General features: G+C 41.0%; 4 protein-coding genes and 2 pseudogenes across 10 annotated transcripts; 4 read left to right on the top strand and 2 right to left on the bottom strand.

Annotated features, from left to right (window-relative positions):
- Positions 1 to 12347: 12347 nt before the first annotated feature.
- Positions 12348 to 86287, bottom strand: LOC105498896 (regulation of nuclear pre-mRNA domain containing 1A). Of its 3 annotated transcripts, XM_011771291.2 has the most exons (8): positions 85981 to 86285; positions 54527 to 54656; positions 51834 to 51940; positions 51652 to 51749; positions 48323 to 48449; positions 48040 to 48215; positions 15627 to 15825; positions 12348 to 13117 (listed from the first exon to the last, which is right to left on the bottom strand). In XM_011771291.2, the coding sequence occupies exons 1-7, from the start codon at positions 86129 to 86131 to the stop codon at positions 15676 to 15678; spliced, it is 939 nt and encodes a 312-aa protein (XP_011769593.1). In that variant the 5' UTR covers positions 86132 to 86285; the 3' UTR covers positions 12348 to 13117; positions 15627 to 15675. The 3 variants fall into 3 exon arrangements, with proteins under 3 accessions (XP_011769593.1, XP_011769584.1, XP_011769599.1); XM_011771282.2 differs by having other exon boundaries at positions 12348 to 15825; positions 85981 to 86287; XM_011771297.3 differs by lacking the exons at positions 12348 to 13117; positions 15627 to 15825 and adding an exon at positions 27037 to 46814 and having other exon boundaries at positions 85981 to 86287.
- A 31871-nt stretch (positions 86288 to 118158) lies between these two features.
- Positions 118159 to 139558, bottom strand: LOC105498926 (solute carrier family 39 member 6). 2 transcript variants are annotated; one of them, XM_011771308.3, is made up of 10 exons: positions 139360 to 139558; positions 136489 to 137244; positions 134778 to 134958; positions 133748 to 133917; positions 132303 to 132521; positions 126902 to 127007; positions 123989 to 124366; positions 122160 to 122240; positions 120710 to 120900; positions 118159 to 119372 (listed from the first exon to the last, which is right to left on the bottom strand). In XM_011771308.3, the coding sequence occupies exons 2-10, from the start codon at positions 137233 to 137235 to the stop codon at positions 119220 to 119222; spliced, it is 2226 nt and encodes a 741-aa protein (XP_011769610.1). In that variant the 5' UTR covers positions 137236 to 137244; positions 139360 to 139558; the 3' UTR covers positions 118159 to 119219. The 2 variants fall into 2 exon arrangements, with proteins under 2 accessions (XP_011769610.1, XP_011769612.1); XM_011771310.3 differs by lacking the exons at positions 118159 to 119372; positions 120710 to 120900 and adding an exon at positions 120912 to 122033.
- A 483-nt stretch (positions 139559 to 140041) lies between these two features.
- LOC105498916 (elongator acetyltransferase complex subunit 2) lies at positions 140042 to 183051 on the top strand. Of its 3 annotated transcripts, XM_011771302.3 has the most exons (22): positions 140042 to 140322; positions 143829 to 143907; positions 146883 to 146953; positions 148857 to 149013; positions 149378 to 149455; positions 151749 to 151813; positions 152898 to 152964; positions 153449 to 153589; positions 155528 to 155623; positions 156727 to 156827; positions 157029 to 157160; positions 160353 to 160502; positions 161972 to 162160; positions 164343 to 164412; positions 165256 to 165351; positions 165491 to 165548; positions 166467 to 166539; positions 169999 to 170191; positions 172983 to 173104; positions 175890 to 176047; positions 176893 to 177006; positions 180381 to 183051. In XM_011771302.3, the coding sequence occupies exons 1-22, from the start codon at positions 140185 to 140187 to the stop codon at positions 180535 to 180537; spliced, it is 2505 nt and encodes an 834-aa protein (XP_011769604.2). In that variant the 5' UTR covers positions 140042 to 140184; the 3' UTR covers positions 180538 to 183051. The 3 variants fall into 3 exon arrangements, 1 of the variants encoding a protein (XP_011769604.2); XR_011616942.1 differs by lacking the exons at positions 176893 to 177006; positions 180381 to 183051 and adding an exon at positions 173279 to 173412 and having other exon boundaries at positions 175890 to 176024; XR_011616941.1 differs by lacking the exons at positions 176893 to 177006; positions 180381 to 183051 and adding an exon at positions 173255 to 173412 and having other exon boundaries at positions 175890 to 176024.
- A 10818-nt stretch (positions 183052 to 193869) lies between these two features.
- LOC105498941 (molybdenum cofactor sulfurase) lies at positions 193870 to 252083 on the top strand. 2 transcript variants are annotated; one of them, XM_011771320.3, is made up of 15 exons: positions 193870 to 194067; positions 201463 to 201552; positions 204920 to 204986; positions 205885 to 206526; positions 209448 to 209524; positions 211411 to 211610; positions 219988 to 220104; positions 222082 to 222546; positions 224078 to 224240; positions 232171 to 232249; positions 234706 to 234830; positions 240181 to 240286; positions 243241 to 243379; positions 250080 to 250184; positions 251888 to 252083. In XM_011771320.3, the coding sequence occupies exons 1-15, from the start codon at positions 193914 to 193916 to the stop codon at positions 252038 to 252040; spliced, it is 2682 nt and encodes an 893-aa protein (XP_011769622.2). In that variant the 5' UTR covers positions 193870 to 193913; the 3' UTR covers positions 252041 to 252083. The 2 variants fall into 2 exon arrangements, with proteins under 2 accessions (XP_011769622.2, XP_011769631.2); XM_011771329.3 differs by lacking the exon at positions 219988 to 220104 and having other exon boundaries at positions 193899 to 194067.
- Positions 248083 to 248203, top strand: LOC112423322 (U4 spliceosomal RNA; annotated as a pseudogene).
- Positions 252084 to 252203: 120 nt separating the features above from the next.
- LOC139360103 (WD repeat domain phosphoinositide-interacting protein 3 pseudogene) lies at positions 252204 to 258917 on the top strand (annotated as a pseudogene).
- The last annotated feature ends 10502 nt before the right edge of the window (positions 258918 to 269419 follow it).

Here is a 269419-nt window from a genome sequence, read left to right as displayed (position 1 = left end):
CATAAATATATACAATTATTTGTCTTTTTTTTTGAGATGTAGTCTCACTTTGTTGCCTGGGCTGGAATGCAGTGGTATGATCTTGGCTCACTGCAGCCTCCGTCTCCTGGGTTCAAGCGATTCTCCTGCCTCAGCCTCCTGAGTAGCTGGGATTACAGGCGCCCGCCACTACGCCCAGCTAATCTTTTGTATTTTTAGTAGAGACGGGGTTTCACCATGTTGGCCAGGCTGGTTGTGAACTCCTGACCTAGTGATTCACCCACCTCAGCCTCCCAAAGTGCTGGGATTACAGGTATGAGCCACCGTGCCTGGCCTACAATTATTATTTGTCAATTAAAAATATACTCAAAGGCCAAGGTTAACCACTTGGTTTTATAGTTGCATGAAATAAAATTGCGCTAACTGGTGCCAGCACCAAAAGACCAGGTATTCACTTTGTGTCCACAGCATCTGGCACAACACAATGGTTATGGTAGCTGCTTTACCTTTCTGGCTAACTTCTCTCTAGAACATCTGTTTCTCTTGAACTCTTCTTGCTCCTGATCACCTGGTCATAGCGAGCTCTTTGCAGTTCTCAATACATACGATGTACTTGTCAGCTTCGGGCCTCTGCATGTGCTTTTTCCTTTAGGACTACTTTGGAGACTGCCCTCTACCTCAACCCCACTGCATTATGAGGGGCCACTTTTTTTCCCACAGTTCTGGTGACCCTGTAGTGTCTTGTTTCTGATCATTACCAACTGCCTGTGAGCTCTTTGCAGACCTGAGTGGTCTCATGTGTACCCCCAGTACTTAATTTGTTGTCCAGCACACAGCACAAGCTCTGCAGATTCCTAGACTACTACATTTAATGAGTTCTACTTGTTCCACACTAAGAACTAAGGTCCTTTCTGAGCACATGATTGGAAAGTAGATAAAAAGTAGTAAAGACAGGGACTCTTTGGTGGGAAGTTGTTCGCATTACTTCATTTGCAAGTGAGGGACACCATGGATTCTTGACTTTTCTATTTGGCAGAAAAGTCTTTGGGCATTTCTAAAGAATATTTGAAAACTGAAGTGTGGATATAAAACTATAAAACCTTTAGAAGGAAGATACAGGAGTAAATCTTCATAACCCTGTACTATGTAGTGGTTTCTTAGGTATGACATCAAAAGCACAAGCAACAACAAGAAAAACAGATAAACTGGACTTCATAAAAATTAAAGACTTGTGTGCTTTGTTCAAAGGACACCATCAAGAAAGTGAAAAGTCAGCCCCCGAGTGGGAGAATATTTGCAAATCATATGCAAATGACCTCCAACTTACGATGGTTCAACTTGAGATTTTTCTTTTTTTTTTTTTTTGAGACAGAGTCTTGCTCTGTCGCTAGGCTGGAGTGCAGTGGCACAGTCTCGGCTCACTGCAACCTCACTTGAATCACTGGGTTCAAGTGATTCTCCTGCCTCTGCCTCCCGAATAGCTGGGACTAAAGGCACATGCCACCACGCCCAGCTAATTTTTGTATTTTTAGTAGAAACAGTGTTTCACCATGTTGGCCAGGATGGTCTCGATCTGCCCAACTCAGACTCCCAAAGTCCTGGGATTACAGGCGTGAGCCACTGTGCCCAGCCTCAACTTGAGATTTTTTAACTTTATGATGGGTTTACCAGGACATAACCCACCCTAAATTGAGAAGCATTTGTATCTGACAAGGGACCTATATCCAGAATTATAGAGAACTCTTAAATTTCAATAATAAAAAGACAAAAGATGGTCAGAATCTGAACACAGTTCTCCAACATGGCTAATGAATACATGAAAAGATACTTCATACCTAGGCTGACTCACAGACACAGTACAAGTGGTGAAGATGTAAAGAAACTGGAACCATCACACATTGCTCCTAGGATTGTAAGATGGTGGAGTCACTTTAGAAGTTTGGCAGTTCCTCAAAAATTTAAAGAGTTACCATATGACCCGACAATTCCACTCAGGCATATACCCAAGAGAACTGAAAACAGATGTCCACACAAAAACCGGTATATGAATGTTCATGACAGTAGTGTTTATAATATGCATAAAATGGAAAATTCAAAATAGCGAAAAGTGTTTTTTGAATGTCCAGCAACTGCTGAATAAACAAAATGTGGTTTTTCCATACAGTGGAATAGTAATGTTCAGTCAAAAAAAATTACTGATATATGCTAGAACATGAATGACCCTTGAAAACATTGTATTAATTGCAAGAAGCCAGACACCAAAGACCACATATTGCGTGATTCCATTTATATGGAATGTTCAGAATAGGACAATACACAGAAATAGACAAGTGGTTGCCAGAGGGATAGGGAGAATGGGGAGCAACTCCTAATGAGTGTGGGGTTTCTTTTTAGGGTGATAAAAATATTCTGGAATTAGATAGTAACCATGGTTGTACAACTCTGACTATCCTAAAAACACAATTCTACACATTGAAGAGGTAAATTTTATGTGAATTATCTATCCTTAAAAAAAAAATTACCTAAAATTTAATGTAGACATTAAGTTTTAAATCCTGTAAAGAGAAGCAGCAGAGATACAACATAGGCTCAGACTTTGAGCAGCTCTAATTTCATGGCTTTCCTGGGCCTCCACCATATTGCCATAGGGCCTGTCACATGCTTATGCATCCTACTGGCTACAGCAGTGCATCCTGAAGACAGCTCAAAATAGCCGTGGGCTACTTTTCTAGTCATGGGCTGTGGAGCCTGGAACATGTGACCAGAGTACCACTGACCCTGTGGACCAGCAAGCGTAAGTTAAAGGTAGCCATCATGAGGATGAAAAGGAGATCCTCACCAGCCAGAAAGGGATGTAAGCAGAACCCTATTGGAGAGAAAAGCCAACAGGAATGATTGGGAAAATGGCAAGAGGGGACAAAAACTGGTGTGCCTTGTTGGTGATACAAAGAACTCTGGGATGACAGAGTTGATGACAATCTGGAGGCCAAAATCATCTTTGACATACCCTAGTTCTAAAGCGGACACTATTCTCCCCCTTAGCACAGCCCTTTGGGGCTTTTACACAATGGTGACTTTTACTTTGATCCCTACTCAGATTTTAGAACTCCCAAGTAATGTTCCCAAATGGATCATATTGAAGAGGAGCAGTACCAGTGAATTAACTGGGTCTCAAAATACAATTGCACATTTCAGACGTTGCCTTAAACTTGTGTCCTCTCATTTGCTCATTCCTCTTCAGTTATAATAGGCAGTCTTCCTCTTATTCACCAGGGGATTCCGTCCCTCTGATTCAGGACCATGGTATATGGAATCGCCCTGCCTTCTCATCTTCAGTCTCTTGCTGTATGGGATCCATCCTCTTAGCACTTTTTTTCTCTAAGTAAACTATTTATTGCTGTATAACACAGAGAAACACTCATAGCTCTGATCACAAATCTGAGTCAGATGCCTCCTGAAGAATGGACTTCTGAGGAGCACCGTACTCACCCTGGCACAGCTCTCACACAGGAGTTTGCTGAGAGTCTCCTGCCTGTGTGCCTCCCAGTATGTGAGCTCTGTAAGGGCCGTAACCCCAAGGTATAAGTAACTCAGCTAGAACATGTGCAATACACTTCTCTCTGTACTGACGTTAAACTTACAATGAAATAGTTTTCAGAATAAAAATAAATTTGTATATATTAGTTATTTGGAAAGAAAATCTCAATTTTTCTTTTAAAAACGTTATGATAGAAACAGTTTTTCACCATCTACTTGTTTTAATTAATTACAATTTGTATTTTCCATTTTGGTGCTCAAGTTGTTAAATCTTGGCCAGTAGGAGCTCCTCGAGCTCCTTGAGCTCCTTGTAAAAGCTGGCTGCTTTGTTCAGCACCATCAAAACTTTGAAGGCATCCCCTCCTTGCTTCTCTGCAAAGAAAAGTTCCAGGACCATCTTCACTCCTTCAGCCCCCGACATGGAAGCAGCCACTGTCCAAGAAATCCTGCTACTTTTGAGCAGAAATTCATAGTGACACCAAAAACCGAAGATTGGGCTGCTTTTACTCAGGAACGGTAATGGTGCTGCTACCCTAGACCACGTCAGAGACAGAGCTGGAAGAGATAAATTCCTTTAAAACATCATGAGTTTGCATATCTTATCACTTAACATTACTTGAATGTTTTAACCCTTCAACCAAATAATAGTATCTTTTCTAACTTGATAAATCATATAATTATTCCTCATTGAAAATTCGTGGCCAGGCATGGTGGCTCACGCCTGTAATCCCAGCACTTTGAGAGGCCAAGGTGGGCATATCACTTGAGGCCAGGGGTAAAACACCAGCCTGGCTAACATGGTGAAACCCCATCTCTACTAAAAATACAAAAATTAGCCAGGCATGGTGGCACACACCTGTAATCCCAGCCACTAGGGAAGCTGAGGCATGAGAATCGCTTGAATCTGGGAGGCAGAGGTTGCAGTGAACCGAGATTGCACCACTGCACTCCACCCTGGGCAAAAGCTTCAGGTTTTTTTGGAGACTGTCTCAAAAAAAAAAAAAAATTCTTAATTATGACCAAGAATTACATGTTTGAGAGGCAATATAGCCTGCTGGTTAAGCTTGTAGTCTTTGAGGTCCTGCCCTGGTACAGTACCTGGCTGTGTCACTTATTAACTGTGTAATCTTCAACAAATTCTCAATTTATCTGAGTGTTTCTTTATATGTAAAACGAAGATATTAACAGTACCTACCTCATAAAAACTTTGTTGAGGTCTCAATGAGATGGTGCATGAAAAACATCTAGAAGAGTAGATGGAATATTGAAAGTGCTCAGCTGAGCTGTGCTGTTATCATTGATCGATACATCTATGAAATATTAATATCAATACCAACAATAAAACCACTGATGACCAACAAGATTTTAGCACCTACCCTACAGTGGTTCTTCTTTGAATACATCCCACTAATAATGTAGGCAAATTGTTTTGGGGTATTTGTAAACATTTTTTGGTTGTGATAATTTTAACAGACTCTCTTCTTTAGACAGGCTTCTCTGAGCCCTCTTTTCAACTAGGCCTCATCCTTGGGCTCTGTCTTTGGCTTTGCCTAGCCCAGTTTTAGCAAGAATCCTGCTAAATCAGTTTAGTGGGAATTCCCCACCCTTGACATCTGACCACTCTGGCCTGCCTTCAGCAAGAATCCTGTCAAAGTCAGTTTAGCAAGAATCTCCCTATCCATGATGTCTCCTCTTGGTAGTTGTCCATCCACTCTCCCCCCCACTCTGCTCACTGGCTACAAGCCCCAGCTGTCTTTGCTATACTGAGGTTAGCCCAATCTCTCTCCCTTATCGTGATAGTCTTGACACCTATAGCAATAGTCCCGAATAGAATTTTCCCTACCGTTGTAAAGTGTAATTTTTTCTTTAACAATATGAACACTTTTCTAATACATCTTTAGTTGTTTATGTTCATTTGAAGGCAGCTTAGTCAGTCTAAGACAGACTTACTTTGATAGCTGCTTTCACTTATGATCCTTTCTTGAAGTGGCATGTAGGTACTAGAGTTAAAGAAGCCCTGATCTGTGAATTCACTTCATGAAATGTAGAAAACACAAATGACCCGATCTCCAGAATTACATACAAGAGGTCCTTTCAGCCTCAGTTGGGTCTTCCTGTAATGACTTAATGCATAGTTGTAAGTACAAGATGTATATAAATCATTTTCGGCCAGGCATGGTGGCTCACGCCTGTAATCCCAGCACTTTGGGAGGCTGAGGTGGGCAGATCACCTGAGGTCAGGAGTTTGAGACCAGCCTGGCCAACATGGTGAAACCCCATCTCTACTAAAATTACAAAAATTAGTTGGACATGGTGGTGCGCGCCTATAATCCCAGCTACTCTGAAGGCTGAGGCATAAGAATTGGTTGAACCCAGGAGGCAGAGGTTGCAGTGAGCCGAGACTGGGCCACTGCACTTCAGCCTGGGCAACAGAGTGAGACTCTGTCTCAGGAAAAATCAATCAATCAATCAATCAATCAATCATTTTCTCTGAAATAATTCCAAATCTTTTATTTTTCTCAAGGATGGAAATCACAGCAAAACTTTTAGAACTGACATATTCTTTTATAAATTGGGCATCCCAAAATGATGGTTTACAAACCTTGGGTATAGTCCTCAGTTGTCAATATTAACAGACAAAAGAAAATGCAATAGTATAGGGGTTTAAAGTACACAGTTTTCAATATATTCAGTTCAACTTTAAGCCCTTTTTAGCCCGGTCTTAATATGAAAGCTTTTAAATTTATCTATTCAGAGCTATCAGCTTTTTAGAGAATATTTTCTTACCAACTTTAATATGAAATCACATACCCCAGTATACCAAATTATGTTTAAATTTACAATATTTAAAGCATGTTTTAAAATCCTTAACTTTTAAAGATATAATAAAATCTCTAACATATCAATAGTCATATGTATTTCAAATTAGTTATTGCATTATTTCATTCTGGACTTAGGAAAAGATCACACAAAGGTTATGGGACAATTGGGTAGTGGTATTAAGTATCCATGTTTTGGATTTTTGTTTCGATATCCTGGAATTACATTTATAGCATATAGATCTCAATAATTCTCCCTGTCAGTCTTAGTGTATCATAGTACTAGCTACTGTTCTTCATATACCCTCAGGGAAACACCAGGGGATGATACTTGATACTTGGTATTGGAATAGAATCGTATGTGATTCGTATGAAAAGACTAGCCTAGGTGCACTCCAGCCTAGGTGACAGAGCAAGACCTTGTCTCAAAAAAAAAAAAAAAAAAAATTTTTTTTTTTTGCTCTCTAAAGCCTCGCCCTTTCCAACAGACCTACCCTAAGCTTAACCATGTAAACTTAACCTGCATTCAGATTCATTTGATGCTTTCAGATTTACACTGGGCAAAGACCATTAACAGCACGAACCTTTTTTTTTTTTTTTGAGGTGGAGTCTCACTCTATCATCGAGGCTGGTGTGCAGTGGCGCGATCTCGGCTCACTGTACCCTCTGCCTCCCAGGTTCAAGCAATTCTCCTGCCTCAGCCTCCCGAGTAGCTGGGACTACAGGCATGTGCCACCAGGCCTGGCTATTTTTTTTTTCTTTTGGTATGGGGTTTCACCATGTTAGCCAAGATAGTCTTGATCTCCTGGCCTTGTGATCCACCTGCCTCAGCCTCCCAAAGTGCTGGGATTACTGGCATGAGCCACCGCACCTGGCCACAGCACTAACTTTTGGTAGTGCTTTATAGTTTACAAAAAGTATGTTTATATATACTGTCTCATCCTGTTTAATTTTCATTTAATTCATCAGTATGTTGAGACAGGTTTTCAAAAAAGAACTTTTAAAAGTCTTTTTCATTGTTTATTTGACCCATGGTCAGTTGATCAACCATCAGAAATGAGTACACATGTCATTCCTAGAGCTATAAAGCACTATCCATCTATTTCCCACAGATATCAACCATCCTTTCCTCAGTGTTGTGTAACTTTTTCACACCACTTGTGTAGAACTTATGACATTATTTAAGCATCTGTCTCCTACATTAAATTCTGAGTTCTATGAGGGCAAGCTGTATCTCACTCATCTTTAAATCCTTTCTTATGCTTCTATAATGTCTGCCACATAGTAAAGGCTCAACATATCCATTCAACAACCTTGGAAACTATGCTTGCTATACTGAATGGATAAGAGGTGTTTATTTAGATACTCTGACTTATTAACTGGTCTTCTGACAACTTAGGTCCATAAAATGCAGAAAAGCTGAGAAGAATTTTTCAATGGGTACCCTTAGGAAACCACAAAAGCCGAGACCATGTTCCTCTTACTGTTCACTATAGTTCAGTTGGCACCACTTTTGAAGCTGAAAGCAACCCATCAAACTTTTCACCTAGATAGATAGCAAAGAAATGTATTTTAACTCCTGTTCCAACTCCAGTCAACTTGGTAATGGCCACCTGGAGTGCTGATTGTATTCAGGCTTCATAGAATTAGTGATGTAGGCCATAAGCAAGAGACAGAGGAATGTAAGATGAGAAGGGCATATATGGCATACACCTGTCACCCTTCTCTGAAGGGATGATGGCATGGGTTCAGACACAATGCAAATCTGTAGAGTTCTTTGATACACTATTGTCCAAAGTAAAGAGAACTGAAGATGCTACAATTTTGAGTTTATAACTAAATTTTGTTGACTTTTATTGATACGTTCAGATGGTATGTATGTCTAAAGACTAAGATTATTTTTTAAATCAGAACACATCTGCAAACAATTATTGAGGTCATGTTTCAATTTTATCCTTCAGAAAACAAAAGTGCACTGTGTGGAGGATTTTTAGAAGATACAAAATACTATTTTAATTTCCTTAAGTAGCATATAAAGAAGTCTGTGCCTCTTTAACATATTTAAAAAACAAATGAGATTTCTAGTACAGAATGAAGGAATTCTAAAGGGCTTAGAGAAGCTATCTAAATCCACGCAATGTACTAAGTAACTTAGGTCCATAAAATGCTGCAAAGGTGAGGAAGAATTCTGCAATGGGTATTCTTAGGAAACTACAAACTCAAAGAGCACGATCCTCTTACTATTCACTATGAATGTTCTAAGTAATATATATTATAACAAAGATGGAAGCCAAATCAGAGTCCAAAACAAAATGAAACTGAAGAATATTTTAACCAAATGATGTATAATGATGGCAATAACTTTCTGTAATAAAAGTATTTAGAATTTGTAAAATGATAGATAACAAACACTTGATAAATATGTTCATTGTATCTAACCTCATTATAGTATTCAAAGGTTATTAACTGCCAAAAATATATGTAATGAATATTTTATTTCATATATGACTACAAGTAAGGTAACAGCTGAAAATAAAATTGCTTAACTATTCCCCTGGGTTATCTAAAAAAGCAATTGTTTCACTTTATAAATACTATAAGAATTTATAAACTAATTTAAATATTAAAAATATACAGCTTTAAAAAAATTCATATTCTGAAAACACTTTCCTTATATTTAAAAAAACTAAGCTTTCTGTTTCTAAGTGGTATTCTTCAAAAGAGATGACCTTAAAAAAAAAAAAAAAGATTTTTCTAACCCAAAGCTTTATGCCATACTGCAAAAACTGGTTAAAATTATATTTTAACCAATCAATAAGTTCGTCACTAGCAGTTAGCTTCCTATTGGTTCCTGGAGGGAAAATTATGCTCAAGTGGAAAAAGATGGTGCTTTATGCTACCGGTATAAAATTTTACCAGAACTATAACTGTTCTGTTCCATCAATGGATATAAAAGCAAGAAAGCAAAGAGACAGAAACTAGAAAGAAGTTGCAATCTTTCTTCATCATGCTAGCCAACACATAAAGATACTAGAAACTCAAACAGGGAGAATGCTAAGCACCGATGACATCTGCCTGTACTTGGGCATCCACAGCTATTAGCTATACAGGGATCCAAGGAATTGGACATGAAGCTCACCAGAGGTCCTGCAGCACTCAAACACCAGCTCGGAACGCAGAATGCAAACAGACTTTAACCTACCGCAGTTTACCACATTCCTGCTGCAGCCTAGCAACTCAAATCACAAAACCACAACCCAGGCACCACTTCCCACCTTATGGCAGTATAATGAAATTACACAAAAGTACCTCTAAAAGAATCAAATAGCATTGTGAGCACTCTGCTAATCTTGTACTTTTTCTATAAAAATACAAGATTTCATAACTTAAATATCAAGAGCTAGAAAAGACAATAAATACTAACACAGTATTTTGAAAAAGCCATGTTTTAATGTATGATTTAAACTTCTTAAAATTTCTCACTTATCTTGTTTTTCCATTAAGTAACATGAAATTTCCTTCACTGAACAAAGAAATATGACTTTAAAAAGATTGTAAAACTGGCTTGGTGTGGTGTCTCACACCTATAATCCTAGCACTTTGGGTGGCCAAGGCAGGAGGATCACTTGAGGCCAGAGTTCGGGACCAGCCTGGTCAAAATAGGAAGACCCCAACTCTATTTAAAAAAAAAAAAAAAAAAAAAAAAGATGATAAAACTAACGACACAATACCTGTACAACTGAATTTTTAAAGACATATCTGAATAAACTTAATGGCTCTGGACCACAATATCATTTACATTAATTCAAAATTTCAGTTTTATATTTTTTCCATGAAGCACAGAACTCAGATATATCTATGTATAATTCTATGGTTCACTGCAAATTCTACTTTAGTCCATGATCCATTTATCGAAAAGACATTAAAATACAGTTTCCATTTTTTTATGTCATCCAAAAAACCTGTGGTGGTATAATCATACCAAGGGCTACTAAGTCTTTTATGGTAAGGCAGATGATGGTCAGACCCCAAAATGCATTTCTGTTTCTCTTTCACTCTCCCATCCTCAGAAGAATCATAAGAACTGTGCTAGACAGAGAAATGAAATAAGAAAATATAGAGGAATTTGCCCAGGTGGACAACGGGGTTCTTAAGTTTAAAATAAGGAAGATGAGGAGGAAGAGCATCAGGAAGAATAGCTAATACATGCGGGGTGACGGGTTGATAGGTGCACCAAACCACCATGGCACATGTTTACCCACGTAACAATAACAAACTTGCACATCCCGCACATGTAAACTTAAAAATAAGGCAGATGAAAAGCATTTTTTTGGCTTGTCAGGAAGGCCTGCTATTACAATTGCTTTTGTTGGAACAAAAAGTCCTTTTAAAACCTCTAAAGGTTTGCCATATGTGAGAAGAAGTCTATTTGAGGTAACATGTTGGATGCCTAGAACAGTAGTTCCCAAAACAGACCTGGAACTCAACAGTGCGTTTAGCTGACATCTTGCTTTTTAGTTTGAATACCTGGATAACATTAATTTCACTATCACATGAAATGTTATGCAAAATATAGACTTGGTGATAGTGGAACTGCAAAACAACACATCAGTGTAAGAGGCAGCATCACGTAGTGGTTAAGGAGCACCAGCTTGGAGTCAAACTTGGAGCCAGGTTTGAATCTCATCTTCACCATCTACTCGTGCAGAGTCACACAGAACTTAAATTATTTTCGTTGCCCAGATATAAAAGTGGAATTAATCAGAGTATTTACCACAAAGGATAAGTGAGGTGCTTAGAACAGTTCCTGGTGCACAGTAAGTACCATATATGTGAGCTACCATTATTATCTGTTAGAAACCATACATTGCTTTGTAGGGCATGTTTCTCAAAGTGCAGTCTATGAATTACCTGCATTAGAATCATCTGGGTAGCTTGTTTAAAATGCAGATTTCTGCATCTATCCCAAATCTTCTGAAACAGAATCTATGGGTATGGGTTCCACTGTATAAAACCTACTACTGCAGAGGCAAAAAAGTGGATGGGAATGGGAAGTATCTGAATTCAGATAAAGTGACCAGATGCCACCCAGGAATAGAGAACCAGGGGTACCGGCCAGAGGACTGCATCTCCCCAACTTTTTAGATGGTAAGAATCACAGAAAATTTTCTCACTAGGTATGTATCCTTTTTGTAAATGCTCCAACTGAGTTTATCAAAAATTATGGCAAACACTGCCCTGGAGATTCTCACAGATTTCTAGTATTTTCAATTTTGCTTTAAATTCAAGGAGTGGTGAAAGGGCATAGGCTCCAGGAGGTTGAAAGTACCAGTTGAATCTGTTCACTCAAAAGCACTTAATAAAGCACTACTAAGCAGTGGACCAGAAAAGAATATGTGGTCTTGTTCTTTTCCCATAAGGAACTTGCTATATAATGAATTGTAAAAACCATACTTTATTATCTTGTTACCTGGAATTTGTTTAGAGCAGTGGTTGTCAGAATGTGGTCCGTAACCCCAGTGGCATCAGCATCAAGTTGTTTGAACTGTAAACCATCAGGCCTTACCCCAGACCTACTGAATCAGAAGCTCTGGGAGTGGGGCCCAACTCTCTGTAGTTTATAAATCCTCTAGGTCAGGGCTGTCCAATCTTTTGACTTCCCTGGGCCACACTGTAAGAAGAATTGTCTTGGGCCGCACATTAAATACACTAATGATAGCTAAATGAGCTTTAAAAAAAAAATCTCTTTATGTTTTAGTTTACAAATTTGTGTTGCACCACACTCAAAGATGTCCTGGGTCACGTGCAGCCCACAGGTTGGACAAACTGGCTCTAGGTAATTCTGATGCTCGCTCAAATTTGGGAACTACTAGCCACGTAATCTCCTCCTTCAGCAGTCTCTCTACTATAACATCAGAATTACTTCCAGTACTTTGCTTCCCTCCCAGTCCATTAATCTTTCCCCTTCCCACTCCACATCCAATGAATCAGATTCACAAAACAACCTACACATTTCAAAAAGAACATAAAACTTTATTAAGAACATCTTATACTGTCATCAGATACAGCCAAAGAAAAACAGGTAAACAAACAGGGAAAGTTCATCTTCCCATGTGCTATTGCCACCTCAAAACAGACTCCTGTGTGGATGGCTGGAACAACAGTTGGCAACAAATGCTCTGTATAAATAATTCATTAAGTAACACAATGTTTCCTTTCTATACAGAGAAGAATTGGGCTTACATTTTAAGCTTTGATATAGTGCAACAACTATGAAACAAGACTACATCTTTAGGAGCTATTTCTTAATAGAATACAAAGCAGTTTAGTAGCTTTATGTTACTTCAGATAATGTAATTTTTTTTAATGAAAAGTTCAGAAAGGACATTCTAACTTTCCCAATTAGTTATATTTGTACTGTTGAGTTTTTTCTCTCTAAAGATTTCTCAGAATCAGTTCAGTAACTATACTTTAAAAAGATGAGCTGCTCATCTATAGTGATAATTGACAACTTAGTTTTGTGATTTTGCAAATCAAGATGTCTGGGTCATCCCCACTTTTGCTGATTCTGAAAGATTTCTTATAGAAAAACCCTGATTCAGAGTGCATGTGAGAGGAGGTACCAAAATAGCTGCATCTGGACAGGGAGGTTGGCTATTGAGCACAGCTGATTCTCTGATTCCTGGTTCCCCTCTATGGTCCTTTTACTTACTGTAGTGATGGAAGGAGAGAAGGAGCACCCGGGAATCTGTTCAGATTGCCACTCCAGACAGCTCTCTGCACTGTATGTGGAGAAAAGAGTGATGGTATCCATTCAAACCATAGTAGCCCTACGGCACCATGCTTTTCTCTTGAGGGGCCAGACCAAACTGCACTCAAAGATGCATGATTTGCCTCAGGTACACAGTGGAGAAAATGCTCATGATTTACAATTTGGTATTATAATACCCCCAACTAATCCCATTTCTTGAGAAAATGAAGTCTTCCTTTTAGGAAGAACGTTTGCTGCTAAGGCTTACCATGTTAATTATCACACGGCTGAAAAGATGACTTCTAAATCAGACTGTATTGTCTGTGTTCAGTTAATAAGTTAACCAACAACTGAAGTTTGTGGAGGATTGGTCGAGGGGTGGGATTCAGGTTTTTGAGTACTATCACTTATCACAAATCTCATCAAGCTTTTTAAAAAAATAATGCATTTTTATCATAAATATTTAGAGCAGATACTGGCATTAAAATCAGTATCTAAGTCAGAAGTCTGTCTGAAATGGTGAAAATATTTCAACAAACTTCTAAAAGATTTCAAATCTTCCCAGGAGTACATAGTTTATAAATTAGTTTTAAATGGAAAAAAATATATATTTTGAATGGATAAATCACCACATTAGCAGATCATAAATAAGGTCAAGAGATTGAAAATAAGTTAACATACAAGTTTTTGCTTTCACATTAATAAAAACTTAGTATACTTTCATAACATGTACAACCAGGTTTCATAATTGTGCAATTGTCACCTCCCCACTCGGCTGAATCTTTTTCTTCAATTTCCTACACCTAGGGACAGAGGTACACAGCACAGGCAGACATCCCAGGGTGTGAGTGTGGCTGCTGCATGCTGTGTTCTACTTAGAGCGGTGTTACAAATGTTGGTCAAGATCTATGATTAGTAACCTGTGAACCACGTTACAAGTAAAGGACATTCATGGTTAAGTGGATTCAGTTCCCAGGTGAGCTATCAGCGGTAGTGTTAGGGAATCTACTATTCTTTCTGTGAGAAAATGCACCCCAAGTCCCAAAAGTTGACTAAAAAACTTTGGAATAAGCCATGATATTATTAGTAGTGCATGGAGGGGCACTACTTATATGTGTCTCTGTTTTGGAGAGAGGTCAAATTGTTAAAAGAACTATTTGCAGAACTACTTGGCTATTAAAAACAAATGTCTGCCTTCTTCATATGTAATTCATTTTAACTACAATTTCTAATACTGAGAAAGAAACAATGAAGCCATTCAGACTAGAGAGACATAACTGGCTTGTGGGATTTTCAAGATGTTTTATTGACTACCTAATTTGAATCTACTTACAAGGAGAAGAAAAATGTCTACTATGTAAAGCAATGAATGAAAATAAACGTTTATCCTAAGTCATTATTAAGTACAAATCCACAGCTTAACAACGTGTTTTTAAAAGCAGGAGAGCATGCAACTGCTCTAACACACAGGGTTAGAAATAAAAGGTAAAAGTACATTTGTTTTGGTAACTGTAAATATACAAATATAAAATTTACCATATCTACCCTGTAGTGTGGCACTGCTTAACTGCCAAATACACAGTCATTCAAAAACCTTAAGGAAACATTTAAAATGTCTCAGGCTACTTTACTGAACATTAACGAATATTGTGTTCTTGAGCTATTAGAGCTAAAAATACTATTTTTTAAAGTTATATGAGTAAGGGAATAATAAAAGTATCATTATTTCATGTGTCTTTTAATCCCATAGATGGCTTTTTGTTAAAGGGATCAATTATGTTAAAAGGAACTGATTTGACAAACTGAAACCAGTTCCAGAACCAAAGTTGTCCTCTTGGTAGAATGTCAAAATTTATATTATTTCCAAAGTATTTTCATTATTAATCTACTCAAATAATTACAAACAGTTTAATCAAGGGAGTCACTATTTAACATTTTTAAAATCTACACCGGCAGTTGGAATGGAACTTTTACAATGCTATTAAGGAACAGTTTTCTAGACTTTCATCTGCCCCTCAAAGTGACTTCTATGTTGAATGTTAAATTACCGACCTCTAAGGAATCAAAGGCATGTAGAGACACAGAATAGATATTTTGTTTGGGGAGAAGGGTAAAGATTATGTTGGAACATTTAGTCCCTTCTACAGTCAAGTCCTAACTATACCACAATAAAGTCTCAATCAACTCCTAATTAGTTCTTCCCCTTTAGGAATTACATAGTATACAGTGATTAGATGCTGAAGAAAATAAAGAAAAACAATGGAAAATACCTGAAGAAATAGAAACAAGGGATTTCTCACAAGGCCCCAGATCAAAAAAAAAAAAATTTACAAAAAGATCTTTTGAAAATAATCACTATTTGTGAGCTTATTAATACACACAAATCATCACTTTGTTCAAATCAAGTCATGTTAATTTACCAATAAAATAGTAAACAAACCAACATTTTAAACAATTTTATAAATTACTCGTTGTTCCTTTTGTTAGTGTTTCTTTCTCAACAATATACAAAAATAACACTACAGGACTATCCACCTAACCTGTCTCCATCTCTTGCAAAGTCCTGGGACCTGGGAAGAGGCTGGTCCATCAATCTTCACTGTAGATGTCTCCCGCAAAGGGCAGGTGCATGTGGCTGCCAGTGACGTTGGGCAATCGAGATAAGTCTGGCAGGTTCTGGATCCGGGACCTGAGTTCTTTGCGCACCAGGGAAACTCTGGCTAGCTTGCGCTTGTACTCCTGTAACATCAAACCACTTTCATTAGCATTCAGGGATTGAAAGAACTTCCCAGCTAATAATGACCTACATCAAGTTAATGCCATATTTAAAAAGGTTATTCCAGTGTGAGTTTTCGCATCAAAAGATGAGCTTTGGAAATACATAACTAGTAAACTATTATTATTAAGAAAAACCACAATCTTTAGCTGTTGCCTCACACCAGTAGAAAGAAGACTAACATTAATATGCTTAACCTCGACATATAAGATGTTCATTTATTCTTGAGTTTGGGCAAGAAAAAGTACATATTTATTTTCACAAACCTTAACTAAAATTTGGTAAGAACATCTATGAAAACTCAGTAAGAATGGCAAGAGTCTGTGGTGTCTGAAGCAGGACTGCTCCCTTCCTGTGCCCTCCCATCTAAGCAAGGAGGGTCCACTCCAGACTGCTGCAGCCAAGAATACAGGATCACTCTCCCTACAACTCCCAGCAGGAGGGCTTTATTCCCAGAAAGAGTGCCTCTCATCCTACCCCAGCTACCTGGTGCTGAAACTAAGTCCTGAGATACAGTAGGCAAGAGCCTGGGGAATCCCTCCTGCCCAGCCCCTACTCTTGGAAAAGAAGTTCTTTCTTATGCATGGAGGACTGAGAATACTTGGGCCCTGATAAGCCTCACCCCCAACTCATGAGGAGGTGGCTCCACAGAAGAGGAGGCAAGCCAAGACAGCCTCAGGCTGCTGCACCCCTCCCCTTCTCCAAAAGCTCAGCACCCACAGCAGGGTATCACTCAGAGAAAAGCTTCCCACTATACCCATCTCAGTTCCACGGTCCTGACTCAGAGATTTGGTCTGAAGGAAGTAGCAGGCAGTAAAATAGATATGTCCATGGCAATTCACTACTACCACAGTGCATGGCACAAAGCAGGGAGATTCAGGCTCTTTCCAAATGTCACAGGTAAGTCCTGAGAGGACCATCCTAGCGAGTGCATAGATGAGGAAACACCTAAGGAAGAAACCCAGCTAGGAGTTTACTGCTACTCTTCAGGAAAGAAAGGACTAGGGCCTGAACCAAACCAACAGTAGTAAGGATAGAGCAATGTCCTTTATAAACTACATTATATGTACATAATACCTTAATTTCAAAGACTAAAACAATGTTTAGAAAGAAAAATCAGCAGGAATTGGCTGTGGTTCTGCTGTGAGGAATAATGAGGGTTCAGGCTTCAAAAGCAGGTGGATATCGGGGCCATCATCTGAGATAGCAAAGACAGGGGCACAAACTCCTTTGGAGAAGGATACAGAGTTCATTTTTAAGCATGTTAAGTGTGAGTTATCCATGGGATTTCTAGTAGGCACTTGGAAATGTGATTACAGTATTCTCAGCTACAAATAAAAATTTAGGCTTTATAACTGACAAATTCTAGCTAAAACCAAGAGAAAAGTATGAGCCACTTAGGTTTATATAAATAATCTACATTTCTCAATCATTTTGCCCCTCCCTTCTCTACTCTTCTACACATCTACCATGAGCCAAGATTTTGTCACTTTATTTTTTGTGGTTTTAGTAAAAACATACATATAATGAATCTATCTGATTTTCTATCTTTTCCATCATACCACACTACCTCCCATGATTCTAATGTATCCACCCAAAAGATGGCATGACCCCCCTCCCTCTCCTGGTTAAGAATCACAGTACACACAGGAAGGAAGAGAAGTGAGCTAATAGCAAAATGCAGAAATGTCACCAATGTTGAAAAGGATCATGAAAAGAGCAGTAAAAGTGTAGCAGATACCAGGATAGAGAAGTGAGCATGTATCTGGAAAGTTTCCAACTTTTTTCTTATGAAAATACTGGCTTGCTGAACAGATGCTTTGGATATGGTAACTATAATCCAACCCCTTCAAGAACAATACCACTCACATCCATTATCTGAATAACTCAGTAATTATCCTTTACTAAGAATATCTGCTTTTTTTTTTTTTTTGAGACGGAGTTTCGCTTTTGTTGCCCAGGTTGGAGTGCAATGGTGCCATCTCAGCTCACCACAACCTTCACCTCCTGGGTTCAAGTGATTCTCCTGCTTCGGCCTCCTGAGTAGCTGGGATTACAGGCATGTGTCACCACACCCAGCTAAGTTTTTTGTATTTTTAGTAGAGACGGGGTTTCTCCATATTGGTCAGGCTGGTCTCGAATTCCTGACCTCAGGAGATCCACCTGCCTCGGTCTCCCAAAGTGCTGGGATTACAGGTGTGAGCCACTGCGCCCGGCCTGCTCTCCAAGATCTTATAAAAGAATACAATAACAAATTCATTGTAATTTGATATTTGAAAAAGGTTCACCTACAGCATTTCATATCTGAAGTTTCCCACTTCTTAAGTGTGGGCTGTGCGTGATGACTGACTTCCGAAGAGTACAAAATAAAAAGGAGGGAAAAAAGATCAACTTTACAGAGGAGAAAAATGACAATACCTAAGCCATGTGATAAAGGCCCTATCAACACTATCACTCAGGTTGACAGTATTTCCTTTGACATGAGACGAAAATGGCATTCTCCTTCTACGGTCTTCCTCCCTGAAACATATGACTCCACTTTAGCTGTGAGAAAAACATCAGAAAATCCCAACTGAGGGACATGACCAGTAGCGCTGAAAACTATCAAGGTGATCAAAGACAAGGAAAGCCAGAGCAACTGTCACACCCAAGAGAAGCAGAACAACCAAATCTAATGTGATATTCTGGATGGGATCCTGGAACAGAAAAAAGGACATTAGGTAAAAATTAAGAAAATCTGAATAAAGTATGGCCTTTAGTCAATAATGTATCAATATTGGTTCACTACTTATGACAAATGTATCATACTAATGCAAGATGTTACAATAGGGGAAACTGGATGTGAAGTGTATGAGAATTTTCTATACTCTCTTCATAGTTTTTTAGTAAACCTAAAATTATTCTAAAATTAAAACTTAAAAAAAAAAAGTCTGATGGACAAATTTAACATTTTCCCAGATTATCAAAGCTGTTTTGCATAATTCTTAATCTTCACGAAAATGTTAAAACACAGGCATCATTATTTCTGTTCCATAGATAAGAAAACTGAGGCTTTGAAAACTGAAGATAACACGCTGGTTTCCCTTCAGGTAATACAAATCTTCCAACTTTTACTAAAAACTGAACATAAACTGCTCAAGGTTCATTAACAACAGGCACCATGTAACATAATTGATTTTGATACATCAAAATTGATGAATAAATTAATAGATCTTAGTTATTTCTGGTCAAATGATACAACATTTGCTATTCAAAAAGATACAACCAAAAACATTTTGAGATGTTTTGCAGAGTAGCAGTTGTATTATCCACTGTGATGCAAGTTGGTTAAAAATACTGGCCAGGCACAGTGGATCACACCTGTAATCCCAGCATTTTGGGAGGTCGAGGTGGGTGGAATGCTTGAGCTCACGAGTTTGAGACCAGCCTGGGCAATACAGTGAAACTTCTTGTCTCTACAAAAAGTACAAAACTTATCCAGACATGGGTGACATGCGCCTGTAGTCCCAGCTACACAGGAGGCTAAAGTGGGAGTCACCTGAGCCCAGGAGGTCGAGGCTGCAATAAGCCATGATTGTGCCACTGCACTCCAGCCTAGGCAATACAGTGAGACCCTGTCTCAAAAAATAAAATAAAATAAAAAATAAAATAAAATAGAAAGAAATATCTGTATTTAAGATTACAAATAATGTATGGCCACTACAGCAAATATATTAGTTATTTTAAACTATATAGAATTTTTATGATATTAAGCCCAATATGAACAAAATTCCCTTAAAGTCAAATACAGTAAAAATTCCTATTTAGAATCTTTTGTTCAAGATTTTCCTCCTTTACCTGTCCAGGATTCCAATTTCTTTCCATATTTCCAAGTGCCAGCTGAAACTCTACATTGAACCTTCCCTAATGCCTTTTCTCATATCTAAACTTTCACTATTTTCTGACCATGTAACAATGTATTGCTTTAACATCCTATTGACTATTCACATATCACATATATAGAAAACACTTTTTAAAAAAAACTGATTAATGAAATGTCAAAAAAGAGGGAAAAAATTCTATCATTTGAATGGTTAAACCTCTTTCACACACGTGTATATACATATGTCTCTCTTAAGAAATGCAACACTCATAAGCAAAACATTCAATATCCAACATTCATAAGCAATTTATTTATATTGACTTAGCTACTTTAAAAATTATTTTTGGAAAGCAGAGAATGTAAATAAAAGGAATGTAACTGAGTATCTATTCTACTACAAATAAGATCAGCAAAGAAAACCAACTTTGCATGTTTTTCCTCTACTACAAATTTTGCTCTTCTTTCCATCTTACCCATCTTTAGTCAAAAGCTACTTGAAGTTTTTAAATTGGGGCACAACATAAAACTCGTTACTAAGAAGATACTTCAGTTAGTATATATGTGTATCCATCCGTGTAACCAACACCTAGATCAAGATACAGGCTTTTTCAGAACCCCAGAAATTTTCCTCATACCACCTCTCCCAACTTTTAATCACTATTTTCTAAACTTCAATTAGTTAACTACCATCCTTCATAATGTTCTTTACCACGACTCACTTACACTATTTACATAATATTTAAATCAACTCATTTTTTAACATCTTCATTCTAAGAAATAATATCCATGCAATCACAGGTTTGTTGTGCTCATTTTGGTTTTGACTCACACATCAAAATAAATGTAACTAGGGCCAGGTGCGGTGGCTCACGCCACCCTAGCACTTTGGGAGGCCGAGGCAGGCGGATCACCTGAAGTCACGAGTTCAAGATCAGCCTGGCCAACATGGTGAAACCCCGTCTCTACTAAAAATACAAAAATTAGCTGGGTGTGGTGGTGGGCACCTGTAATCCCAGCTACTTGGGAGGCTGAGGCAGAAGAATCACTTGAACCTGGGAGATGGAGGTTGCAGTGAGCCGAGATTATACCGTTGCACTTAAGCATGGGCGACAAGGGCAAAACTGTTTCAAAAAATAAAAAAAAAGTTAACTATTAAAATAAATGTTATCAGGTGGCACCATGGCATGGGTGCATTTGGGAACCAATGCTTTACCTCATTCTTTTTACTCTGTTGACCTAAGCCACTTTACTTCCCCTGTTTTCCTCATTCAACAAGGCCCACCTTTCTGTCCTTAATTTACCCTTTACTTGCCACCAGTGTCATCACTACCACCCTAAAGTTTGTTATCACCTCAGTCATGAGCAACCCTCATGTCAGTTTCTGCAGTTCCAGCTTCATACCAAGGCTCAATTCCACTGATCATATCCAAGCCCCTCCACTCTTCAAAATTTTGCCCACCGGTCATAAGCCAGGCAAATTTTCACTTTGCCTAAAACTTTTCCACTTTTCTTACCATCCTTACTCTAGGCTCCTAGCTGAAACTATGTCTGCACTGTTTAGTTGTTAATACGTGTAAGCCTCTGTCTTGTCTTTCCAAGGGCAGAAGCCTTCTTTACACTGCTATACTTCAACACTAGTGAACTAGGAGGTGTGATTTGCCTTGTGTGCACTGCAAGTGGGCTACAGCTTCTTGAAATCTGAACCACCATTACAGATTTCTTTACAGTTAGGATCCAAATTTTATATATTGTTCAAGACCTACATTAAGACTAAACACTGCCATAGAATCTTTTCTGACTCTGGCCTCAAGCTAACTTCCTAAGATATGCTACTACATGAGTTATTTCTGAATTACTCCTGGATTGTTTTCTAATTTCATACCCATAATTAGGAGAAAACACACTTTCTATGTATCGACATTACTTGCAGTGTCCAGCAGGGGACTGAGTATTAACCAGTACGCCCCAGTCAACACTCCATGAAGTCAGAAGATCTGGATGGAGTACTGTTTCCTCAATCTACTATCTATGTAACCCTGGGCAAGGACTCCCAAAGATTATCTAAGTAAGTATCAGATGTCTCCTTCATAAAATAAGGGTACTATTTTACAGTGCTGTGTGGCCAAACTGATGTGGAAATTATCATATTAGGAAATGCTATATAATTGTAGTTATCATTCTGAGATGATATCAGAATCACCTTGCAGTTAAGAACATCTAAGCGAATAAATTTCCTGAAATTTGTAATTCTTGTTCATTTTAGGACTGACCCAGATAGCTGTTCTAAACTTCTAGTTGCTTTAAATATATATTATTTCTGAAATTAAAATATTTACATTGCTACCTTTTTCTTGCAGATGCTGCTAATAATTCTGCTTTTATCTTTCCTACATAAATTAACAAAAAAAAAGAGAGAGAGAGAATTTCAACTACATCCATACGGGTATTTTTAGTGGTCAATTAAAGGCTTTGGTCAATTCTAAGCATCATACTTACTGTATTGCAGACCTATGGCTTCCTACCCATTTCTTGATAAAAACAGAATTTGTAGAGAAAACAGGTACAAAGTTTGTTTTCTCTGGTGACCTCATTTATCTTTAGTATAATGTCCTTTGCCTCTTTTAAGAAGTTAACATACAAGTCTTTCTTAAGCCACTGCCTTCAATAGAACTATTAAGAAGCTTCAGTTCTCATTTTTAGGAGCCATCACCATTTACTTTTACTTCGTTTAGCATGTCCTGGAATTGGGCCTCTTTTCCAGATTAGAGGGAAAAACTAACTGAAGTATTAAACAAGATATAACACGCACACATCCATTTTCTTTTTTAATAAGGCCAAGAAATTCCATGACGCCAGGGAGTTTCTGAAACTGCAGACTAGTCAAGTCTGTTACCATCCCCGGGGACAGAGTGCAAAGGAGATAAAGATCTCAGTGGCTTGCCCTTACCTTCTGGGAAACAAATGCTCAAATTCAGCTTGGTCTCTAACCCTGGAATTGACAATTTTAAAAATATACCACTCCAATGTATCAAATCCTTTCTCATTTCTTTTTACAAGTTATCCTATACATCTCAGATGGAGCAGTCATTTTTTTCCCCTTGACTGCGGAAGTTTTACTTTAGTGTAAGTATCACCTAATGAACTGTCTCACTTCCTTTAGTTCATTTCATTCTCTTAAGAAATCTACCACTGCGAAGTTTCATTAATCTTCCAGATTGTTAACAAGCATGTGGAAAAAGATATTTATCAGGTTTTCAGCAAGGAATCCAATGCCTGTCAACTGGGTTTTGAAAAACCGGTAATGTTAAATTATTAGGGTAGATGTTACAAATAAACTTTATATATTCCAAGATTTCATATACCACACTGTGACCCTAACCAAATAGCTACTACACTTTTCATCTTACTACATGCCAAACATTGTTCAAAGTCCTCCATTTAACCTTCACAGATAGAGATTATTACTAACCATGTATTACAGATGATGAAACTAAATCACATTTAACCACTGATTAAGAAACTTCACCCAAAGTCAACAGACAGGGGCCAAAGGGGGCTCCAACTTTAGATAATCTGTCTTCAGAGTCCTCATGCTTAACCATTATGCTAACCTCTCTCTCGTACTCTGGAATTATTTTTGGGGGTGGGCATTCTGAAGATGTTATCCAAACGAAAGCTCAACTAAGGGATCAGCACAGTGACAGGAGAACTAGTTATGTTCCTAAAACTCAAAATCCAACAAGGAAACACTGTGACTTGTATCAGGTAGTCTACTTCTGTCCTTAAAACATCTCTGACATTCCAAGCAGTGAAGCAGAGTTGTCATTTTCCCATGAATAACAGCATATGGGCCCCACAATAAATTTTCTTAAACAAGAGTAATAGCAGCAACATAAAGACACTAAGGAAAAGGCAGCAAGGGGCTAGTTGAACCAGAAAAGGTGCCCAGTGTCAGGAAAGCTGAACCTCCTAATAATGTTTTGACCTTGAGGGTGGAAGGATGGAGCAGAGAGAGTAAGCCAGGAGCTGATAAGCAGCATTTAACTTTGGTTATTTCTGTTAAGAAATTTCAAATCAAGCAGAGAGAAAGAATTTAAAGAAATGACCCTCCATAATCAGTCTTTCTACATGTACTCATATTCAAATGAGGAAGTTAATACTGTTACCTTTGTTTTCTAAGTAACGTTTTAGCCTCACTCACTTAGTACATATATTAGTTAATAAAGAATCCCATTTCTCAGGGTCATAAATGTCATCTAATCTGGTGTTTCCCAAATTGGGTGTTCCATGAAACATCATTCCATAAGGTTTTAACAAGTAGGCCAAAAGTCAGAGATTCTGTGCTTATGTTTGTAAGCAAAACTAGGGTTCTTTGCTACAGGCCTGCTCTGATCCTCAGTATCTGAGCAGAGTGAAGTTCCAAGAGTACAATCCGGTTTGCAACATTCCTCAAAATCACTGAAATACATTTCTGCTGAACACTTACTACCATCTTACAGAGCTAACAGCTTATGTACCGAATACAGTTAGGCAAACATTGAACCCAGCATTTCTCGTCCTTGTTATTCAACCTCTTTTTGACCACCCCCAGCAGCAGCAAACTCACTAGTTTGTCTTTCACTTTTGAAGAATAATTTCATTGGGTATATAATTCTAAGTTGGTGAGTTTTTTCTTTCAACACTTATCATCTATCTTCTTGCTTGCATGGTTCTGCTGAGAAGGCCATAATTTATCTTTGTTACGCTACAGGTAAGGTAAGGTGATTCCTCCTCTGGCTTCTTTCAAGGTTTTACTTTGGTTTGCTGCACTATGAATATGGCATGCCTAAGTAGAGACTGTAGGCATTTTGGTATCCTGCTTGGTGTTAGAGCTCTGAGTTTCCTGGATCGGTGGTTGGGTGTCTGTCACTAATTTTTAAAATTCTTGGCTATTTTTACTTCAAATATTTATTCAGCTTCATTCTCCTGCTTTCTAGTATTCCAAGCCCATGTGCATTATACCATTCCAAATGGTTCCACAATTCTTGGCTGTTCTGTTTATTTGTGGGGACTTCTTTTCCATTCTGTTTTCACTTTGCATTTCAGTTTGAGAAGTTTCTATAGACCTAGTCTTCAAGTTCACCACTTCCTTCCTTGGCAGTGTCCAGTCTGCTGAACTGCCCATCAAAGACACTTTTTTTTTTTCCCCACAGTCTCACTCTGTCACCCAGGCTGGAGTGCAGAGGCACAATCACAGCACATTGCAGCCTTCACCTCTTGGGCTCAAGTGGTCCTCCCACCTAAGCTTCCCAAAGTGTTGGTTATTTTTTCCCCCTAGCATTTGCTTTGGATTTTTTCTGGGCATTTCCACCTCTGTACTTATATTACCCACCTGTTCTTGCATTGTATCTACTTTTTCTGTTACACCCCTTTACATTTCAATTATTTTAAATTGTTGGTCTGATCATTTCAAAATTTGTGCCATATGTAAGTCTGGTTCTGATACTTGTTTTCTCTCTTCAGACTGTTTCTTGACTTTTAGCAGGCCTTGTAATTTTTTATTGAAACCTGAACATCAGGTAACAGTGAGGTAAATAAGTCAATAGTGTTATTAATCTAGCTAGGAGTTAGACTGTGCGTAAGATCTGCTATAGAGGTAGATGCCAGAGACTAAAACTCACAACTTCATTAAATAGCCCTTATACATTAGGAAGTTTTAAATGGCAGAGTGGTCTTGCTTGTCACCTGTAACACATCCACTTGTCCTAGTTCTGCTCTGAGAAGTAAACCCAAATCCTCTTTTCTGATAGCTTTCAAAGGTTCTGAAGATAGGTATTCACATAATTTATATCCCTCCCCAGCTCTGATCTCCCCAGTTCCCTCAACCATTCTCCAAGGAACCTTAGTTCCATTCCCCTTTGTTCTTGTCTCTGCCTCTGGATACACTGTAGCAAGTTAATTCATTTTGGTAATATGGAATCCAGAGTTGAAGGTAGAAACCCTGCTGTGGTTTAACCAGCATCTGATGAAACAGAACCTATCTTCCACATTCTGATCACTTAGTTTATTAGCGTAGCTTAACACTAAACAAGCTGCATCACCATGCTAATAGCTATACTTGTTCAGTGCTTTCTCCCATTAAGTGATGCCAAGCCAGGTCCAGACAATACTGATGCAAATTAACTTTGGAAAATCAAAATAAGGGAATTTATACTAGAAATGTTTAGGCAAAGAAAGGTATAAAGAAAGAAATGCAGTGTTTCACAGTGATCTCCATTCAATTTGCACTGGTTATAGACGAATGGTCTAACCTGTCAAGAACATTACTTGACAGAAAGGTACCTTAACCATGGTTTAAGTGAATTAGCTACTGATGGGTGAGTTTCAGAAGCAGAAGTTCTAAGTAAATTCGTGTGCATATGTGCATTTTTCAAAGCTGTTGGCAACTCAAAAAGTTAAAACTTCCATATTCTGCTTTTTGATATAACTGCTTTAAGAGGTTTGTATTTTAAACTTCTTCAGTGCAATGATATCAAAATATCAAAGTCTAAAGGTTTTTTTGTTTGGTTGGTTTTTTTAGAAAAGGTCTCAGTCTGTTGCCCAGGCTGGAGTGCAGCAGCACAATCACAGCTCACTGCAGTCTCGACCTCCTGGGCTCCAGTGATCCTCCCACCTTGGCCTCTCAAGTAGCTATGACTACAGGTGCACACCACCAAACCTGGGGAGGGAGAGGGAGACAGACAGACAGACACAGAATTTTTCTTTTTTTTTTTTTTTGGTAGAGACTGGGTTTCACCATGTTGCGTAGGCTGGTCTTGAACTCCTGGGCTCAAGTGATCCACCCAAAGTGCTGGGATTACAGGCATGAGCCACCATACCCAGACAAATTCTAGCTCTAACATGAATCTTACTTCAAAAGCTAGGAGGGGTTAAATACATTTAGAAGGTATTGTTACCAATGATAGCATTCCACCAATAAATCACAATGGCACACTGACAGACCTCCAATCTTACTTTCTTTTTTCCAAGATGGGTTCTCACTGTCACCCTGGCTGAAATGCAGTGGTACAGTATCAGCTTCCAACAACCTCTGCCTCCTGCGCTCAAATGATCCTCCTGCCTCTGCCTCCCGAGTAGCTAGGACTACAGGTGCACACCACCATACCCAACTAATTTTTTTATTTCTTGTAGAGACAAGGTCTTGCTATGTTGCCCAGGCTGGTTTTGAACTCGTGGTTTCAAGCAGTCCTCCCACCTCGGCTTCCCAAAGTGCTGGGATTACAGGCATGAGTTGGCGCCCAGACTCAATATTCTTTTCAGTAATCCACTGTTATGTAGGCCTAGTTCTTTCAATAAATCCAACAAGAATAACTTATTTATCCCCATGTGGATAAACAGACCTTTAAAAAGTTCCACTCTTATTTGAAATGAAAGAAACAAGAGAGACCAGTCTGGCCAATATGGGGAAACCATGTCTCTACTAAAAATACAGAAATTAGCTGGGTGTGGTGGTGTGCACCCATAATCCCAGCTACTGAGGAGGCTGAGGCAGGAGAATCACTTGAACCTGGGAGGCAGAGGTTGCAGTGAGCCAAAACCCTGCCATTGCACTTCAGCCTGGGCAACAGATCGAGACTCTAACTCAACTCAAAAAAAGAAAAGAAATAAAATAAATTAAAAAAATAAAAGACAATATAAATCTGGCTACCTATGTTAAGTTGAAGAAACTCACTTTCACAAAGACTTTTTAAAAAATACAACCACATATTTGCAACTATTTAAAACAAAAAAACAGTGAAACAAAATATATGAAAATTTAAATAATGGTTTTCAGTGACTGCTGTAAATTTGTGGGCGGTTTTTCTATTTTTCAGTATTTTCCAAATTTTCTCTAATAATTGTGTATTGCTTTCATGAAGGGAAAATTCTTAGCAAAAAGAGGCAAGGAAAGAAAATTTTAAACTCTGTCACTTTCGTAAGTTGAATTAAAGTACTCAGAAGTATTCAACTATGAGACAGAAATACGGAAAAAGTTAAAGGCACTGAATTTTAGAGCTAGGTCTTATAAATCATTAAGTTCGAAATCCACAGCATGAAAATGAAGAATGCCTTGATAGTATACAATTTATTCAAGTTCATAGAGTCACTTCTAGAACCCATAACTCTCAATTCCCAGTTCATGATTTTACTCCATGTATCACTCACTGGAGACTAACCAAGATAGACAGCCAAGCAGGAATTAACTTTGTACACACAGCATGGCTACAACTGTGTTTTTGTTGTTGTTGTTTTTACAACTAGGTTTACAATGACATTTTTAATCATGATTTTTTTGTAAAAAAAAAAGACTAAAGAAAATATATCAAAATGTGACCGGAGCTGTTTGAATGGTTTTAATGTATTTTTTCAAATTTCCCTTAAAGACAGCATGTTAATACCTCTGTGCCTCACTGTTTTCATTTATAAAATAGGTAAGATTAGAATCTACCTATGACACAGTATTAATGAAAATAGAAAAAGTACTTAGAACAGTGTCTTGGCACAGAGCTAATGCTAAGTATTATGTTATGATTAAATTTTAGAGTATTATCTCACATACAAGGGAGTTTAAGTGCCACGGCAGGGTTTTATTTTTTGGAGACAGGTCAGACAATCTGGAGTGCAGTGGCATCACCATGACTCACTGCACCCCTGACCTCCCAGGCTCAAGCAATCCTCCCACCTTAGCCTCCCAAGTAGCTGGGATTACAGGCATGTGCCGCCATGCCTAGCTAATTTTTAAAAAATGTTATGTAGAGACAGGGTCTCGCTATGTTGCCAGGGCTGGTCTCAAACTCCTGGGCTCAAGCTATCCTCCCACTTCAGCCTCCCAAAGTGTTGGCATTACAGGCGTGAGTCACCATGCCTGGCCATAGCAAGGCTTCAGTTCGGTATAGACTGGCAATTTTTCACCCCCGTAGTGTACAGAAATGTTTTATGTAGTATTGGAGATTTAATTTGAGAGGCTTAAGAATTCTGAGAATCTTGAAACTAATAAGCTATTGGAGGATTCAAGGGCAGCATCACCTGATAAAAAGGGAGTCCCCCCATCCCCCAGCCCAATTATGCCTATAAATCCTCAAATGGAGGGAAATGGTGCTTGATGATTAGCCAGAAAGGGGTAAAAATGCCGGAATACAGACAAAATAAAATCTAGCAGGCTAAGCCCAACCTAACAATCCTAGAACCTGACAATCCTAGAACTCCCAGCTCACTAGCAGGAGACACCTAGATGCTCCCCTCCTTCCCACAGATGATACATTCTAAGACAGAGAGTTGAGGGAAAAGAGTCATCTGGCCTATATGACACCTGCTTCTGCATGGGGACACAACATTCTGGCAGGCATGAATAAAGCTGTATTATGTGTTCCTGTCTTCTTTCCTCTTCCCAGTTTTCCTTCTGTCCTTTTTTCTCTTCTTTACTTTCCGATTTTGTCCCCTTGCCATCCTGTGGTTTACTGTCAAAGGAAACTCTTAACACTTTCATCATTTACAAGTGTACTGTGAAATTTCCAGTAGTTCTGAATTATCTACAAGAGATCTCCAACTTTCACACAAAGTCCACTTTATTACACAATACACTGTTAATCCTGAATGGCTTTTCTGAAGCAAAATTCAGGCTTTCACATATCAACTAATAAGCAGGTCAGAACTAACCCATGATGATGTTAGTCAGCATTTCAGTTTTGTACAACAGGGTCTGCAATGTGGGTGATACTTGTGATAAGAAACAAGGATAGGTATTAGACACACTGAGTGGCAAATATTCAGGTAGCTCACGTTATGTTCAATACTAAAGGAAAAGAATAAGAGAATTTTCTGATTCTGAATTGGAATTTAGCATCAAAAGATTCTAGAGATCCAAATGCAAAGGAAATGCAGGGATTCAGAGGAGGACACTGCTTTCCATCTCATGAAAAAGCAAGAGAATATAACTGTTACACATTTTTGCTTAACAGATTTAAGGTAAGTTAATAAAAATGAGATGACCATCAAAATCAACATAATTTCCAGATTGATCTACTAAAAACTAAATTCTGGCAGGGTGCAGTGGCTCATGCCTGAAATCCTAGCATTTTGGGAAGCTAAGGTGGGCAGATCACGAGGTCAAGAGATCAAAAACAGCCTGGACAACATGGCAAAACCCCGTCTCTACCAAAAATAAAAAATTAGCTGGGTGTGGCAGCGTGTGCCTGTAGTCCCAGCTCCTCAGTAGGCTGAGGCAGGAGAATCGCTTGAACCTGGGAGGCGGAGGTTGCAGTGAGCCGAGATCACGCCACTGCACTCCAGCCTGGGTGACAGAGAGAGACTCCAACTCTAAATAAATAAATAGACACAACTGCTTTTGTCCAAGAGTTTGAGACCAGCCTGGGAAACTTGGAAAGACTGTCTCCAGAAAAAAACAAAACAAAACAAAAAATAACCTAAACTTCCCAACTTGAGGACCAGTTCCGCTTAACTACTAAAGTTACTTATTCCTGTTTATCTGGGAGAGGCTACGTTTTTAAAAGGCATTGACTGCATTTAATAATTTTTCCTATGATTTTACTAATTTTAAACTATTCCTTGGGTGCTTAAAAAGCATCAGTAACTGTAATTTTAAAAATTATAATTAGACTGGGTGCAGTGGCTCCTACCTGTAACCCCAGCGCTTTGGGATGCCGAGGTGAGAGGATCACTTGTGCCCAGAAGTTGAAGACCAGCCTGGGCAATACAAAGAGATCTCCTCTCTACAGAAAATACAAAAATTAGCCAGGCATGGTAGCATGCATCTGTAGTCCCAGTTACTCAGGAGGCTGAGTAGTGAGGATCACTTGAACCTAGGATGTCAAGGCTGCAGTGAGCCATGATTGTGCCATCACACTCTAGCCTGGGCGACACAGCAAGACCCTGTCTCAAAAAATATATAAAAAACTTTAAAATCTCTCTAGGAAAAAAATAACTGCCCCTCATGGCATATCAATTTTGATATACTGAAATTCTGTATATTTTTATATATATTTGATGCTGGAATTTTGTATGACTTATTTTCATATATATTTTTAGGAATGCATTATGTGCAACGGTAGAGCACCATTTACTACATCAAGTTTAAACCACATCAGCACAACTCCAGTTTTCCAAAATCTCACAAAATCTCTCACTTGTTCCACTCTCATTCATCTCCTCTCATTTCACAGTCATTATGGCTTTGACTCTGTTACTTATGTTGTTCCTTGCTTACCTGCCTAGAATTCCCAAACATTCCTTTGCTGATCAGAAGTGAAGATACTCTCATCACACGGCTGTAAGGACACCCTGTTTTCTGATGGACACTAACTGGGTATGGGAGTAGGGAGAGGAAACTCCAGATGTTCGGGTATTTTCAGCAGTTATTTCACATAATTTTTTTTTTGTATTAACTATTTCCTAGGGGAAAGTTCTTCCCTTTGAGCTTTTTCTCTTACGTATTGTCTTTCCAAAAATGCTTAGTGGTTCAACCATCTTTACTTAAAGTACAGACTGTATGAATAACCCACTTGGGCTGTCAGAAGGGTGGAAGAGATTCAACATGGATTATCCCAGCAACTGGTTTTCCATATCGATTATCTCAATCACTCCTGGCCCTCATCAGCCTGGAGAAGACACTGCCCTTTTCCTCTGTTCCAAGCTCCAACACAGGCAGACTCCTCACCATTGCTACCTGGCCCAAGAAAGGATATTGAGGGGTTTACCCGCCTGATTGTTTCCACTGCAATGGAGTCACTGTGTGTTGTTCCAAACTCCTGCTTCCACGTGTCTCACTTCTGGCATGGAACATTTGTGTAAATGCTTCCACCTTTACACAGTACATGCTAGGATGTGAAATCTTTAATTCAATCCTGTCACTGTTCCATCTTCCATGAATACTGTCTCTTCTGAGGCACCCACAGCATTTCTTCTCTTATTAGAACAGATATTACATATATATTATAATTTCTTCATTTCCTATGTATCTATTTACTTCATCAATACTTATCTTTTTGGCAATCTTTATCAACCATTATGAATAGAACTGTGACAACGAAAATGTTCTTTATCTGCATTACCCAACATGGTAGCTAATAGCCATATGTGGTTAGTGAGCACTTGAAATGTGCCTACTGCTACTGAGAAACTGGATTTTAATTCTTATTTAATTTTGATTAAACAGCACATGTGGCTGGTGGCTGCCTAGGGAACAGTACAGCTCTGTAACTCCACAGTGCACCCTCTCAACCCCTGCATTTCATGTGTCCCTCCCCCATTTCATTCCCATCTCCATTTCATTTCTCTCCCTTCATTATATCTATCTTCACAGTCAACAGACATGTAACTTAGTATATATTTACATACATCTTTGTAATATATGAATTTTGTATACTATATAATATGGTATGATATATAAATTTTATAGTTATTTTAATATAAGGACAGAATATACTGTTTTATGTAATTATCATATTCTAACATATATTCTCTTTTCTATAAATTCTAGGAAAGAAAAGCTACAGACAGACCTGGTGGCGCACGCCTGTAATCCCAGCACTTTTGTGAGGCCAGTGCGGGTGGATCGCTTGAGCCCAGGAGTTCAAGACAAGCCTGGGCAACATAGCAAGACCTTGTCTCTACAAAAAAAAAAAATAATAAAAAATAAAAGATCAGTCAGGTGTGGTAGTGTGCGCCTGTAGTTCTAGCTTCTTGGGAAGCTGAGGTGGGAGGACTGCTTGAGCCCAGGAGTCGAAGATTTCAGTGAGCTATGATCATGCCACTGCACTCTAGCCTGGGCAACAAACAGAATGAGACCCTATCTCAAAAAAAACAAAACAAAAGTTGAAACTCAGTCTAATACCTTAAAATAGAAGTTAAGGGTAGGACGTAAATGTCTTTTGTTTTTCTCTACAAAAGAGAGTGAAAATCTAAATCAGGCAAGGAAATGGGGCAAAACACCACTTTAATTGAATCCAAGTGTCCTAATTTCATCAATCATATTTGAGAACACTGGCAGGTTGGGGAATGTGGGGAGAAGAAAACACTTTGCACCAACTTGATCTCTGAAACAACTACTTCCAAGAAATCATGAAAAACTGCCAAAACGGTAAACAGCAAATACTTTATTACCTCCAGTTGAAAGGAGATAGACTTCATAAAAAGCAGACAAGTAGGCTTGACTCAGATAAGCCAGAATCTCAAAAAAATGATTGAACATATTGTTTAAAAGAACTTGGGAACCCAGTTGCAATCACTGAGATACTAAGACTTAACTAGCAAAACACACACTTCCTCTTTGGGAGGACCACTGAGCTACAGATATCAAAATACTACAGACATCTGAAAACTCAAGAGTATCCCCATAAAACTACCTGATTTCACTGGTTAAATGCTAGAGATATGCGAGCTAGAAAATCTCCAGGTTTTGTTGTTGTTGTTGTTGGGGGCTAAAACCTCTGAGGTATTTACTGCATGTGTGGCAGTTTAAAGCACCTAACTCACTTAAATCTCATAATAACCAGATAAAGTCGGTACAATTATTATCCCTATTTTACAGACAAGGAAACAGAGGCCAAATGTGTTGTCGAATGTCACTGAGATAGTAAGTGATGAAGCAGAACTGAAACTTAGGCAATCCTGCTCAAGTCCCCACTCTTCACCACAAAGTTAATCTGCCCCTCCAAATGTTTACTAATTTAAGACCAAAGTCAACCAGGAAAAGTTAATAACCACTGGCCTCTTTTCTGGCCTTGTATCTTCAACATGTAAAAATATTTTTATTTTTTTCTGTAATTAAAATACATCCTTAAGAAATCAGCAGAAGAAACAAAGCCAAGAGAGCCAAAATAAGAAATCACAAAAGTCAAGTTTTTAAAAAACTCAACAAGCTAAAACACTGGTTCAGCAAGATAAAAAAGACACATATATTTTAAAAACTACATAAGAATCTGATGAGTATCTCCAAGATTAACAATGGCAGATGTTAAAAAAGAGAGGTTTGAGATAGTCCCAAAATTAACACAAGCAAAAAATGCCAATGCCACACTGCCAAAAATGTGCACCTTCCACAAACAAAAAAGCTCAGAGTCTGTAAGTAAAATAATAGCTTATATGCAGCAAAAATAAATGTCATAAACTATTTATGCCACAGTAAAGATTTTGTAAGAGTCCACCCTTGTCTACAATTTCACCTTCCATGATTTCAGTTACCTAAGGTCAGTCTTGGTCCAAAAATATCATATGAAAAGTTCTAGAAATAAACAGTTCCTAAGTTTTAAATTGCATGCTGTTCTGAGTAGCATAATTACATTTTACATAATTACATCTTTTTGTCCATTCCACCCAGGACAAAAATCATCCCTTAATCCAGCGTGCTGTGTACGTTACTGCCCCCATACAATGTGACTGTATAGAAACAACAGTACAGTCATACACTGCATTACATTTTGGCCAACAATGAACTGCATATACAACAGTGGTCCCATAAGGCTATAATGGACCTGCAAAATTCCTATCACCTAGTGACCATTCCTATCGCCTAGTGTAGCCATCCTAGCATCATAACACAATGCATTGCTCATGTGTTTGTGGTGACAGCCATGCTACCAGTTGTATAAAAGTACAGTACAATTATGTACAGTATATATTTGATAATGAAAATAAATGTTATCGGTTTATGTATTTACTACACTTTTTATTGTTAGATTATATTCTATTAAAAAAAAGTTAACTGTAAAATGGCCTCGGGTCCTTCAAGAGGTATACCAGAAGGCATTATCAGATACACAAATACTTACCACTGTATTACAACTGCCTACAGTATTCACTACAGTAACATGCTATATAGGTTTGTAGCCTAGAAGCAACAGGCTATACCATAAAGCCTCAGTGGGTAGTAGGTACACCTTCTAGGTTTGTGTAAGTGCATGCTACATATGTTCACACAATGACAAAACGCCTAACTATGCATTTCTCAGAACGTATCCCATCGGTAAGTGACACATGACTATATACAGTGTATAAGGTTCAGTATCATCACAAGTTTCAGGCATTCACTATGGGTCTTGGAACACAGGACCCACAGATAAGCAGGGGACTACTGCATTTACTGAAGTTTGTTTAAATAGTCTCTATTCAAATAATAATTAAAAATGTAAAAATTCATTAATGTTTATTAGTAGGCTAATTAAACAGTATTTTGCATTTACATTAAATAGGTTGGAACATTCCTACAGACTCTGCCAAGCTCTGGAGGTGTGAATATTTTAGTCATTACTCCACATCATTTTAACAAGGACAGCTGGTGACTGCTGTGGTTTCCACAGGTACAGGGAGGATTCAGGGAGTACAATACCGGAATAAATGGATGGCAGGGCTGGTGTGCTGGCAAAAAGAGAGGCAAGGTCCCAGTCAGATCTGGGCTGACTCAGCAAACTCTGGCACTAACATCTACGACTCCTGATTCCTTCTTAATTTGACTTGAGTTGTAGATCTGTGAACTAGCCAAGTAAACACAATGATAAATCCCTTTCTTCAACAGAGACCACAAAAATCCGACAAAACAATCTACGCTCCCAACATTAGACAAGCAGAGTTCTCATGCAGTAAGGAAGCATTAGTATAACAAAAAATAGCAACAACAACAAAACCATAGGAAATACTGAAGGAAAATGAGAAAAGTGAGGCAAAACAAAAGATGAGCAGCATGAAAAGTCAGAACATTCAATATACCTATAATAAAATTTAAGAAAAAAACTATAAACTGAGAAGCAAAAATAAAAGACAACTTGGGTCTTCCTAAGGGCACATCAACTATCAAGCAAAATTAATGAAAGACCAATATCCGAGATATGTGCTAGTCAGTGTAGGATAAAGGAAAAAAATACAGTATCTAGGCCGAAAGACAAAAAGATATTCAGTCAAGCTATTGTCCACAGGTGAACAGGAAGGACAGCCACTCTCAGACATGCAAAGACCTGGGCCATTTTTGTTGCTCTTCATGACGTCTTTATTTTTATCCCTTATTTTAAAATTTTAAAATGTAATTTCTCTTTTCTTTTTTCTGGAGCATCTTTTCAAGTAAAAAAAAAAAAAGTTTTTTTACATTTCTGACACATGAATCAAGTAAAATTTTAAGTGAGAAATAATGCATGAATAATGAAACAGTAAAACGTTTCAAAAATAAAATTTCTTAAACACCAACAAAATGATCTATCTAGAATCCTATAAACAAAGTAAGTCCATAAAAAACCATAAGGAAGGAGTCTGAGAGAAACTGATAATGGGCTATTGTTTCAAGTCATACATTTTCACTATTTGTGGTTTTTATTATCTTCCTGTGATTTCTGGTACTCCACATTTTCTCCAAAGTGAAAGTATATAAATATACACACACCTACATACACATACATATATAAAAGAATATATGTATTTGGACAAATATTTTTTGCTAATTTCTTTAAAAAGCTTATAAATTTCTATTACTGCCAGCATGTGTCATAAATATTTAAACAAATAAAAAAGCTTATAAATTTCTAGCAACTGTTCAGAAGATAGAACAGACTACTCTCAAAACAGTATGTTCCCTTTACACCAGAAACTTCCAAGAAGAAGCTGGCTAAACTATCTCATCTTTCAGGAAAGATTCTAGAATCACATCCAGTACAAACTCAGTTAGATGGTCTCCAAATTCTTTCTAGTTCCTGGCTATAACAAATATCATCAACCTAAAATGATACCATCACTTACGACAGAAAAACAACCTGATTTTAAACTAGGAAAAGGACTTGAACAGACATTTCTCCAAAGCTAAACAGTCCATGAGCATATGAAAAAGATGTTCAACGTCATCAATTATTAGGGAAATGCAAATCAAAACCACAATGAGATACTACCTAATACACATTAGGATAGCTACTATCAACAAAAACAGAAAACAGCAAATGCTGGTGAGGATGTGGAGAAAATGGAACCCTTGTGCACTGTTGGTGGGAATGCAAAATGTTGTAGCACTATGGAAACCAGTATGTCAGTTCTCAAGAAAATTTGAAAATAGAATTAATGTATAATCTAGCAATTCAACTTCTCAGTATATGCCCCCAAGTTGAAAGCAGGGTCTCAAAGACATATATATATTATATATGTATATTTTTTGAGACAGAGTCTCACTCTGTCACCCAGGCTAGAGTGCACTGGCGTGATCTCGGCTCACTGCAACCTCCACCTCCTGGGTTCAAGTGATTCTCCTGCCTCAGCCTCTCAAATAGCTGGGACTACAGGCGCCAGCCACCACGCCCAGCTAATTTTTGTATTTTTAGTAGAAGCAGGGTTTCACCATGTTGGCCAGGCTGGTCTCAAACTCCTGACATAAAATAATCCACCCACAAAGTACTGGGATTACAGGCATGAGCCACCATGCCCAACCTCAAAGATATTATTTGCACACCAACATTCATAGCAGCATTATTCACAATAGCCAAGAGGTGGAAGCAACCTAAGTATACATCCATGGTCAAATGAAAACATGCAGCGTATACATTCAACGGATTATCATTCGGCCTTAAAAAGGAAGGAAATTCTGATGTGTACTACAAATTGGATGAACCTAGAGGGCATTATGCTAAGGAAATAAGCCAGTCACAAAAAGAGAATACTATATGCTTTCCCTTATATAAGGTATCTAGAGTAGTCAAATTCATAGAGACTGAAAGAAAAATTGGTGGCTGGGTGCAGGGGGAAATGAGAAATTGTTGTTGAATGGGTAGGTACAGTGTTTCAGTTCTGCAATACGAAGAGTTCTAGAAATAAGGTGCAAAATCATGTGAATATAATTAACACTAGTGACCTATATACACTTAAAAAAGCTTAATATGGTAAATTTTATGTGTATTTTACCTGAAGTTTTTTAAAACAGTAAAACAAAACTATACCATCCCTTTGACTGAACCCAGAATTTGGTCTACTAGTTACTTTAAATCACTACATACATTTAAGTAATCTGATAAAAGGCAAAGAGAAAAAAACTATGTAAAATAAATGCTTCTGATACTTACTACCAAACTGTCCTCCACAGAGTGGACCGAATGAATTTACATCAACAATGTGTTAAGAGTTCCCATTTCCACAACCCCATGTCATTACAAAGAATATCACTTTTTTTCTTTTTTCTTTGTTTTGAAACGGAGTTCCGCTCGTTGCCCAGGCTGGAGTGCAATGGCGCAATCTTGGCTCACTGCAACCTCCGCCTCCTGAGTTCAAGCCATTCTCCTGCCTCAGCCTCCCAAGAAGCTGGGATTACAGGCATGCGCCACCACGCCCAGCTAATTTTTTATTTTTAGTAGAGATGGAGTTATTCCATGTTGGTCAGGCTGGTCTCGAACCCCTGACCTCAGGTGATCTGCCCGCCTTGGCTTTGCAAAGTGCTGGGATTACAGGCATGAGCCATCGTGCCCAGGCTGTTTTCTTAAACTGTCACTAATTCAAGCATGAAAACCGTATCCCCTTATTGCTTTTTCTTTTTCTTTCTTTCACTTCTAGGAATTTATGAGAAGACTATCACGGATAAGCCAAAACTTAGCTGAAGGGTGATTTAGAGCAATGTTTTCAGTATCAAACTGGAAGTAACGTAAATGCCAAAAGGTGATTTAAAGCAACGTTCTTCAAGAGCAAGGAACTGGAAGAAATATAAACACTAAATAGTTAGCTGGCTAAACAAATACTACTACTTTTTTTTTTTTTTTTTTTTTTTTTTGAGACGGAGTCTCGCTCTGTCACCCAGGCTGGAGTGCAGTGGCCGGATCTCAGCTCACTGCAAGCTCCGCCTCCCGGGTTTACGCCATTCTCCTGCCTCAGCCTCCCGAGTAGCTGGGACTACAGGCGCCCACCACCACGCCTGGCTAGCTTTTTGTATTTTTAGTAGAGATGGGGTTTCACCATGTTAGCCAGAATACTACTTCTATAGAACAATATAACTTAGCTATTAAATGAAATTTATGATCAGAAAATGTTTACAGTAAATGTGCAAAAAGACACTATATAATATGGCATGTACAGTCTGATTCTATCCTTCTAAATCTCGCCAAAGGTTATTTAATGGGTGATAAAAATTTTAGATGGTATCTGCATGTGCCTATCAATGATTTTTCAACTATGATAAGCATGTACTACTTTTGCAGTTAAAAAAAAAAAAAAAAACACTGTCAGATGTGGTGGCTCACACCTGTAATCCCAGCACTTTGGGAGGCGAAGGCAGGTGGATCACCTGAGCCCAGCAGTACGAGACCAGCCTGGGCAACATGGTGAAACACTGTCTCTACAAAAAGCACATAAATTAGTCGGGCATTGTGGCATTCGCCTGTAGTCCCAGCTACTCGGGAGGCTGATCCCCTGAGGCATGTGAGGTCAAGGGTGCAGTGAATCATGATTGTGCCACTGTGCTCCAACCTAGGTAACAGAGTGAGACCTTGTCTCAATACACACACACACACTTCACTGCTACCACCCACTGTAGTTCAGGCTTTTACTGCTCAGAACATAAATTTTTGTAATTAAGTTGCATCTGGTCTCCCTACTGCGAATCTCTCTCCAATCCAATCCACTCAGCAACTTTAACCATTTTCAGACACCACCAACACCACCACTCCTTTCTTCCCTTTGGCCTGTTATCAACCTCTACTGGGCCTGACATTCAAGTGCCCTCCACAATGTGGCTCCAAACTACTTTTCAGTCTCATCTAACTTCTAAGAACTGATACAGTAACAACAAAACGTAGCCTTTGTTACCAGTTTATTAAGGACTTCCTTTGTCTCAAGAAAATGTAACTGCCCATATGCATCGTTTTAACCATCAGAGTTCCATGAACGCCTCTCTTGACAGTTATTAGTATTAGTATTACATTTCCATTCCATGAATGAGTGAACAGGCACAAAGGGCAATAGACTGTAAATTCCTCTCTGTTACAGACTTTGATGTAAAAGAACGAACACTGGCTTAAGGACTCTGGTTTCATCTGTAGCTCCAGTTCTTCCACTAGATGGCACTTTTACTCTGGCACTTTTACTCTTTACAAATTCAGTACTTATACAATGCTATGGATTACTACCGTTCATTTTTTATTCATGTTATTCTCACATATTGTTAGTGTTATTCTCCTACAGAAGGGAAACAAACACAAGCTGGTAAAATAATTCTACAATTTCAAAATGATCATTTACTCCTTTGTTCAAAATGCTCAGCTGCAGCTCTACAAACTGCATGCCTTGAACACACAGCCCACTTAAGACTTTTTAAGTATTGGACTCTACTAAAATGATTTAACCAATTATGTTGGATATAAATTTTATTCAAAATCCTCAAGGGTCTTTCAATCATTTTTATTTATTAAAGTATCATTCTTTCCTGATTTAGTTGCAAATAAGTTATCAATTTAAAATATATACCTCTTGCAGGTTACATTTCTAATGGCATTCATTTACTTAACACAAACACCTGAGTGCCTACCAGGCGACAGAAACTATTCTAAGCATTGAGGGTATGGCAATAAACATGAAAAACAAAACAAGGTTCTTCATCTCATGAAACTAACATCCTAGTGGCAGGTGCACATGAAAACTAAGTATATAAAGTATTAATAGAAATAAATAATATGGAAGAAAAACAAAAACCAAAATGACAATGTAATACAGTTGGGAAGAGGGCGCCAGAGGAATGGGTAGGTGGGACCAAAAGAAAAGGATGTAGGACTCTCTGAAGACCTGACATAGGAATATAAACCTGAGTGGAAAAGGAGCCAGTTAAGGAAAGAGCAGGAGGCAAGGGCATTCCAGTCTCTCTCTGTTAACAATCAGCAAAGCAAAAACTCCGATTTTAGAACATGCCTGATATGCCTGAAAAACAAAATGCACGCCAAGGAGATGATACAAGATGAGGTTAAATGGTGTCTGATATGAGTTCAAAATAAGATCCAAAAGTGTATTGGGGGACCATTGATGAGTTTTTAAAGAGGGGTGTGATGGGATCTTATTTCTTAAAAAGATCCATATGGTTGCAATGATGTAGGAAGTTGTGAGAGGGAGCAGGAAGATCATCTTTTAAGCTAGGTAATACATGACAACCACTTAGACAGGGGTCGTTTGGCAGCAGTTATGAAACACATATATTACAGTTCTACTTAATTAAGACATAAAAAGTCTTCCATTTATATGATAGAGCAAACTCATGTTTATCTGCTCCCTCCCAATAAGTCACTAAAATAATAAAGCAATTTACACAGGCAGAAATCCATAAGGACAGACGAAAGTGGACCACAGCACACAGACGCCAAGAACCTGCTGGAAGGCCGGGTGTGGTGGCTCATGCCTGTAATCTCAGCACTCTGGGAGGCTGAGGTGGGCGGATAACTGAGGTCAGGAGTTTTGAGACAAGCCTGGCCAACATGGCGAAACCTGTCTCTGCTAAAAACACAAAACTTAGACAGCCGTGATGGCACGCACCCGTAATCCCAGCTACTCAGGAGGCTGAGGCAGGAGAATCACTTGAACCCAGGAGGCAGAGGTTGCAGTGAACTGATATCATGCTACTACACTCCAGCCTAGGTGACAGAGTGAGACTCCATCTGAAAGAAGGAAAGGGAAAGGGAAAGGAAGAACGAACCTGTTGGAAGATGAGGACAACTGCAACAGGAAATAATGACCAAAAGTAATGCAATTCATCCCAAGGAATTGTGGATACGTTCCAGACTTTGAAGTACCAGCCTCCTTAATATGTAACGATGAGTCTTAAGGTTGACAATAAGAATCAACTAAAACTCTTTACACAAATCTGGTAAAACCCTTATCCCACAGAACTAAAAGATGGTAGAGAGAAACTCAGCAAAACAGGGTGTGCATTTAGGGACCCAAATCACAGTGCTAAGAGGTAAAGCACTGTTCTAAAACAGATGTCCTATGTTATCTAACCAGTAAATCTGAGGTGTTTCCCTCTGGAGAAAATGAATGGCCTTGGACAGAAGACATAGATAATATTCAGAAATCATCAAAGACGGCAATAAGACTGGTAACAAGGATCAAGTCTTTAACATGAATCAGTGATTTCATCTTTAGAAATTTATCAGAAGAATTAACAGTATCAATATATACGGGTGAAAAGTTAACTAAAGAGATGTTCCCTGAAATTCTGTTAAGAATATAAAAGCAATAAAAATAGGCAGTCTGAGCAACATAGCAAAACCTTCTCTCTGCAAAAAATAAAATAAAAAATTGGTCAGGCGTGGTGATGTACACTTGCAGTCCTAGCTACTTGGGAGGCTGAGGCAGGAGGGGTGTGAGGTTACAGTGAGCTGATCTTGCCACTGTACTCCAGTGTGGATGACAAAGTGAGATCTTGTCTATTAAAAAAAAAAAAAAGTAACAACAGAGCAGTTAAATAAATTATGATACATCCATATATTCAAAGAAAAACAATGACATGTAAGATGCATATAATGTATTACATGAAAACAAAAGGACAGAAAATACAGAGCCCATAAACAGGGCTAAGTCTTTTGCTTAAGAAACTTTTTCCCTATGATGGAAAGAGATTACTTGTATCATTAACAACTAAAAGACTCGATTCCTGAAAAAACTGAGTTAAACATAAAATATTTTAGACAATATTTAGACCTCAAAAATATAAATCAAGAAACTAGTCACATGCTTCTTTGAAACATCCACAGAGCTGCATCTTACCAAATTCTCAATTTAAATCAAATACAGGCATACCTTGTTTTATCATGCTTCATTTTAATGCACTTTCAAGATATTGTGTTTTCTTATAAGCTGAGTTTGTGGCAACCCGGCACCAAACAAGTCTACAGGTACCATTTTCCCAACAGCGTGTGCTCACTTAAGTGTCTGTCAAATTTTGGTATTTCTTGTGCTATTTCAAACTGCTTCACTATTCTTATGCATTATGGTAATCTGTGATGAGTGATTTAAGACAGCAAACTTAATCCACACACATTGTCTGTGTTCTCACTGCTCCAGTGACTGGCTGTCCCTGTCTCTCTCCCTCCCTATTTGCTGAGACACAATATTGGAATTGGGTCAATTAAGAATCCTACAGGTATCTCACTTTAAACCAAAAGCTAGAAGTGATTAAGCTTAGTGAGGAAGGCATGTCAAAAGCCGCAACAGGCCAAAAGTTAGGCCACTTGCACCAATTAGCCAAACTGTAAATACAAAGGCAAAGTTCTCGAAGGAAACTAAAATCGCCACTCCAGGCCAGGTGTGGTGGCTCATGCCTGTAATCTTAACACTTTGGGAGGCCACGGCAGGAGGACTGTTTTGAGTCCAGAAGGTCAAGACCAGCCTGGGCAACGTAGTGAGACCCTGTCTCTACAAAAAAATTAAAAATTAGCCAGGCATAGTGTCACATGCCTCTATTTCCAGCTACTCAGGAGGCTGAAGTAGGATTGCTAGAGCTCAGGAGGTTGAAGTTGCAGTGAGCCGTGATCAAGCCACTGCACTCAAGCCTGGACAAGAGTGACACAATATCTCAAAAAAAGGTGGGGGACTACTCTAGTGTACACACAAATAAGAAAGCGAAAACAGCCTTACTGGTGATATGTAGAAAGTTTTAGTAGTCTGGATAGAAGATCAAACCAGCCACATTCCCTTAAACCAAAGCCTAATCCAGAGCAAGGCCTGAACTCTCAATTCTGTGAAGCCTGAGAGAGGTAAAGAAACTACAGAAGCCAAGCTTGAAATTAGCAAAGGGTTTATGGGGTTTATGGAAAGAAGCCGTCTCCATAACTTCAAAGTACAAAGTGAAGCAGCAAGTAGATATAAAAACTGCATCAAGTTACCTAGAGGCTCTAGCTAAGGTCCTTGATGACGGTGGCTAAACTCAACAACAGATTTTCCATGTAGAAAAAGAGACTGGTACGGGAAGAAGATGCCATCTGGGACTTTCACAGCTAGAGAGAAATAAATGCCTGGCTTCAAGCTTCAACAAACAAGCTGACCCCCATTAGGAGCTAAAGTAGCTGATGACTTTTAAGCAGAGGCCAATGTTCATTTACCATTCTGAAAATTCTAAGGTCCTTAAGAATTAATTATGCTAAATTTACTCTGCCTGTGCTTTATAAATGAAACAAGTATGGATGACAATACATCTATTTACAGTATAGTTTACTGAATACTTTAAGCCCACTGTTGAGACCTGTAAAATATTACTATTGGCCAGATGTAGTGATTCCCACCTGTAGTCACAGCACTTTGGGAGGCCAAGGTGGGAGGACTGCTTGACCCAAGAGTTCAAGACTAGCCTGGGCAACATAGCGGGAACTCTTCTTTACAAAACATTTACAAATTAGCCAGGCATGGTGGCACACACCTGCAGTCCTAGCTACTTGGGAGACTGAAGCACGAAGATAACTTGTACTCATGAGTTCAAGGTTACGGTGAGCTGTGATTGCATGACCACTCCAGTCTGGGCGACAGAACAAGAGCCTGTCTCCAAAATAACAACAGTAATAAATTACTATTCATTGACAACGTACCTGGTCACCCAAGAGCTCTGATGAAGATGCACAATGTGACTAGTGTTCATGCCTGCTAACACATGTGTTCTGCCACTTATAGATCAAAGAGTAATTTCGACATTCAAGTCTCACTATTTAAGAAATACATTTCATAAGGCCATATAGCTGCCATAGTGATTTCTGTGATGAATATGGGCAAAGTAAACTGAAAACTTTCAGAAAATTATTCACAATTCTAGATGGCATTAAGAACATTCATGATTCATGGGAGGAGATAAAATACCAACATTAACAGGAGTTTGGAAGAAGTTTATTCCAATTTTCATGACTGACTTTGTGGGGTTCAAGACTTCAGTGGTGGAAATAACTGTGATCTGCTGCAAATAGCAAGAGAATGAGAAATAGAAGTGGAGCCTGAAGATGCGACTGAACTGCTCCATTCTCGTGAAACTTGTTGATGAGGAGTTGCTCCTTATGGATGAGCAAAAAAAAGTGGTTTCCTGAGATGGAATCTACTCCCAGTGGAGGTGAAATGACAACAAAGGATTTACTAGATAAAGCAGTAGCAGGGCTTGAGAAAATTGATTCTAATTTTGAAAGAAGTTCCACTGTAGGCAAAATGCTATCAAATGCATCCTACAGAGAAATCTTCCAAGAAAGAAGTCAATTGATGCAGCAAACTTTATCACTGTTAATAAATTGCCACAGCCACCCCATCCTTCAGCAATCACCACCCTAATCAGTCAACAGCCATCAATATCGAGGCAAGACCCTCCACTAGCAAAGAGGATGACTACCAGAAGGCTCAGATGATTAATTTTTAGCAATGAAGTATTTTTAACTAAGATATACACATTTTTACGTGTAATGCTAATGCAAACTTAGACAACAGTAAAGTGTAAACATAACTTTTGTATGTACTAGGAAACAACGTCAAAATCAAAATGTCATTTTAATTATCCTATTCATGTATGCCTTCCAAGACAATAAGCTAACCGAACAACAGTTTATACAATACTTTCAACTTCGGAATGGTAACTGATTCCTATAGCAATCCCTAAAATAAATAAATGTAAACTAAATTTATTAATAGTCTATTTTAACAGTTATCTGCTGTATGTGTGCGTGTGTGTGTGTGACGGAGTCTCGCTCTGTCGCCCAGTCTGGAAGGCAGTGATGTGATCTCAGCTCACTGCAACCTCCACCTCATGTTGGCCGTGCTGGTCTTCAACTCCTGACCTCAAGTGATTCGCCCAGCTCAGCTTCCCAAAGTGATGAGATTACAGGCGTGAACCACCACACCCGGCCCAACAGTTATCTGCTTCTGCTTGTAACCAACTATAGTCAGAAGTTTTAAAAATAATGATTAATGATTTCTTAAAACACAAATTTTAAACCACTTCATGTTTTCATTCATTACACAAGCTTTAATAATGGCTTCCTTAAGAAATATGAAATGGCCAATTCCTGAATTGATACTTTAAATTTATGTTCCATTTTCAAAAAAGCAGCAACTAATGATACATCAGTATCTGGTCAATCACAGTTAATGCTCAAAGTTACACAGTAGATGAAAATTATTTGATGGTATCACAGCTGATTCAGAAAATATAAATCTTCGCCTCTCAGTCTCAACTTCAAAGTGATGCCACCTACTTGGTACAAAAAAGTCTAAGTATCTCAAATCATTTCCACATCTTCTACAAAGGAATAACAGTTCTAAGTGATAATTTACAAAGAGTTCTGTGGAATAACTTTCAAGTTTATTTCTCTACTTGTAAAGAGTATTTCTTTACTTGTTAAAAAAACAGCTGAACATAATTGAGGTGATTTCTTCTTTATAATATAAAATCCAGTTATGCAGAATAACAACAATAAAAGTTCCTAGAAAGCTTTATTTCAAGACAATAATTACCTCTGAGGAGAGAGGGAGGAGAAAAAGTTGGAAAAATAGGGCTTTAGCATTTGCTGTAATCTTAGATTTAAGTAAAAACAGGAAGCAAATGTGTCTTTTTGATGAAGTGCACTGGCTCTGGAGGCAGATTCTCTGGGTTCCAAACAACTCACTAGCTCTTTGTGACCTTAGGCAAGTTAACCTCCCTGCGCCTCAGTTCTGTATCTATCAAATGTGGATAATACATCCTGCTGTATAAGATTAAATGAGTGGATTATGTGAAGGGCCGAGAATAGTACCTGACACATGAATGTTAACATTATTATTATCATCAGCCTCATTACCTATGACTGTTATTATCAGCCTCATAATCTATGACTGCCAACTATGAAATGTGGCTGGAAGGCACTGGGAAAAGAGGGGATTATGGGGAGTGGCATCTGATCTATTTTCTACAGTTACACTTCAAATATAAGTTCTATTTTTGTAAACAGTGACAAAAGACCATCATCATAAGTGAGAAAGTATAAAGAAGAATAAAGTTACAGTCTTCTCTTCAATTTTCAAAAACATGAGACAATACAGGCTTTGGGGTTTGATATTTATTTTTAGCAGGAAGAATACACTAATGGTGATGACATCGTTAGAAGATACGCCCATGTCCAATATCTGCAACAGAAGCTCAATAGAAGTTAAAGAAACCGTACTGAAACACTAAAGACAAAAATTGTATGACATTACTTACCCTTAATTCTGTGGACAATAAAACAAGTAACACTATGTTTAAGATTGAGGTTTCATCACAAGGTGAAATACTGGCAAGTCAATTATCAAATTCATCTTTTTAAGAAAACCATCTTTTCCTTTCCATGTAGAAGTGGGCAACATCTTCAAAGGTAGAGCATACTGCCCGCCAACAATTATCATCTGAGGGTATTTACATGAGCAGAGAAGGAGTAAATTGAAAAGGAGTAGTGCTAACTTGAGAGCCAGGAATTTGAGGTGGGAATAATTAAGTAGCAGCTCTCATTGGTAGCAATGGCAATCTAATCTAAGCACCATTTTTGGCACAATTAGAGACTGCTGAATCAATAACTAAATACGAATAAAAATAACTTAATGGGGTAGTACCATGACATTCCTACAGATTTACAGTGAGCTTTCTGTAAATAAAGGGATTCAAATAAGAAATTCTCCTACATATTATTACAATAAGAAATTGCCACAGCAATACAAGTTAAACAAGAACTCATCAACTAAAAGATTTTTTTTACATAAAACCAAATCTGGCTCATGTATCCCTAACAATTGCTACTCTAATTAAAGGAAATATGAGCATTTTTTTTTTTTTATTATCTCCTGCACTCCCAGATTTCTCATCAGCAGTACTAATTATTACTTAATTTACAGGAGCAATGAATTTCTACCTAAGGGTGTGAGCCGGGAGTGGGGCTGGGAACACGTAAGCATTAGAATCGGTGGGTGGAATTAAGTGAGTAATTTAAAGAATTAATGGTGTACCTAAAAGACTACATCTTCTCAAAACAGAAACTAAATAAATCCTACAAGTTACTGCCACCTGCTATTTTCCTATTATTTCTGTGATAGATAAGGGTTAAATTGATAAGACAAATTACAGTTGCATGGAATTTCACAAGAATAATTTTTAAATGCAACCAATTTTGCTAATTCCAAATTTCTAAGTTTACTTGCAAGGTTAATTTCGTTCAAGTAGAAGAAAAACCATTAATACAAGGAGAAGCTTACCTAGGCTACTGCCTAAAAAGGTCTATGTTAAAAAATGCAAAATGTGCATATAGATTAAAATATTTAAAAATTCCTAACAAAAAGTAAATTAAATAAATAAGCACTAAAGAAGAAAAAGGTTACGCACTTCCAATTTATGCTCTTTCTCTGCAAGGGCTTCCTTTTGACAACGAAGAAAATCTGCTAACATTCGAGTGAGTTGCTTCCTATCATCTATTTCTGCCGCCAATCTGCCATTGTAATCTGCCAGCAACATACACGCATCCTCTACCATTTTGGAAAGCCTTTCTCCAGATTCTTTATCTAAGAGAAGCACAGGATAATAAAATATTATACAACAAAAACAATGACATATGCTGTTCTCTCATCCAACTCCCAAAAAAGTTCTGGATCACATTTTCTTTTCTTACCTGTTATTTTATCTAATAGAGATACTTCTTGGACTTCAACAGGTAAAGAAGCTATCCTCTGATGAACTGCTGCATCACCTGAGGCTGCATTTTCTAGATCTTGTAATGCTCTAACGAGATCTAGAGTCTAAAAAGTATACAACTTCAGAACCAAAACAAATTAAGTTTAAACAAGTGCAAAAGACTTCAATTTCATATTTTTTCATCCCTATGGGCTATTTACTAGCACAAAGCTTCTAATATAAACTGCTTTTGAAGACAATCAATTTCTTTTATATATTAAGAAAAAAGGAAGCTATACTATGTTAGGTGTTGAAAATATAAACAAGGCCCTAGACCTTGAAGACAGCTTACTCCAGTGGTAGAGACAGAGTGTAAAAATAATTATCTGAGTACTAAAATGAGGTAAGCAACTGATTTATATGGCAAATACATCAGTGGTAAAAGAGAAGGTAGACTTTAACTTCAACCTAGAGAATACAAGTTTTATGTATGATATATTCATTACATTATCATTGTACACGAGATTTTTTTTAGTATTAAATTGGATATTAGGGAAAGAGGGTTACAAATCATCTACTACAACACAGAAGAGTCTCCCAGATATCATTTTTAAGTGCTGTAATTAAAGCCCAAGAGAAATGTAGTTCCGGAATATGTTCAAATACGATATCTTCAACTACCCAATGGCTTGTTAATAAGATCATTAAAATATTTCAAAATTCCATAATCTGATGACTAGTATTTACATATTGCTTAACCAGTACTGAAATTATTTTATCATTAAAATATTTTACTTCCACTGTTTTCATATAAGCTATAATTAGGAGGGAAGAGCAACTCTTTGCTGGTGATTTCACAATTCATAATGTCTATAAAGTTATTCCAAAGAAAAACAATTGAATTTTATTTTACTAGTCTCCACTCTCCAGCCCATCTTTTTCATCTTTCTTTCTTCTTTTAATTTCTAAGACTAGACTCAGAAACACTAGGAAATTATACATACGCTTTAAAAAATATATGATATTAGTAATTCTGGGTATATATAAAGATTTTTAAACTATTCCCTTGAAAAAAATGGTAGCACATGACAAATGATCAAATGTGGTAGGAATCAATGAAACTAATAAGAAATATACTATCCTACGTGTGCCCACTCATTAGAAGTGTTTAAAATTTCAGTATTTTAAAAAATAATTTCATTGTAAGATATATCCCCTCTACAATTCAAGTGTGCTTAAGAGTAACAACAATTACCAGAAAGCTTGTTTCTCATGTTGCCCCAACTAACTACTATGTTTTAAATCATTCTTAGAAAATTCTAATTGCCTGGAGTTCTAAGAAGAAATCTGGCTTTACTGTCTTGGCAATGCATTGATGCTTTAATTACAACCTGATCTCATCACGCCTTCACAATCCTACATAAGTACATTCTAAGTTCCCAATGCCTGATCAAGGATCCGGTAAGAAAGCAAAGTTGTATGAAACAACACTAAGCCTAGTACTTTCTACTAGAGGAGAATGAAATGAGTTTAACTGGATCCTACAAAGAGATTTTAGCCATTCTTATAAAGAATAACACACACAAAAAATGAAAACCACAAAGCTGAATCATTGATAATTAAGCAGCACAACTAATCTAAAAAACGGTCATTATAAAACAAAGAGCAATAGCATTTTATACAAGTATTAGAGAAAAGGCAAATGATTACTTAAAAACATTCCTAAGATACGCAACTGTGGTTACTCTTTCATCAGGGAGAGTGGAAGGAGGCCAGATCCTTTATCTAGAACTCAGGCAAAACACTGTTCATGGAATCATGAGGCTCTTAGCCAAAAATGATTTTCTGTCATAAGTTATTACCAAATAGGAAGAGACATAACTCTTAGCGTTTGGTTGTTCCAAATGTTACGTTTTTATCACTTTTCTATTCAAGCTCTTGTCCATAGTGGCCAGCGGGCTTCAGCATTCCTATCACTGAACAAACAGGTAGGCTGACTCAGGTCCTGGCCTTGGTCTCATTCCTTCTGCTTCTCCAGTACTCAGACTAATATAAATCCACAGTTACAGGTAGTAATTGATTGTATTTTTTTTCAAGCTCCATTTATGGGGCAAAGAGCTCCTCCAAGCCTCTGATTTTATTCAGTGAATTTGGGTCCAGTCCTCTCACTCCCACGGAGCACTGTGAGTTCCTGTTGTCCTTGTGAGTTCCTGTGACCCTAGAGGATACTAATTTCTGGCAACCCCATGTCTGCTTCTGGACCAGGGCTCAGCAGGAGCCAGGTTTTGTCTCACCGCACTCAGCCACTCTAACACTACTTATGGCCGGGCGCGGTGGCTCAAGCCTGTAATCCCAGCACTTTGGGAGGCCGAGACGGGCGGATCACTAGGTCAGGAGATCGAGACCATCCTGGCTAACACGGTGAAACCCCGTCTCTACTAAAAAATACAAAAAACTAGCCGGGCGAGATGGCGGGCGCCCGTAGTCCCAGCTACTCGGGAGGCTGAGGCAGGAGAATGGCGTAAACCCGGGAGGCGGAGCTTGCAGTGAGCTGAGATCCGGCCACTGCACTCCAGCCTGGGCGACAGAGCGAGACTCCGTCTCAAAAAAAAAAAAAAAAAAAACAAAAATACTTAAAGGGGCAGTGTTTATGTCCAAGAATGAAAATTTTAGTGTACATAAATCATACATGGGCCGGGCACAGTGGCTCATGCCTATAATCCCAGAACTTTGGGAGGCCAAGGCAGGAGGATCACTTGAGGCCAGGAGTTCAAGACCAGCCTGGCCAACATGGTGAAACCCTAACTCTATTAAAAATACAAAAATCAGCTGGGCTTGGTGGCTCATGCCTGTAATCCCAGCTATTTGGAAGGCTGAGGCAGGAGAATCACTTGAACCCAGCAGGCAAAGGTTGCAGTGAGCCAAGATAGTGCCACTGCACTCTAGCCTGGGGTACAGAGTGAAACTCCATCTCAAAAAAAAAAAAAAAAAAAAAAAAAAAATCATAACAAAATAGGCATGTTTTATTTTTAAAAGCATCTGTTTAAATAGCTGAAATCTCACCATATCTAACCATGCTTGGCAATTAAAAATCCTCTTTCTATGCAAAATATGATTTCTATGCAAAATATACAATATATACAATATACAACATACTACATACTACATTAATTTGTTAATCAGGAAATAAGAGATATTCATGTGGCTTCTTTCTTATACCCAAAAGTATAATAGAAATCAATTTACAAAAGTGAAACAAAATTTATAAAGCTTGGTGGCAACATGAAGTAGAAGTCTGTAACTCTTTTAACAGGGTAAAACTTCTACCTGTGGTGGTTCACTTGGAGATCCCAGAGAGGAACAGTTTTCATTTTCATCCACCTTTATCTGTTCATAAGTTCGCTTCCTAGGCTTCTTATCACCATCTGAAATGAAAGAACATTTAAGTTTTAATGAAGAATACATTTTAATGAAGAGATCAAGATAAGAGATCAGGATTCTACACTTACACAGAGCTTGTTTAAGTTGTTCCAACACGTCATTTTCATAAACAGACCTTTCTTCCCAAATAGATAACACTCTTCCAAGGTGCTTCTTACAACTTTCATCAGTTTCACTAAAAAAAACAACAAAAAAAAGAAAAATGTTAACAGTAAAAATACATAGTGCTATTAAAAAGGTAATGGTAACTTTAAAGATAATCAGACATTCATTCCCTAGAAAAAAACTATCCAAATATCTACTTAGCATCACTATGTGGCCAGCAGTTCAAAAGTGAAGTGATCAAGACATACTGCTTGCTTCTAGTAAACATTTTATAAACATATTATTAAACAACCAAAAAAAGTTTAAACTGTAAAAGTTTTAGTACTGGCTACTAGGGATTTTCCTATCCTAATGGGGGCTAGACATAGGGCTAAGGAAGATTTCTAATAGATAATTTTTTAATTTACTCAACAAATATTTATTGATCCAGTTACTATCTTTGACATGGAGATACAAACGCAGCTTACAGCAGCTGTTACTTTATAAGTATCACAAAAAAGAACAAAGTGCTTAAGACAGACCTGGCCCAGTTTAAGAGATACCCGGAAGAGTATTTAAGGAAATGATACTGAATTTGAGATCTTAAGACTAGACATATGGGGAAATGAAAAACAGACTACTCCCAACTGTTTCCTATCTCCTTCACTGCTATCACTGTAGACTGAAACACTATTATCTCTTGCTTAGAATTCTGTAGTCTTCTCACGATCTCCCTGCCTCTACTCTTTTACTCTATTCTGTACAAAGCATCCTAATGTAAATCAGGTTATACAGCTCTTGATCCTCCAAGAGCTACCAATCATATCAAAAATAAAGCCAAAATCCTTACACTGGGCCACAAGGTCCACATGCTCTGCTTTCTGGCAATCGCTCAGTACATACTCCCTAATACCATACAAATTTCCTTGCTAAGGTCCTCAAACATGTCCAGCACACAGCTATCTCATTTTTTTTGGCCACATATTCTCTCTGCCTAGAATCCTTTCTGCCTAGTCAAATGGCTCATTTCATCCCTTCCTTTGGTCTTTGTTCAAATGCCACCTTCCCCAAATTGTTGTTCTTTATCTCATCACATAACTGAGCACCCTCATACCATCTAGTTCCTTCCCTGCTTTGTATCTCTTGCTAGCATTTGTCATCTGACATTATGCATTCACTCATCTATCTACTTATTACCTTTGTCATCCACTGAAATGCAGGCTCCAGTAGACCAAACTTTGGCTTGGTCACTACTACTCAGGGTTTTTGCATATAGTAGGCAGCCAATAAATATTTTATTGAATTCTAGGGAGGGGCAACATATATATAAGCCTTAAGGCAGAAAGAACTAAAAATTAAGGTTAATTTAGCTTAAACTGTAGACTGCAGATTGTGCGGAATAAATGTGAGACAGGAGTCTGGGGACATAGGAGTGCCACAAAGGAACCTCTTAAGTCTTGCTCAGGACTTTAGACTTCATCTCTAAAACAAATGGAAACCACTCAAAAGCAAGGAAGTATTATGACCAGCTCTGCAACTCTGTTTAGTTTTCTAAATAAATTAAACAATACTAAAGACTATTGCAATTATACCAAAAAGACATTATGGTAACTAAAAGGGAAAGAAATCCAAAGAACTGAGTCAAGGTGTACTATATGAGATATGGGGAGTGAAGGAGAAAGAAGATTTTAAAGATAACACAATTTCTTGCACAGGCATCTGGATAAATCGAGTTGCCATTCAGAGTATAAAACCTAAGGGTGGGGCAAGTATGGCGGGAAGCAAGGACATAATGAGTTCTGTATCAGACACAGCGAGTCTGAGATGTCTGAAGACGCACACAACTAAAAATGTCAAAAGGCAATTGGGCACACAGGTTTGGAACAAAAAAAATCTGGACTGGAGCATAAAACTATAAATCATTAAAGTGTGGAGAATAACCAAATACATGCAATGTACAAAATTACCCAGAGGGCAAGTAAATAATAGAAACAGGCTGGGCATGGTGGTTCACGCCTGTAATCCCAACACTTTGGGAGGCTGAGGCAGGTGGATCATGAGGTCAGGAGTTCAAGACCAGCCTGGCCAAGATGGTGAAACCTTGTCTCTGCTAAAAACACAAAAATTAGCTGGGCGCAGTGGCAGGCCACCTGTAATTCCAGCTATTCGGGAGGCTGAGGTAAGAGAATCGCTTGAATCCGGGCAGCAGAGGTTACAGTGAGCCGAAATTGCACCACTGCACTCCAGCCTGGGCGACAGAGTGAGACTCTGTCTCAAAAAAAAAAAAACAAAAAAAAATAGAAACAGTACTAAGTGCATATGGAAATATTCGTTACAAGACTGATAGCTATATAAACACACAAATTTTTAATTGTATACCTTCATTCATTTTTAATGAAGTTCATTCCAATATAGGAGTTGGTTCTGGTCTCTTAAAGGAAAGCTGTAATTCAAGTACTGCAACGGCCCGCCTTAGCAACAGTTCAAAAAATACTTTTCCTTCACAGAAGGCATGTAATACATTTATAAATGCCATGTAGAGGGAAGTCTTTTCAAATGAAAGCATCAAAGAACTATATTCCCTATTTTTTATTTTAATAGCTTAAGGCAAATTTTAGTGAAAGGATATATGGTACATTTAAAACAGATTACCTAATACCCAAAACAATGATCATACCTTGAAACATGCTTAAAAGCCTCCACTATAACTGGTGCAAAATCTTTTGTAAACTCTGGTCCCTTCCTCTTGCTGTTCTGTATGACATCATTGGCTAGGTAGAGAAAAGTAAGCTTCCTGTTTGGTTTGGCTGAAAAATAAGAAAAAGTTTAAAATCTACTTAAAACATCTTTACTTGGACAAACTTTCTCAATATCTGAATTAAGCATTTTGAGAACTAAAATAACCCTACTAACCTTATGTATCATTTCAAACCTAGTTTCTCATTTTACTACCAACTAACCAGAGTCACTGCTGCTAACTCACCAGAACGACTAATGTCTATGTAAAAATGCATCTCGGTGACTCCTGTCACCTAAATTTTATCTATCCTGTTACTAAATTTTAGTAAAACCATTACAAACTATAAGAAATACAGTCATTTAAAATAAGATGGTGATTAGTCATGTTATTAAGATGGCACCCTAAATCCTCCATTGAATTTAGGATTGTTTTAATAGACATGTTAATTCAAAATCATTGTTAAGCTACTGTAAAACAACAGAAGAGCATGAAATGTAAAACAGGTTGAAAGAGACATCCCTTCAATCAATTATACATTTTTTGTTTACGCAACAAATATTTTCCAAGGTAACAGATTAACTGCTAGGGAGAATAAATGGGAAAAGTTAAGATGTTTCTGTCTTTAGAATACATGGCCATAAATTTTAAACTGAATTCATTGCGACAAAAATATTCCCCTACTCACTATGCTCTGTGGGTGTCATCATTTCTCTAAGGAAGTAGACAAGATTTCAACAGTTGTGGGCCAGAGTACATTTTTACTGGTTACAATGTTAAATAGCAGAGTAGTACTGAATATGACTCAAACAAGACTATACATAAGGAAAACAGTGTTGAACACAATCTTTTATACTATTATTACATTTTACTAGAATTAAACTTGAATCACTCAACGTAGTACAGTCATATTCAGAAGCATTATACCTTGTGGCATCCATAGTACAACGCTGTAGGAAACTTATGGTCAGGACCAATTATGCAGTATCCTATTGATGTGGGCGATCTCATTGGATTTAAGACAAAAATTTTGATCAGGCTACATGTGGTCTTCTAGATGTTAAGAATTCAATTTACAAATTTAAGCATTCGACATATTAAAAAGTCACCTCTGAGTTCACATCATTCTTGAGGTACAACCAGAAGCCCAACCTTCTCACATACTGTCACAACTGATCAAACTTTACAAAACCTGTGCCATGCCACTGTATAACCTGGTTTGTCTGTTTAAACTGCTGTCTACCACTTTTCCTGCTTTTGAAAGTTGCTGGCATGGAATAAAGATAAGAAGAGATGGCAATAACAGAGAACAACTTCTGGTTTTCAGGCTCCTTGTCTGGTTAGATAAACCACAGTGTGTAACTGGTTAAGGTATCAGGACCCTTTCGTAACATTCAGTCCTGTCTCTTTTTTACCCATCCCTGCCCTCTCAATCTCACCCACAAAATAGGTTGGTATTATTCAATCCAGGTTTTTGCCTTCCCAGTGTCAAATGAGTTTAGAAACTCAAATTTGTATTATCTAATTGGGAGGTTGCCTGCAATACTTTTGAATGGGTACCTGAACAAACGGAATCCTTTCACTGCTCTTTTACTATGTGCTACACACTATTCCAAGCACTTTACATATATTATCTCACTTAATCCTAACAATATGTCTCTATTTGGCAGTTGAACAAAGTCAAAAACGTTATTTGCCCCCAGGGAAATAATGAGGAAGAGATCAGCCAGGATTGGAATCCAAAAAGTCCAACAGCCAAGCAAATCCCTCTTAACAACTAGACCATGCTTCCTGTCATAATTAAAAGGGCATGTTAACCTTTTGAGACTCAAAAGTAGCAACTCAAAAAGAAAAAGATAAAACAATGCAAAACAAATAGTAGCAACTCAAAAATATTTTACAGCGTTAGCAGCATTATTCACATTAGCCAATAGGTAAGAGCACTGATCAATGAACAAACAAAACGTGAATTATATATTCAATAAAGTATTATTCAGCCTTATAAAAGAAGGAAATGTTGACACCTGTTACAACATAGATGAATCTTGAGGACACCATGTCAGGTGAAATAATCGAGTCACGAAAAAAGACAAACGACTGTCTGTTCTACTTATTGGAGGTAGTCAAATTCATAGAAAAAGAGAGTAGAAGGGTAGTTGCCAAAAGCTGTGGGAATGGGAGGAGAATGGGAAATTATTAATGGGTACAGAGTTTCAGCTTTGCAAAATGAACAGTTCTGGAAACTGGCTACACAACAATGTACTTAATACTACTGGACTGTACACTGAAAAAATGAAGATGGCAAATAATATTTATTACCACAAAAACAAAAAACTTCAGGTTTTTTTTTTTTTTTTTGAGACGGAGTCTTGCTCTGTCGCCCAGGCTGGAGTACAGTGGCACGATCTCTGCTCACTGCAAGCTTCACCTCCCAGGTTCACGCCATTCTCCTGCCTCAGCCTCCCAAGTAGCTAGGACTACAGGCGCCCGCCACCACGCCCGGCTAGTTTTTTGTATTTTTTTTTTTTTTAGTAGAGATGGGGTTTCACTGTGTTAGCCAGGATGGTCTCGATCTCCTGACCTCGTGATCTGCCCACCTCGGTCTCCCAAAGTGCTGGGATTACAGGCGTGAGCCACCGCGCCCGGCCAGTGTTTTTTTTTTTTTTTTGAGACAAGGTCTCGCTGTCTCCCAGACTAAAGGCTCACTGCAGCCTCGACCTCCTGGGCTCAAGCAATCCTCCTGCCTCAGCTTACCAAGTAGCTGGAACCACAAGGGCATGCCACCATGCCTGGCTAATTTTTTTTTAACTTTTTGTAGAGATAAGGTCTTACTTCGTTGCCCAGGCTGGTCTTGAACTCCTGGGCTCAAGTGACCCTCCTATTTAGGCCTCCCAAAGTGCTGGGATTACTGGTGTGAGCCACTGTGCCTGGCCCTAGAATGTTTTTTAAATTCATGGGTTAATTTCTCAAAGAATCCAGAATTGTTTTTACAATATACACTAAAATAAAAATTTACAAGATTTAAAAATATATTTACCATTGTTTTCCAAAGGACAAATTCTATATTAGATGATTGAGCATAGGGTCCAAATACCAAGATACTATTTTTGCTTTTATCCTTGTAGAACCAAGCAAAAATATGAAAAATACCCAGCAATCATCACAACTTATGCCCTTCCCTAAATTTTCAGTGAATGAAATTTACTTCCATTTAAAATTATGTGTCCCTATACATACAACAAATAATTAATGGTGGTAATCACAACAAGCAATGTAAGAAAATTACAAAAAAAAAATGTCAAATGAATTTTGGCATTTTTAAAAATAACAGAGCCATAAATTGTTATTAAAAGAAAAACAGAAAGCTAACAGAAAGGAAAAACAAACCATTTCATAATTCCTCAAAGAAATGCCACTGTTGGCAACAAAGAATATAAGACTAAATGACAGGTCTGACCTAGTTAATTCCTATATTTCCGTTGCTCATGGGGTTCCTTCCAAAAACACCTGTTTTCCAAACCTTCCATTCAATTTAAATAGCATTTATTATTTTAATGTTTTCCATGTACCAGGTACCACTCTAAGTACAGACTAAAATTAACCTTTCCTGTTCAATCAGGAGTTTGCAAGTTTCATACAAATTGGCAGATGATAGGTCACATCACTAAAATGTTAGTTCTTTTTTCTCCTTTATTTTTTCTCCCCATGAATATATCACAGCAACACAGAAACAATCATAAATAATATATATTTGTGATATGGTTTGGCTGTGTCCCCATCCAAATCTCATCTTGAATTATGGTTCCCATAATCCCATGTGTTATACGAGGAACCAGGTAGGAGATAATTGAATAATGGGGGCAGCTACCTCCATGTTTTTCTCATGTTAGTGAGTTCTCATGAGATCTGATGGTTTTATAAAGGGCTTTCCCCCACTTCACTCTGTACTTCCTGCCGCCGCCATGTCAAGAAGGACGTGTTTGCTTCCTCTTCTGCCATGATTGTAAGTTTCCTGAGGCCTCCCCAGCCCTGAAGAACTGTGAGTCAATTAAATCTATTTCCTTTAGAAATTACCCAGTCTCAGGTATTTCTTCATAGCAGCATGAGAACAGACTTATACAGTAAACTGGTACCAGGTAGTGGGGTACTGCTGTAAAGATACCTGAAAATGTGGAAGTCACTTTGGAACTGGGTAACAGACAGAGGTTGGAACAGTCTGGAGGCCTCTGAAGACAACAGGAAGATGTGGGAAAGTTTGGAACTTCCTACAGACTTGCTGAATGGCTTTGACCATAATGCTGATAGTGAAGTAGACAATGAAGTCCAGGCTGAAGTGGTCTCAGATGGAGATGAGGAACCTGTTGGAAACTGAAATAAAGGTGACTCTAACTATGCTTTAGCAACAAGACTGGTGACATTTTGCCCCTGTCCTAGAGATCTGTGGAACTCTGAAGTTGAAATAGATGATTTAGGGTATCTGGTGGAAGAAATTTCTAGGCAGCAAAGCATTCAAGTGATTTGGATGCTCTTAAAAGCATTCAGTTTTAGGCATTCACAAAGATATGGTTTGGAATTGGAACTTATGTTTAAAAGGCAAGTGGAACATACAAGTTGGGAAAATTGGCAGCCTGAGGATGCAATGGAAAAGAAAATCCATTTTCTGAAGAGAAATTCAGGCGGGCTGCAGAAATTTGCAAGCAACAAGGGGTCAAATGTTTATCCCCAAGACGATGGGGAAGTCTCCAGGGCATGTCAGAGACCTTCATGGCAGCCTCTCCAATCACAGGCCCACAGGCCAAGGAGGAAAAAATGGCTTCCTGAGCCAGGCCCAGGGACTTGTCACTTTGGGCAATCTCAGGATTTGGTGTCCTGCATCCCAGCTGCGCGAGCTCTAGCCGTAGCTAAAAGGGGCCAGGGTACAGCTTGGGCCATTATTTCAGAGGGTGCAAGCCCCAAGCCTTGGTGAGTTCCAAGGTGGTGTTGGGCCTGTGGATGCACAAAAGGCAGTAACTGAGGTTTGGGAACCTCCACCTAGATTTCAGAGGATATATGGAAACACCTGGATGTCCAGGCAAGTCTGTTGCAGGAGTGGAGCCCTCATGGAGAACCTCTACTAGGGCAGTGCGTAGGGGAAATATGGGATTAGAGTTCCCACATGGGGTCCCCAGAGGGCACTGCCTAGCAGAGTTCAAGAAGAGGGCTACTGTCCTCCAGATCCCAGAATAGTAGATCCACCGACAGCTTGCATTCGTGCCTGGAAAAGCCACAGGCAGTCAACATCAGCCCGTGCAGGAGCTGCCCAAGGCAGTGGGATCCCACCCCTTGCATCACCATGCCCTGGATGTGAGACAGGGAGTTAAAGGTGATTTTGGAGCTTTAAGGTTTAATGGCTGCCCTGCTGGGTTTCGGAGTTGCGCGGGGCCTATATACCCCTTGTTTTGGACAATTTCTCCCTTTTGGAACAGGAGCATTTACCCAATACCTATGATACCCCCATTGTATCTTGGAAGTAACTAATTTGTTTTTTATTTTACAGGCTCATATGTGGAAGGGACTTGCCTTATCTCAGGTGAGACTTTAGATTTGGACTTTTGAGTTAATCCTGGAATGAGTTAAGACTTTGGGGGACTGGTGGGAAAGCATGATTGGTTTTGAAATGTGAGAAGGACATGAGACTTGGGAGGGGCCAGGCGTGGAACGATATGGTTTGGCTGTGTCCCCACCCAAATCTCATGTCAAATTGTAATCTCCACATGTCAGGGGAGGGGCCTGTCTCAGGTATTTCTTCATAGCAGCATGAGAACAGACTAATACAGTAAACTGGTACCAGGTAGTGGAGTACTGCTGTAAAGATACCTGAAAATGTAGAAGTCACTTTGGAACTGAGTAACAGGCAGAGTGGGTGCCATGACAATAAGTTTCCTGAGGCCTCCCCAGTCATGCAGAACTGTGAGTCAATTAAATTTCTTTTCTTCATCAATTACCCAGTCTCACATAGTTGTATATAGCAATGTGTGAGGAGACTAATACAATCACCTAAAAAGTTGAGCACATCCCCCAGAAGGGGCATGGTAATAAAAGTTCAGTTCATCACATAACCAGGAGACAGTTATAAAACATACCACAAACAATTCAACTAAAAGATCAATTACCAAGCTTCAAAAAGAAATCAGAGTATGCACTATTAAACAATATGAAGCAGACTTAGTGAAAGGATTAAAACATCATCTCTAGTTCCACTAATTCATAATCAGTTCATAGTTTTAGTTGTTCATAATGGTAGAAAGTGGTAGAAGTGGTGTTACCTATTTTCTTACATTGTAGATACCTTATGTATACTCATTTTTATATGCTGTACGATATCATAATCTAATTAATCATCCATGGTTTATGAAGATTGAATTTAAAACTACAGTAGATGGCAATGCTGATAAATACAATAAACAGCCAAAATCCTGTTATCTATAAACATAAGAACCATCGTTCCGAGGGAAACCTTCTATATGGAAAGCAGCAGCAGGAAATTGAATAAGGAAACACACACACACACGCATGTACACATGCACATATACACACACAAAAAAATATGTACATGTACATATACACACACATACATATCAATGGGAGGAATGAGCATTACTGCAGGTCTTGTACAAGGAAATCAGGAGAAAAGTCATTTTGAAAAAAAAATCTGTTAAAGATTTATTAACAATTACTGGACATCCTCCTCTATTTCCCTGGTAAAATGAATGACTATAGACTAGAAAAAGGTTCTATATATCCTGCTTATATAGTATATACATATTAAATCTTCAAATTTTAAGTATAATTTAATTATCTTCTCTAAGTTTGAGTTGGGTGGAACTATAAATGCATTTAACTAAAGGATAATTATAAATGATTAAGGTCTCATGCCACTCATACAGTCAACAAATAATTACTTGGTATCTACCATTCACAGACACTGCATTAGCTACTACGAATAAACGACGACTCAACAGTCAAGTTGATAAAAGCCTACTTAAGTCGTATGTGTAAATGTGTGATGAAGCATTAGTGAAAAGAATATCCTTGGCAGAAAGAAGCTCCGCTCATGACCTAATGAATGCACTGTACATTATATATGAGGGAATAATGAAGTGTAAAGCTGGAAAGAAAGGAAGACTTAAACTAAATATCAAGCTAACAAGTGTTTCAGCTTCATTTTGTAAACAAAAAGAGAAGTATTGAAGTTTTAATTTGGGAGCAGGGGCGAACAGGAGGAGATCCTGAGGTACATTAGGAAAACTAGAAGTAGGTAACACTGAACACTAAGAATACTGCAATAGGCAAGGAAAGAAGAAAGAATTCAAAACTAGAGTTGTGATAACAGGAATTTTGCCTTTCATTTTTCTATGTAGTACCTCCTTTCCCACATCTAATCACCCCTAAAAATTTCTAAGCTTTTTAGGGAAGTGGTACTTACACAGAAGAAAAGTGTTTTTATTAACTTACAGTAAATTCCTGTTTGACAAAATCTCCAATTGGAATTTCTCTTTTGTTGTACCTCCATTCTAAAAGGAAGCAATTAACAAGAAAATATTTACTACATCTTTTAGAGTTAAATAGTTCTTTACAGTAACTGTCTTTCAGAATGAACCAGAAACACTGCTCAATTTCAGGTGAAAAAAAAGAATTCCACATAAGGGTTTAATGCAGAACACTACATTAAGTATCTTGAAGTTGAGTGAAATTCAAATGTGAATTGAAGAAAGGTTTTCTGCATAGTCTCAAAAATACTAGAAAAATTAATCAAAAATAACTTGTTCCTAACTTTCTGGATAATCTTCGGGTTTTCTCAATTATCACCTATACCAGCTCCATTTATAAAAATGTTTTTAAATAATAAATTTTTTCATTAATAATCTCCACATACCTCTCCTGAAACCAAGGAGTTAATTATGTAGCATTTCCTATTATGTATGGCTTTTAAAAGGCCCTAAACTTATCTTCCATCTTATAGAACCCTTTTCTCCGAATTCCTTGGTATCCTCATGCTCTTTTAAGTCCTACTACAGTAATCACTCTCCCCACAGCAGGGCTATCTCCAACTTACTAGACTCTCTCCCAACTAAACCCTGTTTCTTTTAGTTCAGAAAAGCATGGAGATGGATCTAATTCAGTTCCTTAACCCTGAGATAATTTTATACCTAAGCATTCATTTTAAAAATGTAGTGCAACAAACAAATTAAAAACACACGTTTGTGGAAATCAGCATTTTCTGAGGCAAAAAAAGAAAGGTCTGTGCTGTACAGACTTGTATCCTGAGAGTGTTTCTCTGAACCTGTTTCCAAAACAGCTTCAAGACTTTTCCTTCTGCCTGTGGCATTGTGGGGAAGACATGTTCCTATGGATGGATAGGTGGTTGTAAGCCAAAAACTGCTTTAAGTCAGTCAACATCTTTGTCACAGAAAGCATATAATCAATAGATGATTCTTCAATGGATTCTATCTGTCCCAGACAGGACAAACAGTTCAGTCAGACACAGCTGGCTGCTTCTCCACAGCAGAGGTGGGCGAAAAGTGGGTAGAGGTGATGTACTCCTGTACTACTGCCAGGAGGTCTCAGATTTGGCAGCCTATTCCTTGGAAGAGTTCAGGTTCACATTTCAAATTACACAATAGGGACTGATCCTGTCAATTCTTGCTTACAAGCCTTTGAAGATTTTCTACCGTTCTCCAGACAACATTTTAAAATCCTTAATATGCACCAAAGGCCTTAAACAAAGAGGTCTCCACCATCTACACTACTCTTCACATCCAACACTATCCTCCAACTTCCCCAACTCCTACCATACTTTAGACCTCAGTTAAATGGGTTCCTCCAGTTTTCCCTGACCAACAAGACCACACAGGTTAGGCAGCCGTGAGATGCTTTCATAGCACTCCACACTACTTCTATGGCACATCTACCCTAACTATAATTATTTTTATTTCATGTAGTGCTTCCCAACTAAACTAAGTTCCACTGAGAACAATGACTGTCAAATCTACCAAAATCAAACCCAACAGCTAGCTCCTAATTTGATCAACGTTTACTGAATACATTTTGGCCTAGACCTGTGGCTTTAATTACTTGTCCCAGTAACTTTGTTTCTGATCATTAACCTCAGCCAGCACAGGAGACAGGAACACATGTAAAATTACACTGCTGTCAGAAACCACAACAATTTTTAATTCAGATTATGAAAGACAAACTTCCTTAGCACTCTTATTTGTACTTTTTTAACGTATTGAGTTCAACTATTTTCATTTTCCTTCCTTCACTCTACAGTTCTCACGAAGCAATAACTTATAGAAAAACAGTCAAGACATGTGCACAGGAAGTACAAAAACAGAAATGTTAAATAATTAAAACCAACTACCATTTTCAACCTACTAGAGTGACCGACACTAAAGTCTGACACGAACTAAAACTGACAAAAGTATGGGTGAGATGACCAAATTTAGATACCTTCAGACACTGGTGGTTAAATCATAAATTAGTACAACCTCTCAGAAAAACAACTTGGTAATATCTATCAGAATTCAGAAAACGTAATTGCACATAGCTTCTTGACCTTACAAATTTTACTTGTAAGAATTTATCCTATGGATATATTTCTCATAAATGCACAAAGAAATCATTAAGGATATTCACAACAACATCAAGAAAGAACTGAATAAACCATGGCACATTCATACAATCCACACAATATTCTGCAGCTGTTCAAAAATGAAATAGAGGTTGATGTACTGATATGGAAAAATATCAAAGACATAATATTAAGTTACACACAAACACAGTAAACAATATCTTTGGGAAAGACCAAGAAGAATCGGGGGGAAGAGGTGGAGTTACCAACAAAGAACTAAGTTATAAAAGAGAAACATATAAATTATACGTTAAATGATTACTCTGAGCCTACATGCTGAAAAAGGCTTCAGCATAGGGCTGGCCTGGTACTCCACCAACTATCTTCGTTGTGTAGGTGCATTTATTCATGGCTTCTCCTGTTTCAATGCTTGGTTAAGGAGAACAAAAGAATATCTAGGTCCAAGCAAAGGAACATCTTTTCCATTCTAAAAAGCCAAAGGAAATTCAAATTGCTGAGAAACTTTCGTAAACAAAATAATTTTTAAAACCTTAGTTTCAGTATACGCAACAAATGAATTATAAAAATCCTGAGATGAATAAACTTCATCCTGGACCATTAGACCACTATAAAATACACTGTCAAGTGGAATACCCATTTATTCACATTACACTTCTAGAATGAAATTGAGACAAACTTTTTTGCTTTTTTACAAATAAATTGAAAGAAATAATACCGACTACAATTTTTATGACCTGAGCATTGTTCTAAAAGTTTATTATGTATCTCATTTAATCTTCAAAACAACCCTACAAGGTAAGTTATTCTCATTTTACCAACCATGAGAGGTGACAACGTGCTAGCAGCCCTCACTCTCAGCGCCTCCTAGGCCTCAGCGTCCACTCTGGCAGCACTTGAGGAGCCCTTCAGCCTGCCACAGCACTGTGGGAGCCCCTCTCTGGGCTGGCTGAGGCCCAGAGCTGCCTCCCTCTGCTTACAGGGAGGTGTGGAGGGAGAGGCGCTGGCAGGAACTGGGGCTGCACGCTGGCGCTGGCGGGCCACTCCGAGTTCCCACGGTCGCAGGCTCGGTGGGCCCCACCTGGCCGGCTGGCGCCACCAGCCCAGGGCAGTGAGGGGCTTAGCACCCGGGTCAGCAGCTGCGGAGGTTGCGCCAGGTCCCCCAGCAGTGCTGCCCCGCCAGTGCTGCACTCAAATTCTCGCAGGGCCTTAGCTGCTTCCCCACCGGGCAGGGCTCTAGACCTGCAGCCTGCCATGTCTGAGCTCCCACCCTGCAGTGCGCTCCCGCGCAGCCCAAGCCTCCCCAACAGGCGCTGCCCCCTGTTCCATGGCGTCCAGTCCCACCAACAGCCCAAGGGCTGAGGAGTGCAGGTGCGGCTCGGGACTCGCTGGCAGCTCCGCCTGCAGCCCCGGTGCAGGATCCACTAGGTGAAGCCAGCTGGGTTCCTGAGTTGGATGGGAACTTGGAGAACTTTTATGTCTAGCTAGAGAATCATAAATACACCAATCAGCACTCTTGTGTCTAGCTCAAGGTTTATAAATACACCAATCAGTTCTCTGTATCTAGCTCAAGGTTCGTAAATACACCAATTGGTACTCTGCACCTAGCTAACTCTGTGTCTAGCTAACCTAGTGGGGACTTCCAGAACTTTTCTGTCTAGCACTCTGTGTCTAGCTCAAGGATTGTAAACGCACCAATCAGCACTGTGTCTAGCTCAGGGTTTGTAAATACACCAATCAGGACTCTGCATCTAGCTCAAGCTTTGTAAATACACCAACTGGTACTCTGTATCTAGCTAACTCTGTCTAGCTAACCTAGTGGGGACCTGGAGAACTTTTCCATCTAGCACTCTGTGTCTAGCTCAAGGATTGTAAATGCAACAATCAGCATGCTGTCAAAATGGACCACTCAGCTCTCTGTAAAATAGACCAATCAGCTCTCTGTAATTGACCAATCAGCAGGATGTGGGTGGGGCCAGATAAGGGAATAAAAGCAGGCTGCCCAAGCCAGCAGTGGCAACCTCCTCAGGTCCCCTTCCATACTGTGGAAGCTTTGTTCTTTCGCTCTTTGCAATAAATCTTGCTGCTGCTCACTCTTTGGGTCCATGCTGCCTTTATGAGCTGTAACACTCACCGCGAAGGTCTGCAGCTTCACTTCTGACAGCGAGACCATGAACCCACCAGAAGGAAGAAGCTCCAGACACATCTGAACGTCTGAAGGAATAAACTCCAGACACACCATCTTTAAGAACTGTAACACTCACCGCGAGGGTCCGTGGCTTCATTCTTGAAGTCAGTGAGATCAAGAACCCACCAATTCCGGACACAAAACAATTATTAAAGTACAGCTACCCTTCAACAATAGGGGGTAAAGAGGGTCAACCCCCTGGGCAGTAAAAAACCCATGTATAACTTCTGACTCCCAAAAAACTTAACTACGAATAGACTATCACTGAGCAGAAGCTTTACTGATAACATAAATGACACATATTTTGTATGTTAAACTATATACTGTATTCTGACAATAAAGTAAACTAGAGAAAAGAAAATGTTAAGAAAATCACAGAAAGAAAACATTTAAGTGGAGGTGTTTTCATCAAAAAGGTTTTCTCTTCGTCATTTTAATGTTGAATAGGCTAACGAGGAAGGGGGGAAGAGGAGCGGTTGGTCTTGCTGTCTCAGGAGCATAGGAGGCAGAAGGCGTTGGAGGAGGTGGAAGGGAAGGCAAACACACTCATGTAACTTTTACTGAAAAAAATTCACATAGAAGTAGACCTGGGCAGTTCAAACCCATATTGTTCAAAGGGAAACTATAATTAAATGTAAATTACAATGAAATCAATCAGCACTCTCAAGCCCCATACTGTGTCCCTAAAAAACATTTCATTAATAAAAGCAGATCAAAGCCGGACATGGGAGCTCACACCTGTAATCCCAGCATTTTGGGAGGCTGAGGTGGGTGGATCACCAGAGGACAGGAGTTCGAGACCAACCTGGCCAACATGGTGAAACCCCATCTCTACTAAAAATACAAAAATTAGCCAGGCATTGTGGTGCACGCCTGTAATCCCAGCTACTCAGGAGGCTGAGGCACAAGAATCACTTGAACCCAGGAGGTGGAAGTTACAGTGAGCCAAGATCACACCACTGCACTCCAGTCTGGACAACAGAGCGAGACTTGGTATCAAAAAATATAAAAAATAAAATAACTAAATAAAAGCAGGTCAAGTCTCACGTCCTCTGGCAAATAAAAGCAGGAAATGCACAAAATGTACCAAGGACATCTTGTCATGCTAGAAAGGATAAAAGTGATTTTAAAAACTGCAATTGTATCCAAAGGACACAAGCAAACTTCCAAGAGGCTGCCACTGACAAAAGAGCATCAAAAATAATAATAGTCTGAAATACAAACATATAAAAATCCATGAGCTGAAAATGATACTTAAAAAAAGAAAACAGGCCAGGCATGGTGCCTCATGCCTACAATAACAGCACAAAAACAGTTCTGCTCCAGCCAAACACCATAGAAAAAAACTTCTGCCACACCCATACTAGCAAAGAAAACGGTAAGCCTAGACTTCCACCCTCACAGTACTGTAATGTGGAGCTCAACATTCCCACCAGAGTAGTGTCAGAGAAGGCAGAGTAGGGAACCTGGACTTCCAACTCCACTCAGCAATAAGGAAACACTCCCCACTGGGCTGTATCACAGGAGGCCTAGGGGAACAACAAGACTTTCACCATGGTACGGCAGTAATGGGAACATATACTCCTTCTCCCCTCCCCACGGTGTCAGCGGAGACCTACTGGAAAGCCAGAACTTCTACTCGCACACAACAGTACCACAGTACCTCCTTCTCCTGATGAGGCAGTGTCAGAGAAACCTAGTTAAATTAAGATTAAATAAGATCTATCATCTTGGCTAAGCACAGTGGCACATGACTGTAATCTCAGCATTACAGGAGGCCGGGGGGGGTGGACTGCTTGAGTTCAGGACTTCAAGGCCAGGCCGGGGCAACATGGTGAAACCTCGCCTTCAAAAAAAACACAGAAAAATCAGCCAGGCATGGTGACGCATGCCTGTAATACCAGGTATTCAGGAGGCTGAGGTGGGAAGATTCAGAAGGTGGGAGGATTGCTGAGCCTGGGAGGTCATGAAGTGAGGTGCCACCACAGTTCAGCCTGGGTGACAGAGTGAGAGCCCATATCAAAAAAAAAAAAAAAAAAAAAACCAACAACAACAACCTAGAGTCTCATAACATCCCCAAATCCATTGTATCCATTAAAAAAAAAAAAAAAAAAATCACCCCATATCAAGAACCAGGAAGATATGAAACAGAATGGGGAAAAACAGCAACAGATCCCAACACAAAGTAGAGAGGTTTACATGATCTTACAAAGACTTTAAAGCAGCCACTAAGGCTGGGCAACACAATGAGACCCCCATCTCTACAAAAATAAAAATTAAAAAATTAGGCATGGTGGCTCATACCTGTAGTCCCAGCTACTCAGGAGGCTCGCCTGAGCCCAGAGGTTGGAGGTTACAGTGAGCTACAATCACACCACCATACTCCAGCCTGGGCAACAGAGCAAAACCCTGTCTAGAAATAAAAAAATAAATAAAGCAAGCAGCCATCATAAAAATCCTTTATTAACTAGCATATAAAATATGTTGAGGCCGGGTGTGGTGGCTCAAGCCTGTAATCCCAGCACTTTGGGAAGCCGAGACGGGCGGATCACGAGGTCAGGAGATCGAGACCATCCTGGCTAACACGGTGAAACCCCGTCTCTACTAAAAAATACAAAAACCTAGCCGGGCGAGGTGGCGGGTGCCTGTAGTCCCAGCTACTCGGGAGGCTGAGGCAGGAGAATGGCATAAACCCGGGAGGCGGAGCTTGCAGTGAGCTGAGATCCGGCCACTGCACTCCAGCCTGGGCGACAGAGCGAGACTCCGTCTCAAAAAATAAATAAATAAATAAAATATGTTGAAAATACAACATATCAAAAATCTGTGGGGCACAGCTGAAGCAGTGCTGAGAGAAATTCTGAACACTAAAGGTACAAATAGTCTCAAATCAATAATCTGTAATAAGTTCCCACTTCAAGAACCTAGAAAAAGAACAAAATTAACCCAAGCAAGTAAAAGGAATGAAATAATAAAGGCTAGAGCAGAGATCAATGAAAATAAAAACATAAAAATGCAGAAAAAAATTAAGTAAATGAAGCAAAGCACTGGTTATTTGAAAAGATCAATACAACTGAAAAGTTTCTAGCCAGAACGACAAAGAAATAAGAGGGAAGACACAAATTATCAATATCAGGAATAAAACAGGCTATCACTACAGACTTTACAGGCATCCAAAGGATAAAAAGGAAATACTATGAACAACTGTAGGCATATAACTTTGACAACTTAGATAAAATGGACCACTTCCTCAAATAATACAAGCTACCACAACTCACTCAGTATGAAACAGATTTGAATAGCCCTATAACAATTAAGGAAATTGAGTTCTCAATCTTAAAATTCCCCCCTAAAAAAATCTCCACATCCAGATGGTTTCCACCAGAGAATTTTACCAAATGTTTAAAGAATCTTTAAAATTCTACACAATCTCTTCTAGAAAATAGAAGAGGGAACACATCTCAATTCATTTTATGAAGTTAGTGCTATGGCACTCTGATATCAAAACCAGACACAGAACCCAAAAAAAGGAAAACTACAAACCAACAGTCTTCGTTAATACAGATGTACCCATTCCTTTTTTATTTTTTAATAACAGAGTTTCGCTCTTGTTACCCAAGCTGGAGCACAATGACGTGATCTGGCCTCACCACTGCCTCAGCCTCCCAGGTTCAAGCAATTCTCCTGACTCAGCCTCCCAAGTAGCTAGGACTACAAGCATGCACCACTACACCTGGCTAATTCTGTATTTTTAGTAGAGACGGGGCTTCTCCATGTTGGTCAGGCTGGTCTCGAACTCCTGACCTCAGGTGATCCACCCATCTCAGCCTGCCAAAGTGCTGGGATTACAGGCATGAGCCACCGCACCCAGCCAGATGTAAACATTCTTAACAAAATATTAGTAAATAAAATTCAGCAACATACAAAAAGAATTATACAACACAGATAAGTGTAATTTATTCCAGGAATGCAAAGCTAGTTCAAGATTAGAACATCAATGTGATGCACCGTATTAACAGGCTAAAAAGAAAAACTGCATGGTCAAACCAATGAATGCAGAAGAGGCTTCTGACAAAATTCAACAACCATTCATGATGAAATCCCTCAGAAATCAAGAATAGAGAATTTCCTCAATTCGATAAAAAGCACCTAAAAAAAAGAAAAGAAAAAAACCTTACAGCTAACATTCCACCACAATGGATAAAGACTGAATGTTGATCAGGAACAAGGCAATAACTGTTTACTCTCATCAGTCTTATTACACATGATGCTGGATATTATAGCAAGTACAACAGGGCAATAAAAGGAAATAAAAGACAAAAAATTACAAAAGAAATAAAACTGTCCCTATTTGCAGATGACATGATTATTTACAAAGCAAACCCCAAGGAATTTATCAAAAAAAAAAAAAAAAAAAAAACTTTTACAGCAAATAAGTGTGTTCAGCAAGAGCTGAATTGTGCAGGCTGGAGTGCAGTGGCATGAACTCGGCTCACTGCAACCTCTGCCTCCCAGGTTCAAGCTGTTCTCCTCCTCAACCTCCTGAGTAGCTGTGATTAGAGGCGTGCTCCACCGCTGCCAGCTAATTTTTGTATTTTTAGTAGAGATGGGGTTCTGCCATGTTGGCTAGGCTGGTCTCAAACTCCTGACCTCAGGTGATCCACCCACCTCGGCCTCCCAAAGCGCTGGGATTACAGGCGTGAGCCACCAGACCCTGCCATGTATTATTTTTACCACAATGAAAAAATGCACACGTACAAAAATGTACTCAAGGATCAAGATTTAACAAAATTGGCCATTTTTACTGCTTTTAATGTGCACATTAGGTAAAATTGACTTTTTTTTTTTAACTGTGAGTGTGTGGCGTTAAAAATAGTTGACTTTTGAATAGCACAGGTGTTATAGGCACCAACCCATCACACAATCAAAAACCTGCATATAATTTTTGACTCCTCCACAAAACTTAGGGAGTTGGTGGTCTTGCTGCCTCAGGAAGAAAATTAATGTATACATGGACCCACAAAGGTCAGACCTATGAATTTGACTACTCTAGGTGTCTCGTGTACGTGGAATCATACAATTTATTCTTTTGTGACTGGTTTAATTCACTTAGCATAATGTTTTTGAGGTATATCCATGTTGCAGCATGTGTCAGAATACCCTTTCTTTTTAAGGCTGAATGACTCCACTGTATGTATATACTACATTATGTTTATTCATTTATCTGTTGTTGGACACTTGGGTTGCTTTCACCTTTTGGCTGTTGTGAATAATGCTGCTGTGGAACACTGGAATTATGGGTGTGTACATATCTGTTTGAGTCCCTCCTTTATTCTTTAGGAGTTTATACTCAGGTGGAATTGCTGAATCATGGTAATTGTATATTTAAATTTTTTAGAAGCTGTCATACAGTTTTCTATAGCAGCTGCACCATTTTATATCCTGGCCAGCAGTGTGCCAGGGTTCTTACTTGTTTTGACATCCTCACTAACATTTGTTATTTTCTGCTTTTTGATAATAACCATTCTAATGGATATGAAGTGGTATCTGCTTGTGCTTTTGATGTGCACAGAGACAGAAAATAAAAGGGTTGCTGGGGGAGAAGAAAATTGGGAGTTAATGTTTAATGGATACAAAGTTTCAGTTTGGGGAAATGGAAAAAAGTTCTGGAGATAATGATGAGTGCTAACAACAACTGAATGTACTTAATGCCACAGAACTGTACAATAAAAAAGGTTGAAATTGTAAATTTTGTTATATATACATTTATATATGTTATATATACATACATATATACGTGTATACATATATACATTAAAAAAAACAAAACAGGGTCTCACTCTGTCACCCAGGCTGGAGTGCAGTGGCACAGCCACGGCTCACCACAGCCCCAACCTCCTGAGTCGGGGATCCTCCAACCTCAGAGTATGTTGTTCAATGGAAAACTGTGCAATGATTACTACTATAGTTTGCCTTAATTAATGATTAGGTGCTACTGGTTTTCACCCACCTTTGCTTTTGTATCATCAAGATGCGTGTCATATATGGCTTGCAAATCATTGAACTTCTAAGAGATTAATAGCCAGTATATATATATATACACACACACACACACACACACACACACACATAAAACTCCTACAATTCAACATCAAAAAACAACTCAATTCAAAACAGGCAAACTGCTTGAACAGACATTTATCCAAAAAAGATACACAGAAAATCAGTAAGTACATGAAACTATGCTCACCATCATTAGTCATTAGGGAATAGCTGAAACTACAGCACACACTACCAAACCCAGCTAATTCTTGTATTTTTTTTTGTAGAGACGGGGTTTCACCATGTTGCCCAGGTTGATCTCAAACTCCTCAGCTTTCCACCCACCTCAGCTTCCAAAAGTGTTGGGATTACAGGTGTGAACTACCACACCAGAATTAATTTTTTTTAACTGCTTTTAATGTGCACATTAGATACAACTGATTTTTTTTTTAACTGTGAGTGTGTGGCATTAAAAATACAGTTGACTTTTAAATAACACAGGTGTTACAGGCACCAATCCATCACACAATCAAAAACCTGCATATAATTTTTGACCCCCCCCCAAAACTTAGGGAGTTGGTGTCTTGCTGCCTCAGGAAGAAAATTCATGTATACATGGACCCACAAAGGTCAGACTTACGTTGTTTAATGGAAAACTGTGCAATGATTACTAGTACAGTTTGCCTTAATTAATGATTAGGTGCTACTGGTTTTCACCCACCTTTGCTTTTGGTATCATCAAGATGTGTGTCAATATAGCAAGTATAAGGACAAACAAGCGTAAGTAGTATCAGGAAAATCATTTTGACCTTTTGGACCCATATAACCCCCTAAAAGGGTCTTGGTGATTCACAGTGGTCTGTTGACCACACTTTAAGGACCACAGCTCTAAAATGGGTTAAGTATGAACAGGGTAGAACAATGTAATAGACTAAAAAGGCTAGAAATTTTTCAGGTCTTTCTCAACCAAGAAAATTATAACTCAGGGTTCATTATTTGGCTCAAGATATCAGAAGTTCCTAAATCATACACTAGTTCTAAAAGAAACAACCAAATATTCTCTAATACCCCTTCCAATTCTAAAACCCTCAGATTCTACACACTTTTCAACATTCATTCAGTAACTCATTCAACACACAATTATTGTGTCTATTGTATCCTAGGTTCTGAGGGAATAAAGAAATAAGTTCAGTCCTCCAGTAATAAACTCAACACACTATTATAGATAAATGCTATAATAACAACAGTTAAAAGTACATGACACCATGGAAAATGTCAAGAGTAGGGAAAATTAGTGAATTTGAAGACAATTAAAATTATTGAGTCTGGGGAGCAGAAAGAAAAAGAATGAAGAGAAACTAACATAGTCTAATGGATCTGCCAATTAACAAATGCATTATGAAGTTACAAAAAGAAAAGCAAGAGAAAAGGATGAAGAAATGACACATGATTAACTAACGGCTAAAAACTCCAAAACTTGAAGAAAGACATGAATCTACAAATCCAAAAAGCTTAACAAACTTCAAGCAACATAAACTCAAAGAAACCCACACTAAGACACATTATAATCAAACTGTCAAAAACAAAGACAACGAGAATCTTGAAAGCAGCAAGATTAAAAGCCAATTTCTCATCAGAAACCATGAGACCAGGAAACAGTGAGACAATGTATTTAACATCCTAACAGAAAAAAAAAAAAAACTGTCAACCAAGATTTTATACTTAGCAAAACAATCCTTCAAAACTAAAGGAGAAATTAAGACATTTCAAGCTAAATAAAAGCTGACAGAGTTTGCTACTATTAAACCTGACCTACAAGAAATCCTAAAGAGAGTCCTTCAGGATGAAATTAAAGGATACTAGATAGTAACTAGAAGCCATAAGAAATAATGAACATCAGTAAAGGTAACTCCCTAAGTAAATATAAAAGCCAATATTGTTGTATTTTTAGTCTGTCACTTCTCTTTTTGTTTCCTATGTGATTTAAAAATCAAATGCATAAAATTTAAGTTTATCAAATGGTATACAAAATATAAAGATGTAATTTGTGATAACATAAAAGGAGGATAGGGCTAGAGAGGAACAGAGTTTTTGTATCCTATTGAAGATAAGTTGGTATCAATTTTTTAAAAAATTATTATTTTTTTTTTTTTTTGAGACGGAGTCTGGCTCTGTCGCCCAGGCTGGAGTACAGTGGCCGGATCTCAGCTCACTGCAAGCTCCGCCTCCCGGGTTCACGCCATTCTCCTGCCTCAGCCTCCCGCGTAGCTGGGACTACAGGCGCCCGCCACCTCGCCCGGCTAATTTTTTTTTTTGTATTTTTTAGTAGAGACGGGGTTTCACTGGGTTATCCAGGATGGTCTCGATCTCCTGACCTCATGATCCGCCCGTCTCGGCCTCCCAAAGTGCTGGGATTACAGGCTTGAGCCACCACGCCCGGCCTTAAAAATTATTTTTTTTATTTTTTTTTTTTTTGAGACAGAATCTTGCCCTGTCACCCAGGCCGGAGCGCAATGGCACGATCTTGGCTCACTGCAACCTCCACCTCCTGGGCTCAAGTGATTCTCCTTCCTCAGCCTCCTCAGTAGCTGGGATTACATGCACCACCACACCTGGCTAATTTTTTGTATCTTTAGTAGAGACAGGGTCTTCACCATGTTGGCCAGGCTGGTCTCAAGCTCCTGACCTTGTGATCTGCCCACCTCGGCAGATCACGAGGCGGGCAGATCACAGGTGTGAGCCACCTGGGATTATAGGTGTGAGTCACCATGCCCAACGCCCAATGCCCAACCTCAATTCAAATTTAAGATGTTAACTGAGATTATAAATTTAAATTATAAATTATGTTTATAAATTATAAATTTAAAGTTTTAAAGTTTAATTCAAAAAATGTTTTAAAGAACCCATCTCAAAAAACAGAACTAGGGATGATGGGTGGGTGAACAATTAATTCTTCCCAGGAGAAACTATAAAAACCTGAAGAGAGGAGTTGTCATGAGAGTCTGGAAACCAGGGGATAGAGGAGAAACAGAAAAAAGAAAAAGTACATAAAAGCACACAGACACATTAAAGTACAAGATACTTACATCATTTATAAAACTGAAGTGAATCTCACATACCATAAATTTAACCACATTAAAGCATACAATTCAGGGGTTTTTACTGCATTTGTAAGATTGTGCAACCATTACCTCCATCTAGTTCCAAAATATTTTCAGCACCTCCAAAGACAAGCCCACACCCACCTAGTAGTTATTCGCCATTCCTTTCTTCACTCTAGCCCCCAGGAGGATTATGGACTTACCTATTCTAGATATTCCATATATTATGAAATTACACAATATGTGACTTTTTGTGTTTGACTTCTTTTGCTTTGCACGTTTCTGAGGTTGCTCGACACTGTAGAATGTATCAGTATTTCATTCCTTTTTATAGCTGAATATAATATTCCAGCATGTGGATATACCATATTTGTTTATCCATTCATCTGCTAATGAACATGCAGGTTGTTTCAATCATTTGGTCACTATGAACAGTCCTATTATGAGAATTATAAAGTATTTGTTTGAATATCTGTTTCCAAGTCTCATAAACATATACCTAGGAGTGAAATTACTGGGTCATATAGTAATTCTATGTTAACATGAGTAAGGAGGACAGCTAGTAGGTGAATGAGATTAGATACAAGGAGATCCGCTGGGAGGCTATAGCAAGAATATTAGTAAATATGAGACCTAGGCAGTGGGGTGAAAAAGGAAAAGCAAGGGAGATACTGCCAAAAATAATTTAAAAAGCTGAAGGTAAGAAAACTATGAAGAGGTTGAAACAATCTTGAAGTTCTGAGCATAGGCAACTAGAAGATTAGTAATGCCCTTCACTGAAATAGGAAAGGCAAAGCAATAGGGAAGAGGAATGGGAATAGGGGAAGATGACAAAAAAGGGTTTATGTGCACAATGAGTTTGGGATGTGTAGGAAATGCCATTCAGTGATGCTGAGACTGGGGCTACAGAAAAAGATCATCGAATCATCAGCATATTTATGACAGAAACTAAAAACACCATCTAAAGCATCAAATTATAAACCCGTACTAATTGATTTACCAATTAAATGCTAGTGAATCTATGGCCGGGCATGGTGGCTCATGTCTGTAACCCCAGCACCTTAGGAGGCCAAGACAGGCAGATCACTTGAGGTCAGGAGTTCAAGACCAACCTGGCCAACATGATGAACCCCATCTCTACTAAAAATAGAAAAAAATTAACCAGATGTGGTGGTGGGTGCCTGTAATCCCAGCTACTTGGGAAGCCAGGGCAGGAGAATCACTTAAATCAGGGAGGCGGAGGTTGCGGTGAGCAAAGGTCACATCACTGCACTCCAGCCTGGGCAACAGAGCGAGACTCCATCTCAAAATAAATAAATAAATAAAATGTTAGTAAATCTAGATGAAGTGCTCAAATTACTTTTACTTGGGGATCTCCAAAGAAATAGAATCAATAGGACAGAGAGAGAAAAAGTGACTGATTATAAGGAATCAGCCATGGGAATCTGGAGGCTGACAAGTCCCAAGATCTGCAGTTCAGACTGCAGGAGAGCCTGAAGACCCAGGGGAGCCAATGGAGTAGTTCCAGTCCAAGTCCAAAGGCCTAAGAACCAGGACTACCAATGGTGTAATTCCAGTCTGAAGGCTAGCAAACTGGAGACCTGGAAGAGCAGCCAATACTTCAGTTTGAGTCCAAAGGCAGGAGAAAAAAAGACAAAAGAAAAAAAAAAAAGTCCAGGCTCAAAGGCAGTCAGCAGAAGTTCTCTCTTATTCATGGAAAAATCAACCTTTTCGTTCTATTTATGTCTTCAACTGGCTGGGTAAGTCCTACTTACATTAGGGAGGGCATCTGCTTTTCTGTCTGATTCAAATGTTCATCTCATCCAGAAAACACCTCCACACACATATCCAGAAATGGCTGGCTGAATGTCTGGGCATCCTGTTGCCCAGTCAGGTTGACAAAGAAAATCAACCATCACAAATGCTGTTCAAGATAATACCTCAAGATATTCAACTAAGAAAAGTGAATTTTTTGATAGTTTGGCAAAAATACGGTCCTTGACAAAAATGATTTGCTAGATTAAATGTCTAAGGTATTTTTAAACCATATTCTGAAGAAAAATGACGTTCCTTTAACTGGACCAAAGTGTGCCATCACAAAAATCAATCAATACAAACCATTTTCCCAACTTAGAGAAAAACTAATTGATGTTTTCAGTTTTAAGTCTTTTTTCATAATGCAACTTAATCCTTCAATACTTCCTTCTATTAGCCTGTACAAGAATCAAGTTAAGATACATTTAGCACAAAGTTAGACAATTATTTTTAACTTAAATATGCATTTCATGATACTCTTTACAGAGTTTTTACAAAGCATCAAGAAGTGACATCTGAAGAAGTTTGAAAATCACTTAAACAATTAAATACACATTTAAAATAAGATTGCACAGTTCTCAGCCTGACATTTGCCATCATAAAGACATACGTTCTCTTTTAGATACCGTAACAAATTAAAGTGATAATTCCAGAAATACCAAAAAATTTGTTCTTGTAGATAACAAGTTGATTCTAGAGTTTATATAGAAAAACAAAACAAGAATACACAAGAAAACTGCAACAGAGAAGAGTAATTGCTGAAGGGAAAAAAGCATGTCTGAGAGGGTACATGTCCTATCAGCCATGAAAACATAATAAAGAGTATAACAGTGCTACATGAGTAGACAGATCAACGCAACAGAATGAGTGAGAATACACACCGATACATAAAAAACTTAAAGTAATGAACTTTTCACAAAATGGTGTGATACACTAATGCCTAGCCCGTCTATCAAGGTCTCTTAAATCATCACCTAAAACCATTAAGAAAATACTAGTATATTTACTAATGACATACACATTTTAATAGAAAAAACAGACATCCTAAACGTTCATCAACAGAGTAACAATTACGTAAATTTTGACATATCCATAAAATGAAATACAATACAATCATTTTTTGAAACAAAGCAATGCCATTAAACTGTTAACAGACTGATTCTGGGTAGAGAAATGGTTAAGGAGGGAATAGGAATGGAAAGAACCCATATATCATTCTTTACAGGCTTTTGGTAGTTTTTTTGGTTTTTTTAGGTGGGATCTAGCTTTGTCTCCCAGGCTAGAATGCAGTGGCACAATCTCGGCTCACTGCAACCTCCACCTCCCAGGTTCAAGTGATTCTCCTGCCTCAGCCTCCCAAGTAGCTGGGATTACAGGTGCCCGCCACCACACCCAGCTAAATTTGGCATTTTTAGTAGAGATAGGGTTTCACCATATTGGCTAGGCTGGTCATGAACTCCTGATCTCAAGTGATCTGCCCACCTCAGCCTCCCAAAGTGCTGGGATTACAGGTGTCAGCCACCATGCCCAGCCTTTTATGCCTTTTAAATTTCATTTTATGCACATATTACCTACTAAATGTTTTTAAAAACACACTTGGAAATTCCAAGCATTCAACATAAGCATGGCAAACCATTTTGTTTAAAAAAAATTATCAGTTATTACAGATAAAAAGGAGTAAGAAAAAGCTATAAAAAGGAGAACAGATGAATAGGCACCTTAGAACAGCCACGAGTTATGCAAGAGAACCAAAATGACCACAAAGCTCAGATGACAGCAAGGTGACTAAATAAACAATTCATCATTATAATCCTTTTATTTTTTTTCTGTATAATCCTCTTAATATATTTTTACAAACAAAAAATAAGAAAGGCGAGGAGCAATGCTGACACCTATAACCCCAGCACGTTGTGGGGCCAAGACAGGAGAATCATCTGAGCCCAGGAGTTCAAGACCAGCCTCAGCAATATGGCAAGACCCTGTTTCTATCAAAAAAAAAAGAAAAAAAAGAAAAAATCAGCCAGGCATGGTGGCATGCACCTGTGGTCCTAGCTACTTAGGAGGATTGATTGAGCCTAGGAGGTTGGGGCTGCAGTGGGCCCTGATCTGCCACCACACTCCAGCCTGGGCAACAGAGCCAAACCCTGCCTCTCAAAAACAACAACAAACATATAACACACACACACACACACACACACACACACACACCTACCTTAAGACACTTATTTTCAGACATAAAACACTAAAAGTTTATCTAACCCAGGCTCCATGGCTCATGCCTATAATCCCAGCACTTTGGGAGGCCAAAACAGGAGGATCACTTGAGCCAAGGAGTTTGAGATCAGCCTGGGCAATATGGCAAACATGGTCTCTACAAAAAATGCAAAAACAATTATTAGCCAGGCATGGTGGTATGCACCTAGAGTCCCAGTACTCAGGGGGCTGAAGTGGGAGGATCACTTAAGCCCAGGAGGCAGAGGTTGCTGTGAGTCGGGATCATGCCACTGCACCTGGGTAAGAGAGTAAGACCCTGTCTCAAAAACAAATTAAAAAATTAAAGTTTATCTAAATGTGTATTATCCTGTCTACCTCCAGAAAGGACTTATGAACGGAAATGTTCTATTTGAAAAGTCAAATAATGTTGTTCTACATAAGACCACATTCGAATGATTACAACAGCTAAAACCTATGTCTATATTCTTGGTACAGCTCCTAGTAAATTCCACATATACTTCAAATCTTAAATCAAAGGACCCTTCCCTAATTTCATAAACTAGGATAGGTTCCCAATTACATTTCTCCTTTGTATTACTGTGCAGTTACTAGTTTAGCAGAGTGCACTTGCCTGGCTGATACGTAAGCTCCATGAAGACAGCTATATGTCTTTTTATGTGCTCAATCATCCTTGTTCACTAAGAGAGTAAGGAGGTCACTAAGTATTTCTTGAATAAAGAAAACAGAAGAAATTTCTTGTATTTTCTGTGACAGGGTCTCACTCTGTTGCCCAGCCCGGACATGCACTACATGGGAGTCATCATGGTCAGTTTGACAACATTAATCCTCTTCAATATAAGAACTTAGAAGATGCAAGCATTGTCTATTTTTTCAATTCTAACTTTGAAAGAGAAACGAGTAACAGTATCAGACAATATAAAAGTCACTGAATTGTCAATTTAAAACAATCTCCTCATTTTTAGGATTTATATTGCTATATATTTTTAAAGCAAATGAAAAATGTTCTTTAACTTCTCCATTTTTCTAAAACCAAATTAGTAAGAACAGCCAAGAATATACAGTACTTATTTTAGCACATCTTACAAATTTAAAGTCGTATTAGTGAATACGAATGTTAATTCAACAAATATTTAAGATCTTTCATCCAACGCAGTATGCTGGGGCTATGGAAGCTAAAAATTGAAATGGCAAAACAACGTGAAGGAGCCTACTATCTACTTCACAACCAATATGTAACTCCCCAACCTATAATACAATATGAAATGGTACTTAGTTCCCTGAAAGATATCTAACATAGCTTACTGATGAAAAAGTGCTCATTTCAACAAATGATTACAAATAGGAGGAAAATCTAAACCTTAAATAATGTATTATTTTAATTGTTGCCAACCCTAGAAAAAAATAAACCCAGCATGGTAGTGTGCACCTGTAGTCCCAGCTACTTGGGAGGCTGAGGCATGAAGAGTACCTGAGCCCGAGTTCAAGAGCAGCCTCCACAACATAGTGAGACACTGTCTCATTTAAAAAAAAAAAAAATTAGGAAACACAGTTAAAAGGCATTCAAAGGCCGACCATTTCCAGGTTTGGCTCTTTGCATCCAAAGCTATTTATCACCTCAGCACTTTCACATATTCCCAGTGGCTGCAGGCCCAACCCCCCCAAACTTGTTCAAAGAGGTCTTCTATTAAACATCACCTTGCAGAGATGATTTCCCTCTAACTAAAGATTTCCTCCTTCAAAGAACTAAACACAAAATTTATATTAAAAATGTTTTGTTTATTGGTTGCCCTTACCACAAGACTATAAATTCTGAGGGCAGGAATAAACTTGTCTTTTCTTTACCACTGTAATACACAATCAATAAATACAGGGTGAATTAACATACTTTAAGGGGTTGAGGCACTTATAGTTTTGTTAAGACACCAATATAACATTAAAGAGGCTGGTACAAAGGATACAATCACCAGACAAGGGAGGGCAGTGACCTTCACCAACTACAAACAATTTCCTCCTATCTATCTTGTTTTCTACAGCTCTTATAGAGATCTTTCAGTGAGTGTGTGTAGAAAAGAGCCCAAATGTTAGTGTTGGTTTCTAAGTTCAGGTATGTTCATGGTCAATATTTCTACAGAAATGAATATAAATAATGTATATTAAGTTTTATAATTTAGCCTAGCATTGACTGAGACATTTACAGTTTAAAACAGTTTAAAGGACATTATTATGAAAGTAAAAAGACAACCCACTGAATGGAAGAAAATATTTGTGGTATGAATATAACACAATACTTGTACCTAGTATACATTGGGAACATTGAGAACACTTACAACTCAGTAATAAAAAGACAAATTTTAAAATAGGCAGAATAAATATTTTCCCAGACAACATCCAAATGGCCAGTAAGTACATGAAAATAGGCTCAGCATAATTAGTCACCTGGGAAATGCATATCAAAATCATAATGAGATACCACTTCACACCCACTAGGACAGCTGTAATCAAAAAGACAGATAACAAATATTAGCAAGGATGTAGAGAAATTGGACCCTCATACACTGTTGGTAGGAATGTATTTTAAAAAGATGTACCCACTGTGGAAAATAGCCTGGTAGATCCTCAAAAGGTTGAACATAGGATTCCTATATGACCCAGAAATTCCACTCCTCAGTAAATATCCAAGATGAAAACATATCCACAAAAACAAAACAAAACAAAACAAAACCTTGTACAGGAGTGCTCACAGCAGCATTACTTATAATAGCCAAAAAGTGGAAATAACTCAAACGTCTATCAACTGATGAATGGCTAAATTCATACAACAGAATATTATTCTGCCATAAAAAGGACTGAAGGACAGTAAGTGGTCTTTTGCAACTGGCTTCTTTTAGTTAGCATGTTTTCCAGGCTCATCCATGTTATAGCCTGGATGGAAAACGTGCAAAAGACCACATACTATGTAATTCTATTTATATGAAATGGTAAAAATAGTCCAATCTATAGAGGTAAAGTAAATTAGCAGTTGCCTAGGGTTTGGGAGAGATGGGGGACTGGGGACAACAGCTAAATGTCATGGAGTTTCTTTCAGGGTAACAAAAATGTTCTAAAATTGGTGACAGCTTTACAATTCTATAAACATATTAAAAATCACTGAATAGTATACCTTGAATGGATGAATGGTGTGGTATGTGAATTACATCTTCATAAAGAAGTAACAAAATGGTCACTTACATTTTTGGTTACACTTTACTGCATTTATCAGGAAAATTATATGTCATTTTGGTCTTCATAAAGGTCTTGAGGTTTATCCCTCCAAACAGAAATTCTTTCATTAAAGGGGACAAAGATAAGGAAGGTAGAAAAAGAAGGGAAACCTTCATAACTGAATGGCTACCATATCTAACATATATAATTTAACCATTCATTCTTAATTTTTTTATTTTCTGAGACAGGGCCTTGCTCTGTCGCCCAGGTTGGAGGGCAGTGGCGCACTTGGTTCACTGCAGCCTAAACCTCTTGGGCTCAAGTGATCCTCCAATCTCAGCTTCCTGAGTAGCTTAGGCCCACGCCATCACGCCCAGCTAATTTCGGTATTTTTTGTAGGGACAGGGTTTTGCCATGTTGGCCAGGCTGGTCTCAAACTCCTGAGCTCTGGCAATCCACCTCCCTCAGCCTCCTAAAGTGCTGGGATTACAGGCATGAGCCACGGTATCCAGCTCATTCTTATACTTTGAACAGTAGCTTCTCCCACTCTCACATTTTTGTCTTTACACTTTGAGAAACTAAAGAATGCCTGGCTTAATACAAAATGTTCAACTAATTTTCCTTAGTTTGTTGTAATATATTTTCAAGATTGATTGATTTCTTTTGTAATTATTCTGCAGAGATAATGTGATTCAAGATATGGGAAAATAACTAAAAGAATGTCTGGTACTCAGTAAGTGATTGCCATTATCATCAAACTACAGGAGATGAGAATCCTGAAGTTGATGAGCAAAACTGCAAGGAAGGGGAAGGACACAAAGGCTACACCCTACAAAAGCAGTCATCTGTCAAGAAAAGGAAACCCTTGGCAGAGTAGGCCAGGCTAATATGAGGATTGCAGCAGCAGCGGTATGTTCATCAGCATCACCATTACTATCAACACTATCATCACTACCACCCTCCTCCTAAAACATCTTTTTATATGCTTTAACTTTTTCTACTTATGAAACACTTAAACATATGGAAACATCACAAACCTTGCTAAAAGCACATCTTACAATTTTCCTACATTTGCACCAACATTTTCTTAAATACATGAAATATTAGATAGCTTTCTTCTATGGCAACCACTATCTTGGAAAATGGTGCTAATCACTACTACGCATATTCTAATATAGGTATCTATAAACAAAAGGAGTACTGTTTTGCATGTTTTTAAACTTTACCCCATAGCATTATTCGTCTGTACCTTGTTTTCTTAGCTCAAGATTTTGTTGTTGTTTTCCAGTTCAGTCATGTTGTTTCATGCAGCTCTAATTCACTCGTGAGAACTTTTGGATAGTATTACATTTTATCAATATCACAATTTATTTGCCCATTCTCAAGCTAATGGAATGGTTTTTTGTTTTTCTTATTTTTTGTAAAGACATGGTCTCACTTGCTTTCAATTTTGTTATGAAGCTGCAATAAGCACAATCCTTCAGCAGAATACTTATTTCTAGAATATATTCCTAGAAAGAAAACTGTTAGGTCAAAGGATATATTTAATATATACCTCCAACTTCATCAACTAAGTTGATCTACAAAATAGTTACATGTTTTTACATTCCCGCCGAGTGGTGTAAGAGTTCCTGTTTCTCTTCGTCTGCAACAATTAACCATACTGCCATACTTTTTGCCAAGTGATGACCATAAAGTGGTACCTCACTGGCTTACTTTTTCTGACTCATAAGATTAAGTATCATTTGTTGACCTTTCAGGTTTCCTCATGTGAAATGCCTACAAACAGTATTGCCATTTTTCTACTGATTTGTAATCGTTCTTAAGACAGTCTAGGTACCAACCCTACATTGATTACATGTGTTTCTAAATGCTCTTTGCAAAAACAAAAAACAAGATAAACCTGTTACTGATTCTGAAATCTAGTAAAATGTAAAAGCAAAGCTAATTCCTGACTTTTCAAAGTTCACAGCTACATTCCAGATCTTTATGTCAGTGTTTCTCAAACCTTTCTGTCCACTCACAGAAGATGAATTCCTCATTCAGGGCCAAAACACATATACCTACACATAAACTGAAAAACAGGGCTGTAAATCCATTTCTTCTAAAGAATGGGTGACGTTTTCATAACCACAAACAATATACAAGGACAGATTGTCTCCATTCTATACAGCCAACATTTTGGTTCACATTTTGTCTGTTATGTAAATACACCATATAGCTTTCACAAGGTTCAGTAAGCAAGCGTCTATTTCGATTAACAACAGTTTGTTAAAACCTTTAACACTTGATAACCATCATATCCATCAGGATGTTTGCAACAATAATGAAGAGTGTCCACTCTACCCCACGAATTAAGAATTAAAGTACAAGCTCAGACTAAGCAAATGAAATTTTTCATTTTCAGTCGCACTAGCATAATCAATTTTTTACAGATAAAGTTGCTCAAGTTGCTCTGTATACGTGAACTGATTCTGAATGTTTTAGTGACAGACATCTCAAAAAAGTTTACTTCATTTACAGGAACACTATCAAATGTTTCGGAAAACAAAGACACTGCATTAGGGCATATAATCATTGAACAGGAAAGGACTTTAGGTCACTTACTCTAAATCTCTCATTTTCAGGTAAGGCATCTGCAACCCAGAAGTTGTAAGAAACTTGCCCAATTGAGATCCTCTAAAATCTACAAATTCAGAGTCTTTTCCACTGCATCACCCATCTTCTTACATTAGACTTCTAAAACTATTTCTCTATTAATTTCACAAGAATAAGTTGTTGCGTTATAGAAATGACAGAAGTAACTCCCAAACCCACATCAATCTTTTTCTTTCCACTCCCCTACCTTTTCCCTCCCTTATCCTCCATTATCATTTACAGAATGAAAAAAAATACCTGACCACCTGAATTTCTGGCCCTAATTGGCTGTGGAGTCCCGACCCCCTGCTACTGTTTCCTTGTTAAGCTAACTGGAGTTTTTAAAATTATTCATTCCTTTATTCAAAAAATATCTAAGCCCAGACTTTGCAGAAGCGTGGTGCACGCAGCTCCTCCAAGCCCGCAGACCACCGCGGGCTGGCATCCCGACGCCAGGAAGCCGGGGGCGCTGGAGAAGCGGGGTTCCCGGGGATGCCTGGAGGCCGGCCGGGTGGTGGGGGGCGGCCGACAGGTGCGGGGGACTCACCTTTCCGCAGCTCCCGCTCCCACACGGTGACGATGGGCCGCGAGTGTTTACGATGGTGAATGAGCCACAGGGACAAGGTCTGCACGCTCTGCTGTGAGTTGCTCAACTCCGACAGCTTCTTCTCCAGCGCCGCCTCAGAAAAGGCTGACATCCCTCCGACACCACGTTCACGCCGTCCCACGCGGTGGGGCCGAGGGGAGGAGAGTTTCGCCGCCCTAGCCGCGGCCTCGCCCCCTCACCCCACCCTTCCCCACGCTCTCACCACTGCCGCCTCTTCGTCCAAGTCCGGCCGCAAACCAGCAAGATGGCGTCCGCCCGGCAGTGACGTCACACGGACCCACGCCCCGCCCCTCCCGCTGCAAGCCCTGGGAAAACGCGCGGCCTAAAAGCGGAACCACCAGGCGGAAGGGGCGGAGCCGAAACAAGTTCAGGGAAGATGGGCAGGGGCGTGACGCCTGGGTTAGTCTCAGAGGCATGGTGGGAGTTTGCCAGGCCTGAACCCTCCCTAAGGAAAACTCTGTCAAGGAAGCAGTGATTACAGATCTCTATATAGGCGTGTAAATTGGGATAAATTGGGGCAGGCACTTTAAAGACTATTTGCATGACATTTAAAAATACACCTTCCTAAATAGAGTATAGGATGGTTACCAGAGGCGGGTAAGGGTAGTGGGGGAGGGCTTAATAGAAGGACTAAATATAAATAGGACCTAGTATTTGATAGCATAACAGGGGGACTAGAGTCAATAATAGTTTAATTGTACATTTTAAAATAACTAAAAGTGTAATTGGATTGTTCGTAACAAAGGATAAATGCTTAAAGGGATAGATACCCAACTTTGCATAATACGATTATTAGGCATTGCCTGTACCAAAATATCTCATGTACTCCATAAGTATGTACACCTACGATGTACCCACAAAAATGAAAAATGAATAAAAATTTAAAAACTATAAAAATACACTTTCCTAGCAATTTCACTAATTGCTGTCAATGCTGGAAAAAAACACCAGCATGTTTGCACCAGGAGGCTTACTCTAAGTGTTCAGTCCAACACAGTAAGAGTGAAAAATTGGAACATTCACTGTTGCAATCTACACAAATACATGTATATTCCATAATACATGCAGCAGTTTAAAATAAGGATTAATCCAAGATATGGTGGATTTGGAGGGGTTTGAGTGGGTTTTTGTGGGATCTTTTTTGAGAGAGGGCCTCACTCTCACCCAGGCTGGAGTTCAGTGCCATGATCACAGCTTACTGCAGCCTCGAATTCCTGGGTTCAAGCATTCCTCCCACCTTGGCCTCTCAAAATGCTGGGATTACAAGTATGAGCCACCGTGCCCAGCTGGATTTTTTCTTTTAATTACAGAAGCAAAAGTATAGTATACCACTTCTTGTTTAAAGGTGTGTAATTCATATGGGTTCACAAGTACGTAAACGCATGGCAAAGGTTTGGAGGAATACACACCACATGAATATTGGTCTCAGGGAGAGGATCAGAATTGGAGCCCTTAAATTGTGTCCATATTGTTTTCATTTTTACAAAAAGAATATGTGAATATATTACTTATATAGTTAAAAATTAATTACAGAAATCTTATTATTAATCTAATGCAAACACTGTCACATTCTAAATTTTTTTTTGAGACTGGGTCTTACTGTGTTGCCCAGGCTGGAGTATGTGGTTCAGTCATGTTCATGGCAATCTCAACCTCCTGGGCTCAAGCAATCCTCCTCTGTGTCAGCCTCCCAAAGTGCTGGGAATACAGTTGTCAGCCTCTGCGCCTGGCCCTTCTTAATACAAGAAACTTCCCGAAAGATACATAAGAAATGATAGGAATTCCTAAACTATCTTTTGAGAAGCACCATTCAAGAACTTTGTGGCCAGATGCGTGGTTCATGTCTATAATCCCAGCACTCTGGGAGGCCAAGGAGGATCGCCTGAGCCCAGGAGTTAGACACCAACCTGGGCAACACAGTGAGACCCTGTATTTACTAAAAATTTAAAAAGTAGCTGGGTATGGTGGCATGCGCCTATGGTCCCAGGAAGCTGAGGTTGGAGGATCACCTGAACCTGAGAGGCAGAGGTTGCAGTGAGTCATGATCGTGTCACTCCACTCCAGCCTGAGCAACAGAGCAAGACCCTGTCCCAAAAAAAGAAAAAGAAGGGCAGGGTGCAGTGGTTCACACCTGTAATCCCAGCACTTTGGGAGGTCAAGGCGGTGGGGGGCGGTGTGGATCAAGAGGTCAGGAGTTTGAGACCAGCCTGACCAACATGGTGAAACCCCGTCTCTACTAAAAATACAAAAATTAGCTGGGCGTGGTGGTGGACGCCTGTAATCCCAGCTTCTCAGGAGGCTGAGGCAGTAGAATCGTTTGAATCCGGGAGGCGGAAGTTGCAGTGAGCCGAAACCGCACCATTGCATTCCAGCCTGGGCAACAGGGCGAGACTACATCTCAAAAAAAAAAAAAAAAAGAAAGAAAGAAAGAAAAGAAAAAGAACTTCAAACAAGTAGGAACTGAATACGTATATTTGTGCCTGAGGTTCAGAGATATTGTTGTAGAGGTGAAGTTCACTCTTTTTTTGCCTCCTTTCACTCCAATATCTATTCCTATCTTTACATTTCTTTCTCCATTGTACATCTTTTTGTTTATCCAATCTATTTAGCCTAGTTTTTAATTTTAATTTAGTTCAAGTTTAACCCTTTTCTTTTTTTTTTTTTTTTTTTAAGGAGACAAGATCTCGCTTTGTTGCCCAGGCTGGAGTGCAGTGGCATCATCACAGCTCACCGCAGCCTCAACCTCCCAGGTCAGATGATCCCCCCACCTCAGCCTACCAAGTAGCTAGGACTACAGGCGTACCATCATGCCCACCTTATTTTTAAATTTTGTTTGTAGAGATGGGGTCTCACCATGTTGCCCATCCTGGTCTTGAATTCTCAGGCTCAAGCCATCCTCCTGTCCCTGCCTCCCAAAGTGCTGGGAACATGAGCTACTGAGGCTGGCCAAACCTATCTATCCTCTGAGACCTTAAAAGTATCTTCAACGCTATTCCCTTCCATGAGCCCTGTAGCCACCAAAGACTACTTCCCGTCTCCCAGTGTCTTCACCTGAGATTTCCACTATTCTCATTCTCTATCTCTGTCTTCCTCTGTGTCTCAATTCTACCTAAAATTTCAGCTTAAATTCTGCCTTAAGTTTCAGCTTTCTTTTCTTTTCACCCAGTCCAATGTTAGATTCCTTCCTTGTGTTTTTGAATTGCTTGAATGCCTTATTTAGGACTTACACTACTAGTCTATGTTATTTACAATTTAATATCTGTATTCTCTCTCTCCAGCTAGATTTTGCACTCCGTGATTCAGTCATAGCACCAACTCTTCTGTCTTCCTTGGTCCACAGTCTGATTTGACTGTCCCTGCTCCAGGCTCCCAGAACATTCTATGTATGAATGTACTATGGCTTTTGGCACTAGGCTGTTAGATCAACATTTGTTGACGTTGTTACTTATAGTTATATTTTCAAAATATTGACTATTTATACCTTTAGATACTTATGACTTGTTTTTATATCTTGTCTCTAAATTGGAAAGCAGGAGGTAAAATGGTCTCCATTCACAGAAGATATGATCTTAGATATAGATCTTAAAGAATCCACCCACAAAAATTAGAGATAATAAACAAATTCAGCAAAGTTGTGGGATGTAAGATCAACACACAAAAATGAGTTGTATTTATATACACTGTAATAAATCATTTGAAAATGACATTAAGAAAAAAATCTTATTTACAATAACATCAAAAAAGGCTGAAATACTGTGAAATAAATTTAACCACGGAAGTGTAAGACTTGTATACTGAAAACTACAAAATATTGGTGAAATAAATCAAAGATCTAAATAAATAGAAAGATATCCTGTGTTCATGGATTGGAGGATTTAATATTCCTAAGATGGTAACAATACCCCAAGCAATCTTCAGATTCAATGTAATTCATGTTAAAATACCAATGGCCTTTTATGCAGAAATGGAAAACCTGACCTTAAAATTCATATGGAATTGAAAGGAGCCCTGAATAATCAAAACAATCTTGAAAAAGAAAAACAAAGCTGGAGGATTCACAGTTTCTTATTTCAAAAATTACTTCAAAGCTACAGTTATATCAAAACATGTATCAGGCCGGGCATGGTGGCTCACACCTGTAATCCCAGCACTTTGGGAGACTGAGGTGGCAGATCACGAAGTCAGGAGTTCGAGACCAGCCTGGTCAATATGGTGAAACCCTGTCTTTACTGAAAATACAAAAATTAGCTGGGCATGGTGGCGTACACCTGTAGTCCCAGCTGCTCGGGAGGCTGAGGCAGGAGAATCGCTTGAACCCGTGAGGTAGATGTTGCAGTGAGTCAAGATCACGCCACTGCACTCCAGCCTGTGCAACAGAGCGAGACTCCGTCTCAAAAAAAAAAAAAAAATCAAAACAGTGTGGTCTAGGCACAGTGGCTCATGCCTATAATCCTAGCACTTTGGGAGGTCGAGGCAGGTGGATCACTTGAGGTCAGGAGTTCGAAACCAGCCTGGACAACGTGGTGAAATCCCATCTGTACCTAAAATACAAAAAAAGTCTCCGGGTGTGGTGGTGGGCACCTGTAATGCCAGCTACTCAGGAGACTGAGGCAGAAGAATTGTTTGCACCCGGGAAGTGGAGGTTGCAGTGAGCCGAGAATGCGCCAGTGCACTCCAGCCTGGGTGACAGAGTGAGACTCCATCTCAAAAAAACAAAAACAAAAGCAAACAAAACCAGTGTGGTATATTATTCAGCCATAAAAAGAGATGATATCATAATGCATGATACAAGACAGATGAACCTCAAAAATATTATGCTAGCTGGCACAGTGGCTCGTGCTTGTAGTCCCAACAATGTGGGAGGCTGAGGCAGGAATGAACCCTTGAGGTCAGGAGTTCAAGACCGTCCTGGACAACATAGTAAGACTCCATCTCTACAAAAAAAAAAAAAATTTAAGCCCAGGCATGGTGGCTGACACCTGCAATCCTAGTATTTTGAACTCCTGGACTCAAGTAATCCCCCCACCTCAGCCTCCCAAAGTGTTGGGATTACAGGTGTGAGTCACTGCTCCCAGCATAATATATTTTATGAACTGAATTAAAGGCTTTAAGTCTAGGCACAGTGGTTCATGACTGAAATTCCAGCACTTTGGGAGGCCAAGGCACGTGTATTGCTTGAGGCCAGGTGTTCAAGACCAACCTGGGCAGCATGGCGAAATCCTGTCTGTACAAAAAGCACAAAAGTTAGCCGGGCATGGTGGTGCATACCTGTGGTCCCAGCTACTTGGGAGGCTGAGGTGGGAGGATCTCTTGAGCCCAGGAGGTCCAGGCTGCAGTAAGCTGTCATCGCACCACTGCTCTCCAGCCTGGGTGACACAGTGAGACCCTGTCTCAAAAAAAAAAAAAAAAAGAAAAAAAAAGAAAAAGAAAAAACAAAAAATTAAAGGCTTTGGAGTTTAAAAAATACTTACTATCTATAATATGTTAATACTCTCAATATCTATTCCAATAAGACTGTTAAATATAATCATAATATAATTAGGGGAAATTGTTTAGTCTCATCACAATAGATATGAGCTGCCACTGTCTCACCAGCAACCTAAGAAAAAAAATACATGATTTTTTTTTTTTTTGGAAACATCATCTGACTCTGTTGCCAGGCTGGAGTGCAATGGTGCAATCTTGGCTCACTGCAACCTCCACCCCCTGGGTTCCTGCAATTCTCCTGCCTCAGCCTCCCAAGTAGTTGGGATTACAGATGTGCACTGCCATGTCCAGCTAATGTTTGTATTTTTAGTAGAGATGGGGTTTCACCATGTTAGTCAGGCTGGTCTGGAACTCCTGACCTCAAGTGATCCGTCTACTTTAGCCTCTCAAAGTGCTGGGATTACAGGTGTGAGCCACCACACCTGGCCTTCTACATGATCTTAGACCAGGAGGTTTTAGGTTCTGGAGGAGATCAGATAATAACCTTAAAGGAAAGGACTTTAACAAGCACTGTTACCAATTTAAACAACATAAATTCCAGAGTATTTATATAATATTGATCTCGTGAGATGGAACATGTGCTATCTTAAAAAAAAAAATCATACACTTACATCTATACAGACTTCTCTGGAATATTTAATATTCCTAAAAAGTTCCAGGAAATAAACAAATTAGGAGGTTAGGTATTCTAGATGACTCTAGCTGATACTCCCATACGTGTAAATACTGCCTTAGAGCCATTGTCACGTCAGATAACTCAACAGCCCATCTTCCTACAACAGGAATATGAAGTACTGCCTTTAGTTGAACAAAAGATGATGTTCTCTCTGCAACCTTCCGATCAATAGAATCTTAACAATGAGCCTGAATTTCACAGAATAACATTCCTGCAGGTTGACTTCAACTACATCAAAATGGGGTACTGAGAAAGTAGGAAGATAACTGTGGTTACTGACAACTAGACTGCAGTCTTGCCAGTGAAACATAAACTGTTCTCACAGGATATAAACAATAATTAGGCAAGTCCATTCTATGACTGTAGTAGAGCAAAACAGAGCCAAGGCTACCTTGCAGCCATGAAAATTGCTGGTATTGCCTTCTGATAACTAACATGAATAATTACACCTTCTTAGCCAGTGACATCTCTAGCCCCATCTCAACCCTCTGACCTCCTACATAAAAAATGATCAAAAATCTACCCAATCACCTAGTTGCTCCTGCTCCTCACAGCACCTAATCCAGAACTGACTTTGCACCTCTAAAGTATCCTTAGAATCACGCAAGCTCAAATCTTAAAATAAGCCTTCCCAATTCCTTCTTAATAACATACCCCATAGTTTCTGTGGTGTGTTCTCATTCTTGTTTGCTGCAGCAAACTAAATAAACTTTGTTTAAAGTTATATGGTTCTTATGGTCTTTGGCTGGTGGGTTTGGTTTTTGTTTGTTTGTTTGGTATTTTTAAGATAGGGTCTTGCTCTGTTGGGTGACAAACTTCTCTATTTCCCAAATCCATTCCTATTCCATTTTCCATTGCCTTCTATCCATTAAACAGGCAAACATCATTCTTCCTGCAGCACTCTAACTTCACCCCACCATCAAAATAAAGAACTTTCTCAGCTGGCTCATGTCTGTAAGCACTTTAGGGAGGCTGAGGCAGGTGGATCACTTAAGGCCAGGAGTTCAAGACCAGCCTGGCCAACATGGCGAAACCCCATCTCTATGAAAAATACAAAAATTTGCCAGATGTAGTGGTGCATGCTTGTAATTGTCAGCTGCTCGGGAGGCTGAGGCAGGAGAATTGCTTGAACCTGGGAGACAGAAGTTGCAGTGAGCCAAGATCATACCACTGCACTCCAGCCTGGGCAACAGAGCAAGACTTTGTCTCAAAAAATAAATAAAATAAAATAAAATTTGATTTGAACCAACATGTAAATGTATAGTCAAAATGTGGTATAATGCACTACATAATGACATTTGGTCAATGACAGACAAATAAGGTTATAATGCAGCTGAACACTTCCTATTGCCCAGTGATGTGTAACTGTTGTAACATTGTTGTGCAACGCATTACTCATGTGTTTGTGGTGATGCTGGTGTAAACAAACCTACTGTGCTGCCAGTTGTATAAGTATAGTGCATAGAATTATGTACAGTGCATAACACTTGATAATAAACAACTCTGTTACTGGTTTAAGTATTACTGTGGTTTTTATCTTTATTTTAAAGTGGACTTCTACTTCTGAAAACGAGTTAACTGTGAAACAGCCTCAGGCAGGCTTTTCAGGATGTGGAGTGAAACTAACCCAAGAGCCATGGTGAGTGAGAGCAGCGCAGTCACACCCCATTTGATCCTGGAGAGGGAAACTCTCTGAGCTGAGACACTGTGGTGGGGAAAACTCCCACCAACCACTTGAAAGGGGTATCCAACAGAGACTTCTGGTTTGGGCTTGGAAACTACCAAATTGGGACTCAACTGTTTTCAACCAATCAGGACTGAATGAGTTTGAGTTCCTCATTTGCATATACAGACCGGATTGAGGACAGGGGCAGGACCTTTCCTTATTTAAGCCAGAACCCCTTTTTGTTCTCCAGAGCATGCTTTCTTTTTATATCAGAGGCTTCCTCTTCTGAATCTGCAGATTGCTCATTTTTAGAAAATAAAGCTCACCTTTGTTTTTCCTCTGCATACCTCATGGTCTTTTATAAAAAGAAGGTATTTCAGAAGGCATTGTATAAGAGATGACAGCTCCATGCATATTATTGCTCCTGAAGATCTGCTGGTGGCATAAGCTGTAGAGGTGGAAGACAGTGATATTCATAATCCTGCCCTTGTTTAGGCATAGGTAATATGTGTGTGTCTTAGTTTTTAACAAAAAACGTTTAAAAAGTAATTTTTTGGCAAAAATAAGTTTATAAGATTAGGATGTAAAGAAAGAATTTTTGTACAGCTATACAGTGTGTCTGTGTTTTAAGCTAAGTGTTATTAGGAAATGGTTAGAGATAAGAATTCAAGATGAAAGATTGGAGACAAAGCTGACGTGCAGCTCCCACTTGGACAGACAGAACAATGCGTGGAGACTTACACCATGGACTTTTGCTCTAGGAACCACTGCAAGAATGTACCAGGAAAACCAAAAGAATTCACACATCCTTTGAAAGAAGTGGTAGGCTGCTGCAAATTCTGTGAGACAGGTGAAAAACTGTGAGTTCTCAAGGTGTGGGGGGTGGGGGGCGGGGAACCTGCCTCTGAACACACATCCCTACTGGGGAACCCGAAAGTCCAGATTATGGGAGAAGGATTTAGCCTTACTTAGACCTGAAACAGACTTAGTGTGAAATATGAAAGTCATGAGAAGAGCCTTGTAGGCACTTCCATTTTCCAGCTTGAGCCCAGGGAAGCCATCCCTGACTATATCTCACAGAGGCCCTCGGGAAAGGCAGCCAGTGGAATTTGGGAGGGGTCGCCAGGTGAAAGTAGCTTCCAGCTAAACTTTGTAATAACTTTGACTGGGCACAAACTCTCTTGAACAGAATCCAGGGCAAATGGGAACTGCTGCAGAAAGGAAAGCAGGAGTCACAGCTGACAGTGAGGGCAGATGGGGGGGCGTGGCTAAAAGCCATGCTTGCTTGCTTTCTTAGTGGGTGAAACTTAAAGCTTGGAGCTAAGTCTGAGTCCTGTGGACAGGCTGTCTGAAGATAAACTTGCACTGTTAGTGGGGTACGTTGAGAGTGAGACCGGCCTTGCCAACTGGTTGGGAGTTGGCTGAGGTCTATTGCTACCAGCTTTCCTCCCCTTCCCTGGTGACAGAAGCAGCCATAATCCCCTCTGGAACATACCCCATTGGTCCAAGAACTGCCTTCCCCATCTCCCACAGTGGCTGCCGCAAGCCCACCCAAAGACAGTCTGAGCTCAGACCCACCTAACCCTGCCCCCCGCCATCTGATGGTATTTCTCTACCTGCCCCAGTAGTTGACCACAAAAGACAAACTCTTGGGCGCTTTATGACCCCACCCATCGCCTGAGAAAGCCGAATACTTAACATGGCCAATTTAGGGCAAGCCTATATCCCCCTTCTACTGTTGCAGCTGGTGGTCTCTTAAAATTGCTACCTCCTGGCTAAAGGCCAACCAACTCAGGACATTACAGCAACTCATGACTGAACATATAAAAAATACATATAAAAAATGCTCATATACAACAAACATATAAAAAATGCTCAATATCACTAATTATCAGGGAAATGCAAATCAAAACCACAGTGTGATACCACTTTACTTCTGCAAGAATGACCATAATTTAAATATCAAAAAATAACAGATGGTGTCATGGATGTGGTGAAAAGGGAATGCTTTCACACTGCTAGTAGGAATGTAAACTAGTACAATCACTTTGAAAAACTGTATGGAGATTCCTTGAAGAACTGAAAGTAGAACTGCTATTTGATCCAGCAATCCCACTACTGGGTACCTACCCAGAGAAAAAGAAGTCATTATATGAAAAAGACACTTGCACAAGCATGTTTATAGCAGCTCAATTTGCAATTGCAAAAATATGGAACCAGCCTAAACGCCCAGCAACTGAGTAGATAAAGAAAATGTGGCGCATATATATATATATATATATATATGTATATATTTCAATCAGGTAATACTACTCAGACATAAAAAGGAATGAAATAATGCTATTTGCAGCAACCTGGATAAAGTTGGAGACCGTTATTCTAAGGGAAGTAATTCAGGGTTGGAAAACCAAATATCATATGTTTTCACTTGTAAGCGGGAGCTAAGGTATGAAGACACAAAGGCATAAGAATGACATAATGAACTTTGGGGACTCTTGGGGGAAGGTTAGGACGAGGGGTGAAGGATAAAAGACTACACATTGAGAGCCAGACATGGTGGCTGCTGGGCACAGTGGCTAATGCCTGTAATCTCAGAACTTTGGGAGGCCAAGGCAGGCAGATCACTTGAGGCCAGGAGTTCGAAACCAGCCTGGCCAACACCATGAAACCTCATCTCTACTAAAAATACAAAAATTAGCCAGGCATGGTGACAGGTGCCTGTAATTCCAGCTACTCAGGAGGCTGAGGCAGGAGAATCGCTTGAACCTGGGAGGTGGAAGTTGCAATGAGCCAAGATTGCGCCACTGCACTCCAACCTGAGTGACAGAGCAAGACCCTGTCTCAAACAAAAACAAAGACAAAAACAAACCCGACGGCTACATATTGTGTACAGTGTACACTGCTTGGGTGATGGGTGCACCAAAATCTCGGAAATTACCGCTAAAGAACTTTCACATGGGACCAAACAACATCTGTTCCCCAAAAACTATTGAAAAAAATTTTTAAAACACAAAAGAGTCAAAAAATAATTTAAATGTTTATAAAGTACAGTAAGCTAAGGCTAATTTATTATTCAAGAAAAAAATCATTTTTACAAATTTAATGTAGCCTAAGTGTATATAGTATTTATAGAGTGTACAGTTGTGTACAGTAATGTCCTAGGCCTTCACATTCACTCACTACTCACTTACTGACTCACCCAAGGCAATTTCCAGTCCTGCAAGCTCCATTCATGGTAAGTACTCTATACAGGTGAACCATTTTTTATCTTTCATACCATATTTTTACTGTACCTTTTCTACATTTAGAAAGATTTAGATACACGAATACCATTGTGTTACAGTTGTCTACAGTGTTCGGTACTATAACATACTATACAGATTTGTAGCCTAAAACAATAGGCTATGTGATATAGCCTAGTTGTATGGTAGGCTATACCATCTAGATTTGTGTAAGTATACTATACGATATTTGCACAAAGATGAAGTTGCCTAATGGTGCATTTCTTTTCTTTTTTTTTTTTTTTCAGACAGCGTTTCACTCTGTCGCCCAGGCTGAAATGCAGTAGTGCAAATATGGGCTTATTACAACCTCTGCCTCCTAGGCTCAAGCGATCCTCCCATATCAGCCTCCCAAGTAGCTGGGGCTACAGGCAACACCACCACACCCAGCTAGTTTTTGTATTTTTTGTAGAGACAGGGTTTCATCATGTTATCCAGGCTGGTCTCAAATTTCCAGGCTCAAGCCATCCTCCCGCCTCAGCCTCCTAATATGCTGGAATTACAGACATCAGCCACCATGCCCGGCCTGGAACATTTCTTAAAACATATTTGTGTTATTAAATGACACATGACTGTGCATTCAATGGAAAATTATTCAGTCATTAAAAGAATGAAATTCTGGCCAGGTATGGTGGCTTATGCCTGTAATCCCAACCTTTGGGAGTCCAAGTTGGGTGGATCACCTGAGAGGTCAGGAGTTTGAGACTGGCCCGGCCTACATGGTGAAACACTGTCTCTAATAAAAATACAAAAATTAGCCAGGAGTGCTGGCACGTGCCTGTAGTCCCAGCTATTTGGGAGGCTGAGACAGGAGAATCGCTTGAACCCCGGGAAGTGGAGGTTGCAGTGAGGCAAGATCACACCACTGCATTCCAGACTGGGCAACAGAGCAAGACTCCGTCTCAAAAAACCAAACAAACAGAGAAAGGTTTAAATGGTAAATTTTATGTTATGTATATTTTGCCACAATAAAAAAAAAGAAAACTCAATTTGAAATTGTATTATGGAAATTTATAAGCATATACCAAAGTTAAAAGTATAATGAACTTCCATGTATCCATCACTAGTTTTAACAATTATCAATTTCTGGCCAAATTCTGCTCTTTTACACATCACCCTCCCTACTGGATTATTTTGCAGCAATATCCAGACATTTTATTATCTACAAATATTTGAGAATTTTTTCCAAAATAAATTAAGCATTTTTTTTTTTTTTTTGAGACAGTGTCTCACTGTGTCGCCCAGGCTGGAGTACAGTCCCATGATCTCAGCTCACTGCAACCTCTGCCTCCCAGGTTCAAGCAATTCTCCTGCCTCAGCCACCGAAGTAGCTTGGATTACAGGCCCATGCCACCATGGCCGACTAATTTTTGCATTTTTAGTAGAGTCAGGATTTTGCCATGTTGGCGAGGCTGGTCTTGATCTTTCAGCCTCAAGTGATCCACCCGGCTTGACCTCCCAAAGTGCTAGAATTACAGGCTTGAACCACCACGTCTGAACATAGTAAGCATTTCTTTACCAAGGATTTCCTATTCCCCCCTCAAAACCCACCTCAGATACCACCTTCTCTGTAAGACCATTTGTTTCCCATTTCCCTTAGAAGCAGCATGACCCATTCCTCTCTATGTGTATTGACAACTCCTTACCTCTTCCTCTGAACCATGGTTTCTCGACCTTGGCACTGCAAGTTGCTCCCCTTATCCTAAATGTGTGGGGCCCAGTGGCTCGGCCTGTAATCCCAGCACTTTGGGAGGCCGAGGTGGGTTGATGATTCGAGACCAGGAGTTTGAGACCAGCCTGGCCAACATGGTAAAAACCCTGCCTCTAAAAACAAACAAACGAACAAAAATCCACAAATGACTGGGACCAGATGTAATTCAGATTTTGGATTTTTTGTGGATTTGGGAACATTTGCATATACATAATGAGATATCTTGGGAGTGGGATCAAATCTAAACACAAAATTCACTTATGTTTTATATATACGTTGAAGGTACTGTAATTTTATACAATATTTTAAATGATTTTGTGCATAGAACCAAGCTGAACCATCAGAAAGCAAAGGTGTCGTTATTTTAGTCACCCACGTGGACAATTTGTGATTGATTGTCATTATCATCATTCCTGGCTCTGAATTTATACACTACCAATAAGCCATCATTTTCTTACACTTATTCACACGTAAGTGCTTAATAGTGAAACATGACATACATGTCTGGCATGTGTGGAAAAGACCCCTGAAGGGGCCTGGGAAAATCTTTTTTCCCTTGGGGATGTTGAATAAACTGTGTGTTGTGCACCTGCACTTTGTCTGCAACCCATCATATGAGGTCAGGTATGGATTGTCCACGTGGCCTCATGTCAGCAAAAATGTTTCCAATTTTGGAGCATGTTGGATTTTGGATTTTTGGATTAGGAATGCTTAACCTGTACTGATTTTGACAGGGATCATTCTTTGATGTGGGAAGTGGTCCTGTGCATAGAGGATGCTTTGCAGCAACCTGGCCTCTGTTAACTATTTGTAAGTAGCAAACGCCTCACTCCTTGTGACAGCAAAAAATGTCTCCACACATTATCAAATGTCATATGGGCAAAATTGGCCCCAGTGGCAACTACTTCTTCAAAACTACCCTGAAGAACTGCACTGCAGATATTTGCTTTTACACCTGTCTTCACTTCTCTTCTGTGAAATCCTTAAGGCCTGGACAATTTCTTCCTTATCTTAGGGTAGCCAGTGACTGATTCTTGCTCAGATCTTCATAGGAAGCACGCTGAAAGGCCAAGGAAGCATTGGCAGATCTTCCTAGAACTTCAGGAAATCTGAGGCCATCACATTCAGCCCTCCGTGCAGTGTCCTTCTACAATGTCCCCTCAAGATTCTGTTAATCGCTTCTTTTTTTTTTTTTTTTTTTTTTTTTTTTTTTTGAGACGGAGTCTTGCTCTGTCACCCAGGCTGGAGTGCAGTGGCCGGATCTCAGCTCACTGCAAGCTCCGCCTCCCGGGTTTACGCCGTTCTCCTGCCTCAGCCTCCCGAGTAGCTGGGACTACAGGCGCCCGCCACCTCGCCCGGCTAGTTTTTTTTTGTATTTTTTAGTAGAGACGGGGTTTCACCGTGTTAGCCGGGATCGTCTCTCGATCTCCTGGCCTCGTGATCCGCCCGTCTCGGCCTCCCAAAGTGCTGGGATTACAGGCTTGAGCCACCGCGCCCGGCCTGTTAATCGCTTCTTAATCACTTCTACAAAGTCCCCTCCAGATTCTGTTAAGAATTCAAGTGATTGACACTCATCTCTCTGCAGGGGCGGGGTGCTCATTGTATTTTTAAGTTTTTATGGTAAGCTGAAGCTTACTCACTGTCTGACTTTACCCACTGTCTCAATCCTTTTTTTTTTTGTTTGAGACATAGTCTTGCTCTATCACCCAGGCTGGAGTGCCGTGGCACGATCCTGACTCACTGCAACCTTCACCTCCCAGGTTCAAGTGATTTTTTTGCCTCAGCCTCCTGAGTAGCTGGGATTATAGGCAAGCGCCACCACACCCAGCTAATTGTTGTATTTTTAGTAGAGATGGGGTTTTGCCATGTTGGCCAGGCTGGTCTCAAACTCCTGGCCTCAAGTGATCTGCCTGCTTTGGTCTCTAAAGTGCTGGGATTACAGGCATGAGCCACCCGTGCCTGGCCCCATTGTCCCAGTTCTACTTTCTGAATTCTTATAAAATTAGCCTAACTGCTTCCACATGATAGCCTTTTAGGTTTATGAAGACTACCATTATAATCAGTCACTCAATCATTTTACAAATATATACTTGAAAAAGAGAAAAGAAACCACTGACACGGGCAGTTGGCCTGGCTCTATCAGCTGGCCCTCTGTGATGTTAGGAGCTCATCTGGCATCACAGACAGGTCATGGTATTCTCCTGATGAACATAAACAATCTCACAGAGCACCTACATCAGACAAGGGCACTCTATGATCTTGGTAAAGTGAGATAAAAACCAAACCAAACAAAAACAAGACCACTTCATAAATCTTATCCAAGAACAGGAAAAAAATAAAGTCACTGTGTAAACCACAAAAATAGTCCCCTCTTCCTGCTAATATAACTGCTACTTCTTTACCAATTATATCCTTAGCCTTGCTCTCTTCTTCCCTCCTTCTAAAAAAAATTTTATTAAGATACCCAATCAGAGAATTATTCCTGCTTCCTGGCATCATCCAATTCAGAGCAAAACCTCACTTCCTTGAAACCTCTGCCAAATCACCTAACTTAAGCCCAAATGCTCCTTGCTAATAATCCACTCCATGGTTCCCCCTCTTGTACATTCTCTCTCATGACAACAAGCCAAAAACTCAATTTGTTCAATTACGGGTATGTTCCTGGTGGTCTTTGGCTGGAACGCATTGACATACTGAACACCTAATATGAGCCAGGCACTAAGGATAGGGCAATGAATAAGACAAACAAAAATTTGTGCCTCCATCAGAGCTTCCGTGAAAGTGAAGAGAGAACCAGTTGAAAGCGTAATATGGTGTGTTGGTTGTGCCATGCGGAAAAGTGTCGAGGAAGGGATATGGCAGTTGGGATTTTGGTTCACTAGGAACAGACTTATTGAGGTGCCACTCTAAGATCTGAGGGAGGGGACATGTGAGTCGTGCAGCTATTTCAGGGTATTCAAAGAGAGAATGGCCAATACAAAGGCCCTAGGACAGGAGGGTGCCTGGGGTGGCTCAGGAGCAGCAAGGAGAACTCCTGTGGCTGGAGTGGGTGATCAAAGAGGAGCGGGGTAGGACACAGTCAGTAAGATGAGGCGTGAGGGGAGAACAATGATCAGATAGGGCCTTATAAACCACTGCCGGAATTTTGGCTTTTACTTTGCATGAGTGAGAAGGGAAGTTGTTGCAAAGTGTTGCACAGAAAAGTCACATGGTTTCTTCTGCTGTCTTTCTTTCTCATCTTTTCTTTTCTTTTTTTTTTTTTAGACAGAGTCTCTCTCTGTCACTCAGGCTGGAGCGCATTGGCACGATCTTGGCTCGCGGCAGCCTCCACCTCCCGGGTTCGAGTGACTCTCATGCCTCAGCCTCCTCAGTAGCTGGGATTACAAACACATGCCACTATGTCCAGCTAATTTTTGCATTTTTAGTAGAGACAGGGTTTTGTCGTGTTGGCCAGGCTGGTTTCAAACTCCTGACCTCAAGCGATCCTCCCACCTCAGCCTCCTACAGTGCTGGGATTACAGGCGTGAGCCACTGACCCCAGCCTCTCTGCCTATTCTTACTATTCTTACTAGAATAAAAGTTCCGTGACAGCAAGGATTTGGGTCTATTTTTCTAATTAACAAACGCTGCATAGAACAGTGTCTGGTTATAGTAGGGGCTCAATAAGTACTTGTTGAATGAATAGTTTTCAGATCCATTGTGACCTTTGTCTCACATCTATGAGCATGTTCCTTTGGCATTGTTTCTCTAAAATGATCAGGGGTTGTTCCAGCCAAATTCTGGAATAGTAGGATGTTTCCCCTTTGTTCAAACCCTGGCATTTTACGATGCAGGCCAGCAAGCCTAGCTTGTTTGGCGGGCATATCAGCCACTTCATGCCTCCCTATCCAGGACCATGTACTTTTCCTGCAAAGAAGAAAATCCACAGTCAGCCAACCCCTCATAGCTCAGGATATGTGCTGTATCTCTAACGGTGGAATCACACATCTCAAACGAAATGGAGAAAAAGGACATCAGACATCCGATTGAGAAATCTCTTTTAAGAAAGGATGTCCCCAACAAAAAAAGAAAGAAAGAAAGAAAGAAAGAAAGAAAGAAAGAAAGAAAGAAAGAAAGAAAGAAAGAAAGAAAGAAAGAAAGAAAGAAAGAAAGAAAGGAGAGAGGGAGGGAGGGAGGGAGGGAGGGAAGGAAAAAAGGAAGGAAGGAAAAAAAGGAAAGAAGGAAGGGAAACCCCAGCCTAGGTAACATAGCAAGATCTCATCTCTACTAATATATATAAAAATAAATAAGCCAGGCATGGTGGTGTGCACCTATAGTCCCAGTTACTCAGGAGGCTGATGTGGGAGGATCAATTGAGCCTAGGAGTTTGAGGTTGTAGTGAGCTATGATTGTGCCACCTGCACTCTAGCCTGGACAACAGAGTGAGACCCTGTTTAAAAAAAAAAGAAAAGTAAAGATGCCCAACTTGAACTCCCAAATTTTCAACTTTGGAGACCATAGACAGGAGTTTAAGTTTCTTCTGTGGCGTCAACTAGCTTTGGGACTTTTACCAAACCAATTAACCTCTCCAAATTTCGTTTTCTCATCTGCAATATGAAACTAATAAGGCCTACATAGCGAGGCTGTTATGAGGATTGGAGAGAATTACGTAGAGGACTAGAGTAGACCTCAGTAAATGCTATTTTTCTTACTTCATAACCTCTTCCCATTTGCCAAATGTTTTAAGCTAAGATGAAATGGAAGTAAAGGGCTTATTTTTAAAGGATGACACCATATTGAAAAAAAAGAACAAGGGCTGGGCGCAGAGGCTCACGCCTGTAATCCCAGCATTTTGGGATGCCAAGGGGGGGCGGATCACCTGAGGTCAGGAGTTCAAGACCAGCCTGGCCAACATGGTGAAACCCCATCTCTACTAAAATACAAGAAAATTAGCTGGGCATTGTGACGGGTGCCTGTCATCCCAGCTACTCAGGAGGCTGAGGCAGGAAAATCGCTTGAACCCGGGAGGCGGAGGTTGCAGTGAGCTGAGATCACGCCATTGCGCCCCAGCCTGGGCAACGAGAGAGAAACAACGAAACTCCATCTCAAAAATAATTAATAAATAAATAAATAAATAAATAAATAAATAAATAAAGGACAACTATGATATCTATTCTTTTGTATCTAGCTTTTTCCATTTTACCATATGTTTTCAAGTTTCATTCACGTTGTAGATAATATTTTGTCTACAACTTTTTTGGAGACAAATTTGTTCTGTCTACAATTTTTGTAGACAATTTTTAAATTGCATTTTGTTCGTATGAGTGAGATTGAAATCCTGTAATATGTAAGCTTTTATATGATAAAAAGCCATTTGTGTCTTTCATGTTTGTAGTCCATTCCTCCTATCCAAGAATAGGAAATAACTTTACATTTACTCAAACATTTTGGCCCATCATCAGCATTTGAAGTTCTCATCACATACATCTTGCATAGTTATGTTAAATAAAACTAGTTCTTTAAATTGACACCAGAAAATAACTAGTAATTGAACACTAGTAGCACCATTTCTAAATTAGTCATCCTCTGAATTTGTAAAATTTGAAGTTGTGTTAAAATTCCACAAGGTGGCAGAGTGGCTCTACTAAGTTGGGCTTACCGCATGGGTTTACATTCTAAATGTGTTATATGCATTCAATGGAATAGTATTTAGCTTTAAAAAAGAATGATATTCTGACACATGCTTCAACGTAGATGAAAAAACTTTGATAACATTGTATTAAGTGAAATGAGCCAGTTATAAAAGGACACATATCATATATTCCACTTATGTGAGTAGTCAAAATCAGAGAGACAAAGTAGAATGGTGTTTGCCCGGGGCTGGGAAAAGAAGAAATGGGGAGTTATTGTTGAATGGGGAGTTATTGTTGAATGGATCCACAGGTTCACTTTCAGAAGATGTCAAAATTCTGAATATGGATAGTGGAGATGACTGCACAACAATGTTAATGTACTTAATGCCACTAAACTGTACACTTAAGAATGATTAACATGGTAAATTTTGTGTTATTGTATATTTTACCACAATAAAAAAGATGGTCAAAAATAAAATTCAAGTAAAGAAATGTATAAAGGATACAAAAGTCGGCCAAGGGCCGTGGTTTATGCCTGTAATCCCAGCACTTTGGGAGGCCGAGGCGGACGGATCACGAGGTCAGGATATTGGGACCATTCTGCGAATGGTGAAACCCCATTTCTACTAAAAATACAAAAAATTAGCTGAGCGTGGTGGCTGGCACCTGTAGTCCCAGCTGCTCGGGAGGCTGAGGCAGGAGAATGGCGTGAACCCGGGAGGCGGAGCTGGCAGTGAGCCGAGATCGCACCACTGCACTCCAGCCTGGGCAACAGAGGGAGATTTCGTCTCAAAAAAAAAAAAATTATATATATATAGATATATATATATGTGTGTGTGTATGTGTGTGTATATATATATAAAAGTCTTCCACTGTACTGTGTATCCTTCCAAAATTTCTGTAAGTACACCCACACCCAGGCATAAATAACTCAATATTTTACACTGTATGGTTCAATCAAGAGAAATATCCATCTCATCCTTCTTTAGAAAAAAAAGCTTACAATTAAGTTTTTTCCTATGCAGTAGAATTCTGTGAGTTTCAATACATATAGATTTGTGTAACCACCACCAAAATCAGGATACAGAATGATTCCATTACCATCTCTCAACTCCTGTCCCCCCAAAATCAAACTCCTATGCTACTATTTTACATTACAGTCACACCCTTCCCAAAATTAACCCTGGGAAACCACCGATCTTTTCTTCCTATCATATTATCTTTTCCGGAGACCATATAAATGGAAACATGTAATATGTAACCTTGTGAGTCTGCTTTCTTTCACTTAGCAAAATCACTGTGATATTCATGGAGGTTGTTGCCTGTGTCAATAGTTCATTCTTCTCAATACTGGGTAGTATTGCATTATACAAATATACCACAGCATTATTTATCCATTCAACTGTTGAAAGACGCTTGGGTGGTTTCCAGTTTCTGGTGATTATAAATAGAACTGCTGTACAAGTTTTTGTGCAAATGTTAGGTTTTAATTAGTCTAGGGCAAATACACAGGAGAGAGATCGTTGGGTCATAACGTACCCATAATGTGGTTATATATTTACCTTTGTAAGAAATGACCAAATTGTTTTCAACAGAGGCTGTACCATTTTGCATACCCACCACCAATGTATGAAAGTTTAGTAACTCCACATGCTTGCTGGATATTGATACTGTCAGAATTTTTAATTTTAGCCATTTTAGGAGGTGAGAACTGACAGGTTGTCATGGTGTTAATTTGTATTTCCTTAGTGATTTATGCTACTGAACTCTTTTTTTTTTTTTTTGAGACGAAGTCTCACTCTGTCCCCCAGGCTGGAGTGCAGTGGTGCAATCTCTGCTCACTGCAACCTCTACCTCCTGGGTTCATGCCATTCTCCTGCCTCAGCCTCCCAAGCAGCTGGGACTACAGGTGCCCGCCACCACGCCCGGCTAATTTTTTGTATTTTTTAGTAGAGACGGGGTTTCACCATGTTAGCCAGGATGGTCTCGATCTCCTGACCTTGTGATCCGCCCACCTCAGCCTCCCAAAGTGCTGGGATTACAGGCATGAACCACCATGCCCGGCCCTATTGAACTCTTTTCTTTTTTTTTTTTTTTTTTTTTTTTTTTTTTTGAGACGGAGTCTGGCTCTGCCGCCCGGGCTGGAGTGCAGTGGCCGGATCTCAGCTCACTGCAAGCTCCGCCCCCCGGGTTTACGCCATTCTCCTGCCTCAGCCTCCCGAGTAGTTGGGACTACAGGCGCCCGCCGCCTCGCCCGGCTAGTTTTTTGTATTTTTTAGTAGAGACGGGGTTTCACCGTGTTAGCCAGGATGGTCTCGATCTCCTGACCTAGTGATCCGCCCGTCTCGGCCTCCCAAAGTGCTGGGATTACAGGCTTGAGCCACCGCGCCCGGCCTGAACTCTTTTCATGTGCCACCATGTGTTCTCTTTGGTGACATATCTATTCAAGTTTTTCCCCATTTTAAAGAACTAGGTTGGTTGTTTTCTCACTGTTGTGTTATGAGAGTTGTTTTTATATTCTGAAAACAAGTTCTTGGTTGGATATGTGATTTACAAATATTTTCCTCCCAGTTCATAGCTTCTCTTTTCTATTTTGACAAAACAAAAATTTTCAATTTTTTTTTTTTTTTTTTTTTTTTGGTGGAGGAGACAGGGTCTCACTCTGTTGCCCAGGCTGGAGCACAGTGGCACCAACATGGCTCACTGCAGCCTTGACCTCCTAGCCTCAAGGGATCCTCCTATCTCAGCCTCCTGAGTAGCTGGGACCACAGGCACATGCCACCATGCTCAGTTAATTTTTTACTTTTTTATTTTTTGGCAGAGATGGAGTCTCACTATGCTGCTCAATTGCTCAGGCTGGTCTCGAACTCTGTGGCACAAGCTTCCTGCCTTGGCCTCCCAAAGTGCTGGGATTACAGGTGTGAGCTACTGCTCCAAACATTGCCTGTCCAAACATTTTCAATTTTGCTGAAACAAATTATCAATGTATTCTTTTATGGATTGTGCTATTGGTTCAAGTTTTGCCTAACCCCAGGTTAGGAAGATTTTTCTCCTATATTTTCTTTTAAAAGTGTTATGGTTTTATATTCATATCTATGATCCATTTTGGATAAAGTTCTGTACAGGTATAAAGTTTGCATGTTCATTTTTTTTTTTTTCCTGTAGTGTTCAATTGTTTCAACACTATTTTTTGAAAAGACTGCTATTAAACCATTTAATTGTCTTTTCACCTGTATCAAAAATAAGTTGGTTATATTTGTGTAAGTCTATTTCTAGGCTTTCTATTCTACTTCATTGATCTGTATGTTTTTCCCTTGGTGAGAACAACCAAGTCATGATTATGGTAGGTTTATAGTAAGTCTGAAAGTCAGATAGTATGATTCTATCAACTTTATTCTTCTTCAGAACAGTTTTGGTTGTTCTCATTCCTTTGCCTTTCTATATAAATTCAAGAATCAGCTGTCTATACTTAAAAAGATCCTGCAATGATTTTGATTGAAATGAAAATATTTATTATGTTGAGTTTTCCAATCTATGAACATAGCATGTCTCTCATTTAGCGTTTTTTTTTTTTTTTTTTTTTTTTTTTTTTTTTTTTTGAGATGGAGTCTCGCTCTGTCGCCCAGGCTGGAGTGCAGTGGCACGATCGCTGCTCACTGCAAGCTCTGCTTCCCGGGTTCACGCCATTCTCCTGCCTCAGCCTCCCAAGCAGCTGGGACCACAGGTGCCCACCACCACGCCTGGCTAATTTTTTGTATTTTTACCAGAGACAGGATTTCACCGTGTTAGCCAGGATGGTCTCGATCTCCTGACCTCATGATCTGCCCACCTCGGCCTCCCAAAGTGCTGGGATTACAGGCATGAGCCACCACGCCTGGCCGCTTTTTTTTTTTTTTTAAATAGCATTTTGTAGTTTTTAGTATAAACATCCTGTACATGTTTTGTTAGAATCACACCTAAGTGTTACAATTTGGGGGGAGCAATTTTAAATGGAATTTTATTTCTTAATTTTAATTTCCAATTGTTCATTGTCAGTAAATGGAAACATAATTGACTTTTGTGTGTTGATATTGTATCCTGTACAAAGCTAAATTCACTTATTACTTCTAGAAGTGTAACCAAACTCAGGTCCAGCTGCTCACCACCTATCAAGCTAAACACACAAAAAACAATGCATGGCAAAAGAAAAGTAACCTTTATTTCAAATGCCATCAGTTAGGGAGATAGCTGAGCTCAAGTCACAAAGAGATCATCTCAAACTCTTGGGCTGACTTGAGGGAATTTCAAAAGAGAAACTTGCTGTGAGAATCATGTAGGAGTGCTGCAGAGTGCAGCTCTGCATGCCTTGTTCTGATGGCTATCTTGGATAATCACCTATTCAGAAGTCTTGTTGATGTTATCTTGACTTCAGCCTGATGATGGTGAACTAATTGTTTATGGACTCCCCTAAATAGAAGGATTTCCTAAGGGCTCCATGCCTAGCTTGTTTCAAGATTAGCCCCTGGAACTTTTAAACAAGCAGATGGTTAGATAAGTGAGTATGGTGCAAGGGAGTGTCTGGTAGAAAAGGGAGAGAAACAAAGAGTTTCAAAGTACATTTCAAGCCCATATTCTGAGTTTGGAGAAAAAAGTTCAAAAATGCATTTTACAGTGAAGACACTCAGTTATAGAAGGGTCTATATGCATTTCTCTCACTTTATTTTACTAATGAATATTCTTTTAAAAATTTAATTTTTACTTTTAGAGACAGTCTTGTTCTGTTGCATAGGCTGGAGTGCAGTGGTATGATCATGGCTTACTGCAACCTCAAACTCCTGGGTCCAAGTGCTCCTCCCACCTCAGCCTCCCAAATAACTGGGACTACAGGCACATGCCATCATACCTGGCTCATTTAAAAATTTTGCATAGAGACAGAGTCTTACTATGTTGCCCAGGCTGGTCTTGAACTCTTGGCTTCAAGCAATCCTCCTACCTTGGCCTCCCAAAGAGTTGGGATTAATAGTCGTGAGACACCATGCCCAGCTGACATCCTTGTTTTATATCTGAGTTTAGATGAAAAGCACGTGTCTTTCACCAATAGGTATGATGTTAACTATAGTTTACTGAGTTGTTTTTCTTAATCATATATGGTTAACTTTTTTTAAAGAGACAGGCTCTATTGCCAAGGCTAGAGTGCAGTGGTGTGATCATAATTCACTACAGCCTTGAACTTCTGGGCTCAAGCAATCTTCCAACAAAAGCCTGCCTAGTAGCAGGTGCACACCACGATGTCTGGCTTATTTTTAAATTTCTTTATAGAGAGGGAGTCTCATTATGTTGGCCAGGCTTGACTTGAACTCCTGGACTCAAGTGATCCTCCTACTTTGGCCTGGTTTGCTGCACCTATCTACCCATTACCTAGGTGTTAAGCTCAGCATGTGTCAGCTCTTTTCTCTAGTGATCTCCCACCCCTACCCTCCCCAAAAATGTCCAAGTAAATGTTGTTCCCCTCCCTGTGTCCACTTATTTTCATTTTTCAACTCCCACTTATAAGTGAGAACATGCCATGTGTTTCGTTTTCTGTTCCTGCATTAGTTTGCTGAGGATAACGGCTTCCAGATTCATCCACGTCCCTGCAAAAGACATGATCTCATTCCTTTTTATGTCTGCATTGTATTCTATGGTGTATATATATCACATTTTCTTTATTCAGCCTATCATTGATGGGCATTTGGGTTGATTCCATGTCTTTGCTATTGTGAGTAGTGCTTCATTGAACATGTGTGTGCATGTGTCTTTAAAATAGAATGATTTCTATTCCTTTGTGTATATACCCAGTAATGGAATTGCTGGATCAAACGGTATTTTTTGTTCTAAATCTTTGAGGAATTGCCACACTGTCTTCCACAATGGTTGAACTAATTTACATTCCCACCAACAGTGTAAAAGCATTCCTATTTCTCTGTAACCTCGCCACAAGGGAATCTCCTGATTCACGGATTGGAAAAAACTGTGGGAAAAGCGTAGTGCTCCTGGTTGGTGGCACAGTCCCTCACCACTTCCCTTGGCTAGGGAAGAGAGGTTTCCCTGGTCTGTGCACTTTCTGGGTGAAGTGACACCCCACCCTGCTTCTGCTCTCTCTCCATGGGTTGCACCCACCGCCCAGCCAGTCCCAGTGAGATGAACTGGGTACCTCAGTTGGAAATGCAGAAATCAGCCACCTTCTGTGTTGGTCTAGCTCAGAGCTGCAGATGGGAGCTGCTTCTATCTGGCCATCTTGGTGCCTCCCCACTGTTAATTTTTATCAGACATTTTTTTCTGTACTAATTGATATAATCATGAGGTTTTTCTTGGTCTGTAGTTTTCTTGTATTGTCCTTGTGTTGTGGCTCTTGTAGTTCAGCAAGTGGAAGGGAATGGCTCCCAGCAGTTTTTTTTTTCTCCCCCATTGCTCAGCGAGCAGAAGGGAGGGTTTCAGTGTTACAGGATTCCTTCGGTGTTACATTGGCAGCTGGAAATCTCTTTGGCTGCTGTGAACTCTGTCCAGGACCTCACTTGAGCCTGCTGGGTGCACTCTGCGGGCTCGACCCAGAAGGCTCTGCTTGGCTCGCGCCGGGCTTGGATCCCACACAGGCTGTGGGGTCCGCACTCAACCTGTGGCTGGATCAGGCATGCTGTGAATGGTTTCCATGTTAGGCACCGGCATCTAGATGAGGGGAACATTGTGGCACCTGAAAACTTGGAGACATCAGTAAGCACAGAGCCCCAAAGAGTGTTACAGCTCTTGCCTGGGAGTCCCAAGTTCTGCCCCCAAGAAATGTTACAGCTCTCTCCCATTCCTGCTGCCCACAGCTTGACGAATGGGGTCTTGTTACAGCTTGTTCAGTCCTGCCGCTCTCAGCTTGGTGAGTTCTGGGTTCTTGTCCCAGGACCAAGAGGAATAAGGTACAGAGATACCAGAGAGTGAGTAGGGCAGAGAAGAATTTACTGAGCCACAGACAGAAAGCTCTCAGCAGAGAGGGGGCCCGAGAGCGGGTAGTGAGGCTAAGTCTGGGGTTTTTATGGGCTCAGAATGGGGGAGTTCATGCTGATTGGTCCATAGGTGGGCTGGAAAAAGCACCATTTGACAGGCTAAAATGTATCAAGAAAGTTCTCACTCCAGTCATGGACTCTATCCACAACTGGCAGCTCGGTTTTCAGGCTTCAGGCTGTCTTTGGCTTGAAGGTTGGGTTTCACCAGGGACCTCTCCCTGTCTGCCTAGGAATTTGTCTGTCTCCTTTTTGCTGTCGCTTGTCTGGTTTTGATACCAGGGTAATGTCCTTATAAAATGGGTTAAGAGGTGTTTCCCTCTCTTCTATTTTCCAAAAGAGGTCATGTACTATTGCTATCATTTTTCTTTACATATTTGGTAGAATTCACCAATGAAACCATCTCAGCCTGGAATTTCTTCTTCAGAAGGTTTTAACTGTAAGTTCAACTTTTTATTTATTTATTTTTTTCAACAGAATCTTGCTCTGTCACCCAGGCTGGAGTGCAGTGGTATGATCTTAGCTAACTGCAACCTCTGCCCCCCAGGTTCAAATGATTGTTGTGCCTCAGCCTCCCAAGTTGAGTAGCTGGGACTACAGGTGTGCACCACCACGTCTAGCTAATTTTTGCATTTTTAGTAGAGATGGGGTTTTGCCATGTTGGCCAGACTGGTCTTGAACTTCTGGACTTAAGTGATTCGCCTGACTTGGCCTCCCAAAGTGTATAAATTCAACTTCTTTAATAGTTACAGTGCTATTTAGGTTGCTTATTTATCCTGGGTGAGTTTTGATAATTTGTGTGTTTTGAGGAATTGGTCCATTTGATCTAAGTTTCCAAATTTATGCAAGTGTAATTTTTCAGTATTCTTTATCCTATTTTTTTTTTTTTAAAAGATAGGGTCTTACTAAGTTGCCCAGGTTGGTCTTCAACTCCTGGGCTCAAGAGATTTTCCCATGTCAGCCTCCCAGGTAGCTCTCCTTTTAGGACTCCCTCCTTTTAATTTATTTTCAAGCAGACAAAATGAAAATGCAATATATCAAAATTTGTGGGATTGTAGGTAAAGCAGTGTCTAGAGGGAAATTTATAGTATTAAATGCTTGTATTAAAAAGATTTCAAATAAATATTCTAAGGTTCCACTTTAATATATTAGAAATTAAAATCAAAGTAAAACCAAAACAAATGGAAGAAAGGAAATAATGAAGATAATTGCAGAAATCAATGCAATTGAAAACAGATGAATAAGAAAATGAAACCAAAATCTTATTTGAAAAAAAATCACCAAGATTGATAAACCTGTAGTCAGACTGATAAGGGAAAAAAGAGAAAAGACACTTTAACAATAGTACGAATGATATCCCCACAGAAGCTACTGCTGGTAAGAAAATAGGCAAAGACTATGAATAACTCTATGGCTATAAATTTGGCAACTGAGGTAAAATGGAACTTCTTGAAGGACACAAAGTACTAACTAAAACTCATTCAATATCACATATGTATCCTGAATGTTCCTATATCTATTAAAGAAATTGAATTCATGGATAAAAACTTTTAAAGAAAACTCCATGCCCAGATTGTTTTAATGGTGAATTCTACAAAATCTCTTCCAGAACATAGAAGAGGAAAAAATACTTCTCTGCTCATTTTATGTGATCAGGATTACTCTGATACAAAAACCAGACTTACATAAATATCGTGATATGGTTTGAATTTGTATCCCCCCAAATCTCATGTCGAATTGTAACCCCCAGTGTTGGAAGAGGGTCCTGATGGGACTTAAATAGATATTTCTCCAAAGATATATAAATGTCCAAAAAGCACATGAAAAGATATTCAACATCACTAGAGAAATGCAAGTCAAAACCACAATGAGACACCACATACATTAGGATGGTTATCATAAAAGAAAAAAGAACCCTAAGAAACAAAAATAATATAAACATTGCTAGTGGGAATGTAAAATGGTACAACTATTGTGGAAAACTGTATGATGATACCTCAAAAAATTAAACATAGAATTACCATATGATCCAGCAGTTCCTCTTCTGAGTATATATCCAAAGGAATTGAAAGCAGGGGCTCAAACATGTATTTGTATACATATGTTTATAGCAGCATTATTCACAATAGCCCAAAGGTGGAAGCAACTTAAGTGTCCATCAATGAATGAACAAACATGATGTGTCATACACTTACAATGTGTGATGGTTAATTTTAGGTGTCAACTTGATTAAGGAATACTCAGAAACCTGGTAATCCATTATTTTGGGGTGTGTCTGTGAGAGTGTTTCCAGAGGAGATGAGCATGTGAGTCTGAGGGGACTAGGTAGGGAAGATCTGCCCTCAATGTGGGCAGGCACATTGCAATCTGCTGGGGGCCCAGAGAGAACAGAAACAGAGACAAGGTGAATATGTCGGTGTATCTGTGGGAACTGGGGTACATTCTTTCTCTTCTGTCCTTGTACAACAACTCCAGGCTTCCTGGCCTTTGGGCTTCAGGACTTACACCAGTGGCTCTCTGGGTTCTCAGGTCTTTGGTCTTGGTCTGAGAGTCACACTCTCGGCAACCCTGGGTTTGAAGCCTTCAGACATGGACTGAACCATGCTCCTGGCATTCCAGGTTCTCCAGCTTGCAGACGGCCTGTTGTGGGACTTCTCAGCCTCCACAATTCTATGAGTCAATTTCCCTAATAATCCCATAATCCCCTCTTATCTATCTATCTATCATCTATCTAATCTCTCTCTCTATCTCTCTATCTACCTATCTTTCTATCTCCTATTGGTTCTATCTCTCTGGAGAACTCTAATACACATTCATTTTCAGCCTCAAAAGGGAATAAAATTCTGACACATGTCATAACATGGATAGACCTTTAAGACATTATGCACAGATAAATAAGGCAGGCAAAAAAGGAGAAATATGGTACGACCTCACTTACTTGACCTATCTGGAATACTCCAGTACGTAGAGGAGAAGAAAGTAAGACAGTGGTTACTAGGGGTTGGGACCACTGTCCTGCTTTCTGTCAGGGAGGAATGGGGAATTATTATTTAATGGCTACAGAGTTTCAATTTGGGATGATGAAAAAGTTCTGGAGATGGATGGTAATGATTGTACAACAACGTGAATGTACTTAATGTCACTGACCTGTATACCTACAAATTGCTAAAATGGTAAATTTTATGTTATTTGCATTTCACCGCAATTTTTAAAAAAGGAAAAAAAATAATTGTAGCCATTAGTGACTCAGTGCTTGCGATGATAGCTATGGAATTGCAGCAATTTGCTACCTCGATTTTCATAGTATTTTATAGGTAAGCAGACAAGCTGAGAAAGTCAAGCTCCATCCATGAGTTGTATTATAGTTTATCTTTCTGGTCTACCAGTAGTTCCTTCCTCTCTGCACATTTTCACCCCCCTCTGCTGCTCATTCTTAAACCCTTGACTTCACAGGATGGGAGTATTGAGGAAAAAGGCAAGTTTTTAGTAGACTTTCCGAATTGTAAACATTTTCTTCTATTTTTGTATGCTGAAATGTTTTTCTTTAATCCTGAATATTTTATTAAATTTGTGATTTTTCTCTTTAATCTGTTAACATGGTATATGATGGTACTAGGTTTTCTGATGTTGAGCCATTCCTTGTATTCCTTGGGATCACCTTACTTAATCATATTATATACTGTTGAGCTTGATTTGCTATTTTATCTAGGATTCTTTTATCTATATGAATTTCTGCTTTCCTATGAGGTTTTGTCCAGCTCTGAATTTTTTTTTTTTTTTTTTTTTTTTTTTGAGACGGAGTCTCGCTCTGTCGCCCAGGCTGGAGTGCAGTGGCGCGATCTCGGCTCACTGCAAGCTCCGCCTCCCGGGTTCCCACCATTCTCCTGCCTCAGCCTCCCGAGTAGCTGGGACTACAGGCGCCCACCACCTCGCCTGGCTAGTTTTTTCTATTTTTTTGTAGAGACGGGGTTTCACCGTGTTAGCCAGGATGGTCTCGATCTCCTGACCTTGTGATCCGCCCGTCTCGGCCTCCCAAAGTGCTGGGATTACAGGCTTGAGCCACCGCGCCCAGCCCAGCTCTGAAATTTTACCCACCTTACAAGTCAGCCTGTTACTGTTTCATGGATGCTGGAAGATGTGACACCCCTGGGTCACCGAAAAAGAACTTTATGGCTCACAGCAATAAAGTTTACCTCAGTTCCCCTTGACCCCTGAATCCCCCAGGAGCAAAGTGAAAAGTTCCAGAGAGGGGCTGCACATGCAGTGAGTTTAGGTGGCATTTAGTAGTTGAAGGTCACTGGGCTTGGGGAATCTCCTTCCTTTATATTATACAACACCTGCCCTTTGCCTCAGAACCTCTTTTTTTTTTTTTTTTTTTTTTTTTTTTTGGCTTGTTTTGGTTTTTTTTTGAGACGTAGTCTTGCTCTGTCACCAGGCTGGAGTGCAGTGGCGCCATCTCAGCTCACTGCAATCTCCGACTCCCTGGTTCAAGCGATTATCCTGCCTCAGCCTCCTGAATAGCTGGGATTACAGGCATGCACCATCACGCCTAACTCATTTTTGTATTTTTAGTAGAGACCATGATTTCACCATGTTGGCCAGGATGGTCTCGATCTCCTGACATCATGATCCATCCGCCTCGGCCTCCCAAATTGTTGGCATTACAGGTGTGAGCCACCGTGCCCAGCCAGAACCTCATCCTTCAAGGTTGCTCACTGATAACTGGCCAAGGCAAAGAGTGATCAGGGCCTTGCATTCTTGACATATCCAGCACGAAAGTGCAGGGACTCTTAGGGTCCAAGGCAAATTGCCTTTCCTAACATGGTTTTGGTATCAAAGTTACACTACAAAGTTAAACCTCAATTAACATGAGCTTTCTCTTTTAAATCCTGGAAACTATTTGGACAAATGAGGGATTTATGTCTTGAAGTTTTGGTAAAACACTGTAAACTGGGCCTATGTTTGGGGCGGAGAAGGGGAGAATTTTGATGTGGTGATCATATTTTTTTTCTTGAGTGAACATTTTGTATTTTCCCAGAAAATTAATCCATATCAAAAAGTTCTCAAATATGTGGGCTGATTTTTACAATTGCTCGAATCTACTCTATTTATATCTCCCCTTTCATTGAAGATATTTCTATTTGTGACTTTTTTTTTTTTTTTGGCCAGTCTGACAAGTTTTGTTCCCTCCCAAAAATCAGCCTTTGGTCCATATTCTACAGCTCTTGCATTTTCCTCTCATCTCCATCCTCTGACAGAGAGTGATGGGGACTATTTGAATCTTCCACATACCCGTTAACAGGTTCCAGCTGGAGTGGGAACCATAGTTCCTATTTCATCCTGTTTCTGTGGGCTGGTCCAGCACACCTTCTACCTTCAGAATCCCTGTGAAAGAAGGGACAACTGTGCTCACCACACTCCTAGAGGTGCATTTTCAGTTATTACAAGAACTTCCTCACCTTGCACTGATCTAGCAGTGGCACTGTGGTAGGTCTGTGAGTTTCTGAAGCAGAGTAATCTATTCAACCAAAGGGGATGCTTAATTTCATCCATGTAGGCATCCCCAACCAGGTAATTCTGATACCCATCCCCTTCGCTTGGTCTGAGAAACAGAAATGCTGGTGACGTGGTCTCTCAGTAAGCCCTAGATGAAGGAGGGGTGGTGTTGTCCACTTGTTACTGACTGTAGCAAATGCTTATAATTTTATGTGGCCTTGGCAGTCATTGTGAATATAAGTTGGACTTTCCCATACAGAAGCAGAGCTCAGTCACCCTTGAGTTTCCAGTTCTATGTCTCCCAGTTCCCCAATGTGGTCCATCCAGATGGCTGCCTTATACAGCTGCTCACTGTCAACCACTTTGCTATGGGACAGCTAGATGCAGCTTGCCTGACTGGCCTCGTTGACCCTCACATGGGCTGTGTGGGTATGTCACAGTGACCACCTCTCAGTCACAGAGTGGTCCCCTGGAACTGATGCCTGCTTGCTTTCAACCTAATTGAAACTCCTCATGGGAAACTTGTTTGAATAATGCCCTGGACCCAATAAAGGCACTGGCCCACAGGTCCCTCTCTTTCCCTGCCTGCATTTCCTGACCTTCATGTGTGTGGCCTCCAGATGTGCCATGTACTTCCCAGGACCTATAAATAATAATACCTGGAGTCTCTCTCAAGCATTGAGTCTCATCACAAGCTCTCCATTGTAAAGATCTTAAATTAAAATATTGACTCTCTTGAGACTGTAGAGTATTAATAATGATTCTTCTACAGTTTTAGGCCCAGTTGTTTAGGGAAAAAAAAAAAAAAAAGACACCCGAGAACAAACTGGACCAATATTTTTTGAAGTACCCTTTGTGATAAACAATTTAAAAATTGAATAAGGCCACCTAATACGATAATATAAATGAATTGATCAGTATACTACAATCCAAATTATAATTTAAAAAATCAGATAGCTCGATTTTTTAGGAACAGAAAGTAGAATGGTGGTTACCAGGGGCTTAGGGAAAATGGGGAGTTGCTGTTGAGTGGGTATAGAGTTTCAGTGTTGCAGGATGAAAAAGTTCTGGAGATTCATTGCACAACATGAATATACTTAAAACTACTGAGCTCTACAGTTAAAAATGGTTCTGATGGTAAAAAAAATTTTTTTAAAAGAAAAGAAAACCAGACGTCTGACATCAAGCTGATATAAGGAATTTATTGTGTAAAAAAGAAACATCTAGAGAATCCCACAGACAGGCCTAGTATGGCTACAGTACTGTATATAAAAGACAATTGCTCACAATGATAGCACTGAAGCACTGAGAGATACCAAAGTACTTTCTGAATCGAAGTCAAATGATACTCAGTATGGTTTTAATATCCTCATATATATCAAAGTTTTACTACTCTGATACTTTTGTAAACCAGGTAACCAGAATACCCAATCAGACAGCTTTTGGTGATATATAACTTGGCAATAACCCAGTCTGGTGATACATAAAACTACTCACTGTACTCATCCGGTATATACCCGCACAAACATTTTGAAATTCCAATTTCTTGGTCAAGTGATATGTTGCTTGAATTCATTAAATATATTTAGATTTCTGTATTATACAAAGTTAAATGTACAACTAAATTAGTATATGAAAAGTGCTCACTATGTTTTTACGGGAAATAATCCTGACAAAAATGTTTAATGAATATACTCTATACTAATTCTGCCTTTTTATACTTAATGCTAAATTTATCCCCTCTAATTTACAACAAATTTTGTGATTTTTATAAGAATCTATGCCTCCACAATTCTCAGATTCTTCTTTTTTCCCCCTTATTTCTTTGCTTAAATTCAGTATAAGCTTTCTTGGTATTTTAGGCTTCATGCATACTCTTATTCCTAAACACCAGCAGTTCCTCAGAGACCTAAAATCCAGTATAGGAATTACTGTGTTAGTTCTTGAAAAAGCATTAAAGACATTTTTTCCTGAAATATACAGAACATGTCATGCCAAATCTCGTTTACATAATAAAATGGTAATACCAGTGAATTGCACATATAGATTTTATCTCCAAGATAGAATAACTTAAATATTAAAACGTACCTTTAATTGACTTTGTAACAGATGGCAATATTCAATACAAAAATCACAAAACCCACTAACTTTAAATGCTGCATAGTACAGCATACAAACTCATCTCCCTATGAGCTATTCAAACTATGACAACTTTTTAAGCTACTCTAGAATTTAAACCATAACTAGAAATTTATACGAAACACGATTTTATGTTCAAATATGGAAATAAGTAACATAATTCCAAAACCCAAAAGCATCCCAGCATTCTGTAAAAAGAAATATCCCCAGCGGCTACATCCGTGGTCACTAGCATCATTGTGCAGCATTTCAGGTACCTTAAAAAAAAAAAAGGTAAGGGAAAATAAGAGTGACATTTAAGTTTTTAGAACTACAGATTAGTTTTTAGAAAAATTTGTAGGACAGTATACTAGCTTTATTTGTAGCTATACTGTGAGTTAATTCCTTAAAACATGATTACATACATACTGACTCTAGCTAATAATGTCACACAGCATTTCCTAGCAGTTTAACAATGACTACTCATGATGTTCTGGGCAAAAAAAAGTTTGTATTGGTTCAGTGTGCTCCACTGGAAATTGAAAATCTACATTGATTTTCCTATTTCAGTTACTGGCTGCATATCTGAACTGGATATAACATGTAGTTTGTCTTTAGTTCAGAGATAGAAAACCTTATACTATATAAGATATATATTGTCTTTGCTTACAAAGTAAAAAATAAAAATAAAATAATAAAATACAATTTTAGCAGTAAGATTGGCTGGGATTGTTTTGAGGACATTAGCGACAAAAAGATATGACTCCTTTGTTGACTAATAAACTAAGCATTCTGAAGTATACAGCATGCCAACAATATGTGTCTTGTCCTAGATTTCCTACAAATCTATAGAAAATTCACTGCCTGATTACTGAGATCGTATCCTAAAACAATACATCGGAAGGATATAGGTATTTTTGTGAATCCTGATACATATTACGCAAGATAAAGGTGTGATCAACAATCCAAAAAAAAAAAAAAACTCTGAAGAACCTATATTCTTATATGTCACAAATTTCTGAATATAGAATCACTTCTCATAATGACTGCATTTAAAACCTTTTTTAAAAAAATGATTGTTTTTTTTGAGACAGTCTTTCTCTGTTGTCCAGGCTGGAGTGTAGTGGTGCAATCTCAGCTCACTGCAACCTTCACCTCCTGGTTCAACTGATTCTCCTGCCTCAGCCTCCCAAGTAGCTGGGACTACAGGCACATGCCACCACCCCTGGTTAATTTTTTTGTATTTTTTAGTTGAGATGGGATTTCACCATGTTGACCAGCCTAGTCTCGAACTCCTGGCCTCAAGTTATCTGCCCGGTTTGGTCTCCCAAAATGCTGGACTAACAGGTGTGAGCCACTGTGCCCAGCCAAAAAAAAAAAAAGAAAAAAGAAAAAAGAAAAAATGCTATTTTATTGAGCCTATAGTCCTAGCTACTCAGGAGGCTGAGGTGGAAGGATCATTTGGGCTCAGGAGTTTGAGACCAGCCTGGGCAACATAGCAAGATTCCACTTCCTGCTCCCCCAAAAAGAGAGAGAGAAAAAAATGAGGCTTTACCGAATATTTTCTCTATTTTATTGTTGGTCAATAATGTAATAAGATTTCTTAAAAACTTACCATATCAACCAGAGCAACATACATGAATAAGCCAGCAGTAAGTGCAAATATCCACATAGAAACATTTTCAGCATAATGACCAATGAAAATTCCTGTTGCCATTCCAAGATACGCCAGCATGGCTGACAAAGCATTATAAAGGACAGCCTGTTTAACGGTCATGCCAGCCTTTAGTAAAACAGCAAAGTCACCTTTAACAGAACACAAAAAAGGAGGAAAGTCATTGAGAAATCATTTTAAGACACATACCAAGATACTTCCCAGATTTAAGAAAATTTTCCAGTGTTTTTGAGAGGGGGGAAAAGAGACAAAATTAAGAATTACCTAGGGTTAAAGCAGTGTTACTCAGTAAATCACCCTAACAGCTGTATAAACTATTGTTTTTCCTTTTTATTCTTCATCATTCAACTTGATGTACAAACTCTTTTTTTCCTTTTTTTTTTTAATAGACAGCATCTTGCTCTGTCACCCAGGCTGGTATACAGTGGCACCATCTTGGCTCATTGCAACCTCCGCTTCCTGGGTTCAAGCCATTCCCGTGCCTCAGCCTCCTGAGTAGCTGGGACTACAAGCACATGCCGCCACACCTGGCTAATTTTTTTATTTTTAGTAGAGATGGGGTGTTACCATGTTGACCACGGTGGTTTCAAACTTCTGACCTCAGGTGATCCCCCTGCCCTGGCCTCCTGAAGTGCTGGGATTACAGGCGTAAGCCACTGCGCCCGGCCAGATACCTTATCCAAAAAAATTTTTTTAAGGCTTACACTTTGTCAAAATGATAAATACTAAAAATTTACTATTGTGGTCTTGCACTGTTTTCAAGGAGCTTGGAATTTGGCCATAAAGAAGGGAGGAATGGGTGGAGAAGACACATGAGATGATCAGCAAATGATAATGGTAATGCATAACTAAGAGCTGAAGAGTTTAATGCTACAATTATAAAAGGAGAAAAGAGACACATGAAGATGGAAATAAGAGAGGGGCTTCATGGGACTTGAATGTGGAACATAAATTAGATGCTGAAGATTATAAGGAATGGCTGAACATATAACAAGGAACAAAAGTGAAAATGGTATCGGCAGTATGTGTGTGAATATATCTCTGTAAGAAGAAAAACAAGGACGTGAACTGGGATCCAGAACTAGGGAAGGTTTTAAGGCCCAATGACAAAGAAGAACAATATTCAAAACACAACTCATCCACTTCCCTTCAATTCCAATGAGATTCTCTTTCTCAGCTTCTGTTAATGGAAGATGATTCCTTTGTATCCTGTAGTCTTATTCACTTTGTATGTATGAAGATGATCCCTGATGTCATCAGTATGCTGGTTAGCAGACATATGAGAAGGCACGGAATTGATGAAGAAGCTTGCTCAACTACCATTAGCAAAAGCCAGTAACACTAGGACGTTTCACCCACCTGGTAAATATAATTTATGTGGTTATCTTACCTAATTCATGAGGCAACTCATGACAGAACACAGCAACAGAAGTACTTAAACCACTCGATAAACCTTCAGTAAAAGCAGCACCTGTGTAAAAATCAATCAGAAAAAGTTTGGTTACATTAATTTGTGTGCTTTTAATCTTATCAGTATGCAAAACGAGGTAACAAAAAAACAGTATTTTGGCGTGAATGAACACAAGTTTCCCAACCCAACTCTGTATCTTCTTTGTAAGAAATCTTAGAGTACATTCCATGAAGTCTAAATTTCCCAAAGGAAAACATCAGGCATGAAAGAGAAGGGAAGGTTTTCTATGCCTTAGAGTGAACGGATAAAGTTATACAAATCTGAGGAGTAACTGCTACCATATAAAAGGCATATTCAAGAATATAAAATAAACTGTTAAAAAGGTTTAGGAAAAACTCTCCTGTCGAGGGTATAAACATGTTTCGCTTGCCTCAGAAGAATTTACTATGTAACCAGATCTGTTTACATTTATTCTTTCACTATCTCAGTAAGAAAACTCTAAGACAAATAGCTGTCCCCTTTTAAAAAGCTGACAGAGTATACAATCAATCAGTTAGAAACCATGACTGTGCTTTTTTTTTTTTTTTTTTTTTTTAAAGAGATAGGGTTTCATTCTGTTGGCCAGGTTGGAGTTCAGTGGTGAGATCATAGCTCACTAGAACCTCAAACTCCCGGGCTCAAGTGTTCCATCTACCTCAGCCTACCAAGCAGCTGGGACTACAGGTGTATGCCACCATGCCGGGCTAATTTTTTTTTATTTGTAGAGATAAGGTCTCACTATGTTGTCTAGGCTGATCTCGAACTCCTGGGCTTAAGCGATCCTCCTGCCTTGGCCTCCCAAAGTGCTGGGATTACAGATGTGAGCTACCACACCCAGCTGACTGTGCAGTTGGACGTTCCTCCTTTGTCTGTTTCAGGGCTGCATAATATAGTACGAGCAAGAGCACTCGACTCCCAGGGAGCCAAGGCCAGGCCTAGCTATAACACAGCATAGCCTCCTTGGGCAAGTGGCTCCACCTTTACAGGCCTCAGTTGCCTAACTGCATGGTTCCTTCCAGCACTAAATTATTAAAATTTGTAAGTATTCTGTTATCTCCCAATTGTGGTATAACAATTTATTAGCAAAAGTTCTATAATTCTTCTTAGGATAGAGATTGGTAACTGGACTTAGATGTATGAAGATTCCTTTAGCATAAAAGATGACAGAAAACATAATTTTACTTTTATAAATATTACTTACATTATCGATAAGGGAACTTCAATGTATAGGGAGAAAAAAAAATCTCATACATGCATCATACAAATTAAAGGCCGAAGTGAAACCCCGTCTCTACTAAAAATACAAAAAATTAGCCGGGCGCGGTGGCGGGCGCCTGTAGTCCCAGCTACTCAGGAGGCTGAGGCAGGAGAATGGCGGGAACCCGGGAGGCGGAGCTTGCAGTGAGCCGAGATCGCGCCACTGCACTCCAGCCTGGGCAACAGCGTGAGACTCCGTCTCAAAAAAAAAAAAAAAAAAAAAACAAAAAAACAAATTAAAGGCCGATCTTAAGACCTTGCAATTTAAGAACAGCTTTTGACAGTTACAATTTAGGTTGTGGACTGGGCACAATTCCTAGCATTTAATCATACCTAACATTTATCAAGTACTTCATTGTCAAAGTAGTAAAATAAAAAAATAACATTTTTATAATCTTGGAAGTCACTAATATCCTCATCTAAACTAATCTATTCTCTGTTAAAATTTGACTAGGTGTTTAATGTGAAAATTTCAGAATCAATCAACAAGGAACAAATATGTAGATATATACCAATTGCTAGGCCATCGCTGAAATTGTGCAGGCCATCGCCCATTATCACCATCCAGGCCAGAGTGGCGATGCCGGCATCTTTCAGCTCCTCCCGAGAGTAGCGCTGGCTGTGACTGTGAGGATGGTGGTTTTGGTGGTGGTGGTGATGGAGAATATGATGGTAGTCATGATGGTGGTGAATGAGATCGTCTGACTGGCCAAGTGTATCGTGGAAATGTGAATGGCATTTATTCTTGCACCCTCTGGGTACATATTCATTGTAGACTTCCTGTGGATGAGCATGAGCTATCATGACCTCTTCTTCTTCCAAGATTGCAGGCTGCTGAGAATCAAAGTGGGAGGGCTCTTGTGAGTCTGCTCGTAAATAGCCTTCAGTTCCTAGGAATAAACATAAAGGGTATGGGGCAGTTAGAAGGCTTTGTTAATGGACTTGGAGACATTTCAAACCTCACTGAAAAAGTCAACAAAAGATCTTAAAGCATGATAACTGCTTCATATCTGCAGAACTAAACATTAAAGTATTACTAATGAAAAATGTCAATAGATTTTAATGAATTCCAGAAGTGGAACGGTCTCAAATATTAAGAATGGATTTTAAATGTTAACCTTCAGTAACTACCTCTCAGATTCTCCCTTAATTTATTCTGCCTCCCTACCTTTTTAAAGATGTCTTTTTTCCTCATCCTAAGAGAAGAACCTGCTTGTTTTAGAAAACATGTTACATTAGATATTTAAAATATTTTAGAAAAATATCTTAGAGAAGTAATGAAAATTAGAAATAAAAAAACATGAATAATCCTGCCATGTGACTTCCTTTTTTGGAAGGTAAAATTCAAGGAAAAAACAGAGAATCTGAATTATTTCATCATCACCAAGAAGCAATTATTATCTATTTGTGCAAAGGAAAATAAATAGCCACAATAAGGTTACTTTTTTTTCTCCTGTACATAGTTATCAATTTTCTTGGAACCATCCCTGACACTATAGTCCATTTCTAGGGCAGGTATTTCCTCCCCATCATTACACATTTCATTGGAGTCCATTTAAAAATCTGAAGAGGGGGCGAGGTGCGGTGGCTCATGCCTGTACTCCCAGCACTTTGGGAGGCAGAGGTGGGCAGATCACAAGGTCAGGAGATCGAGACCATCCTGGTTAACATGGTGAAACCGTGTCTCTACTAAAAATAAAAAGAAAAATTAGCCGGGTGTGGTGGCAGGCACCTGTAGTCCCAGCTACTCGGGAGGTTGAGACAGCAGAATGGTGTGAACCCAGGAGGCGGAGCTTGCAGTGAGACCGGATGGCGCCACTGCACTCTAGCCTGGGCGACAGAGTGAGACTCTGTCTCAAAAAAAAAAAAACCAAACAAACAAAAACAACAACAACAACAAATAAAAATAAAAAACCAAAAAAGGGAACAGATGCAGAAAGAACAGCGAAAGCATTTTACTTGGTCTTCAGAGAAAAACAGCATGTTAGAGAATATATAGTGGACAGGAAACCATACAAATAGGCAGTAGCAACAATAAAGTTGTTCTCTCCCCTCAGTCAACAACTATCTATTACATACCGATACTAAGCCAGGTACTCCAGCACTAGGCAGTAGGGACAGAGTAGAGCATGACAAAGTGTCTGCCCTCAAGAAGCTTATCTAATCTTGTGGGGAGACAGCCACTGAGCAAGAAAACACATGTATAAAAAAGGTACTGGAGGCACTGGTTTTAGAGACGTGCAATATGGAGAGTGACTGGAAGACCTGTTGTAGTTGGGTGCTCAGTTCCGGCCTCTAAAGGAAATTTCTGATTTGACACCTGAACAACAAGAGGAGAAATTTATGTGATGGTCTCAGAGAACAGTATTCCAAGCAGAAGGAATAGTGAGTGCATGGCCCAGAGACAAGCCTTATGTGCTCCCAGGGTGAAAAGAGGGTCAGTGGGGCTGGAGCACAGTGAACAATGTGGGAGAGTTGTGGGCTCAGTGGGACCTTGAAGATCATGGCAAGGAGCTGGGTTTAAAATATGAATCTTAACTTAGTCTGTCTGACAAGATATGCCAAGCAAACAGCCAAGTTTCAGGAGAAACATAGTAGATACAACCTTAGGCAAGTGATCAAAATCAACACCACCAATAAGTGACAAAGAATCATATCAGGTGGCACACCATGTCACAGAAAAGGATAAGCACCATTTTGTGGTATTCCTGCCAAAACTGATCAACCTAATCATACAAAAATACTAAACAAACCCAAAATTAGAGGCAACTAAATGCAATATTTGATCCTGAATTGTACTCTGGAACAATATTTTGGTGGGGGTTGGGAGGAGTGTTGGGGTAAAAAAAAAAAGCACGATTAAGGCATTTGGAACAAAAGAATAACGTCTGCAGAGAATGGCACTGTATCGATATAAATTTCCTGATTTAATAATTAAACTCTCATTATATGAGAGAATGTCCATTTTCCTAGGGAACATACACTAAAGTATTTAGGAGTAAAGAAACATCATGTCTATAACTTACTCTCAAATGGTTTAGAAAAAAAGTGTGTGTGTAGCTGGCCCTTTAATCACTAAAAAATTAAAGAAAAAGGTGTGTGTGTGTAGACAGAGCTAGAGAAAGACAGTGAGAAATAAATGTGTGGTAAAATAACTGGGGAATATGAGTGAATGGGATACAGGAATTCTTTGTACGATTCTTGAAACTTTTCTATGAGTATGAATTTACTTCAGAAGTTACAGGAAAAATAAATGTAAATATACATAAAACAACTTACTCACTGGCAATTTTTTAAAAAGTATGAGATACTGAAAAACCCAAAACCAAAGGACATGGTCCCATTTCTTCCAGATAGTCAAGTTGCCTGCAAATCATACAGCAATGAACTCCTTGCAGCCCTAAAATTTACGCATAAGAACTTACGATCATCTGTATCTACTTTCTCCTCATTTGTTGAAAGTTGAGATTCATACTTGGACAACTGCTTCTTAATCTCCACATCATCATCATTTTCGGGTTTCTTCTGATTCTAAAATAGTAAAGGAAAACAATACTTTAAAACAGTAATTTGTTTATATATATATACAGCTTTTGATCAATAACCAGGTAAGCAAAAGACACAGAATGCCCCCACAGTCATCTGCTCTAAGCATGGTCCCACACTAGCAGCACAGTATCTCCCGGGAAATTGTCAGAAATGCATACTTCCGGCTGGGTGCCGTGGCTCACGCCTGTAATCGCAGCACTTTGGGAGGCCGAGACAGGCAGATCACGAGGTCAGGAGTTCGAGACCAGCCTGGCCAATATGGTGAAACTCCATCTTACTAAAAATACAAAAATTAGCTGGGCGTGGTGGCATGCGCCTGTAGTCCCAGCTACTCAGGAAGCTGAGGCAGAAGAATCGCTTGAACTCGGGAGGCAGAGGTTGCAGTGAGCCGAGATCGTGCCACCGCACTCCAGCCTGGGTGACAGTCTCAAAACAACAATAACAACAACAAAAAACCTAGCTAGGGGCATTTCCTTCAGGCATCTAGTGATCTGGTAACTACCTGCCTGGCTGCCGCCATGCCTCTTCTGCACACTGAAACCCCATACTTCTCATACTTTTTATAACCTAAAACTATAGTTTTTTAGTTATTAAAATAAAACACTTTTCTTTAATAAAACACCATTAACATGATTTCTCTTTTAAAACAAGCCTCTATTAACCTTGAATTCATCACTGGGCTTTAACCATCCCAAATACCATACCAGAGAGATTGTACCTAAGTCCAAGCAGCCTCTATGTTGTGTAAAGGTCAGTGTTTGAACAATGGTGCCTGTGTATCATCTACTTAGACAGAACACTTAAAATAAAAGTTTACACATAAATAACAGATTTCTTTTTTTTTTGAGACGGAGTCTCGCTCTGTCGCCCAGGCTGGAGTGCAGTGGCCGGATCTCAGCTCACAGCAAGCTCCGCCTCCCGGGTTCACGCCATTCTCCTGCCTCAGCCTCCAGAGTAGCTGGGACTACAGGCGCCCGCCACCTCGCCTGGCTAGTTTTTTGTATTTTTTAGTAGAAACGGGGTTTCACCGTGTTAGCCAGGATGGTCTCGATCTCCTGACCTTGTGATCCGCCCGTCTCGGCCTCCCAAAGTGCTGGGATTACAGGCTTGAGCCACCGCGCCCGGCAAATAACAGATTTCTTATTTGCAGTACCTTTAAATAAGATGATCACCACCATACCTAAGATTTCATTCGAGCTCTAATAGCATATCAAGTGTCTATACATTCTTAGGTGTTAAGAGCTTTTAAAGGCAAACACACACACAAATCTTTACACTTACCCTAAATATAATGCCTCAATACTTTCTCAAAGTATTAAGAAAGTACTTAAATATTTGTAAAAGTAAATGAACTCAGGGTATCTTAAATCATTTATGCTGGTGCTTTATTTCTCATTGGGCAATTGTTCTAGAACGTCGAGTTTAACAAATTCTTTCATTCCATAAGTATTAAGGGCCCATAATGTTCCCTATGCTAAATGCTGGGAGTAGAACATAAAATAAGCCCCACACAGTCTCTGTTCTCACGGAGCTTATTATCCACAGGGAAAGGGATTTTACATAGGTAATGATTATACACTTCTTCGACTATAATTTTTGACACTTTTTATAATAGACAAGAACAGAATGCTATTAAGAGTGTATAATAACATGACCTCAATAATTTCCAGGTGGCCACTGAAAAAATATAACTTATACCAAGACCTAAAGATAGGCAGGAATTTGGTGGGGAAGGTGGGGGAGGCAGCATTCCAGGAAGGGAGTAGCACCTGGAGGGGGTCAGCACTGCTCTGGAACTCAAAGAGGTAAAAGGTGGCTGGGGCCTACTAGGTCAGAGAGGGTGGCCAGAGATGAGGCTGAGGCAACTAAAGGAGATCAGACAACAGAACTCTGTTAAGAATAGTGGGCTTTGTCCAAAAACTTATGCAGCCACTGAAGGAAAGATTCTAAGTAGTGGTGGGCAACCTCATCATATTTTCATTTAAACAAATCACTGCCTGCTCTGTGAAATCTAGATTGGGAAAAGGAGGAAAGCAAAATAATGTGGACAGGCTCCTACTAGGAAGCAATAACTGTCACTCAAGTGGGAGATAACCATGGCTTGGACTAGAATGACAGCAAGAAAGATGGAGAGGAATGGAGAGACCGTGGACATACTTACTAAAACTTGGTTGGATATGGGGATGAGGGGGACATCAGAGATGATTCTCTAATTTTCAGCATGAACAATAACCTTCACTAGCAGAAGGTTAACCTTAAGCAGCAGAAGGCAGGTAGCCTAAAAAGATGATATATAGAATCTCCCAGGGATGCAGGATGAACCTCTTAAGAAAAATCCTAAGTAAAATGCCCTGTTATGAGCTTGAAGAACTCCCCATACTCACAATATAATGAATAGTATTTTTCTTTTAGAGAAAATTAGATTAAAAATTATTAAGTAACTTTAGTATCTGGATGCCTTTAACAAAAGATAAACTCAGCATATTCCAAAAAGGGAAGAGAACATGTAACATTTGCAAAACTCCTATGGGAAGTCTTCGTCTAGAAATTATGCTTACTTGCTGTTTCATGCTCCTTAAACATTGAATATTTATTACCATCTATCATGTACTAGACACTATTCTACACATTGGAGACACAGCTGTAAACAAGACAGATCCTGGCTTTTAAGAGCTTACATTCTAGTAGATACTATTTTAAAGCAGAGCGCATCAAACTACTCTGACTATAATCCACATTAATATACGTAATGTAAAACAGTAATATATATATAATACTACTGTTGCATTTAAAAATATTGGTTATGACATACAGATTTATTTTACAACTCACTAACAATCTAGAGTTATAACCAAAATTTAAAAAGAAAAAAATATTCTGTATCAGATAACAGAGGGCCTATTTCTTGGAGTCCTAGGTTAAAGAGTGCTAAGTTAAAGAAAAGCTATCCTTAGCTGGGCATGGTGGCATGAGCCTATGGTTCCAGTTACTTGAGAGGCTGAGATGGGAGGATTGCTTAAATCCAGGAATTTGAAGCTGCAATGAGCTATGATCATGCCACTGCACTCTAACCTGGGCAACAGAGCAAGATCCTGTCTCTTAAAAAAAGATCCTGTTTTCTTAAAAAAGGAAAAAAAAAAATGAAAAAAGAAAAGCTGTATTTAGGTAAAACTTGGAAACAAAATTGAAATGAGAATGTTAAATAAATTATGGCATTTTGACCCAGACATACGGTTAAAAAAAGAAAAAAACCAACCCATCCTCAAGTCTCCAGAATGAAAATTGATCTTTTTTTTTTTTTTTAACATGAGAATAATTGCAGAAGACTTAAAGAAGTAGGAATAAACTAGTCCATATATGGCAGGTAACCTAAAACTATGATATATGGGATCTCCCAGGGGTGCAAGATGGCTCCTAAGGAAAATTCTAAGTAAAAAATGCCTGAAGAGCTCACAGTACTCACCATATAATGAGTAGTTTTTTTTTTTTCTTTTTGAGAGAATTAAATGAGATTAGAAACTATTCAATAACATTAAGAAACAGTCCAAGGGAAGCAATTCGGACAATAGGAACACAGAAGATGACTTCCTTGATTAAGAAAAAATAAGCTATTCTTATTTTACTTCTTCCCTCTATATTTAGGTGCACTAAAGAGAGGGTTCCAAATTTTTAATTTGAGGCTTCAGTGAATGTAAAATCTCTAAAAGCAAATACTCCTAGTATGTAAACACTCTCCTGTTTACACATGCATTTGTTTCCCACTGTGGGCTCTATGCTCAGCAAGAATCAACTGTGTTAGTTTTGAAACCTCTTCACGCCAGTTATATTTATTACTGTAATTGCACAATTTAATTACACATTGCTCAAACTATGAAATGATGGTAAGGAGTTACTTCTTTTTTGGGGAGTAGAGATATGGTCTTGCTGTGTTGCCCAGGATGCTCTCAAACTTCTGGCCTCAAGCAATCCTGCTGCTTCAGCCTCCCAACGTGCTAGGATTATAGGCATGAGCCACCGTGCCTGGTAGGGGATACTTAATTCCATGAACACAAAAGCTGAATGCTTGGAAGATTCAAAGGCAAGGTGCTAAAAAAAGATATCAAATTACATAAGGCTACCACTGAATAAATTTTTTTTTAATTTCCAAAACCTAGATTCTACATTCAGAATAGCTTTAAGTGTGTAATCTCTTGTTCAATTTTAGAGATACCAAAATTGGAAATCATAGATGAAGCAGCATGGCTGATAAAGAAAAAAAGAAAAGATAATACAGAACACAGAACTCCAACTCGAAGAAAATCCTGGTCAATATCAAATGACCAGAATATGAGTGTACAGATGTATTAGGTTAGATTAAAATGTTGAGATGTGAACACATCATTTTTTTTTTTTTTTTTTTGAGACAGAGTCTCACTGTTGCCCAGGCTGGAGTGCAGTGGTGTAATCTCAGCTCACTGGAGCCTCCGCCTCCTGGGTTCAAGCAATTCTTGCGCCTCAGCCTCCCAAGTAGCTGAGATTACAGGCATGTACCACCTCACCTGGCTAATTTTTGTATTTGTAGTAGAGATGGGGTTTCGCCATGTTGGCCAGGCTGGTCTCGAACTCCTGGCCTTAAGCGATCTGCCTGCCTTGGCCTCCCAAAGTGCTGCGATTACAGGCATGAGCCACTGCACCTGACCCACATTATTTTGAAGAGTCTCTTGACAGTCTTCTGAATGACTTGCCTGATCATATCAAATAAAAAGTGGCAAATTACTATAGGGAACTCAAAAGTGTTTTTTTGGCCAGAAAGAAAGAGCCTATTGTTTGACTTCATACCATTTCTAATCCAATTTGCAAAGGGCAAGCCTGTAAAAGTGACATACCCTTTAAAAGAAAACAGAACATTTAGTTACTGGGTGACTAATTAGAAATTAATCACATTAGTTAATCATAATTACTAATAAATATTGATAGTGTATCCATGTATACATGATGCTTCTGGTCTTCAAGGCCCTGCTGGTACCTTGTCTGGTCATTTATACAGATGTTCATCCTTCCCTTTCTTACCCTGTCATGAGTTTCAAAAGAATAGCAAAGATAGAAAATTTCAGAGCTATTAAGATATAGAAATGCTCCTCACAAACATCTCTGGGACCAAAAAGTACTTCAAGGGTACTGAACTCCCTCTCAAATAAAGCTCATACAACCTGGGCATGCTAGTCTAACAATCTAGTTAGAGTACTACTATAAATAAATGTCTGAAGCATAGTAAGTACTCAGTATACTTTTTCTTACCTTTTTCTTCTTATCTTTAAATTGTTTGATCAATGTGAGGACATGTTCGACAAGAAACATGAAATACAGGCCTCCTAGAGCTGTTAGACCCTTCCATGTGGAATCAAAATAGGCACTTTCTTCTATGTTTTGAGAAGACAGATGACTGAAAAGTGGTCCTCTTTTCATTTCCATTGCTGGTTCTTCATGGCTATGACTATGGTGGTGACTTGCATGAGACTGAAGGCAAAATAATTTGTTATTTATAAATTCATCAGTTTCACACAACGAGTCAGAAAGTTGGCTAGGTAAGGTCAAAACTGAAATCATTCAGTTACGCAATTATTCAGATATTTCAGAGACGAGGTGCAGTTTAGGACATTAAAAATAAAATGACCAATGAGTGGCTAGCTATCTAGAACTTAATGCATGTCATGTACTTCAGATACATTTCCAGTGACCCTCATAATACATAAATAGTAAGCATTTTCAATGCTTGACAATCTCCATGGCCACAAATAACAGGAATACTAGACTTAATGTGCACAGTTTCTACTGCTTATATTCCCAACCGAAAAGCCCATACCAATGTCATCAGACTAGCATTGTAAGAAGCCTAGTGTGTGTGTGTTGGGCCCTGGCAGGTACCCGAGATCCAGGTGTACTGCCCTAGCAGCCTGTAGCTGAGTAGAATAGTAACTACCGCTATTGCACATTAGGGAATCGGGTGTGGAGCACACTAAGAGACTGGGGGATCACAGAGTACGCCCCATACACATGCCACTTTCTATCAGCAGGTCTTCCCGAACATCTGCCATCTGGTGGTCTGAGAGCTTGTCAGAGCAACATAGTTTTCTTTCACTACTGAATGGAACATGAGATATGTAGTGCTCTAGGCATGGTGTGATTTCCTTCTCCCAATTACCCGAAAACCTTTAATGGGAATTTAAATAATGAAACATGCATATTTTTTGACTGAGCACCTATTCCAAATATCTGATGGAAAAGTAAATTCACTTTACCAAACTTGTTTTATGTGTCATGAAGTGTAAATCTCTAAACACATACACAAACATTCAAGTCTGAAGAAAACCTCCAAGTTTCTTGGATACATAAAGGGTCACATATTTTATTTCTGTGGCAATTACACTAACAGATAAAGCAGATAACTCACATTGCTGCAGTACCTCACAGTACTAATAGCCAGGCAGAATTTGTCTCTTTTTATTAAGTGGGTTTCAAAAAGTTAAATTAGTCTGTGTTTTGTAAAAGGAAAGCAAAAAATTCACAAATGTATTAAGATCCAGCAGAAAAATACAGATTTCACTTACCAAATATATTTTAAAATAAGCCTTTCTAAACCAAATTTCTAACATTTTATACAAAAAATTCTAGTATAAACCAAAACATATTATTTTTTCAGTGTTGAATAATCAAACACTAACAGGAAAAACTACTATACTTACATGTGGAAGAAGGTGTAAAAAAGCATCACCACTCAAAGTCCCAACGGCCAGTGCAACAAGGAAACTCAGGAGAAATTTGAAAAACACCCGATTCATGAGGGGCACTAAGATAACCCCCAGCAGAGACAGGAAACTGATGATGGAAATGGCTATAAAACCACCAACCCAGGCTGTCAAACAAAACAAAACAGAGCAAAGAAAAATTATACAATTAATAAACTTCACAAGAAAGACTTTTGGAGAGTAGCATAAAGCAACATGTAAAAGGAGAGAAGCTAAAAACACACAAATTCAATGCGAATAGGACCTACTGTAGCAATAGCACAATAACCAAGAAATCTGTTGTTGGCTCAAATGAACAACCTGATGGGTACTTAAGAACTCTCCAGGTAAGGAGCATAGCTCTAATGGGAAATTCTTCAGGTTGGGGTGAAAGAGGAAAAATAAATGGTTACCAAGGATGAACTGTAGCTCACTTAGGAACTGAGCTTTCACATTCCCATAAGAGCTGAATTATAAAACAGTTTTTTTTTTTTTTTTTCTTAGAGAAAAGGAAAAGAAAACAAAGAAGAGGAGGAAACCAGGAATTCAATAATGTCCTCAGAAAACAAAGCAGTGATTCCTTCCTCATTACTTTTGAGCAATACGACCCTACCCTATAGCATAGCTTACCCTAGTTTCACTTATCAATAAGAATGTATCAGTATTAGGTTTCTAAGCAGCATAAATGAACCCAAGACCTCTTCCCAAACAGTGTGACATGATATAAAAATCCCAAATTTCAGGTGATCCTGACACCTTCTTGTAGGATGAACACAGAGAAGTCCTAATTGAAATTTGATTTTCTGGGTTTTTTTAAAGGGCAGGGCTAACACCCCTTCCTTGCTTTCTTCACATTCAAGGCAAAGAACAACTAAGATGACATATGTGGAACTGTACTGGAAAACAAATGGGCTGATGCAAATCTAAGGAAAAGCACAACATAAATGAATCTACTGAAATTGTTTTTACATAAAAAAGGCAATTTTACCTATTTGTAATGAATAGGTCTTTGGAGGGATTTCAGCCTTCTTTTCACTTGTATGAATCAGACAAGATCTAGCATCAATTTGGTTGATGATGGCTGGACAGAGATAGTTGAATTCTGTTGCATTCAGCGGAACCTGGATGCCCATGCCATGAGATGTCAGTAGTTTTGATGCATTGAAACACTGAAAGAAACAAAGCAGTGAAAATCACCAAAAGGCATCCCCATCAGAGTAATGTGATGACACAATACCCTTTTTTACCAAAGCTACTTCTTTCTTTTCTCGAGTTAATGAAAATTAAAATCAACTTCTGTTTTGAGCACTTTGGAACTTGCCTCCAGCTACCTGGCAATACTATGTCACCATAGTGGTATCCCACCTCTTCTGTCTACCTCATCAGAGAAGCAGTACATCACGAGTCATCTGGGGAGAAAGCCTCAAGTGGAACAAGCATGAGGATAAATGGAGATTCACAAGCCTGTTAACTCACTGTATAAACGTATTAAGGAAATGAGCTTCAATTTCAAAATGGGGTTCATTAGAGATTGAGAAATATGTTGCTTCAGTACTAACGCTATCCTACTTGGCCTAAACAAGTCCAAGACATGCCCCTCTTCTTGTAATGACTCTACTTGCAAAAACTCAGTTCTGTCTACATATCTGGCAAAGTAATGCTCTGCAATGAGAGGATATTAAATTATGCAGATTATTCTTGTGGAGGGCAAGGCTGGTTAATAAAACAAACCTGTACCGGCAGGCAGATGTTTTCAACTATTTAATTAGATGACTAACTTAGTTTGAAGTTATTCCTTTGTGCAATCTCTCCCCCAACCAAAAAAGAAAAGAAAACAAACAAACAAACAAAACCCAAAACTGGCTTTAGTACCAGTTTCTCATCTTCTGTAAAGACATTTTCAACTCCCACCACAATTCTCAGTTGGTACTACTCAGAGCAAACTTTATCACCAGGGCCGCTATGGCTATGACCATTACTAGGATTAGTCCAGAATTAGTACAGTCACATGCTGGTTTGAATGAAGTACTGAAGTTTTGCTTATTAAACTGTATCAACGAATTCCTTGTTCCTTTTTTTTTTTTGACATAATTCCCCATTCTTGACATCTGTCAGCCAAGGTGAATTATGTACAGTCTGGAAGTCTACTCTAGAAAAACCACATGAACTCAGAACCTCACTGCCCAGACTTTTCCCTTGTCCAGCATGACGTTCATGGAAATTGCTCCAATTTCTATCATTCCTCAAGTCATGGTGGACCTTCTGTCAAGGAAGCAGCAGTGGTATTCTCAGTAGTCTTCAGCCCCCTCAGTCACACAATATGGATTCTAACATCCTGCTTTCTAACATCCCTACAATATGGATTCTAACTCCTGCTTTCAACTCCTCATTTTCTATTTTTTATTAATAATGTTCACCTTTATAGACTTTCTCTAAAGATAGCCTTGATATCTTTCTCTACGTATTTTATATTCTATATTACAAAAACTTTTAGGAGGCAGCACTATAGTCACCAAAATAACCGTTCCCTAAGTTCTGATTTAGGAATGTTTACAATATAGCAGGCAGCTGAGAAGGTGGAAATTCCCTTTTCAATAACTTCATCATTTTACTTTTACTTTAAACTCCTCACAACTAGAAACAGAGTAGCAGAGACAGGACAGACACACAGGTATATTAAAATAATGCACTCATCTTACCTCCTGAGGATTTTCATTCGTGTTTCTAGAATACATAAAGCCTTTTCGGGGCTCACTCATAGATTCATTTGTTTTCCTACCAGCCAGCCGGCTCACCAGGCTCTTTTCTGTGACACTGGGTGGAGTGGAGCTGCTTACATCTTTGGGGAAGAGTTTTGGAGTCTCTATTGTCTCTAGAAAGTGAGTTCCTTCAGAGACAGTGTTGTACACAGTTGAGGTCACTTCACTAGTACTAACACTGTCCTTGACATTCCTTCTACCATTGGCATGTTCTGGTCGGTGAGCTCCTTTCCCTTGGCTGTTTCTAGGATCTTTACCTGAACTATCTGAGTCATGTTCTGGGCAAAGAGCTTTTCGCTTATTTTTACCAGAAGCAGCATGATTACGGTGAGAGTGGTGCTCGTGGTCCGAGTGATGCTCGTGGTCCGAGTGATGCTCATGGTCCGAGTGATGGTCATGGTCATGGTGTATATGGATTCTTTTAATCTTATCTATGCCTATATTTTGAAGTAATTTTCTGAACCCTTCAACTGACAAAGAATTATTTTCTCCATAGCGGTAGAAAAGCTGTTGTAGATGATACTGCCGTGTGGTAATTGCCAAGTCAACATTAATGCCAGATTCCCAATTCGGACTAATTTTCTCAGTGGTCTGGGGGAAAGCAGCTGCTGATTTTAGTTCATGAAGGGGATTTGTGACAGAGAGGGTGAAGGTCAGGATCAAGATTACAGATAACTTCCTCGCCATTGCACCTTCCTAGAAAAGACAGGAAAAAAAAATTAACTCACTTCTAAAATTGAATTAAGAAACCTTATACTGAAAATTAATGTGTAATCAAGTAATCAAAGTTGCCAGAGCATCATGTGGTGTGACCAGTGTGGCACTAGGTACTGTGAAGATGGAAAGAACTATAGTCCTAGGCGCTACCCTTGCATTCCTAAAACACATGAAACAACTGGAGAACAGCTGAGTGCTAAGAGGCTGCCATTAGCACTGTAAAAGCAATAGTAATTCAGAGACAGGAGAGATCCATGTGGCCACAGCCATCAACTTCTTACTGAAGTTGAGAATTTATTTGAATGATTATTTGAATCACTGAGGCCAATGATTCGAAATGAAATCTAGGCCAGGTGTGGTGACTCATGCCTATAATCCCAGCACTTTGAGAGGCTGAGGCAGGCAGATCACCTGAGGCCAGGAGTTTGTGACCAGCCTGGGCAACATGGTGAAACCCTGTCTCAAAAAAAAAAAAAAAAAAAAGAACGAAATGAAATCTAGCTACCTTGATCATCACCATCATTTCATAAAATAATCTTCAAGCACCAAAAAATAGAAACAATAATCTCAATTCACATGTTTAAAAAATTGTAAACTAATACACTCTCCTTATATACAAATCCATTTAAGACCCCTTTCTGCAATCACAATCCTCAAAGGTGCTCAATTTTGCCAGTGTATCCCTCAGGATATTTTCTATGCATACTCAAATACATGTATACTTAATTTTTCAAAAAAGATTTTTTTAAATTTAATTTTATTTTATTTTTGTGTAGAGAAGAGGTCTCACTATGTTGAGGTCTCACTATGTCGTCCAGGTTGGTTTTGAACTCCTGGCCGAAAGAGATCCTCCACCTCCACTTCCCAAAGTGCTGGGATTACAGGCGTGACCACTACGCCCAGCCTCAAATAGGTGTGTACTTTAAATACACACTGAATCTTTTTTTCCTTCTTGACAATGAATCAGACACGTTATGTCCATACATAGAATTCTTAAAGTAAACTGAACTTCATGAAAAACTCACTGTAGCATCCTTGTGTTACTACAAACCAGTCAACATTTAATCACAGACTGTTAATAATCCACAGCAGTGTTTGGAACCAAAGGCCTATGCCCCAAGGAGGAGGGAGCAATTGAGTTGGAGCTTGAAAAGCAGAATTCAGTTAAGCAGAGCCAGAATTCAGTTAATTCAGATCCAGTAGGATGTCCAGCACCAACGGTGGAGGTGATGGTGGTCAAACCCACATCTCCAGCAAAAGACGCAGACGTCAAGCTTCCAACTAAGCAAGAGCATGGGGCTATCCAGCTCTACCAGGGTCAGCTGTTCTTCTCTGGGCAGGGCTCTCGCATTCATTACCGTATCTAAAATACCGGTAATTCCTATTTTGCAAGGCGAATGAGGAAAACACATGAAGGAATGTACATTATAAGTACTCGTTAAATTCATGTGTTGCACAAGTGCGGGGTATCATACAGGGAACAGTGGGAAATGGAGGTACGGGGTAGAACGACGCTCCTGAAAAGAGGAATCTTTGGGGCTTGAAGTTTCGGGAATTCTTCTACTAGGCAAAAGATAAACATTTAGAAATCATTCCCAGGAGAGAGGCGAGGAGCGGGGTGGGAGGGGACTAGCACAGGGGACAGCTCCGAGCCTTTCTCCAGGGAGGATGCTGAGCGCGGTCGCGGACCCGTTGAAGGATCTCCTTTCCTGCAAGTTGGCGTGTGCTGGACGAAAACGGAAAGCAGAGGGGAAGGGCCTTGGAGAAAAAGGCGAGTACAGAAAACGAAGAGGGCACAAAGCTCTCTTCTAAAAGCTTTTTATTTCTAAACAGTCAGTCCCTTCTTCGAATATGGGATGAAAAGTACGGATCTTTTCCTCAAAAAATCCTCCGTTGCACCCCGAAGCCCATCTGAGCATCCTAAGAAGTCCGCCTCTCTAGGGAGAGGGGGCGCCTGCGGCGGGCTCCCCCCAGCATCCTCTTTCTGGAGCCCCCCTGCCCGGTCCGCAGGACACTGTTCTCCGCAGAACCCTCCCTCCCCGCCCCGCCTGTCTGGCCTGCGGAGCTCCCCTCCCAGCCGCCCTGCTCCCGGACCTGAGAGACACGTCTCCGCGGCCTCGTCGTCCCACGGCCCGGCCACGCGCGCAGGTTTGGTTCCACACGGGCGGTCCAAAGGGCTCGGAACGGGCCCACTGGTCTCTTCAAAAAATCTCTACCAGGCGCGGACACGCAGTGGTTTCATTGGGTTGGCTGCCCCTCGGTCCGGAGGTAGCGCCGCGCAGCCAACCGGCAGCCGCGCCCCTAGCCTTTGCGGAGCTGGAGGACAATCACTAATTACCGCCGCGCGCAGCGCCGCGGGGAACCACCGCCCCCTTCGGCCAGGACTGCGGGGCATGCGCAGTGCGACCGCGGAACCCGGCTCCGCAGACGGATCCGCTTTTCCGCGTGTTCGCCGACTCCGCGGGGGCGTGGCGCGGCCTAGCGCACTCTGAGCAGTTGGGGGGTCGTTTCCTCCAGGCCTTACTCGGTAGCCAGGGGCCCCGCGGCCAGCTGTGGCCGCTGCTGGGAGCCAGGTCATAAGGGGTAGCGGGATGTTTCTGATGCTGCTCTGGCACATGAGTCCCGGGTCCTTCAAGGAGGGTCCCGAGCCACTCGGGTTTCGCTCTTGGGACAAAGGCCTGGCTCGTGCGCGGGGCGGGGCCACGGCCCCAGAAGAGAGCTAGCAGAGCGGCGGCTTTGCACAGGGGTTCAAGAGTGTGGTGGAGCCAGAGGGCCGCAGGGGGGCGGGGCTGCCTTCGTCTGGCCGTCGGCTGCCTGCGAAACGCGGACCGGGTGATGCCCCAGGAGAAACCACTCTAGTAGTTCCGCTCGGAGGGCGGAAGTGCGCGTCTCAGTGTGTGCGGCTGACCAGTTAGCGACATGGTGGCGCCCGTGCTGGAGACTTCTCACGTGTTTTGCTGCCCAAACCGTGTGCGGGGAGTCCTGAACTGGAGCTCTGGGCCCAGAGGACTTCTGGCCTTTGGCACGTCCTGCTCCGTGGTGCTCTATGACCCCGTGGTAAGAGGTCGCTGGACCCCTGGCCCTTGTGCTTTTGAGGTTGAACCTGTGGACGTGCACCGGGCGCGCTGTAGTTGCCGCCCCAGACCTAGGAGGCGAGTCGGGTCGTCTCAGGGGAGCGGGGTTTGGGCTCAGTCTCCAGTGGACCTGTCGGACTCGCTCCTCGCCCCTCACCCTTCGCCGTCTCACGCGTGGCGTCATCCTAGGGTCATTGCTGCCTATCACCTGCCAGTAACTTGTTAGTCGCAGACAGAAACCCGAATGATGAGAATCTTACCTGAAGCCTTCTTTGGGGAACTGTAGTACCGTTAATCAATTTGGGTTTTAAAACAATTGAAATTTATATGTAAATTAAAACCATCATCCCACAGGTGCGATCTCATTTCTGTGTTTCCTTCAGTTTTGGTTCATGAACTTTTGTTGTATTGAATTTCAAGGAAATGTTACCTGTGTTTTAGCTACGGGAATGAACATTTTAGAGAAAGTGATAGTTTGGGGGGAAGATCATAGGGGATGGGGATCCTAAGCCCTGGTTAGAAGGCGGGACTTTCCTCGACTTCACCCAGTCGATTATTTTCTTGGCGCTTTCCTTACCATTTTTCTCCAGTGAATAGTTTTTGTATCCTCCCCAGAATTCATTGTAACCCCATTCCCACTGGCTAATTTAGGTCGATACAGTTAGTCTTGCATCTCAAAAGGAGGCTCAGTATAAAAAATAAAATGTTGAAAATTAAAATACAATGTAGGAGATGGCTATATGTATTTCTGATCATACTGCTTTATTGATTTGATTAAAAATTTCATTATTGGCCAGGAGCGTGTCTCATGTCTGTAATCCTGGCACTTTGGGAGGCAGAAGTGGGAGCATTGCTTGAGTCCAGGAGTTCGAGACCAGTTTAGGCAACAGAGCGAGACCCCCAGTCTACAAAAAGTTAAAAAAAAAAAAAAAAAGCTGGGTGTGGTGGCGTGCGCCTATAGTCCCAGCTACTCGGGAGGTTGAAGTGAGAGGATCGCTTGAGCTCAGGAGTTTGAGGCTGCAGCGGAGTGGGATCACACCACCGGACTCCAGCCTGGGCAACAGAGCCAGACCCTATCTCAAAAAAAAAAAAAAAATTATTCTCACACCCTTTGCAGATTCAAATATATATATGAAATATTTTTATCCACATTACCCCATCTTGAGCTTGCTTGCCTCTTCCTGGTTTTTGTTTCTTGTTATTTGCATACTTGAATGGCAAGAGAAAGTGCAAAAAACAAGGGTAAACTTTAAAGGGACCATGAGGCAAGGACCGGCTGTAGAATGGGAGAGACCACAGCAGGCTCTCCATCATCTCCCACAGCGTCTGCTCATCCAGCACCGTGAGCGCGGAGCCTTGCGGCATTGCGGCACAGTTCCGCCATGGCTGGGCACTGGGAGGACCCTAGGAGGGCGGCTCTGGGGGTGGAGTTGTCAGGGAAGCAGGAGCCCGGGAGAGCCAGGGTGACACCATTTTAAAATCAACTCCGTCGTAAAATTAGCAAGGCACACTCTTTGCCAGTCAACCCACGGTCCTGAGATGTTTACGGCAGAGGAAGCAGCTTGGTAACGCCTGCAAGGACAAACTCCCACAACGAAAAATGTCCAGATGCCCCGATATCACAGGACAAGATCTGCTTTTAAGATGATTATACTCATGCTTTGATGTACTTACACACTGAAATGAAATTCTGATTCAGCTGTAGAATCCCATCTTTTTGCAGCAGTTGAAGGGATTTGTTCCCATGTATTCCATCAGATTTTAAATCATAACCTGGTGGCTGAGCTAGTGAATTTTAGCCTATTGACAAAGAAGTGTTGAGCCTAAAAAGTACTTTGTCCTGTTAAATATTTGCTGGTTGGGCTTTTTTTTTTTTTTTTTTTGGAGTGTAGTGACACAATCTCTGCTCAGTGCAACCTGCAACTTCCACCTCCCAAAATCAAGTGATTCTTGTGCCTCAGCCTCCCTAGTAGCAGGGATTACAGGTGTGCACCACCACACCTGGCCAATTTTTGTGTGTTTTTTTTTTTGTTTGTTTTTTGTTTTTTTTTTTTTTTTGAGACGGAGTCTTGCTCTGTAGCCCGGGCTGGAGTGCAGTGGCCGGATCTCAGCTCACTGCAAGCTCCGCCTCCCGGGTTTAGGCCATTCTCCTGCCTCAGCCTCCGGAGTAGCTGGGACTACAGGCGCCCGCCACCTCGCCCCGCTAGTTTTTTGTATTTTTAGTAGAGACGGGGTTTCACGGTGTTAGCCAGGATGGTCTCGATCTCCTGACCTCGTGATCCGCCCGTCTCGGCCTCCCAAAGTGCTAGGATTACAGGCTTGAGCCACCGCGCCCGGCCCAATTTTTGTGTTTTTAGTAGAGACGGGTTTTACCACATTGGCCAGGCTGGTCTCAAACTCCAGGCCTCCCAAAGTGCTGGGATTAAAGGCATGAGCCACCGCACCTGGCCTCGATTGAACTTTTAAGTAAATATGGGAATAAAAGCATGTCAAATGCTAAAATAAAGTTTTGGGAATGATGCTCATTCAGCAAATCTTCGACAACCATCTGTGGGTTGGCCCTGGGCTGAGTGATGATGACACAAGGTAATGAGTGGTAACTTGTGGCCACCAAGAAATTCTCAGTCTAGTGGGAGAGACGGTGAAATACAGTAAATTGCTTTCCAGCCTCAAATAACCTATATGTAAAATATATTAGTTTATGCACATTTGCCTTTTTCTTAGCCATGAGAATTCTAGTTGGTATATAAGCAGATAACAAAGCCATTGCCATTGACAACAGATAGAGAAAGGGGCTGTAAAGAGGAAGGTGCGGTAGTCACAGTTAAAATCTTTAGTGATGTGTGAAGTATGAGACCTCCAAGTGTGGGGTGAGGTTGGTGAAAGCAACCTGTTGAGGATCTGTGGGGAGCCTGGCAATAGGCCCTGTAGGAATCTGATGTGTGAGGACTTTAGTAGTTGTGGCCTTGTGACATTGTGCCACTGGGTCTGAAAAACCCACCATCTCATTGACCATGGCATGCAAAGTGAACTGTGCTTGTACCCATTAATCACAGATTCCTCTATTGAAGGGCTTTTTTTTTTTTTTTTTGTCAGAGAAACCCTCAGATTGGTGCAAGCATAGTAGGCCTACTTCCACAAGGAAGCAGCTACTTGTCTAGCTTGGTGTGTCAGGACAGGCTGCCCAGGTGAGAGGGATTGGGCATTGTAGGAGAGTGAGCAAAAGCAGGTGGATGCAGACCCAAGAGTTCAGTGTAATGGGAGTACAGAATGCTGGGAATGTGGAGTCTCAAGAAAGGCAGGACTGATTTAGAGGAATGGATAACTTAAGCCATGGTTAAAAGTTTATGGATTGAAGAAGGCAAATCTGTTTGATGTAATCCTGATGTTTTTACTAGTATCGAAAACACTGAAATCTGTTTTTACTTACTTATTAATTTTTCTGTAGGATAAATTCCAGTTTACTAACTGGTATTTTCTTCTTTAAAGAAAAGGGTTGTTGTTACCAACCTGAATGGTCACACTGCCCGAGTCAATTGCATACAGTGGATTTGTAAACAGGATGGCTGTAAGTATTAACCAGATTGTTAAAGTTGATCTCAATTGCTTTCTGATAAAGTATGGTTAGCTATTTTTTTCTCATCACTTCTCTTAATTTAGCATCACCTTATATGATGTTATACAATCGGAGAAGCAGAAGAAAAATGGTATTCTCAGTGAGAAATCTGAACTGTATTTTTACTTCGTAGCAGTTGAAGCTTGGATTATACAGCAGTGCTTAGGATGAGGGTAGTGCAGCCCTAGACTTGGGCAGGATCCCGTCCCACTTCCCCAGTTGCCCATAACCTTTGTTAAAAAACTTGTAAGCAGGGCCTAGACTGAGGCTATGTTTCAGAGACTTGGTTTCTTGGTCTGTTTCTGCCATAAACAAGCTATTGCTTTTTCTTTTTATTCTTTTTTCTTTTATTTATTTAAAATTTTAGATTTTTTTTTTGCCAACTGGTTGGAGACGAGAATATTTATTTTTTTTAGAGACAGGATCTCACTTGTTGCCCAAGCTGGAATGCAGTGGCTCCATCAGAGTTCCCTGCAATAGCTGGGACCACAAGTGTGTGGCACCATACCTCTCTAGGTTTTTAGTTTTTTTTTTTTTTTTTGAGACGAAGTCTCACTCTGTCCCCCAGGCTAGAGTGCAGTGGCGCGATCTCGGCTAACTGCAAGCTCCACCTCCCAGGTTCACACCATTCTCCCTCCTTGCTGTGTAGCCCAGGCTTGTCTCATACCCCTAACCTCAAGCAGTCTTCCCTCCTTAGCCTCCCAAAGTGCTGGGATTATAGGATGAGCTACTATACCCGGCCAGCTATTGCTTTTTTAGGCAAGACATTACATCTCTACTGACCCTAGTTTGCCCATCTGAAATAATAACATCTGAAACGTAAAAGATCAGACTAGATCAAGAGTGTCTTAGAGGTTTGTAAGACCTATGAGATCAAATTATTTTCATAATGATATCAAGAAGTTATTCACAGTATTCATTCTTATTCTGTCATGAATGTACAGTGTTTTCCAGCAGCCACATGATGTGTGATACTGCAGCAGATTAAATACAGAAGCAGATAGGAAAATCCAGCTATATTCTAATAAAATCATATGTTAAAGAGATTTGTAGGAGTGTAAAATAGTTCCTCTCTTTCATTAAGTTTTTGTTTTGGAAACCATTGGGGTTTTTCCCCATCAAAATGTTATATATGTTCACACATCATGGAACCCTAAGTAAATGGTTAAATACATATTTTTCGTATTTCTCAGTTTTAATTTCTAATGTGGTTAATATTGGTACATATGGTTCATATAATCAAAAGCTTTTTGGGGTCCTCAAAAATTGTAAGACTGTAAAGGAATTCTAAGACCAACAGTTTTGAAAATTTCTGGGCAAGATTATCTTCAGGTCTCTTCCCTCTCTTAAGATTCTGACTCCAGAATTTTCAGTTAAAATATTGGTTGCCTTTAGATGGTGCTCTCAAAATCCTATGATATTTCTTTAGTTGCTTTAAATATACCTACTGCAGTGTAGTTATGGGTTCTGAATTAGTTTTATTTTTCATTCCACACTCATTTGAGGGCATTTTGAGCCAGGCACAAATACAAAGTTTTCTGAATTATTAAGACTTTGCTATGATTTTATAAATGATGTTTAAAAAAGTTTAATAAGCTACTTATTTCATTTGGTTCTGTAGGATTAGTCACGTGTTAGGTCAATAAAAATCATTAAATGGTACAAGGGATGACTGTTAGTGTGGATAATAAAACATAATTGCAATTATATTAATTGCCACCAGATAACATCAAAGACTGACTCTCAGAATAGGAATTTGTTATAAAATATTAATTTAGGCTTGTATGTTTTATCTTCCTTTTAAAAGTGAGGTTACATAAAATGAATTGCTTGTGTATTACCGTAATCTATAACTATTATGATTGATTTCCTTTAATTGAACTGTCAGATAATGCAGATAGCCTTTCCAACCATTTGTCAGTGATATATAAAATTTTAATATCATTTGGTATTTTTAATATGTCTGAATTTTAACATTACTTTTATGTATAGACATTCTTAAAATCATATAGTTAGTTAAGTGGCTTAATTACTGTGACGCATGAAGTTGAGGCCCATGATCACAGTTGGCTGGCAGCAGAGTTAGGACATGAACCTGGGCCTTCTGAGTTCAAATCTAATGCTCTTTAGTCCAGCTGCTTCCCTGAAACAAATAAAAAGAAAATCCAAACCCAAATTAGGTTATTTACCCCTTTTTTTGGGTACTACTTTTTCTTCTGTTATCACTGAGAAGTTGCAAGTGTTTAAAAGATCTATTTTGAAGTAGGTCTCTAATTTCAACAATAAGTCATATTCTTGGTAGTAGCACCTGACTACAATGTTTCATATAATGTTCCTGCCAAGAGTGTTTAGCCTGTATCTAATCATGAGGAAACAATCAAACAGATTGAGGGACATTCTGCAAAATAACTGCTGGCTACTATCATTGTCACAAAATTGAGGGGGACTAGGAAACTATTCTAGATAAAAGGAGACTAAAAAGGTGTGATATCCAAACATTCAGTGTATTTCTTTAGATTCTGAATCCCAAACAAAAATAGTTTTGAAAGGCATTCCTGAGACAATTAGGACATTTTAATATGGACAGTATATTATATAATAATACTTATCAATGTTAGAATTTTTGAATGTGATAATTGTATTGAGGTAATATAGGAGAATATTTTCGTCCTTAGGAGATGTATGGTCTTTGAGGATCAGAGATCACAGTGTCTGCCACTTACATTTAAGTAGTTTGCCTCCTAAAAAATGTGTATGTGTACGTATATAGAGGAAGAGTAAGATATTAAGCAAATATGGCAAAATGTTACCAGTTTGTGAATCTAGGTAGAGGGTACAGGGGTATTGTTTTTTGGTGTAGCTTGGAAATTTTAAAACATTGCAGAAAAAATGAATAAAGATATTTACTGAGATATAATTTTTTTCAGCCCCTTCTACTGAATTAGTTTCTGGAGGATCTGATAATCAAGTGATTCACTGGGAAATAGAGGATAATCAGGTGGGTAGACATGTTTATAATCATAAGAAATGACTTTTTTTGTTTGTTTGTTTTTTAAGAGGTAGAGTCTCACTCTGTCACCCAGGCTGACGTGCAGTTGTGCAATCGTAGCTCACCTCAGCCTGCTAAGTAGCTGGGACTACAGGTGCCTGACACCATGCCTGGCTGATTTTTGCGTGTGTGTGTGTTTTTTGTTTTTTGTTTTGTAGAGATGGGGTCTTACTTTGTTGCCCAGGCTGGTCTCAGAAGTGACTTTTATGTTTACTTTTATTTTTAATTTTTTTCTTCAACTGTGTTGTTCTTTTATGAAGTTAATCTTGCTCATCAGCAACACAAATGCTGTGTCTTTTGTACTACACAGGCCCCGTACCCTTTGCTCTGATTTCTACTCCCATATTTGTATGCTGTTAACTGTCTCTGTGAATTTCCTGTCATTTTGGAATAATTTTCAAACTATTCTTACTTGGGCTGATCTGTTTTCAATGCTTGTGGCATACGAATATAGATTTACAAGACTCTCCTCAGTGCCACCCCACCCTTCTGTCTTGTTATGTTTTTAAAAATTCTCTGATTAAGCTATAACTGTGCTTAAAGATGTGAAATGAGTATTTTCAATAGATTTAATTTTTTTAGGGGGTAATGTCAGACTTGTTTAAAAAAAAAGATTATAAATACGAAAAGTACAAAGAAGGAAAAACCTATACAAAATCTGAGCAGAGTGAACTTTCTGAAGAATGTCATTCCACGTCTCTAGTTATATGTGTATAATTATGCATAACAGAAATTATATTGTATCCGAGGATTTTTTAAGCGTTTTTGAGGTGAGATCTGGCTGTGTTGCCCAGGCTGGAGTGCAGTGGCTGTTCATAGGTAAGATGATAGTGCACTATAGCCAAGGACTCCTGGACTCAGGTGATACTCCTACCTCAGCCTCCCAAGTAACTGGGACTGCTGGCACACAGCACTGCACCTGGCTTAAGTGTTTTTTCCAAGAAGTCAAAGGCTAATCATTCTAAAGAAAGTTAGTGTACAGACCCTTATACATGAGTATTATGTGCACCTTCTTTAGCGGCAGAATTCTGTTTTAAGTATTAGAATTGGAAAAACAAATGAGGAGACATTTAAGGAACGCGACTATTTCAGCAGACAGTTTATAGAAGATACCTTTTGAAAGAAGTGGTGGAATGTCACACATTTGAAACTTAAAAAAAGATGAACCCAAAACATCAGTAGAAGGGATGCCAGAGGGAATAATCTTGATGGCAAGTAGATAGACTTGATAAGCAAATGGGATTTCCCACTTCTCTTTGCTTTTTTTCTGTTTTGCAGTCCTACTTGAATTAGGCAAGTATCATGAGTAGATGCTAAAAGTACTTAGTACAAGTTTGATGGGGAATAGAATGTTTACTCAGTGCCAAAGTATACTCATATTATCACCAAAAAAAAAAAATTAACATCACAGTGAAGAAAACTGGCAGACAATACTTCTACTAAATATGAAGGTTAACATCACTAAAACTTGGACAGACTGAAACCATGTGCCTCCTGATGGGATGTGCTTATGTAGTAATGCTGTCAAAATGTATATTCTGAGTCTCTTCATAATGAAAATCACATAATCCAAAAAGAGGAACATTCCACAAAGTTGACCTATATTCTTCAGAATACCTATTATCTTCTCAGAGTAGATTCCTAGATATGAGATTGCTGTGTCACAGGGTGTTTACATTTTGTGTGTTGTTAACATGGTCAGACAGACTTCTTGAAAAGTTTTATTCTTTTCAACTTAGAGGACCTATTTTTGGCTCAGCCGTTTTATTGGCATCTTTATCCAATTAAATAAAGGTTAAAAAAAATCCTTTTTTTTTTTTCCACAACGCTTCTGTCATTCTCTCTGATTCAGCTTTTAAAAGCAGTCCATCTTCAAGGCCATGAAGGACCTGTTTATGCGGTGCATGCTGTTTACCAGAGGAGGACCTCAGATCCTGCATTATGTACACTGATCGTTTCTGCAGCTGCAGATTCTGCTGTTCGACTTTGGTCTAAAAAGGGTTCAGAAGGTAGGTTTGGAGACATGATAATCCAGACAAACGAAATAATATTTAACAAATGAATGACGAGCAGAAGAGCATATATATATATTTTTAAAACTTTCAAGCAACTTTAAAAATACTCTAATTCTAATCTAAATTTTTCTTTTGCACTTATTTAAAATTCTCTATACCATAACTTTTTCATGTAAGTCATTTTGCTCTCTGTAACATCGTTAAAATTTGGCCATTTAACTTCACATGGTCAGTGGGGGCTCAGGATTGACTTCTCTCATCTCCCTTCTGCTACCTGGGGCTGTGATGATGCTATCCAACCTGTCTAGTTGGATAAGCTCTGAGGTAGTTGTTCATTGTGTTTTTTATTATTTCTTAGTAACGTGCCTTCAGACTTTAAACTTTGGAAATGGATTTGCTCTGGCTCTCTGCTTGTCTTTTTTGCCAAATACTGATGGTGAGTATCCTGTTAAATATATATTAAAAGAGCAGTATATTTGCATATTGTCATATGATTAGAACCTAAAAGAAATGTATTGGGTCTTAATTTTGTATCTAAATGTTTCTGTGAAACAAGATGTGAATAACATACTTTTATCATAATATTCAAGTGATCTGAGTATAGAACATAAAGTTAAGGGCTTATTAGGATTTTGATAGCTATTGATAATTTAAGTGACTTACTATATTCTTAAGAGTGATACTGTTAGTTATCAAATATACTGTGGATGTGTATGGATCTATGGACATGTATGGAATGAGAGGAAAGTATCTCATTCTTTAGAAGGTGAAGGTCTGGGGTAAGTTGAAAAAGTTTTGAATGAAGGTGGCATTTCTCTCAGAATGATGGCCCCTTCACATCCCGCATAATGACATTTTGCCCAAGACCATTTAAAATCTGCAAACAGAAAAATTTCCCTTTTGCTGTGAAACCTATCTGTACTTATCTTTGAGTATCTTCTACAAAGATAATAGCCAGTGTGAGTGAGTCAGCCTCTTTGCCTCCACAGTTACCTGGAAGACAGGCCAGGTGAAAAGAGGCAGGGCCTGGAAGCCACCAGCCTCTCTCGCCCTCTGTAGCAGGAGCTGCAACTCCATGGTTTCATGTTATGTTCCATTTTGTGCAAGGCTCTGTAGAAGGGGAAGCTGCACACATTCTGGCATCATAACAGAATTTCATTTCTTCCATCTGCATTCAGGCCAAGTAACTGGAGTTTTGTTTTTATTGTTTTTCTTTTTTTTGTAGTTGATCTAAAGTAAGAAAATCTTTGAAAAACACACTTGGTGGCAAGGCATGTCCTTAGAGAAAGTCTCTACTATTTCTAGCAGAATCATCAGGGCTGCCCTTTGGCAATGCAAATTATTAATGATTTTTTATCTTATTAAAATAATTTAACAGTCACATCTTTCATAGCTTTTTAAAATTTTTAAATTTAAAATTTATTTATTTTTTAGAGATAAGGTCTCATTTTGTCACTCAGGCTTGAGTGCAGTGGTGATCTATAGCTCACTGCAGCCTCAAACTCCTAGGCTCAGGTGATTTTCCCACCTCAGCCAAGTAGCTGGGACTACAAGCATGCTCCACTATACCCAGCTAATTTTTTTATTCTTGTAGAGACAGGGTCTGTTTATGTTGCCCAGTCTGGTCTTGGACTCCTGGCTTGAAGTGGTTCTCCTGTCTCAGCCTCCCAAAGTGCTGGGATCACAGACATGAACCACTGTGTCTGGATCCCCTTGCATAGCTTTTTAAATTTTTTATTTTATTTTTTTGACACAGGGTCTCATTCTGTTGCTCAGGTTGGAGTGCAGTGGTGCTATCACAGCTCACCTCAGCCCCCTGAGTAGCTGGGACTCCAAGCACATGCCACCATGCCTAATTGCCTTGTATAGCTTTTTAGCCACATGCTTAATTACGTGCTCTTTTATTTATTTTTATTTTTATTTCTATTTTTTGGGATGGAGTCTTGCTCCATTGCCCAGGCTGGAGTGCAGTGGTGCGATCTCGGCTCACTGCAATCTCTGCCTCCTGGGTTTAAGTAATTTTCCTGCTTCAGCCTCCTGAGTAACTGGGATTACAGGCATATGCCACCACGCCCAGATAATTTTTGTATTTTTGGTAGAGACGGTTTTGTCATGTTGGCCAGGCTGGTCTCAAATTCCTGACCTCAGGTGATCCGCCCACCTCAGCCTCCCAAAGGATCACGCCCTAGGATTACAGGCATGAGCGACTGCACCCAGCCTTTTATTTTGTTTTAAACAAAGTAAAACATAACATTTATTTTGTTTTAAACAAAATAAAACATAATTCAAACAAAACATAAGGTCCTCAAATTAACAAACATACCCTTAAATCTGTGTGCATTAGCCATGATGCTAGGGCTCATAGTAGCTGTTCATTATTTAGTTGTCTTAACAACCTTTCCTCTTGGTCTTCGGGCTGACATGGTGAAAATACTCTCTAGTTGCTCTCAAGCGTAATTTTCACTTCTATCATAAATGTCATAGAATGGAGAGAAGGACTGGATTCTTATTTAATAGTCATTATAATTACCAAGTAACCACTGAATAGATCATTTGAGTGTTCATTTTATTCCTGCAGACATTTATTGAGCATTTTCAATTATTCATATAGTGGTGTGGGAAATTGAAGTCAGGATTCTTTACCTAGCGCTTACAATCCAGTACAGCTGATAATCATAACATGTAGTGGAATAGGGAACTCACAGTGAAGCCTGTTTTTTTTTCCCCAGTACCAATATTAGCATGTGGCGATGATGATTGCAGAATTCACTTATTTGCTCAACAAAATGATCAGGTAATAATGTTTATTAAGAGGCTAGAATTATATTCTGCTTAGTTATATCTCAATACGGACTATATCCAGATTATAGAATTTTAGAGAATGTTCTAATCTAAACCAAAATAATCCAGTAGAATCTTTTTTTGATAGTCCTCTGTTAAGATGGTTGTCTACTCTGAACACCAAGTAACCACTGCCTTGATCATCAGGCTCAGAGTTGTTAGGGGGAAACAGGTCATTAGGTAGGGGAGGAGAGATGGAAGATGCTGTGGTAGTTGTTTTTCTCTTAAAAATTTAAACAAGATACAACATACGTACAGTGAAGCATTCCTAGAAGTATTTATTTGCCCTTCTGAGCTTTACTTAGATTTTAAGTGATTAAACTAAAGGAGAGAAATTTAGAAAGGGATTGGTTAACTCTAAACTCACTTATTTAATAGTGAGGATACTTGTTTCTTTGCATTCTGTAAGAAGGTTAAAAATGGTTGTGAAAGTTCAGCTATTCAACTTTTTTTTTTTTTTTTTTTTTGAGACAGAGTCTTGTTCTGTCTCCTGGGCTGGTGCAGTGGTGAGAACATGCGTCACTGTAATCTTGACTTCCTAGGCTCAAGCAGTCCTCCTGCCTCAGCCTCCTGTGTAGTTGAGACCACAGGCATGTATCACCATGCCTGGCTAATTTTAAAATTCTTTGTAGACACAGGGTCTCACTTTATTGCCCAGGCTGGTCTCAGTCTCCTGGCCTGAAGTGATAGTCCCACCTCCTCAGCCTCCCAAGGTATTAGGATTATAGATGTGAGCCACTGCCCAACCCACCTGTTTTTCTATATTATATCTACAGTATGTATCATTTTATATCATAAACATTTAAAATACTTGAGATTACAAATATTATATTATCTACTCTGAGGTGCTCCAGTTAGTGATTTAGATATCATGTGATGGGTTTTTCATTCCCAAAGGAATGCTTTTTCCTGTCTAATCAAATAGTGTTCTCAGTAAAAGAGCAATGCAGTAGGATTGTCTGAGACCAAATGATGTCACTGGTATACATGAAGATGTTAAATTCTTATAGCAAGCCCAATGATTTTTATCTTACTAGTTTCAGAAAGTGCTTTCTCTCTGTGGACATGAGGATTGGATTAGAGGAGTGGAATGGGCAGCCTTTGGTCAGTATGAAATTTTGCTAATGCACATACAGTGGGAACAAGTATGTGTTACTTCCAATAAAGCAGCCTTTTATGTTTTAATTTTTAAGTTTTCTTTGTATGTTATGTTTTTCTATTGTCCCAATTAGAAAGGAGGATGCTTATCCCTTCTGTTAATTGCTAGTTGGGTGGTAGATGATTAAATAAATTGATATTTATTAGATGACACTAGCTGTCTTGTTCACCTGCAGACCTTCTTGAAAAGTTCTTTGTAGAACTTAGTAGACTATATATGAGTATTACATGTTATAAACATGTATTAGCATTGTATGCATATTTTTCAATGTCACTAAAAATGAATATAGATCAAATGAATTGGAGGGTAAGGAAACAAAGTGTTTTTTTGGGGGGAAATTAGAAATATATATATTATAGAGAAAAAAGTCTTATACATAAACTTCACAATATGTTTTAAAATTAATATTTAATATTATTTTTTAATTAGGTAGAGATCTTTTCCTAGCAAGCTGTTCACAAGATTGCCTAATAAGAATATGGAAGCTGTATATAAAGTCAACATCTTCAGAAACTCAGGATGCCGATAACATAAGACTGAAAGAAAATACTTTTACCATAGAAAATGAAAGTGAGTAATAATGAAAATATCTGATAGAACAATACTTAGGTCTCTTAGTTGGTTGATTTTTTTTTCACCACCCACCTATGTGAAGGTTAGTTTTTCACAAGTGTTAGATTCCTAGATTCCTATTACTTTTTTCTTTCTTTCTTTTTTTTTTTTTTTTGAGACAGAGTTTCGCTTCTTCCCCTAGGCTGGAGTGCAGTGGCGTGATCTTGGCTCACTGTGACCTCTGCCTCCCGGGTTTGAGCAATTCTCCTGCCTCAGCCTCCCAGGTAGCTGGGATTACAGGCACGCATCACCATGCCTAGCTAATTTTATTGTATTTTTAGTAGAAATGGGGTTTCACCATGTTAGCCAGTCCGGTCTTGAACTTCTGACCTCAGGTGATCTGCCTGCCTCAGCCTCCCAAAGTGCTGGGATTACAGGTGTGAGCCGCTGTGCCTGACCTCTTTTTGTTTTTTTTTGAGACATCTTACCCAGGCTGGAGTGCACTGGTATAATCACAGCTCACTGCAGCCTTGAACTCCTTGGCTCAAATGGCTTAGCTTCCTGAGTAGCGAGGACTACGCCATCACACCCAGCTAATTTTTAATTTTTTTTGTAGTGATGGAGTCCTGCTATGTTGCCCAGGCTGTTTTTCAACTACTGGCCTCAAATGATCCTTCCACCTTGGTGTCCTAAAGTGTTGGGATTACAGTTGTGGGCCACCATTCTTGGCGTGATACTTTGTATTTTCCCATTTTTATGTGAGAGTGAGTCATTTTTCATATGTGAAATAGTTTTCTTCTAAACCATATAAGTAAGATTTTTTAAGTTGCTGAGAATAATGTTTTGTGTTCTCAATAATTTGTAAAATATTACTAGATTTGCAGTTTTAGCATAGGAAGACCTAAAGGAATAATGTAAATTACTTACACATTTTATTGGCCTATAATAAAAGACAAGCTAAATCTCACCATTTGAGTAGTATATTTAATTCTGATTTTCCTATTGTCTAGCCTTAGAACAGAATCCCTGCATGGTAGATGCTGTTGGGATGTTGTTTTTGAAAGAGATGTTTTTGGATGTGTCAGTTATAAAGGTAGTTCTCAGCATTGTTCACCTAGGTGTATTCTGTTTTTTGTTACTATTCTTGGTTGTAAAGTCCATCAGAGTTGAGATTTTAGTGACAGTTTTATGGGGAGAATGAAGAAATTATATAACCAGCATATTAGGAGTAGCTATACCCAAATATTAATTTTTTTCTATTTTCATTATATTGTTTGAAAGGTCAAAATACTGGTTTCATTTTCTTTATTTCTGCATTTATCCTTTAAAAAAATGGGATTTGTAGTTGTCCATTCTTATGCTTCTATAAAGAACTTCCCAAAACTGGGTAATTTGTAAGAGAAAGAGGTTTGCTTGACTCACAGTTCTGCAAAGCTGAGGAGGCTTCAGGAAACAAATTCATAGCAGAAGGGGAAGCAGGCATCTTCTTCACAGGGCATCTCCCACCAGATCCTTTCCTTGACAGGTGGGTCTTGGAGGGATTACAATTCAAGATGAGATTTAGGTGAGGACACAGAGCCAAACCATATCAGTATTTTGGGCTATTATATTCTTATAGTGAGTGAGGATAATAAGGAGGCTGGCATGACTTTTTCTTTCCTCATGGTAGTTTAACAGTGGCTGTCTCAGAAAATTGTAAAAACAGAAGATTTTCCTTCATATTTATTTAAGACCAGCTAGAACAAAATACAAGGAAAAATGTCTAACTTTTTCTCCTATAATTTTTAATAGCAGTTGAGGTTAAAGAAATTTAGAATGCATGTTCTTTTTTTGAATCCTAACTATCATATTTTGTCCTAATTTTTTTTTTACATAATTGCCCAACTGGCTTGGTTATGGAAATTTTCTTTTTAGAAGAACTTTGAGGAAATAATACCTTCATTGCTTTTGTTATAGGTGTTAAAATAGCATTTGCTGTTACTCTGGAGACAGTGCTGGCTGGTCATGAAAACTGGGTAAATGCAGTTCACTGGCAACCTGTGTTTTACAAAGGTAGGAAGAAAACCATACACATATTCCTTACTCCAGTTAGATCTTATGGCATGGTAAGCTGACCAAATCAAGTGGAGAATTGTTTTAGTGTGATTAGAAATCTCAAATACAAGACATTTTCAAGTTGACAAAAAGTATAGTACTGCATTCCTGGTGTGCTAGACACTCAATCCCATTGAACATTGAACTCCTAAGTGGGAAAAGTGTGATTCCTGCCATGATGCTGAAACTACCACACCCCCATTAACTTTTTATCTTAGAAGTTTCCACTTGATTATTATGAAATTTAAGAAAAACTGACTTTCAGGCCAACTTCACTGGATCCTTTACCCTCGGTAATAACAAAGTTGGGACCACTCAGCTACATTATTTATGAGAAAGTAAGACTCTGTTACTGCTTCTTTCTTTTGCCCTTTATCTCCATTTATGGAGTGGCAGTTCTGTGCATGTTCAGGCTGGTGCTAGGTTTATAGCTAGATGAGGCATAGCCTCACATTCTTCCCTGGCCTCTTCCCCAAGGCAATAATAGCAATAATTAATTCTTAGGCAAACCACCATTCAGCTCTTCCTTACATTATGCCGTGTTTGCTATAATTTAAAAAACAAAAAAGTTGGAATTATAGATATTGAAGACCCCGTTGTATGTTCTTTCCTGAACATTTCCTCTTCATCCTTCTCTAGAGGCAATTACAGTACTGAATTCAGTGCATATCATTTTCATGCATGTTTTTATACTGTTGCTACACATCTATACAGCTATAAACAATATTGTTTTATAGCTATTAAAATGATACCAATATGTATTTATTCTTTTACAGCTTGCCTTTTTAGCTTGCCATGTTTTGGAGCTGTATCCACATCGATTTGTGAAGCTCTAGTTATTTGTTTTTACTGCACGGTAGTAGTCTATTGTCTGAATATCCTACAACCGATTTATCTCTTCTTCTAATGGTAGACATTTGTGGTGTTTGCAACTTTTTGCAATTACAGATAATGCTGCAGTGAACATCCTTGCAGTACCCATGTTGTTTGTTGTGTTTTTCTGGTCATCTACAAACATGATGCTTGTTGATCACCTAAAGGGATTAGGTTTTATTTTTTAGATGGTGTTCTACAGCAGCCAATGAGATTATTGTCTGCTTCCATGGATAAAACCATGATTCTCTGGGCTCCAGATGAAGAGTCAGGAGTTTGGCTAGAACAGGTAAGAGTGTTGGATATTTAAGGAACAGAAAATTAAGTTTTGAACTCTGTATTTAAATCCTAAGTCTATACTGATAGACCTGCAAATTTTCACTGTGTACATTAAAACAGTGGGAATTTAACAGTCTCTGTAATCAGCGGTTTCTGTTGTGAGAAATATAGACTATTGATTAAGAATTGTTTTCTGTCTGTTATTGTACAGGTTCGAGTAGGTGAAGTAGGTGGGAATACTTTGGGATTTTATGATTGCCAGTTCAATGAAGATGGCTCCATGATCATTGCCCATGCTTTCCACGGAGCGTTGCACCTTTGGAAACAGAATACAGTTAACCCAGTAAGAAAAGAGTGTTTAAATAAAGCATTTCTAGTCAAATAGAATGCATCCTAGGTAAATAGTATTTTACTTATAACAGTCTAGAGAAACATAGTAGAGGCACTTTAAGTTCAAGTGACATAACTTTTTTCTGTAGACATTGTTAAGGTGTTGAAATTTGCATGTAGGTAAATTTTCTACATAAGTGTACTGTATTCCTTTAAGCTATAGAATTTTTTAATGAGAATTTTTCTGAAATGTGTAACTTTCCTGTCTTCTTAAAAAATTAACATAATTGGATATCTTGTTGGACTGCTAGATCCCTATTATTGAATAAATGTCAGTAATTTATTGTGACTGACATTCAACACCTGGGCATGGTAGCTCATGCCTATAATCTTAGGAACTTGAAAGGCTGAGATGAAGGATTGCTTGAAGCTAGGAGTTTGAAAACAGCCTTGGTGACAGAATAAGACCCTGTCTCCAAAAAAAAAAAAAAAAGAGGTAGTCTTCTCTCTTTAGTCATGTAACTGTCTCTCTACAGCATTCCTTCTCTTACTTTGTAATCTCATTTGCTTCTGATCTGCTTCTAGTTTGGGAAAATTAGATAGCAAAAACAGAGTGGCCAAGAGCACAGGCCCTTTCTGCTAGACAGCCTGGGTTCACTTACTAGCTGTGTGTCCTTGAGGACATTAGTTAATCCCTGTCTCAGGTTCCTCATTTGTAAAATATGGGTAGTTTGTTTTTTCTTTTTTTTTTTTTTTTTAACAGGATCTCACTGTCACTCTGCGTGATCATAGCTCACTGTAACCTCATTCTCCTGGGGTTAAGCCATCCTCACGCTTCAACTTCCTGAGTAGCCAGGACTACAGGTGCACATCAGACCCAGCTAATATTTAAAAATTTTTTATAGACACAGGGTCTTGCTTTGTTGCCCAGCCTGGTCCTGAACTCCTGGCTTTCAAGTGATCCTCCTGCCTCAGTCTCCCAAAGTGCTGGGATTACAGGTGTGAGCCACTGCATCTGGCATGTGGATTGTTAATAGCATCTACTTACAGGGTGTTTTTTTGTTTTTTGTTTTTTGAGATGGAGTTTCACTCTTTTTGCCCAGGTTGGAGTGCAATGGCGTGATCTCGGTTCATTGCAACCTCTGCCTCCCAGGTTCAAGCGATTCTTCTGCCTCAGCCTCCTGAGTAGCTGGGATTACAGGCGCCTACCACTATGCCTGGCTAATTTTGTATTTTTAGTAGAGATGAGGTTTCACCATGTTGGCCAGCCTGGTCTCGAACTCCTGACCTCAGGTGATCCACCTGCCTTGGCCTCCCAAAGTGCTGGGATTACAGCTGTGAGCCACCGCACCCGGCCTGCTGGCAGGGTTTAAAGGCTTAAATGAGTTAACATTTATATGATATGCAAAACAAGGCCTGGCACATACTGGATGCTCTATAAGTGTATTTTATTTTATTATTGTTTTTAATTAACATTTACTGGCTTTTTATAAAGGATATTGCAAAGGAAACAGAGGAAGAGATATGTAGGGTGAGGTATGGGAGAAGGGGTGCCAAGCTTCCATGCCCTCCCTGGCCGTGCCACCCTCCAGGAACCTCCATGTGCTTAGCTATTCGGAAGCTCCCTGAACTGTGTCCTCTTTGGTTTTATGGCAGCTTCATCACATCAGCATTTTTTCCCCCAGAGTGGAACCCTCTCATGATTGGGTTTAAGACACACAATCAAACAGGTGGGGAAGATTAAAGGCCTGACCCTGAAGCCTAACATACCCAATATTGTAACTGAAGGCTGTAACAAGGGCTATGGGAGTTTTGAGCCAGAAACTTTTGTCAGAGAAAACCAGTGTACGTAACACCTCAGGCCATGGATCCCTCAGGCCAGGGATCCTTCACATCAAAAAATATAGGCTGGGTGTAGTGGCTCATGCTAGTAATCCCAGCACTTTGGGAGGCCAAGGCAGGAGGATTACTTGAGCCCAGGAGCTTGAGACCAGTCTGGGCAACATAGGGAGACCCTGTCTGTACAGATAATTTTAAAAATTAGCCATGGGCATGCAGCCCTGGGCATCGTTGCAGGCGCCTGTGGTCACAGCTACTTGGGAGGCTGACGCAGGAGGATTGTGTGAGCCTGGGAAGTTGAGGCTGCAGTGAGCCATGGTTATGCTACTGCATTCCAGCCTGGGTGGTAGAGCAAGACCCTGTCTCAAAAAAAAAAAAAATGTGTACACGCACAGTCCAGTCCCTCATACTGTATGAATGTCTCCCAGGATGAGACCACTCAGGTTTGCAGATTTCCTTCAATCTTGTCAGGTTTCAGAAGGAGTAGCCTCAGTAAATATTGTATACAATTTCACTTGTTAAGGTATCTGGGATAATTGAGCTAAGACACAATGTCATCTCTTGCTCTGAGACTCTTATAAGTTGTTAATGTGATACTGAATTTTCCTCAATGACCAATTTATTCATTTCTTTACTCTCAGCTACTATTTCTCCTTCTCTCCATTAATACCTACATTGAATTTTCCTTTAAAGGTTAAGTTTTAGTCCCTCTTGAGGTTGTTCAAAAAGATGCTCTGTGGACCAGGCATATGACTTTTTCTATATTTTGTTGTCATTATTTGTTTATATGGTTATTGTTGCAGGCTTCTTAATAGGTGGACCAACTAGGTTTGATTCATTTTTCTGTCCTCTACACCTGTAACTCTTTTTACTTAATAAAGCCATCAGGCCCACATGCAGAAGCCACTGACTCGTTTTATACAATATTTTTACATTTTATACAATTTTTATTTAGTTTAATAAATACATAGAACCTAGTATGTACTAGAATTGTCCTGTGTACTTTACAAATGTAACTCATTTAATCCTCATAATAACCCTAGAAGGTAGGTGTTATTATAATAACTGTTTTATTCTATAATTGAGACACAGAAAGGTTAAGTAGTATCTGGCTGCTCAATAAATGATGAATGGAGGGAAATTTCCCACAGTTACTGATTTAAAGGATACAACACGTATTTGAATGCTTAAGCATTCGAATGGATGCTGTGGAAAATGGATCCTGTTATTCTGTGGTGCGATCTTGTATACTTAGCTTTTCACCTTGCCAGAGGGCTTTAGTCTTCTCTGTTATCAGACATGAGTGCTTTACTTTGGTGGTAGTCTTTGAGTATTTTGATATGTGTCATGAGCACTTTCATTGCAGAGAGAGTGGACTCCAGAGATTGTCATTTCCGGACACTTTGATGGTGTCCAAGACCTAGTCTGGGATCCAGAAGGGGAATTTATTATCACTGTTGGTACTGATCAGACAACTAGACTTTTTGCTCCATGGAAGAGAAAAGACCAATCACAGGTAAAATGTCTTATTTATTTATTTATTTATTTATTTATTTATTTTTTCTTGGGATGGAGTTTCATGTCACCCAGGCTGCAGTGCAATGGCATGATCTCAGCTCACTGCAGCCTCCACCTCCCAGGTTCAAGCGATTCTCCTGTCTCAGCCATCTGAGTAGCTGGGATTATATGTGCCCACCACCACACCCGCCTACTTTTCGTATTTTTAGTAGAGACAGGGTTTCACCATGTTGGCCAGACAGGTCTCAAACTCCTGACCTCAGATGATCCACCCCCCTCATTCTCCAAAGTGCTGGGTTACAGACATGAGCCACCGCAGCCGGTCTCTTCTTATTTTACTGAATGTGTTTAAAAGAAAACATCCATGAACACAAGAAAAGTAGGGCAGCCGTGCTAGCCATTAGGAAAATGCAAATTAGAACCATGATGAGATATCACCATATACTCTCTTGAATAGCTAAAGTAAAAAATATATTAACAGGTGCTGGTAAGGATGCAGAGCAACTGAAAGTTTCATACATTGCTTCTGGGGATGCAGAATGATACAGCCACTCTGGAAGACAGTTGGACATTTTATTTTTTATTTTTTGTAGAGACAGGATCTTGTTATGTTCCTCAGGCTGGCCTTGAACTCCTGGCCTCAAGTGATCCTCCTGCCTCAGCCTCCCAAGTAACTAAGACTACACATGTGAGCCACTGTGCCCAGCTAATTTTTAGATTTTTTGTAGAGACAGGGTCTTGCTCTGTTGCCCAGTTTCGTTATGTCTTGTAATTTTAGGTTTAATTCATTAGGAAGCATTATCAAGTGTACAATAAAAGCCTGAAGTCATATAGTGTTAGATAATAGTAGTGAGGGCAGTTCTTGTTTAAGGAAATTTTCACTGTGTTAGGCAACTAGAATAAAACAAAATGTAAAAGATGGATCCTGTTTTCAAGGAGTTTACCATCTAGCTACAGGGTAGGGCTATAGGTAGGGGGCAGTGGAACTAATGTTTCTGTAATTATTGGATGAAACCAGTTAATTGCTAACTGTTGGCCCTGAGTTCAAACAATTGTAAAACTTCACTACTGGTAAACTTTGAACTGCTATGTGGTAGAGAAAATCAGGATCCTCTGCTTCAGTTTCTGACAGAAATTCATGGAACCGACTATGGGTCAGTCCGTAAGAGCTAAGGAAGTTTGCCACTAACACTACTGCTTCAGTAACACATGGTAGATTCAAATAAACAGAGTTGAGAACTTTGGGAACAGCATCTATAGTCAACTGAAAAACAAATTAAATGATTTTGAGTGATTTTCTGTGGCTCTTGGTAATTGTTACCAATACTGCCCAGTTGTGGTTTATTCATGGATGAATTTGCCCTATGGTTATATTTCCATTGTATAGTAAATAATTTTCATCTAATAATTTGCTTGTTGAAAATTCAGCTTTGGAATGATCATTTTTGTTTATCCTGTTTTACCCAGGTGACTTGGCATGAAATTGCAAGGCCTCAGATACATGGGTATGACCTGAAATGTTTGGCAATGATTAATCGGTTTCAGTTTGTATCTGGAGCAGATGAAAAAGTTCTTCGAGTTTTTTCTGCACCTCGTAATTTTGTGGAAAATTTTTGTGCCATTACAGGAAAATCACTGAATCATGTGCTTTGTAATGTGAGTATTTCTCTAAATATTTTACCTAAATCTACTCCCTTCATTTTAAATTTAAAAAGATTTTTGCCATGGGCTTTAAATGGAATATATAGGCAGAAGGAAAGTAATATTGTTTCTTAATGGTTTGACAAACTTTTTTGTGCACTGTGGGCTGTAATGATTTAAATACTAAAACCAGAAATTTTGTGTACCATATGAGCTCAAAATACTATAAAGCTGCATTAGTGTTCAACTGAGATATGAATATGATGTTTTATCACTGTGTTAGGTACCTAGAATAAAACAAAATAAAAGATGGATACTGTTTTCAAGGAGATTACCATCTAGCTGCAGCGTAGGGGTAGAGGTAGGGGACGGTAGAACTAATGTATCTGCAGTTATTGGATGAGACCAGTTAATTGCCAAATCTTCTGGTACTAAAGTAAATTTCACAGAAGGAAGAGGTCATTGTATTGGAATAATGAGAACATGTTTAATGGGACTTCATTTGGGTGTCGTAAGGGTCTTTTTTTAATGTTTATACGCCCTTCTAAAAAAGATTTGAGCTACTTATAAAAATACATGGATTATAAAAGTTATGAAGTAATTTTGAAAGAAAGAAAATTAGAAAGATAGGTTACACAGAAGTACATATTATATAGCCCTTCACTTAGAGTTGAGTCACAAATTTGGTTCTGAGCTCGAAAAGGGATAAGTACCCTTTTGATAGGCAAAAAGAAGGAGGGGGAGAGAGAAAGAGAGAGCGAGCGAGTGAGCATGAGTGAGTGCAAAAGGGAGGCCAGAGCTGTTGTGGTACCTCTTAGAATGAAGACTGGATAGAAGTGGAGAACATGGGAAAAGTCCATGGTGGAGGATCTTGGGATGCAGGCACAGTCCGACTGTGGGGTGCTGTTGGAGGCTCCTACACAAAGAGTGATGAAAAGCATTTTGGAAGAGAGTTATCTGGAAGCTAAGAGACTCTGAAGGCCGTGAAACTAGCACCAGTCTGGGTAAGACTGGAAAAAATGAAATTCATTAGAAATGAAGTATCCAACTAAAATTCCTGGAGTGTATACTCAGCACCTCATGCTACAGGCTTTCTTGATTATGTGAAGAGGATTTAAGATTCTGTTGTGCTTGTTTCTAATAATGGACAATAGGAACAAAATCAAAAGGAAAGCTTTGATTGTGGTTATTATGTAGAGCTAAGCATATGGAGGTGGAGGGGCAGCTAGTTTCAGCATCTGTTCAGTTCTAGGAATTGAAATAGGGTTTTAGGATTCCATGAGAGGCTTAGTCCCAGTTGTACACTTAGTTCTGTGTCCTAAGATAAAGGGATCCTATAGAGCGGCGAGGCAAGCTGCTTGCTCTCGTTTGGGTTTTGCTCCCATACTAAGTGTTGGGATAGGTATGTAGGAATGCCTCTTACTGTTCTTTTGCATGTTAGTTTTTCTTGGTTTCTGAGATAAAGCATACTGTTTCTTGTGTCCCAGTTAGCCATTTTTGATGGTTTTAAATTCTTACTGTTCATGTTTGTGTCTAGTTTCAGCTTCTGTATTAAAGTCTAAATTGTACAGAACACTCTTAGCAAATGAACATGTTCCAGTTTTGATGGTTAGCATATAGTTTCACATATAATAATTTGATTGATATAAATTGCAAAATCTAAGCAGATAATTAATTGCCTTTTCAAATGGCACTCATGCAAAGTTTTTAAATACTCAGTTAGTTAGATACATTTAGTGAAAATACTATGACTAATGCTGTAACTGTTCCCTTCTGGGAAGCATCTGTGTCTATATGAGCATCATCAGGGGATATGCCTGTGAGATTATCTTGGAAGTAGAGCTCTGGGCCTTCCATTTTCAGCCCACTGCATTTCCTGTCAGACCCTGAAACCCATTGAAATGTTATGGTTGGATGAGATCCCTTTATGGATGAGAGGATGCCCAACTTTATGGATTGCATGGGAGCTGGACGCCTGGTAGGGCCTGTCTGGTGGAGAGTGATTGCTTAGCATTGCATTATTGGTTCAGAAAGTGAAAGTACGGGTAGACTCCACACAAGATGGTCTTTAAACTGTTTCTCGGCATTTATGAGCATGATTTTTTTGTAGTGTCTGAAGTAACAGTAAGTTTTAGTTATAAAATTAGCATGTAAAACTTTAGCATTTAAAATTTAGATATTATATTTCCTATTCTAGCAAGATAGTGATCTTCCAGAAGGAGCCACTGTCCCTGCGTTGGGATTATCAAATAAAGCTGTCTTTCAAGGTAAGGCTTTTGTCTTCAAAATTATTAAACCCATAGTGGTACTTAAACCCCAGTCACACACTTGTGTAATGTCTACCTAATGTTTGTTACAGCTGATTTTTTTAAAATCACAATATATGTATCTATCTTTTCTATCACCTATTTCGTGATGAGTACTCTTTGTACACACTCAGACCACTGAAGTAGATGCAGTTTTCACAAAGCAAGTTTTCTTTTTTTTTTTTTTTTTTTGAGACAGAGTCTTGCTCTGTCGTCCAGGCTAGAGTGCAGTGGTGCGATCTCAGCTCACTACAACCTCCGCCCTTCGCCTCCTGGCTTCAGGCAATTCTCCTGCCTCAGCCTCCCAAGTAGCTGGGACTACAGGCATGTGCCACCACACCCAGCTAATTGTTTGTATTTTTAGTAGAGACAGGGTTTCACCGTATTGGCCAGACTGGTCTGGAACTCCTGACCTCAGGTGATCCACCTGCCTTGGCCTCCCAAACTGCTGGTATTACAGGTGTGAGCCACCACGCCCTGCCACAAAGCATGTTTTTTGGTGTTAGAACTACTGATGAGAATGTGGGTAACCTGAAGAATTGGTTATGTAGTTTTAAAAGTTTGGAAACTGATAGATCAAAGAAAATGGAAAGAACCTTTATGGAGTTGATTAATGCCGCCAGGAGCATGTTTGGAAAATACTGGAGTAATGGAAATACTCTTGCTTTTAGAATCACATGGACACAGCTGTGAATTACACCACTTTGAATTACTGCTGCTTTCTATCTGGTGGCCTTAATATTGAGACGAGCAAAGGAGATATAAAAATAGTGACCATATTCTTGATGTGTTTCTTCAAACTAGGAGATATAGCTTCTCAGCCTTCTGATGAAGAGGAGCTGTTAACTAGTACTGGTTTTGAGTATCAGCAGGTGGCCTTTCAGCCCTCCATACTTACTGGTAAGAAGTGACAAAGACAATTTAATAAATCACTAGAACACACAGTATGTTATCTATTGCTGCTGACCTAAATAAGTGCTATAGAATTCACTTTTGTATTTGGATGAACGTAGAAAAAAATAGGTTCAATTTATTCTAGAGCCTCCCACTGAGGATCATCTTCTGCAGAATACTTTGTGGCCTGAAGTTCAAAAACTGTAAGTTAAACTGTATTTAGCTCTTTGGTCTGATTCTGTCATAACTTGTGATTTTTCCCTCCCACCCCACAATTTGATTTCTCCTTTTTCTTCCTTCTACCTATCATTTTCCTCCTCCTCTATATATCTCTTAGTGGCTCTTCATAAGGAATGAGAATTAAACCTCACGTTTATTTCTATATTACTATTTATTGTGTTCATTAGTTTTGTTTATTCATCTTATTCTTAAAGTAGAGAAGCATAACATTATATATTTTTTCTTTGTTAAAAAGACTTGGCTGGGTACAGTGGCTCACACTTGTAATCCCAGCACTTTGGGAGGCCATAGCAGGAGGATCACTTGAGGCCAGGAGTTTGAGACCAGCCTTGACAATGTAGCGAGACCCCATCTCTATAAAAAATTTTTAAAAATTAGCCAGGCGTGATGATGCATGCCTATAGTCCCAAGCTACTCAAGAGGCTGCGGCTGGAGGATTGCTTCTGCCCAGGAATTTGAGGCTGCAGTGAGCCACGATTGCACCACTGCACCCCAGCCTGGGTGACAGAATGAGACTTTGCCTTGAAAAAAAAAAAAAAAAAGACTTAAGTTTTGTTGTTAGTCATGTTTTTTTGTCTTTGATGGTTCCTGATGAAAACCTTTCCATGGTTTATTGTTTAGATACTGGCTGGTTGAAAGTAGGAGGTGCAAACTTGTATGTTAATTGTTTGAATAAGTTATATTACTTAAAGGAAACTGGCATTTTTCTCCCATCTCCCTGTCTTTCTCTCAAATGTTTGCCTGGACGAACATATTATGTTCCTCAAAAGAACTGTATGTTAGCTAAAGAGATTGATGTTACTCTTTTTACTTTCAAAAATTGTGTGGCATGAGAATAGATTTATTTGCTAATAGTATATATCTTTCTTTTTAAATTTTAGATATGGGCATGGTTATGAAATATTTTGTGTTACTTGTAATAGTTCAAAGACTCTGCTTGCCTCAGCTTGTAAGGTAGGCAATTTTACTTTTGATTCTGCTTGGTCACAGGTTATTTGGGTCGTCAGGCTCCTGCAAGTTTGGTAATGATTTAGGCAGAACTCTACGTGAAAGGCCATTAATCCTTGGTTTTTTTAATCTTACTTTCTCAATTTCTCTTACCCTTGTGTCTCTTCAAAAGCTTATGGTTTCATTTTAAGGCTGTTTCAGCTGCACATTTTGAGCTTATCTGTGCCCCCCTACTAAAAGTGATTTAATCAAATATCTCAAAATGACAACTGGAATCCCAGCTACTCAGGAGGCTGAGACATGAGAATCACTTGAACTCCAGAGGCGGAAGTTGCAGTGAGTCGAGATCGCGCTACTGCACTCCAGCCTGGGTGACAGAGTCAGACTCTGTATGTAAAACAAGGATATCTCAAAATGATGCTAAAAATGTGATAAATTTTAAATAATTGGAGTCCTAGAGACACAGGGAAATGAGAAGAGGAAATCTGGAGTGAAGTCCATCAGACTTTTTTTGAGGACACTCTTGGCACTGACCTAAGGCAGATGACTTTTGCATTTACTTAGAAGGATGATCTTGAATTCATCATTCAGTATTTATCCATATCCTATGGATATAGCAGTTATGGAGGATTATCTGAAGGGTCTGAAACCCACACATTCCTCTTAAATTTTCTGAAATTTATTTACTTGTTTTAAATATGATGGTAAGAGCTGCCCACCTGCATGGGCTCGTGTCCCTGCTTTTACTGTGGATTTATGCTGCTGATCTGCATTGAGAGGCATCATAAGAAATACTGCTGTGCTTCCCCTACACCCACCACTACCCTACTTGTTTATTCTTTGAAATGGTACTGAGAGGACTTCCTTCTCTTATAGGAGCCTTTGGGGAAAATGGAGTTTAGTAGTTCAACTGTCTGGGCTTCTACTGAGTGGATAATTTGTTTCTAACTTAGGGCACTGTGAATCCTGTAATTGATTTTTTTTTCCCCTTTTCAAGTTGACTCACAAGATGTACATCCTCTAAACATTTTTTAAACAGCTGTATTTAGGGTTATTAACATACTATAAATTGTATGTTTAATGTAAGCAATTTGATAAGTTTTGACATATTTATCCCTGTATAAATCATCATTACAGTCAAGATACTGCATATATCCATCAACCCCCAACATTTTCTATGCTCTTTGGCAATTCCTCTTTTCTACGTTTCCCTTTCCCCTCCTGCCTCCATCCCTAGGAAACCATTAGTCTGCTTTTTGTCGTGATAGAGTAGTTTGCATTTTCTAAAATTGTATATAAATAGGATCATGTAAGTATGTACTTTTTTGGTTTTGCTTCTTTCATCATAATCGTTTGAGATTTATCCATGTTTTTGCGTGCGTCAGTAGTTCATGCCTTCTTAATGCTGAGTAGTTTTACCTTGTACAGATGTACCACCATTTGCTGATCCATTCACTTATTAATGGACATTTGGGTTGTTTTCCAGTTTTGGGCTTTTAGCGATGGTACAGTTATGAAAATTTATGTACAAGTCTTTGCATGGATATATGCTTTCATTCTCTTGAGTACATAACTGTGAATGGAATTGTTGGATGGTATGGTAGGTATATATTTAAAATTTTAAGACATTGACATGCTGTGTTCCCCAGTGGTTACACATTTTTGCAGCAGTGTATTAGATTTCCAGTTGCTCTGCACCCTCACCAGCACTTAATATCAGTCTTTTTAACTTTACCCATTCTAGTAAGTGTGTAACAGCTCATTATGGCTGTGATTTGTATTTCTCTAATGATATTAAGCATCTTTTCATGTGCTAATTTTTTATCCATGTGAAAATATGGTGAAACTATTCAAATCTTTTGCCCATTTATTTATTAGATTGTTTTCTTATTGAGTTTTGAAAAGTTTTTAAAATTTTTTTTATAGATTTAGGAGTACAAGTGCAACTGTGTTACATGGATATATTGTGTCTTGTTGAACTCTGGATTTTAGCATACCCATCACTTGAATAGTATACATTGTACCTTGAGTATTTCATTCCTCAACCCCTCCCACCTTTTTGATTCTCCAGTGTCTACTATTATTCCATGCTGTATGTCCATGTGTACCCATTGCTTAGCTCCTACTTGTAAGCAAGGATGTCTGGTTTTTGGCTTTCTGCTTCTGAGTCATTTCACCACTTAGGAGAATGGCTTCTAGTTCCATCCATTTTGCTGCAGAAGAAATGATTTCATTGTTTTTTATGGCTGAGTAGTAATTCATGGGGGGGGGGGTGTGTGTGTGTGTATACGCACCACATTTTAAAAAACCAATAATCCATTGATGGACACTGAACAGCTTTTTATATACCCTGGATACAACTTTATCGGATGTGCTTATGTAGATATTTTTTCCCAGTGGCTTGTCATTCTCCTAACAGTGTCTTTCAAATGGCAGATGTTTTATGTTTTGGTGAAGTCCAGTTTTATCGATTTTTTTTTTTAATTTAGGTTGTGTCCTTCTTATATCTAATCTTTAACTCAAGGTCACAAGGATTTTTCTGTTGTGTTTTGTTCAGGGAGTTTTATGGATTTTTAAGTTTTGCCTTTAGACCTATGATACTTTCAAATTAATTCATGTATTTGTCATGGAATATAGATTAAAGTTGATTTTCTTTTATTGTAGATACCAGTTTCAGCATCATTTTTTAAAAAGACTATCCCTTCATCACTGTGTTTTGTCCCTTTGTCTAAAGTCACTTGTTCATATATGTGGGTCTGTTCCCTAGACTTTATTGGGTTCTATTGATCTTTTTTGATATGATGCCAGTACCATACTCTCTTAGTAACTATAGTGTTTTAATAATACATCTTGAAATTAGGAAGTATAGAGTTATTTTGGCCATAGTAGATCCTTTATTTTGCATTTTAGAATCAGCTTAAGAGTTTCTACAAAAATACCTGCAGGTATTTTAATGGAGATTGCATTGATTCTCTAGATTAATTTGGGGAGAATTTTAACAATATTGAGTGTTTTGACATATGAATGCAATATATCTGTCATTCCTTCAGGTCTTTAATTTCTCTCAGGATTGATCTTTTTAAAAGTAAACCATTTATTTTGGAATAATTTTCATTTTTTTTTCCCCTCCATATCACAGTTTTTCATTTCATTTTTTCCCCCTCCATGTCACAGTTTTGATCATGGAATAATTTTTTAAGGTCTGAGAGCTGCAGTGAAAAGGAAAAAAAAAAAAAGCAAGCATGATAATATTAGTCCCTGATGATTCGTTTTTTCTAATCCCAGTCATCTGTAATTCTTCCCAGAGATTAGAAATGGTTGTAGTACGTTATCTCCTAGGAATTTTTTTTTAAATTCAAACAGATAAATAAAATATACTCATAGAAACAATGTGTTGTTTTTAAAATGGTTTCTCTTCAGTTTATTTTTACTTACTAGCTTTATTGTTTCATCTCTGTCCTACAGGCAGCTAAGAAAGAGCATGCAGCTATCATTCTTTGGAACACTACGTCTTGGAAACAGGTGCAGAATTTAGTTTTCCACAGTTTGACAGTCACGCAGATGGCCTTCTCACCCAACGACAAGTTCTTACTGGCTGTTTCCAGAGATCGAACCTGGTCATTGTGGAAAAAGCAGGATACAATCTCACCTGAGTTCGGTAAAACAGCTTCTGATTGGGAAAGTTACTAGTGAAACAGTTATGTCCATTTTATCTACATTAAGCAGCTTTAGTTAAGACAAAGATAACAGAGTAAAGGGTAGAGCCTCATGTCTTTGAAGCCTTTCAAAGTTCTTGGATAACTGAGGAAGACTTGACCTTCCTCGTAGGATTTAAATGGAGATGATCTTTGTTTGGGTTGACCTACTTGTGATTATATAGTCAAGATGGCATGTATTCAGATATCTCAGTTCAAGAAACATAAACGTTTGTATGTAGGAAGTTAGGTTTTGCAAATGGTGATAGAATGCTCCCACAAAACCTAATGGATGACATATCCTGAGCTAGGATTTTATGGGACAGGAGTAATGAAGATACAACTAAGAAAACTCATGGTTGAGTGGTTTCTTCTCTCTGAACGATTTTATTAATATAGTACTCTTTTAAATTATGAAATATAGAGGAAACCATTATCCTTAGCTTTTTCCTACCCTCTCCAGTCACCTCCTTCATTGAGAAGGGCATACTAGGCATCCGTCTGGATAACATGACCCCTGAGCAAGGTGTTAACCCACCTACCCACATTCTACTCTGAACCTGGCATAAACTGAAAAAAAAAAAAGGACTAAAAACCTTTGTGTAGTTGGGGCAGTGGCCTATTCCTATTCCCCCAGTTTCTTTTGGTGGATAAGTTCTAGAGAGTGTTTAAAGTATATTTAAGTTGTTTAATCCTGTTTTTAATTTTTCCATTGATAAGACTCACATACAGTTTGGTTTTGTGATATTTCTAGTCTCTTTGTTTCTTGTGTTTTAGAGAATACCCAGGGACTGTAAAGTATACTCAGCAATATGTTTTAGAACAGACTGTTTTCTTTTGCATCACTAATCTTTTCCTAACATGCAGCATTTGCTGTTTAAAAAGCTAAAGTTGTCCAGGCACAGGGCTCATGCATGTGATCCCAGCACTTTGGGAGGCCAAGGTGGGTGGATCACCTGAGGTCAGGAGTTGAAGACCACCCTGGCCAACATGGTGAAACCCCGTCTCTACTAAAAATACAGAAATTGACTGGGCGTGGTGGTGCATGCCTGTAATCCCAGCTACTTGGGAGGCTGAGGCAGGAGAATAGTTTCAACCTGGGAGGCAGAGGTTGCCAAGATGGTACTAAGATGAGCCAAGATGGCACCATTGCACTCCAGGCAGAGGTTGCCAAGATGGTACTAAGATGAGCCAAGATGGCACCATTGCACTCCAGCCTCTGCGACAGAGCAAGACTCCATCTCAAAAAAAAATAAAATAAATAAAATAAATTAATTAAAGTTGGTTGGGTGTGGTGGCTCACACCTGTAATCCCACCACTTTGGGAGGCTGAGGCAGGTGGATCATTTGAAGTCAGGTGTTTGAGACCAGCCTGGCCAATATGGTGAAATCCCATCTACTAAAAAATGTAAAAATTAGCCAGGTGTGGTGGTGCATGCCTGTAATCCCTGCTACTCAGGAGGCTGAGACAGGAGGATTGCATGAACCCGGGAGACGGAGGTTGCAGTGAGTGGAGATCCCACCACTGCACTCCAGCCTGGGCATTAGAGTGAGACTTCGTTCTCCCTGCAAAAAAAAAATTGTATTAATAATGTATTTATTAATTTGTTGTATCTTTATGAATTATGGAGTAATAATACAGTCTTATTCCCTCCTCATAAACAGTTATGTGTTTTTTGTTTTTTAGGGTTTGTTGTTTTTTTTTTTTTTGAGACAGAGTCTCGCTCTGTCCCCCAGGCTGGAGTGCAGTGGCGCGATCTCGGCTTACTGCAAGCTCCGCCTCCCGGGATCACGCCATTCTCCTGCCTCAGCCTCCTGAGTAGCTGGCACTACAGGCGCTCGCCACCGCGCCGGCTAATTTTTTTTGTATTTTTAGTAGAGACGAGGTTTCACCGTGGTCTGAATCTCCTGACCTTGTGATCCGCCCGCCTCGGCCTCCCAAAGTGCTGGGATTACAGGCTTGAGCCACCGCGCCCGGCCGGGGTTTTTTTTTGTTTTTTTTTTTTAGACGGAGTTTCGCTCTTGTTCCCCAGGCTGGAGTACAGTGGTGTGATCTTAGCTCACCGCAGCCTCCACCTCCTGGGTTCAAGCGATTCTCCTGCTTCAGCCTCCTGAGTAGCTGGGATTAAAGGCACCCGCTACCACACCTGGCTAACTTTTTGTATTTTTAGTAGAGATGGGGTTTCATCATGTTGGCCAGGCTAGTCTTGAACTCCTAACCTCAGGTGATCCACCCGCTTCTGCCTCCCAAAAGTGCAGGGATTACAGGCATGAGCCACTGTTCCTGGCCAACAGTTATGTGTGTTAGGTTTAGTCTGTATAAGGGCTAGAAGTTGCCTTACACTTAAATCTTAAAAGGAAAATATTTTCTTAAGATTTCTTTTTTTAAACATTAAGTGGTGCATTAATCTTTTTTCTATAGCCTAATATGCAAATCTGCCTACTTTGAGTACGGCTAAATAGCTTCAGGCTTCTTCTATAGGTATGAGTTGAACTTCAGTTGAATGTTTGGAAGATGTTTGTCATCAGTCACTAGAGAGTGACCAGTCAGTACAAAAGCATTCCCTACTAGAAAAATAACTATGTCCACAGCCTTCTGGTGAACGGTTGTCTGGCTTCAGTCTGTTTCAAAAGTCAGTGCATATAAATTGAATATTAAGTCATATGGTGTATATGGCACTTAAACATCACTTCCTAATAGGTAAAAACCCAGCTTTCTCTGCTTTGTGAATAGTGTATACATATTTCTTTCAGAGCCAGTTTTTAGTCTTTTTGCCTTCACCAACAAAATTACTTCTGTGCACAGTAGAATTATTTGGTCTTGTGATTGGAGTCCTGATAGCAAGTATTTCTTCACTGGGAGTCGAGACAAAAAGGTAATTATTTAAAAACTTAATATTTTTTCAAATGTAAAATAATATTTGTATAGGTATGTTTGAATAAAAAATGCATAATCCTGCCTTTCAGCTTTTCAAAATCAGCTATGTATTCCTTTCTGTTTTTCATATATGTACATATAAAAAAAGACTTTTCTTGTTAAATCCTATAAGTAAATTTCTCTGAAATGTCAAAAATATGAAGAGAAGACCTTTCAGACATATGACCTTCATCAAATGGTCCCAGTGGAAGAAGAGTAATAAATGAAATTAATCAAGACCAAGAAACCAGGAGGGCAGCAAGGGAGGTAGGGGAATAAGGGAAAAACTATTTTCTAGTTTTCATACTTTTATGAATTTAACATTTTTCTATAATGAATGGTTGTTACCTTTTCATTTGGTGCTAGAAGTGGGTGGAATATGACTGACCCAAGCTTTAAAAAAAGTCAAAACAAAGTAGCTAGGAATTTTTTTTTTTTTTTGGAGACAGGGTCTCGGGTGCAGTGGTACAGTCACAGCTCACTGCAGCCTGGATCTCCTGGGCCCAAGCAATACTCCCACCTCAGCCTTGGCCTCCCAAGTAGGTGGGACTACAGGTACTCACCACCACGCCCAGCCAATGTTTTAATTGTGTAGAGATCGGGTCTTGCCATGTTACCAGGCTGGTCCTGAACTCCTGGGCTCAAGCAGTCCTCCCACTTTGGCCTCCCAAAGTGTTGGATTTACAGGCATGAGCCACCACATCCGGCCTCTGAGTATGTTCTCCAACATGACCTTCACCTTTGTTCTCTGAGAAATGTCCACCTTGCCTCTAGTCTTTCCTTTGTTTTCATACTCTTTAAAATACCCTTTTGTTCCTATGGACTAGAGGTGGTGAAGCAGTTTAGTGTCGCCGTTCCTCTCCCTGCCCTCTTTAGTCACAGACACGGTACAGATCACTGAAGTGGAGGGCTAGCACAGGCAGGGTGTCACTCAAGCTAAACACCTACATGTCAGCCTCTTTGGCAGACTTTATGTCTCAGACCCTCCCTTCTGTTCATTTGCCTATTCTTTCTTGGCATTGGTGTGCCTGTGCTGTGCTCAATGCTGAGGAAGAAGGACTGCTTCTGTCCCCCACAGTCATGCTGTGTTAGTCTGTTTTCACACTGCTCTAAAGAACTGCCTGAGACTGGGTAATTTATAAAGGAAAGAGGTTTAATTGACTCATAGTTCCTCAAGGCTGGGGAGGCCGCAGGAAACTTTCATTCATGGCAGAAGGTGAGGCAAACACATCCTTCTTCACATGGTGGCAGGAGAAAGAAGTGCTGAGCAAAAGGGGAAAGCCTCTTTTTATGAAACCATCAGATCTCGTGAGAACTCACTATCTTGAGGAGAGCATGGAGGTAACCGCCTCCATGATCTGATTACCTCCTACTGGGTCCTTCCCACAACCTATGGGGATTATGGGAGCTACAATTCAAGATGAGATTTGGGTGGGGACACAGCCAAACCATATCATGTGCCTATAGAACATGGTCCATCTGCTACTCTCAGGGGTAGGTCAGGGCTCCAGCAGACAAGCAGCATTTGCTGGACATTCTCTGAAATGTACTTCTGCTTGCTTGGACAAAGCCTTCTGCTCAGAATCTTGCTTTGGTTCTGCATTTTGCTACTGTTGTCCACTTCACTTTTCTCCTTTTGATATGGAGTTTCGCTCTTGTTGCCTAGGCTGGAGTGCAGTGGCGCCATCTTGGCTCACTGCAACCCCTGCTTCCCAGGTTCAAGCAATTCTCCTGCCTCAGCCTCCTGAGTAGCTGAGATAACAGATACCCACCACCATCCCCAGCTAATTTTTTGTATTTTTAGTAGAAACAGGGTTTCACCATGTTGGCCTGTCTTCAAGCTGTCCACCCGTCTCTACCTCCCAATCTGCTAGGATTATAGGTGTAAGCCACCACACCCAGCCCACTCTCCATTGCTTTGTGACCATTCACACATCCTTGAGGTATGAGCTTCCAGGGAAGCCTCATTTCTTGAGGGGTATCATGTAGGTCAGGTTTTCCTTATAGCTGAGTAGATTCCCTGAGCAATGGACAGTGTAGAGAAAGAGCTAGAAAGCTGATTAGTTCTTTTTTTTTTTTTTTTTTGAGACAGAGTTTCACTCTTGTTGCCCAGGCTGGAGTGCAATGGTACGATCTTGGCTCACTGCAACCTCCACCTCCTACGTTCAAGCAATTCTCTTGCCTCAGCCTCCCTAGTAGCTGGGATTACAGGCACCCACCACCACGCCCAGCTAATTTTTATATTTTTAGTAGAGACAGGGTTTCACTATGTTGGCCAGGCTGGTCTCAAACTCCTGACCTCAGGTGATACACCTGCCTTGGCCTCCCAAAGTGCTGGGATTACAGGCGTGAGCCACTGCGCCTGGCCCAAAAGCTGATTAATTCTTAAACATTTTGTAGTAGCTTCTTGGGGAAGTGCATGAGCCTACTGATGGGACTCCACTGGATCGTAACCAATTTGTGCGTGTAGAAGGCATGTTAGACACCTCTGTCTGGTCTCTGGGCAGGAACGTTTTGTCTTTGGACCAAAGTGAGCTCTCACAGACGCATGTCTGCTGTACTGTGCCTTCTTTGTGATGCTTGAAATGTTCTCAAGTCCTGGCACATCATACACAAATGTAAATGATGCATTTAAAAAAATACCGGAGCAAATACTTTGTTGTATCTTTGCCAATGAAACTGTAGTGCATTGCTAGAAACCTTGCAGAGAGAAGGCTTTACAGTGTGTGATCTGTCTGTATTAGGTGGTTGTCTGGGGTGAGTGCGACTCCACTGATGACTGTATTGAGCATAACATTGGCCCCTGCTCCTCAGTCCTGGATGTGGGTGGGGCTGTGACAGCTGTCAGCGTCTGCCCAGCGCTCCACCCAGCGCTCCACCCAGCGCTCCACCCTTCTCAACGGTCAGTCTCTGTGTGGGGCTTAGTTTTAAGGGGACCACTTGGTTTCTTAATACGTAACCCTCATGTCATTTCATTTGTGAATTCTCCTGGCCTCTGAGTTACTGTCTTTTTCTTTTTTTTTTTTTTGAGATGGAGTCTCACTCTGTCACCCAGGCTGGAGTGCAGTGGCATGATCTCTGCTCACTGCAACCTCTGCCTCCTGAGTTTAAGTGATTCTCCTGCCTCAGCCTCCCAAGTAGGTGGGATTACAGGCATGCGCCACCACACCTGGCTGATTTTTTTGCATTTTTAGTAGAGATGAGGTTTCACCATGTTGGCCGGGCAGGTCTTGATCTCCTGACCTCAAGTGATCCACCTGCCTCGGCCTCCCAAAGTGCTGGGATTACAGGCATGTGCCACCGCGCCTGGCCTCAGTTACTGTCTTTTCCAAAATGGTTATGTTTCTCATAGTAATTTTTGAATTGATAGAACCTAATGATTCAGAATGTAAAATACAGGTTAGGAATATGGCTCAAAGAGTCTTACTTCACCAAATCTAGGACTGTGGTACTTTTTCTGTAACAAGCGTCTTCAGTGGAACAAGGGTCCCTGTAGCCAGCTGGGGAAACACTGGCTCATGGGCTTTGCCAGCAGAGGATACAGATAAATCTGTGTGCAGCCCCTGTAAAGTGGAGGCTCCTTGAGGACACAGCAGAGCAGTGCAGCATGTCCTGGGCTGATGCCTGCAGAGTCTTTTGTAAGGCAGGGACAGTTGGGACACTGTGAAGAACTACTTTAGAGCAATGACGGCGATAACAGAATTTCATGCTAAGTTAGTCACTTTTGTCCCCCTCCCTTAAAAACAGATATGTGGTTGCAGTGGGATTGGAGTGTGGAAAGATTTGCTTATACACCTGGAAAAAGACTGATCAAGTTCCAGAAATAAATGACTGGACCCACTGTGTAGAAACAAGTCAAAGGTATTTCTTTCCTATTTTTGTTTCCATCAGATTAACTAGAAATTGTGGGGTCTTTCGTGGCAAATTTGATGCCACATTTTCATGGAGAGGGACATATATCTTTATTCATGGTGTCTACCACTTTGTTTTGTGGTAATCTGAAATTGATATATTGCACTTGATTTTTAAAAGTTTGCTTGACCAAATTGCTTGCATGCATAATATTGTTTTTATAAACAACCATTTGAGATGAAAGTGATTTTCATAATGGTGTGTTTTGGAATTTGACTACAGATTCTTAATTTGATTCAAAATGTTTGTGATTTTTAAACGTATTCTGGATTGCACTTTGGTAGTCGTATCCTTATGATTGAACCCTTCACCTCAGATCCTGCAGTGGAGCTTTCAGGCATAGCAAGGCTTATGCCCTGGGCCTCATGCATTTGCCACCTGAGCTGGCATAGAGCACCTACTGTTTACAGCCTCCTCCCCATCCCACCCACCTAGACAGCAGGGATCACTTTTAATCTACCCTTTTACAGGTTTTATTCTTTTTGTGTGTGTGTGTGAGAGACAGGGTCTCACTCTGTCACCTAGGCTGGAGTGCAGTGGCAAGATCCCAGCTCACTGCAACCTCCACCTCCCGAGCTCAATCAGTCTTCCTACCTCAGCCTCCAAGATAGCTGGGACTATAGACACGCACCACCACACCCGGCTAATTTTTTTTTGTATTTTTAGTAGAGATGGGGTTTCATTGTGTTGACCAGGCTGGTCTGCATCTCCTGGGCTCAAGCAATCCTCCTGTCTTGGCCTCCCAAAGTACTAGCGTTACAGGCATGGGCCACTGTACCCGGCCCAGATTTTATTATTTAAAAATGTCTAAATGTGGCTGGGTGTGTTGGCTTATGCCTGTAATCCTAGCACTTTAGGACGCCAAGATGGGAGGATTGCTTGAGCCCAGGAGTTTGAGACCAGCCTGAGCAACATAGTGAGACCCCTGGTCTCTACCAGAAATAAAAGAAATTAGCCAGATGTGATGGCGCATGACTGTGGGTCCCAGCTACTTGGGAGGGTGAAGTGGGAGGATCACTTGAGCCCAGGAGGTTGAGGCTGCAGCTAACCATAATCACACCATTGCACTCCAGCCTGGGTGAGTGAGACCCTGTCCCCCCTAAAAAAATATAAACGTTCAGAAAGCTCCTCGTATCATTCTGTGTCATATTTTCTTAGGCTTTTTCAACCTTCATATATCTGTGCTGTTGAAAATACAATTTCAAATAGCAGTTTCAAATGACAATATGATGAGGGTGAATGCTTAATGGAGAGAGATTTATGAGCAATGTCTTTTATAAGATATTTCATCCAGCAGATCTTGTCATGTCAACCAAACATGTTAGTGCTCATTATAATTATATTTATTAAAATGAGATATTGCCATGCCCCCATGGCTTCCCTCCTGCCTCTCTGGGCTGGGTTTAGCAGTTGAACTAGTTTGTGCTGTTGGCTTGCTGAAGAGGGAAGAAATCTGTTGAAATTCTATGCTTCAGGCATTTGAAAGGCACCCCTTCCTTCCACTTTGCCTGCCCACAGTGCTCCCTTCACCTCTAACCTGGTATGAAGACCTCTTCAATGGCCCCCATGTGGGACACTGGCGGGAAGCCACTTAGAAAGTGCAGGAAGGGAACATGTATAGAATTTGAGTTTTTTGTCTGAAGGGGTTGTTTTTTCCTTTGGTCATTATGGTGACTTAGGATTTGCAAGATGGAACTAATGCATGACTTAACATATTATTTGGATTGCTAATATTTCAGTTACCAAATTCCAAATACTGTTCAAATGAAAGCTTTTGCTAGTAATAGATTTACAAAGGTAATATAAGCAAACACTACCCTTTAGGTTGGTTTGCCAAACTCCCTATCTTCTTAAATGTGACATGTTAATATGCTGGATTTAAAGGACATTACCAAAAAGAAAAAAGAAACCCACTATCTCAAAGCTTACATAGCCAAACGAGTACTGTTCCTCAAAGTAACTCCCTTGGAAAGAATTATACCACATATGTTTATTTCAATAATTTCACTACTTCAAATCATTCTTTTAATGAAATGAGAGAACTTTAATCCATAATAATTGAGATTCCACTTATGTTGCTATCACTTAAAATATTCTTGGAACTTCTCTGTAGGAATTGTGTTCAGAACTAGCTTACTAGTGATGCAAGAAAACAAATTATAATGCCTTTTATGGTGTTATTTCAATCGTTTCCTCTTTTTAAAGCTTGCCATTCATATCTATTAAGCTTGCCATTTATATTTATTATAAAGCTTACTTCCAGGTGCTTTCAACAGTCAGATTCATCCTCAGAGGAATATGAGCTATCATTGAGAGTACTCAAATCATAGTCTGCATAATATGGAGGCATTTTCTCTAGAGTAATTTCAGAAAACAGTTGAGGCACAGCAGCACTGTTATAACCTCCCAGAGTGACTATTTGTAAGGGCTCGCAGTCATCTTGTTGCATAGGTTCAGGAGGACTGATTTTTTAAAATGGGTTTCATGACTTCATTCTTCCCTTTTAATCATGAGAATGCATCTGGTGACAGGGACTGTCAGCAAATGAGAGTGTAATGTGAGTGTTCTGGTATTGTTTTCAGTGTTTACTGCCCTAAAACCTACTTAGGTTTTTCACTTTAGTCATTTCTGGTTTGGGAAGCTAATTTGGAGGTTAAATTTATAGAAGAAGTTGTATTTTCGTAGAGATTTGTTACTAACATACCTTGGTAATATTCTGGGTCTGCCTTTTTAAAGGGCTGGGGGTGTAGGGGGTAGGGAGCATTAATATGATGGTCTTGCCCAAGGTCACGCAGTTAGAGGTCACACTGGAGACCAAGACTCCTTCATTGGGCAGTACATTAAATCTTTCATTGTCTTTCTTTACCCAGTAGTAAAAATGCAATTCCATCCCCCTCACAGGGATGTCAAAAAAATAAAATAATCTAGAATATATAGTAAAGTTGAAATCGTTATAAATACATTTAGTAATGTTATCTAAAAGACTAACTGGAATATCCATTTCATGAAATTCCATTGATCATTAAAACAACATTTATTTAAAAAATTTTTATTTTTTGTATTTTTTAAACAACATTTGACAGAGATTCATTGTCTGTTTCTTGCTCCTTTTGGTGATGTTATTGCCAGTGAGTAAGATTAAAATTTAGTCTTGCAGTTTTATGTAAATATAGTAAAATATTTTCCAGGTTAAAATAAAATGGCTAAAATGTTAACGATGGTATTTTAAAACCCGTACATTTCAATTTTCAGGTTGTAACTTCCATTCATGTTTACACCATTAATTGGAAAAACATTTCATGACTTCTCTATCTTTGTTTTAGCCAAAGTCATACACTTGCTATCAGAAAATTATGCTGGAAGAACTGCAGTGGAAAAACTGAACACAAGGAAGCAGAAGATGCTGAGTGGTTGCATTTTGCAAGCTGTGGTGAAGATCACACTGTGAAGATACACAGAGTCAATAAATGTGCACTGTAATGGACTTAATAACTACATGCTTGCAGTCACTGGTATCTTAAAATAATATCAGGTAAATAGATCATCTTTGCCTTCATAATAGAACTGAGTTTCTTTTTTTTTTTTTTTTTTTTTTTTTTGAGATGGAGTCTTGCTTTGTTGCAACCTCCACCTCCCAGGTTCCAGCGATTGTCTTTCCTCAGCCTCCTGAGTAGCTGGGACTAGAGGCACACGCCACCATGCCTGGCTAATTTTTGTATTTTTAGTAGAGACTGGGTTTCACCATTAACCAGGCTGGTCTCAAACTCCTGATCTCAGGTGATCTGCTCACCTTGGCCTCCCAAAGTGCTGGGATTACAGGCATGAGCCACTGCGCCCGACCTGAGTTTCATTTTTTAAGTCACATAGCGGTAGTCCTTATTTGAGTGCTAGACCCTTTGAAATGCGATGAAAGCTATGGACCCTTCACTTTGTTATATAACATATGTACACACACCCAGAACTTTGCACATACGTTCAGAGATTCCTAGACCCACAGACCTGCCTCTGTGTGTCCCAATTTAAGAACCTCTGTTCTTTCTTCATGACTGGATTTGCCCAATTTTGTGTTATTTGGGGACTTCATTTGTCCCTCTTTGGGACATTTCCTTATTTATTGCCCTCTTCAGAGAGTAGACATAGGAAAAACAAGATAGGAAACCTAGATTACTTAATTTTTATTTTAACATTTTCTGTAGATAAGCATACCACGCCAAGTGTGCTCTGTCTTGATCCCCTTCTTTTTAGCATATGCCAGACATTGTAGAGTTTGGCAAGCAGTTGTAGGTTTGAGCTGCAGCCAATCATTTCTTTTGTTCTTTAGAAGTACATAGATTCATCTTTTTAGGGCTTTACCGAAAGTAAAATATTCTGACATTTAAACTGATAGATGTAGAAGGTAAAAAATAGAGTTCCGAAACATCTGAATTTATGTGATAGCTGAAGTCACAAGATGAGGGATGTATGTCCTCCAGGGAGGATGCAGAAAGAAAAAAAGGGTGCTGGAAACAGCCTGTCAGTTGTGCCAGCTGTGGGCTGGAGGCAGCCAGGAGAGTTGGGAGCCTGGGTGTTGGGTGGAGAGAGGTTAACGGGGAAGACATGGGAAGTACTGTGAACACGGCTGGTGTGAGCAGAGGACTATTCTGACCCTGTTGGAACATAGAGCCATCTGACAGATTGACAATGCAGTGAAGGCTGTATATAATAAATGTGTTGAAAGGAGGAAGGTGAGGATTTTCTTGGTGGGAGTTTACGCCATTATTTAACATATTTTGCTTCCAAAGGGGTTACAATGTTTTACCTAAATGGATGTTTCTAGGTCAGTGCTATAGAGTATTTCTAATCTGTGTTTTATAGTGTGAGCTACATATGTAATTTTAAAATTTTCAAGTAGCCACATAATGAAACAGGTGAAATTTAATGACCCATTTCCTTTAATACGGTATATCCAAAATATTATTATGTCAACCTGTAATCAATATTAAAACCTGTACTGAAGTATTTTATAGGGCCTCTCTCAGTTCAGACTAGCCACATTTAAGTGCTGCATAGCCACATGTGGCTCATGGCCATCCATATTTGAACAATGTACTTTAGACTATTGCATCTGTATACTCTTGTGCCCTCAGCTGGGGGATGGGGGGTATGTGCGTGTGTGTACCAAGGCAGTGAGCATCTGAGCTTTGAACCTCAGAGACCAAAATGCCATGCCCATTTCCCTGCTATCAGCTGAGGAATCTTTACTCACATTGACACACGGGCTTATTCTGACCCAAGTGCATGCAGGCTTCCAGAGCAGATTCAGAGGCCTAACTTAGTCCTTTAGCTCCCCTCCCAGCACAGAACCCTCCAGGTTATCTGAAAGTAGGCCTCGCCTAGAGTGACTGAGTTTCCAAGTTGTCAGTTTTCCCAAATGGTCCTCAGGCATCTTCCTTAGCAATCACCTTACAGTTTAGTAAACATTCAGAGGACTTGCTACACATCTGGGCAGTCTGCATTGTAATTCATATGTGTTTACACACTTATGTCTTCATCTGCTAAAGCACCTTTGAACTGTATTGTAATTCATAATATCTGAAGCAATTATTTTGAATTGTAGTAATTCATAATATTGAAGCAATTCATAATATCTGAAGCAATCCTCAGATATGGGTTAGGCATGGCCCTGCTCTGAGCAGGATGGCAAAAGTGGCAGTCTGTGACGCAGCCCTTGTTACCCAGGCTATTCCTAAATGGTGATGGTGGTTTTATGTTAATTAAAATGACATCATCAACAACGCGCCCTTTCCTGTCTGCCAGGAAAAGTTTTCTGTAGTGACGCATGTGTTTGTGTGTGTGCGTTTGAGGCTATATTACCCATTGCTACAGCAGTTCAAAATGACTTGGAAAAAAACAATGAATGCTGGTCATTGATGTGTATACTGACATGTTTAAGGGAAGTTACTGTGGTCTGTAACTTAAGAAATAAATAAAAAATAAGATGGGTGGAGTGACGGACACATGGATAGATATGAAGCCAGCACTGTAAAATATTAGTGGTAGTTTTGTATGCCCATACTCACAGTACCATTATTCACAGTAGCTAAGAGATGGAAGCAATACGTGTCCATCAGTGGGTGAATGATCAACAAAATATGTATTCATACAATGGAATATTATTCAACCTCTAAAAGGAAGATATGCTGAGACATGCTGCAACATGGATGAATTTTGAGGACATGATGCTAAGTGAAGTAAGCTAGTCACCGAAAGACAAATACTGTATGCTTCCATTTATATGAAGTATCTAGAGCAGTCAAATGCATAGAAACAAAGTAGAATGGTAGTTTCCAAGCTCTGGGGGAGGAGGAAATGAGGAGTTGTTTAATGGGTATAGTGTTTCAGTTTTGCAAGACAAAAAGTTCTGGGGATTGATTGCACAGTTATGTGAATACTGTATATCGACTGAACTGTACACTCTAAAATAGTTACGATGGTAAATATTATCTTTATTTTACCACAGTGTTTTTTAAAGCATGGTAAACAACATTTTCCAGGATGTAAATTGGTACCAAAAAAAAAAGTGCTCCAAAGTAAGATATATTCGGGAAACACAGGGCTAACTAAAGTTAGATAGGTGTCTTTATTGTAGGAATTCTAAGAGCATTTAACAAATTAATTTACATTGAGAATTTTCAATGTGGAGGGTCTGGCTCATAACATTTCACAAACATTAAACTTCAGAGTCCCAAAGCCTTTAAATAAAATGTTAATGGTAGAAACTCCTTAAGGGGTATTCATTGTACAAGTCTTTCAATTTTTCTGCATGCTGGGAGGTTTGGTTTTTTTTTGGTAACAACATGTTGGGGAAAATGGCCTTGGAATATTTCATTCAAATTGGAGCCAAGCTAACACAAAGCTGTTGCTGCTAGTGGGAACAGCCCTGATGTCCATGTAACAAGCTGCTCTCCCCAACTCCCTCCCTCCTCCTTCTCCTTCCTCGGAGCCCACTTCTAGGATTAACAGGCAGGGAGGCAGAGAGCCCAGCTCAGGTAAGTTGGGACACAGCAGAAGGAGGGCCAGGGCAGAGGTTTGGGCCTTGGCTCTGATGCTTGAACATAAACATACCTAGTCAGAAGTACATCAGTACAAAGTGGACCCTACAAAATGATAGGGCCAGAAAACAGGTATGTGGTTACCAGGGGCTGAGAATGGGGAGAGGAGTGACTACAGAGGGACCCAGATTCTTCAACAAATACATTACAAGAGGAAAAGGGAAAGGAAGCCTGGAGATTGAAAGATACTTGAGACATGTGAATCCAGTGCAATGTATGAACCTTGTTTGCATCCTGATCTGCACTAGCCAATCAGTCTTGTAAAAATACACTTAAGGGACAAAGCAAATTTGAACTCTGCCTGGATATTTGATGATTTTAAGGAAACAACATTTAAATATATGACAGTGGGGCTGTGGTTATGATTGTTTTTTTTTTTGTCTCTAGAGACTGGGTTTTGAAGTGTTGCCTAAGCTGGTCTTGAACTCCCGGGCTCAAGCAGTCCTCCCACCTCAGCCTTGGTTTCTTTAAAAAAAAAAAAAAAAAAAGTTCTTTTGAATCATACGTGCAGTATTTATGGATGAAATGAATTTATGTCTTAGGTTGTTTCATAATGATTGTGTGTGTGGCAAGGATTAGGTGGGTTTTAGATGTGTGGATTATTAGTGAAGCTGGGCAGTGGTGGGGTGGTCATACTATTCTAATTTTTTTTTTTTTTTTTTTTTTTTTTTTGAGACGGAGTCTCACTCTGTAGCCCAGGCTGGAGTGCAGTGGCCGGATCTCAGCTCACTGCAAGCTCCGCCTCCCGGGTTCACACCATTCTCCGGCCTCAGCCTCCCAAGTAGCTGGGACTACAGGCGCCCGCCACCTCGCCCGGCTAGTTTTTTGTATTTCTTAGTAGAGACGGGGTTTCACCGTGTTAGCCAGGATGGTCTCGATCTCCTGACCTCGTGATCCACCCGTCTCGGCCTCCCAAAGTGCTGGGATTACAGGCTTGAGCCACCGTGCCCGGCCTAATTTTTTAATATATTTAAAATTTCCTTGTAAGAATTGTTAAATGAAAAGGCAGGGCACGGTGGCTCACGCCTGTAATCCCAGTACTTTGGGAGTCCGAGGCGGGGGGATAACGGGGTCAGGAGATCGAGACCATCCTGGCTAACATGGTGAAAACCTGTCTCTACTAAAAATACAAAAAAATTAGCTGGGCATGGTGGAGGGCACCTATAGTCCCAGCTACTGGGGAGGCTGAGGCAGGAGAATGGCGTGAACCCGTGAGGCGGAGCTTGCAGTGAGCCGAGATCGCGCCACTGCACTCCAGCTGGGTGAAAGAGCGAGGCCATCTCCAAAAAAAAAAAAAAGAATTGTTAAATGGAAAAAAGAATGAGCATATCCATAAGTTAAATACAAGAAGTGTTACATTGTGAGGAATTCTTCCCCTCCTAGCATGTAGTGGATGGTCCAGTAGTAAGGCTCTGCCACGCTTAAATAAGAGACTGGCACTCCAAGGACAATGAGGCTGAGGCCAGAAGAGAGACAGAATGTGGGATGGCTGCATGTGGTTGGTGGATAGAGGACTCTGAGCCCCACACTCTGGTGGACTCAGAGATCTGGCACCTGGGCTGGGCGTGGTGGCTCACACCTGTAATTCCAGCAATTTGAGAGGCTGAGGCAGGTAGATCACTTCAGGTCAGGAGTTCGAGACCAGCTTGGCCAACATGGTGAAACCCCATCTCTACTAAAAATACAAAAAAAAAAAAAAAAAAAGCCAGGTGTGGTGGTGGGCACCTATAATCCCAGATGTTCCAGAGGCTGAGGCAGGAGAACCGCTTGAACCCAGGAGGAGGAGGAGGTTGCAGTGGGCCAAGATTGAGCCACTGCACTCCAGCCTGGGCAACAGAGTGAGACTCCATCTCAAAAAAAAAAGTATCTGGGACCCAGAACCAAGTGAAACACCAGAGTGAAGGAGAGAGGCCACGCTTTGTCCGAGAAGCTCCTCCTGGGGTGGAAGGCACAGCTCCACAAAGACTGCTCTTGCGGGGGCTCCCCTGCAGCCAGGTGCCTGCTGACTGTCCCCAAACTGCCCGCCAACAGAGGGATGCAAAGGGAGCCTCTTCCTGCTCAGTGGAATAGGCGAATTATGTCACCTTTCACTCCAGACTCTCACTTCTGCCCCTGCTACCCTTAGTCTTTGGCTTTTGCTGACATTTTCCCCTACATCTTTTCTCCTGACCAAGTTCTAGATATTTCACAGGGAAGTCTAGGTAAGGGTTGGAACCTCAATGAGTCGAGCAACAGAAACCCAGCTCACACTGGCTATCACTGTGGACAAGCTGTTCCCCTCATTTCTAAAAGTGGAGATAAGATTAGTGTATGAGTCTGGCTGCCATTCAACTGTGTGTGAAAAACATTGTAAAATTTTCTTTCTGGTTTACACAAGTTAAAAGTTTATTTCTCTCATATGAAAGGAGTCAAGGCAGACAGACCAGGATGGGGACAGGATCAAGGACCCAGGCTCTTATTTCGCTGTCTGACGTCCTCAGTATGAGGCTTTCACCTTCCAGGATGGCTGCTTGGCCGCCTGCCATGATCTTTGCATTCCAGCCAGTAAAGAGGAGGAAGGCATGAAGAAAGGCCTGCCCCTGACTTTAAAAACATTTCTTGGAAGTCCCATACGATTTTACTTAGTCTCCTCAGGCAGAATTTAGTGTTGTGGTCATACCTAGCTTCAGGAGAAGCTAGGAAATTAAATCTTTATTGCAGATGCCCGTGTGTTCAGCAGAGAACTGGGGTGCTTCATTCTGGCAGAAAGGTAGAACAGCAGTAACCAGTTTGTAGGATTGTCCTGAGAATTAAATGAGCCAATGTATGAAAAACACTAGTTTGGTGCCTGGGATATAAATAAGACAGCAGTGGTTTGTATCTGCTACTATTATGATTAAATAAAGCTCAGCTCATGTCACCTTCATAGAGCCTTTAGTAAACCCCTCAAGTATTCTTTTTTTTCTCTCTCTGAATTCCGTAGTATTTTATTCCAATTTCCTTTTATGGCACTTGTCACCTTCTATCTTCTATCTTTGTGTATGTTTTATGCTGTGTCAGGTAGATGCCTTCTTTTGTAAGGAAGTTCATCTCAAACACAAAGGAATTACTGGCTCATATGACTGAAAAAAGTTCAGTGGTGGGATAGGCTTCAGGTGCAGTCTGATATGGGCCCTGCCTTCCTTTCTCTAGTTTGCTCAGCTCTGCCCTTTCCATGGCAGCTTTCTCCTTTTGTTATTATTTGAAACTGAGTTTCGCTCTTATTGCCCGGGCTGGAGTGCAGTGTCCTGATCTCGGCTCACTGCAACCTCCACCTCCTGGGTTCAAGTGATTCTCCTGCCTCAGCCTCCTGAGTAGCTGGGATTACAGGCACATGCCACCATGCCTAGCTAATTTTTGTATTTTTAGTAGAGACGAGGTTTCACCATGTTGGCCAGGCTGGTCCTGAACTCCTGACCTCAGGTGATCCACCCGCCTCAGCCTCCCAAAGTGCTGGGATTACAGGCGTGAGCCACTGGGCCTGGCCCGTTATTATTTTTAATAGAGACAGGGCCTCACTATGTTGCCCAGGCTGATCTTGAACTCCTGGACTCAAGCCATCCTTCTGTCTTGGCCTCCCAAAATGCTGGGATTATAGGGGTGAGCCACCATGCCTGGCCACATGGCAGCTTACTCCTGAGGCTATTCCTCATTGCCGTAAGAGGAATGCAAACAGCCCCTACGTTACTTTTTTCCTTGTTAATATCAAAGGAAATAACCCTTAGCATTAAGTCTCTAACTTTACTCTGACTGGACCATTCCTCAACTAATCACAGTGGGCAGGGGAAAGCCACACATTGAGTGACTTGTGCTTGCCCATCTGATGTAATGAGCTGTGAGATCACCTATGCTGGCCTAGAGGCAGAGTAGGTCCCAATGAGATCACATGGCTGCTCTAATGTGGGGTGGTTTTCCAAAGCAAAATCAGAGGGGCCAATGGATACAGGATGGGCAAGCAATGTGAGCCCCCTGTACAAGCCTGCTAAAGCCTAAACACCTGGCCATCAGATGGTTTTCCTGTTGTCCACAGTATCTGGCAGTGTATTGTCACATATTTGCTGAATTCAGGGATGAATGAGTTTGACAACATTGATGGCTGGTGGAGAAACCATTCTCAAATGTAATCTGCCAGTCAGTAAATAGCGTATCTGAGATTCCTGTCTTGGTGGTATAAAGGGGTAGGGGGCGAAGAGTAGGAAGGAGGTGCTAGCACAGAAGGGACCAAGAAGGGGCTGGCCTGGCCCAGTGGATCTGCTCATGAATGAACATGGGAGAAGCCAAGCCCCTGGGAAGACAGTGCCAGGAAGACTGCTGCTCTGGGCCCTCCACCCTCTCAGTCCTGTGGTCAGCCTAGTACTGGTGGGTTTGGTTGTTTCAAACATTAGATATAATGGAGCCTTGTTCCCAATCATGTCATGATGTTGAACTGCCCTTTTAGTTTCTATTCACAGGAAAGGTCTTGTGTCAGTCTAGGGGAGGGAACTTCCTGGGGTTTCTGACCTTTCTTTCCACTGCTTTCAGTTTCTGCTGGGGCACTCTGCCAGTCTTTGGAGAGAAACTTGCTCCAATGCTGTGTCTGTCTCACTGCTTCCTGTGCCAGCCCACTTCTGATTTCCTAGGTACCAGGATATCCAGGTTTGTGAGCTCTCATTGTTGGAAAAGTGTGCATTGCACTCTAGTAGGACACACTTAAGTTAATTTCATTATCCAAACCAAATTCAGCCTTCTTGGACATACCTATTCCTATCCTGATAAATTTGGTGGGAAATTTGATCCCTCAAAATTGCAGCCCCCAACTGTAGGTTGGTGCGAAAGTAATTGCGGCTCTTGCCATTTTGATGCAAAAGGTGCAATTACTTTCGCACCAACCTAATATCTTCCAGACTAGGAGGCCAAGGTTTTCAGGGGGGTTGCCAGTGGGAAAACTTCTACCCTTACTCACCATTTAGGACTTGACCATTATAGTGGAGCTGCCATCCCCGCCTGGTAATAATAGAGCTGTTCCTGCTTAGACCACTGCATATACCGCCTACCCAACAAGTTTAACAGTCTCTCCTAATTGTTTAAGTTTAACCCTTGTCCTAATTGGCCTTATGGCCTTAGATATTGCCAAGGTGCTCTCTTCTGCACTTCTCTGAGCCTTCCCACCTGTGGCATGAGACAGAGACCCTTTAAATGCCACTGTCCCCAGGGCTCTGTCCTCTTTCCCTAAACACTTGAGAGCTCCTGAGATGACCTGTGCACAAGCCCCTGACATGACTCAAGTCTCCAACCCCAGACACTCTATCCCTTTTGAGCCCTGAATCTCCACTGAGATGTCCTGAACCGAGTTCCATATTGTCTCCCTGTGCCTGAGACTCCCTGTGTCCACTCAGTATCCCAGTCTGACAGCATCAAGTCACCTTGGGCCAGTCTTCAGTCCCATTAGTCCCTGAATTTCATCACTTCTGCATGATCTGGGCCTCAGACCAGGCCCTCACTGCTCTTCACCAGGACTTTTGCCCAGCCTCTGGCAGCAGTGCTCCCTGCAACCTCCCCACTCCCACCTCCTCCACTGCTGCCTGGGGTCTAAGCACACCCCTGATCCAGCCACTCTCAGGAGGAGACTCTAGAGTGTTCCTGTCCCTTCTGGACCAAGGTCAGCTTTCTTCTCTGTACCAGAAAGTCTGACCCCTCTTACTTCTCTCACTCCCCTTCGCACTTATCCCCACAGAGAGGCAGTCTGTGCTCCAGCTTCATTAAAATTCCTGCATCTGGATTTTTCTAAGCCTTTTTGCACTTCTAGACCTTTAAGTATGGAATGCTGCTCTCCCTCCCCCACCTCCTCCTCCAGGACCCTCTGGGCAGGTCTCCTAGCAGCCCCAGGTCTGGGAGGCTCTTTACCCCAAGCCTGGACCTTTGTGGGAAGGACTCTTCTCCAGCACTCTGCAGCCTTGGAGGGGTGACCTGACTATGAATCTATCTCCTTCCCCGTCCCAGGGGCCTCTCAGGCACAGAGCCTGCCTTGCTGACTGTTGTCTTCCTAGTGCCTACCATGTTTGCAGCAGGGCGCAGCTGCCCACTGAACACTGAATGAATGCCCCTGCCAAAAGCGCTAGTAATTTTCAAGTGAATCTTCTAGTGTTTCAAGCCAGGACAGTTGCAAGAAGTTATAGCTGGTTTCCCTGCTCCCATTTCTCACAGGCTTATCCAATCTGGTCATGGCCTTTGGATAGTTCTACCTAAATCACCCACAGGGCACTTTCTAGCTTCAAAGCCTGCCTTTTGTCGTTTTTTCATCGCCAACTCCGAGCCTAACTCTGACATTCATTCATCTTCTGCTGAGCAAGTGAGTGAGTGAATGAAAGAATGAATGAATGAATGGAAGAATACATGAATGAATGCTTTGTATGTAGTAGAGAATTCTTGCACATGGAGCCCATTCATTGCTAGGAGACATTGGGGGTGGGAGTTGTTAACCTGGGAGCAAGGGGATTTGGGGAAACATCATCAGGAGGTAAGGAATTAGGCTCAGTGAGCGGCACCAGGGACTAAGATTCACACAGGGGGAGAGATTTAAAGTACAAAATTGAGGGCATCTCACCTGTCTGCCCAACTGACTCATAGACACATAATTTTTCAAGTTCTTAGGTGAGAAAGGGCTGTAAGTGGGAGTTGAAAGAGCTGTTTTCCTACCTAGCTGTAAACTTTAGGTGCAGAAGCTGGCCTCCTGGGACCTCAGCATGGACCAGCTCAGTTTGCTTGGAAGCCCCAAGGCCATCAGCTGGACCAGGTGAGAGGTGGCCATGGCAGCCTGTAGCACAGGGCCCAGGAGATCACTCCTCTTCCCAGGTCAGACATTCCTTGGTGGGGATAGAGGTTCTGCTTAAGGCAGGGTGACAGCAAGCAATCTGACTTCTGATAGTCTCTTTCTGGTAGGAGCGGCCCAGGGAATCCTGATGAAATGCACCTAAGGGTGCCAATTAGAGGCCAAGACTCCCAGTGTTTCTCATATCCTATTCCTCCCCTCTTCTTGACCGGCTCACTGCTATGGCCCACTTCAAAGGCTTCCTCCTTTGGGTTACCTTCCCTGGATATCTTGCTAGGAAGTAGCCACTTCCTCTCTTGGAAACCTGTACCTGCATCCTGAACCAGTGCTGCCTGGGCATTCAGCCCACATTGCCTTGTGGCTAGTGTAGGTTCATCTTCCTACTCAGCTGTAGGCACTATCTTCACATCCACCCTCCCAAGCACACAGTGCCCTGGATGGACATAGCCAACTGCTTTAAAGTATTTCTTGATTAACGGTAACTCAGTGATTTTTAATAACCTTCAGGAGTTCTACACTGACTTGGCTTCTTCCAGTCCATTACTGGGCAAGCTTGTCTGAAGCAGCACCCCCGTGGACCGGTGGTTGGTTAGTCGGCCGCAGAACTCCTTGAAGAGAGGTCCTCCTTGCATTCCCAGGGAAACGACCTAGGCCCCTCCTCCTCAGAGTGCCATTCATGAATGAGGCATCAGCATCACCCGGGCTACTTAGAAACACAGAACCTCAAACTTAGAGTCAGAACCTGCCTTTGAATAGGCTCTCTAGGGGATTCATGCAAATGAATGCCTGGAAACCCTGGCCTAGGGAAGACTCTCACTGGGAAGCAGGGCTTTAAAAGGAGGGGCGAGGAGTGACACACTGAACAGCTGCTGGGAGGATCAACCCCACCCCTCTCTCAACTTAGATGGGGAAACTGAGGCCCTGGAAACCACAGAGGCTCACACCAGAGAGTTAGCAAAACACACTTCCCTGCCTGGGCTCTGGAGGCTGACTTCCCAGCTGCTAGCTTATCTTCTAGCTGTGTGCCCTTATGCAAGTTATTCTGCCTCTCTCTGCCTCAACTTCCCCATCTGTAAGAGCAACCTCCTAGATCTGCATATTTGATTATTGAACGACCAGGACAGGTAAGAGTGTACACAGTGCAGTGCCTGGCACACAGTGAGGCCCTGTATGTAGCTCTTGTTATTAGCGCTGCCCAAAGCCACATTCGCAGAAGACAGTCCAGCATCTAAAGTGCTTGCTTGAAGCATGGCCAGAAGGCAAGCAGATGGTGGGGTAGGCAGTGATGTCAATGAGCAAAAGCCTGCATCCATCCATCAATACATTCACTCCTCCTCGAACAACTATGCGTGTTTGTCAAGTAAGGTCCTGACCGTTCAGCAGTGGGGGAGAGAGCTGGGGTGGTCAGTGGGCAGAGGCCGCTGAGGAATACGGGTACCTGGGCATGGACTCCAGCGCTGCAGTCCACAGACCCCGGGTCTCCGGCCAGGGGAAAATGAGCTCTTAGTGACGGGCCTTTCTCTGGCCTGGTATCAGGGGCCTGGGCCAGAGAGCCAGGGCTGTGTGCTGCCTTCCCATGGCTCTCATGCTGGGCACCAGTACGCATCATGCTTCAGCAAGGATCCTAGGGCATCTGCAGCCCATACCCTGGGTGACAGCTGGCCTGGATGCAGCACAGGTTGAGCTCTTGGGGCATACGCCTTCTTCCCACCTCGTCCCCACGCTGTATGCTTCCAGGGCCTGTGGCCGCCTGTACCTGATCGCCCGCCTTGGGTTCTCCACGGAGCCTGCCTCTGAGTTATTTCCCGTGAGCCCCCAGCACCTGCCTCCCATCTGCAGCGGGTTCCGCACTGTCCACCACCCATGACATTCGACTCCCCACGAGGCACTTCGCCTGGGCGTGCAGTACCTGTTTTGCTTCCACCCCATTCCCAGCAGCGGGTTCCGCACCTGGGATCACACGTGAGATTCCCCCCACCCCACAACCGCATGCCTGGGCTTTACGTCTGCAACTGCCGCCCCATCCCTGCATCCCGCTCCGCACTTCCCGTGCATAAGGTTTGGCCAGGCCCTCCCAGTTGAAGCACCTGTTTTCCAAGACAGAGCCGCTGTGTCTCCGGTGCTCTGGGTGCAGGCCCGAGTAGGGATGGGAGGAGGTGCTCTTATTCCACTCCCTGTCCGGGACAGGGGCGGCTTTTCCTAGGGCACTCTTGCCTCAGTAGAGAGGGCCCGGCTACACCCACGTGCGGGAAGTGCGGGGCGGGATGCAGGGGTGGGGAGGCAGGGAGGAGGGCCCAGTGCGCGGTTGGGAGGTTGGGAGGGAGGGGAAGCTCAGCTCACGTGGAGTTGCTGTGCCGGCTCCAGGGAAAGCCCCCGAGCCTCCCGGTTCCGACGGTGTGCAGCCACTGAGAATTCATTAGCTTCGTGGATCCCTGATCTTTTCCCTTTTCTAACCTTTGCTCAGCCGCATTCTCACAAACTGCAAGCACGCGCCCCGCTGGGTAGCAGCAACCCGAGAACGCCCCCTCCCCCCGCCCCCGCAAGACGCCGGTACCTGCTTGAGAGGGTGAGGGTCCCGGGACCCCTGCGAGGAGGGGGGTCGCTGGGTTCCAGGATGCCAACCAGGAAAGATCACCTCGTTGCTTCTTCCACCAGCCTCTCCGCGGAACATAGCTAAAGTTGAACTTAGCATTCCAAGGGTCTGGAAACATCTTCGTGGGACCCATCAAGAGGTTGCTTAAAGACTGGCACCCGCTCCCGTGGCCAGGTGGGAAAAGGGCGGGCCAGAAGTGAAAGTCCGGCCGGGGCGCCACACCTAGGCCGTGGATTCCAAGAGACTGCAGGCTGGCGGCCCGGGAGGCGCCGCAGGGGCGGAGTCGCCGGGGGCAGGCTTCGCGCACTTCCCGGGCCGGGTCAGCCTGGATGGACGAACCCGAGCCATGGCCGGCGCCGTGGCGGAGTCGGGGCGGGAGCTGCCGGCCTTCGCGGGGTCCCGGGACCCGAGCGCACCGCGGCTAGCCTACGGCTACGGCTACGGCTACGGCCCAGGCAGCCTGCGCGAGCTGCGGGCGCGCGAGTTCGGCCGCCTGGCAGGTGAGGCGGGAGCGGGGGCAGGCGTGGGGACACGAGGTTTCTGGAACCGACGTGGACGGCTCTTTTGCTGCTAGTGAGAGCGGCGCTACCTAATTTGTCAAGTAAGGTCCTGGCCATTCAGCAGTGAGGGAGGGAGCTGGGGTGGTCAGTGCGCAGAGGCCACTGGGGCATTTTGAATAAATTGGGGCGCATTTTGAATCAAAACTCCAGGAGCGACGTGTCCACGCGTCCGCTTCGTAGACATGGCTCCCTGAGGTCCCACCTGCAGCCCCAAGGCTTCTTGCTACTCTTACTCTTCAGACTTTCCAGTGGGCAGGACTGACCCAGCCCTCTTCCCCTTTTCCCGCCCTCCGCGAGAGGGCTTAGGATGGTCCTTGCCCTCTCTTGTGGGAGACCCCTCACTCTAAAGGGCCTGCTGGGGCCGGGGTTGCAAAAGACAGCATGTCCAGCGGCCGTGACCCTTCGGATGTCCGCCCGGGGTAGGAGCGGTGCGTGGGCCGCCAGCGCCCGGGCTGGGACAGCACCTCTGCCGGCGCGCCAGGTTGGCACCCAGAGGCCAAGGCCTTCTGGTAGGGGCCTCCCAAGGCTGCACTCTGCAGACTCCTCTGGGTTAGCCCGTATTCAGCTTTCATTTTCGAAACCTCATTTTCCTCACTCTTGCAGCGTCAGAACAATCCCTCTGAGCTCCAGTTGGCTGGAGGACTAGAAGAATTAGCAAACAGTGCGATTTCACCTTTAAGAACAGGGAGCGCCTGTGAATTAGATAAGAAGACCAAGATCACATCGTGCCTTTCCTCAGAGCGGAACAGGCTGATGAAATTGCAAATCAAGCTCCATCTGGCCTTGGCCCACCCGGCCCTCTGCTGCCCGGGCCCAAGTTAGTGACTCATCCCTGTGACAGGGACTTTGGGTGCAGGGCTTCATCAAGCCCCAGAGCCGCCTACTGGACGGTCAGGGAGGGTCTGCAGGTGAAGTGGGCACCTCGTGGCACAGGGCACCGGGGTTTGAGTGCATCTGCTCTGTCGCAATGAACAACTGGTAACTACTCCCCTTTTCCGGGCAGAACAGCAACCATGACTTAGGTTTCACTACTTGGGTAGCTGATTTCAGCGCTCCGGGTCACTTCCTAGTGCTGTGGAGGGTAACTGTGTTTTCCCTTTGGGGACTGTGAGAACTGTGGCCTCCTCCTGTGTGTCTCCTCTGGCTTCCTAAGTAGGGAGAGTCAGGAGGGAGACAGGGGTGCCTTCTGCCAGCCTCTGTCTATTCACTCCTCATCCTTCCCTGTCCCAGGGTCACCTGCTGGAGACAGCTCCTCACCCTTCTTTTGTATTCTGTCTCTCTCATCTGTTAATTATGGAAATTTCCTACCACTCAGAAATAGACAGAGACTATGAATGCCCACAGGTGCTGGGGAGGGAGGCTCTCCATTCTTTGAAGCAGCTCTTAAAGGCTACCTGAGTAATTATGTCAGCACCACACCTCCTTAATCCCCTAAATCTCCTCCAGCTGTGATCTCTCACGCCTACTATTGGCCAACCTCTCCCCTCAATGCTACCCTGGGAAAGTAGAGCTATATTCTTGTCCCCTCCTGGTTTCACTCCTGTTCCTCAAAGAACAGTACATTCCCCCTCAAATGCAAAATTGGGATGTGTCAGCCAGACTGGCCCTCAGAACTCCTTTACCGCTTACTGTATTTCTGGTAGTGTTGTGGGCATCTTTTATTTAATGCAAGTTCCCCGTATTTCCTCTACATTATGGTTAAAGTGGACATTTGTGCACTAACCTGATGCCCCTCCCACTGCTGGGAGTCTTGGAACATGTCCACTTGTTTTTCTCCTAGAAACAAGCCAGAGAGAGGGCAGGAAAAACCAACCAAAATAATATAATCTCTTCCTCGCTCCTCCTCTCCCCTCATGAAGTTTTTCTGCCAGTTTGAGAATTCTCTGGTTAAGTAGTAGCTCAGAATAATTAAATGCTTAAGCTTTAAGGGCTGAAATGTGTTACCTAGCGATTTGGATGGGAACTTCCTTGCCTTTGTGAAGGGAGCATATTGAATACACAGATGTGTGTCAAGGGTCTCTGGAAGCCTTCGTGCTGAATGATGACTACTCATCATGCTGGAATGAGAACTGGACAAGGATGACCTAGAGCTGACTCTGGAATTCTCTTTCCTGAAGAAGATCTGATGCCATTTAACTTTGGTGTCATTCACCTGTTTCTAATAGCAGCTACACCTGTGTCCTGAGCATTGGACTAGGTGCTGCCATATACCAGCTCATTTAACCTTTGTCCCATCTGCAGATGAAGGAACAGGGGCCCAGAGTGGCTAGTGGTGGAGCCAGGATTCAAGTCTGGGTTGATTGACTTGGATTCTGTACCATTAATCCCTATGCTGCCTGACTTTCTCCTAACATCACATGTATGACTGATCTAACACAACTTTCGCACCCTTTTGTTTTTCCTGCAAAATTAACCGTTGGACCAAAAGCCAAAGCAGCTTTTTCTCCAATAGCTACTTGGGCCTGCAGAAGACTGTGGCACAGTGTGAGACGCTCCCCAGCAGCTTCCAGGTCTCACCTGTGGCCTTGATGCCTAGGTGAACAAAAGCCTTTCTTCTGGTTTGGTAGCTTTGTATTTCTGAATCTTTAGTAAAAGATTCAGAACATTGTTTTAAAAGTATCTTTTTGGACTAGGTCATACATTTGATATGGTTTCACTCTGTGTCCCCACCTAAATCTCATGTCTAATTGTAGTTCCCAGTGTTGGGCAAGGGACCTGGTAGGAGGTGATTGGATCAAGGGGGTGGATTTCCCCCTTGCAGTTCTCATGAGAGTGAATTCTTACAAGATCAGGTTGTTTAAAGTGTGTAGCACAAACTGGGTATGGTGGCTCAAGCCTGTAATCCTAGCACTTGGGAGGCTGAGGTGGGCTGATCACTTGAGCCCAGGAGTTCAAGAACAGCCTGGGCAACATGGTGAAACCCCGTCTCTACAAAACATACAAAAATTAGGCAGGCTCATGCCTACAGTCCCAGCTACTGAGGAGGCTGAGGTGGAAGAATTGCTTGAACCTGGGAAGTCAAAGCTGCAGTGAGCTGAGATTGCGCCAGCGCCACTGCACTTCAGCCTGGGCAACACAGTAAAATACTGTCTCAAAACAAACAAACAAACAAACAAACAAACTTTCTTTAGCCAGGTGCAGTGGCTCATAACTGTAATCCCAGCACTTTGGGAGGCCAGCCTGGCCAACATGGCAAAACCCCATCTCTACTAAAAGTATAAAAAATTAGCCCAGTATGGTGGCACATGCCTGTAATCCCAGCTATTTGGGAGGCTGAACCCAGGAGGTGGAGGTTTCAGTGAGCCGAGATTGAGCCCCTGCACTCTAGCCTGGGTGACAGAGCAAGACCCTCTCTCTCTCAAAAAAAAAAAAAAAGAAAAAGAAAAAGAAAAAAAGTGTGTAGCACCTCCCCCTTCACAAGTGCTTTCTCTCCCCCACCCTTTCTCTCCCCCACCCTTTCTCTCTCTCTCTCTCTCTCTCTCTCTCTCCCCCTCCCTCTCCCCCTCCCTCCCTCCCTCCCGTCACCATATTAAGATGTGCTTGCTTTGCCTTCCATCAAGATTGTAAAGTTTCCTGAGACCTCCCTAGCCATGCCTCCTATATAGCCTGTGCAACTGTGAGTCAATTAAACCTCTTTTCTTTATAAACTACCCAGTCTCAGGTAGTTCTTTATAGCAATGTGAGAATGGACTGATACAACATTTAATGGTATCAGATTCAAAAGTTGCCAAAGGAAGGTGAAGAATCACCAGGGAGCCTCCCTCTCACTCCAGCTGCAGCCACTGTGGCCACCTCAGAGTCAACTGCTGTCACTCATGTCTTGTGTATCTTTCCAGTGGTTGTCTATATTTATGTGTGCATGTGCGCACTTTTTGAGACAGGGACTTGCTCTGTCACCCAGGCTGGAATGCAGTGGCATGATTATAGCTCACTGCCACCTTGACCTCTTGGTCTTAAGCTATCCTCTTGCCTCAGCCTCCCAAGTAGCTGGGACTACAGGTGTGCACCACCATGCCTGGATATATATTTCTATAGAGAAGAGGTCTCACTATGTTGCTTATTCTGGTCTCAAATTCCTGGCCTCGAGCAATCCTCCTACCTCGGCCTCCCAAAATCCTGGGATTATAGATGTGAGTCACTGTATCCAGCCCTTATACTTTTTTTTTTTTTAAAAACCAAAAGTGAGCTGTATGTCTCAACACCTGACATAGTTTGTGTTTAAGGTCTTCCTCTGCCATTATCATACTAGCTTCTATTTTGTTCATTGCTATGTCCCCAGCACTTAGAACAATGCCTGGCACGTAGTAGGTGCTCAATAAATATTTATTGAGTGCAAACACAATAAACTAGGAATGAAAGGAAAATTAACCAACTGATAAAGGTCATCTTCAAAACCCCCACAGCTAACATCATACTTTGTGGTGAAAGACTGAAAACTTCCATCCTGAGTTTGAAACAAGACAAAGGTGCCTGTTCTCACCACTTCCATTCAGCATTGTACTGGAGGCTCTAGCCAGGGCAATTAGGCAAGAAAACAAAATAGAAGGGTTCCGCATTGGAAAGAAGTAAAACTATCTCTACTTGCCAATAATGTAATTTTGTATATAAAAAATTTCAAGGAATCCACACACAAAACTATTGGAATTTAAAAACAAATTTAGCCAAGTGGTAGGATATAAGATCAATATGCAAGCATCAGTTCAATTTCTATACATTGGCAATAAATACTATGAAAATGAAATTAGAAAAATAGTTCCTAAGGCATCAAAAATGATAAAATACACAAAAAATTTATCAAAAGAAGTATGACATACACTGAAAATTGTAAAACATCATTGAAAGAAATTAAAGAAGACCTAAATAAATGGGAAGATATCCTGTATTGATGGGTTGGAAGACTTAATATTGTTAACATGGCAATAATCCCCAAATTGATATATAGATTCAATGAAATTCCTATCAAAATCCCAGCTGCCTTTTTGCAGAAGTTGACAAGCTGATTTTAAAATTTATATAGAAATGCAAGTGACTCAGAATAGCCAAAACAATCATTTTATTTTATTTTATTTTTTGAGTCAGGGTCTCTGTCATAAAGACTGGAGTGCAGTGGTGCAATCTCAGCTCATTGCAATCTCCGCCTCCCAGGCTCAAGTGATTCTCCTGCCTCAGCCTCCCAAGTAGCTGGGATTACAGGCGCACATCGTTACTGCCTGGCTAATTTTTGTATTTGTAGTAGAGATGGGGTTTCACCCTGTTGGCCAGGCTGGTCTTGAACTCCTGACCTCAAATGATCCACTCGGCTTCCCAAAGTGCTGGGATTACAGGTGTGTGCCACCGCACCTGACCTCAAAGCAATCTTGAAGATCAAAGTTGGAGGAATCACACTTTCCAGTTTCAAAACTTACTGCAAAGTTACAGAATAAAGACAGTGTAATATTGGCATAAGTATACACATATAGACCAATGAAATAGAATTTTAATTCAATAAACCCATATGTCTATGGCCAATTGATTTTCAACAGATTCCAAGACTATTCAATGAGGCAAATAATAACTTCTTCAATGAGTGATATTGGGACAACTGGATATTGACATGCAAAAGAATGAACTTGGACCCCTACCTCATACTGCATTCAAAAATTAACTCAGTGGATCAAAGACCTAAATATGAAACAGCTGAAAGTATAATATTCTTAGAGTAATACATAAGCATAAATCACTAGGACCTTGTTGGATTAGACAATAATTTATGACACCAAAAATGCAACAACAAAAATAGACAAATTGTATTTTATCAAAGTTAAAAAGAACTTGTATGTTTTAATGAACACCATCAAGAAAGTGAAAGGACAACCCACCAAATGAGAGAAAATACATCCACATAAAAACTTGTACACCAATATTCATAGCAGCAATCATTTATAATACACAAAACTGGAAACCCAAATATTCCTCAGTAAATGAATGGATACATAAAATGTGCTATATTCATACAATGGAAAACTATTCTGCCATTAAAGGAAGTTCTGATACATGCTGCAATGTGGATGTACCTTGAAAACATTATGCTAAGTGAAAGAAGTCAGACACTAAAGGCCATGTATTGTATGGTTCCTTTTACATGAAATGTTCAGAATAGGCAAATCTAGAGAAGCAGAAAGTAGATTAGTGGTTATCGAGGGCTGGGGTTGGAGGCATTGGGGAGTGATTGGTAATTATATGGGATTTCTTTTGGGGATGAATGAAAATATTCTAAAATTAATGGTATTTATGTAATTTTATGAATATGTTAAAATCACTGAATTGTATACTTTAAGAGGGTGAATTTTATGTTACGTCTCAGTTAAGCTTTGATAAAACAACCCATTCTATACAAAACATTTGATAAGTGAATGAATGAATCTCTTATTATAGGTACTTAAAAGTGTATCTCAGAGTTTGTTTCATGTCAGTACTTATTAGATAGTGTACAATGTTTATTTTAAAAGCGCATCGATGGACATTTAAGTTGTTTCCAATCTTTTGCTATTGCAGGCAATAGTTCGTCGAATATCCTGATATTCAGGTCATTCCACAAAAGTGTGGGTATTTGTAAGATGAATTCCTGCAAGAGGAATCGCTAGGTCAAAGGGTGTGTACATTTTAAAGCGTGAACTGATGTTGCCAAATTGCTGAGCATAAAGAAGGTGCTCAGCTTCAGGATCTTGGCTCAGAAAGATGAGCCAAGCTCCATTCACCGCAGCTCCATTCACACAGTGAGGGATCCAACCACTGATCTCTGCCAATCTGATCAGTAAACCACAGTATCTCGTTTTCATCTAAATTTGCATTTCTCTGTGAGAGAGGCTGGAAGGATCATTTGCATTCCTTGTATTCTTAGAAGCTCTCACAGCTGCATTAGGGTTGAGGGGTGCAGAGCAGTGTGGGAAAGTAGGATCAGGGCTCTCCCCTCAGGAATCCTCCCAGAACCTCCAGAACAGGTTGTGAGTCACAATGTGAAACAGCTTTGCCGTCATTCATCACCAATGTCTGCTGGGCACCTTCTTTGTGAGGGATGCTGTTCCAGGTTCACAAAAGAGTGAAGAGAGCTGATTAATCAGGAGGGCTCTCTCACGGCTTGAAAGGTCCTTCAGCATTAGAAGCGCAGTCCTTCCACTGCTCATGCCTACACTTGGATTAAGAGGCACATATCAAGAGGCACCGGGGTCAAGTCAGTGGCCTGGTGTTACGTCGACACGCATTAGATGGCATCGGTTGGGCTTATACAAACCAGATTCAGGCAAAAGGACTGAAATACCCATGAAAAACAACCTGCAGGTTTATTTTTTCTTTCAGGAACTGTCTACCTTGACCATGCAGGTGCCACCTTGTTCTCCCAGAGCCAGCTCGAAAGCTTCACTAATGATCTCATGGAAAACACTTACGGTAATGAAAAATGCCTGAAACGGGTTTTAGTCAACTACATGCAGCTGATATACCTATGCATATTAAATGTTGGATTAATAGACCGGGACTGTTCTGACCACAAAAAGCTGAATAAGCCCCATGTAAGATAGGGGCCAGGCAAGCACCCTGGGGCATTCTGTACTGTAAACGTGTGGCCGGGATGGAGGGAGCTGGCTCAGGGACAGACACACAGGTTACTACCAGAAGAAGGGGCCAGTGTTAGGAAGGGCACAGAGATTCAAAGGTGCTGTGTTTGATGGTGGTGAGTGACCCTGTACAGTGCAGAGAGTAGGGCAGCAGGAGGGATGTTAATTCAGTCATTCACTCTATAAATGCTCATCGAGCCACTCTGATGTGTGCGGCACAGTGCTATAATGGGAACAAAATAAACAAATCCCTTTCTTCTTGGACACTGTGATCTAGTCCTGGAAGACAAGACCTTAAGTGTACTCCAAATAAATGTGATTACCAACTGTGTGAAGGACTATGGACAACAGGTGCCTAGTTCCAGGCCAGCCTGTATCTGTAGTGACAGTGGGGTTGGCTTGTGTATGTCAGGGAAAGTTTCCTTTAGAGTGGAGTGGATGAGGAGGATGAGCCAGAATTCACTCAGACAAGATGGGGAGAAGTGCGAGCAGGCAGGGTAACAGCCTGAGCCAAGATCCTGTAGTGGTTTCAGGAACCAGTCCAGGAACATGGAGGGAGGAGAGTGGGAGAGGTCCGAATGGGGAGGGAGGGAGAAGAAGCCAGTGCAGGGCATTGTAGATGCTTGATCTTTGTTCTAGGAGCAATGGTATTGTCGTCAGTGGCATTTATTAGCAGCACAACATGATCCTCACATGCTTTGGAAAGGGAATTTGAAATCATAGTGGCAGTAACAATTGTAATATTTGTGATGAGAATAGCGATAAATAACATGTATCAGGTACTCGCTATGAGCTTTCTCTTTTCAGCCTCACAAGAACCCAAGAAGCATAGGTTCTGGTATCACTCCTGTTTTATAGGTGAAGAAATGGGGCCCCAGAGAGGGCAAGTAACTAGTCTGAGGCTTCACAGGAAGGACTGGAGCTTGGGGGAGCTAGAAGCTGGGTTTCCAGGTAGTTTAGCTCCAGAGCCCAAGCCGTTAGCCTCCACCAGAGTGCCTTGATTCAGGATACTTCTGTTATGCCACATTAAGGGGTTTGTATCTTGGCTCTATGCAGCCAGCAGATATTTAAATCTGGGGAACAGTCTTCTGGGAAGGTGCCAAGGAGGGATTTATCTTGATTTGAATCTACAATTTGCAAAGGGACTTGTAATTCTCCTTCTTTGACCTTTGCAAGAGCCATAACCATGGGAAAGCCTGAGAGATGGCAGAGATGAGATTGCAGGTGGTCCTAATGATGCAGAGCTAAAGCCAAGCAGAGGAAAGATAATTAGGATAATTACCAGGTCCCACAGGTTACTAGCAATGTGGAAACGGAACATGTGGTAGCTGCAGTGGCCACAAATCCAGTGCAATCTTTCGGTGTCTTTTGAAGGAAAAAAATAAATCTAAAACAAAAGGGCAAAGTCTGTGTTAATGAGCACATGTAGCTCCTGAGAAATGCTGGTGCCTGGCCTGATAGGTCAGGCCCTACCAAGGCCTGTCTGGGGGCTGAGTTTGAGGGAGGTCATGATACTCTAGGACACACTTGGTGAGGACACCGGGAAGGCAGCAAAACTAGAAGTTAAAAGGAAGATTGAAATTGGGAGGAGGGCCTTCGTCCTTGAGAGTGGGTGGCTAAGGGCAGCACAGTGGCCCCCTTCACATATTTGGAGGCTGGGATCAATTATTTCTGCAGGAATGATATCAGTAGTGGTGGTGGGATCTGCAGGGCAATAGGTGGGGACTTAGATTAAGTGGTGTTCATGGCTCTGCTTCATGCTTGGAGAAAAGAGCTGCCTCCTGAGGCTGTATACTATGTTCTCTGGAGTTAAAACAGAGCCACTGCCACCTGTCCGGAACATGTAGAAGAGCCTCTTACACTGGCCTGCTTCTGAGCGGACTTCCAGCTCTAAAATACTCTTCCCGATCACATTTGGTTTTACTAGTGAGGAGAGATTTTTTTTTTTTTTAACCGTATCATAAAATTTACCAGCTGGGTACAGTGTCTCAGGCCTATAATCCCAGTGCTTTGGGAGGCCAACGTAGGAGGATTGCTTGAGCCCAAGAGTTCAAGACAAGCCTGGGCAACATAGCAAGAGCCTATCTTTACAAAAAACCAAAATTTACAATATCAGCCAGGTGTGGTGGCACATGCCTGTGGTGCTAGCTATTCAGGAGGCTGAGGCAGGAGGAGCCCTTGAGCCCAGGAATTCAAGGTTATAGTGAGCTATGATCATGCCACTGTACTCCAGCCTGAGTGTTAGAGTAAGATTCTGTCTCTAAAAAAAGCAAGCAAACAAACAAACAAAAAATCTATTTCAGGTGTCCAATAATGATTTTTTTAGTAATTGACCTAGTGATGCAATCATCACTATAAATCAGTTAAATGTTTTCCTTCCCCCAAAAAGATCCTTCATGCCCATTACAGCTAATCCTTGTTGCTGCCCTCAGCCCCAGGCAATTGCTAATCAACTTTGTGTATCTCTTTACAATTCTTTTGCTGGACATTTAATGTAAGTTGATTCATGCATTTTGTATATTCTTGTGTCTGGAGTATTTCATTCACCATGCTTTTGAAGTTCTTTCATGACATAGCCAGTAGTTTGTTCCTTTTTATTGGCAAATAACTTCCCTGGCTGGGTGCAGTGGCTCATGCCTATAATCCTAGCACTTGGGGAGGCTGAGGCAGGAAGATTGCTTGAACCCAAGAGTTCAAGACCAGCCTGGGCAACATAGTGAGACCTCATCTCTACAAAAAGTAATTTTAAAAAGTTAGCCGAGTGTAGTGGTGCACACCTGTAGTCACAGTTACTCAGGAGGCTGAGATGGGAGGATCGCTTGAGCCCGGGAGTTTGAGGCTGCAGTGACCTATCATCATGCCACTGCACTCCATCCTGGGTGACAGAGCAAGACAGCAAAAAACCAAATCACTTTTATTTTATGGATGTAGCATATTTTGTTTATCTGTTCGCCCGTTGATGGACATTTATATTGTTTCCAGAATTTGGCTTTCTGAATAAAGCTATGAACATTCACGTGCAAGTCTGTATGGACATAAGTTTTCATTTTTGAGGGGTAGAAATCTAGAAGTGGAATTGTGAGGTGATATGGCAGTTTTATGTTGAGCTTTTTGAGAAACTGAGGGAGTGGGTTTGGAAGGAACACAAAAGAAGAGACCCTAAGTAGTGACTCGGTGGCCTTGTCTTTGTAACCTGCCAGGTAATCCTCACAGCCAGAACATCAGCAGCAAGCTCACTTATGACACTGTGGAGCAGGTGCGCTACAGGTAAGCATCAGGGACACCTGCCGAACTGGGCATACCTAGGCAGACAGACTTCCTTCCTAAGACTTGCCTGCATCCCACAAAGGTTCTGAGTTGGTTTCAGGAGGATCACAGTTGGCTAAAAGGCAATGCATGCATGTTGAGAAACATCAGAGTCAGAGCTCAGAAAGGCAGGGGTGAGTAGATGCAATGTAGGGCAGGTGAGAGGCACAGGTAGATGCACACAGCTGTTCTGTGTGGCTCCAGAGACTCTGTAGTGCCAGAGTGACAGGGAGTGACCCAGGATCCCAGGTCTTGTTTTCGGAAAGAAGAAAAGTACTAATTCTCTGGTTTTCCTTTTCATAAGAAGTTTTATTAGGCACCTTGTTTTCTTCCTGTCTTTTTTCCCTTTTTTCCCCCTTTTCTTACTAGTATTTGTATGTTAAACAGCTCTCTATACTTTCTACATGTAATAGTATCTGGCAAATAATTTCCAGGTGGTACTTAAAATTATTAACACAATTTCGAGTTATTTCAAATTTGAAAGTGGTACTGTTTTGGTATTAGGGTTGCCAAAATTAAAAGCAATGTAAACAGGTTGATTACTACTTAAACCTTGTTATGTTAGAGCTGCATAGAAAGCACCAAGGAGAGAGGGTAGTATCAACTCTGATTAAGTTTATCGTGGATTTTCGTCATACCAAATTGGAGATATCCAGTGATATTTGGGAGGTAAGAGGATTTCGCCAACTGGAACTCGTTCCCACGGCTTCCATTGCCCCTGCTCTAATTTCACAGCTGTGGCAAAGCCTATCTATCCATTCAGGTAGAGATGTCATAGTTAATAGAAACAAAACAGCCTGCAAACATTCAGCGCTGGGGCTGAGATCCGGGGGTTGCGGGGATGTTGTGCTTCTTCCAGAATCCTGGCGCACTTCCACACCACCGCGGAGGACTACACTGTGATCTTCACTTCTGGGAGCACGGCTGCTCTCAAACTGGTGGCAGAGGCCTTTCCATGGGTGTCCCAGGGCCCAGAGAGCAGTGGGAGTCAGTTCTGTTACCTCACCGACAGCCACACCTCTGTAGTGGGCATGAGGAATGTGACTATGGCCATAAATGTCACGTCCACCCCGGTCAGGCCAGAGGACCTGTGGTCTGCAGAGGAACGTGGTGCTTCGGTCAGCGACCCAGACTGCCAACTGCCGCATCTCTTCTGCTACCCAGCTCAGAGTAACTTTTCTGGAGTCAGATACCCCCTGTCCTGGATAGAAGAGGTCAAGTCTGGGCGGTTGCACCCTGTGAGCACGCCTGGGAAGTGGTTTGTGCTGCTCGACGCAGCCTCCTATGTGAGCACCTCGCCTTTGGACCTGTCAGCTCACCAGGCCGACTTTGTCCCCATCTCCTTCTATAAGATCTTCGGGTTCCCTACGGGCCTGGGTGCTCTGCTGGTCCATAATCGTGCGGCTCCTCTACTGAGGAAGACCTACTTTGGAGGAGGCACAGCCTCTGCCTACCTAGCAGGAGAGGACTTCTACATCCCGAGGCCATCAGTGGCTCAAAGGTAACCTTGCCACAGGGGAGGGGCCAGAGGAGTTCAGCAAGGTGGGGGCTGGTCTGTTTCTCCTGGAGGATTATGCAAGAGGTGGGTCTGGCTTTGGGGGTCAGCAGAATTCAGGTTGCTGGCAGGGACAGGCTGATGGCAGGGCTCAGATCTGGGAGGCAGAGGTTGACTGGAGGTGACACAGGTGGTTCAGTGAATTCTGCCCCCATTTGAGAGACTTCTCCAGAGCTGTGAGAGGACCGGGGCCTGCAGATAAGAACTGCACACAGGAGAGGTGAAAGGCCCCCATGGTGTAAGGAGGGCGAGCTTCCAGGCCTTTGCCCTCAGCAGATAAGAACTACACACAGGAGAGGTGAAAGGCCCCCACGGTGTAAGGAGGGTGAGCTTCCAGGCCTTTGCCCTCAGCAGATAAGAACTACACACAGGAGAGGTGAAAGGCCCCCACGGTGTAAGGAGGGTGAGCTTCCAGGCCTTTGCCCTCAGCACTGACAAGAGATTGCAGCAGTTGAAACAGTGGCTTTAAAAGGTGAACCCAGTGGTTTTAAAAGGTGGCACCGTTTGGAATAAGTCTACCCACACATTGACAGCATAGCTGGTTCTCCAGCACCTAGGATCAGCTCAGCCTGGCACCTAGTTAGCTGGAAGAATCAGTTAAAGCAGAGACCCCCAGACTTGTGAGGCAGTGTTAGCAGCAACCTCAGTGAGCCCCACTATGAGTGTTACAGAGGGAGTCTGGGTACAGGCTGTCACTTGCCCTCAAATGCCAGAGGCCTCTGCCTGGGTTGTTGGCATATGCCTCATCCCCAGGCTGCAAGGGCAGGTGGTGTGAGTTATGCTCAGGAATCTTTCAGATGGTGACAGCTGGGACCTGTAAGGTCGAATGTGTCAAGGCTGAAAATGGTGGCTGACCCAGGGTTCTGCTGGATCAACAGTGGTGACACAGGGTTGGGTAGGCAACTAATCACCTACAGGATTCCGGAGAAGGCCTTGGACATAGATGGGAAGGGCTTTAGATCCCCATGGACCCCACACAGACTCAAGGGTCCTGCATGTAGGGCCATGGCCTTGACAATGGAGTCAGCATTAGCTGTGTATGCCTGAGGCTGGACCACTGGGGAACGAGTCCCTGCTCCACTGCACACCAGCCAGGGGACGTATGACTTGTTCTCTGCACCTCATGTTTTTTCTCTAAAGTAGAAATGATAATATTGGGCCAGATGTGGTGGCTCACGCCTGTAATCCGAGCACTTCGGGAGGCCAAGGTGGGTGGATCACGAGGTCAGGAGTTCAAGACCAGCCTGCCCAACATGGTGAAACCCTGTCTCTACTAAAAACACAAAAATTAGCTGGGTGTGGTGATGGGTGCCTGTAATCCCAGCTACTCAGGAGGTTGAGGCAGGAGAATCGCTTGAGCCCAGGAGGCGGAGGTTGCAGTGAGCCAAGATCACACCCACTGCACTCTAGCCTGGGTGACAGAGCAAGACTCCACCTCAAAAAAAAAAAAAAAAGAGAGAAATGGTAATACTGTTGTTTTAGAGCTAACATAGGTGAAGTATCAGAATGGTAGGGATCAATGTTAGGAGGCTATTTGATGTCTCTTTTATTTAGGACTTGTCCATAGTTGGGGGGCTTCTAAAACAGGAACACTCATGTAAAACCTTTTGACTCCAAGTGCGATAATTTACCATGTAACAGAACCAAATGAGAAAAAAATGACAGGCATAATATAATGTAACTTACAGGCAGAACAAAGCGACACCTCAAATTTAATTTGGCCAATAAGGGCACCTGAAGGCCAAGAGAAGTGGGGCAGCTCACTGGGGGCCAGGGCATGGGTGGGCTGGGGGGGATCAGACCTCTTTCCTTTGATTCAGGTAGAGGACTTTACAACAGATGACATGCCAACATTCCCAGAAAGCTGAATATATTTATTTACCATTATAAGCCAATTTTTTTTCTTGTGAACTTAGGACTAGAACTCAAGAGATTTAATACTCAACCTAAAGGTTTATTGAACGGGTACCTTGACTATGTTCTTAACTTTATGTATTTTATAACTCAGTGAAGTACATCCCTTGACAGAAACAAAAAACTCCTCTTTTAAGAAAGAATCTATTAAGTATTTGATCAATAAATAATTATCAATCGATTAATAACTGGCTAGTTTTAACAAAATTTTTTGTAGAGATGGGGTCTTGCTGTGTTGCATGGCAGGTGGTTTCAAACTCTTGGCCTCAAGTGATCCTCCCACCCAGGCCTCCCAAAGTGTTGAGATAACAGGCATGAGCCACTGCACCTGGCCACCCTACGAAATTTAGAGCAGCCCAAGAAAACTGCAGAGCGGGTCAGGGCCAGAGGCAGCCGGACAGGTCTTGGTGTACAAAGTCCCCCTATCCTGAAGGGCAGAGCAATGTTTTATAAGACAGCAGAGGGAAGGTATTAATAGATTACAGCTCTATTAGTCCAATTTCACACTGCTATAAAGATACTACCCAAGACTGGGTAATTTATAAACAATGGAGGTTTAGTTGGCTCACAGTTCTGCATGGCTGGAGGGGCCTCAGGAAACTTACAATCATGGTGGAAGGGGAAGCGGGCACTTTCTTCACAAGGCAGCAGGAGAGACAGAGAAGAGCCCAGGGGAACTGCCATTTATAAAACCATCAGATCTCGTGAGAACTCCCTCACTATCACAAAATGAGAACAGCAAGGGGGAAACCACCCCCATGATCCAGTCACCTCCTACCATGTCCATCTGTCAACACCTGGGGATTACAATTAGAGACGAGATGTGGGTGGAGACATAAAGCCAAATCATATCAACAGCTAAGCCTAAAATCTAAAGCTCATTATATACCACAAAATACACATGGATTGTTTTGGCCACAGCTTGACCTATTCTCCTCACCCTGTGGTTATAGGTTTGAAGATGGCACCATCTCATTCCTTGAAGTGATCGCGCTAAAACATGGATTTGACACCCTAGAACGCCTCACAGGTCAGTGGACGTTTCTATCCCTGTGGAATTTGCTCCTGTTGTTTTGTCCTTGAGGGAGCTCTGGCACAGGTGTGATTCAGGTGAAGGAGACAGAGTCTGTGGAAGTGACTGGCACTCTATGCAGTTAAATTTGATTCCTAGTAACTTCAAAACCACTTCAGAGAGCAAGAGAATGAGGTGGGGTTTTTGGATTGCTTTCTGTTTTTTCAGCTGAAATAACATTTTAACAGGTAGAAGACATTCCAAATCAGGAGACTGATAGCTTCACAGAATGGGAGGAGCCTCCCTGGGTCCTGGGAATGGTTACAGAGCCTGAGGCCTTTACCCGCTCTTGCCTTTCTGAGTCCTCCCCACTGCCCCACGGGGTAGCTCTGCCCATGAATAAGCTGATGCTCCAAGAGGTTAAACACATTCCAGGCCAGGGAGCTGGAAACCAGGAGGGCCAGGATTTAACCCAGGTCATACTGATGCCTAACCATGGGCACCCAACCACCGTATCTGCCGATGGTCTTCGCATGACGCCTGCTTTCTTTCCTGGCCATTGCTCTTTTGTCACAGTAATGGGACCCTTCAGTGCCTTAACCTTAGTCTTAGCCCAACACTAGGGGCAGACAGGATTCACGGGAAGAGAGGGTTGCCCTGATGGCAATGCAGGGAGGTGAGTGGGCATGATCTGGGACAATGGGAGGAGTCAATGAAGACAGGCACTAAGTAGTGAGTACTTTCCAAGGAAAGATATTAACAGGGCCCCCAAACTGCAGTTGACAGGGTCTATCAGGACCAGGCACCTTGGAATGCAAAGGTTGACTGTACCAGTCCACAATATGGCAAACCCTGATTTTTTTTTCTATGTAATTTTTCCTTTTTTAAAAAATAAAAATTGTGGTAAAAAATACATAATATAAAATTTACCATTTTAACTATTTTTAAGTGTACAACTCAGTCATAGTAAGTACATTCACAATGTCGTGCCACCATCACCACTATCTATTTCCAGAACTCTGTCATTCCAAACAGAAACTCTGTACCCATTAAAAAATAACTCCCTATTTCCTCCTCCCCCTCCAACCCTTGGAACTACTTTTTTTCTCTGTGGATTTGCCTATTCTTGGTAACTCCTCTAAGTAGAACCATACAACATTTGTCCTTTTGTGTCTAGCTTCACTTAGCACATTTCCAAGGTTCATTCATGTGGAAGCATGTATTCTTCATTGCTTTGTGTAGTTTTAAAATGATTTAAACATTAATAAAAACAAACAGCAAAAACATGTTTAGAGGAAAAAGCATACATTTTGTGATCTGTTACCAAAGGGTCTAAATATCTAAATGTTTAAGTAACATTATATATAAAAAAGAGGATGACAGGAATGCCTATGGAAAAATTCTGTTGTTCAGTACTGAACACCTAAACATTTGTCATAAGGGCAGTACCATCCACTATTTACACGCATTTAAAATTATTAATGTGAGGTCAGAGTTTGCCAGTTATAACAAACTTGTTTTCTTAAAAGTGAGTTAGTGGTGCCAGGCGTGGTGGCTCATGTCTGTAATCCCAGCATTTTGGGAGGCTGACGCAGGTGGATCCCTTGAGCCCAGGAGCTGGAGACCAGCCTGGGCAACATGGTGAAACTCCATCTCTCCAAAAAATACAAAAATTAGTCAGGCATGGTGGTGAATGCTTGTAGTCCCAGCTACTTGGGAGGCTGAGGTGAGAGGATCACCTGAGCCCAGAAGGTTGAGGCTGCAGTGAGCCGTGATCTTACCACTGTACTCCAGCCTGGATGACAGAGTGAGACCCTGTCTCAAAAAAAAAAAAAAAAAAAAAAAAAGAATGAGTGAATTTACGTAAAGGTCATGATTCTCTTGTGTTTCATGATTGATTTGAGGTGGAATGGAGAATATAAAGCAGCACACCTTCACCTTGGCTCAGTATACCTACGTGGCCCTGTCCTCTCTCCGGTACCCCAACGGAGCCGCTGTGGTGAGGATTTACAGCGATTCTGAGTTCAGCAGCCCCGAGGTTCAGGGTCCGATCATCAATTTTAATGTGCTGGATGACAAAGGGAACATCATTGGTTACTCCCAGGTGGGTTTTCTTTCCATCCTGCTGACCTTATTACAACTCGTCTGAGTTCCAGACGAGAGCAATGCAGTGTGACAAAGTCCATGCACTGTTGAAGAGGCCACCTGGTCCTCAACCACATGCCTTTTCACCCTCATTCACCCTCGTTTTTCAGCCCTCTTTACTCAGCCAAAAGTGGTAACTTTCAAATGGGAAGAAAGAGGCCAGTTCTTCTGATGGCAGGTGGGGAATCGCTGGGTCTCTGCTATAGTTGAATAAGCTGCTCACTTCACTTCCTGGTCCACTAAAATGTCCAGAGTTGCACTGAGCACTCAGGCATGGTGGTAGGCGGTTATCAGACGGGATGTCACAGATGGACAACAGGAACCAGAGGTCATTCCCAGAGCAGCTCTGTGGGGAATGGATTCAATTGTTGGGTGTTTGGAAGATGGTGCTGGTTTTTCCTTGAAAGCACATCCGCATCCACATTTTTATTTATTTTTTTGAGATGGGGTCTCGCTCTTTCACCCAGGCTGGAGTGCAATGGCACGATCTTGGCTTACTGCAACCTCCACCTCTGGGGTTCAAGCGATTCTCATGCCTCAGCCTCCCAAGTAGCTGGGATTACAGGCACGCACCACCACACCTGGCTAACTTTTGTATTTTTAGTAGAGATGGGGTTTCGCCATTTTGGCCAGGCTGGTCTTGAACTCCTGACCTCAAGTGATCCACCTGTGTTGGCATCCCAAAGTGCTGGGATTATAGGTGTGAGCCACTGTGCTCGGCCCACATTTTGTTTTTAACAAAGAAAAAAAGGTTTATTTGGCTCATGGTTCTGTTGACGGAAGACTGGGCATTGGTGAACACCTTAGTTTGCTTCTACTCATGGAGGAAGGCAAATGTGAACTGGTATGTGCCGCCAGAGAGGAAGCAAGAGAGAGGGCGAGGGAGATACCTGGCTCTTTATTTTTATTTTATTTTTTCTTCCAACTTTTTTTTTTTTTTTGAGATGGGGTCTTGCTCTTGCACCGTTACCCAGACTGGAGTGCAGTGGCGTGATCTCGGCTCACTGCAACCTCCACCTCTTGGGTTCAAGTGATTCTCCCACCTCAGCCTTCCGAATAGCTGGGACTACAGGTGTGCGCCACCATGCCTGGCTAATTTTTGTATTTTAGTAGAGATGGGGTTTCACCATGTTGGTCAGGCTGGTCTTGAACTCCTGACCACAGGTGGTCTGCCCGTCTCAGCCTCCCAAAGTGCTGGGATTAGACGTGAGCCACTGTGCCCGGTGTTCTTCCAGCTTTTATTTTCGGTTCAGGGGATACATGTGCAGGCCTGTTACATGGGTACCTGATAGGTAGTTTCTCAATTTTCCCCTCCTCCCACCTTCTACCCTTAAGTAGGCCCCGGTGGCTGTGGTTTTCTTCTTTGTGTCCATGTGTACTCAATGTTTAGCTCCCACTTATAAGTGGGAACATGCAGTATTTAGTTTTCTGTTTCTATGTTAATTCACTTAAGATAATGGCCTCCAGCTGCACCATGTTGCTACAAAGGACTGGTTTCATTTTTTTTTCTGTGGCTGTGTAGTGTCCCAGGGTGTATATGTACCACATTTTCTTTAACCAGTCTACCACTGATGTGCATATAGGTTGATTCCATGTCCTTGCTGTTGAGAAATTGCTTCAATGAAGATATGTGTGCATTTGCCTTTATGGTAGGATGACTTATATTCCTTTAGGTATACCCCAGTAATTTAATTAAGGAATTGGGATGGCTGGATTCAGTGGTAGTTCTGTTTGTTTGTTTGAGACAATCTCGCTTTGTCGCCCAAGCTGGAGTACAGTGGTGCAATCTCAGCTCATTGCAACCTCCACCTCCTGGGTTCAAGTGATTCTCCTGCCTCAGCCTCCCAAGTAGCTGGGATTACAGATGTGCACCACCACACATGGTTAATTTTTGTATTTTTAGTAGAGACAGGGTTTCACCATGTTGACCAGGCTGGTCTCAAACTCTTGGCCTCATGTGATCCACCCGCCTTAGCCTCCCAAAGTGCTGGGATTACAGGCATGAACCACCATGCCGGGCCAATAGTGGTTTGGTTTTAAATTGTTTTAGAAATCTCCAAACTGCTTTCCACAGTGGCTGAGCTAATTTACATTCCCACTAGCAGTGTATAAGTGTTTCTTTTAATCCACAACCTCACCAGCATATGTTAATTTTTGACTTTTTAATAATAGCTATTCCAACTGGTATGAGATGGTATCTCATTGTGGTTTTAATTTGCATTTCTCTCATGATTAATGATGTCAAACATTTTTTCATATGCTATTGGCTGCATATATGTCATCTTTTGATAAGGGTCTGTTCATGTTCTTTGCCCATTTTTAATGGAGTTGTTTGTTTTTTGCTTGTTGATTTAAGTTCCTTATAGCTTCCAGATATTAGACCTTTATTAGATGCATAATTTGCAAATATTTTCTCTCATTCTGTAGGTTATCTGTTTACTCTGTTGATAGCTTCTTTTGCTATGCAGATGTTCATTAGTTTAGTTAGGCCTCATTTGTCAATTTTTGCTTTTGTTGCAATTGCTTTTGGAGTCTTCATCATGAAGTCTTTTTCAAGGCCTATGTCCAGAATGGTATTTCCTAGGTTTTCTTCTAGGATTTTTATACTTTTAGGGTTTACACGTAAGTCCTTAATCTATCTTGAGTTTATTTTTGTATGTGGTGATAGGAAAGGGTCCAGTTTCAATCTTCTGCATATCTGTAGCCAGTTATCCCAGCACCATTTATTGAATAGGGATTCTTTTCCTCATTGCTTGTTATTGTCTACTTTGTCAAAGATCTGATGGTTGTAGATGTGTGGCTTTATTTCTGGGCTCTCTAACCTTTTTCATTGATTTATGTGTCTGTTTTTGTACTAGAACCATGCTGTTTTGATTACGATAGCCTTGTAGTATAATTTGATGTCATGTAGTATGATGCCTTCAGCTTTATTCTTTTTGCTTAGGATTGCTTTGGCTATTTGGGCTCTTTTTTGGTTCCATATGATTTTAGAGTAGTTTTTTTTCTAATTCCATGAAAAATGACATTGGTAGTTTGATAGGAATACCATTGACTCTGTAAATTGCTTTGGGCAGTATGGCCATCTTAACAATACTGATTCTTCCTATCCATGAGTATGGAATGTTTTTCTGTTTGTTTGCATGGTGTCTGATTTCTTTTAGCAGTATTCTGTAATTCTTATTGTAGATATCCCCCCTGGTAAGGTGGATTCCTAGGTATTTTATTATTTTTGTGGCTATTATAAATGGGATTGCATTCTTGAATTGGCTTTCAACTTGGCCATTATTTGTGTATAAAAGTGCTACTGATTTTCATGCATTGATTTTGTATCCTGAAACTTAAGTTATTTATTAGTTGTAGGAGCCTCTGGGCAGAGATTATGGGATTTTCCAGGTATGGAATCATGTTATCAGTGAAGAGAGATAGCTTGACTTCTTCTCTTCGTATTTGGATGTCTTTTATTTGTTTCTCTGGCCTAATTGCTCTGGCTAGGACTTCCAGTATTATGTTGAAAAGGAGTGGTGAGAGAGGTCATTCTTATCTTGTGCCAGTTTTCAAGGGAAGTGCTTTCAGCTTTTGCCATTCAGTATAATGTTGGGTGTGGTTTTGTCATAGATGGGTCTTGTTATTTTGATGTATGTTCCTTGGATTCTTAGTTTGTTGAGTTTTTAACAGAAGGGATGCTGAATTTTGTTATAAACCTTTTCTGTGTCTATTGAGATGATTCTGTGGTTTTTGTTTTTGGTTCTGTTTATGTGATAAATCACACATATTGATTTGTGTACGTTGAACCAGCTTTGCATCCCAGGAATAAAGCCTACTTGATTATGGTGGATTAGCTTTTTCTTCTTCTTCTTTCTTCTTCTTTCTTCTCCTTTCTTCTCCTTTCTTCTCCTTTCTTCTCCTTTCTTCTCCTTTCTTCTCCTTTCTTCTCCTTTCTTCTCCTTTCTTCTTCTTCTTCTTCTTCTTCTTCTTCTTCTTCTTCTTCTTCTTCTTCTTCTTCTTCTTCTGCTTCTCCTTCTCCTTCTCCTTCTCCTTCTCCTTCTCCTTCTCCTTCTCCTTCTCCTTCTCCTTCTCCTTCTTCTCCTTCTTCTTCTTCTTCTTTTTTTTTTTTTTTTTGGAGATAAGGTTTCACTCTGTCACCCAGACTGGAGTTCAGTGGCACGATCTTGGTTCACTGCAGCCTTGACCTTCCTGGCTTAAGTGATCCTCCCACCTGAGCTTCCTGAGTAGCTGGGACTACAGGAACATGCCACCATGCCCAGCTAATTTATTTTAATAGTTTTTTGTGGTACAGGTGGTTTTTGGTTACATAGATAAGTTCTTTGCTGGTGTTTTCTGAGATTTTGGTGCACCCATCACCCAAGCAGTGTACACATAGTACCCAATATGTAGTCTTTTATCCCTCCCTCATCCCATCCTTCCCCACTGAGTCCCCAAAGTCCATTATATCATTCTTATGCCTTTGAATCCTCTTACCTTAGCTCCCACTTATAAGTGAGAACATATGATATTTGGTTTTCCATTCCTGAGTTATGTCACTTAGAATAATGGCCTCCAGCTCCACTCAAGTCGCTGCAAAGCCCATTGTTTTGTTTTGTTTTATGGCTGAGTAGTATTCCATGGTGTATATACACCACATTTTCTTTATCCACTCATTGGTTGATAGGCATTGAGGTTGGTTCCATATTTTTGCAATTGTGAATTGTGCTGCTATAAATGTGTATGTGTGTGTCTTTTCCACATAATGACGTTTTCTTTGGGTAGATTCCCAGTAGTGACACCTGGCTAATTTTTTGGTATTTTTTGTAGAAACAGGGTTTTGTCGTGTTGCCCAGGCTGGTCTTGAACACCTGAGCTCAATCAATCTTCCCACCTTGGCCTCCCAAGGTGCTGCAATTACAGGTGTGCACCACTGTACCTGGCTGGATTAGCTCTTTAATGTGCTGCTGGATTTGATTTGTTAGTATTTTGTTGAGGATTTTTGTGTCTATGTTCGTCATGGGTATTGGCCTGAAGTTTTCTTTCTTCATTGTATCTCTGCCATGTTTTGGTATTAAAATGATGCTGTCCTTATAGAATGAGTTAGGGAGTCAACCCACATTTGCTAAACCCTAGATTTCCCAAACAAAATTCATCTCCCAAGGAATCTTTTCCCCCACTTTTCTGAATAGCCATACACTTTCTAAAGAATACACTTGGGGAATGTTCTCCTGGGGAAGATGTTGGTCCTCACTGGTGTTCAGGGGCAGACACTGTACAGCCACAGGTGGTCTTTCGGGTATGGCAGCTGTGCAGACCCCTCGCCCCCATGCCCTCAGCTGTCACTACTGGCAGAACCAGCCCTGACATTACTAAGAAGCACAATATTTTAAATGCTTTTGGAGGGGTGAAGGTGGAAAATGCATCAGAGGCAAAAGGTTTGCCTTCTTAAATATGTTATTCTAGGTCATTGATAACATAAGTTTTATTCTTGAATCAAAAGTAAATGTGCCTGGGCATGGTGGCTCACACCTATAATCCCAGCACTTTGGGAGGCCGAGGTGGGTAGATTACCTGAGGTCAGGAGTTGGAGACTAGCCTGGCCAACATGGCAAAACGCTGTCTTTACTAAAAATATAAAAATTAGCTGGGCGTTGTGGCACACACCTGTAACCCCAGTTACTTAGGAGGCTGAGGCAGGAGAATCACTTGAACCCGAGAGGTGGAGGTTGCCATGAGCTGAGATTGCACCACTGCACTCCAGTCTGGGTGACAGAGCAAGACTCTGTCTAAAAAAAAAAAAAAAAAAAAGTAATTGTGTGTGCTGTGGCAGGGGCATGGGATTGGTGGTGAAGAAGCCTCCAATAAGAGGAATCACCAGGATGTGAGGCTGCGTGTCTAGGTGTCTGGGGAGTCTTATTCCCCAGGGCTAGACACAGGACGAGTTTCTCCCTCCGTGCATTGGTAGAGGAAGCTCACCATGTGAATGGATTCAGTGGCTAAGGCATGACTAACTGTGCCAGTTCAAGCAAGTGCAGTTACGATTTTTTCCTGGTTCAGGGAACTTCACGATGTGGTCATTTCCACAGGGCTTTTGGTGGCCTTCAAAAACATCAGTTGGGTTTAGCTGTCTCTTTTTCATCAGGAGATGTGTAAAGAATTTAGCTGCCAATGAGAAGGCTTTGGGTTCTTGTTTTGGTATATCCAGGCCTCTAATTTTATTCTCCTACTGTTGGAAGTCACTCTGCATGGTGGTTAAGAGTGGGGACTCAGAGTCTGTCTGCCTCTTGCCAGCTCTGTGAACTTAGGCAAGTTAAGCCCTCCAAGACTGTGAAATGGGGATAACAATATACCCTGATTATAGTGTTGATATAAGGATTAAATGAGGTACAGTATATACATCCCTTAGCACAGCACCCAGGATAAAGTAAGTGCTCAATAAATGTTGGGTACAAAGGCTCCCAGGCTGGGAGCCTCCAGTGCATTGTTGCTGGGCCAGTTTCTCAGTCCTCCCTGAATGCTGTGCTCATCTTGCCATAGCAAACAACGTCCTTCACCTGGCTGGGCACAGTCTGGGCCTGTGTGGGATTCCCCAGGGCTGAGGGCAAGAGGAGACAGATGCATAAATGGGAAATTAGGACAAAGGGTAAGTGTGGCTGCAACAGCGTCTTCTGCTCACATCCTCTCCTACCATGCGACTTTGACACTCCTCCATGGAGGGCTGGGGATCCATGGGTCTTCCCCTAGAATCTGGGCTGATCTGTGACTCGCTCATAGCTAACAGGTGCCGGGAGGGTGACACTGCATGGCCTCTAAGGCTAGATCAGAAGAGGTGATGCCATGTTGGCTTTGTTCCCTGGGACACTAGCTTTGGAGCCTGGAGTTACCCTGTCAGCTACTGTCTTGTTCCCTGAGGCTGCTGTGCGTGCTGCAAGGATGCCAAGCCACACGGAGAGGCCAAGCTCAGGACTGTGGCTGGTGGTCCTAATTCTGAAGCCCTTCCAGCCTGGGGACCACAAAGACCCAGGAGTAAAGGAATCTCCAGATGATCCCAACCCCCAGATGCCAAACTACTCCCAGCCTTCGAGTCTTCCTAGCTGAGACTCCGGACATTTTGAGACAGAGAGGAGTCATCTCCTCCGTGCCCTGTTTGAATTTTAATTTTTCCCACACTGTAGCCGTGAGCTGCATAAAAGGGTAGTTGTTTTATTCTCCCTGGTTTGGGGTGGCCTACTTCATAGCAAAAGTAACTGGAATGGTGAATATGGGGGAGCAGGTGAGGGGCAGCCACGTGGACTCTAATTCAGCCTGGTGGGAGCTGGACAGGGGGTCGGGGGTCTCCCTAGGAATTGCCTGGTGAAGGGAAACCTGACTCTGGAGATGGAGTTGGCTGGGCCCAGTAGAGCTGCCAGGACTCACCTTAGAGCTGGGAGACTCCTGAATTCTCTAGCAGGTCTGCATGCCAGTGGGCCATTAGCCAAGGGTGAAGAAACAGAATTGTTCATCTGAAGCCCCTCGATTCAACCCAGAGAATGGTTTCTTCTCACTGACACACCAGAGGAGATGGCCAAGATGAAGGCTGCCATGGTCTTGATAACGGTCTGTGGGAGGCATCATTGCCCAGCCAAGATCCCTGGCTGACCACACGGTGACCTCTGGCCACCCCACATGTGACTTCCCAGGGAGAAAAATTCAAAGGCTCACCCAGCCGAGCAAGATGTGTTTATTTTCCTGAATGCAGTTCAGTGACTCTTCCCGCTGAATTCAGCCTGAGCCCCAGGGTGAGGACTCCCACTGGGCCCCCAGGCCCTTGGGGGAATGGAGTCCTTGACTCACAGCCTGGAGGAGCTGGGGCAAACATCCCAGGGCCTCATGTGAATGGGAACCACCTCCCAGAGCCTCCAGGGGGCAGGAAAGAGCTTTGGGAACTTCTGGACTGAAAAGCAATTCTATGATTAAACCGAAAGTTGGAGAAAGTAGGAAAAGCAAATCAATCACACCCAGCATGGACACAGTAACACCTGGAGTCCAGCCTGCGAGCTGAGGCCCGGCTGCTCCGAATAGCACTTCATGGGGCTTGCTCTGTGGTCCAACCCTGTGCGGAATAGCATTTCACGGCGCCGCTCTGTGGTCCAACCCTGTGCAGCTGATGCCAAGAAGGCACTGTCTCCAGCCCCACTGCAACATTTTATACAATGTTTAACCTATGATAGATCATGGCATTTTAGGGGACAGTTCCAGGCTTGTATCATCATTTTATTATTAGGAAAGAGAGGTCCAAATCCTGATCTGAAACTCTCAGAGTAAAACTGCACGTTGGTAACAGCTCATTCCATGTTACATTAAATCCACAGGTGGACAAAATGGCCAGTCTTTACAACATCCACCTGCGAACTGGCTGCTTCTGTAACACAGGGGCCTGCCAGAGGCACCTGGGCATAAGCAACGAGATGGTCAGGAAGAATTTTCAGGTTGGTACAGGGTTCTGCAGTCTGGACACCAGTCAGCGAGACCCAGGAACACCTGTTGCTGCCTGCGCGTCTGGGGTGGGGGCTGCTGTGCAGACTCATTTCTCCACGCCTACTCTGTGCATGTACAAAGGAAAGGGAATACAAATGGAAAATGCTTCAAGAAGGCCGGCTGTAGTGGCTCACGCCTGTAATCCCAGCACTTTGGGAGGCCAAGGCAGGTGGATCACCTGAGGTCAGGAGTTCGAGACCAGCCTGGCTAACATGGTGAAACGCCATCTCTACTAAAGATGCAAAAATTAGCCAGGCATGATGGCATATGCCTGTAATCCTAGCTACTCAGGAGACTGAGGCAGAATTGCTTGAGCCCAGGAGGCAGAGGTTGCAGTGAGCCGAGATCACACCATTGCACTCCAGCCTGGATGACAGAGCAAGACTCCGTCTCAAAAAAAAAAAAAAAAAAAAAAAGCCAGGTGCAGTGGCTCAAGCCTGTAATCCCAGCACTTTGGGAGGCCGAGGCAGGCGAGTCACCTGAGGTAAGGAGTTCATGACCAGTCTGACCAACATGGAGAAACCCTGTCTCTACTGAAAATATAAAATTAGCCAGGTGTGGTGGCGCATGCCTGTAATCCCAGATACTCAGGAGGCTGAGGCAGGAGAATTGCTTGAGCCGGGACTGTGCCATTACACTTCAGTCTGGGCAACAAGAGTAAAACTCTGTCTCAAAAAAAAAAAAAAAAAAACAGAAAGAAAAGAAAATGTTTCAAGATATTATCTTTATAGCAGACTTTCGGATTTGGTTTTTACTTTGGGGCCAACCATTTAAAGGCAAGAGAGGGGTGTTAACAAGGGATGTGTAAGGATGTGCCCTTACCTGGTTCAGCCCTCCTGAAGTACAGCCTCCAAGCTAGAGTTAGCCGACGTCCGGGTTGGTTGCGGAGTGGAATCTTCTAGGGCTCCAGGGATTCTGCGTCTCCCAGATTCCCCACCCTCCCTGTCTCTCCCCCAGGCTGAGGTTTTTCACTTCAGGGTGTAGCCTGTTTTGAACCATTTCATTAGGAATAATTTGAGTGGCAAAGAGTCTTTATTGGTTTGAGTTTCTAATTTGATTTTCCTTTGGTTGCCATGAGATATTGTATATACTAGATCTCAACTAACCATGAACTGAGTTTTGTTTAAAAAGAAAGAGGGATAGGAGAGAAGGAGAGGGAGGAGATAGGAGAGAGGGAGGAGAAGAAATAGAGAGGGAGAGGGAGGCTCAGAACACAAACACAGCTCCAGAGAGAATATTTGGTCCTATGGAATGCTGTGGCTCCATTTCTTCGGGTGTCTGACCCGGATCCAGCACCGAGGTTTGTCCGGGGCTGCTCCATGCACTGTGCTGACCAGTCACCAACACCAGGTAGCCGGGCTCGGAGACTGAGATTCTCCTGTCTTTCTTCCGCACCTCCCGGCAGAGGCACTCAAGCTGACCTTGACCTTCACAGTGGCCCGAGGCTGGTCATTTGCAGGGGAAGCATCTCTGCCTTTCCCTGTTGTCAAGGGGCAGCTCTCAGGGATGTAGGCCTCCCCTCAGTACTGAGAGGCTAACGAGGGTGACCAGTGATGTTTCTCCCATCTCAGCCTTGGGTAGACTTTGAGTGCTTCTGAAACCTTAGTCTGTGTTTTGACCCCTCTGTGAGCCAGCCCTGTGCCTGGCTCTAGGTAAATGCTTTCCATGAAGTATTTCTATTAAACTTTTTAATGGCCCGTTGAGATTGATATTGGTCCCAATTTACAGTTGAGCAAAATGAGATCCAGAAAGTTGTCCCCTGCGTGTAGAGAGCTGAGCTATGTCTCAGATGCATAGCGCATATTAATGTTGCAGTTCTGTTTTCCTGGGTTAATTTTAAAATTAACAAAATTTATTTTGTCAAACTGTTTGCAATGTCTCTATGAGAAAGGGGTCACTCTGGCTGATGCACTTCCCTCTTATCCTAGGCTGGTCACGTCTGTGGGGACAATATGGACCTCATAGATGGGCAGCCCACAGGATCTGTGAGGATTTCATTTGGATACATGTCAACGCTGGATGATGTCCAGGCCTTTCTTAGGTTCATCATAGACACCCGCCTGCACTCATCAGGGGACTGGCCTGTCTCTCAGACCCATGCTGACACCAGGGAGGCTGGAGCCCCATCAGCAGAGAGCCAGGCTGACGTTATACCTGCTGTCATGGGCAGACATAGCCTCTTGCCTCAGGAAGATGCCCTCACAGGCTCCGGGGTTTGGAACAACTCATCTACTACTGTAAATGCTGTGCCTGTGGCCCCACCTGTGTGTGACGTTGCCAGAACCCACCAGATTCCTTCAGAGAAAGCTGCAGGAGTCCTGCAGGGGGCCCTTGGGCCACTTGTTGTCACCAACCTTTACCTCTATCCAATCAAATCCTGTGCTGCGTTTGAGGTAAGGATTTTCACAGCAGCACAGAAAGTCCTTCTCTTTATTTATTTTATTATTCTCTCTCTCTCTCTCTCTCTCTTTTTTGATAAAGTGAAGAAAAGCATGAAGAAAATCAAAATCATTCGTCAGAGTGTTGTGGTGAGAAAAGCCATTCTCATGCTTCCCTTCTTGGTCTGTGTTGACTTTTGAACATGACTCTGCTCACAGGGACTCCTGAGAGGACCCTGTTTCTGAGTGGTGAATATGTCATTACTCTTACTAATTATAGCTGTAACTTTCACCGAATGTGTGTGCTGGCTGTGTGCTGAAGCATTGTCTGTGTTTATTTGTTTCATTTGATCCTTAAAATGGTGAAATATGAGGTGGATAGTAATATTATCCCTATTTTATAGATATGGAGCCTGAGGGTTTTGAGGTTAAACACTTTGCCCAGGTGACCTGAAGATATGTCAAAAGGACACAGGAGCCAGCTTGAAGGAGCTCCTGTTGGCCAAGTCTTTGGCAATATGTACATCAAAATAAGTACTGATAGTGATGAGTGGTGAGCATTTGAGCAACACAGGACTCCATGAGTCCAATAGAAAGTAAAAATGAATTAGCGAATAAATAGAGAAGAAGCTCAACCCTACTATAGAATACCAACTAATAAATCAATGATAGAATTTTAAAAACCACTTTGCAACCATCATGCCAATAATTGGTTTAGGCAATAGTTATCAATAGATGCTAAATCGAATGAATGAAAATTTGATACGTAACAGGATATCTGCATATTCTGAAAATATCTCTCCATAAAATACTTATTAATTAGTAAGTACCACCTACTTATTGATGAATTTTACAATGGAGAAACCTAATAGACCCCATGTTAACCAAGTGACAAAAGTTGACGTCACCAACATTGGGGCAAATGAATGGGATGTGTCTCCTGGAGGTCAGGAGTTTGAGACCAGCCTGGCTAACATGGTGAAACCCTGTCTTTACTTAAAATACAAAAATTAGCCGGGCATGGTGGCAGGTGCCTGTAATCCCAGCTACTCAGGAGGCTGAGACAGGAGAATAGCTTAACCCCAGGAAGCAGAGGTTTCAGTGAGCCGAGACTGCACCACTCACTACACTCCAGCCTGGGCAACAGAGCAAGATTCCGTCTTAAAACAAACAAACAAAACAACAGAAAAAAAAAAAAAAAAAAAAAAAGAGCAACGGCTGGAGCCAGCTGGGAAAGGAGGCTTGCTTTTCACTGCACTCTTGTACTCAAATCTTAACATTTGTTAAAAGTTACCTACTTAAAACATGGCTTGAAGTGGAGAAGGGTGGAGTGTGGACCTGGAGGCTGAATGGGAGATATCCAGCTCCCATGTCATCTCCTTTGCATTGTCCTCTTTGTTTTAGTTTCTTCTCTTCCTCCCTTTCTTACTTCCAGAGTAGGTGCTGAATTCATGAAGTCCATCTGTGTTTGTGTAGCCACTGTACAAATAGGTGAAGACCATCTTTGGGGAGCCCTGGCCTAAGACACATCTACCTTTTTGTTTAGGTGACCAGGTGGCCTGTAGGAAACCAAGGGCTGCTATATGACCGGAGCTGGATGGTTGTGAATCACAACGGTGTTTGCCTGAGTCAGAAGCAGGAACCGCGGCTCTGCCTGATCCAGCCCTTCATTGACCTGCAGCAAAGGATCATGGTCATCAAAGCCAAAGGTGGGAAAACCACTTCATTTTCACAGAGCCGCTCCTGAGAGCAGTTTTTATACTCATATGAAATGCTCTACCAAACGTTAGAATAACCCAACAGCCTGGACAATACAGTGAAACCTCGTCTCTATAAAAAAATAAAAATTATCCTGGGTATGGTGGCACGTGCCTGTAATCCCAGCTACTCAGGAGACTGAGGCACAAGAATCACTTGAACCCGGGAGGTGGAAGTTGCAGTGAACTGAGATCGTGCCACTGCATTCCGGCCTGGGCGACAGAGCAAGACCTTGTCTCAAGGGAAAAACTGGGTAAAATAACCTGAAAGTAAGGGAAATAGTGTCTAGGAAACGCAACAAAGAGTTTGTTCCCCTTTGGTTTTGGGAAATTTCGGGAGAGATAAAGATCTGACAGTCCAATCAGACAGTAAAGAGGGGCCAGGTGCAGTGGCTTACACCTGTAATCCCAGCCCTTTGGAAGGCCAAGGTGGGCAGATCACTCGAGGTCAAAAGTTTGAGACCAGCCTGGCCAACATGATGAAACCCCTTCTCTACTAAAAATACAAAACTACGAAAAGAAGTTGGGCATGGTGGCATGTACCTGTGATCCCAGCTACTCAGGTACTCGGGAGGCTGAGGCAGGAGAATTGCTTGAGCCCTGGAGGTGGAGGTTGCAGTGAACCCAGATCGCACCACTGCACTCCAGCCTGGGCGACAGAGGATGATGATGTCTCAAAGAGGTATACACTTGATATGAATGAGATGATATCCTTTTTACTTAAGTTTCCTTTATTTTCTTCACTCATCATGTATACTGCAGGCTTTAATTTATCCTTGTTGATTTTTATTATGAATGATATGAATGATCAAACCTATAGAAAAGTATAGGCCCGCTCTGTTCAGTAGAACTTTCTGTGATGATGAAAATGTTCAAACTATACCTTGTCCAGTTTAGTGGCCACCAGTCACATGTGACTATTGAAATGTGGCTAGTGGGACACTAGAACTGAATTTTAAATTTTACTTGATTTTAATTAATTTAAATAGCTACGTGTAGCTATGCTACAGTGTTGGGCAGCACAGATAGTAAAGAATAATGCACAATTACAGCGTTCAATTTTAGCAAATCTTAACATTTGGCCACATTTCCTTTAGGTCCTCCTCCTCCTCCTCTTCCTTTTTCTTTTTAAACATGCATACATATATACATACATACATACACACACAATACATACATAAAGCATTACATAGCAGTTGTGGTGCTGGCTTTAAAAAAGATAAAAAACATTACAGATACAGCAGAAATTTCCTGTGGATCTCTCCTGAGTCTCACTCCTCCTCCTTCCCCATCCCACTTACCATTTTTAGGACATTCCCATTTCCTCCCTAACTTGTAGTTGTACTTTTGTGATATATAACATTTCCACATATTCATGATTGTGTTTCTTGGCTGTAAGTGTTCTATTCTGTTCCCGTGGTTTATTTTTCCTTGAACCAAGAGGCCAGTGTTATTATTAGGGTTAGAGAATGAGTCTTGATATCCCACGCCCCCCCACTTTTTTTTTTTTTTTGAGATGGAGTTTTGCTTTTGTCGTCCAGGCTAGAGTGCAATGACATGATCTCTGCTCACTGCAGACTCTGCCTCCTGGGTTCAAGCAATTCTCCTGCCTCAGCCTCCCGAGTAGCTGGGATTGCAGACAGGCAGCACCACGCCTGCCTAATTTTGTGTTTTTAGTAGAGACAGGGTTTCTCCATGTTGGTCAGGCTGGTCTTGAATTCCCAACCTCAGGTGATCTGCCCACCTTGACCTCCCAAAGTGCTGGGATTATAAGCATAAGCCACTGTGCCGGCCCCAGTATCCCAGTTTTTAAAATTGTCTGTTGTCACATATTGCAGAATCTCTTTTAAGATTGAGTAGTATTCAATAGAATGACTATACCACATTTACTTTACTCATCTCTTAATGGTCATTTAGATTGTATCCATATCTTGGCTATTGGAAATAGAGCTGCAATGAACATTGGGAGTGCTAATATCTCTTCAGCATTCTGATTGAAATTATTTTGGATAAGTACCCAGAAGTGGGATCACTGGATCATATGGTAGTTCTATTTTTAATTTTCTAAGGAATCTCAATATTGTTTTTCATATTAACTGAAAATTTTTGCATACCTACCAGTGGTTGCAAGGGCTCATGTTTTTCCACATTCTCACCAACACTTACTGTCTTTTGTTTGTTTATTTTCTTTTGACAGTAGCCATCCTGACAGGTGTAGAGTGATATCTCATTTTGATTTTAATTTGCATTTCCCTGATTGTTAGTGATGTTAAGCATTTTCCATATACACATTGACCATTAGTACATCTTCTTTGGAGAAATACCTATTCAGATCTTTAACCTGTTTTTTTTTGTTTTTCTTTTTGAGATGGAGTCTCGCTCTGTCGCCCAGGCTGGAGTGCAGTGACACTATCTCGGCTCACTGCAAACTCCGCCTCCCAGGTTCACACCATTCTCCTGCCTCAGCCTTCCGAGTAGCTGGGACTGCAGGCGCCTGCCACCATGCCTGGCTAATTTTCGTATTTTTAGTAGAGACAGGGTTTCACCGTGTTAGCCAGGATGGTCTCGATCTCCTGACCTCGTGATTTGCCCGCCTCAGCCTCCCAAAGTGCAGGGATTACAGGCATGAGCCACTGCGCCTGGCCACTAACCCATTTTTAAATTAGGTTATTTGGTTTTTTATTTGTTTGTTTACTGTTGTTTACTGTTTGTTTATGTTATGTGGTACATATACACCATGGAATACTATGCAGCCATAAAAAAGAATGAGATCATGTCTTTTTCAGGGACATAGATGAAGCTGGAGGCCATTAACCTTAGCAAATCAGCACAGGAACAGAAAACAAAATACATGTTCTCACTTATAAATGGGAGCTAAATGATGAGAACACATGGACACATAGAAGGGAACAACAGACACTGAGACCTACAGGAGGGTGGAGGGTGGGAGGATGGGGAGGATCAGGAAAAATAACTAATGAATATTAGGCTTAATACCCAGGTGATGAAATAATCTGTATAACAAACCCCCATAACACAAGTTTACCTATGTAAGAAACCTGCACTTGTACCCCGGAACTTAAAAGTTAAAAAAAAGATGAGATCTCTCCATGTTTCCGTATTTTTGCAATTGTGAATTGTGCTGCTATAAACATATGTGTGCAAGTGTCTTTTTTGTATAATGACTTCTTTTCCTCTGGGTAGATACCCAGTAGTAGGGTTGCTGGATCAAATGGTAGTTCTACTTTTAGTTCTTTAAGGAAACTCCATATTGTTTTCCATAGTGGTTTTAATAGTTTACATTCCCACCAGCAGGATAAAGCATTCCCTTTTCACCATATCTATGCCAGCATCAATTATTTTTCAATTTTTAAATTGTGGCCATTCTTGCAGGAGTAAGATGGTATTACATTGTGGTTTTGATTTGCATTTCCCTGATAATTAGTAATGATGAGCATTTTCTCATGTTTGTTGGCCATTTGTATGTCTTCTCTTGAAAATTTTCCATTTATGTCCTTAGCCCAATTTTTGATGAGATTATTTGTTTTTTGTTGTTGATTTGTTTGAGGTCCTTATAGATTCTGGAAATTAGTCCTTTGTCAGATGCATGGTTTGCAAATATTCTCTCTCACTTTGTGGATTGTCTCTTTACTCTTCTGACTGTTTCTTTCGCTACGCAGAAGCTTTTTAAATTAGGTCCCATCTATTTATCTTTGTTTTTGTTGCATTTACTTTTGGGTTTTTGGTCATGAATTCTTTGCTTACCCCAATATCTAGAAGGGTTTTTCCAATGTTACCTTCTAAGACTTTTATGGTTTCATGTCTTAGATTTAAGTCTTTGATCCATCTTCAGTTGATTTTTGTAGAAGGTGAGAGATGAGGATCCATTTTCATGTTTTTACATGTGACTTGCCAGTTATCTCCACACCATTTGTTGAATACAGTGTCCTTTCCCCACTTTGTTTCCATTTGCTTTGTCAAAAATCAGTTGGCTGTAAGTATTTGGCTTTATTTCTGGGTTCTTTATTCTGTACCATTGGTCTGTGTGCCTGCTTTTTAATACCAGTGCCATGCTGTTTTGGTAAAAATAGCCTTGTAGTATAGTTTGAAGTTGGGTAATGTGATGCCTTCAGATTTGTTCTTTTTGCTTAGTCTTGCTTTGGCTAAATGGGCTGTTTTTTTGTTTCCATATAAATTTTAGGATTTTTTTTTCTAGTTCTGTGAATAATGATGATGGTATTTTGATTAGGACTTCTTTTACCATTTTTTTTTTTTTTTTTTTGTAGTGCTGGATTGTTAGTCACAAATTCTGTCAGTATTTGTTTCTCTAAAAAAGACTTTATCTCTCCTTCATTTATGAAGCTTTGTTTTGCTGGATGCAAAATTCTTGGCTGATAATTATTTTGTTTAAGGAGGCTGAAGATAGGACTCCAATCCTTTCTGACTTGCAAGATTTCTGCTGAGAAATCTGCTGTTAATTTACTAGGTTTTCCTTTTGGGTTACTGATGCTCTGGCCTCACAGTTCTTTAGATTCTTTCCTTCATCTTGACTTTAGCTAACCTGATGACTATGTGCCTAGGTGATAATCTTTTTGCAATGAATTTCCCAGGTATTCTTTGAGCTTTTTATATGTGGATGTCTAGATCTCTAGTGAGACCAGAGAAGTTTTCCTAGATTATTTCCTCAAATAGGTTTTCCAAAGTTTTAGATTTCTCTTATTCCTCAGGGACACCAATTATTCTTATGTTTGGTCATTTAAAATAATCCAAAATTTCATGGAGTCTTTGTTCATTTTTTAAAATTATTTTGTATTTGTCTTTGTTGGATTGGGTTAATTTGAAAGCCTTGTCTTTGGGTTCTGAAGTTCTTTCTTCTACTTTTTCAATACTATTGCTGAAACTTTCCAGTGTATTTTGCATTTCTCTAAGTGTGTCTTTCATTTCTAGAAGTTGTGATCATCTTTTATTTATGATATCTATTTCTCTAGAGACTTTTTCATCCATATCCTGTATTTTAAAAAATTTCTTTAAAATAGTTTTCACCTTTCTCTGGTGCCTCCTTAAGTAGCTTAATAGTCAATCTTCTGAATTCTTTTTCTGGCAATTCAGATATTTCCTCTTGGTTTAGATCCATTGCTGGAGAGCTAGAATGATCTTTTGATGGTGTTATAGAACCTTGTTTTGTCATATTACCAAAATGACTTTCCTGGTTACTTCTCATTTGGATAGACTGTTTCAGTGGGAAGATATGGAACTCAAGGGCTGTTATTCACATTCTTTTGTCCCAGGGGTGCTCTCTTTATGTTGTGCTCTCCTCCTTCCTGTATGGATACAGCTTCTAAAATGCCAGACTGCACTGATTGTTATTGCCCTTCTGGTTCTAGCCACTCAGCAGAACTCTGGGGCTCCAGGGTGGTGCTAAGAACTGTCTGCGAAGAGTCCTGTGATGTGATTCACATTCAGGTCTTCCAGCCGTGGATAACAGCACCTGCTCTAGTGAAGGTGTCAGGGGAGTAAAGCGGACTCTGTGGGAGTCCTTCGTTGTAGTTTTGTTTTAGTGCATTGGTTTTAGTCCTTGGTTGTAGTTTTGTTTAGTGCGCTGGTTTTCTTGAATGCTGGTTATGTTAGCAGTGAAGTTGTCACATGGACAGACTCAGGACCTCTGGTTAGCCAGGGTGTTGCAGGTGGTGGAATGAGCTGTTGTTTTCTCCTTCTTTGGAGCAGAGTTGTTGTCTTATGAGTTGCTGTAATGGCTTGAGTTCGTTGGCCTCCAGCCAGAAGGTGGTGCTTTCAAGAGAACACCAGCTGCAGCAGTAGAAGGGGGATATAATCTTGCCCTGCCTTGGCTAGGATAGGTACTTGGGTTTCTCAGATAATGAACAGGGCCACAGAGCTCCCAAGAGATCATATCTTTTGTCTTTGGCTATCAGGTCAAGTAGAGAAAAACCATCAGGTGGAGGCAGGTTAGGTGGGTCTGAGATCATACTCTCCTTGGGCAGGACTTGCTGTGGCCACTCTGGGGGTGGGGGGCTGGTTCTCAGACGAATGGAGTTATGTTCCCAGGGAAATTTTGGCCATTTCTGCTGTGTCAAATAGGTCTCCAGAGACATGGGGGAAAGCTGGCAGTGACAGACCTCACCCAGCTCCCACACAGGCAGCCAGGTCAGTCTCACTCCCACTGTGCCTCCCCAGCTGCGCTGAGGTTTCGGTACAGGCATCTGGTAAGCAGGGCTGAGATCTTGCCCCAGGTTACAAGCCCCCTGCTGAGAAAGCAAGCAGGGCTCTCAGGCCTTGCTCCTCCCTGCCAGTCAGGACCAATGGCTGCAGCTTCTACACTTGTATCTTTACTTCCCTTTTGTCTCCTCCTCTGGATTCTACTTAGGAAAGTTTGTGCTCAGTTAAAATTATTACAAAGTCAAGCTAGGAACTTCCTTCACCCTGTGGCCCCTCCCCATTTCCACTGGCTGCCTTCCCTTCCCCAAGGACCCCTGTGAGATAAGTCCAGGAATGGCTTTCCTGGGGTTCAGGCTGGGGACCGGGAGTCCCTACAGGGCGCTTCCCACTGCTTCTTCTACTTTTATATTTCACTTGGCTCCCTAAATCCATTTCAGCTCTAGGTAAGGTTAAATCCTTCTCTTGTGATCTGGATTTTCAGGTTCCTCAATGGGGGTGTGTATTCAGAGGCCAACTTCTTGCCTTCTCACTCTTTGGGAACTCAAGGTTTTGGCTATCTTGTGGTGTTTGGAGCAGCAAGCTGCTTCTTTCAAAGTGTCTGTGAATTTTATCAGTTTTCCTGGTATGTTCCTGCAGTGGTTCGTGGAGCAAAAGTTCACAGCGTGAGTCTCTACATGCTGTTCTGTCCATCTAACTGGGAGCTGTACATTAGTCCTGTCTCCTATCCACCATTCTTTTTTTCCTCTGATTTTCCTTTCCTTTGGATAAATACCCAGAAGTGGGATTGCTGGATCATATGGTATTTTTATTTTTAGTTTTCTGAAGAACCCCAGTAGTCTTTTCCATGATGGCTATACTAATTCACATTCCCACCAACAGTGTGTAAGAGTTCCCCTTTCTCTGCATCCTCAACAGCATTTGTTATTTATTTGTCATTCTGATAATAGCCATTCTAACTGGGGTAAGGTCTCATTGTGGTTTTGGTTTGCATTCCCCTGATGATTAGTGATGTTGAACATTTAAAAAAAATGTATCGATTAGCCATTTGCATGTCTTCATTCAAGAAATATCTATTCAGATTATTTGCTCATTAAAAAAATTGAATTACTTGGTTTTTTTTCACTGTTGAGTTGTTGATTTCCTTATATATTTGGTTATTAACCCTTGCTGGATGGATGTTTTGCAAACATTTCCTCTCATTCTGTTGGTTGTCTCTTCATTCTGTTGTTTCCCTTTGTTGTACAGAAGCTTTTTAGTTTGCTGTAATTCTAGTTCTCTATTTTGGCTTTTGTGGCTGATGCTTTTGAGGTCTTATCCAAAAATTCTTTGTCCAGACCAATGTCCTGAAGCAGTTCCCCGATGTTTTCTTCTAGTAGTTTAATAGTTTTGGGTCTTATATTTCAGTCTCTAATTCATTTTGAGTTGATTTGTGTATATGGTGAAAGATAGGGGTCTAGTTTTATTCTTCTGCATATGGTAATCTACTTTTTCCAGCATCATTTATTGAAGAGAATTCTTGCTCCAGTTCAGAAATCAGTTGACTGTAAATGTGTGGATTTATATTTTGGTTCTGTCACATTGGTCTATATGTCTATTTTTATGTCAGTACCATGCTGTTTTGGTTACTATAGCTTTGTAGTATATTTTGAAGTCAAGTAGCTGTTGTTTTTACACAATGTTAAATTTGTTTTTAACCTTTGTTCATTAGGGATGGAGCCTATAGAGGTGCCTCTTGAGGAAAATAGTGAACAGACTCAGATTCGCCAAAGCAGGGTCTGTGCTGACAGGTGAGACTCTGAAGCAGGTGAAAATCTCAGCTTTATTGACAGGCTGACAAAGAGGGGAAAAGAGTAATGCCCTATGCAGTCTATCCTCTGCTACCCTTCAGTCTAGTTGCTGCCCATTTCTCCCTCGCATGCTTCTCTCTAACTACACTCTTGGCTCTTTGGTCTTAAACCTCCCAAGCATGCTCCCTTCTCAGGTCTTTACACTTGCTGTTCCCTCTGCCTGGTGCTATTCCCCTAGTTGTACCTCCACAGGGCTTGTTCTCTCACCTCTGTCAGTTTCAACTCCAACAGGTGTCTGTTCAAAAGCCCCTTTCTCAGAGGGCCAAATGACTACCCACAGAAACCAGTCCTTCCCTCTCCATTTCCCCTGTTGTATTCATCTCCTTTGCCTTTGTTGTTTCCAAGTTAATATATATCTGTTTATTGATCTTTAGTCCCTCCCACTAGAATGCCCATGTTGTTCCCGTCAGAGCCTGGGACAGTGTCAAGAGGACGGTGTGGGGTGGGAAGACAAGGTGATGCAGAAGGAACAGTCTGGAGGGCATTGCCACACTCCAGAGGAGGCTTAATGGGGAGGGAAAATACCTAATTTGCATGTTGAGAAGACGGGCTGGTGCCTGTGGAGTGGCTGGAAGGGGGAAGGGGTGCAAGCAGGAAGGCCACATAAGCACCTGTGTTAGCAACACAAGTGAGACAAGATGGAGGCTTGGACCAGGGTCAGAGAGAAAGTCAGGAAGCTGCAGGTATATATTCTGGAAGTAGAATAACCTGAACTAGCTGATGATTGGATAAGGAGGCTGGGGGTGAGGGGGTTATCAAGACATCTCTCAGGTTTCTAAAGACTAGCTTTCAGGTGATAACTCATAGATTATATACCCATGTTATAGGTTATTATCTAATCTGGGTTGCTGATGATAAATCATCTACTGAATTCTAGGAAATGTAAGGTGGGGTTGAATGTACTAGCATTGCTATTTTGTTTATTGATTGTACATGTTTCTAAGTCTTTTTATTGAACAAATCAAATGTCTGCATCCCTTTTTATCTAATCTTATCTGTACCTGAATACATGTGGAATAGCAAATTTTCCAATCTTGGGAAATTTATCCTATCTTAAGCCCCAACCAATTCCCCTTTCATCCCCACCCACATACTAAAACAGTTAACTGTGTAACACTTCACTAAATATTTATGTATAATAAAAAGCTTTCAAAGTGCTGATTGCCTACCAGTTAACACAATGCACTCATTAGTGGGTAGGTCTGTGCTCGGTAGATGGTGATACTGCATGGTATCAAACCATATTGCACATCTTTGTGCACTGCCCTGAACATATGCTATCATGCAAGGCAGGAAATGGTATGTTAAATGCTAAAGCTACATCCAAGTTGGACCCCAGTCATTAGTGCTGTGGATGATAGGCAGAGGATCACTCTGGGAGTGTGAAGGGCTATACCCCCAGGAAAGCACAAAGGTGATGATGTGATGATTGTGCTTGACACAGTGGAGCATCCTGGGCACTGGTCCCCACTTTGTAGGATAAAGAGTGAATAGGCCGGGCGCGGTGGCTCAAGCCTGTAATCCCAGCACTTTGGGAGGCCGAGACGGGCGGATCACAAGGTCAGGAGATCGAGACCATCCTGGCTAACATGGTGAAACCCCGTCTCTACTAAAAATACAAAAAAACTAGCCGGGCGAGGTGGCGGGCGCCTGTAGTCCCAGCTACTCGGGAGGCTGAGGCAGGAGAATGGCGTAAACCCGGGAGGCGGAGCTTGCAGTGAGCTGAGATCCGGCCACTGCACTCCAGCCTGGGCCACAGAGCCAGACTCCGTCTCAAAAAAAAAAAAAAAAAAGAGTGAAGCACACTCTACGTCTTCTCGCCAGTACTTGCACCAATGTTACCAACTTACACATCCATTTAGCACATTTTCAGTCAGAACAATAAATTTTGGATAACAAAATTCTAGAGGATTCTTGAGTTTTCAAACACCAGATTGATAAATGCAGTACTTATATCTGTAACTCACAGGCACAGTGTTCATTTTACAAACCAAACATGTCAGTCCATGTGAGAGAAGATATTTCAATCAGGCCCATGGTGAAAAAATAGGACACATTTCTGGGTTCAAGGGCTTCTGAAAGCAATATATCACTTTGGAAGTTCCCAAATTCTAAGCTTTGTGGTTCTCTGTGTCAATAATTAATAGTAAAAAGGTCTTTCCAGGAGAAATGTTTAAGCTTTTTATTTGGTCTGAAAGCTTCACACAAGCCCCAGATGGCAGGTCTTCCTGCCTTGGAAATCTCCTTGCAGCATCTGACACTTCAGGCTGCCTTCTCTTCAGGACTCATGCAATGTTTTGTTTCATTTCATTTTGTAATCTAACTTTTTGCAATTTAGATTATTATTTAAATAAATACGCTGTAAGAGTTCACCCTTTCTCTCTCTCTTTTGCCAGAGTAAATACTTATGACTGTGGAGAAAAAATTTCAAGCTGGTTGTCCACATTTTTTGGCCGTCCTTGTCATTTGATCAGACAAAGTTCAAACTTTCAAAGGAATGCAAAGAAGAAACATGGAAAAGGTATTACATTTTGAATTGGTTCTTAGAGGACAGGAACCCTGGTTTACCCTTGCACACATCAAAACAGCACATGAACTGCACTTACGGGTGACTTGCTCATGTATGGAAAGCAGGGGTGGTCAGCCTTTAGCAGAAACCTGCTGCAGTAGCCCCAGGTCAGCAGGAGAAGTGGGCTCCAGGATCCTCTTAAGGAGGCTGAGGAGGGCATAAAGCCAGCTGCCCAGCCTCTGCCCAAACATTCAGCCTCACTCCTCCATGTTCAAAAATCACAATTAATCCAGTTGTATTAGATAAAAACCCTAATAGCTTGCTATGTCCTCAGATTGGATCTGGAAGCAAGGAAATCTGGCTTGCTAGCTTTTAGCTCTAACACCAAACAATGGTGTGACCTTGGTAAATCCTTGAACCCCATGGTGCTTCAACTTCTATAGACCTCAGCTCCTCAGACTTTTACAAGTTTCGGCAATTTTTCCCACCATAAACCATTGTTAGAATGAAGTGAGGCAGTAGAGATGAAAGTACTTTTAAAGTTAACAGTCCCAGATGTGCAGAAAAGATCATTCTCCTGTGTCTGCTCAAATGTCACCTCCTTAGGGAAGACTGGTTGGCAACCCTCTTCAGAACAGCACCCTGTACCTGAATCTGCAGCAACGTAGCAACCTTCCCTGCCTCATTTTTCTCGGTGGCACTTTTTTTCCCCACATCTTTCTGACTATATATTTTGCTCGCTTAGTTTGTTCTGTTTTCCTTTTAGAAGATGTAAGCTCTATGAGGATAGGGATTGTTGCTTGTTTTCTTCAGTGCTGTCCCCCCATGCTTAAAATAGCACCTGGCGTATAGTTGCTCAATAAATGGCTAGACGAATGAATGAATGATTACCAGTTTGTTCATGTATTACCTGGCCTAGTGATCAGTTCCCAGAGGAACTAGTTTGTAATCGAAATAGCATTTAGAGTTTGGGCGTGGTAGCTCACACCTGTAATCCCAGCACTTTGGGAGGCCAGGAGGGAGGATTTGTTAAGCCCAGGAGTTCAAGACCAGCCTGGGCAACATAGCAAGACCCTGTATCTGCAAAATAAGATACAAAAATTATGAAACCCCATCTCTTCAAAAAATACAAATACTAGCCAGGTATGGTGGTGCATGCCTATAGTCCCAGCTACTTGGGAGACTGAGGTGGGAGGATCATTTGAGGCTGGGAGGTGGAGGTTGCAGTGAGTTGAGATCACACCACTGTACTCCAACCTGGGTAACAAAGTGAGACTCTGTCTCAAAAAGAATTAAAAAATTACTAGGTATGGTGGCAGGCACCTGTAGTCTTAGCTGCTTGGGAGACTAAGATGGGAGGATCTTTTGAACCCAGGAATTCGAGGCTGCAGTGAATTATCATCACACCACTGCACTCCAGCCTGGCCGACAGTAATATTTTATGTTTTATGTTTCTAAAACATAAAATAAATAAACCAAACTAATAGCATTTGACTATATATGGACTGAAAACTGGGTCTAAGGCAGCTCTCCATAGTTTAACCTATAAATCCCTAAAAGTGTATGCTATAGAGAGGAGTCAAAGGATGTAATGTACTTAGACTTTTTAAAGTTCTGATGATTTTTCATGCCATAAGCTGTTAAGAATTTGAGTTGCTGTGTGATAGAAAAGGGGAATAGATTTATACTCATTTTATTGAAGGTCGATGGTGGTGTTTGGGCTATGGATAAGCTTAGAGACATGATGAAAGGGGAGAGAGAAATAGGCATTTCCAGGGGTAGAGACATGAAAGGAGTGGGGTTTGTCAGGACCTGCACGCCACCCTTGTAAATTATCTGGAGAAGAGAGCAGCAGTGAAATCTCTAAGTGCCAATTATTCATAGCACCCATGGCCTACCTGGGATTTGCTGGGTTTTCAGGAGGTTGGCTGAGATCATTAAGCCTTAGTCCTGGTCCTTTGGGGTCTCAGTAGGTGAGATCAATCACCAGCAGACAGCGATACTACAATGTAAGAGATGTAATAAAGGTTTACATAAAGGGCAGAATCCTCTACACCTGGAATGAGTCACAGAGGGCTTCAGGGAGGAGGTGAGTTTGGAGCTGCGTCTTAAAAGGAGAGTAGGAGTTTTTCAAGCAGACAGAGGCGGGTTGGTTACCGGGGAGCAGTGTGGCAGGGCTTGGCATTCATGGGCTCAGAGAAGGGTTTAGAGGGTCAGATGTGAGCAGGGGAGTGATAGGGGACAGATGGGAAGAAGGGGCGAGTGTGCTACTTAGGAGTCAATAGTACTTTATCTGTGGCTGCGGGACTCACCGGAGGATTCTAAGCTGAGAAGCTTCATAACACTGCTTATGTTAGAAAGTCAGCCCTGACTTGGCGAGGGGGCTGCATTGAGTGGGAAACTCAGGCAGTAAAGGCACAGGTGGGCGGCAGCCGGGACTGTCCTGGTGGGAGATGGGGCCTTGGTGGAACGAAGGTGGTGGGTGCAGAGGAAAGAAGAAAGCTTGTCTTCCTGCTCCCTGCACGATGCAGAATCAGGGAGTGTCAGCTTGTGACTACTTATACTTAGAGGATGCCCCTTAGGGTGCCATGTTCTCTGGCAGTCTCAGTCACTGGTCTTGAAACAGTTTTTTTGAGTTGGTATACTTTAGAAGGATTTTTAAAAACTAGATTCCTCATTCATACATTTTTACATTGTCATCTAAATTTTGAAAATAGTTTAAACAGCTACAAAGGATATGATTTCCAGCATATTGTAAACATTGTCATTTTAAATTTAAACTTGTACATTATTCTTTTCAACATAGCCAATAGAATCTCAATACTGTAGCATTTTTTTAAACCATAGCAATTTGAATCTCATGAGTATTCATTACAAAATACATTGTGTGTGTGTGTGTGTGTGTATAAATATATATAGAAAGAGAGAGAGAGAGAACAAACTGTCCTTTAATGGTCAGTTTTCTTTCTTTCCTTTTCATATATATTATATATATATATAAATGAACTATCTTTTAGTGGTCAGTCTTTTATTTCTTTCCCTTTCCTTCTTCAACTTGTATTTCCTTTCCATGTCCTCAACAGAATTTGATCTTAGTGTTATATATTCTGTACTTGGAAATCTTTTATTGACTACTACCCTATCATACTTCTGTGAAATTAAAATGTGTATATAAATTGACATGGATAAACATTTTTTAAAGTTTACTGTGATTGTGAGAGTTTAAGTGCTAGAAAATTTCTTCTGGATTGAGTTTTTTTTTTAATGTTTTTTTTTTTTTTTTTTAATAGAGATGAGGTTTCTCCCATGTTGCCCAGGCTGGTCTCAAACTTTTGAGCTCAAGTAATCCTCCCACCTTGGCCTCCCAAAGTGCTGGGACTACAGGCATGAGCCTCTGCACCCAGCCCGTAATTTTTAGTAGTACATAGTTGATCAAAGCAACCTAAGGATATTATAAATTTTGAAAAATAATTATTAAACATAAGAAAAAAATTAGCAAAAATAAGTCTCTTAATGAGGTGGCTGGGCACCCTGCCATTGGTTCCCACTCCTATGAATGACTGTCACTCATGGCCAGAATAGCTGGTGTTCAGCCTCGGGTCTCTTCTGAGAAGCTTAAATAAAGGGCTACGGAAAGGGGTTTCGTTAGTGCACTGTCACTCAAACATTTCTTCTGAAGTATGTGACCGAAGCACTGGTCTCTAAGATTGAAATGCCTTTCATCATCTGTCACTTGACAACTTAATTAGGTCCTGCGGTTTTGTGGACAGCAAATAATTGGAATCCATCTGGCCTACAGGAGGATCATTCACACAGGCTTTAGAGCCTTTTATTTTCTCAGCTCAGACTCCAGGGTTTCGACTGGGGCTTTTGTCTTCTACCCTGGAGGTTGTTGGTCCCTGAGGGAGTGTGCCTTAGGAGACCTTGGCCTTTCCTCTGTGAAAGAGGAAGGGTCTTTGTGGACAGCGCTGGGATTACACCTCCCTTCTCTGGCAGAGCCATTTTAGCAAAGAGCATATATGCAAGTGGCAGATCTGGAGGGTAATTCTCTCAAAAGTATCCGTTTGCATCTACTCTGGGGTCCACACACCTGATTTGGAGACAGCTCAGTAGGTCCTGGCCCAGGCAAACCTTTTCATCTATAATGATAGTGATGCTGGGCCTGCCAAAGGGAGATGGCAGCTGGGTGATAGGGTGCCAGCTATTCTGAATACACTTAATATTTTCTTTCAATAGTTTCGTCCCCCTTTTAGTAGTTTTTTTTTTTTTTTTTTTTTAAGACAGAGTTTCGCCGTTGTTGCTGAGATGGAGTTTCACTCTTGTTCAGGCTGGAGTGCAATGGCGTAATCTCAGCTCACTGCAACCTTTGTCTCCCAAGTTCAAGAGATCCTCCTACCTCAGCCTCCTGAGTAGCTAAGATTAAAGGCATGTGCCACCGCGTCCAGCTAATTTTGTATTTTTACTAGAGACGAGGTTTCTTCATGTCGGTCAGCCTGGTCTCAAATTCCCGACCTCAGGTGATCTGCCCGCCTCGGCCTCCCAAAGTGCTGGGATTACAGGCCTGAGCCACCGCACCTGGCCTTCCCTTTTAGTAGTTTTTAAACATCTACTATCTATTTCGAAAGTCAATATCTGGCACTTGCCCAAGGGCAAACAGCTTTTCCCTGATTAGATTCAGAAGCTCTCCCTGGGCCTTTTGCCCTCACCAAGGCTCTCTGCCTTGCTCCGTCCTATCCTGGGGAAGGACGCACCTGCCATCACCCCTCCTCCTCCAAGTCTTGCCTCCAAGTCTAATTTGCTGGAACAATTTCATCTCAGCATTTTTTGTTTTATTTTTTAAATTTTCTAAATATTTTTGTGGCAGAGTCTTGCTGTGTTACCCAGGCTAGAGTGCAGTGTGCGGTGTGACCTCGGCTCACTGAAACCTCCGCCTCACGGGTTCAAGCGATTCTCCTGCCTCAGCTTCCCGAGTAGTAGGGATTACAGGTGTGTACCACCACGCCTGGCTAATTTTTGTATTTTTAGTAGAGACAGGGTTTCACCTTGTTGGCCAGGATGGTGTCGAACTCCTGGCTTCATGTAATCCTCCCACCTCAGCCTCCCAAAGAGCTGAGCCACTGTGCCCAGCCCTTATTGTTATTTTCTCCAGGTTATTTTAAACAGAGTATTCTGGGATCTCCTTTTCCCTCTTTATTGAGACATATGCACCATACTTAGGATATTTTTATTATTGCCAGGGCGTCACTTTTTTTCCCTTGTAGAAATAGTCTCTACCTTTTAAAAAAAATACAAGTCTATGGAAACATGATTCACTGGCATTCTGAGAAAGCAACTCTTCTCTTAAATACTCCATCATTTTCAGATCAACTTCCTGGTACAATGGCCACCCTTTCTCTGGTGAACGAGGCACAGTATCTGCTGATCAACACATCAAGTATTTTGGAACTTCACCAGCAACTAAACACCAGGTAAGACCTCATACCTCGGGACTAGCAGACAAGCATAACCATTTGCCACTGGGAGCAGGGCCTGGCCCCCACCTGGGGAGGAGAGATCTGAGAGTTCAGCCCGGCTTCATTTACAGATGAGAAACTGAGGCCCTGAGAAGTAAGCAGGACCTTTCATCCAGCTTCCATTCATCTTTATAGAGGGTTATCTTTTATCTTACAAAGAGCATTTTTGATATCCTCAAGATGATTAATGGAGAATCCCTAGCTCTCACTGTTTAATCATTCAATTTTTTAATGTTTGTTTTAATTGAACTGCCACCATTTGGCCAACTTTTATTGTCCACCCTCCCACTGTCCCCTGTCCCCGAGGATCTCTGCCCTACTTCACACAGTCATTTTAAAGGCTAAAAAAGAGTGGTTATGAAACCTTTTAAAGTTGTAACTGCAGGCACGCTTTACTTGAAAGATGTGCCACAGATGGAACCAGCACCCCTCCCTGCCCACTCCCACCTGATGCCTTCCCAAGGACCCTAACAGTGTTAAGAGGTCAGCTCCAGAAAGGGTCATGGTTGGGCCAACCCTCTCGTTGTTCATTAGAGCAAACTGAAGTTCCAACGTAGCCAGGCAATGAGGAAAGATCACCCAGCTCTCATGCCACAGGATGACTGGGACGGTCTTCTCATTCCTGGTCCACAGGCCAGAGATGAGTATTGTGTTAGTGGCTCACCCCTAACCGCGCTGTGACTGTCATGTGCCACGTGGTCAAGTACACACACATATATATTTGCAAAGACATAAAAATACAGCTTAATAAAGCTGACTAAGGCCACCTCCTCCACCTCTGCAGGGTGGGCTATTTGTAGTCAGTCTTGTTTCTAGCCGTTGTTGAAAACATACAACATCATTCTCATACTGTGGCCCAGCTTGCTGTCTTTGGGAGCAAAAGTATGATGCAGTCGCATGTTCTCTGGGTATTCACTGAGTTCTCCTGGCACTGAGGGACCCTTTTCCTCAGGCATCCAGAGTCCTGGAAAAAGTAGGTATGCAGTTTTTTGGGGTTCTTGGTGTAGAAAGACAGGAGGTGGGGACAGGCTTGCTGCAACCCCGGTTCCTACCAGGAGGGCCCACATTCCCTACCATCTAGTTTCTAGCAGGGCGGGCCTGCTGGGCAGGTGGTTCAAGAGCAGAGCGAGGGTCCCCTGCTAGGTATTTCTCTGTGTGTTATTTGCAAATTTGAGAGACTATGATGAACATGTTAACCATGATAGCTTTTGGACATAAAACATGCCCTTTTACGAAGCCCAAACTGAGGGTTTATAACCCAGAGAGTTGATCCAGAATCAAAGGATTTCAGGACTGGAAAAGTGCTAACCCTTTTGTTGCAGATGAGGAAACCGTAGTACTCATACGTTGTGGGAGTTGCCCTTAGTAAGTGGCAAAACCAGACTCAGGTATCCTGGTCTCTGGCTTTTCATACATTGTTTGCCATTCAAAGGGGATTGGGATATAACCTTGGGACTCCTCCTTCCCAATCCCATAATCTTTCAATTCTGTCTCTGGGGCATACTCTAACCATGCCTGAGGATTTACCCCGCACCAACTTAATCAATTAAAAATTTACTGAAGCACAAAAAAGTACAAAAATCATCAGTACACAGTTAAATAAAGTTTTACAGATGTATACACCCATGCGCCATCATTTTCAGATCAATCTCCTGGTACAACAGCTACCCTTTTTCTGGTGAATGAGGCAAAGTATCTGCTGATAAACACATTAAGTATTTTGGGTCTTTACCATCACCTGCCACTACCTAGATCAAGCTAAGAATGTACTCCAGAAACCTCCCTTGTACCCCATCCCAGTCAACCTCACTGAAGGTCACCACTATTCCGACTTCTTTCAGCATAGCTAGTTTCACCTGTTCTTCAACTTAATATGGTGGGATCATACAGAATGTGTTCTTTTGGCAGAGAAGTTTTAAGATGTATTTTCTGTGCATTCTTCTGGGAGGGGGTGGGGGGTGCAGAGGGCCATTTTTTTGGGGAAACTTATGACAATAAAAATTACAAAAATAAACAAGAGTTACAAAAATAGGCCAGGCACAGTGGCTCACACCTGTAATCCCAGCACTTTGAGAGGCTGAGTTGGGAGGATCACTTGAGCCCAGGAATTCAAACCCAGCCTGGGCAATATAGTGAGACCCCATCTCTAAAAAAAATAAAAATAAGTTAGCTGGGCATAGTGGCACATGCGTGTTGTCCCACCTACTTGGGAGGCTGAGGCAGGAGAATTATTTGAGCCTGGGATCCTGGTCAAGGCTGCAATGAGCTGAGATTGTGCCACTGCACTCCAGTCTGGGTGACAGAGCAAGACCTTGTCTCATTTAAAAAAAAAAAAAAAAGGAATTAGAAAAATAGCAGATGTTAGTTAAAACTGCAACTAGAATGGAAATTAGGAAATACTGTCCTCTTTATTTATAATGTTTTAATACCTGAGAAAAGGGGTGAGATCTCAACACCTGTGAAAAGAAGGGAGGGGGGAAGGGAGTGAGAGCTCAGTGCTTTTTAGGTCTTTGATCATTAAGCCTGTTGACAGGTCTTTAAATGCCTTATGCTGCCCCGCCTTATAGAACTGGTATGTTCTCAGAAGTTCCTTCTTCACTGGAGCTCTGTTCTTCTGATTTCCAAAGTCCTTCATCTCTTCAGCTAAGATCTGCTCACCCTTTGCCTGGCTCTTGTGGGCCTCTCACTAGAGATGGGACCATATCCCAGGGGAGGCCCTGATGCCTGTTTAGCAGATGTGTGTCTCTTGGCCTTGCACTCATGGTAAAAGTCTGTTCTGATTATTCAGGGCACAGGCCACAGTAGAGCTGATGAAGTTAGGTGTTGCATGGCAGGCATGATGAATTATTACAGTGGTGTGATTATCTGCCACCCTCCCCCGACTTACTCTTTTTGGTTGCCTTAAACAGCGATGAGAATGGAAAGCAGGAATTATTCTCAGTGAAGGATCTCAGCTTGCGTTTTCGTGCCAATATTATTATCAATGGAAAAAGGGCTTTTGAAGAAGAGAAATGGGATGAGATTTCAATTGGCTCTTTGCATTTCCAGGTAAGTTTGGGGAAGTTCTATTATCCTTCCTCCAGGGTTGTCAATGAAGATTGACCTCAATCCCAGACCTGGAGAGCTGCAGGTGGGACTCCCTCCCTGTCCTTGTCTCTTAACTACAAAATCTTGGTGGGAGGTTATGTCAGCTCAGCCTTCTGAGACACCCCATGGAATAATCCATCCTTTATTCCCCAAGAGGATGGCAGTGGTCACTTTCACACAAGCCACAGAAGGTGTGTCCCATCAGAGGGCTCGGTGCTGCCTCCATGCTGTCGTTATGTCTAGGCTTAAACTCTGGTTTTTTGTAATGCTCGTGTCATGAGACTGTCATCCTCCTGAAACTTGTTGGACTGTGTGGCAGTCTGGAGCTTGTGGAGGGAGGCCCAGAAGCCTGGCGGTGCCTCTGTGCCCATGGCCACCCCCTCCTCCACACGCTTCACCTTTTTCTGCCTTTGCTGGTGGCTGGGAAGGAGATTGTCAGAGGCAAAGCCACCAGGATGTCCTCTCTCCCCAGCTTTGGACTCCCAAAACCTTTGTTATGGGACTCAAAGATATGAGAAAGAGGAGAAAGGTCTTAGGCTAAAATCTGTGCTCCTCACATGATTGACAAGGCTCCATGAGATCCCACGCTGCCACTGTCTCTGAGCTTATTACCCCTTCCCTCTCTGCCTCTGTCACAGTGACCTTTTCTCTGTTCCCTAAACAGCCATCCTTCCTGCCTTAGCCCTTACCATCCCTTCTGCTTGTCATGTTGTCCAAATGTCTCAGGTCAGATGTCACCTTCTTGGAAAGGATGCCCCTGAACTGCCGCAGGGTCACGTTCTGCTTATTCCTGCAGTGTGTAGGAGGGTGAGACCAAGTCTGTTTTATTCCCTGCTGTACCTCTAGGTCCTTGAACGACACTGGCCCAGGGTCAGTGCTCAATCAGTAATTGTTGAGGGAAGAAATGGACAGGAGAGATAAGGAATATCTAATACCAGAGAATGTGCTCTGTTCTTTAGTGGGGGCTGAAATTATTTTTGTAATACAGGCTGGGCATCCCTAATCCAAAAATCTGAAATCTGAAATGATCTGAAATGTAAAACTTTTTGAGCACTGACATGACATTCAAAGGGTATGACAATTGGAGCATTCTGGATTTCAGATTTTCGAATTAGGGATGCTCAACTGGTAAGTATACCAGAGATATATAATGCAAATATTCCAAAATTTAAAAAAAAAAATCTCAAGATGCTTCTGGTTCCAAGCATTTTGGATAAGGAGTACTCAACCTATAGTAGTGTAATTAGCCACTGGTATAAACTGACTATAACGAGCTACCTTGTATTCAGGCTGTGCACTCAGAAGGAACACTACTCTAACATCTAGGAAAGCAGTAAACAGTCATTTGAGTCTTTATTAAAGAATTTTAGAGGTCTGGGATATAGGAAATAAATTTCATGGCACAACAAAATGTCCCAATGATGTTTTTAACTCCCTAGACTTCCTCTTACCCTGGCAGTCGCTCCCCCTTGACAAGCAATCTATATTATCTCCTACATTCTCTCCCACAAGCCCATCTCTGGCATTAGCCTCCTGCCATTTCCCTCATCCCTCCATCCTTACTTACTCTTCCCTATTTTCTATCCCTGTGTCTCTGCCATGTTTTAAAAAATGCCTACTGTTTCACATCCTGCTGGGCATAAAATAGACACGGAATATACATTATCTGATAGGTGGAGAGTGAGAGGGAGGAAGAAAGGAAGAAAAGAAAAAGAAAGAGAAAAGGGAAGAGAACTAGAACTAGACTGAGATTACTCTCAGAAACTTATCTGGCAACAGTAGCACCTGTGCCTCTCCAGATATCTGGAGACATAAATACAAGGAAGACTCTTTAAGGAACCTTCCTGAGATGACTTAGCAGGCTTTGCTTTCTTTAGGTCGCCTTTCTTAACAGACCGCAACTAGTAAAAATCAAAATATGCATGCCCTTTGACTCAATAATTTCACTTGTAGAAATCTATCCCATAGAAATGCTAATACAAGTACTAAAAAAGTATAAAAATACTTTTACCAACCTGGGCAGCATAGCAAGACTCCGTCTCTACACACACACACACAAAAGAAAAATTAGCCAGGTGTGGTGTTGTGCAGCTGTGGTCTCAGCTCCTTGAGGTGGGAGGATTGCTTAAGCCCAGAAGCTCAAGCCTGTAGTGAGTCAAGATTGCCCCACTGTACTCTAGCCTGGGTCTCAGAGCAAGATCCTGTCAGTCAGTCAATCAGTCAATCAATAATACCTATACACATTAGTCCAGTGCAAGCATTGAAGAGCATAAGATATGGTTAATACTGCACCTTTCTTTTCTCTTTTTTTTTTTTTGAAACAGGGTCTTATTCTGTTGTCCAGGGTAGAGTACAGTGGTGCAATCTTGGCTCATTGCAACCTCTGCCTCCTAGGTTCAAGCAATCCTCCTGCCTCAGCCTCCTGAGTAGCTAGGACTACAGGTGTGTGCCACCACACCTGGCTAAATTTTTAATTTTTGGTAGAGACAGGATTTCACCATGTTGGCCAGACTAGTTTAAACCTCCTGGGTTCAAGTGACCCGCTGGCCTCAGCCTCCCAGTATTGGGATTATAGGCATGGGCCACCATGCCTGGCACTACTGTACCTTTCAAGAAAGTAAATGCTTGGCTGGGCACAGTGGCTCACGCCTGAAATCCCAGTGCTTTAGGAGGCCAAGGAAGGAGGATCACTTGAGCTCACAAGTTTGAGACCAGCCTGAGCAAAATAGCAAGACCTCATCTCTACTGAATAAAAAAAATTAGCCGGGCATGGTGGTACGTTCCTGTGGTCTCAGCTACTCAGGAGGCTGAGGTGGGAGGATTGCTTGAGCCTGGGAAATGAAGGCTGCAGTGAGCTATGATGAAGCCACTGCCCTCCAGCCTGGGTGACAGAGTAAGACCCTGTCTCCAAAAAAAAAAAAAAAAAAAAAAAAAAAAGCAAATGCTCAAAAGATGTTTGTTGATGATAATACTCAGTGCTGAAGCAATTACAGTGAAACTAGTACATCTCTTTTGGAAAACAATTTTTTTTTTTTTGAAAACAATTTTTTACTGGGTATTGTCAAGTCATAAATATTTTTTTATTCCTGTTTGCCTTGTAATTTCATTTTGGGAGATTGATACTACAAAAAAAAAAACAGGAAAGAGAGTTATGTGAATTAGGCCTTTATTGCAAAATTATTGATCACAGGAAAGCATTAGAAACTATTCACATGGCTTCAAAGGAGAAGAACTAGGTGTTTCAACCCATGGAATGCCAGGCCATCCATTGTGAAAATTGCAAAATGCAAGGATGAAGTGGCTCTCCATGTCCTGATGTGGAAGGATGTCCTTATATATTGCAGAGAAAAAGAAATTGAAAAAGAATTTTTCAATTGAAAAGATTGAAAAAGAAACCCAAGTGGGTTCTGAGATCCCAGCAAGTCTGTTTACACAGGTGCACATACATACACAGTTGTGTGCAGTTACATGCCACAGTCTGGGATGGTCTGGGATGGCTTGGGACAATCTGGGATGTCCTGGGATGGTCTGTAGCCACATGAGCAGCACCTGCCTCTATGGATGGGGAGAAGGGGACCACTGCTGCTGAGTGCTTTCTCTTTTAATTCTTCAAGCTTCTGTATTGTTTGACTTGTTTTTTAATGAATATATATGCGAGTAAACAAGTCTTTAAAATACTAGTTGCTAAGAATACCAGAAAAGAAACTTTAAAATGATGATGTTTTAAGAAATTGTTTTCTTTGCATTGGTGTTTGAAAATAGTGTTTGTAGCTGGGTGCCGTGGCTCATGCCTATAATCCCAGCACTTTGGGAGACTGAGATGGGCAGACCACCTGAGGTCAGGAGTTTGACACCAGCCTGACCAACATGGTGAAACTCTGTCTTTACTAAAAATATGAAAATCAGGCGGGTGTGGTGACTGGCACCTGTAATCCCACTTACTCAGGAGGCTGAGGTAGGAGAATTGCTAGAACACGGGAGGTGGAGGTTGTAGGGAACTGCCTGGGTGACAAGAGCGAAACTCTAGTCTGGGCGACAACAGTGAAACTCCATCTCAAAAATAAAAAAAAAGTACAAGAAAATAGTGTCTGGAAAATGCCCTTTCTTCTGCTAGTTTGAGAACCTGTTCTAAGAGGGTCTTTCATTGAAGTGACAGGATTTTTACAGAAGGTGTTGCCTGTCGGGTGGCTGCTAGAGCCTGGGGCTGGTGTGAGCTTCAGGGCCCTGGCCTCCTTTCTGCAGGAGGTGGGCCTATGCATCAGCTGTTTTCTAGGCGAAGAGGTAAGAGGGTGCAGGAAACGAAGAGCCACACTGGCTCCTCGAGGGCACGGCTTTGTGGTGTTACAAAAGCCTCGTTCCACTGCAGGGATCCTTGTATATAATAGTGATAGTTTCCACTCTTGAGCACGATCAAGTGCCAGGCCTGGGCTTGAGTCCCTGTATCTCTGTTATAGTTCTCACCAAATAGCCCAGGATCTAGACAAGGAAATGAGATCTGGAGAGGTCACAGGTTTGCCAAGTCCTTGGTAGAGCTCCTTTCCAGCATATTCTGGGTGCTTATGTGGCTTGGGAATCTTGACTTTGGTACCACAGGGAGCCTATATTTCCACTGGTTTAGTACCCAGTGCCAGAATGTGAGCATCAACCTGAAAAAAAAAAATTAGACCTTTGTACAGTGCCAGTATCAGAGCCAATGAGGTTTATCTGAGGTGTGATTATTGCTAATTGAAAACTTTTCCCAATTAAAAACAAAAACAAGATAAATTTTAAAAAACACACCAGAGAAAATAATCTCCTAAGGTGATGAATGTATTCAGGAGTAAGCAAAAAGGATTATAAACTAGGATGCATAGCTATGGCAAGCCACAGGTGCACCTGAAGAGGAGAGAGTAAGGGAAAGCTTTCATGGGCAAAAATAAGTTCATACAAGTTGCTTGAAAACATAATTTATTGGTTCCTGAGGCTCAGAGTCAGAATTGGCATCAGTTCATTGGTGGAGACGCTGTTACTAGGCAAATGTTCCTTCAAGAACGTCTTATCTGAACTGCAGTCCTAAAGAATGTCTAGTGATAAACCCAGTCTAGAACTATGTGCATACATGCAAGACATGGATCCTGAAAAGCATGAGATGCATGAAGGACATGGAGGAATTTCTTGTGGGATTATTTTAGAAAGTCCTTGACAGTCGTTATCTCAGAAATGCAAGCATGAACTCCCCGCCTTCGTGCCGTCCTGGCTCCAATTTCTTTGGGTCTGATGAGTGATTTCATCCTGGTATCTGCAACTTTCACACCAGTAACAGGAACAGGCCAAGACACATCCAGATTAGGTGAGTGTTTCTAATTTCAGGCATAATTTGTCTTTGCCCATGAGTGAGCTGAGGAGAAAATGGTTATAAGAAAATCAAGTACCTTTGCACTTTTTACATGTGCAGTAAAAGAAGTCTCAGTATTGCTGAGCTGCATACTTTCTTATGTTTATATTATGGGGGATTTTAAGCTCCACCAGACAGTATGACCTGTGTTAAGAAACTGTAGCAATGCGCTTTAAGTATTGTGTATGTGTGGCATGTAGGTCTGGGTACATATGTGTATATATATGTGTGTGTATATATATATGCATACAGATATGTATATTAAAATAATTTTTTTCCTACTTATTACAGTTATAAAAACATATCCCCATTTTATTTAAAGATTTTTATAGACTCCTTTTAATACCTGCATGATATAATTTTAATGCCTGTGCCATATACATCATATATGTGTAGCATGATTTACTTAATCATTTCTTTCCACTATATGATGTTAACAGTTTATGATGTTAACAAGGTTTTCCTATTATGAATAATGTGAGGATAAATCTTTGTATACGACTGTGGTTGGGCTTCTGGTTCCTTTCTTAGGTTGGATTCCTAGACATGAAGTTGCTGGGTCAGAGGGCATTGACACATGAAAGTTCTCTCTGATGACCTTCTCACAGGGGCCAGCACTGGCTCTGCGTCCTCCTCCTCCTCCTCCTCCTCCTCCTCCTCCTCCTCCTCCTCCTCTTCTTCTTTCTTCTTTCTTCTTCTTTCTTGCTCTGTTGCCCAGGCTGGAATGCAGTGGTATGATCTTGGTTCACTGCCACCTCTGCCTCCCGGGTTCAAGTGATTCTCCTTCCTCAGCCTCCTGAGTAGCTGGGATTACAGGTATGCATCACCACTCTGAGTAATTTTTGTATTTTTAGTAGGGACAGCATTATGCCATGTTGGCCAGGCTTGTCCTGAACTCCTGGCCTCAAGTGATCGGTCTGCCTCCACCTCTTGAAGTGTTGGGATTACAGGTGTGAGCCACTGTGCCCGGCTTCCTGTGACTTTTCTCTTTTTCCAATTTGTCTTCTCAGTCACTGAGTGCTTTTCTTCCTCAAATCCATTGTTCAACATTTCCTGAGAACACTCAAGATTCTCAGCCCCTCTTTTCTTTCTCTGCAAAGCCCTTAAGCAGTGGTCTTTTAGCTGACAAACAAAGGCAGATGCTTCCCCAGCAGAGATGGTGAACAGGTGCTGCGTTCTGGCTCTCTGTAATTAGGGGACTGGGCATTTCTGCGTGCTTCCTGCCTCTGAGGTGCAAGGCTCTGGTCACTTTTGTGGCAATGCTGTGTTTTCCTTCTCACCTGCCAGGTTTTGGGGCCTTGTCACAGATGCCAGATGATTTGCATCGACCAGCAAACTGGGCAACGAAACCAGCACGTTTTCCAAAAACTTTCTGAGAGTCGTGAAACAAAGGTAAGCGTGATTGCAAAATGTGACACCTGGTTTCCAATCCTCGTGTTATGAATACCAGAACTATGTTCATAATAATGCAGAGTTATTTTTTTTAAATGGGGGATTTGCTGCCCACCCAAAGCTGTTGGGCTGCCATTAACCTATCCTTGTTTGTAGTTTCATTTTATTTTTCCTTTCCATCCAAGTTCTCACTTATTTTTTATTTTACTACATGTGTTTTTATTCTTTCCAATCTTGTTGAAGAGATATGGAGTACAAAAAAACAAAAACAAAAACAAAAACAAAAACACACCAAGTAAAGTAATTCTATTGTCTTGATCATTAGTTTCTTTACCACAGAGAGCTCATGAAGAGTAAAGTGCCTTACTGTGAATAGGGTAGCTGCATAGAACGAGTCAGTACATTTCATTAAACTGGAAATGCATTCATTAAGCCTGGAAATTCATTTTCTTGAGGGTTAAAACAACAAAGTGTTATGCATTCCAGATTATAAAAACTGAACTTCCAATGTGTTGATTCTTTAGAAAGATTTATTTTCAGGCTTATACTTTCTCTTAGGACTTTTTGTTTACAAAGAATTCCAGGAAGCCAAGTAAAGCAGTCAGGCTACATAGAGCGATTCTTGAAAATTAACAGAAATAATGCAAACACTATATCTACTTCCAATAATAAGCTGGCAAATTAATTCATGGTAAAATGTGTTACATTGTTTCCTGTGTTTCTTCAAAGCCAGGGTTTTGTTTCACAGTATAGAGATTTGATTTATGTAAGTTTTCTTACCAATATGGGATAGAAATGGCCTGCAGAGTAGTGCATTTGACTGTTACAGCAGCATGTCTGTCAATGCAGGCTGTGTCTTCTGGGTGGGTACCTTGAGCCTGCACCATGCAGGTTGCCAGGAGAAGAAAGAAGAAGGCACAAATATAATACTAAGGTCCATGAAAATAGTGTTTCTTACCATCACTGCAGTTTTCATGTGCATGAACCTTTTATTTTTAAATTTTGAAATAATCTTAGATTTACGGAACAGTTGCAGTGAGAGTGCAGAGGCTGCACCCTTCACCCACATTTGCACAAGTCATAAGGAATTGCCCAATAGCCTAGCCTGGGGCCTGGAACGTGAGGGTATCCAACAGATGTTATCACAGGAACTAACAGATCGGAGAGCACGTCAGGTCCTCCAAAGGGTCCTGAGTGGCTCACTTGCATTGATGGTTAACACTGAGCAGACTTACCTACTCTTCATTTTGGACCTTCCATCCTTATTCAGGAGAATTTGATAAAATGAACTCATATCATTCTTTCTCAAGGAAAATGCAGAGTTTTGCCACTGTCTTCCCAAAAGCCTTTTATATCAGGCAGCAAACAGGAAATGGGCCTGGTGATGGTCATGAGCTGAGAGTAGGAAGAAGGTCCTTCTGCAGGAAGTTCTGGGCATGTGGGACAGAGATGTGGCCAGCAAGAAAGAGGTATGGGGAGACCATAGGGAAAGGACACCTTAGGATGAGAATCTTTGGGGTCTAAAGTTAGGATTCTTTTAATGTCCCACTGCATTCTACTATGTAACAGATAAGACTTATCAAGTCTCAGTATATGTCTTTAAAGATCTGACTTGATTTTAATTAAACATTAATATTGACAAAGTTATTTTAACTGCTAAAATAATCTAGCCTCTTTTGTTGTTGTTGCTGTTTTGTTCGCAGGTCAACTTTGGCATGTACCTGATGCATACATCATTGGATTTATCCTCTCCATGTTTCCTGTCTGTAGGATCTCAGGTGCTCCCTGTGTTGAAACAGAATGTGGAAGGTCATGATTTACCTGCATCTGAGAAACACCAGGATGTTACCTCCTAAAAAAAAAAAATTAGCACACATTAAAGTTTCTCTTTTACAGTGATCTCTATTATTGTTAAGATCTGCAACTTGGTTCAGTAGAACTTGATATTTTGAATAAGGAGAGCTCTTTCTTTAGAGGCAGGGAATGCTCTCACCTGCTTCCTTCTGCCTTTGACTTCTCACCCTGCACGTTTGCACTGGCTCTGCTCAGAACAGTTCTGAGGCCTTGGGAATGAATGCTGCACCCACATCCGGTGAGGCTCCCATAGGTATTTAAAGTATAATCAGATGAAATTTTTAATGAAGTTCACGGGGAAGACTGAACTTACTCCAGGTCCCTATTTTGCCATTTTCTCACATTGTTACTTTGTCTTTAGAGAGCATCTTTGGATCTCTCCAACCCCTTTGTAGTGAGGAAGGGATTCTATGCCCAGTGATCCTGGGTATGAGAAGGTGCTCCTCTCCTCCTCCTCCCACACATGATGGTGTGGGTTTATACTCAGGGGCCCAGAGGGTGACTTGTGACCACATTCCTTGGGGGGAGTTTCTACTAGGATATTTATATTCTGAGCAAAGGCGCAAACCAGCAATTCCTTTCCTCTTGCTTCCCATCCCTGGCCTCCATCCTTGCCCCCCACTGAGTTGATGTACTGAGGATGGCTCGTGAGCCTGAAGTTACACTCAGTGATGGCTGTGCTTATGCAGGTGGTCGTCCTCCCCTCTACAAGCCCACAGGGTGGTGTTGGTCCATCCACCTGAGAGCTTCCAAATCCCATCGAGGGAGGAACTTTGGCATTCAGGAATCCTGTCTGTATCATCTTTGACCACTGCTCCTGCAGCCTCCAGATGAAAATGTCCAGTGAGGAAAGCTCATCTCTAATGAAGTTACCCATCCCACTGAGTTTCTAAGAAGTTTCTCCCTGTGCTGAGCTTGCATGTGCCTTATCTGCTTCCTCATGACTTCCAGCCTGAGGTCCTTACCCTGTCCTCTGGAGCAATGCAGAGTGAGTATATCCACTCCACATCCATTCTGCTGGTGTCCTTCTGAAGCCTGCTGTCCATGTGTGAACCCAGTCCCTTTATCATCTTCCACCTGGATAGTTGTATTTTTCCAGTCACTTCTCCCCCAAATGCCTGCCCACTATGACCAACTGCATCTTCTGAAAGCCTGTGCCACCCCATCTCTCCTGCTGCTCAGTTGGAGAGCAGGCTCAGGCTTCCTTAACTTATCTGTTCAGAGCCTGTGGGATTCAGGGTCAGTTTGTTTCATTATCACATTTGTAGAACTTTGTGTTGTTCCCAGCACGAGGTGGGATTTGAAAGATGAGGTGTGCTCTGTTTGCAAGGATTGTTGAGATGGAGCCTAATGATTGCACACACATGTGCTGTGAAGAGTTAAGGGTAAAAAGTACAACTCTGACTCAGTGGTTCCTGAGATCAGTGAAAGAAGAGGCAAATGAAGTTAAGTGGGGGTGGGGTGGGGTTTATTGTTTTGAACTGTTCATTAAAAACACAACCTCTTCGAAGACTCAGCACTGCCGCATCATGCAAGTGGGCTTGTCCTCATCAGCTAACTAATAGGAGAACAGTGCCCTAAAGTAATGGATTTATCCACCTGCTCAGGCCAGTTTCATGCAGGGGAAACTTCCCAGATGGCACATTGCCCCATTTCCAAAACCTTCTGACAAATACATCACATTAATTACGATGGAAAACAAGTAAGAAGACATGTTCTACAAAAATTAGGTCACTTGTCCAGGTGCGGTGGCTCATGCCTGTAATCCCAGCACTTTGGGAGGCTGAGGTGGGTGGATCACAGGTCAGGAGATCGAGACCATCCTGGCTAACACGGTGAAACCCCGTCTCTACTAAAATACAAAAAAATTAGCCGGGCGTGGTGGCACGCGCCTGTAGTCCCAGCTACTTGGGAGGCTGAGGCAGGGGAATCGCTTGAACCTGGGAAGCAGAGGTTGCAGTGAACAGAGATCGTGTCACTGCACACCTGCCTGACAACAGAGCAAGACTCTGTCTCAAAAAAAAAAAAAAGGTCACTTTTGTCACCAAGAATGTTTTTTTCTTATCCACATCTATGTCACCTTTTGCAGTAGATACTTTCATGGCTGATTTCAGGCTTTTTGTTTTTTTGAGACAGGGTCTTGCTCTGTTGCTCTGTCACCCAGGTTGGAGTTCAGTGGCGTGATCACAGATCACTGCAGCCTTGACATCTTTGGCTCAAGTGATCTTCCTGCCTCAGCCTCCCAAGTAGCTAGGACTACAGGCACACACCACCACATCCAGCTAATTTTTTTTTTTTTTTTTTTTGGTAGAGATGGCGTCTCACTTTGTTGCCCAGGCTAGTTTTGAATTCCTGGGCTCAAGCCATTCTCTCGCCTCAGCCTCCCAAAGTTCTGGGATTACAAATGTGAGCCACTGTGCCCAGCTTTTGATTTTGGACATTGTAATGCAGATCCTCTCCTTTACAACACTATTATTTGGTTATCTACTTATAATTACTGATTTCACATTGGTCTGTTTTCACTAGATTGTAAGCTCCATGGGGACAAGCCCTGTGCCAGTATGTCTCTAGTGTCGGCAGACAATACTCGAAATCTGTTGACAGACTGATTTTATTTAAAGCTGGCCCTTTTCTAACATTGATTGATTGCATATTAAACGTATATATTTTATTAATTTAAAATTAATTTTAAATGCATTTTGTCTTTAGTGTCTAATTTCAAAATTTCTCGTATGAAGTTTCAGCTAAAAATGTACTTTGTGTATTCTGTAGAGTAGCTTCATATTCAGAGTTTATGAATATTTATGATTTTATGTCCACTCCTTGGTTCTTATCTCCTGGAGTTCAGCCTTATGTGCTTCTCAAAGTGTATAAAAAAATCAAAGACAGTGTCATGTCCCTTGAATTTAATTCTAACATCAAACCTCCAGGAGTCACAAAAAGTCCTTTTTTAAAAAAAACATGTGGTGAGAACAGACAACAACTTATCTTTCTGGGCATTCTTTAGCCAGAACAGAGGTTTTCTTTCACATAGTTTGGTGAGCATCACGAATCCTTTAAGGAGGGCGGCAGTGCTGACTTCTCCCCATTGAGAGTCAGCCTCATCCCCTCCTCAGCCTTGTGGATGGAGAAGAACAGGCAGTGATTATTTTCTCATGTTGAAAGATGTCCGCTCCTCCTTCTCTTTCAGTGAACAGTTGCTTTTTTTTTATTCAATATGTACTGAACAGATTCTAGAGTTTCAGAAATAAAAGAAACAGAACCGACATTTATAGATCTCACTATCGAGGCATCACTAATTGGGGAAAGACAGACTAGATAATAGTCAGATGTGATATAGTATGTTTAAGCTATAGGATGGCAGGTGCATGAGTTTTGGTTGTATTATTCTTTATTTTTTGTATGACTTACGATATTCATGATAATTCAAAAGTTTTGGAACAATTCATCTCAATTTTCTTTTCTTTGTTTAAAAAGCAAATATAGGCCAGGTGTGGTGGCTCATGCCTGTAATCCCAGGACTTTTGGAGGCCAAGGTGGGTGGATCACTTGAGGTCAGGAGTTTGAGACCAGCCTTGCCAACATGGTGAAACCCCATTTCTACTAAAAATACAAAACCAGGCATGGTGATGGCACTAGTAATCCCAGCTACTCAGGAGGCTGAGGCAGGAGAATTGCTTGAACCTAGGAGGTGGAGGTTGAAGTTAATGGAGATCCTGCCACTGCACAGCAGCCCCGGGTGACGGAGTGAGACTCCATCTCAAAAAAAAAATAAAACTTTTTTAAAAAATGAAATAAAAATTAAGAGCAAACATTGAGCAAGAAAAGGTGCCAGCCTGCTGAGGTACCATCTCTGTCCTTGTAACTAAGCCAAAGGCAGGTGGATGAGAGAAGGGAACTGCACTTAGGCTGAAAGATTCATTATGTTGGTAGCAGGGGTGTTGTCTGGAACTTATGAATTGCATTTTCCTTTTAGCTTTTGCAGAAAGCAAGCTATTTTTTTCTCTTATTACAGCTACTATATTTTGAGTTATTTTCACCTTTATTCCATTTTTAAAATATGGGCCTGCAAAAGTATATCTAGTACTATAACAATATCTTTTTTCCTCTAAATTTTTATTTTTTAATTTTTGTGGGTATGTAGTAGGTTTATATATTATTGAGAGCATAACAACACCTTAATAGGGAGAAACAACATTTGAGTGGAGGGAAAATATGTATACAATACACAGAGTGGGGTCACGTGATACCATTCTAGGCATTTTTTCAGAGGTGGACCTAAAATTTGAATCTGAGCATGCTGGTATCTTCAAAAGGGGGAAACGTACAGCCACCAAATTCACAATTTCCAGATGATAAAAGCAAACATGTTTGCTCAGGGCAAGTGGTGCTCAGGCTTGAGAGAAAGTTGTCTTCATAAAGAGAATACTATAAAACTTCCATTCCTGGAGCGGCCTTAGCACCTGCACGATGGGAGCAGCCAGCCAGCCTCCCCAGCCAGCTCGCTGAGAATGGGTGGGCCAGCAGTGCCGCCATGATCGTCCTACCATGTAACTCCCACAGTAACTAGCTGCTCTACACCAGCTGCTCTACAGCCAGGACCACGGCTGCCTTGCTTGCAGGATGGAAAATGGATTCTGAGTCTATAACACCAATCCATTAAAAGAAAAAGAGAAACAAAAATTTCTAGGAGAAAGAGTTGGTCATAATGAAATGTTATTTTACTGCAACTATTTAGCTTTAGTTGTTGGTGGAAAAAAGCCAAAATACCTTCCCAACAAAGTGATGATCTGAGATGACTGAAAAAGGAGACTGTTAATGAAATAGAATTTGCTACAGAAATCAAGGCAGTGAAATTGCAGCGAGATAGAATTGTGGTTGTTTTGGACTCCATGATTAAGGTGTTCACACTCACACAGAACTCCCATCAGTTATACATCTTTGAAACCTCCTGTAACCCTAAAGGCTGCTGTGTCCTCTGTCCTAATAGCAACAACTCTCTTCTGGCCTTGCCAGGCAGGCACACAGGCCATGTGCAGCTCATGGACCAGGCCAGCACAGAGAAGCCACCTGTGGACATTCCCACTCCCGAGGGCATCCTGAGCTGCATCGCACTTAACCTGCAGGGAAAAGAATTGCAACCACACCCGAAAAGGGGACGCTTATAAGAATATTTGATACTTCATCAGGACATTTAACCCAGGAGCTATGAAGAGGATCTCAAGCAGCTAATGTTTTCTGCATTAGCTTCAATCAAGATGTGTCCTTCATTTGCATATCCAGTGACCACAGCACAGTGTACATTTTTGCAGCTGAGGACCCAGAAAGGAATGAACAGTCCAACTTGGTGTCAGCTAGTTTCCTTCCCAAATCCTTTAGTTCCAAAGGGGTTTCTCCAAGTTTCAGGTTCCCTTGGGCTCTCCATGCATTTGTGCCCTTGGAGCAGAGCCAAATGCAGTCACTGTGATTTGTGCAGACAGTGGCTACTACAAATTCCTATTCAACCCTAGAAGGGAATGCATCCCAGACATCTATGACAAGCTGTGATTCCTCAACCATGAGTGCAACAACACCCAACACTCATTGTCCCTGAGACCCCTGGGGTTGGTGCCAGTGCCCCATGGGACTCTTGGATCATGGGCTGGCGGGACTGCCCAGTGACCTTGGTCTGAAACCATACGTGGTAGTCTGCTTTCCTAAGAAGGACTTCCATTTTTGGTATTAAAGAGAGAATCCTCATCAAAGCACTGCAGACACTCAGTGGCTCTGACCAGACCATGCTGACTGCCTGGCTGTCCCCGTTAGTTCAGCTGGGACTGACAGGGCCTGCATACAAACCTGGGGACTGGGTCGAGAGGATGGACAAATTCAAGTTTGTTTTTGCAACAGACTCCGTTTTTACTGAGTCTACAGTGGGAAAATGAACAAGTGCGTAAATGTTAGTTCTTGCATTATAAGCAGATCACTTGAGGTCAGCAGTTTAAGACCAGCCTGGCCAACATGGTGAAACCCTGTTTCTACTAAAATACAAAAGTTAGCCAGGTGTGGTGGCGGGCACCTGTAATCCCAGCTACTAAGGAGGCTGATGCAGGAGAATCACTTGAATCCGGGAGGCAGAGGTTGCAGTGAGCCGAGATCGTGCCACCCAGCCTGGGCAACAGAGTGAGACTCCGTCTCAAACAAACGAACAAACAAACATAAATGTTGAAATGAAGAAATTAAATAAGTAATTAAAGACATAAGAAAAGAACATGATGTTAGGCAAGTTGGAAAAGTATCAAAGCTAACATGAAATAAAACATTAATGATTGAATTTCAACACTCAGGGACTGGGAGCTTCAGCTGAGACACATCTGAAGAGGGATCTGGAAAACAGATATAAAGAGGACGTCCAGAAGGCATGGAGGAGACAAAGGAAGGGAATGAAAAGAGGGAGACTCAACCAGGACTAACTGTTCAAATCAATCACAGAGGGAGAAAATAGAGAAAACAGGGCAAAAATAACATTCGAATTTTTAAGAATTAAGGAAAATCATGATTTCTTAACTTTAGGAAACACAGTCCTGAGCACAATACATAAAAATAAATCCATGATAGGCACAGTGTAATGCAACCATAGAAACCCAAAAGACAAAGATAGAATCTGAAGTCACAGCCACAGCAAAGAGAGAAATTCCTACAAAGCAACAATAGACCAGAAGACAGAACATTGACTCTGTCCAAAGTGCTGAGAGAAAAATCACAGTCCTTCTAGGGTTTTCTGCTCAGTGAAACTAAGCTATCAATCAGACAAGAACAAGGGGAAAATACATCTTTTCTTTTCTTTTCTTTCTTTTTTCTTCTTTCTTTCTTTCTTTCTTTCTTTTTTCTTCTTTCTTTCTTTCTTTCTTTCTTTCTTTCTTTCTTTCTTCTCTCTCTCTCTCTTTCTTTCTTTCTTTCTTTCTTTCTTTCTTTCTTTCTTTCTTTCTTTCTGATTCTTTCTTTTTTTGAGGGAGAGAGGTTCTCACTCTGTCACTCAGGCTGGAGTGCAGTGGTGTGATCTCAGCTCACTCCACCTCACTCCACCTCCAGGGTTCAAGCAATTCTTCCACCTCAGCCTCCCAAGTAGCTGGGATTAGAGGCGTGCACCAAGACTCCTGTATATTTTGGTAGAGATGGGGTTTCACCATGTTGGCCAGGCCAGTCTTGAACTCCTGACCTCAAGTGATCTGCCTGCCTCCGCCTCCCAAAGTGCTGGGATTACAGGCATGAGCCACCGAACCCGGCCAAGACTCTCAAAAACTGAGATAGTTTACCCAAAATAGATCTTCTCTGAAAGAACTTCTAAAGTTTGTAATTCAAGGAGAAGAAAGTTGAACTTAGAATCAAGGACTGATAAGGAAAGAGAAATAATGAGTAAAGAAATAGATAGAAGAGTAATTGTAAAAATACAGAATGATATTAACACTAATGACTAATTGAAGAGTAAAGAAAAAGAATCAAATTATCAAAAAGTAACATTTTGTCATTGGTCATGCTAAAGAATTTTAAAGTTCTTAGAAGGAGGGTGAGAGTAATACAGCAGCAGTAACAATAACTACAATTAATTTAAAAGCCTACTCTATGCATGGCATGGTCTTAAGCCTTTTTAGGTAATTAACTCATTCCCCAGAACAGCCCCGTGAGTTTGGTATTATTATCATCACTATTTTACCCAAGGGGAAAACCAGCCCTCGGGAGGCCAAAAGTGACTTCCCAAGGGACACAGTGGGGTGTGGCTGAGTCGTGATTCAAACTGGCACAGTCAGGTTCTGAGCAGATCTTCCTAACCATGATAATGATAAATTGATACTTTGTTAAGAAGTGGGTCAGCATTTTATGAGAAGCATTAAAAGAACAGAAACAGAGTTTATAGTTTCTAAATCAATTGAGCAAAAATGGAATTAAAAATACTTGATCCTGTCGGGCATGGTGGCTCATCCCTGTAATCCCAGCACTTTGGGAGGCGGAGGCAGGCAGATCACTTGAGGTCAGGAGTTCAAGACTGGCCTGGCCAACGTGGTGAAACCCTGTCTCTACTAAAAATACAAAATTAGCCGGGCGTGGTGGCACATGCCTGTAATCCCAGCTACTAGGGAGGCTGAGGCAGGAGATTCGCTTGAACCTGGGAGGTGGAGGTTGCGGTGAGCCGAGATCGTGCCATTGCACTCCAGCCTGGGCAACAAGAGCAAAACTCCATCTCAAAAAAAAACAAAACAAAACAACAACAACAAAAAAAACTTGATCCTGTCAAAAGAAGACAGGAAGAGAAAAAATCATAGAAAAAGCACAGGAAATAAAAATAATCATATGGAAGATATAAATCCAAGTATATTAGTAATATCAACAAATGTAAGCAACTAATGGTATGTTTTGACCCCTCAAAGCATTATGGTTAAATTGAATATAAAAAAATCCATATGCTGCAGAAAGGAGACAAACCAAGGAAGCAAAAGAGATGAAAGTAAAAGAATGGAAAAAGATGTTCCAGGCAAATACTAATCAAAAGAAAGCTGGTATAGGTACATTAGAACCGATATTTTAATTATTACCTGTTTAATATTTGGCTTTAAAGCAAAAATCATGTTTAGGGATAAAGTCACCACATAGTGATAAAGGGTTAAATTCTCCAGGAACACACAACAGTTTAAACCAATAGGAGCATAATACTAGAGTCTTAAGGCCCATGCAACAATGAAACCAAACATGACTGAATTATAAGAAGAAATTGAGAAATCCACAGTTATGATGGGAAAGTTCTCTCCGTGAACAATAAATAAATCAGACAAAATTTAGTAAGGCCATGATACAGCTGAAGAACACAAATGGTAAAGGAATCTTCATGTAGTGAATACACATAAATTCCTTAACCAAACAATGAGCAAATACATATTTTTACGTGGAATATTTGTGAAAATTGACCATGCGTTACCTAGACCTAGGGCAAATTTCAAAGAATAGGTATCATACAGACTACTTTCTCTGACTACAACAAAATCAAATTATAAATGAAAAATAACAACTAGGATATATATATAAAATATTTTAAAAACACTTTTGAATAGCTCATAAGTGAAAGAAAATCATAGAAGTTAGAAAACATTTAGGATATACCAATATTAAAATATCATACATAAAAATTTGCAAATTAAGCTAAAATAATACAAAGAACAAGTGTTCTAAAATGCTTATATAAGGAGAAACCTAAAAACTTCATCTTAAAAAGTTAGAGAAATTATAGCAAAATAAATTCTGAGAAAATGGAAGAAGAAACTAACAGAAAACAAATTAATGAAACATAGAACAAAAGGGCAGTAAACGTAATTTAAAAACCTAAAAATTACTACAAACCTCTGGCAAAGAAAAGCACAAACATTATTAGGACTAAAAAAGGAAACATACAACAAATTCAGCCTAAATTTTTAAAAATTGTAAGAAAGACTTCTAAATTTTCATGTTCCTCAAAACAAACTCTCAAGAGATATAAGGCAAAATGGGAAGAACATTCTAATCCAACTAGAAACTAAGGTTAAAAAAATAATAGGAAGAGCTAAGAAGAGAAATAAACAATTCTATAATCACAAGAGGGAAATTTGAATACATCTTTTTCAGTTATTGACAGAAACAGCCTTCAAAAAATTAGTAAAACTATAAAAGATTTGAGCAATGTGTTTAACAAATGTGGCTTAGTAAACATATACAGAATGCTGAAGTATGGTATTGGTGTTACCATTCTGATAAAAATGTTTAGTATATCCAAGTTGCTCTTGATGGATCACACATTGCTGCACTGCTAGCAGTTACACCTGGCTCTATGTACAAATCTTCAATGGTTGGATCACACTTGAGGACAAAATAGGACTGAATGAAGTGGATAGCAAATGGTGACTTGCCCCTGACACCTCTTTCAATCTCTTGTCCATATCCTTGGAATGTTGCTTAGCCCACACTAGCCCACAGAACTTCAATTCCTAGGTCCAGCTCCAGATGTGTGCCTGGCAGGCTGATAGAGAGTGATCAGGTGAACCTCCAAAAGAGCGAGTTCACTTCGGGGTACCACTGCACCAGAGGCTGGTCAGGGTTCTCTGAGGGATAGAGATGTGTGGTATCTGGCTGGAACATACGGTGGTAGCTAGTGAGGGGCTCTCTCCTCAGCACCTGCTCCCTCTTAATATCTTTGGATTTAATTTACTGCCGTTGTTGTTGTTGTTGTTTTACTAACTTTTGGAATGAATGCTTAATTAATTTATTCTCATTTTTCCTAATATATTCTTACAAGGCTATACATTTTCTTTTAAGTACTATTTTGGCTTAATCTCACAGATTTTGATACATAGTATTTTTGTTACCATTCTGATAAAAATGTTTTCTAATATTCCATTGTGATTTTGTCTTTTATACACAGGTTATTTAAAAGTGTGTTTTTATTCATTTCCAAACATATGGGGCTTCTCTAGGTGCTTTTTGGTTATTTCTAGTTTAGTGGCATTATAGTCAGAATACACACTTTGTATGATTTCAGTTGTTGAAATTTGTTGAAACTTGCTTTATGGCCCTGTCCAAAAAAATGGTTCATGGTTTATGGTCATCATAAAAATGGTCAATTTTTTTTTTTTTTTTTTTTTTTTTTGAGAAAGAGTCTCTCTCTGTCGCCCAGGCTGGAGTGTGGTGGCGCTGTCTCCGCTCACTGCAAGCTCCACCTCCGGGTTCACGAAAAATGGTCAATTTTTAGAGATACTCTGTGTGCTTGAAAAGAATGTGTATTGTGTAGATATCTTTGCTTTCTTCCTGATTTTAGGAATATGGCTTTCAATCTTTCACCATTTTGTATGATTTAGCTATAAGGTTTTTGTAGGTGCATTTTATGAGGTTGAGAAAGTTGCCTTCTTATTCCTAGGCTGCTGATAACTTTTATTATGGATGGATTTGAATTTTGTTAAATAGTTTTCCTGTATCAATTGATATGATCATGTGATTTTTCTTCTGTGGTTATTATGGTGGACTGTATTGATTGGTTTCCAGATATTGAAATAGTCTTGCTAGTCCTGGATAAACTCCATTGATCCTGATATTTTATTTTTTTCATATATTCCTGTGTTTGATTGCTAATATTTTGTTGAGGATCTAAGCTCATGAGGGATACTGGTCTGTAATTTTCTTTTCTTGCACTGTCTTTGTCTGGTTGCTAAAATCTCTAAATACAATGTGTATTTGTTTTATTAGTATTTTACTTTCTGCTGCATCAGTTTTTGCTTCACATGTTTTGGAGCTATGTTATTTGGTGCATTTACCCCTAAGATTGCTATGGCTTCTTGATGAACTTATTCCTTTATTGATGTGTAATATTCTTCATCCTTAGAAATTTTCTTTGCTCTTCAGTCCAATTTAATATTCATATAGCCATTTCTGAGGATTATGAGCTCCTCTCACTTATGAACATAAATTCAGAAATTCTTTAAGAAGTAGCAAACTTACTTCAGTAATATCTGCAAAGATTATGTTGTATTAATTTCAAGGATGCCAAGGTTTAATTTTAGAAAACAAGAGATTAAAGGAGCAAATCAAATTGTCTCAGTAAATGAAGAGAACAATTTTGATAGAAATTCAACATTCACTTGTAATTAAACACATCTTTTAGCAAGTGGAAGAAATATTAGTGTAAATAATACTCACTGCTCTAACAAGCAAAGCAAAAATCTCCATGGCTTACTGGTGGTAGTGATGGAGGCAGTGAGCATGGTGGTACGATCTGTGGTGCGATGCCTGGCATAGCCTATAGTGGTGTCTACCTTGGAGTAGCTATGCAATCTCCGAAGCTGATTCTTTGGCTCTCTGGGGAGTCTGCAAGCTACACAATGTCCTTTATTACACATATTTTCTGCTTAGTTTTGTGAGAATTAGTTTCTATTGTTTCCAACTAAGAATTCTGACTGATAGAAAATGTGGTGCCTGATGTGTAGCACATCAGTGAATAGTAAGGACCCAAATATTTCAAATTGGAAGGTTGATAACCTTTATTATATTGTGGCAAAATATTTACCAAACTGTTGCCTGTTGTCTTTCGAGACATTGGCCATATGCCAACCATATGGCATATGTTAGAAGAAATACAGAAAAAAAATCACAGCACTGGGGCTCGTTTTTGCAGAGTTCAGCAAAGTTCTAAAGAAGAGAAACAAACTCAGGCTCGGGCTAGGAGGGGACTACATCAAAATCATGGCCATCACATAATTAGTTAAGAACTCTTAAATAATTAAGGTACACTTTTGGGCTTCTAGAAAGTTTTAAATGTGTAGTACCATAAAAGCCCAATGTGCTCAATTCTTGTCAATAATTCCTCATTAGATTCGTTGTGTGAATAAATAGAATGGACAAAAATAAAAACCTTCCATTTATTTTTGAAAGATCTGTATTAGCAAAAGCACCACCAGTCTGGACTAAAGGGGACTGATTATTCAAGATATAAAAAAACTTCTAAGCTTCTGACTTCATATGAAAAGAGAGAAAAAAGATAAGGCTATTCAGCCACCAAAAAGTGCACATTCTCAAAAGTGCCCTTTTCAGAAGGGCACTTTAGAAGGACATAACCCAAGGAGTATTATGGAGAAGAAAAGACCTTTCAGAGGATGGATCTAAGAGTCACCGAGAGCAATGAACTGATGCAGAAATATAAGCTTATTGTGGGAAAAGTAAAAATAGAGATGAGCAAAAAGAAATAACCTCTCATCCTACCACCCTGTCAGAGACGCATTTAACCCTGAATGCTTTGGTGAATAGGATTCCAGACTTTCCCCTGTGCCACCAATAACTCATGCCCTTCTGTGTAGCTTCTGTTAATGCTCCTGTGACTCTGTTCTTTGCATTGAGCCACATGTGGTGGCTCTCCAGGATTCTTGAAAACAACTCAGCCCTGGGCTTTCTGAGCAGCTTATTGGGAGTATAGAACACCTTTTATCGTCCCTTTGAGATCTTGGCTGGATGCCACCCTTGGCTCCTCTCTGGCTCACTACCCTCCTCTCCTGGCCTTCTTCACCAGCTCTGGTTAATGAAACTTGATGGATCATAGTGCCAAGAACTGTGCTTGGTGCTGGGGGCACAAAGATGCATTTTACAGAGTCCCTGCTCTTAAGGAGCTGACCGAGGATCTAGTGGGTAGAACCAATGTATAAGCAGAAACCACTAAAATAATCTAGTCACTAATTTCAACATTGTTCCCATGAGGGAAGCATTTAAAAATGATTTCACACACAGAGTTTTGTCCCTAATTTAAGAAAAAACTTATAAATCCTGCTAAAACATGGCTTCAGCTAAGAAGTCCCAATGAATTTTAAATGTTCATTTAACATTTAAAGCAGCAGATTTATGAGAAATCTATTCAAAATGTTGAATTTATGGTAGTTGTACCCTTTCTACATGTTTTGCTTATAGCTCAAATTAGCCTTTTTAAAAAACACAGTTGCTTAATGATGCTGAATTAATCATTCACTCAGCAATAATTAGTTTTTACCAGTGGAAGCACGATGACTTTTCTTATGAAACATGGAGGAAAACAACTCATTTAGTGATTTAGTGGCAGAATAGTATGTTGGAATTTTGACTGCAGTAACTGAAGATGAGTAGGGTTATTGAGATCATACTTTTTTGCACGTTAAAATCTATTTCTTATTAATTTATTAATACAAATAACACTTGTTTTCTACTTGTGAATGCATATAGAGCCACTCACTTTTATTTTATTTAATTCTCACAAAAACCCTAAGGGTGGCCGGGCACGGAGGCTCATGCCTGTAATCCCTGTAATCCCAGCACTTTGGGAGACCAAGGCAGGCGGATCACGAGGTCTGGAGAGCGAGACCATCCTGCCTAACATGGTGAAACCTCATCTCCACTAAAAATACAAAAAAAAAAAAAAAAAAAAAAAAAAAAAAAAAAAATCCAGGCGCAGTGGCAGGTGCCTGTAGTCCCAGCTACTCAGGAGGCTGAGGTGGGAGAATGGCAGGAACCTGGGAGGCGGAGCTTGCAGGGAGCCGAGATCGCGCAGTGTCCAGCCTGGGTGACAGAGCGAGGAGACTCTGTCTCAATCAAAAAAACAAAAAACAAAAAACAAAAAAACCCTAAGGGTAGGTATTTATATCTACATTTTTCAAATGAGGAAACTGAGGCTTAGAGGGATTAAACGACCCAATCAAGATCAGAGGACTTATATAGAGCAAGGAGAAGATTTGAACCTAGGTCTGCCTCTTCACCATTGTGATAAACTGCTGAATAATGGTCATTGTGAGCACCATTGTAAGCACTTCACAGGTATTAAATTACTTAATCCTCTTTAACAAGTTTATGAGAAATCTATGACTATTACCACCTCTATTTTAGAAATGAGGGGCCGGGCACGGTGGCTCAAGCCTGTAATCCCAGCACTTTGGGAGGCTGAGACGGGCGGATCACGAGGTCAGGAGATCGAGACCATCCTGGCTAACACGGTGAAACCCCGTCTCTACTAAAAAATACAAAAAACTAGCCGGGCGAGGTGGCGGGCGCCTGTAGTCCCAGCTACTCGGGAGGCTGAGGCAGGAGAATGGTCTAAACCTGGGAGGCGGAGCTTGCAGTGAGCTGAGATCCGGCCACTGCACCCCAGCCTGGGCGACAGAGCAAGACTCTGTCTCAAAAAAAAAAAAAAAAAAAAAAAAAAAAAAAAAAAAAAAAAGAGGGAACAGAGGCACAGAGAGAGTAAGTCACTTGCCCTAGGTCCCTGAACTCATAAGTAGTGGGGCTAGGTTTTGAACCCAGGCCTCTAACTCAAGCATCCATTTTCTGCTCATCTCACTCAAGGAAAGCCATTATTGTTTATTAAACAAACTGCTTTTTGATACACATAAAATATTAAAAAAATAAGCATTAGCAAGTGATTTGTTCATGAGCTGTGATGGCCACTGTGAGCTTCCCATTGCACTGGACGGTGATTGTGAGAAAAGACAAGACCACAGTTTTTTTTATAAAGCAGCATCTCACTCTGTCACCCAGGCTGGAGTGCAGTGGTATGATCATAGCTCACTGTAACCTCACACTCCTGGCTCAAGTCATCCTCCCGCCCCAGCCTCCCAAAACACTGGGATTACAGGCTTAAGGCATGGGCATGGTCCCACAGTTCTTGTGTTCAGTGAGCTAGATGGCTCTTATCAGATGATTACAAGGACAATGGTGCTTTCATGGAGGTTCAGGAGCCAGGTGTATATCTAGCAGGGAGCAGGCTGGCCTGCGAGATTGAAAGCGAAGTCCCACAGATGGTCAGAGCCGTGCCATCTCCTTGGGATGACAGAAAGCTGTCCATGAGCTGGGTGTAGTGGCTCACGCCTGTAATCCCCACACTTTGGGAGGCCGAGGTGGGCAGATCACGAGGGCAGGAGATTGAGACCATTCTGGCCAACATGGTGAAACCCTGTCTCTACTAAAAATACAAAAAAATTAACTGGGCATGGTGGCAGGCACCTGTAATCCCATCTACTCAGGAGGCTGAGGCAGGAGAATCACTTGAACCCGGGAGGCAGAGGTTGCAGTAAGCTGAGATCGCGCCACTGCACTCTAGCGTGGGTGACAAAACAAGACTCCATCTCAAAAAAAAAAAAAAAAAAAAAAAGGAAAAGAAAAAAAAAAGGCTGTCCATGCAGAAGCTGCCATGTCCATTTCCACAAACAACGACCTCTGGCCCCCAGGGCCTTCAGCCAGCGAAGAGAGGAAAAGGCATTTGGAGCGTGTCACAACTTTTCAGCGTGCCACAACTTTTCAGCTGTGATGAGAGACGCTAGGCACTGGAAGGCTGGCTCCAGTGAGTGGCATTTGTTCTTTGGAGTGACCCTCTGATCAGAAGAAGCCATCTGGACCAACTGTGTCCCATCCTTCTCAGCTCTCCTTTATCCGGGAGGGAGGGGTAAGATGCTGAGGACAGCACAGGCTACAGGGATCCAGCGGATCCAGAGATCCACTGCTAGGGCTGAACGCTGGCTAGCACTTGAAGGGGGTGCTGATACAAAGAGCCATCCAAGGACACTGGAAGCAGCAGAAACCTTCACTGGGCAGGAAGTGTTCCCAGCACCTCGAATCTCCAAGAAAGGCTGAGGCTCTTCTTGTCAAGGGAAGAGTTCGGGACGCTCTTGGTAGCAGGAGGAAAGCTAGGATCCAGCCACCTAGCAGCCTGTCTTTCCTTTTTGTTTTTAGTCTTTCCTATTCTCCTCTTTGTGCAGACAGAATTAACTTCTGCATAACACCTTGCAAATCTCCAAATAAACATCATGGAAAATATTATACCATATGAGCAAGTTATTGGACATCTCTAAGTCTTACTAAGTCTCATCCGAAAGGTGAGGAAAACCACAGGATCTATCTTATAAAATCGAGATCAAATGAGCCAGTTTGTGTTTTAGCTCAGTGCCGCAAAATAATTATGCCTGAGTAATCCAAGTCTACCACCTGCTGGCAGCATTAGGTAAGTGCAGAATTTGTTTCATCAAGAGGCTAAAAACTGCAAATTGGGATAGCAAATGCTCAAGAGAAGAATGGCCCACATGATCACTCCTCTGACCCTCTGCCTGGCTTACTGAATGGACCAGATTTGAGATGATTTTCAGTATTGATGTTGGTGTCCTTTAAAAGTTGGTTTCTGAATTATTTCTTGATCAGATTACTTAAACCTGCTTTACATTGACCATTCTTTTGGGCTTCCCTATTTTTCTTAGAATTCTTTAAGGACGCTACTTTGAATTGGTGATTTCATTAGGTAGAGTCTCTCTCTCTCTGAGTGGGTGTGTGACTGTATGCACAAATATATAAATATATGTACATATAGAAAATGTTTTAATATGTATAGAGATGTATATATATACACACATATACAGAGTATTTTAATGTATCTATGTAGAGTGTGTGTGCATTGAGAGAGCTTTAATATATATACCCATTCTCAGCAGCAGATCTAGGTTTTGTGAGCCTAAAATTTATGCAATTTTAAAGTCATCTTTAAGGAAAAGAATACAAAATCGGGCCAGGTGTGGTGACTCATACCTGTAACCCCAGAACTTTAGGAGGCTGAGGCAGGAGCATCACTTGAGGTCAGGAGTTTGAGACCAGCCTGGGCAATATAGTGAGACTTCATTTCTATAAAATATTAAAAATTATCTGAGTATGGCCACATGCACCTGTGGTTTCAGCTACTCTGGAGGCTGAGGTGAGAGGACTGCTCGAGCCAGGGAGGTGGAGGTTGCAGTGAGCCAGCCTGAGTGACACAGCAAGACGCTGTCTCAAAAAAAAAAAAAAAAAAGAAAAAAAAAAAGAAAAAAAAAAGAAAAAAAGAAAAAAAAACCCTGCAAAAC

This window comes from Macaca nemestrina, chromosome 19 (assembly GCF_043159975.1).
Source record: "Macaca nemestrina isolate mMacNem1 chromosome 19, mMacNem.hap1, whole genome shotgun sequence".
Taxonomy (NCBI): domain Eukaryota; kingdom Metazoa; phylum Chordata; class Mammalia; order Primates; family Cercopithecidae; genus Macaca; species Macaca nemestrina.
This window is presented reverse-complemented; position numbering and strand designations above follow the sequence as displayed.

Excerpts from the sequence above, each read along its gene's own strand:
- LOC105498926 (XM_011771308.3), bottom strand. The coding sequence starts at position 137,235 with ATGGCGAGGAAGTTATCTGTAATCTTGATCCTGACCTTCACCCTCTCT. Across the intron at positions 134,959-136,488 it reads CGAATGAAAATCCTCAGGAG|TGTTTCAATGCATCAAAACT; the intron begins GTAAGATGAGTG and ends TGTTTCTTTCAG. Across the intron at positions 120,901-122,159 it reads TGAGTTGCCTCATGAATTAG|GTGACTTTGCTGTTTTACTA; the intron begins GTAAGATAACCA and ends GTTCTGTTAAAG.
- LOC105498941 (XM_011771320.3), top strand. The coding sequence starts at position 193,914 with ATGGCCGGCGCCGTGGCGGAGTCGGGGCGGGAGCTGCCGGCCTTCGCG. Across the intron at positions 209,525-211,410 it reads CACCCTAGAACGCCTCACAG|GTGGAATGGAGAATATAAAG; the intron begins GTCAGTGGACGT and ends GATTGATTTGAG. Across the intron at positions 232,250-234,705 it reads AGCAGGGTCTGTGCTGACAG|AGTAAATACTTATGACTGTG; the intron begins GTGAGACTCTGA and ends CTCTTTTGCCAG.
- LOC105498896 (XM_011771297.3), bottom strand. The coding sequence starts at position 86,131 with ATGTCAGCCTTTTCTGAGGCGGCGCTGGAGAAGAAGCTGTCGGAGTTG. Across the intron at positions 54,657-85,980 it reads GGAGCGGGAGCTGCGGAAAG|CCAAACCAAACAGGAAGCTT; the intron begins GTGAGTCCCCCG and ends CTTATTTTTCAG. Across the intron at positions 51,941-54,526 it reads GCTTTTAAGCATGTTTCAAG|TGAAACTGATGAAAGTTGTA; the intron begins GTATGATCATTG and ends TGTTTTTTTTAG.
- LOC105498916 (XM_011771302.3), top strand. The coding sequence starts at position 140,185 with ATGGTGGCGCCCGTGCTGGAGACTTCTCACGTGTTTTGCTGCCCAAAC. Across the intron at positions 140,323-143,828 it reads TGGTGCTCTATGACCCCGTG|AAAAGGGTTGTTGTTACCAA; the intron begins GTAAGAGGTCGC and ends TCTTCTTTAAAG. Across the intron at positions 170,192-172,982 it reads TACAATCTCACCTGAGTTCG|AGCCAGTTTTTAGTCTTTTT; the intron begins GTAAAACAGCTT and ends TATTTCTTTCAG.